Source organism: Wyeomyia smithii, chromosome 3 (assembly GCF_029784165.1).
Source record: "Wyeomyia smithii strain HCP4-BCI-WySm-NY-G18 chromosome 3, ASM2978416v1, whole genome shotgun sequence".
In the NCBI taxonomy this organism is placed as follows: domain Eukaryota; kingdom Metazoa; phylum Arthropoda; class Insecta; order Diptera; family Culicidae; genus Wyeomyia; species Wyeomyia smithii.
Window position 1 is genome coordinate 174,743,657 of NC_073696.1, and position 238,828 is coordinate 174,982,484.

Consider the following 238,828-nt stretch of genomic DNA (forward strand, 5'->3'; position numbering starts at 1 on the left):
GCACTGGGTACTAGAGGGTTGAATCTTCAATTGATTTAAAGATATATGTTAAATTTATTTGAATTAGTCATAATTTTAACTCATTTCGGATTCCTCTTGCTTTTCATGAAATAAATCTGCTATTATTCATTACTAGCTGACCCGGCAAACTTCGTCCCGCCTTTTTGAGTGTTTAATTTAATAATTTTAAACATTTCCAATTCATTGATTTCTTGCGATTTGTTTATATCGTTTGAAATGATTGGTTTTATCGGAATAACAACATCCTCGACTTTTGGCTTCTGTACATCGGAATAGAGTTCCGGAAATATATTGGGAGTACTTCAGTTATTTCCGTTGTTTTCCAGAAACTGAAAGTGGCCATCTTCGAATTCAAAATGGTGTCCAGGGTCAATGCTTGGCTTCTTTACATCATTTTGATTACGGACATATCCATATGTAGTAGTATTCGGTTATTTTCGGCTGTTTCCCAGAAGTTGCCATTTTACAATTCAAACTGGTGTCTAAGGTCAATTTTCAGCTCCTTGCATCATTCTGGACCCGGTGATACTCATATTGGGTGGTATTTGGTCACTTCAGGCTATTTTTAAGAAATCGTAATTCGCCATCTTGGATTTTAAAATGGCATTTGGAGACAATTTCTGGCCCCTGAGCGTCATTCTGGTTTGAGAAACACCCATATTGGATGTTATTTGGTCATTTTCGACTGTTTTTCAGAAACCGGATGTCACCATCTTCGAATTCAAAATGGTGTCTGTGGTCGATTCTAGCTCTTGTGTATCATTCTGGTTCCGAAGATACTCGAAGATATTGTATGGAATCGGCCATTTTTGGCCGTTTTTTAGAAACCGGAAGTTGCCATCTTACAATTCATAATGGTGTCTGAGGTCAATTTTTAGCTCCTTGCATCATTCTGGTTCCTGAGATACTCATATTGGGTGGTATTTGGTCACTTTTAGCTGTTTTCCGGACACCGGAGGTCGCCATCTTACAATTCAAAATGTTGTCTGAGATCGATTTGTGGCTATGTGCATCATAACAATTCCGGAAATACTTATATTGGGTGGTATTTGGCTGGGAGGGAGAAACAGATACGAAGCTGTGTGAGTGTCAAAATGAACGAGAATGAAATGTCATTGACTGTCAATTTGAACCAAGGAAAAAAAGCATTTTTTTGCGAAGAGTATTGTTATAACTGAGAGGTATCGCGTTGCTCGAAAAAATATTAATCGCAAACAGTTTTTGTATTCATTGTCGTTTTACAAAATATTTTGGTTTGTTTTTACGTAAAATAATAAATTTCATAAGCTTTGAGTAATAATCATGCTAGCGTACTTTGATTAATAAACTTACGCTTCTCATGATTTAAGGTTTTGGTTACAATTTCGAACACACTTCATCAAGGTCGAACTCAAAACTCTGAAAAAACTTTTTTGCAACGGCAAATTAAAAAAAACACAGACTCGGAAAATTAGTCTGTAATATTTGCACATTCAGTATTCCTCGTTTGAGTCATGCATGCGTTACAGCAAGAAGATAGTTACACGCTATCAGAAAACGACGCATGTGCGTGTTCTCTGTATTGAGTGTAGTATTCGTTAGCAATACTCAGAGGGAGAGATATGCGAAGAGAGTGTTGTGAGTCAAACGAACATGTCAAAATTCGAGCCAAACGAACAAAAAAGGTAACACATTGAGCCAAACGAACATGTCAAAATTCGAGCCAACGAACAAAAAAGGTAACACATTGAAAGGTATTGCAATAAGGTTCAATAAAGAACATATTTATTTTTACACGTTTTTCATGTTCTATTGCTAAAACATGAATTGAGAATGCTCCAAAGTTGCTTCATCACAATGATTTTTAACTGGTGGTTCACAAAACCTTTGTACGGTCTACAGAATAATGATGAAAGTATATAAAATTAAACATAAACATAAAGTTTACTTAACTTAAACCATCATAGGAACCTTTCTCGGCCCCTAATACCCCTACGTACAAATTTTCACGTCGATCGGTTCAGTAGTTTCCGAGCCTATATGGATCAGACAGACAGACCGGACTGCATTTTTATAGGTATGGATACGTAGTTTCAAAAACATGAATAACATTTCGAATGTTGATTTTTATAGAAATAACACAGTCTAGTGTAGGGATGTAACGGATATCCGCATCCGCATCCGCATGAAAATTGACATCCGCATCAACATCTGCATCCGTAATCACGCTACCATAAACATAAAATTTAACACCTCCACGGTTTTTGTGATACACTTTATTATTCCCCAGGACTTCCACCGTCACCATCAGCTATACGAGACGAAATAAAAAGTTAGTCAACATTGCGCTTTGAGAAGAGATCTGGCACCTCTGATATGTGAAACCTAGTTGCCAAGTCAGCGGTTTTTTCATCGCTTATCTCTCCCTCTGAGGATCTCTAGTATTCGTTTCTCCCTCCCAGGTATTTGGTAATTTGCCTCTATTATTCAGAAACCGTAAGTCGCCATCTTGGATTTCAAAATGGCATTTAGAAATGATTTTTGGACTCTGAGCGTCGATCTGGTTAAAGAAACACTCATATTGGGAGGTATTTTGTCATTTTTGGCTGTTTTCCAGACACCGGAAGTCGCCACCTTACAATTCAAAATGTCTGAGGTCGATTTGTTGCTTCAGTGCATCATAACAATCCCGGAAATACAGATATTGGGTGGTATTTGGTAATTTGCAGCTGTTTTTCAAAAACTGGAAGTTTCCATCTTGGATTTCAAAATGGCATTTGGAAACAATTTCTGGCCTTTGAGCGTCGATCTGGTTAAAGAAACGCTCATATTGGGTGGTATTTGGTCATTCTCGGCTGTTTTCCAAACACCGGAAGACGCCATCTTACAATTCAAAATGTTGTCTGAGGTCGATTTGTGGCTTCAGTGCGTCATAACAATTCCGGAAATACCAATATTGGGTGGTATTTGGTCATTTGCCGCTGTTTTTCAGAAACCGGGAATCGCCATCTTGAATTTCAAAACGGCATTTGGAGACAATTTCTGGCCCCTGAGCGTCATTCTGGTTTAAGAAACACCCATATTGAGTGTTATTTAGTCATTTTCGGCTGTTTTACAGATACCGGAGTTCGCCATCTTACAATTCAAAATGTTGAGGTCGATTTGTGGCTTCAGTGCATCAGAACAATCCCGGAAATTCGCATGTTGGGTGGTATTTGGTCATTTGCCGCTGTTTTTCTGAAACCGGAAGTTGCCATCTTGTATTTCGAAATGGTATTTGGAGACATGCCAGTAGAAGGAAGGATGTTGAAACATTATGGACATGTTTGTTACACCTAAAAACATCCACCTGCCAAATTTGGTTCTATTTACTTGGTTAGTTCTCGAGATGTGCAGAATTTTGTGTTTCATTTGTATGGAACCCCTCCCTTCCAGAAGGGGATGTTCTAATGTTGATTTTTATAGAAATTACACAGTCTAGTGTAGGGATGTAACGGATATCCGCATCCGCATCCGCATGAAAATTGACATCCGCATCAACATCTGCATCCGTAATCACATATCCGCATCCGCATCATACCATGCGGATGTTGAAAAAAAAATCGCGCTTCATAAAATATTGCAGAAAAACTTTCCTTGGTGTATTTACTGCTCGCCCAAATAACTTTTGCACTGGGGAGGGGCATGGTTATGTGAAAAAAGCAAAATACAACACAAGGGATGCTACGGATATCCGCATCCGCGAATGCGGAACATCCGCATGAAAATTGACATTCGCATCAACATCTGCATCCGTAATCACATATCCGCATCCGCATCTGCAGATGTCTGAAAAATCACATCCGTAACATCCCTGGTCTAGTGTATGAAAAAGTTTCGAAAAGTTGTTGAACGAAACACAGTTCATCCACTTGGTATGCAGAAACAGTGTCAACCAAAAATATCGAAAGTTTTTGCAGCACGGCCAACCATACCGACCAATAGTAAAACGAGTAAAACTTAACAGTGCGCTAAATAAAATCGACCAATCAGAGAGAGTTTTCACTTTGACAGAACTTTGGGTGATTTTTGGTTTCTCTTGCCACATTCTGTCCATAGGTTCTAGTCATCTTTGCTCGCAGACTAAAGGCCCAAACACAATGGATACGTTTGCGTTGCGTTGACGTTAATTTGACAGAAAATGTATGGGCTAACTGTCAAATTGCCGCAAAAGCAGCCGCAACGTATCCATTGTGTTTAGGCCTTAACGCCTGTATTGCACTCTTAGTCTTAAGCCTATATTACACTCTTTGACCAAGCGTCAAATATTTGGTTTTTTTTTGACAGATAGTCACTCTCCAATTTTAACATGGGGCAAACAACAACCATGATGCCAAATGAATTTGACCATTAAGTCAGAAGGTCAAATATTTGACCATTAGACAAAGAGTGTACTACAGGCTTTAGACCAATGGTCAAATATTTGACCTTCTGACATAATGGTCAAATTTATTTGACATCATGATTTTTGTTCGCCCGTGTTTGCCTTATGTAAAAATTGGAGAGTGACAAACAATTATCTTTGACCAAATTTTTATCTTTTTATTTGACGCTTGGTCATAGAGTGTATTAAGCCTGTAGTACACTCTTTGTCTAATGGTCAAATTTTTGACCTTCTGACATAATGGTTAAATTTATTTGACATCATGGTTGTTGTTTGCCCCATGTTAAAATCGGACAGTGACAAATAATTATCTTTGACCAAATTTTTATCTGTCAAAAAGAGACAAATATTTGACGCTCGGTCAAAGAGTGTACTACAGGCTTTAGAGCCTACAGATATAACACATTGACAACATTTTTTATAAAATTTCCGTTCGGATGAAAACATTAGGTTACGCAAGTAACAATAAACATCATTTCCACGCCACTTCTTTTATTTCGACAGCAGTACTAGTGTACCTGCATATTACAAATTTGGTACCACAAAAATTCATGAGACTACGGAGTTGGAAATTTGAAATGATTGTTTTTTAGGTGAGTTTCAGTATTGCATCTGTTAGTATTTGCCCGCCCCATCGATTCGACCAAAATCTAACACAACCATTTCAATTGCGTGGGTTTACAAAAATAACATTGAAAATCTAACTACAATTAAATGTATGTATCACTATATAGATAGATATCATCACTAAAAACTTAAACGAGAGAAGTGGATTCATCTGAGGTTGTTCAAGTCTTACTGTAAGTTCAAACAGGCTGTATTAAAAACCTTAACCTTAAATAACGTAGAAATATTTAAAAATTCAATTGAACAAAAAAATTGTCTACAAAAATTTTGATGCTCCGCTTGAAAAACGTGTTTCAAGCAACTTTGCTTTTTTGAAAATGGCTTTCTTTTGTGCTTCATCGAAACGATTAGCATGCAAATCGATGTTACGGTCAAAAGGCCTTCGTACTGCCTCCGAATTGTTTTGCTTTTTCTAGAACGATAAAAATTATTTGAGAAGAACTATAAAGTTTTTTATGGAGCTAACCTTTGTTTTCTCTAGTTTCTGCTGATGAGTATCCAACAGTGATTTATCACGTTTATGTTTTTTATGCTTTTTGATCATTTCTTCTTGCTGTTTATCACGCTCAGCAGTTTTCCGGCGTGTTTGGTCTTCGTGCATGCAAACAGCATTTTTTGATGAGCCATGACTTAGTTTTTTACGTTCTTTATCATTGGGGGTGTCTGTCCAAACTGACCGGTCACCAATTTCTAGCTTTTCACGGGTTCTAAATTGTCTTGCTCCCAGACCCATATCACTAACCTTTCGAATATCTGGCAACTGTAGCATCCAGTCTTCACGTGTTGTGATAGGTTGATCTGTTGGTTCATCAAGGCGTTTAAGTTTTAACTCCAGCGCACGTTGCTCCAATTCCACGTTAGATTTAGAGTTAGATGTTCCTGGCATAGGACCTATAATATCATCCTCGTCATGTGTTTCTTCCTCTGAGAAAGGTGATAGATCCGATTCAGAATTTTCAGAAGCTGTATTTATCTTCAAATGAGCTGGTAATACCGGACCAATAATATTAAATTTATCCGATTGTGAGTTTTCTCTGACTTCAGCTGAATAAAGTTGCGAATGCGCTGGTCTGTCGTCATCTGTATTCTTATCTCTTGTGATACATTCTTTATTGAGCAACGCAGGTGGAAGAGCAGGCCCAAAACAAATGTCAGATAGATCATTTTTTTCTAAGTGATGCTCCTGCGACAACAGTGATAAAATGGACACGCCGGAATCCGTTTGTTTTACGGTATCGGATTGTTTCATTGATGATCTGAGTTCTTGATTTTTATGTATCATATTTGGTACTGTTTTGAGGCTTGATTTCTCCTCTCGTCTGCTACGGTTTTGTTTTGTTTTGGACCTTGACCTAGATCTATTCCGTGGTATATCTGCTTTAGTTTGTTGACGATTTTCTCTACTTCGACTTCTATGTCTACTTTTCCGTTTCTTTTGTCGATCATCTCTGTCACGTTCTCGATCACCAAGTGAACGGCTACGGTGACCGTGAGGACTTCTTGAATGTTTTGACAACGTAGATACTGAACATTTGCTGGTGTTTTTAGGTTTGTATCGTGTACTAGTAGTTTTGAAACGTATCCCTGAGTCAGAATCGGATGTGTCAGTATCTGACATATTTCACTGCAAAATAGTTTATTAACATTTAATTTATTGCGAAAAAATGCGATATTCATATTTCTTATAGAGATGTTTAAAAGAATAGACAATAGACTAATGTGTACCACGATGAAAGATGTATCGCACAATTGCCACTAGTTTGTTTCATGCATTGTTCTGAGCGGCTATACATTGAAAAATAAACACTAAGAACACGTTCTTAGTGTTAATTTTTCATGCAAAACTGCGGAAATCTTTTTAAATGGCAAACCACAAGACAATTCTGACAAGTGATCGAAGGAACTACGAATCGAACTTTGCATAAGGATAGAAGGATTCATGTTGTCGAACTTATTTGTCAAGCTGCATATTGATTGAGAGGATGAGTGATTCTTATCTTTAAATTGGACCATCGTCGCGACCATAGCAGTTTTTAAAGGCATAACTCTAGTCAACTTTTCATATAAAATTCTTATAGTTGCGCTTCACAATGTAACAAAGTATATGATAAAACATTTTAACGAAAACAAATATCATAATGTACCTCTTGGTGGTTTAAGATCAAACATCTATTCACGGTTATGCAAAATAATAGATTTGCAAATAAGCCGTACTCTCACATTATAACTCTTGCCTTCGCAACGCAGATAGCATTGATGCGATGACTTTCTCATAAACCATTGCGGCTATGCTCACTGCAAAAAGTTTCGCAGCCTTGCGAAGGGTATCATGGCTATAAGAAAAGGACACAGACCTTATTTTATGCATCGATTTATTATTTGGAAACAGTTGGCTAGCCATAATATTAAATAAATGCCATATTCACTACTGTTACACATTGAACGTTTTTAAGGCTTTTGACCAGCTATACTTAATCGATTTGCTAACACCGGCAGACGGTATATTCTTTATAGACTGTTTTACGCTGCTTTGCCATACGATTGATCGGAAGCATTTGGAAACAACATCTTGGTAGTTGGACGATTTCGAAACGGCTGCAAGGATATCTTCGGTGTCTTGCCGATATCGTCCTTTTGTTAGGTTTTGCACCAGACATCGAACTGGCCACCTCGGCAAATTATTAAGATGATAAAGAATTGTCTTTTCTGAGTGGTCCTGAGTGCATATTGAGTTGTCACTACCCGGCAGAGGAAGATTGAAAACATGTTTAAGGTGTATAAAAACAGGTGAATACAGATTACGAAAATTATCTATCTGTGGACGAACGATGTTGTCAACTTTTTCTTTATTCTCGCCAAAAATCATTCGGAAATCTCCGGCATAGCTGAGGTTGGATATCGAGCGGTATAATTCAAACTCTGTGAACTTTTCAGGTAACAGAAGTAAGGCGGCATGAACAGCTGCTTTAAGATTATTTTCAATTGCATTTTGTATCTTTGAGCCTGAAGCCGTTTTTATAATCTCAACTGGCTTATGCAGTCTTCCTGCCAAATATAAACTTGTCCAGTCATTTAAATCTTCTAAAAGGTCCTTTGTTGTAACAACACCATACTTGATTATGACATCTTCTTCCGGAATGGGAATCAAAGTATTAAAAAACACTTTTGCACCAACTGTCTCCTGATACTTGGCAATGAAATTGCTACCCAAATACTGCAGAGCTGAATAATGCTCCGGATTCCGTTCCATGTTACTAGAGTGCCATCGGTGTGCATTATCGACAGTATAAATGAGATCAATCATATTTTTCTTTTTATCAATCACATTATATCCAAGTTGCTGTTTGACACCAGAGCCGTAAGCAAAACAAAATGTAAAATTGGGTGGAAACCGAGATAATATACGATAGAACATTGGTGCAGTATTTCCTTTCGTCAACATCGTAGTTTATTGCAAATGTTGGCACATTATAACATTTTGGCTGTATAAATTTTATTACAAGAGCTATTCGTCAGAGATTAAGGGTGCTGCTCTACGCGTGAAACGAGAAGTGTCAAACATAACGAATGTTATTTGTAGACACGAAGGATATAATCGATAATCTCATGAAAAGTAAGAACAACAAAAAACTTACCACCAAAACAATCTTTTTATGTTATCAAAATTCCAAATACGATACTAATGAAGTGCTAAATGTAGAAATAAACGTTTCTATTACAGGTAAACGTCAAACAATGTTTTGTTGAGAATTTTTCGATTTTAAGGTTATACTCTTGTAACGTTCGTTACTTTCGTTACATTTTTATTATGCTTAATATAGTTCATGAGCAGAGCTACCAGATATTTTTGAAAAATGCCTGGAACTGCTCGAAAAACCTGCTTGAAATTTGAAAAAAAAAAATTGACCGTGATTCGTAAAAATTTCGCCCTCGCAGGTATGAGTCTGCGAAAATCACACATTTTGAGAAAGTCAAATTTGTGCAAATTTCTGCGAATCAAGAAAAATCTGTTCACGGACACTAAAAAATAGTGTTTGCAGAGAAATTTGCACATCTGGTATCCCTGTCTAAAGGTTGTATCATAGACCTTCCTACACTGTAAATAAATGCCACGATTACTTCGAGTGCTTTTGCACTTGACTCGATTTGTCACGTCACACTGCAAATTAAAGTTTATTGTTGATTTCACAATGATTAAAACTCTCCAATGAAATGATCTTACGTTGAAAACTGTTCAATGAAAATCACCATCATATTATAATGAATATCTCTTGTATTTGCACCACTGTTTAAATCAATTGAATTACAGCTGCAATTCTAATTGACGAACGTCAAAAACATGAAATGAAACAAAACTAGTGACGGTGGCGAAAGACGCATGCAGCACATTTTTCCTAGAGATTAAAAATTAGTTTGAAAGTAAGTTTTATTGAATCTTTGATAATTAAACAATAATAAAACAACTCTTTTACAGATCCTTAAATCCATTGCACCGACACATTGACAAAGGTCGTTTTGTAATCAAATTGAAAACCTAGAATAAAATAAAATTGAAAATTCTAAAATAAACAGAAACCTTTTGAATTTACTGCGAGTAGCTGATAATATCCAGATGACCAACATTCCGTATCTCAAACATAAGCATATCAGAAAAGATGAACATAACAACAGAAAATCAAGCGATTTGCTGTTGATTTCATCGTTTTTTGCATTAACATGTTTCGAAGGATTTTTTTTTACTTTGAAATGTTAGGCAAGTAGTGCGAATTCAATAGCAAATCACTTCACTTAGACAAGAAATTTTTTTACAGTGTAGAAACGTGTGTAATACCCCGTTCACACTACACCGCATATCACCTGATTTCAGGCGATTCGTGCTATCGAGGCCATATCACCATCCATATTACCTGATATCCCATACAATCGAGCTGTCAACGGATATCACCTCGGCTACAAGCTATCGCGGATATCATGTTCGAAGACCAATAATAACCACATTTCAAGCAGTTGGCAACACGGCCAACAGACATTTGACGCAACCCTACAAACTTCGAACTTCGCGTTGCATGCGAGCGAAAAGGAAGGAAATATTTTTGCTATTTTCATCCCGCACATGTTGACAATTGCATATGAGAGTTCGCGTTGGTGCGAGCCAACTCGCTGACATTTCTATCCTAATCCCATTGCTCTTGTTGTCTTGTTTTAGCTTTGACCTGTTTTTGTTTTCTTCTCTTTTCAATTTCCAAAGCAAATGTCAAATCATATCAGCTCACTCTTATGCGAACGCTCGAGTTGATATCCGATATCATCTGGCGATATCAGGTGATATCCGGCGTAGTCTGAACAAGGCATAACGGTTTGACCAAAAACTTGGCGCGGGGTGAGGAAGCGTTTTTTCACTATGGAGGGTTGGAAGCATCACTATGCAACAGCGAATAACTTTTTCGTGCTTGTTGATATTGTGATTTCAGAGATAAATTAGAATTTTGCGCTCTAACTGACAACCGAAAATGACAATCTCAGACAGCACCGATAAAAATACGACTCAAGAACTTGTTTGTCAAAGCGTATGCGTTCTTAACTTACTTCAATTGAAATTAAATAGCATTGACTTAAAGCCGCCTTGATTCCTTGCACTCGACTATGCAGCAGAGCCGCATTGGTATGGTTTGCAATCAGAATGTTCTACGAATAAACTAGTTATAACCCATTATTTCAGCGGTTCTCAACCTGGGGTACGTGAAAGCTTTCAGGGGGTACGCGAAAGAAAAATCAGTAATGGCGGATAAAGCAATTTTTCTTATAATACTTCATTTGTTGTTCAAACTTGCTTTTGAAATATGAGCATAGTAATCGAACAAACCATAATTCAATTTGAAACCTGAATTAGACTACCACAACATGATCTACCACTACTCTCTCCCACTCTGCCAGAATATTCCAAGTCAGGGGGTACAATTGATTTGAAAAATATCGCCAAGAGGTACTCGAATAAAAAAAGGTTGAAAACCGCTGCATTATTCGATGTTGCTTAGGCAGTATGCAATATAACATAGTTTTCGTTGACTGGTGAATGACCGCCGTTTAAAACCTCAACAAAAAAATGTGCCAATGAGATATATGGGAAGAAAACCTCTGAATTTCGTTCAGAGATTTAGAGGTACGGCTTAAAAGTTTCGTCTTCTCGAAAGAAGTCACTATTCTAAATTTCAGCACAATCGGACTTCGGGAAGTCGTGCGGGTAAAATTATACTTTTTTACCAATGAAAAAATGTTCGATAGCAAAAAAATTTGTGATGCCAAATTTCTTAGAGATGCAATAAACGTTTAAATCAAGCGTTTTTTTGTAAGATTTGGACCACTAATGGTCGCAGTGGTGATCTTTTGTGGTAAAATAAAATATTTATATATTTTTCAGCTGGGAAAATCTCTCAGCTTTAATATATTTTTACCCTTGAGGACATTTTTAGAAAAACCGAAGCTTCTGAGCCCTACCGCTAAACGAAATTCGAAGGCCTAGTTTCCCCATAACTTCTGTTGGTTCCAGTTCGAGAATTCCTATGCTTCAGAAAGTCTTATTTTTTTGAAAATTTGTTTCCTGAGATAACATAAATGTTTTCCAGAACCGCGAAAGTGTACAGTAGAGATGGTCGGGTATGGGAAATTTGTTACCCGTACCCGACCCGTACACGGCTCATCGAGAATTTTTAAACCCGTACCCGACCCGAACCCGAAGTCAGGTTTGTTTAAAATACCCGTACCCGACCCGAACCCGAAAAAATTTTTTTTCAGCTACCCGTACCCGATCCGTACCCGAAAGGAAAATGCCCTGAAATTGCCGGTACTGACCCGTACCCGACCCGTTTAGGATAGATTTTTTTTTTATTTTTTATTTTTTTAAATACCTGGTTACCTCGCACATTTCATGCACTAATTGTCATATGTGGTTTCTCGAGATGATGGCCGGAGTAAGGCTAGAACTGAGTGTTCATGTGAACGAATGTTAATGAACCCAGAGTTCCAGGCGATGTATTGGTTCACCTAGAATCCAGCGTAGCATCTATCACTGAGTACGTCCGCTCGTCTGTTGTAGAAAAATTTGACCATTTTATAACGCAGCGAAATATCTATTCATAACTGTGTACGGAGAATTCGGGCTCCATTTTTCCTGTTAGTTACCTCATAATAAAATTGATCAGGGGTTTCAATTATTCATTTTGTATGCATACGTATGATTCATATGAACTGTTGAAATTTTTATTTTGTTTTCGAGAGATTAATAAAAATTCAATAGAATTTTTTTGAAAGATTCATTCAACATTCAAACGTGATGAAGTGTATAGTTCGAAATTGTTACCAAACGATTTTTTTGATTTTTTTTTGATACCCGAGTAATAATTACAAAAGCGTCGCTTCATAAAACAAAAGTTGGTTAAGCAATTTCTCAAATTTCAAAAGAAAGCCGGCTTCAACCGTAAATCCAGAAAGCTCAAGTTCAATAACCGAAATGCGCTGGCAGGATTATTACTGAAAGTTTATGAAATTTATTATTTCACGTAAAAATAAACCAAAATATTTTGTATAATCACACTAAATACAAAAAGTGCTTGCGTTGAATATTTTTTCAAGTAAGACAATACTTTCAAGTTATTACAATACCTGCTACTAAAAGATGCTTTTTTTCTACTGGTTCAAATTGACAGCTCATTCTGGTTCATTTGACACTCCCACAGCTCGTATCCGTTTCTCCCTCCGAGACCAAAACTATGCTAAAATACCGAGGCTTGGCAAGTTAATAATTAAATTCTCATAATGCACGGAAATCGAGTTACCCGTACCCGACGAGTTGAGAATTTTTCAAACCCGTACCCGACCCGAGCCCGAAGCCTTGGTTTTTAAATTACCCGTACCCGACCCGAACCCGAAAAATATTTTTTGGCGTTACCCGAAACCCGACCCGAACCCGTCGGATACGGGTCGAGTACGGGTATCGGGTAAAAATACCCGTACCCGACCATCTCTAGTGTACAGCGCATTGTTTCTATGTCTGTTTCATGTATCTTCAAAATTGAGCTTTATAGACATAGTTGTCCCACGACTTTTATTTTATATATCATGGCATTGTTGTGATAAATACATCAAATCGCCAAAAGCATGCGAACTTTAACAAACCCGCACTATGTTGTCGTATCATGTTCACTAACCGATCTAAAAATAGGCGAAATGGTGCCCATCGCTGATGGCAATAAATCGTACATGCCTTTGATGATGAATATGATATTCTTTGCTAGATCAAGACAAACGAAAACTTAAGTACAAATAAGAAGACCATAATTAACTAATGAGGTGTAGAGAATAAACCTTCTTTTTATATTTTCGTATTTCAATTACGAACATTTCACTATACCCAGTTGAACGTGTATCGAGTGCTATTCCTTTCAGCACTTTTTTACCAGTGTTTGAGATGTCTGTCAGTTGCGGGTGTTGCTTCTTCTTTTTCTTGAAAATACCCTGCATTTTAATTTTTTTGTGAAAGGACAATACGAAAAAGATCGGACAACTCTCCGCCTATGCGAATTCGTGACTACCAAGCAGTAAAGCAATTTTAAACAACACACTTCCGCATTTTCACTCGTGCCGAACTGTTAAATCTCTTTCTTTTTTTTTGAGACGTCACCGTGCAATGATCTATAGATCATAGAGCTTTTTACGCCAGATCTCACCAATACAGGCTTAGTCTGTATCGGATAACGGCAATGCAAAATTATACAGATCGCCCGTTTTGATGTTGACAGTTGCCTTAACGGTGAGTGTCTCAGCGTCTCTCTGGTGTATAGGCTAACTAATCCTAATAAAATCGATTTGTTTTCAACCAAAAAATCAGCTGATATTAAATTTCGAAAAATATTGCACTTATGAATCCTAGTTCATTAGTGTTACCTGTTTTAACAAACTTTGTTTAAGTGGAGAACCAGATGAAATAAAACTAAAAATCGGCTTACAACTTGAATAAAAGCTCGGGGCAGGAGGAAATTTTTTGTTACTACCAGCGTGTTGATGATTTGCAACCAAAATTAAACTTGTATTAGTGAAATCGACCACTAATACTAGCGCAAATAGTAAGGTCTATTGCGCACACAAAATAACCTCACTTTTTTGACACTTCCCACGGGTTTGTTTATAAGGTGTTAGATTTCTTTTCCATTTATTGTTTAGTGAGAGGAGTGAAAATGAATGAAACGAGTACGAAAAAGACCGGACATCTTCGTTACTACCAGGCAGTAAAAAGCGCTACGCTGAAAAAATCCGGTCTGGTACGTAAACTCGTATGAAGCACACCACAATATCGGTAACCACAGCTCATATTGTCGACTATTTGGTCAATCAGATCTCCCTGGAAACTGGAGAAGCATTCAACGAATTCAAAATGTAGAGAACAACCGATAACGAACCTACAAGCCGCGAAATGTTACCCGTGGATTGCCTTATTATTAGAGTTGTCATCCAAGGTAATGCTGGTAACCAAGGGGCTCTTGTAGCTGTCAAACTCCATACATTTTTTATCTATCACTCAATGATTCGAGTACCAGCGATTCTGGTACCCACTTTTTGGTTGGTTTGCCCTAAAACAACTAAAATAGAGTAAATGTCCCATAATTGTCAGTAGACTTATTCTCGAATATATATCCTTATAAATGAAAAAAAAAAAAAAAACAAAAACTCAACGTTTGTTTTCGGTACAATGTGCGCTTTCAATGGATAAGATGGTTTTCGTAAGCATTTGAAATGGAATATTGACGCCGTTATGAATTAATGATTGGTACACACTTAGATTTTACCACCGAGTGCGGTAAAATAAATTACCGAGATTTCAACAGCTGAGATCTCGGTAAAAATTTCGATAATACATTAAAACACCGAGATTCTGTAAAAGCAAAAAACAAAAACCTGTCAACTTTAACGAGATTCTCGGTAATGTTCAATTGTCAAAGTATTACGAGAGCTTCGGTAAAATTTATTTTGTATTTTGCGATTTTTGTTCGTCAGATAGCCCAGAATATGATTAAAACGAATAAATATACGAATTAATTTATTAATTACTAATTCAACTGATTCAATTAAACACAGCTTTGGTAAAAACTGGAGAGTTGTATTGCTTCCAGGAAATCAATTAACATCTATCACTCTGTAACTTACATCCTGCGAAGCAACTTGGTAAACTACAAAATTGATTGAAGAAAGAATTAATTGTTTCCTTCAAATATTCTTTGCAGCGAAAAAACAAGATCTGAGAAAAAATGAGATCTGAGAAAAAATAGTCTATACTCACTCAATATTCTAGTTAATTTGAACATTGCAGAATTCTCCATAATAATAATCAGCCGCGAAACTTGCTCCTTTTCTTTTTACACCGAAACACGAAAGAAAAAACTGTTAGTGAAGCACTCGTTATTTTGAAAGTTCAGTTTTTCGGAATCTCGGTAAGAGTTTTTTTTTGTTCGACGAAATCTCGGTTAAATGATGTTAGGGTTCCGAGATTCGGTATTTTAGTTTTAGTTAACTTCAGACTTGTGGTAGCCAACTTATAGCACGCTTAACCTCTCTAAATAGAACCGGCGTTCGACTCGATAGACGTGAGAAGACTGTTCTTAAACCGACACCAACCGATGGCAGACTATAGGCCGAGATCATGCGTAGGTGGGAGTATTAGTGAGAGCACTGCGTTAGGGGAAACAGAATAGGGTTTTCTGACTCAGTATATAAATAGACACGTCTACCACATCCCCTCTTTTAACCAAATTTTGAAACAATTTATTTGTAAACTTAAATATCTTCGATAGAGATTAATATCATCAAAATAATTGAATACTTATCTTGAAGGGCTATAACGAACTGTAGGTCTGCTGGTTCGCAAATTTTGAAACAATTTATTTGTAAACTTAAATATCTTCGATAGAGATTAATATCATCAAAATAATTGAATACTTATCTTGAAGGGCTATAACGAACTGTAGGTCTGCTGGTTCGCAGCGATCGCCGCGGAGGTTCTTGACCAGGGATGATGTCTGCCACGACGTCCGGGTACGATGAGGTTCCTGAAGGATTCGTTTCAGACGACTCTTGTCCTTCTGAGACAGCGTCGTCTATTTCACGCGTCGATTGCTCCGTTTCAGTGTCAGATGACATGTTCAATTTTTTCAGATGTGAGACATTTCGACCATACTGCTTTCCTGATTCATTCGATTGAATCGTAACGTTGGACCCATTTTTATCCACTACGGTAAACTTCTCGTTCGAGAAATTAGTGGATAACTTGTTCGAAGGAAGGAGGTTCTTCATAAGTACGATATCACCGGTGGAGATATTACTTAGTTTCGAGCGCCGTCTAGCGTCCTCTCTCTCCTTCTGCATCAACTTTTTGGTAGTATCTTGGTCCCTGAAATCAGTGCTTGGCGGAACGGTCTCAAGGTCTTCAATTTGTGGTATTTTCGATCGCAGTTTCCTCCCTTGGAGCAGTTCGCTTGGTGCCTTTCCCGTTATTGTGTGTGGGGTGTTATTGTACAAATCCAGGAAATTATCAAGTTCAGCCTTCCAATCGTCATGAATAGCGTGAGCGATTTTCATCCTTTTAAGGAGGGATCGATTTTGTCTCTCTACTTCGCCGTTTGCTTGCGGCCAATATGGCGAAGTGTGGTTGAGGTGAATACGATAAGTCGAACAATACTCTTTGAATTTCAATGTATCTACTGTAGTAATCGATAACTACTAAAAGATACTCCCCCGATGGCATGGGACCCAGGAAATCCATAGCTATGTCAACCCAGGGCTTTTCAGGAAGTGCACGGCGAGTCATAGGCTCTGGAGGATTTGAAGATTGCACCAACTGACATCCTTCACACCTTTCACAGATTTTCACAGCTGTTTGATCGATTCCTGGCCACCAGCATCGCTCACGAAGCCTCCTTTTCATCATTGATTGGCCAGGATGCCCCTCGTGGGCCAGCTCACACATCCTGGAACGCAAAGAGATCGGAATAACCAGTTTCGTGCCACGCATAACCAAGTTGTTGATGTTAGAGAACTCCAGCCGGAACGGTTTGTATTGCTTCAGATCTTCTTGGTCCCATTTGTCAGTCTCGATAGCCTTGATCACTTTCTGTAGCTCCTGATCTGACACGGTAGCCGTTGCTACTTCTTCAATATCAATAGCAACCGCTTGTTGAAGGGCCCTTATGATTTCTTCTGTTTCCGAATCAAAACTCAGCTCATTAACCACGCCCGAAAGAAACGACAGAGATTGTACCATTACTCGCCTAATGAATACATCTGTTTCTTCCGTCCAGTGTGGATCTTCTACATGTGCTGCTAGTCTGGATAAACAATCTGCTAGATTAGCCGAACCTTTTCGATAAACCACTTTGAATCGAAAGGCCTGGATACGCAGTAACCAACGCTCAATTCGCGCAGTTGGTCTAGATGTTGTTGTAAACAGTGTTTCTAGCGGACGATGATCTGTCTCAAGTTCGAATGTGATGCCCAGTAAATAGTTTTTGAATCTTTCGACCGCCCAAACAACACCAAGCGCTTCCTTTTCAATTGGCGGATAAGTCTTTTCAACCTCAGACAAACTTTTCGAGGCGAAGCTTATAATCCGTGGAAGGGAATTCTTGAACTGGATCAATACCGCACCCAATCCTACTCCAGAAGCATCTGTAACCACCAGCGTTCGATCATTTCGATCGTAAAAACCCAGACTACCTGCTGATCCTATGAGCGTTTTGATTTTCTCGAAAGATATTTTATGTTGGGCCATCCATTCGAAATGAGATTCTTGTCTCAAAAGTTGACGCAGAGGATAATTAATTGTCGCCAAGTTTGGAATAAACCTTGAAACGTATGTTACAAGACCTAGAAAGCTTCTAAGTTCTTCTTTAGTACGTGGAGCTCTGCAGGACAAAATTGCCTTGACTTTTTCTTCGCACGGAGATACTCCATTAGCTGATAATTTGTGCCCCAGAAACACGATTTCTTGTTGTTTGAATTTGCATTTATGATCGTTTAACAATATTCCGTATTGACTCAAAACTTGTAATGTAAGTTTCACTGCCGAGTCGTGTTCCTGTTCAGTCTCTCCAAATATCATAATATCGTCGATAAACACAACCGTATTTTTGCAGCCAACTAGTATGCTTTCCATAAGATTCTGGAACAACTCTGGCGCACAATTTATCCCAAACAGTAGGCGTTTGTATCGGTACAGCCCCCAGTTAGTGATAAAGGTAGTAACGTCGCGAGAATCCTCTGAAAGTTCAACTTGGTGGAATGCCTGTTTTATGTCGAGTGATGTGAAGAACTTGGCATTTCGAAATCGTGATATCAGATCTTCAAAAACAGGTAGAGGGTGGTTTAGCCTTTGTATGGCTTGATTCGCTCTTCTCATGTCCACACACAATCGCAAATCGCCATTTTCTTTTATTATAGGAACCAGGGGTGATACCCATGAAGTTGGTGTCTTTACTTTTTCGATGACGTCCATTTCTAGGAGTTCGTTTAGCTTCTGCTCAACTTTCTCGAGCAATGGTATAGGGCAGCGCCGCAATGGTTGAATGACAGCCGGCACAGTTCTATCGATAGGGATGTTCAACTTTATTCCCTTTATCTTCGGGAATGCTTTGGAGCTCTCAATCTTTCTGACTGACAAAGAATGTGTACTAGGTAATCCTATTTTCAGAAGCCCCAATTTTTGCGCTGTCAACTTTCCTAGAAGAGGCTGTTGTCCCTTTTCGATGACATAAAATGATGTTTTAGTTTTTAATAAATTTCCACTATCGTCAACTTCGAGTTCAGCATCGAAAGTTGTGATCAGTTTTAAGGGTATCCGTCCGTATGCCAAAAAACGCTTATCCGTATCAACTCTTTGGTTCGTCATTTTGACATCCCGCAACTTCATCAGTTCCCATGTTGTATCGTCAATAAGATTGTGTTTGGACCCCGAATCGATTAACATACCAATCTGCACACCACCAACACGGCAATGAATAATTTCATCATCACTACAACCCACATTGTAAACCGGTAAATCTTCGGGAATCTCTTCACCTTCATGTTCCCTGACATTGAAAACATTCCGAGTACGTTTTTCTGAACGATGATGTTCATTTGAAGTGACCAAATTCAGCTTCCGTTTTCGATTATTCCGCCGATTGTCCCAATCGTGCTTCGATTTAGACCGACACATTGTGCGGAAATGACCCACTATGCCACAACCATGACAGGTTTCGGTAGCTGCTGGACATCGAGCTCCTGGTCGATGAGGCAGATATCCGCATCTCGAACATTTCGTTCTCTCATCGATAGATCCATTCATCTTGGCAATGCGGTTAACACTGAATGTTGGCAAGTTTTCTGATTCTTTGTAAGGTATATTTGGTCTGGTGATACGATTTACAGCGGTTGGCGTACGGTTTCCTGGTCCTTTATCATTCATTTTGGCAGACTGATAACGTACTGCTTGAAAAGCGTTAATGATTTTCGTCGTATCATCCAACGTCAGAATTTCTTTTTCCAGTAATTTCTGTCGAAGATCATTTGATGTATACTGTATTATCTTATCGATAACAGCAATGTGTCGGCTCTCAAGGGCAGTTTTCCCAAAACATATTTTCTCCGCTTTCTGTTGGACACGAAGAGCGAACTTCTCAATCGGTTCTTCGTCCTCGGAAACTATCGACCAAAAAAGAAAACGCTCAAAGCTGTCATGTTGCTTTGGAGAAAAGTGATGCATTAACTTGTCTTTTGTGGTCAGGTAGGGGTCGGGATCATTAGCTTCGGTCGTTTCATCATCAACACCTGGCAAGCTATAGTACGCACACTGTAGCTCCATTCCACCCATGGCCAATAACTGTGTTTTCTTGTGAGCCCCATCAGTTACATTGGCAGCAGCCATCACGTTCTCGAACCATCTAATCCACATTTTCCAAGCATTCCTGACTTCGGATGCCGGGAGGTGTCTGTATTTAAAATGGGGAAGATTATACGACGCGGGGCTGAAGAAGTTTACATTTTGGTGCACAACTTGCTGCTCATTATTGATTTCCGCATCCATTTCGCTCATCTAATATTCCCATCGCACATAGAAATTAAAAAAAATAAAGAGAGAAAAAAACTTACCATTAGTGCCGTAAATTTATACTTATTAGCCATTATGATTCTAATTCTGAAGACGGTTCTCTGATCTTGTTTCACTATTTTGCATCATTGTCACCTTTTTTCTAGTAATTCATTTGTATAATCGCTTCTCATAACGACAACCATAACTTCTTTTTTTTTTTCCCAAACCGGAATTCAATCGGTTTCAATCAAACCGGAATTTAATCGGTTTCGTGTAAAAAAAAAAACACTACACTCTCGAAATGGCACACTCATACGATGCGATAATCAGGGGAGCTCAGCAGCAGGCAAACACTACTACAAATAAAGCAGGAAGATTTTTTCTGCTAACCAAAATGGCGGTCTTTTAACTTCCCATGGAACCACATGTCGATCACACCCTTTTTCATATATTATAATATCAGCCAATACCAGAAACACTAAAAAAAACACACAATTGGCCGTGATATTTCATATTAGCTTGAACTAAACTACGCTTCTTCACAATCCTACGCCATCGTTAAGCGGAGATCGTTAATGGGTGCTTTTTTTTCACTTTTTCACAGATGCATTACTTTTCATTTGCCTTTTATTTATTATTCCTTTAATGAAAATGACCGAGAAAAACTATTCGACCGCACAGTTTCGTTTTTATCCTCGTCGTCACGGTTTGTGGTAGCCAACTTATAGCACGCTTAACCTCTCTAAATAGAACCGGCGTTCGACTCGATAGACGTGAGAAGACTGTTCTTAAACCGACACCAACCGATGGCAGACTATAGGCCGAGATCATGCGTAGGTGGGAGTATTAGTGAGAGCACTGCGTTAGGGGAAACAGAATAGGGTTTTCTGACTCAGTATATAAATAGACACGTCTACCACAAGACTGAACTGAAACTTTCGGTTTTACGGATTCTTTCGGTAAAAAAGTTACGGTATTCCGGTAAACACGTTCGATTTTCGATTTCTGAGTAGTTTACTTACCGAACAACGGTAAACTAAAATGTTTTCAAGTAGTTCGGTATTTTATTTTACCGAGAAAACATTACGTAATCAAGTATGTAGGCGAAATTTTGACGTTTATAGTCCTTTGCCTGTAACTCTTACCTAGTCTAGCCATCCCCGTGATTGGAATGACACTGACAGTTAATTTTTGTTCCAACTTTAACAGTGTCACCACTCTGCATTAAAGTATTATGAACTTAGAAGGTATGATTCATCGGACAGTGAAACTAACACCAATGAAATAGTTTCGCCAAGCTATTCAATTTTCTATGGAAACTATTTTTTGCTCCCATTACAATACATACATCATGGCTTTATAATCTTACCTTCTAACTTCATAATACTTTGACCACATACATGAGACATATACGTAACATTGGCGTTTTTTCTGGTACACGTTGCCCCCTATAGGACATGACGTGACAAGTGGCTTTTAGTAATTCTTCTTTTTGTTCAAAATTGCCCTCATGAAACATTTTCATTTTTCGGCACGACGCATGCCAATGTTTAAAACGTTTAATAAAGAAAATATCAATATCATGGATTTTCCAAGTTTAGGATTTCAATTGTAATCAATTCATTTGATAATGCTAGCTCATTAAATCTTCAATTGATTTAAACATATATGTTAAAATTATTTGAACTAGTCATAATTTCAATTCATTTTGAATTCCTCTTGCTTTTCGAGGAATGAAACTACTATTGTTCATCATATATAGTTTCAAAAACATGAATCATATTTCGAATGTTGATTTTTATAGACATTACACCGTCTAGTGTATGAAAAAGTTACGAAAAATTGTTGAACCAAACGCTGTTCATTCACTTGGTAAGCAAAAACAGTGTAAACAAAAAATATAGATAGTTTTTGCAGCACGGCCGACTAATAATAAAATTTAACAGTGCGCTAAATAAAATCGACCAATCAATCAGTTTGACAGAATTTTGGGTAATTTTTGATTTCTCTTGTCACGTTCTGTCCTAGTTGCCCCCTAAGGGAAGACAACTCGGTATAGATTTGCATCCACTTTGGGAACCACTCGCTGATTGGTTGAAATTGAAAACCCCGAGTGCGTTAAAATTTATTCGCGTAGACGGTGTTGCTGATATTTGTTTGGTTTTTGCATGCGAAAAAGAAGGAAGGAAATATTTTTGCTTTTGTCATCACGCACATTTTGACAATTACATATGAGTGTTCACGTAGGTGCGAACAGCCTTCAAAATCTCTTTCAACGCAAATAACCCGAATTATCAGGCTTGCTGGCAGTGTTGCTGAACAACATAGTTCGTTGTTTTGATTTATGTTTTTTTAATGATGTCACCTGTTATAATCTAAAATAATTTCACGTGAACATTAAAAAAAAGTACAAATATGGGCGTAGTAAGAGATCTAACTTGGATCATCACTAATATCAATTACTAAAAGATCCAAATTCAGATGAGTCAATGGATGAATCATAATCATTGATGGATGACACGTTCGATTTTAAGTATATTAAAGATGCAGATTCTCCGGTAACCCTCAGACGGTAAAACCATCGCCTGCAGGAGGAATTGTGCATAATGGTGATAATAAGCATTAAAACATTCAAGTATTTTCCGAGTGAATGGCAACGAAAACGAAAACGAAAAATACAACAGGGATCATCGAGGTGGATGAGGAAGAAGAGTAAGAAGCCAGATGTCGCCCCTTAGGTTGCCCCATAGTATTTCGTACCCCGTCCTGTTCAACTGCTCGACAAATATAGAACAAAATGTATTTTTATTTTCTCGGCTTTATCTAGCCCCAAAGAAAATCCCATAACGAACTATCAAAAAGTTCTTTACAAAATATATTTATGCAACATTTTTCAAGTGGGAACGAGACAAATGCAGGGCTGCGCAAGTACACCGCCTTCATAAACTACTCAAACAGTGAATTTATCCAGAGTATGGTACCATTCGAGTAGTTCCTTTTGTAAACATTTTTGGAAGATTTCTTCCTGAATGTTACGTTTGCGTATGTTTTTTTGTATGTGCTTTGACTCTGTAAAGACCATTTTACGAACTGACAGGTGTCATGGATCCCGCTGATATTGATGCTGCCTTTGTGCGTCATGTCAGCGGTTCCGAGCTTTCTGTCAAAATTTCATTCATGAATTGAGTTCAGAAACATCTCGTAAAATGGTCTATGCAGGCACTCTAGGTTGTGAGTAAATTTTATTACAATCCGAGAAAAACCGCTTCGAAAATTGGGTTGTTTATCATTCAAAATAAATTTTAAAGTCAATAGTTTAGAGCGAGCATCCACGATCCCAGCTGCCAAACAGCGTAATACTTATTATATTTGCATTCACAACATGCAGAATGAATCTTCAAATATACCTTAATCAATAACCAAAATGCCCGAACTCTACACTTTACTCTAAACATCTGGAAAAAGTCACGAAAATTCATTATTTTTCGACCTTCCAGAGTAGGGTCCCCCCCTTAATTTGAAATGGTTGCAGGAATAACTTTACTTTCACATTAGAAAGCAATAGCATGATTGCATCCCAGAGAAAACTGTATATTAGAGAAATGACAAGGCACTCACCGTTGAGGCAACTGTTAACATCACAGCGGGTGAGCTGTATGATTTTGCATTGCCGTTATTCGTTTTGATGTGACAGTTGCCTTAGGGAGCATGCATGAATGACGTAGCTTTTTTCAAGATATTACAAAGATATACAAACGTTAAGTCTTGGGTTTTTCCATTTATAAACTTAATTATTCGAAAATAAGTCAATGGCACTTGGGTCCTAAAGCTATACCAGTTATATGCCATTTGAGAAAGGCGCGTTTTCTATGAAAACGTGATTTTCAAAATATGTTAATCGTTTTCCTTCGATTTTTAAATAAAGAATAATAAACTGTTCGAAATGCCTCAAATGACATTTCGCCCTTGGGTCTTAAAATAAGATTATTTAGTCCCTAGATAAGTAATGTCGCTGGCGTCGCTGGATTTTTACAGGTTATGTATAGAATTGATCTGCTTGGAAACTTATAACGTAAAACGTCTTTAACTGAACGGAATCATCAAGCCTTTATATTTTTTATTTCCTCATCTATAATTTATTTGACACGGCACAAATACAATTTAATGTTTAACGGCGCCAATTATATCTGGTAGCTTACTTTCTAAAGTATCTTAATAACTAAAAGCAAATTTTTTATCCTCGCTGCCGACAACGAGCTGAAACTAAATCTAACTTAGAATGTTTTGCATTAAAGCACTGGTTTGTTGTTTGATGGTTTTCCATTGCCATGGGTAAGCAGCATATTAAATTTGTTCCGCTGCTGGGCTAAGGGGTCGGTTCAAGACCTCACATTTGATAAGAATACGAGAAGACAGGCTCCGGAAGCGGTTTTTCAATGGTAGTACTCCAGCTAAGACCTCCAAACTCATCGTATGGGTCGATTGCATGCAACCCAAGGCGATACGCAAACAACGATATTGTATTCGCTCCAGTTTGATCAAATGTGTGTTTGCTGCGGTGCGGAAGCAGAAACACCCGTACTTAATAACAGACAATATCGTTGTTTGGTAAAGCCTTATAAGGTCTCCTGGATGGGCTCCCCACCATTGTCCGGTTATTGTACGAAGAAAATTCACTCTTTGTTGACATTTTTTCATCAGATACCTCACGTGACAACCCAAGGTGCCTTTATAGTCGAACCAGACACCAAGATATTTGTGTACCAAAACCTGAGAAATCGTTTTACCCATTAATTGTGTTTGAAGCTGAGCAGGCTCATGCTTCCTAGAAAAAACTACAATCTCAGTCTTCTCCGGAGAGAATTCGATACCTAGCTGTGAAGCCCAAGCAGACAAATTGTCCAAGGTATCTTGCAATGGTCCTTGCAAATCGGCAGCTTTGGCTCCTGTAACATAGATTACACTGTCGTCTGCAAGTTGTCTTATCGTGCATGAATTTGCCAGACATTCGTCGATGTCATTTACATAAAAGTTGTAAAGAAGGGGGCTTAAACATGAGCCCTGGGGAAGACCCATGTAGCTAATGCGAAAAGTTGCCAAATCGCCATGCGTAAAATGCATGTGCTTTTCGGACAACAAATTGTGCAAAAAATTGTTCAAAATTGGAGAAAATCCTCGTCGGTGAAGTTTACCCGAAAGAATGTCAATAGAAACGGAATCAAAAGCCCCTTAATATCCAAGAACGCAGACGCCATTTGTTCTTTGCGAGCATACGCCAGATGAATATCCGTTGAAAGTAACGCAAGACAATCATTCGTCCCTTTGGCACGGCGGAAGCCAAACTGAGTATCTGATAGTAGACCATTTGATTCGACCCAATGGTCTAAACGACGGAGTATCATTTTCTCCATAAATTTCCGGATACAGGATAGCATTGCAATCGGCCTATAGGAGTTGTGATCAGAGGCTGGTTTTCCCGGTTTTTGGATGGCGATCACCTTCACTTGCCTCCAATCCTGCGGTACAATGTTTTGCTCCAGGAACTTATTGAACAAGTTCAACAAGCGCCTCTTGGCATTGCCGGGTAGATTCTTCAACAAGTTGAATTTGATTCTATCTAACCCAGGCGCGTTATTGTTACAGGACAGGAGGGCAACTGAAAATTCTGCCATCGTAAAAGGTGATTCTATCGCGTCGTGGCCCGGAGACGCATCGCGAACAATGTTTTGCTCAGGAACAGAGTCCGGACATACTTTCCTGGCAAAATCAAATATCCACCGACTTGAAGACTCCTCGCTTTCGTTGACCGTTACGCGATTCCGCATTCTTCGGGCTGTGTTCCAAAGAGTGCTCATCGATGTCTCCCTCGACGTCTCGTTCACGAACCGACGCCAATATCCGCGTTTCTTTGCTTTAGCCAAGCTTTTAAGCTTGGTATCAAGCTCCGAATAGCGTAAATAGTCGCCAGGTATACCTCCCTTCTGGAAGGCCAAAAACGCGTCGGATCTTTGCGTGTAGACATCGGAGCACTCTTGGTCCCACCACGGAGTGGGAGGCCGTTCTTTGATCGTTACGCCGGGATGGTTCTTCGTTTGGGCTTGCAACGCGGCGTCGAGAATCAAGCCCGCGAGGAGGTTGTATTCTTCAAGTGGTGGATGATGTTGAATCGACTCGACCGCTTTTGAAATCATTTCCTCGTATAACTTCCAATCGACATTCCGTGTGAGGTCATACAGAATGTCAATTGGTCGCATGCTAGTTGACCCGTTAGTAATTGAAATAAGAATAGGCAAATGGTCGCTACCGTGAGGATCGAGGATTACCTTCCATGTGCAATTCAACCGTAGCGACGTCGAACATAAGGATAGATCCAAAGCGCTTGGGCGCGCTGGAGGTTTCGGGATACGTGTCATTTCACCGTTGTTTAAAATAGTCATGTCGAAGTCATCGCAAAGGTTATAGATTAAAGAGGAGCGGTTATCATTGTAAGGGTAACCCCAAGCCACACCATGAGAGTTGAAGTCTCCCAAAATCAAACGTGGCGAGGGAAGAAGTTCTATCCAGCTTTCCACGAGCGGTAATGGCGGATGGATTCGACATTTCATGTAGGTTGTCAAACTGCTAGTTCATTGGATATTTTTATTGAACTGAAATTAGTTAGATGGATTTGACACATAATGGAGGTTGTCATACTACTAGTTCAATGGATTATATGTCAAATCCATCCAAAAAGTACTAGTTCAATGGAAATATCCAATGAACCATATTTTAACAACCTACATTAAATGTCAAATCCATCCGCCATTACCGCTTGTGGAAAGCTGGATTAAATCAAAGAGCAGCCGTTGCCCAACCTGTGCTCTGGGAGGAATATATATTGAGGCAATACAAAGCTCTTTACTTGTATTGTCATTTGACATGCGACAACTTCGATGCCTGAAATCGAGGGGAGGTTAATACGATAGAAAGAATAGCACTTTTTAATCCCTAAAAGTACTCCTCAATATGGGGTGTCTCGATCAAGGCGAATAATATTAAAATCATGGAAGTTGAGATCAATATTTGAAGTAAGCCAAGTTTCACAAAGGGAAAATGCATCGCATTTGTTTTTATTTATCAAAACTTTAAACGAATCAATTTTTGTTAAAATACTTCTACAATTCCACTGTAAGACAGAGATAGAATCCTTCATATACGCAGATGAATTAGGCATCGAAGGATACAATCGCTGCAAGCAGGGGCCATTGGGCAGTCAACTGCTTCAAAAATGATCTAACTGTTGGGAATGCTGTAAGAAAAATTTTAATTGGATCGGGTACATTGAAAGTTTCAAAAATCCAGTCCACAATGTCAGAAAATTTCACTAATCCAGAGTTTGTTTCATCAACTGGGAGTGTAAAAGGAGCAACTGGGGTTTTAGATGTTCCTGGCAGTGCTGGGAACTCCTTCTGGGACTTTAAATTTGCAAGCCCAGGAGGAGTTTGCTTCGGTTTTTCCGCAGCACTGTTTGGTTTGTTTGTAACTTTCATTTCACTTTGAGAAATCTTAGGACCTTTTCTGGGAAGTTTAGGAGAGGAAATATTTTTCCTCTTTCTAGACTCCCCAGGATTAGCTTATGATGTTCCCGCTGGTGAATCGTCAGAATCGGTTTCATCAGAGGACAACAGATCGAAAGGGTTTGATGTAATGGGAGAAGTGGTAACGGTCTTCTTCAGCATCTCAGCGTAAGAACGCTTCGAACGCTCTTTGAGAGACCTCTTTATTTTATCCCTGCGCTGCATGTACACCGCACATGTCGAGAGCTCATGCTGACTCTCCCCACAGTGAATGCATTTTTCAGCATTTTTACTGCAGGAATCATCCGCATGGTTCTCCCCACACTTGCCACATCGTGCCTTATTGCAGCAGTAGGCGGCGGTGTGGCCTAACTGCTTACAATTCAAGCAGTTCATGACGCGAGGCACACATAATCGCACAGGGAGACGAACCCGGTGGATCGAGACGTGGCTTGGTAGTGCTGACCCGGCGAACGTAACTCGAAACGAGTCTGACGGAGTGTACACTGTTTTTCCACCGATGATCGATGCTGACCGCAGTTGCTTGCAGTCGATCACCTTTACATCGGGACATGTGTTGTTCTTAAAGCACCCTTGGCACTTTCCAATATACATTCGACGGACAGACTCGAATCGGTTACGACACCATCGATTTCCACGTCTCGTGCGGGTATGTAAACGCGATACTCGCGTGTGAAGAGCTCAGAGCAAGCTATATCGTTGGCCTCTTTCAGATTACTGACCACGACACGGAGCTTGTTAGGTCGGATCTTGGAAATTTCGGTCGCGCCCTTGTACTCCTTCGTCAGGTCTTTCGAAATCTGCAAAATGTTCAACTGTTTCGATTTCGGTCCCGCCTTTGGCCGAAAATAGACAGTATAGCTGCCCTGGGCTCCGTCTGGGTAAAGCCTGGGGCGAGGGGGGACTGAAGAATGAACAGAGGAGGGGGTAACAGAAGGGTCAGGGTCAGAGGGGTTCGGGGATGGTGGCGCGGGAGGCGAGGGATCTACATCCATCGCGCTAAGTCTAGCGCACTAGCGCCGACAAGAACACGTACCTTTTTGCTTCTCCTTTCCAGCAAGGTTGGTTGTGCGATCGTTCGAAGCTGCAGCCGTTACAGTCAGCAGCACCAACACAGCAGCACCAAACAGCCACCAGCAGCGAGCCGGGTGTGAGATCACTCTTCACAGCGACACAGCTGCACTGTCAACTGAACTTCTCTTTTGTGTTGAAACTCTCGTCCACTGCTGTAGCACAAGTCAGTCAGCAGCCAAATCGGCCTACGCACCAGCTGGCAGTCACGATGCGAAACAGTTGCACAAAGGCGCGACCTTGAACTCGGAATACTTTCACTCGACCAGGCAAACAATGCCAACACTTGCTCACACGGCTTTTGTTTTATATTTTATCGGAGCGATCACCAAACACGTCCGATACTGATGCGTGTTCGGCACAGAATGAGCCTTTATATATTTTTATTTATTATTCAGAAGAATCAATCGGCTGAAATTCAGAAAATCATTTGAGATGCTCGTTGCATAATTGACGTCAAATCATATGATTCGCTATGCACATTGGTAAAAATGATTATTACCAATGAAGGATTTCGCATTTATATTTTGAGTGATGGTTGTCGATGATTTACAGCATAAATTCAAGTATATGTGAAAGAAAATCATCCACGTCAGCCCCATTAAGGCAATCATATACAAACATGACCAGTTTTACATTTAAGTTTCACACCGTTTTACTTTCGATGTGCTCATTCCTAATCTTTCCCATAGTTATTAACAATCATGCTATTTTTAACTGTTAAGTGTATATTTTTTGCTTCCGAAAAAAAACTTATCCTTATTTGTTTGAACTACACAAGCAAAGGATGATAATCAGTTTTAAAACAATGATAATACATTTATGCGGGAGTAATTTGGTTCAGTGTAAAAAGCTTTTTCCTTTGGCAGTTTTGGCCTTGAATACGGTTTTTGTTGGCGAACCACGGACAAATTAGAAAAAACTTGTATTTTCCTAAATTTTAAAATGTTTTCGAGCTCAAATTTAAAATAACTCGAGAACCAATGCATTTAGAATGTTAACTACCACCAGCTTTCTGATTTTAAGTGACTGTCTGAATCTTTGAAAATCACTAGAATACTAAAATTTTGAAAAATGTTGGAATAGAAATTTTTTTAAAATGTTTAATATTGCATGAAAAAATTGATTTTCATTTCTCCATCATGGACTTTTTTTTAAAAAGATGCGTAATTACATCAAGTTTTATTAAATAAAAATAAAAATATTCATTTTTAAATTAAAGTTTAGTGTTTAATTTAATTTTTTTCATTATTCATTCATTCATTTATTTGTTATCTGATAGTGTAAGGTGAAACCTTTTAAATTACTACCTCCGTATTGTCAAAGTTTTATACATGTCAATGACTTAACTAATCTACTATTTTTACTTTACTTTAACATCAATTTACAATTATGTTTGTCCAGAGTTCCAAAATTCGAGGTAGCCCCTCTTGAAACTTGCTTCCGAAGTCGAGCGTTTAATTGTAGAAGGCATCATATTCCAATTTATCACACCTCTGACGAACATTGTGTTTGCGTAGCTTGTCGTACTGTTTCGTGAAATTATGTAGTTTTGCAAACGACGGCTTTGAATTGGGATTAATTTTTGAAAAAGCGCTGACGGGGATTGCGTTTTGGGAAGTTTCCATAAAAACACACAGGATCGGTATGCGTATAAGTTTTGTAGCGAACATCCGATTAAATTGTGCTGGAGATGACTAACTCTCGCGTAGCCGTTTAGACCATACACGAAACGGACACAGCAATTGAGTGCAACTCGTAACCTGTTTATAGAGCTTGCGTTAGGGCTTATATGCAGAAGATCTCCGAACAAGACGTGGGGTAGTACTAAAGCTTTGAACAATTTCAGACGAACGTTCGTAGGTGCCGAGGACGCTGTACTGTTGAGCGATCGCAGACAACTGTAGATTTTACCGCATTGTCGGTTGATTAATCCGTCCCACTCCAAATCAGATTGAAACACGTAGCCAAGGTTTACAGCTTTTTCAACCCATTCAATGGTTTGTCCTTTCATGACGATAACAGGCAGCAAATTGGTAGAAACCGTGTTGCGCCGACAGCCTTTGACGAATATTGCCTTGCTTTTTGTTTGGTTTACGTGAAGCTCGTTACGGTCAGACCAATCAGCAACCCTCATCAGATCTTCGTTCACCATTCGTACGAGTTCGCGAGCAGAGGGTCCAAAACGCTTGATGTATAGTTGCACATCATCGGCGCACATTTGAATCGAGCACCATCGTAGCACTGTTGGGAGATCGTTGATGTAGCAGCAAAACAACAAAGAACCAATCACTGAACCCTGTGGTACGCCAGAAGTTACATCTCCAATTTCAGAACAATGTTCACCACAAAAAACTGCTTGCGTCCTTCCATGAAGATACGATTCTACAAGATTCACTGCGTTAGACGAAAAATTAAACTTAGTTTCGAGTTTTGAACATAGCTTGCGGTGCGATACCGTATCGAAAACCTTGGAAAAATCAAGAAGGAGTAGTATGGCGGTACCTTTTTTGTCAATTGCTACTGCTAAGTCGTCATAAACACGCAAGGTCGCTGTCTTGATGCTGTGGCCTTTACGAAAACCAGCTTGACAATCCGAGAGTAAACGATTCGCAGAAATGAAGGCTGTCATTTGCTTCTTCATTAGCTTTTCAAAAACTTTCGACATTGCGCACAAAATGCTAATCGGTCTCAAATTCGTTAGCGCGTGAACATGAGGTTTTTTACGGAGTGGAAGAATCTTCGCTTGCTTCCAAGCTACAGGAAAACTTGCAGATTCAATGATGGTATTGAAAATGTAGGTAAATTGTTGCAAGAGTAGAGGGAGAACTATTTTGATGAAGCTTATAGGCAATCCATCGAGACCTGTTGCATTTGACTTGATGTCCCATACTGCGTTTACTATTTCCCAGTCTTCTACTGGTCGAAACGAAAAACTGTGAGGCGAAGCGTTATACATACGTCGTGGTCTGATTTGAGGTGAACTGTTCGTGCAGCTTGCAAGAAACATCCGGTTGATTTCATTTGGGTATAAATCACAGTCGACTGGCATCTGCTCCTTCCCTGCACCAAGTTGCTTAATCCGCTTCCAGAGAACTTTGGTTGGTATTCTATTGTCCAAATGGTCGCGTAAGTAGCGTGCTTTGGAATTCTTGATCAAAGCGTTTGTACGGTTCCTTACAGTCTTGTATCGCTGTTTGGCTTGTATCTTCAACTCCGCCGGAGCATTCAACCAATCGTTGTAAGCCAGGTCACGCTCCAGTATTGCCTTCCTAATGTCATAATTAAACCACGCATTGGTTTGCTGACGTTCTTTTCTAGTTCGGAGTGGGATACACTGGTCATGGATTCGTTTGAGATGACTGTTAAAACAGGAAAGTAACTCGTTTGGGTCGTTGATGGAGTACATATCATCCCAGTCAACCGAAAAAACGGAATTTTGCAGCGTCAATGCATCAAAATGAACATAGTCACGATATGTTTGGGTCGTCAGTTCAGGTGAAGCGTCAAAATCCAGAGGACTAAAAATCAGATCATGCTGGGACAACGCAGGAAAGCTAACCTGGTTAAAACGTAGAACCTTCTCTTTGCAACTTGTAATAAATAAATCCAGCTGTGAGCATCCAGAATTGTGAAAAAAGGTAGGTTCCTCTCCAATCGACGTCAAAGCAAAGCTCTAAAGTACAGTTTCAAACGTGAATCTTCTATTGTTACGAGTACTCAAGTCCGTATTAAAATCACCAATAAGTAAAATGGTCTCGAATTGCATGGCAAATTCCGCTAATTTATCAGCAAGAAACCTCGAGCAATCGTTTTCTGGGGGATTGTAAACACCCATAATCAATAGTTTCTCTGAACCGAACCGAATTTCCAATGCAAGGCATTCCGTTTTATCATCTGAATCAATGTCTAACACCGTACTGTAAACTTTGTTACAACGCAAATGTTCCTTGCAATAAAACACAATTCCACCCCCGCGCATGTACAGTCGGTCATTACGAATGTTTTTATACCCAGGAATAGCTACAGCTCGATTATTAACTTTGGGTGACAACCACGATTCTGTGAAACAAGCAAGAGTGACCTTAGAATCTTGTAGCAGATTTTTCACTTCGTCGAGTTTAGCTGATCTTCTTGCACAGATACTTTGGGCGTTTCCATGACATATATTTAGTTTTCCAGGAAGAAGCACTGCGTTCATCACTGCGCCAGGAATGCTCGTCAGGGTGTGACTGTTCAACGAGGGCATTTAGTGTGCAAAAGGAAGCAATTTTCAGGGGGCTGCAATAAAACATATTTACTGTTTTTGTAATTCAACATAGTACAATCTTCATAACATAAAATGTAAACAAACACTGATAGTGGACTACAAGATGCATATTTACGCGAATTGATTGAGTTGTTCCTCGGACTGAATGGCGATAGGTTTAGCAGTAGTGGTAGACTTCACAAAAACGATTCCCAGTTTAGTGAAAACAGATGCAAGCTTGCCCGCTTTTTTGAGACGTACAGATGCTGCCTTCAATTTACGTGCGGCTGCCGTCAGATTCTCATTCACGTAAACACGCCGCGTCGACTCAAACCCAAGATGAATCAATTGAAGATCGTGTTTGCGAAGATAAGCACTGTAGAAGTCATCACGTTGATTCCTAAGTGCAAACTGCACCAAAACCAAACTGTTATCACCATCGTTCATTAGCCCAGATTTGAGCCGCCTGATGTCAACCGAAGGCTTCGTTCGTTCATCCATTCCAAGCCGTTTGCATATTGCCAAGAAATGAGCCTGCAGATCTTCGCCTTTGAGAAATGGAATGCCGCTGATGGTTAGTTCGTTTCTATTTACCAGGTTGTCCATTGTCGCCGATATTTCATCAACCCTCCCGTGCAGTCCATCCAATGCAACGTCATAGTTCTGATATTTACTAGCACACTTAGCTCTGAGCGTGTGGATGTCGTTCGAGACAACGTTCAATTTTTGTTCCAAATCCGTTTTTACAGCGTCGATCTTGCTGTTTATTTCGCAGCGCATTTCGTCAATCAACGTTTTCGTCTCGATGAACTGATTCATCAGCATTTGCCCTGCAGCATCCAGTGTGACAGAGTCTTTATCGACAGCGACATCACCATCATTCCTCGGTCGCTTCTTAACGCTGTTTGTTGTGTTGTTCGAACTCGAAGGCGGTGTGCGGTGCAGGGGGAATCTATTTGTCAAATATCGTGTAACCGTGACCAGCATATTTGGCAACAAGGCGTCCGGTTGTTTTGATTTGTGTCGTTTTGATTGAAGTAAAATTTAGTAGAATTGTAACGTTCTTTTTTAAACAAAACTCTAGAAATCGCGGAAAACTTTTATTAATACTGCGTTACGTAGTGAAATTTGGTGGTAGCAGCCTGCAATTAGCTGTAAACCATGAAGTTTCCGGGCCACACAGGAAATCTTTTAAACGTCATGGACCAACAAACTTCATGGACCAGAGTTGATCTGCGATAACGCACACATATATGAATTTTGACAGCAATAAATCCCCCCTGGTGCGGTGCATTGACATAACTAATTCGTGCGTGTGCGTGGCAACTAGTATAATTGAGTGGTCAGCAATATCGTAACGTTGCTTTACAATGGCGAATGATAAACCACTACGAGGCTGGCCGAAAAATTTCGACAACGGAAATCCGAACCAGCAAAGCACACACGGACTAGATATCACGAGTGATCAAACAGCGGACACTTCGGAGGACGTTGAAACTGACTTCGATAAAATTGCGAACGGAATGCAACCCACTTCACCGGTTTGTTTACGAGCGTTCAGTTAGCAACACATTCTAGTTGACAGTATTGCCAGATTATTTTATTTTTATTATTTTTTTCAGTCAAAATTTTTTTTTTCACAGTGTATATTTTTTGCGAGGTATTATTAATTCTCTACAACTCATTCTCAGACAGTTTTTCTATACAACCAAAGGTTTCTGAGCTACCATGCTATGAATAAAACCTATGTCAAAATGAGGGCATTTAGAAAATAACTCATGGGTCTAAAAAATCTCTCCATCTGTGAAGAATGCTCAATTTCCTAAGCCGATGGTTGATTAAATACTTGCGTATTTCCAGGTCATTTGAAAAAATCAAAAATCTGATTACTTTTATAAAAACTGCAAAAGATTGTTTTGAAAACAAAAAAAAAATCTTTTATTAATTATTCTTTATTTTATAGTAGTGTATTTGTGATTAATCTACCTATAAGTGGAAAATGAATGTTTATTTTTCTCATCTTTGCATATAAAAATCCACTTTGCTGAGTATAGTTGTAGCATATTTCATAAGAATGAACTATATGCCAATTTAAATGAACTATTGTAGAGTTTTCGTTGTTCGTGGTTGAAGGATAGAGCATTCTGTAATTCAGCCGCCCGCTCGGGGCAGATGCTGTTGTACGCCGCCTTTAATATGGGGACACAGCCGCGTACGACCTCCTTGCCAGCCAGCATACGACCGAAGTTTCCACCAGGGGTTGGCTACCCGATCTCCGCTAAGGTTACTCGTACCCTGGTCGAAACCTCGAGAAAGTTAGGATAGGAGCTACTGGACAGAGGTGAATACCCACATTGGGGTCTCAAGTTACACGTATCCAACCATTTGCCAACCATGGCTGATAAACTTTGCAGCGGCCAGAGTAATGTCCATATGTAGCTCCTATTTTCCACGTTTGAATATTCGGATGTTACTGATGTTAGGTTTTTTTGGGGACCAAACATTGACTCTGACCATTAACTCGTCGTTTGTCAGATTCGCGCATGGTTGTCGAACGTGCTGAAATCTCGCATAGAGAGGGCGACGCGTTTCAACATTCAGCGGTTGAAAGCAAATCGCATGGCAGCAGAATACGCCAGAGAGCTGGATCAATGGATTGTAGCAGGAGGAAGTAGTGGAAGACATAAATGGGCTATGGAGAGCGACAGATGAGAAGAACCGTGCCAGGAGCCGCATGTTCACTGCGGCTACGCGTCAGGACAGAGAGAGGTGCAGAAGGGCAAGAGCTGCCGAAAACAGCACCCACCGTCGGAAGAAGCGCGAGTACGAGGAGCTGGTGCTTGTCAGCGCAGAGGACAGCTATACTCAAACCGACGTGCGGAGCTTCTCTAGAACAGTCAACAGAGTCAGAAGCAGGAATTCCCCTGTGCCGGTCATGTGTAATGACAAGGACGGCAACCTGCTTGCTGATAAACCGACGGTTGCAGCCATGTGGCAGGAGCATTTTCAAGCGCTATTGAACGGTGAGGAGCCGGATGAGCAGAGCAGGAACAGGATGACGATTATGAGTGACAGACGAGCTGGGGAGCCACCAACACAGGAGAAGGTGAAAAAGGCGGTTAGTGAGCTGAAAAACGGCAAGGCCGCTGGGAAGGATGGTATCTCGGCCGAACTTCTAAAAGCGGGAAGCGAGCGGCTGTACTATGCGATCCACAAGATAATACTAAGGATCTGGGCGGATGAATAAATGCTGAAAGACTGGTTAGAAGGCCTCATATGCTCCATCTATAAGAAGGGTCATCGACTGGATTGTTGCTAACTATATAAAGTGCTCTCCAGTATCCTGTTCTTTAGATTGAGATCGTCAACAGAATCCTTTGTTGGCGAATACCAGGCTGGTTTTCGAGAGGGGCGTTCCACAACGGATCAAATCTTCACCCTGCGACAGATCCTCGATAAGTTGCTCATAAGCAGATCATGCTGGACCACGGTTTCCCGACGACACTGATTAAGCTGAGTCGTATGACGCTGGAGGAATCGAAATCATGCTTGCGAATAACTGGCAAGACATCAGCCGCCTTCGTAACGTTGGATGGACTGGAGCAGGGGGATGCGCCCGTTAACTTACTATTCAACATCGCCCTTGAAGGTGCAGTACGAAGAGCAAACGTGTAAAGAAACGGTACGATCATCACGAAATCTCACATGCTTCTTGGTTTTGCGGACGACATCGATATCATCGGTATCGACCGTAAGGCCGTGGAGGAGGCCTTCGTACCTTTTAAGAGGGAAGCAGCAAGATTGGGACTTGTCATAAACTCTGCCAAAACGAGGTACATGGTAGCTAGGGTGCCAATCATCGTATGGAAAAAAAGTGACCAGAAAATTTAAAAAAAAAACCTATACAAAGTGTTCACCTGCTCGAAAAAACACCCTGTGCAAAACTTCAGCTCAATCGGACTTAAAATGGGGTGGCGCAAAGCGATTGAAGTTTGGCTTTTTTGAAAACCGAAAAATCACCCAAGGGGGGGCGGGAGACGTGAAATTTCGGTTTTGGAAATTTTTTTGACGTGGTACTACGTCTTTGTCTACTATACTGGGATGCATTCTGAAAAATTGGAAATGAAACTGGCAAATGTTGCGTAAGATTTCAAACGTTAATAACAGCATAACCACATGATGGATAACAATAACCAATATGTTGTTGGATAGATAAAATGTATAACAATTTTGTAATATGCTAGTTATCACTCTAATTTCATTGCTAAGCGGTAAAATTGATAAAAAGTTTCAAAAAAAATTTACGCGAAAATGAAACAATTACATGCGAGCATTCCTAGCACAGACGACGTGGATGGACACCATCCGTTCCCTGTGATATTCTCTGTTTCGATATCAAAATAAAAATTGACAGAGTTTCCCTGTCCCAATCGGTCAATTTGTTTTTGCTTCCATGACCTTAGACTAATATGATGTCTCGAAGGTAAAAGTTTTCCAAAAAGTTTGAAACAATCCCCATTCTTGAACAATTTCTAAACCTGCTTTCAAAACCGAATAATAACTGATGTCTCGAGAGAAAACATGCCGGTAAAAGCAACAGTACCAGTGGAGTAAAGAACCGCAGGTCTAGTGTCGTCTATGATTAGAGCGGTAATCTTCTGTTCGTACATTTCAGCGGAACACTTCTCTTCGTACTGCAGTGGTACTATTCGTATTGCCGTCGTACACTTTTGTTCGTACATTTCTATACGTGTGCAATCGAGGAAAAACTGCAATGATGCTGTTGATGGTGATTGAAAGATTATCTCATAAATATGATTACCATAAATTACCCAGCAAGAATTGTAAAATTTTTGCAACGGATATTTATTAATAATAATTTTATCTTCGATATTCATTAAATGATCGTGACCGGATAGTAACGAAAGAGTAAATTCTTAAATATATACATTTATAGAAGAGTAAGAGCCGGCAAATGCTTATGAATTTTTTGTTTATTTACTGAGATTCATTCAGAATTTTTTTTACATTTCAAAATTGTTAGTTGATATATTATTATTCTAAGCTTTACCATAATAAACGTATATTAGCTGTCTTCGTAATACAGCGAATGCAGTTGTAGGCAAATGAAAAAAAATGTCAAGCAATAAACAAAAATGTAATTGTGGATTGCTACGATTTTTTGTTGGAACTTGTTGATAATTTTGTTTAAATTATCTTCTTATGTTCGCCATTTAATGAACCTTTGTAAGGGCTTCCATATCATTTTGAAAGTAAGATCCATATTATAGATTTGATTTTATCAGAGTTAAATGAGACAAAACCATTCATTATGATAACGTGAGTATTATTGGATTTGGCTTAGATATAGAGTTAATTCTGACTTTGACGTATTACGAGAAATTCTTGGTGATTCTTCAACAAGCACGATATGCTTGTGCCTTGTCTAATACATGTTGTTTGCACAGAAAAATACTACAGGCATAATATCGTCAGATATAAACGATATTCTTTCGAGTGTTATTGAATATATTTTAGAAATTGATTTCCAGGGAAGGCTGAAAATAAAAATACGTACAGTCGCTGAGTAAACACATTGATTCTGTTTGCAGACTCTGTATATTTTGTAACAAAAAATCCCCTAATTATAGTGTTTAGTCCCACGTCACCATTTCATACAACCCTAGGGCTGTATACCTTGTAGTATTTTTGATGCCAAATGACTTAAAAACGCATGAATCGTCGAGAATTGGTATCATCTGATTTTTCTTTTTTGCAAAAATCTACTCTCTGGGAGTTAGTGTTTTTTTAATTGTGGAAGGTGGAGTTCAAAATGTTTAGAATTTATCTTTTGAAATTGATCACTAGTCTCTCGAAATAGCTTGTATAATGATATACACTATAACTAGCATCGAATACATTATGTTTCATTAGAGTGGTTCATTTATTCGACATAGGGTGGTTCATAATATTGTGTAAAAATGAGTATAAAATGAAAAAAATTACTTTACACTAAATACCAATAGAAAAATTCCTGAAAATATAATATTTGTTATATCATTATCGTTAGGGTAGCAATGTTGAATTGGAAAAATTATAGCTAAAGTGGCAAGATATTACAAAACAAATTTACAAAATGTATCAAAAAACTACTCTGTGCAAAAAAATTATCTCAACCAAAATTAAGATTGTGTCTCGCGGTAAATAGTGAATGCTTTCATGTCATTTGCAAAATCACACACGGGAAAAGTACATGGATTTTGAATATTTGAAAAATGTTTTCGATTCCAAGTGTCTTAAAAGTACATGAAACGGTGGAAACTGATGGAATATGTTTTATTTTATTTGTTTGAAAATCTACTCTCTAAGACACTTGTACTTGTTCTTTCGAATGTTGTACCAGACAATTTATTCGTTTTATTTACCACAATAATGTCCTTTGCCAACACTTGATTGGACACACAGTGCTCTGGCCTATATAATCGGACAAAAGACTGTATCGATGTTATTCAGTGATAATGAGAGTATAGGGATCTCAATCAGATACGCAACACATTTGACTCGTTTTTTCTGGGTTTGCGTCGTTTTGACAGTTCGATCATACATTTTCTGTTAAGTTTACATCATCAGAACGTGAACGTGCCCATTGGGTGAAACTTTGCATAGACGTTTTTATAGGCCAAAAATGTCATTTTGTGGTCATTTATTGGTTAAATTTTTTGAAACACAACTCATTATTGAAAAGTTATTGACAAATCTAGAGAAGAATTTCAAAAGGTCCTATCTGCTTTGATCGATTTTTTGATCGATCACTTTCATTCAATCACCACAACTCATTAAACACCTTTTATGACGCGATATTTATACAAGTTGATAGCGGAGGGATCACTCTTGCCTTCTGAACGAAAAGCACGCTTGGGAGAGTCACTAGAACTGAGCCATTACCAAAATGAAAAGAACCTCCGGAAAAAAAACGATGAAAGCAGATAGGACCTTTTGAAATGTTTATCTAGAAATGCTATTTTGCATAGGTATTGATGATTACAAAAAAATTTTAGAGCCAACACGGTTCGTTTGAGCGGTGTGACATCTTCGGCAAAGTTGTAGATAATAGTTTTGTTTTTCAAAAATAAATACACTCTCAGAATAAATTATTGAATAAAAAAAAATAAAAGAATGTTCTAAATTATTTACCCAAAACAGCCCAATTAAAAAACTGTTTTTTTTTTCATAAAAACAACGAAATTAACCTGAAAAACAAAACCGGCCATGGAGAGATCAGAAAAAACAAAGTTATTATTATCAACTTTGCCAGAAACACTATGCCAATCAAATAAACCGTTAAACCGTTTTGACTGTAGAAATATTTTTAATTCCTCATAGAGTGCTCTATTGAGAATTAAAAATATGTCTAAAGTCGAAACGGCATAATGTCTTCGGCAAAGTTGTAGATAATATTTTGTCCTTCAAAAAAAAAAAAAAAAAATATGCCTTTTAATTAAAATAATTGAAAATATATTTTTTTTAAATATTTCTTTTTTCAAAAAATGATAACTTATTTTTCTTGATTTCTAAATGATCGGACTGGTTTCATTGTTTTGGTGTTTTGGTTTTATTAAAAAAAATGAAGTTTTTAAAAAATGAGCCCTTTTGAATAATTTATTTTTAATCTTTCATCTACCTCATTTTTTGAATAAATATTTTTTTATGTGTAATTTTTTTGAAAAGACAGAATTATTATCTACAACTTTGTCGAAGACGTCACACCAATCAAACGAACCAAAGTGCTTTTTTTAATTTTATACTCATTTTTCACAATATTATGAACCACCCTATGCCGAAAAAATTACCACCCTAATGAAACATAATGTATTCGATGCTAGTTATAGTGTATATCATTATACAAGCTATTTCGAGAGACTAGTGATCAATTTCAAAAGATAAATTCTAAACATTTTCAACTCCGTCTTCCACAATTGAAAAAAAACGACCAAGTCCCAGAGAGTAGATTTTTGCAAAAAAAATTTTCAGATGACACCAATTCTCGACGTTTCATGCGTTTTTAAGTCATTTGGCATCAAAAAAAAAAAATTCGAAAACCGAAATTTCACTTATAAGTACAAAGTGTTGTACCGATTGGTGGACCCCTCGGCCAATGGGACTGCCTCCACTTTTTGCGAATTTAGCTAAACACCTTTATTATGTTGTGAATATCTCGGGACCCTGAAGAGCTACAGGTGATATTGACATATCATTTTGAAGGGTTTTAGATGTAGAATCGAATTACGTGATCAATTTTTTTCTGCAGTGTTGCCAATATTGCATTAATTCCGATTCAAAACTGAATTTGCAATTTCCTCAAAATATCCCCCCTTAGATTTTGATTTTGACCACGCCAATGTGTTTAGCAGACTATTTTAGATAGGAATCACTTATCAGCAAAAAAACAAAATGTAGCGTTCCAGAGATACAGCATTTTCAAAATTGCAAGATTTTGGATTTTGTCTACGCACGAAAGCGCTTCTACATAAATTGCTGCAATCTTAATGGTATCCTAGCAGGCGTTTGTGTAATCGAAGAGATGTACCTTAGAGGAGCATCCGTTAATGATGTAACGCAAAAAATCCCGCTCTAGAATTATTTTCACGAAAGGTTACAGGAGAATTTTGGCTACACTTTTCGTATTTAAATTCAAACTGTTTTTTGTTAAATGTAGACTTTAGTCCATGATTCGAATTTTGAAACCAACTTGTGACATTGTTAATAACGTAAAAGAAATGCTGATTTCAGATTCCATTTCATAATTTTGCATATTTACATTCAAGACCACATGTTCAAACAAATCTGCGAACGCATCCAAAATATTTTATCATAACCGAATATCTTAATTTGCTCATATCATAGCACGTCATAGAGCAAGTAAGCCTATCATAACATTCATCCGCCTATGTTCTTCTTCTCATTCTTCTTCTTACCCAGGATAAGAGCAGAGGTGGATTTTTCTGTTCTGTTTATTTGACACAGGCTTCGCAGCCACTGATTCCTACTGATAATAACAGTCTTCTCCCAAGCCGGGACTCGAACATGCAACGACTAGCAGTTTTGTGACGAAATTTGACGAGGGGGAGGCTACGGGGTCAAGCCAAGCTACGTAGCAAATATGAAATTAAAAAATTTGGATTTATTCTAATTGTTTTTCTTTTCACGGCTTCGTTTGTTTATGGTCATTTTTATTTCTTTGTCTTGTCTTATTTACTTACTAGCTGAATGTACCCGGCCTTGCTCGTGTAAAAATTTCTGCTCTTTATATAATTTTCTATATTTTCATATATTTCCATATATTTTTTCCAACCCATCATTTCAAATGATATTACTATTTTAGTTATAAACTTGCTTATATACCACCTTTTTCGTTGATTAACAATCGATGCGGAGGCATTCCTGCTGGGTCGCGTGAGTTCAAAAACTCCGTTGGAAAATGCATTGCCTCATCAGCATTTTCGATGGTATCGATTAACTTACAATAAACTCAAATTACACTGAATTTACATTATCAATAGTCCAAGCTCATCTTTCCCTTACTAACACGCAGAGAATCCATCCCCAGGATACCTATAACTCGGTGACGGAATCGTGAAAGGAATCGCAAACACGATCCGGAGGATTCCCACTCACGATTCTTATTTCAAGAATCCTAGAGCCATATACCGGGCATTCCTGAGGATTCTTTTTCAGGAATCCTTTTCAAGGACGCTCAGGAATCAAATGTGAGGAATCCTAAAGAATCTATGCGAATCGTATGTGTTCGTCCGGGTTGATAGTTAAAATTATTGCTTTAAAATTATTGCGAGAAGACATATCGTTCTACTTTTTTGTGCGAACAATACCAATATCTTCCTTATAGTTGAACATCAGTCTTCATGACTCAATTAACAATTTGAAGATAAGGGTCTCCACATTTTCCTCAAGTTTTGAATCACTTCCAATGCAGAAAAACAACCCTCACTATACCAAACGTTAGGACACCAATTTTCGGTTTTGGGGAGTCAGCTCTGACCTATAATCCTAACATCAGGGAGTATTTGAATATTTTTTTTCTTGAATTTGAAAATGGCGTTGGACGCCCGTTGTCATTTTCTGAACATAGTTCTCTTTCTAGAAATATTGACATTATTTAACCATTTTACTCAGTTTTACACAGCTTGACAGAAAGCAGAAATCGCGGAACTGATTTCAAAAAAGCGTTTCAATAGTACACCCAAGCCTTCTCCTGTATTCTGTATTCATTTTCTTTCAAGAAAATGTAATCCGCCATGTACGATTTAAAAATTTGCGTCGGACATAAATATTTGGATTCTGGACGTCATCTTGATATAAAAAAATACGAAATTCTGAAACCGGAAGTCGCCATATTGAATTTAAAAAATATCGTTGGACTTTTATTTCTGGTTTCTAAAGGTCATCCTGGTTCCGGAAATTCCGATGTTTGGAGGTTTGTGAACGTTTTCTTCAGTTGTATACAGCTTCCCAGAAACCAAAAGTCGCCATCTTTGTTTTAGAAAAACATCGGACATCATATTCCGGTCCCTAGACATCAATTTCTAGGCATGACCGACCCTGAAAGTTATCGTACCTTTTCAAAAAGTTCCCATAGAGCACTAAAAGACCTGACTTTCTTTTAAATCAAGACCCCCTCCCTCTTTGATGGCTGCCCCTTTCTCTTTTTGACATCATGTTTCGGTCTCTGGAAATCAATTTCCGGTCTCCAGACATGACCAAAGGCCTAAAAACTATCGTATTCATTCAGAAAGTTCCCATAATGCATGAAAACGCTTGATTTTCTGACGAATTGAGACCACCTCCTCCTTTGGGGGTTGCTCCTTCATCTTTCCAATATTTCTAAGATCACTTCTTCTGTACAAAGAACACGTATGCCAAGTTTGGTTAAAATCGGTACAGTCATTCGAGAGTTATGCTGGAATATACATACATACATACAAAACTTTTTTTAAATAAATAACTGGATTTTAGGAGCTCTTATATTATTTGATTGATGCTCTCAACTTTTCCAAACATAATTTTTATCCAAAACGCTAGATTGGACTCTTCGTTTTCAAATTAAGTAAAAAAACGGATCAAAGCAGGTTGGATGTTTTGAAACACTTCTCTAAAAACATTTGCATGAAAGCCGATTTTCGGCTGCAAACAGACGTCACTACGTTTCAAAAAAGGCCAATATTTGGAAATATATGATCGATTTTCATATGACGACGACATTCCGATTCCGAAAATACCCATATTGCCAAGTATATAATTCAATTAACAATTTTCGCAGATTTCCAGAAACCGGAAGTCGGCAACCCGAGTTTCAAAGTATCGTCAGACACCGATAACCGGTTCTTAAGAGTCATTTTTGCTCCGAAAATACCAGAATTGGGGGGTTTGTGAGCGTTTTCCACAGTTTTAAATTGCTTCTCAGAAACCGGAAGTCGCCATTTTGGAACAAAAATGGCATCGAACATCATGTTTCGGTCTCTGTATATCAACTTCCGGCCTCCAAATATGACCAAGAACCCGAAAATCATCAAATTTCAATGGAAGGTTTCCATTATGTATGAAAATTTATTACTTTTGACCCCCTCCTTCTTTAAGGGTGACCCCTCCCCCTATTCAATATTTCTATGACCACTTCCTTTGTACAAAGAACACGTATGCCAAGTTTGGTTGAAATCGGTTCAGGCCTTCGAGAGTTATGCTGGAACATACATACATACATACATACAAAACTTCTCTTTTATATAAATAGATGATACAATGTATGTTTTTAATAATAAAATTTACAAAAAAAGACATTGGGGTAAGGTGAGGGTGGGGGGGTGCGGGGAGAGGAGTTTGTTATAATTATACGAAATTATCTATAGAGGTCTGACTTTGTGACGGAATGCTACGGTGGAAGAGGGGGAAAGGGGTTAAAAAAAAATTCAGAAAAAACTACGTCATTTATGCATGCTCCCTTAGTAGCTAGTAAACCTCATCACGTAAGCTGCTGTGATAACCAATACCATTTTCCAGCGACACAAATTTGTTTTAAATACAATCCAATTAAACACGCCATCTTCAAGAATGAAATGACTGCACCCGTGATGAGACACATTGTTTACAATTTTGAAATCATAGCAAACCTTAAATCAGGAAAAAAACATGACCATTCGCCTGTTAGGAAACGGTTTTAAATTTAGAGAGGATAATTTCTACAATGTGATAAACAAATAAAATGGAGATTCATGTGGAAGTACTCTCCTGTAACTTTTCGTGAAAATGATTCTAGAACGGGATTTTTTGCGTTACATCATTAAAGGATGCTCCTCTAAGGAACAACTATTCGATTTCACAAACACCTGCTAGGATACCATTAAGATTGCAGCAGTTTATGTAGAAGCGCTTTCGTGCGTAGACAAAATCCAAAATCTTGCAATTTTGAAAATGCTGTATCTCTGGAACGCTACAATTTGTTTTTTGCTGATAAGTGATTCCTATGTCAAATCGTCTGCGAAACATATTGGCGTGGTCAAAATCAAAATCGAAGGGGGGGTATTTTGAGGAAATTGTAAACTAAGTTTTGAATCAGAAAAAATGCACTGTTGGCAACACTGCAGAAAAAAATCGATCATGTAGTTCGATTCTACATCTAAAACCCTTCAAAATGATATGTCAATATCACATGTAGCTCTTCAGGGTCCCGAGATATTCACAACATAATAAAGGTGTTTAGCTAAATTCGCAAAAAGTGGAGGCAGTCCCATTGGCCGAGGGGTCCACCAATCGGTACAACACTTTGTACTTATAAGTTCCGGCTCGAAATACATCAACTCACAAATTTTGGTCGAAATCGGAGATGGTCGATGCATTTCCTCGGACACTTGACATGGAATGACCCAGCTGCGAGCATGATCTTCTACGGACTACTTAACCAGCTAAGGTCCCGTACTTTGCAAACTCGCACAAAACTAGCGCTGATACTCCCGGTGGCCTTTTACGGACATTAAGCATGGACGCTGAAGGAAACTGATCGACGAGTGCTTAGAGTTTTTGAGCGTAAAGTTCTGCGATCGATACTTGGCGGTAAACTAGAAGATGTAATGTGGCGCAGACGCATGAATCACGAGTTGTACCAGGTTTACAATCATGCTGATATAGTGAAGGTAATACAGCGGGGCAGGCTTCAGTGGGCTGGACATGTAGCCAGAATGCCTGACGAGAGAGCCGCCAAAACTATTTTCAGTAGAGAACCAGAAGAGGCCGTCGATTCCGTGGTAGGCCTCGCACGCGGTGGAAGAAGATGCACGATCTGCTGGTGTACGAGGAGAATGGAGAACGGCTGCCCAAGACAGAAGAAGCTGGACATCTCTAATTCGTTTCTTCCAACTTTTTTTTAAGAACAAATTTTTTTTCTTAGGGTGTATATTTTTTCTGGAACGACTATCTACAATTTTGCTGAAGATACAATATAAATCAAAAAAACCATTTTGGCTCAAATAAAGAATATATATTTTTTTAAATTTAATGTATTTATTTCCTATTTTATCATTACAAAATTTTGACAGATCAAGTCCACTCTTCTTGCGTAGTATATTCGATTATATTTACTTCAAACCTAGAAAGTACGAGTTATGGAATTTCAAAGCAATTGATGGTTTAGCAAATCGTGCAAATTTATGTAGGCTTTTCCGACATATTGCATAAATCAATAAAGATTAGACATCGACATCGGAGTGAGGGGTTCCTACGTGGCGCAATTTCCATAGGTTATTGAATAAAATGTGAATACTTAAATTCTTTTGCATACATAATTATCATTACTTCTTTCATTGTGTTTATACGTACATGTGAGTGAACTCGATCATATTTGTCGCTTATTTCAACAGTTTTAGAATGATTTTTCACTCGTGTGGGCAAGCAACTACCTATTTGTGGATATGGTACTTTTTCACACAACGCAATGCATTTCCGAGCGACGATATTCGGTGGAAACACGTTTTTCCTTTTGTACGGTATCTCATCCGTTTCACGGTTCCTTCTTGTTTTGTTCTTTCGGGGCTACTAAGACTGATCGAGGGCAGAATATCCACGGATGAGAGTGTGTGTCGCTACTGCTGGTATTTTTCTTCGAGGATTAGTTTTTACTTTCGTTTCGTAGACGCAACATCTCGGTCTCCGACATTCCGAACGTTTCGATTCTATTTTAAATAGAATGAAATGTAGTGAACTCGCGAAACGGTTAAAAGTTTTCCTTTGGCAGACATACTCTGCTTGCTAGGTGTTAGCATTTAAGTGTTTGTAATATTTAAATATTTATACATTATTATAGCTATTTATTATTCATGGAAAAAAAGTTTACATTATTGTGATTAAAAATGAAAACCCAGTTTGCAGATATGGTGTCACAAAACAAACAAATGGATTATAATTGAATATTTTGAGGATTTATTTGAACCAAAGAGTTAACCTTAATATATCAAAGGTTAGTATTAAATAAACACTATAAGTTTCTTTTTACTATAATTTAACTATGAGTTATATTGCCAAGTATTATAATCACAGCAAAAAATTATAGCTTTGTTGACATTGATAGTTCATGGCTACTAGTGCCTAGATAACATGTAACATGTTGTACTAGAAATCACTCGTAGCAGAAAATATAAGTTTTTGAACTGTATAATTATAGTGAATTACGACATCATTTCTATCTTGAAAGTCATTAGACATTTGATAAAACGACAAAAAGACCAGAAATATCCTTAAAATATTCACAACTGCTTAGAGCGATATCAAATCATCCCAAAGGTCAACCAATAATCATTGCATATTGTGGATTCCAGCATTTGCGATTACGAGGAAAAATAAAGTTTGTGATCTCGCTAGGATTCTCAGCCAGCTTTATCTTTTTAGTCACAGAAAGCAACGTGTGTCGTAATATTGCGCAATAGTTGTTCACTAAAATTTCCAATATCATAGTTGTCAAAATCAAAGTTATCATTTCATTAGTATTATTTTACTTCCAAAAAACTCATTAATACTTATATAAATTAAATGTTGTAATAGAAAGGTGCTTTCTAATTAGTAAATTGAGATTTCATATTTGTTATAACTGGGGGGTCTCAGAGTTGGAAAAGTATCCATTGGGCATATTCTTATTCTGTTCTACATATAAATAGCATATTTTATTCTGTTCCAAAATGTACTGAAATATTTCAAAGTGTAAGCCATCTTCAAAATTTTTCAGCTGAGCTTTGGTATAAAATAAAATTTACAACACCGCTGCAGTAATGAATTTGTGTATATTTAATTAATAACCAAAAACAAACTTTTTTTTAGTTATAAAAAAAATTTAAACACTAAATCGACTTACAACTTGAATAAAAGTTCGTAGCAATTTTTGCAATAAAAAAACACGTGGTGAACTTATTGATAACCTCGCACGGCACCTCGTACTGGATTATTGTACATGATTATAAAAAACTACTTAACCCATTTTAAACCAGTTGTTCGTTTCATCGAACAGTACTTTAGATTTTTTTACGAACAACTGAGATTAGATAAAACTATTTCGTTTTCTGCACATGATAACTGGGAATATAAAGTACAAAAAATAATACTGTGCATCCCTCCCCTACCATCCAGTAGGGAGGAAAGCGTTTTACGCAAATATGTTCATCAATGTTTATCAATATTTTACATGCATTATAACTTGCGCGCCTCTCGATTGAAAGTCACTGTTCGGTTTACCGAACTGTGGTCCAATACGTGTCCACTAGAGTACCATGTAAATCGGCTTTAACTGCATTGAGGCACGACTTTTCAGAGTCCATTTGAGCTGAAATCATACAAAAATTTTGTTTTGAGAAAAAGTTAAAATTTTTTTTTAATTTTTATTCCATAGGGTATATTTTCATAGGGTATATTTTTTATTAGAAGAACAAAACAACTTTGATAAAGACACTGTGCCAATCAAACAAAACGTTTTGGCTGCAAAAATAATTTTAAACACCAATAGAACACTACTGGTGATTAAAAATATGTTTACAGCCAAAACGGGTTGTTTGATACGCATAGTGTCCTTGGAAAAGTTGTAGATAGTAATTTTGTCCTTTCAAAAAATATACTTTGAGGAAAAAAATGTTCTAAATATTATCATTTTTTTCCTGATTTCTCCATGACCGGACAGTTTTCAAAGCTTTTTAGATAATTAATTTTTGAATTTTCTTTGAACTTTTCTTCAAAAAAAAATTTTTTTGCAGAGTGTAAGTTTTTTTTTTGAAGAAATAAAATTGTTATCTACAACTTTACCGAAAACGTCACACCGATCAAACAAACCGTTTTGGCTATTAAAATATTTATAATCACAACATGACATTTTTGAATAGCTTGTTAAAAATAAGTCATGTTTCAAAAAATTAAACCAATAGCACAGAATGGTATCTTTTGCCCATAGAATCGTCTCTTCGTAAGGCCTGAAACTTTGAAGCAATTCCGTAATTAAATTAAACTTTATTACAGCAGAAAATTAGGTTGAGAAATCATAAGTTGTTACTATTTATCAATAAATGTGTGCTCAATTTCGATAAATTTAATTTAATTTCGAGAAACATGAGATTACGTTGTAGAAAAATCAGGATGTAGGTCCATTCCGTAATGAGCTAAGCTGTTTATAAACATTTCATTCATTTTATTCTGGCAAAGAAGCGAGAAAATGCACTTTTGCACTTTTTTGAAGTATTTTTTTTATATTTATTTTTTTTTTTGAGGAAAGTGCATGATATTTGATGTACTGTGTAAGTTGATAGTCTAAGTTAAAGCAGACGCCGATATATTTTTTTGGGCAAAAAAACGCTAAGATCATCTCAGTTTTCTTCGCACGAATAAATTGAGACGTTAGCACCAAGTCAGTAAGTCGTCAGTTAGGGCTCTGAATGGAGTCACCATCATTTAAGAGCATTTTAAGGAACTTTTCCGAAGGCACATACAGTCATGGAGAAAATATTAAATACACGTGCAGTTTTGGTTAATTTTTCATATTTTGGGCACTGGTTTTAGTTGTTATATGATGTCATGTTACGTCATAACGATCTGCAGACACTCTCTTTCAAAGAGGAACGGAGAAATAACTGAACTTTTTCTGTGTCGGTGTTTCCGAAGTTTTTTGCGTGAGTTATTGTTTTTAAGGTGGTGAAAAATATAAATACACTATTGAAATATATTTACAAAACATTGCAAATAAGCTTTAATTCTGTACATATCGTTAGCAAAGTGACCTTTCACGTTACAAAACTCACTTTTAATATTTTGTGGCTTGTTCTTTGTTTTGTGAAACCATTTTCGTGGTATGTTTACAACCAGGTTTTCACGAGTAGAAGGGAAACTAACATTTCACGCTACCTATGCGACGTTTCATAAGTCTGTTTTATGCTTAGGATGATGCTCTGCAGCTAGACTGTCACAATCTTCCATAGAATTTCTAAAGGATTAAAATTAGAAGACTGCGCCAATTTAGCCAAACTAATAATTATATATTTTCGTTTGAAAATCATCTTCGTGTTTTCAATACTGTATGTTTAGGATGGTTATACTGCTTAAAGATCCAGCAAAGTGACATGTTTTCTTCGGCATATGAAAGCAAAATCGACCACCTAGGTACACAGGAAACTTTACTCTACTTCAAAAGCGACACATTTTGGCAAGAACTGAATTTTCTAAAAAGTTCTTAGACTAGGGTGAAACTAAATGGCACATCGTGTTTTGGTCGGATGAGTCGAAATTTAACCTTTTTGATCCAAACGGTCAGCAGCTGGTGAGAAGACCGGTAAATACTGCCTTCAACGCACAATTAACCAAGAAAGTATAGTGTGGTGCTGTTTTCTGATGCTGGTGTGGAACCCATTCATTTTATAACATAGACTATGAATACTAACAACTATGTAGATATTTTACGTAGCGTGATGCTTCCGTATGCCAAAAAAAAAACAGCCCTCTTCGTTGGAGGGCAACGATCTTTACCATACAGCATTGAAAACTTGAAAATGGTTTTCAGAGTAAAATATATAAAATTGCAGGATTGGCCGGCATAGTGTCCAAACTTGAACCGTATCAAAAATCTATAGAAGATTGTTAAGTCCTACGTTGCAAAGCATCATCTAAAGAATGCAACAGATTTATGGAACGTCGTACAGGCAGCGTGAAATGCTAGTCCAGCTTCTACTCGTAAACACTGTTTGTAAACATACCACGAAAATTGAATATGGTTTTACAAAACAAAGGGCAAGCCACATAATTTTAAAAGGGAGTTTTGTAACGTGAAAGGTCACGTTGCTAGCGATATGTAGAGAATATATATATATATATATATATATATATATATATATATATATATATATATATATATATATATATATATATATATATATATATATATATATATATATATATATATATATATATATATATATATATATATATATATATATATATATATATATATATATATATATATATATTTATATATATATTAGGGTGTCCCAAAAAACATCGATGTTGAAATAGTCAAGGTGCTCAGCCCTAAAATGAAAGATAATGTTATTTATAGCATTTTTGTAGAACATTGCGACTTTCTAAAAAATTGCTAACAGGTTGCCCAAACGTGATTTTTGAAAAAATGAGTTTTTTAGGCTAAAAAAACAATTTTCTGCACTTTTTACAATTCTTTTCGATTCCTATATTTTTTCGCATATTTTTTTATTTTTGTAGAGTCATTTTTCAATATATTGCATGGTTTGGTTCAGCATTGCATTCAGTTATTAAACTCACAGAGCCCATAAAGATCGCAAAAAAATGATTTTTTCCCAAAATTTTTATATAAAACCCTTAAAACACATATGAAAAAGTTTTTTATACAAGAACGGAAATTTTCACTGCAAAGCGGGATTTACCACGAAAATTTACATGAAAAAAGATACTTGATATCTTATCGGGGAGCAGAGATATTGGCATTTTTCTATGTGATGGAAAACTATGCATTTTAACAAATATGTTAAATAACTGTTTCATTTTGGGAGATAAAAAATAACAATGTTCAGAAAACAAATGCAGTTTTGGATGGCTGATAACTTAGTAGAAGGTTTCAAAATTCGGAAAAATCTTCGAAAAAAGTTAGAACGAAAATTATGATTTTTCGTGCCTTCTAATAGAAAACTCAATGTTGCTCGTAATATGTAAGAGATAGAAACATGATGTCTTCGATAAAGTTTCTTGTTTTAAGATAACCTAAAACTTTGTCGAAGACACCTTGCGTCTATCTTATTCTGATTAAAAAGTAAATTTTTTATCTCACTTATTGGTGGATTGATCACCCTTCTTTCTACATTAAAAGAGGCATTTTTTAATATCCTGAACCTGAAAACGACCTTTTAGAAAGTCAAAATATTCTACAAAAATGCTATAAATAACATTATCTTTCAATTCAGGGCTGAGCACCTTGACTTTTTCAACATCGATTTTTTTGGGACAGCCTAATATATATATATATATATATATATATATATATATATATATATATATATATATATATATATATATATATATATATATATATATATATATATATATATATATATATATATATATACTTATGTGAAGAAAAAAAAAAAAATATATATATATATATATATATATATATATATATATATATATATATATATATATATATATATATATATATATATATATATATAAATAAATAAATAAATAAATAAATATATATATATATATATATATATATATATATATATATATATATATATATATATATATATATATATATATATATATATATATATATATATATATATATATATATATATATATATATATATATATATATATATATATATATATATATATATATATATATATATATATATATTTCAATAGTGTATTTATTTTTTTCGCCACCTTAAAAACAATAACTCACGCAAAAAAAAATTCGGAATAACCGACACAGAAAAAGTTTAGTTTAGTGATGATTGGAATAGGTACACCGCGGCGCGTAACATGTATTCACGGTCCTTGAAAAAGGCACGGGTGAATATATGCAGCGGAAGATTGATCAACATCAAAATAACAGCAAACAGTTATGGAAAATTTAAAAAAAACTAATGAAAAGTAAAGATTGTTGCCCGCAATCCATAACTTTTAATGGCTTAGAAGAACAATCGGCGCGAGTAATAGCAAGTAAATTTAACAGCTATTTTGTTAACAGTGTTCAATCGATCAATCAAAGTATTGATTTGGTCAATGAGCCTGAAGAAATAATACTGCCCATAATAACCCATAATAATCCATAATAACTGTAGCTTTGATGGTTTTCATCCTATTACTTTTGCAGAGTTGAAAGATATTTGTTTTTCTTTGGAGAGATCGGCTGGTATCGACAATGTCAACGCAAAAGTAATACAAGATTGCTTTCATGTCATTGGACACGATCTGCTGGACCTTATTAATGAATCGTTGCGAACGGGGCACGTGCCTGAAGTTTGGAAGGAATCGCTTGTGGTTCCTATCCCCAAGATTAATGGGACGGATAAAGCCGCAGAGTTCCGACCCAATAATATGTTGCACACATTAGAGAAAATTTTAGAACTAGTTGTAAAAGGCCAGCTGATGGATTATTTAAATAGTAATGATTTGCTAATCCCAGAGCAATCAGGTTATCGAGAGGGGCACTCTTGTGAGTCTGCATTAAATCTGGTGTTAGCAAAATGGAAAGAAAAAATCGAAGCTAAAGAAACTATTCTTGCTGTATTTTTGGATCTAAAACGCGCTTTTGAAACAATTTCTAGTTACAAACATTGGAGCGCTTTGGTATCGTAGAGACAGCATACAAATGGTTTGAAAGCTATTTGTGTGCTAGAACTCAGAAGACTCGTTTTAATGATTTTGAATCGGATTCCATGGCTAATACACTAGGTGTACCGCAAGGATGTGTTTTAGGGCCCATTTTGTTCATAATTTATATTAATGACATGAAGCGAGTTTTACGGTTTTGCGATATAAATTTATTTGCCGATGACACTGTTCTGTTCATTGCAGCAAAAAACCCAAACGATATTGTAGCACTTTTGACACATTATCTGGCGAATTGGTTAAAATTTAAACAGCTTAAGTTAAATATTAGTAAAACACAGTACTTGGTTATTTCTTCTGCCAACTCCAGACCAGACGTAAACATTGTAATTGATGGTGAGACGATTGATCGCGTGAATGAAATAAAGTATTTTGGAGTTATTATTGATGACAAGTTAACTTTTAAGTCTCACATAGATATCAAGAAAATTCGTCATCAAGAAAATGGCGAAAAAATACGGTATCTTGTGCCGTTTGAAAAATGAATTGACTGTTAGTAGTAAAATTAGTCTTTATAAGTCAATCATTTCACCACATATAGATTTTTGCCCATCCATATTATTTCTTGCAAACAATACACAAATATTGAGACTGCAGCGCTTACAAAATAAAGTAATGCGATTAATATTAAGATGTAATAGATACACTTCCTCGAGTTTTATGCTGGACGCATTGCAATGGCTTTCTGTGAAGCAAAGAGTATATTTTCTGACAATGGTGTTTCTATATAAAATTTTTAATAATATGCTGCCTCGATATTTGTGTAATCGAATTGATAGGGGAAGTTCATAGGTACAACACAAGAAACGCGGATGATGCTAGAACACCAAATTTTCTTTATGGAAGATCACAGAACTCTCTGTTGTACAAAGGAATAAATTTGTTCAATTCCATGCCAAGACAGGTAAAACGTGCAGCAACAATGGCGGAGTTTAAAAGGCTTTGTATTTCACACATAAAGTCTGTTTTGTAGACAGATTATATAGAATTTTTTGTAAATTAATGACGAAGATTGTAAAATTTATGTACTATTTTTTTTTTATTTATTGGGTAAACTAAGCTATTATGTTCACTGATGATGATGGATTTTTGTTTGAATTAGTTGTATAATATTTAATAGTAGAGTTTAAAAAAGAGGCGGCTACACATGTTTGAGCCACGCGCGCGTAGACTGACATAGACAATCTGGATATTGAGTACATCAGGATTAAACCCCTGAAATTGAAACAAAAAGCAAATCGGGTTGGAAAGTTGCTTTTTGGTATGAAATAGCATATATGCTGTTATTCTGATTTTTGATATTTATCTGTTTTTACGATTTTGAACTAGTTGGGAGAAAAAACTGAAAAGGCTTGGGTTCGCCTGTGGACTGTAAAGCTCGTTATCGAGAACTATAGTATCACAGGATCTCTCTCGTAGTTTTGGATCGTTATCCAGAATCAATTCTGATTAGTTAACACTCCTAAATGTTAGGTTTAATTCCTAACCAAGTCCAGATAATTTTCGGGTTGGAAACGTTCTGGACGAGCCTTGGATCCATGATGGTATTGGAAAATCGATGGTATATTTAGTCTGTTTCAAAATTTCATCAATAAAAGACTAAAATATATATGAATTAGAAAAAAACATAAAACTTTTCATCATGCCAACAACAGCGTTTTCAACTTTTTTTTGTAATTTTTCTCTAATGCGAACATATTTGTAAAAAAGTTTTTACAGAATATAAAATTTACGAATGACTCATAAAACTTCGCAGCTCATGTGGTCACTTTGATTCTATGAGATATGATTTCTGTCGAGTACAACTATAATTCTATAATTCTGAAAGAAGAGTGCCCGGTGAGTTCATTACCCCTGGAACATTTACAAAATGTTGTTTTAAAACATGTATACTTACCTGTGAAACAAACCACGCCGATGCTCAGATTGAGGGAGATCAACATTTTAAAGCTGCACCTACCAATACAAACAGGCATCTTAACGGCCAACCCTCGGCAAAGAATTTTATCAATCATTAGTACCGTTTACTGCATCAACAAGGAAGCGCATCAACTATCTTGAGACGGTTGTTGACCTTCTCCATACTAACCCAATAGGAGAAGTCAGTGACTTCTAAGCAAAAATACACCTACACAGCCATAACCACACAATTCCAACTGTCTATCATTGAAAACATGTAAGTAAACTCCTACACCGTCATTCAGAACGAAGCATTCTGATCCTGCAACGAGGGTTCAAAGATCTTAGGGTTTATTCTGTCTTCCCTTACATTTAAAGGGAAATGCGCGCAAAGTTTTCCCTTCAAAGACACGTGTTGTCTTTAACCATCATCTGCCTCATTCTTACGTTTTCGTGATTTTGTTATTGTTGATATTTGACTGCTAGACAGATCGGATAAACTATCGTTTGGGATGCAGGCGTAGAGGTGCCATATAGTGATTTTCAACATGTGTGAACTGTCGAGAAAGTCATCACGGACTAAATTCGATGAAATCAATCAATTAAACTAACAGCGTTCATCAAGAGTACAATTCAAGTGTGTTGGTGCATTCAAAGTGTCCTGTATTCTAATTCACATGTACATATTTCAGAATTTCAACGCAGGTGCTCATATAATACAACTTTGTAATAAGATGCATTATTGTTGAAGTTAAATAATTTAGCATAAAAAGTTACTAAAGTTTTTGGAGCACATACTTTGTATCACGTGTGATATCGCATAAAAAAGACTAAACTTCCATTAAGTCGATGAGTAGATAAAATTTGGTTGTGTAAGCGTATTTACGAGATTGTGCATGCCAAACCAGCATTAATTAAAAAAATTATACCATACACAACCGCGTTGATTAGAAAGTAGTGCAAAAGCCTCGTCGCCTTGTATATTTTTATTCCTTCATTAAATTTTCACTTTTTCAGCATTGTCATAGTTCATTGACGTGAGTATGGATGCAAAAAAAACTAATTATATTGTTAAAAAAACGCTAACATTTTGCGCAATATCGCGTGTTCATATTACTGCATGAACCTACTGCGTCAAATTAGAATGTGTTTGATCACATGATCGACTTAAGTAATTGGTTCCAGCCTGCTGTGGGCGACTACTGTCTACGCTGGCTATCTTTGGTGCACAGTGAGATTCAGTAGCGTAGCTACGGGGTGCGGTTGGTGCGGTCCGCACCAGGCCTACCACTCAAGGGGGCCCCAAAGTCTTGCCAACATCGAACCGGTCAACATGCTCATCTGAACTCAACCTCATGTATTTGTGCTCGCCTCTCTGCTCTCGTGATCCACACGGATGGGGCTTATTTTCAAAAATGTTTCCGGGACCTGCTTTCCCAGGCAAAAAAAACTCCTTGGGGTTTAGTAAGCAACATGTAGAAAAATTGGTTGAATTTTATTAAGGTCTAGAGGTGGCGCAGAGGGTCTAAAGGTCATATTTGAAACGAAAACAATTTTTCAACAAAACATATACCTATATAGGTAAACATTGTAAATGCAGAAGGTGCCTGTATAAGTGAACACGCCCGGTCCTCGAATTTATTCTCACAACAAACATCATTGTTCCTCCGTTTGTTGAAAAAAAAAAATGCTTTCGTTTCAGGCCCTCTGCACCACCCCTAGACCTTAATGAAATTTAAACATGTTGAATTTTTTACATGTTGCTCATTGAACCCCAAGGAGGTCTTTTTGCCTGGGAAAACAGGTCCCGCAAACATTTTTCAAAATAAGCTCCACTCTTATATATTGGAGTGTGTTGAGAAGTTAATGGCAACACATAATTTTTTGACCGATAAGCGAAAAGAAATTGAGGAATGTGATCTAAAGTATGCAGAAGAAAAGTGTTCTGAACTTCTAGCCCAGAACCATAAAAACGTGTTCGTCGAAAAAAGAGAATACCAGGTGAAGAGGAAAGGAAATTGCCACAAGATCTCAATAGATTAATGAACTCGCAGAGGAATACGGCTTTTTAACACCCGACATTCTTTTGGATTCATTTAGGTGAAGCAATAGAGCTACAAAATTTCATTCATAGGTATAAATTGTTCGATTCGGTACCAAACGTAAAATTCGCTCCAGAATTTTTTTTAACGATGGCAATTATTATTGCAGCTTGCGAGAAAAGTTTCTCTAAGTTAAAGTTGATCAAGAACTATTTGAGGTCAACGATGAGTAACTTGCGATTAACAAACCCTGCCATTTTATCAATCGAACGTGAAATCACTGATTCCATTGATTTTAAATCTGAAATTTTTGATTTTACCGATCAAAAAGCACGGAAAGTGAGTATCTAAATCAGCCTAATTTTTGATTTTTCGGAAAACGGAATAAACAAGTAGAAAAATCTATTTTTTTTTGTTTGTCCTTTTCTGAAAAAAAAAACTGCGCAGTCATTTTCATGGGGGCCCCCATTTTTGTTACCGCACCAGGCCCACCAAACCGTAGCTACGCCACTGGTGGGATTAAATTGTCTACCTTTTATTTGTGTAAATATACTTGACTGGGTATTTTTAGACTCCCTCAATAAAAAATTTCAGTATAAATACAAATGCAAAAAATACTTTTTATTCATGACTAAAATACTCTGTTGAAAAGTTGGTACCTTCAAGAGTATACCTACACACATAATAGCGCTCTTCTTTCTAGTTTGCATCGGGCACACTCGTTCGTCGATATAAAGTCAATGTCGAGCTACATGGTGCGTTTGCATCTGTTTGGTCTGTTAGCTGGTGATCCAATCCAATGAAGTTAAAATACGTTGACTTCGCACGATGCATCCCAGAGATGTTTGTAAAGAATGTGCAATGATTCTCACAATGCTTACGAAGCTGGCAGCATATTGCAGACAGTGATGACCGCTCTACCTATATACCCGTACATTCAGCACAGAAATATTTTTAAATATCCTGCTTCTCTGATCTGGTATTCTACGGAATGAGTTCACCATCAGGTTGACGAAAATATGTCTGCAAATCTAACTTCATACATTGTCTCATTGTAGATATATTGAGCAAACGTAAGCAAAACATGCAGTAACTTCCTGTTGCTCTGGGTGATCCAACGGAAATTGTTGAGGCCAACTCTTGAAATTAATCACATGGGTCAATGAACAAATTTGCGTCTACCTTAATTCTTTTCATGTAGACATTTTTAGTTAAACAATTAAAGGGTTTAATATTTGATTGCTTTTGAGTGAAAAACGAACAATTGATTCGTTAACTCGGAATCAATGACTTGGATGTTGGAATGTCAATGTAATGAACGAATGCTTTATATTTGCGAAAGAAATATGGCAGGTTTCAGATGACAGAAACATTCTGAAAATTAATAATTTGCTTCACTAAAGCGACGACTCAGAGTATCGGGCAATATCATCTTTAACTACTGTGGTGGCCACGGTACGTTTCCGAATATCTTTGAATTGATATCCTATCTAAGTGTTTATCAATACACTAAAGTCGCCTTTTAAGTGGCTTTACGTGATATTATTTTTATGCTCTTTTTCGCGGATTCTGGAATTAACACCGTTTCTCCACGCGGATTTTTGAATTTACACCGCATTTTTACGCGGAACTGCCAGAAAGCCGTTTTAAAGAGGTATGTTTTTCAATTGTTTTTCATTTTTAAATCGTTTATTTAGAGTGTCTGATGAGTAACGCATAACAAGACACAACCTTACTTACTTCTCAGCATAACTAGCTCTTACGGACACCTAACGATTTTCCAATTTCAATATTATTCTCACTACGTGATTGTTATATCGTTACTGCCATATAAGATAGTCATATTATTTATTGAACATATAATTTCGTTTGTTTTTCTAAATATGAACGAACTTCCCTTTTTTTATTTGCTACGGGCTTGGTAATAAAATAATAATCACACTCCGAGTTTCTATCATTTAGCGATACTTACTTTTAAGTACTCTGTGGAATAAAAAAATAACAAAACTGGTATTTTGTCCAACGTTGAGAAAAAGCTGTTTGAGCTAATCTACTAATAATATTGACCAGCACATACCGTTCTTTTTGACTAACCTACGGGCGGCAAAAAATCTGTAATTATACTAGTCCCATATAAAGGTAGAAAAAAGAATATACAAAATGCGATATGCGTGTACTTGTAAGTTAGATCACACCACCTCAGAGGGGTGTTATTTTTAGAATCAGTACCGTGCTATTGATGTTATGTGGAGACAAACAGGGTTGCTGTCGATTTTTTAAAATTTTTAGTAAGATTTAGTAAATATCAAATGCTCATAACAAAATATTAATTTTTTTTAATGCTTATATATAGTAATAGAAAATAAATTCTACTATTTTGAAAATTTCTTAAAAATGCGCTTACGATCAGTGAGCGACGTTTTTTTCACACATGCTTATCCTGAATTGTGTTTTTAGTAGCTTATCGAATAGATGAAATCGGAAGCATAACTAATACAACCTTACCAGTTTCAACCGTTTGTAATGTAGATTTGTTAATTGTTTCAACCATTATTTTTTCACTTAAATTGAAGAATAACTGATTTGAGAAAATTTTCTTGCGAGTTTCGTTTGTTTTCAATCAATAAAATCTCAGTTGTTAGTAGATCTGACCACTAATACTAGCAGCAGAAGCAGAAGAAAGTTCAATGACGTCTCGCCAGAGTGAATAGCGAAAAGCGATACTGACAGGCAGAGCGAAAAAGACTTTTGACAAAGAAGCTCGAGTTCAATGATGAAGCTCATGTAGTTTTGTTACTTGTTGCTTGCTGTGACAACCCTGTAGGAAATAGTTGGGAAAACTCTTGACATACGTAAGAAGCGCAAAAGAAAACGTATTTCCACAAAAGAATAAAACCAAAAGAAAATTGAAATCTGCTAGGTAGGAACAAACCCCCAGCGAAGATTTGACTCAACGTGTGTACGTCTGTCAGCTTACGGGAAGCTGGAAATCTAGAAGTAATTTGAACGTATAGTACGAAAGAAACGACACTGAACAAGGGTTGACTGCTATGTCTACGAGGTGCTAGATGATACGCACGTGGAATCTGTTTGCGTTGATGCGATGTGTTACAGCGTCGTGCCGTTTCACACTACTTTAATATATGTTATGAAGGTTTCAATTTCGGCTTTTGATACTTATGGAGTAATGAAAACAGCTAGCAACAAATAATCGAAAAAAAAATATTGATACGAACGTATTTGTATAAATAAATTAAAAAATGGTAGCAACATATCTCTGCAATTTTAATGCTTAGCCGAAAAGCATGTAAACGTTCATTATATTATTTTTTTGTTCGTATCCAAAAGTATGTGTACTAACATTTAATAGCTAGTTGAAATATATTTTCAACCGAAACGGACGATTTTCTGTGGTGCTTCCTCATTCCAAAAAATATATTTTATATGAGCGCATATTTTTTGCAGCCTTATTTGTATTAAAATATTGGTTGGTGGTGGGAAACCGTTTACACGACGAATAATGTTCTTCATTTAGGTCTTTAAAAATATATTCATTAGGAGTACAAAATTCAGCGGTGATCGGTTAAGAAGGTGAAAGCTATTAAACTTGGAAATTTTACTTACCTTTTTATTAGACATTCGTCAAGGTGTTCATAATAGTAAATCTGTTGTGGTAACGTTACTAAACCTGCAGAATTTTATTTTTTTAACACTCAATAACGTTGTAGTATTTCAAATAAAATCGTTAGAGCTAACCTTATAAGATCTAGTTTTGTCACAAAGTCTAACCAAGCCGATGATACGAAGTGCATCAATTTCTAAATTAGAATATCTGTTTATTCATTTCTCATCAATAGAACACACTAGATCCCAGTTGAAAATGGATGATTCAATGGAAAAGTTACTTAACGATTCAATCGTTTCCACCATGTCCACTAACACAGACGATTTGGATTTATCATTTGGACTGGACAATATGAACTATGTCGCAAGCAACACAGATGCTCAAGAGTATGAAATTATAGGTAAAGACCGAACAGTACCAGAGTTTTGTGTTGGAGCATGCAGTCGTTCTATGGTATCTAAGTCAACCAGACCGATGTCAATGTACGAACCCTGGATCGAACCGAATGACTTCACATCATTACCTCTTGATTTAATGCAAAAGCCGACGAAAGTAATAGATATGAAGTATGAAAAGGATTCATTCTTACAAAAAGTTCACTGGGAAGCTGAAGATGCTGAAGATTTTATCACCACTTTAGACGAATCTGCTATACTGGATATTGAATCATTCGACGATATGAATAACATTTACGATCAACCGAATCCGAAACTAGTGGTGTCAGCGGATATCCATCACGGTGAAGTAGAATTATATAATAGAAAATATGAGGAAATAGAAATTTATGCCACCGTCAAGAAAAAACCTCGTGAAAAATTAAAGATGCCAGAGGTAAACTGTCAAGTAATGATAACTTCCGGGGGTCCGATTGAAAAATTTCCGAAGATTATGACTGCTTCTTGCTACGGTGAACTGAACACGGGAAATTTAACAGGTGTATGGAACGACCCAAGTTTGATAGTGAAGAGTCATGAAAATTTGTTAGACACTCGCGCATATACAATAGGAAACAATATTTCCATGAATAACTCAATTGTGGATGGGTGTTCTTCAATCACTAGTTCAACCTGTGAACCGTACTCTATGAACTCGTCGATTGAAGTAGTGAAGTTGACAACCAGTGAAAAAACCCGTGTTAAATGGTGGGATGAATTCACAGAAGAAACGGAAGCTGAATTAAAGGACATTGCCGATAAAGGTAGGTAGCATTATCAGATGTTTCTTAAACAAATTTGAACAATACAGAAAATATACTGTTACATTTTTAATATTATGCCTTTTTCCTAGTGTGGTATAGTAAACCCCAAGTTCCAAATGAGGTCGAACTGGCTAATTATCATATACCACTGAACTGATAATTTTTCGTATGTTTTTTATATAGGATAGGTTAACCAGTCATGGCAAATGTTAACTGTCCGTCCCGTTTGCATTTTCACCAAAATTTGGTGTATAAGTGCTATAAATAGTACAGTTTTCTTTTTTTTTTCTGCATTTTGAGAATCTGTGATCACAGATTTTCACAGACCGACTGGCAAACCTACCCTCTATATGTAACTTAGTGTGTGAAATGATGTTCCATGTCGCAATTGAATTTAATTGTAAAAGAACTTTTAGTTGGTTTATTTTTTTTTTATTCTCGCTTATTTTCCGTCGGTCTATTTCCGCCACTGTTGTGGCCAATTACCGACGCCCAGGGAGGCGGACTCCACACCCAGGTCCCTAACTCACGACACGTTTATTAACGGACCGGCGCCAACGGCTTCACTTCCTCATGCGATGGAAGGCGTGATCCCAGAGATTTTTCGCCTCAGAAAATCTCCCGGTGTCGGCTAGGATTGAATCTAGACCTGTTGGGTTGGTTGTGAGTGGATCACGCCACCTCACAACCATCGACACCTATGTCGGCGGTGGGATTCGAACCCAGGCGTCGAGCGTGGTTGGCGGAGACGTTACCAACCACTCTAGGCCCCCGCTCTGATCATTGGTACTTGCATAGATTGTACAAAATCTAAATGATAAGAAATCTAAACACAACTCAAAGTCGTTATCGTTGCATTACAAGATAATGTGTCATTGCTCTTTTTACAATCACTTCGGATCCAGGAAGGGCTAGGGTATCATCCATTAATTAAGTCACGCAAAAATTCCAATTTTTCATCGAAATCACCTCCCTTACTGTCTATGTTACAAAACCTAACGCCACCTATCCCCAAATGTTACTTATTTTCGTTCGTTTCGTATCATTGTAAAAGACTTTCCACCAAATTGATAACATTAGGATTGCAATATAACTTATACTATCGCATTCATTTTTTCATTCCAAAAGTTGTTCATCTCGTCATACGACATATTGAAACTATCAGATTTTTGCTTAAATTTTACGAATCTACGAATCCTGGATTACTGGCTCCATATTTTCGTCAATTGTGATTACCGTAAACAAGTTGACAAAGAGAATCTCTCAATGTTACTTGAGTCCTTTAAAAAAGTTCCGCGAGAATAGCTCTTCTGATAGTGTTGTTTTTACATTTTTGGTTGCAAATTTTAAAAAACTCAGCGAATTGTAATTTAATTCAATAGTGATCTAGAACACAATAATACTTTTTATATCAGACATTGTTTGTTGAATTGATGGGTCACAACAAACACACACACAGACATTTGCTCAATTTTCAAAAGTGAGTCGATGCTTAACTAAAAAACTCGTTTTTGGAGTGAAATTATGGCATTCCCGGAGAGGAGTGTTAGATATACGTTTTTCGTTACGTCATGCTGATCTTACCTCCTTCCTTCTTTTTTGTAACTATTTGAAACGATAGAAGTTACCCCCTTCTCCCTCTAGAAGCGTTACGCAATTTATGGATGCCGTCTAGAGTGACCGTGTCCCTTCCCCCTAGCAATAGATCTTTGTGGCTTTTGCTACACATACATGCATATTGCATAGTATCTGTTTGGCACACATTGCAGATTTACCATTTGTTTCCGTTGTGGCGATTTATGATTTAATCATCAACTACTTGACGGATTTTTAGCTTTTTCAAAGAAAATGAATTAAATGTGTGTGTATTTGTAAAAGTAGAAGTGAAAGTGTGTGGGAGTGTGTGTGTTTTTGTCAAATTTTTGAAACTTTTGAAATGCATTCGATTGAAAGTTAAAGCTATTTTATCAACAGTCGACAACAAACAACATTTTATCAACAGTCGTTTTTATTACTATTCGCCGAATTCACGTTCGATTTTCTCACGCTTTAAAAAAAAGTCTAAATCAACTATAATGTACTTCCAGTTGTAGAAAGTGTATTTGAAACATCATTTGAAACATCAACATTTGAAACATCATTTTTACTTGTGCCTTGTGTCCTTGCATGTGTATAGTTTTATGAACTTAATTTATTTGATCAATTCTCTGGGGCAACCAAGTGTCACATCTGTTATAATTTATTTGTCTCATAATTTAAGTAAAATGAACCGTGAAATACGTATTTCATTGACTCTGGGGCAAAATTTACGTATTATTCAAGCAGTTGAGAAAGAAGACCTGTTAACAGCTTAAATAGCCCTACAGTTTGAAGTTCATAGAACGTTCAATTAACGTTTTAAAAAATTATAAAATCTATCGGTTCCACAATTTCACATAAACTAGCATTAGACTATCCTAACATTGTTAAAGAATGGGCTGTACAAATCATATAGATATTGCATGTATGATCCTGTGAGAAAGTTTGCAAAAATGCTATGGGAAAAATATTATTGACTAACTTTTTTTTGTTTTTTTTTTTATTTGTATCTTGAACTTATATTCCATTGAACTATGAAAGTGCATCATTTTACTCAAAATATTATAAATTTCAATTGAATACAACACAAAAAATCCATTTTTTTCATATCGCCAAATTCACGGTTTCGACAAATTTACGGTGATTTTTTTTACCGTGATAAAATTGAAAAAGCAGTGTATTAGCAGTATTCGGTCTGATAATGCGTGTATTTCAAATTATATCACTAAGCTGAACATTTTGCGGTTACAAGTAACGGTTTGAATACTAATCACTCTTCATTCCTACGGTAACGAGTGTGTAATCAGTCAACATTGATTTTATTGACACGATGTTGATTGATAAGAAATCATGTCATAGGTTTTGTGGCGGCACGATGGTATTCTATCGATCGTTTTTAGAAGGGCTGTCAATATTTACGATAGTATACTCGGTGGAATTTCTTGCATTTTTAATCTGAATTTTTTTATGTGATTTATTCAGCTTTTTTTAGCACTATAATAGCGGTCGCTAAAATGAGCGTTCGTAATATGTAAACCTCTTCAATTACGTCAGTTTTGGGATTTCTTAAGAACTGGTAACACAAAGGTTGCTAGATATGTATATTTTTATTTTGATAAAATACATGAAGAGTTCAAACTGACGTGAACAGAGTTGTCTTTCATTTGCAATTAATTTCATTGAAATCGGTCCAGCTATCTCTGAGAAAAACGAGTGAGAGCGTTACACACACACATACACACACATACACACACATACAAAAAATGCTCTGCTCGTCGAACTGAGTCGAGTGATATACGACATTCGGCCGTTTGGAGCACTTCTATACCTTTAGTTTATTAAGTGGTTGCTATACCTTTCTAGGAGAAAGGCAAAAATCATGAATGATTTGTTTTTTTTTTGCGAAAAAATGGTGATTTGAAAAATGTTTAATGGCTGCACGCCATATTTTAGCCCTTCAAATTTTGCATTATAGCGCCCGCCATTATGGCGCGTGAAAAGCAGGATAGAGCAAAATCATTTCAAATCGCCTGGAAATACGCGAAAATTTAATCGACCATTTTTGATTTGAATGAAACTTTGCACACGTATTTGGCTTAGCAAACTGAGCATTTTTCACAGGTGGAGAGATTTTTTACACCCATGAGTTACATTCTAAAAGGGCGTATGCCTTTTGGCACAGGTTTTATTCGAAGCATTGTAGCCCAGAAACCGTTGGTTGTATAGAAAAACTGTCTGAGAATGAGTTGTAGGGAATTAAAAAATCACCATAAAAAATATACACTGTACAAAAAAAAAATTATTTTTGACCAAAAAAAAATTAAAAATAAACATTAAACTTTAATTTAAAAAAAAAGAGTTGAATTTTTGTTTTATTTTTTTTAAAGAAACTTGACGTTAATACGCAACTTTTAAAAAAAGGTCCAGGATGGAGAAATGAAAAATAATTTTTTATGGTAGATTAATTTTTTTATGAAAATTCTAATTCAAACATTTTTCAAAATATTTGTATTCTGATGATTTTAAAAGATGCAGAAAGTCATTTTGAATCAAAAAGCTCTTGGTAGTAAACATTCTAAAGGCATTGGTTTTCGAGTTATTTCTAATTAAAGCTCGAAAAATTATAATTATTTAAGAAAATACAGGTTTTTCTTAATTTGTCCATGGTTCTCCAGCAAAAACCATACGTTCATTGGAATGCTTGATCAAAAATATACAATTCATTCTTTGACAACAAAACGATTGGATAAATAACTCAAGCGCTAAACCTAGTTGAAAAAATGACGTGCAGCCATCAAACATTACAAAACCTAACGCCACCTATCCCCAAATGTTACTTATTTTCGTTCGTTTCGTATCATTGTAAAAGACTTTCCACCAAATTGATAACATTAGGATTGCAATATAACTTATACTAGCGCATTCATTTTTTCATTCCAAAAGTTGTTCATCTCGTCATACGACATATTGAAACTATCAGATTTTTGCTTAAATTTTACGAATTTACGAATCCTGGATTACTGGCTCCATATTTTCGTCAATTGTGATTACCGTAAACAAGTTGACAAAGAGAATCTCTCAATGTTACTTGAGTCCTTTAAAAAAGTTCCGCGAGAATAGCTCTTCTGATAGTGTTGTTTTTACATTTTTGGTTGCAAATTTTAAAAAACTCAGCGAATTGTAATTTAATTCAATAGTGATCTAGAACACAATAATACTTTTTATATCAGACATTGTTTGTTGAATTGATGGGTCACAACAAACACACACACAGACATTTGCTCAATTTTCAAAAGTGAGTCGATGCTTAACTAAAAAACTCGTTTTTGGAGTGAAATTATGGCATTCCCGGAGAGGAGTGTTAGATATACGTTTTTCGTTACGTCATGCTGATCTTACCTCCTTCCTTCTTTTTTGTAACTATTTGAAACGATAGAAGTTACCCCCTTCTCCCTCTAGAAGCGTTACGCAATTTATGGATGCCGTCTAGAGTGACCGTGTCCCTTCCCCCTAGCAATAGATCTTTGTGGCTTTTGCTACACATACATGCATATTGCATAGTATCTGTTTGGCACACATTGCAGATTTACCATTTGTTTCCGTTGTGGCGATTTATGATTTAATCATCAACTACTTGACGGATTTTTAGCTTTTTCAAAGAAAATGAATTAAATGTGTGTGTATTTGTAAAAGTAGAAGTGAAAGTGTGTGGGAGTGTGTGTGTTTTTGTCAAATTTTTGAAACTTTTGAAATGCATTCGATTGAAAGTTAAAGCTATTTTATCAACAGTCGACAACAAACAACATTTTATCAACAGTCGTTTTTATTACTATTCGCCGAATTCACGTTCGATTTTCTCACGCTTTAAAAAAAAGTCTAAATCAACTATAATGTACTTCCAGTTGTAGAAAGTGTATTTGAAACATCATTTGAAACATCAACATTTGAAACATCATTTTTACTTGTGCCTTGTGTCCTTGCATGTGTATAGTTTTATGAACTTAATTTATTTGATCAATTCTCTGGGGCAACCAAGTGTCACATCTGTTATAATTTATTTGTCTCATAATTTAAGTAAAATGAACCGTGAAATACGTATTTCATTGACTCTGGGGCAAAATTTACGTATTATTCAAGCAGTTGAGAAAGAAGACCTGTTAACAGCTTAAATAGCCCTACAGTTTGAAGTTCATAGAACGTTCAATTAACGTTTTAAAAAATTATAAAATCTATCGGTTCCACAATTTCACATAAACTAGCATTAGACTATCCTAACATTGTTAAAGAATGGGCTGTACAAATCATATAGATATTGCATGTATGATCCTGTGAGAAAGTTTGCAAAAATGCTATGGGAAAAATATTATTGACTAACTTTTTTTTGTTTTTTTTTTATTTGTATCTTGAACTTATATTCCATTGAACTATGAAAGTGCATCATTTTACTCAAAATATTATAAATTTCAATTGAATACAACACAAAAAATCCATTTTTTTCATATCGCCAAATTCACGGTTTCGACAAATTTACGGTGATTTTTTTTACCGTGATAAAATTGAAAAAGCAGTGTATTAGCAGTATTCGGTCTGATAATGCGTGTATTTCAAATTATATCACTAAGCTGAACATTTTGCGGTTACAAGTAACGGTTTGAATACTAATCACTCTTCATTCCTACGGTAACGAGTGTGTAATCAGTCAACATTGATTTTATTGACACGATGTTGATTGATAAGAAATCATGTCATAGGTTTTGTGGCGGCACGATGGTATTCTATCGATCGTTTTTAGAAGGGCTGTCAATATTTACGATAGTATACTCGGTGGAATTTCTTGCATTTTTAATCTGAATTTTTTTATGTGATTTATTCAGCTTTTTTTTAGCACTATAATAGCGGTCGCTAAAATGAGCGTTCGTAATATGTAAACCTCTTCAATTACGTCAGTTTTGGGATTTCTTAAGAACTGGTAACACAAAGGTTGCTAGATATGTATATTTTTATTTTGATAAAATACATGAAGAGTTCAAACTGACGTGAACAGAGTTGTCTTTCATTTGCAATTAATTTCATTGAAATCGGTCCAGCTATCTCTGAGAAAAACGAGTGAGAGCGTTACACACACACATACACACACATACACACACATACAAAAAATGCTCTGCTCGTCGAACTGAGTCGAGTGATATACGACATTCGGCCGTTTGGAGCACTTCTATACCTTTAGTTTATTAAGTGGTTGCTATACCTTTCTAGGAGAAAGGCAAAAATCATGAATGATTTGTTTTTTTTTTTGCGAAAAAATGGTGATTTGAAAAATGTTTAATGGCTGCACGCCATATTTTAGCCCTTCAAATTTTGCATTATAGCGCCCGCCATTATGGCGCGTGAAAAGCAGGATAGAGCAAAATCATTTCAAATCGCCTGGAAATACGCGAAAATTTAATCGACCATTTTTGATTTGAATGAAACTTTGCACACGTATTTGGCTTAGCAAACTGAGCATTTTTCACAGGTGGAGAGATTTTTTACACCCATGAGTTACATTCTAAAAGGGCGTATGCCTTTTGGCACAGGTTTTATTCGAAGCATTGTAGCCCAGAAACCGTTGGTTGTATAGAAAAACTGTCTGAGAATGAGTTGTAGGGAATTAAAAAATCACCATAAAAAATATACACTGTACAAAAAAAAAATTATTTTTGACCAAAAAAAAATTAAAAATAAACATTAAACTTTAATTTAAAAAAAAAGAGTTGAATTTTTGTTTTATTTTTTTTAAAGAAACTTGACGTTAATACGCAACTTTTAAAAAAAGGTCCAGGATGGAGAAATGAAAAATAATTTTTTATGGTAGATTAATTTTTTTATGAAAATTCTAATTCAAACATTTTTCAAAATATTTGTATTCTGATGATTTTAAAAGATGCAGAAAGTCATTTTGAATCAAAAAGCTCTTGGTAGTAAACATTCTAAAGGCATTGGTTTTCGAGTTATTTCTAATTAAAGCTCGAAAAATTATAATTATTTAAGAAAATACAGGTTTTTCTTAATTTGTCCATGGTTCTCCAGCAAAAACCATACGTTCATTGGAATGCTTGATCAAAAATATACAATTCATTCTTTGACAACAAAACGATTGGATAAATAACTCAAGCGCTAAACCTAGTTGAAAAAATGACGTGCAGCCATCAAACATTTTTCAAATCAAATTTTCTATGACACCAATTTTTCGCAAAAAAAAAAAACAAATCATTTATGGTTTTTGCCTTTCTCCTAGAAAGGTATAGCAACCACTGAAAAAACTAAAGGTATAAAAGTGCTCCAAACGGTCGAATGTCGTATATCACTCGACTCAGTTCGACGAGCTGAGCATTTTCTGTATGTGTGTGTACGCTCTCCCAAGCTCACTCGATTTTCTCAGAGATAGCTGGATCGATTTCAATGAAATTAATTGCAAATGAAAAATCTAGACCCTATTGAATTTTATTGTAATCGGATTTCTAGTTTAGAGGTTATGGTTAAAAATGTAAAAATCACGAAACATCAATATCTCAGAAACTACGCAACCGACTACCTAAAAAACCCGTAACTTTTGAATTTCATGAAGATTTGACATGTGGTTCAAAAGTTATGGAAGAAACGTGTTATCGAGACTATTTAATATCACTCATGTTTCTCAGAGATGGCTGGCCCGATTTTCATAAAATCAGTGTCAAATGGAAAGTCTAGTTTTCAATAAGACCCTATTGATTTTTTTTTTGCAAACGGATTATTACTTTGCCTGTTATGTTTGAAAATGTGAAATCCAGCTATGAAAAGAAACACATTTCGAAAAGTGCCTTAACTCACTCACTTTTCTCAGAGATGACTGAACCGATTTTCACAAAATAAGTGTCAAATGAAAGGTCCAGCTGCCTCATAACACCTTATTGAATCTCATTGTGATCGGACAGTAACTTTGTCTGTAATCAGGGGCGGACGAAGACTGATTTGAGCTGCAGGCGAAAACTTATTTTGGCGCCCCCCTTCATTTTTTCGTTTACAGTCAGGTTCTTTTTACGCAGTGCATACGTACCTCTTAAAAAATCGTGTAAAAAAACGGGTTGATTTGAAAATCTGCGTGAAAAAACGCGCAAAAAAACGCGTTAATTTAAAAATCCGCGTAAAAAACCTCGTTAATTCAGAAATCCGCGTAAAGTAAATCATCAAGAAAGGTTTTAGAAAAAACCCGAGAAGCTCTACAACCAGTATTTAATATTGTCCTCTTTGACAGTTATTTTAGATCTTTCGGAGGCGGAGGGGTTTTTTTTGACTAAGTTTTTTACTCAATAAATTCTCGGAAGTTTTTGGTTCTCAACCCGCGTAAACTCGAAAACCCGTGAAAATTTTTTGAATTAGCGCAATATCGCGTGAAAAAATCTGCGTTAATTTGAAATCCGCGTAAAAACGCGTTGATTCAAAAACCCGTGGAGCAAAAAAAATTGTTACAAATTTGCGTAATTCAAAGATCCGCGTGAAAAAATAAACTCCTTTGAAAATCCGCGTTGAAAAAAAACGAGTAAAAAAACCTAACTGTAAATCAATACTTATGTTTGACATCGGACCTGGATTCCAGAGAGTCCGGTCCGAAGTTTTTCCAGTTTCACTGTTCGATTTAGTTCCGGGCCAGACCAGAAAGGATCTGGACCGGGTAAAGTTTCCGGAAACCGGAAACGTCTGGTTGAAATCAAACTCAACGTTATTTGAATCACAAACAGCAGACTTACAGGTTTCTTCAATTGCAATTCTATGAATGTGCGTAATTTGAATATAAGTAACATATTTTAAAGCAAATAGGTATATGTTAGGGCGGCAATGACTGAATGTTAAAAATTTCATCATCGAATTTCAAAAACTGTATGCATATTTTGTTTATTGGCTCAAAATTCATCTATGCAAAGTTTCTGCTCAATCGGACATGGAGTGCCTCGAAGCGCTCAAAGTTGTGATTTTTCGACCCTCGAAAATCTATCAAGGGAGGAGCAGCACATGAAATTGGGAAAGTCGAAACTTTTTTTGATACCAAATGTCTTAGAAATACTTAAAACGTCGAGATCTAGTATTATCTCGAAAAAAAATATTTTTGGTCAAAAATCGACCTTCTGGGACTCAGCCGTTTTTTGGGCAACCAAGGGCCAGTTGACAATTGGCGTTTTCCCCAAGCGCTATTGTGTAGAACTTATATTAAACATTTTCAAACACTCGCCACTCGCTAAATCAGTTCAGCAGTTGAAAAATAATGAAAAAATATGAAATAGTTGAATTAAGAACAAATTCAGTTGACACAAAGAAACATGACGAAAGAGATTCCAGTTCAGTCGTTCAAGGCTAAGTTTCGTGAAGCTCTAATGATCAGGAGATCACCCATTTTAAAAATCATGACTCCTCGTCAACTACGTGAGAGTAAAAAATAGCAGATTCAATTGATTATTGACATGGTGTTTATTCTAAAAAAGAACATGTTTGGTAAATTTACAACGATTTTTCATTTCTACAAAGTGCACTGATTTTAGTTAAAACACTCTAGAAAATTTTCAATGAGTAAATATATTTATTTTTTACAACTAAGTACAGGTCGGATCCTTTATTATCCCTTCTGGAATATTTGTATCTCTTCTGGCATGTTAGAAACTAGTTCGCTATGTGAATGTAATCAATGTCCAATTTATTTATTTTTTGCTTCTCAAGATTTTATCCCTTTTCGTCTCAGAAATAATTTCTGGTTACGCCACTGCATCATATGAGCGAAATAAAAGAAGAAAATATTTATTTTATGTTCATTAATCGCAAATTCGAATATTTTTTTCTGTGATTCGATTATCCGGAATGAAACTTTTTTCTGACATTCCGGATTATCGCGTGTATTATACAAAAAAAAAATTAAAATAAAAACAATTTTCATTTGATTTATAATCAATGTTTCAGAAAAAATCAAAAGTACATATTCAGTGGTTGAGAAACAACGTGTCACTCTAAATTTAACTAACACAACACTTTAGGAAGTCAAGTAAAATTTCACAACAAAACTCGTTTTGGATTGTTTTAATTCAATCAAACTGTTTCTAACATGCATAATAGACTTTATGATTTATTTTCATTAAATGAACGTATGCTCGAAAAATTTGACAATTTTCGTTCCCAGACTTTGGACGGACCGGAGCGGAGCCAATCGCACCGGACTTAAAACAGACCGAAACGAACTTGTATCGATTCTCGACCGAACTGGACCGCAATCCGGACGCAACTTTCCGTTCCAATTTCGCACTAATTGAACAATTGAGAGCATTTTTTATTGACTCGATACGCAAGCCTGAAAATTTCATTATTTTTTTTTTAATTTTTTCCCTGTCTATAATGTATCAAAATGTGAAAATCAATAAACTTCATTATCTCAGAAACTGCAAAACCGATTTGAACAATATTGATATCAAATGAACGAGCTAGTTGAGGGTTAACTGATGAATTTTATAATGATTGAACACGTGGTTCAAAAGTTGTGAAAAGAAACGAGTTACGATGACTTTTCAAATTCACTTGTTTTATCAAAGATGGCTGAACCAATTTTAACAATCATATTGTCAAATAAAAGGTTTGGCTGCCCATTCGTTCCCATTTCGTTTGATTGTAACCAGACTTTCATTTCAACCGTTATGTATTGAATTTTAAAAACAACATGTATCTATTATCTCAAAGATTACACGACTTATTTGAACATAACTACGGGCTGTCTCTCAAACTTACAAGTAACAAATTTCATTACAATTTGATATGTGATTCAAAAGCTAAACAAAGAAACAAAATCGATTGATAAAAAAATGTGGCATCAACATAATTCAAATTGGGTATTGTACTAATACAGTATGGAGTTGACTCCCTCTCAACATTCTCCCAGTTCTTGAAAAACTCACAACAATTTTACCCAATTGGGCAATATTTGTCCCTGTTATGCTGTTCCCAGAAACCGGAGCTACTATCTAAAAATTTTAATCGGCCTCTGAAGTTGATTTCTGGCCTTTGGGTATCACATGGTTCCACAAATACTGATATTGGATGATATTTGGTCACTTTAGACTGTTGTTCAGAACCAGAATGCGCCATATTTTCTTCCAAAAAAAATAAAAAATAAAAATGTCGTGTAGTTATTTTTTATGTAAATGCAGTCAAACGCAATAAAAAACAGTGTATATTTATGTTTATTTTTAACCTTAGACGTACATTATTTCTTTATTTCAATTGTTCAATTTTTTTCATATACTTTTATTCATTTATTTTTTGATTTTTATCTATTATATATATATATATATATATATATATATATATATATATATATATATATATATATATATATATATATATATATATATATATATATATATATATATATATATATATAAATATATATATATATATATATATATATATATATATATATATATATATATATATATATATATATATATATATATATATATATATATATATATATATATATATATATATATATATATATATATAAATATATATATATATATATATATATATATATATATATATATATATATATATATATATATATATATATATATATATATGTTATTTTCATGTGTATGTGTTAAGGTATTATTCAATTGCGCGTGAATGTTCGGAGTAGTTGTGATGTTGGCTACCAAATGTTTGTTATTAAGAGTGAAAAATAAATCCAGCAGAAATTATCAAGGTGTATTTTTTCTAAAAATTAGGGTGTTCGTGTGAATCTATTTTAACAAATATTAAGTTCGAATGAGAAAGGCTGGGTCTCACCGCTAGGTGGATTAATTCGGGTTTTTAATCAACATTTGAGTATTGTTAACAAATATAATAGTTTCCAGTTTTACATTTGCAATGAATGAAAGGGATTAAAACCATGATAAAGTTTTTTCTATGCAATTTTTTGAGAATAATGCGTAAAAGTACGTATGTTTGGTATTTTTTTTGGGTTTAATATTTTGTTAGATATAAAGATAAGAAATAGTTAACTTTTTTATTTTGAAGTTTTACGTTTTTTTTTCTCATATCATTTATTTGACACGGCATTAAATACAATTTAATGTTTAACGGCGCCAACTATATCTGATGACTTAAAATCTTAAAGCAAATTTTTTATCCTCGCTGCCGACTACGAGCTGAAATTAAGTCTATCTTAAAACTAGGATGTATTTTTCAATCAGTGTTTTGTAGTTTGATGGTCGTCTGATGCTCTTCGAATGGCCATGAATATGCAGCATGTATGGATTTGTTCTGCTGAGCCACGATGTCATGAGCTGGAAGAGGGGCTTGTAATTCTCGGGTCCTGAAGGTATTGTGCGGGGTCTAGTTGCTGGTTATGGTTCGTTGTTGTTGTTCGCTGGTGTTCAAGTGGCCTATGGTATGTGCCGCTGAGCCAAGATATCATTGAAGGCCTCGGGTTCTCAGGTCCTGGTGAATTCGTGTGGGGTGCAGTTGTTGATTCCAAAATCTCTGCTTAAGGTTCAAACGTGTTCTTGTCGTTTTGTTGGGTGTAGACTGAGGGGAACGGGACTAGACTGGAGCATGGATGGATTTTAGGAAAATGTATATGAGGGTCATGTAGGGTATGTCACGGCTCGCCAAGACATCACGAACAGGAACAGCTGGCCGTCTACCTCCGGCCCGAAGGGAAGCTACTAATTTAGACCTGGCGTCACGGTGGACAGGGCATGACCAAAAAACGTGCTCTATGTCGTGATAACCTTCGCCACAGGCACAGATACCACTTTCCCCGAGCCCAATACGACGGAGATGCGCATCAAATCTATAGTGATTGGACATAAGCCGAGACATCACGCAAATGAAATCTCGACCTACATCCAATCCCTTGAACCACGGATTCGTCGATACTTTGGGGATTATGGAATGTAACCATCTTCCCAGTTCCCCTCTGGTCCAAGAACTTTGCCAACTGATGATCGTGTTCTGACGTACAAATGCGAAAAATTCATTAAAAGCAATTGGTCTTTCATAAATTTTACCGTTTGATGCGCCCACCTTAGCCAAAGAGTCCGCTTTCTCACTACCCGGTATCGAGCAGTGAGAAGAGACCCACACTAAGGTAATCTGAAACGATTTTTCGGATAAAGCACTCAAATGTTCCCGTATTTTCCCCAGGAAGTACGGAGAGTGCTTAACATCTTTCATCGATCGGAGAGCCTCAATGGAACTGAGACTGTCCGTAAAGATGAAATAATGGTCCGTGGGAATTTTTCGATGATCCCTAGGGTGTACTGAATTGCAGCTAATTCTGCGACGTAAACAGAAGCAGGATTATCGAGCTTATGGGAGACGGTTAAATTGTTATTGAAGATACCGAAGCCAGTGGACCCATCGATAAGTGATCCGTCAGTGTAGAACATATTGTCGCAGTTGATGTTTCGATATTTATTGGAAAAAAATTTGGGGATCTGCTGCACGCGTAAATGATCCGGGATTCCACGAGTTTCTTCTATCATGGATGTATCGAAAAACACAGTAGAATCAGAAGTATTTAATAAGTTGACACGATTTGGAATATTCGAAGAAGGGTTAATATTTTGTGACATGTGATTGAAATACAATGTCATAAAACGGGTTTGAGAATTAAGTTCGATTAACCTTTCAAAATTTTCAATCACAGGACGGTTCAAGACCTCACATTTGATAAGAATACGAGAAGACAGGCTCCAGAAGCGGTTTTTCAATGGTAGAACTCCAGCTAAGACCTCCAAACTCATCGTATGGGTCGATTGCATGCAACCTAAGGCGATACGCAAACAACGATATTGTATTCGCTCCAGTTTGATCAAATGTGTGTTTGCTGCGGAGCGGAAGCAGAAACACCCGTACTCAATTACCGACAATATCGTTGTTTGGTAAAGCCTTATAAGGTCTCCCGGGTGTGCTCCCCACCATGATCCGGTTAATGTACGAAGAAAATTAACTCTTTGTTGGCATTTTTTCATCAGATACCTAATGTGACAACCCTATGTGCCTTTAGAGTCGAACCAGACACCAAGATACTTGTGTACCAAAACCTGAGAAATCGTTTTACCCATTAATTGTGGCTGGAGCTGAGCAGGTTCATGCTTCCTAGAAAAAACTACTATCTCAGTCTTCTCCGGAGAGAATTCGATACCTAGCTGTAAAGCCCAAGCAGACAAATTGTTCAAGGTATCTTGCAATGGTCCTTGCAAATCGGCAACTTTGGCTCCTGTAACAGAAACCACGCTGTCGTCTGCAAGTTGTCTTATCGTGCATGAATCTGCCAGACAGTCGTCGATGTCATTTACATAAAAATTGTAAATAAGGGGGCTTAAACATGAGCCCTGGGGAAGACCCATGTAGCTAATTCGAAAAGTTGCCAAATCGCCATGCGTAAAATGCATGTGCTTTTCGGACAACAAATTGTGCAAAAAATTGTTCAAAATTGGAGAAAATCCTTGTCGGCGAAGTTTGCCCGAAAGAATGTCAATAGAAACGGAATCAGAAGCCCCCTTAATGTCCAAGAACGCAGACGCCATTTGTTCTTTGCGAGCATACGCCAGCTGAATATCTGTTTAAAGCAACGCAAGACAATCATTCGTCCCTTTGGCACGGCGGAAGCCAAACTGAGTATCTGATAGTAGACCATTTGATTCGACCCAATGGTCTAAACGACGGAGTATCATTTTCTCCATAAATTTCCGGATACAGGATAGCATTGCAATCGGCCTATAGGAGTTGTGATCAGAGGCTGGTTTTCCCGGTTTTTGGATGGCGATCACCTTCACTTGCCTCCAATCCTGCGGTACAATGTTTTGCTCCAGGAACTTATTGAACAAGTTCAACAAGCACCTCTTGGCATTGCCGGGTAGATTCTTCAACAAGTTGAATTTGATTAGAATAACTAACCCAGGCGCGTTATTGTTACAGGACAGGAGGGCAATTGAAAATTCTGCCATCGTAAAAGGTGATTCTATCGCGTCGTGGCCCGGAGACGCATCGCGAACAAAGTTTTGCGCAGGAACAGAGTCCGGACATACTTTCCTGGCAAAATCAAATATCCACCTACTTGTAGACTCTTCGCTTTCGTTGACCGTTACGCGATTCCGCATTCTTCTGGCTGTGTTCCAAAGAGTGCTCATCGATGTCTCCCTCGACGTCTCGTTCACGAACCGACGCCAATATCCGCGTTTCTTTGCTTTAGCCAAGATTTTAAGCTTAGTATCAAGCTCCGAATACCGTATATAGTCGCCAGGTATACCTTTCTTCTGATAGGCCAAAAACGCGTCGGATCTTTGCGTGTAGACATCGGAGCACTCTTGGTCCCACCACGGAGTGGGAGGCCGTTCTTTGATCGTTACGCCGGGATATTTCTTCGTTTGGGCTTGCAACGCGGCGTCGAGAATCAAGCCCGCGAGGAGGTTGTATTCTTTAAGTGGTGGATGATGTTGAATCGACTCGACAGCTTCTGAAACCATTTCCTCGTATAACTTCCAATCAACATTCCGTGTGAGGTCATACGGAATGTCAATTGGCCGCATGCGAGTTGACCCGTTGGTAATTGAAATAAGAATAGGCAAATGGTCGCTACCGTGAGGATCGAGGATTACCTTCCATGTGCAATCCAACCGTAGCGACGTCGAACATAAAGAGAGATCCAAAGCGCTTGGGCGCGCTGGAGGTTTCGGGACACGTGTGATTTCACCGTTGTTTAGAATAGTCATGTCGAAGTTATCGCAAAGGTTATAAATTAAAGAAGAGCGGTTATCATTAGAAGGGGAACCCCAAGCCACGCCATGAGAGTTAAAGTCTCCCAAAATCAAACGTGGCGAGGGAAGAAGTTCTATTAAATCAAAGAGCAGCCGTTGCCCAACCTGTGCTCTGGGAGGAGTATATATTGAGGCAATACAAAGCTCTTTACCTTGTATTGTCATTTGACATACGACAGCTCCGATGCCTGGAATCGAGGGGAGGTTAATACGATAGAAAGAATAGCACTTCCTAATCCCTAGAAGTATTCCTCCATATGGGGTGTCTCGATCAAGGCGAATAATATTAAAATCATGGAAGTTTAGATCAGTATTCGAAGTAAGCCAAGTTTCACAAAGGGAAAATGCATCGCATTTGTTTTTATTTATCAAAATTTTAAACGAATCAATTTTTGGTAAAATACTTCTACAATTCCACTGTAAGACAGAGATAGAATCCTTCACATAAGCAGATGAATTAGGCATCGAAGCATACGATCGCTGCAAGGAGGGGCCATTGAGCAGTTAACTGCTTCAAAAATGTTCTAACTGTTGGGAGGAATGCTGTAAGAAAATCTTTTATTGGATCGGGTACATTGAAAGTTTCAAAAATCCAGTCCACAATGTCAGAAAATTTCACCAGTCCAGCATTTGATTTTTCAACTGGATGAGCAAAAGGAACAACTGGGGTTTTAGATGTTCCAGGAAGTGCTGGGAACTCCTTCTGGGACTTTAAATTTGCAAGCCCAGGAGGGGTTTGCTTCGGTTTTTCCGCTGCACTTTTAGGTTTGTTTGTACCATTCATTTCACTTTGGGAAATCTTAGGACCTTTTCTGGGAAGTTTAGGAGAGGAAATATTTTTCCTCTTTCTAGACTCCCCAGGATTGGCATAAGATGTTCCCGCTGGTGAATCGTCAGAATCGGTTTCATCAGATCAAAAAGGTTTGATGTTATGGGACACGTGGTAGCGGTCTTCTTCAACATGTCAGCGCCACAACGTGCCTTATTGCAGCAGTAGTTGGCTGTATGGCCTAACTGCTTGCAATGAGTGCAGTTCATGACGCGGGGCACGTATAGCCTCACAGGGAGACGAACCCGGTGGATCGAGATGTGGCTTGGTAGTGCAGACCCGGCGAACGTAACTGACGGAGTGTAAACTTTTTTGTCACCGACGATCGATACCGACCGCAGTTGCTTGCAGTCGAGCACCTTCACATCGGGACATGTGTTGTTCTTAAAGCACCCTTTAGCACTTTTCAATATACACTCGACGGACAGACTCGAATCGGTCACGACACCGTCGATCTCCACATCTCTAGCGGGTACATAGACACGGTATTCCCGTGTAAAAAGCTCGGAGCAAGCTAAATCGTTGGCCTCTTTAAGGTCATTGAACACGACACGGAGCTTGTTCCGCCTGATTTTTTAAATTTCAGTAACAGCTTTAAAGTGTGACGTCAGGTCTTTCGAAATCTGTAGAATGTTTAAAGATTTCGATTTCGGCCCCGCTTTAGGCCTGAGGTAAACTGCCACCGGAAGAGTCGATCCATCTGGATACAATCTGACACGTGGGGGAGCTGAGGAATTAATATTAGGAGGGGGGGCAGGAGGGACAGGGTCGAGGGGATTCGAGGATGGAGGTGCGGGAGGTGGGGGGTCTACATCCATCGCGCTAAACCTAGCGCGCCGATGGGACAGGCAAGAAGCACGTACCTTCCTTTCTTTTTCTACTTCGTGTTGTGCACTGCACTCACCACCAAATCGTTCGACAGCAGGCAGCTACAAAGCGACACAGTAACACAAAGGCGCTTGACCTTGCGACACAGCAATCTAGACAAAAGACACCGGGAACGGTCAAAAAATGCCACCACTTGCACACACGTATTGAAATTTATCGGAGCGATCTCGAAGCACAACCGATGCTGATGCGTGTTCGGCACAGAATGAAGTTTTACGTTGAAAATTGCCAATTTATTTCTTTGAGTGATTTTTTCCTATAAGTACATTTAGGTATCTATAGTGTATTTAAGGGGTATGTATATTATTATTTTGTCAAAAATGCCGTTGCCCACAAAATTTTTCGTTGAGCAGACGTAATTTAAAAATAAAAATGCGTAAAAAATTGAAACGAATAGAAATAATAATACGTAATAAAATATATGCCTGAAAAAATATATGAAACCAGGAACAAAACACACAAAATGCGTGTAGTATAGTGCTTCCAAAATAAAAGTTCCTCGAAAATCAGAGTAATAACTCATAACAATTTTGCTATATTTTTGGGCTTTACAATTCGTTCCTCAATCGAAAATTATTCGCAACGCCCTTGACTCGTATTCGTATACAATTATGAATGTGTTTTTATTGTTCCTTTTTCGCGAATCAACATACTGCCGCTCATAGCAAGTCCGTCCCATTTGCGTTTTGGTGCTGACGAGAAAACAGCAATTGAAAATCGTAACGCTTTGGGTGAAATTTGGCACTGAAATGCTTTTTCAATCAAGACCATCAACAGAATTTAGTACTGCGATGACAATCTAACACTTTTACATCATAAAACTTGTATAAAAACCCAAATTTGACTAAAATTTGTTGAAAATCATAAGCTGGGACTCATATGCGATTACTTTTACGGTACGTAGCCAGAATGATAGCAAGTCAGTCCCATAGCCGACTAGGACCGGTGATGAAAAACAAACTACTGTAAATCAATGGCGGTGCTATAGCTTGCGTTTGGAATGAATCCATCGCTGGTCAATTCATAAATGACCTTCTCTCGTGCCTTATTAAACAAGTTTTTTTGTGAGAAGCATAACATAATGTACCAACTGCGCCGCTCAGAATAAAATTAGATTTTGTTTTTACATTTGATACTACTGATTAATTTGAAATCAGTGTAGGTAACTTATTCTAAATTTTTCTGAGAGCGGTCACACGATCGGGACGGCGGACAGCTTCGACGTAGCAGTGGAAGCAAATATGAAAGAACAAATATAGCTTAGGAAAATGTTTGCTCCGTTAAAAAACAGTTAAGTAGCGTACCGAAGTATTTGATATGACTGACAAATTCTTCACATCAAATACAGATAAAATACGAAAAGATAAAATACTCAAGAATGCTTTAACTAACAATACAGTGACACACCTGAAGCGTTCATTGTCAACAACCAACAGCTGAAAGAAGCTACTGGTGGAAACTTTGTCTTGAAGGAAACATTGTACTATCAGCTAGAGCCACACGATGTAGAACGTGTAAAATTCAATCAAACCTCCTATCGAATATCACTTGGTACATCCAATTCTAAACCTGAAGACCATAAGTTGTGGTAAATATCACATTGTTCATAATCATTATTGGCTGTGGGGTTAAATTGCGAAGATTTTTGCAATGAGACCGACTTGCGATCACTTTTGCTATGGGACAAACCGACTTGCTATTTTTTTCATAGTTCCTCAGAACGAAGTATTCAAAAATATTTGTTCTATCGAAAGTAGACATGAAAAGGAATTGATTCCATAAATAAACTCAAAATTGACAAAAATGCAATTGGGACGGACTTGCCATGAGCGGCAGCATAAATTTCCTATTATTTGATAATTACATAAATTTTTAAACAAATACATTGATTGAATTAAAAAAAACAGAAAATCTTATTTCATGAACCATTACAATTAATTATTACTTCATTTACTTTTTATTAGATTTGCTTTTACTAAACTTAATGGTACCGCGTTAAAATAATTTTTCGAACCACGTTAAAATAACCCGCATTATTCTAAAAAATACGTAAAAACTCGGCGTATAAAAAACTCACAGAAATAACCCGCGTTGAAAAGACCCTCTTGAATACATGTTGTGTTATCGAAACTGTGTTGATTGGTCCTTGTTGTATAATTTGAACTAAAACAAATGTAACCTCAACAAGACAAATCCAAGCTACTGTAAGGACATAACCTGATTGTATTTTTTTACAAACGAAATCGGATCACATGTATTTCGTATTTCATATCAGTTGCAATGTTATTGACATCGAAACATCCATTTCACGCTAATATCACACGAAAAACAGTGTTCTATCAGCCTTATCCACAAATTGAATCTATCATAAATTTCCCAGTTCCAAAGTTTAAATACAGGAGTCGCACAGTCATTGTTAGTTTTGCGTTAAATCACTAAAGCATTGGTGGAAGCAGCGAGGTTTCCGAATTTGGCGTTTACGTCACCGACATACGAGGATACATCACATTCTTTGTACGTTTGGTTTGGTTTCCTTACTGTGTATAGTTGTCAATATAGGCAACGTAGTGCTATGAACATTTTTTGCACCTCTAGGCGCTGATCTTTACACTGCATTATTAATTCTTTTTACCTCAAACCCTGATTAATACAAGTTAAGGCCACGAACGAACCTTGGTTGCTATTGAAATTGTTTCATATAAAACCATGCAAGCTCGAGCTTGCCTATACATAAGCCAATCAGCAACGATCCTGCGAGACGGTGATTTCAACTGATATAGTTATGGTACATTCTTCGGGGTATTTCTTCATCATTCATACTCTATACATTAATGAGATGCTGATTACGCAAGCAAATTTCATTACAATAATTGAGTTAATTAGACGATCGAGATGTAAAAGAATGTTTCTGAATCGTCACAGAATATCGATGGCTGGAATATAACATAGAACTTACAATATACCTGAACTTACATGATTATTCCATTGGTTCAAATTTTAACAATTCCGAATAACAACATTATTACTGACCTTACAATAACAGTAACCAAAACAGTGTTTATAGTTTCTGGGGGAGAATAAGAGTTAACAGGTATGGTATTGTAGCATATTTATTCAATATCTTGATCGTTCGAGGTAGTGTGTTGGGTTGTGGAACGTGAAAGGAAGCATAACCCACGCCAATCCACGTAATGGTACAAAAGTTTTGTCACATACTACCAAAACCAGATATTTTTTAATATTACATATCGGGGATGCCGACATACATTGCTCTTGCCACCCTAAAAGCTTTCCAAGCATAGTAGGTTTAAGTCAAAAAGTTTTTTTCCTTGAATTTCTACAGTTTTCTTAGTGAGGAAAGCAAAATAATTGACTGTTGCAGGTGAAGATTTTTCGCGTAGAGTGACCGTGAAATTGTAAACTGCTTGATTGTGGCTCAATATGACCGTCACAATTTATGCATGGTCCCGCCATGCTGGTAACGTCAAGAAACTATTTTTTTGTGGTTTGTTTTGAACTGACGGCTTTTCGAGTTCGTTTCTCTTTTTACTCATGGAGCGGGAAACATTGACTGTGGTAGCGACGGGAAAGATAACGAGATTTTAATTGAAGAACGCGAACTAAGATAAAAATAATCATTATCGTTGTCTGATCGAAAATCGGAACCTCGGTTTTAATTGATGCAGCGGATTGTAAGTCTCCTTATGTTTTGCCATTGAAAAGGTACGCCTCGAGCAAAATGTATGTGATGTTTATGAAAAAAACATCGAATTTAAATAAACGTAGCTGTTAAATCTACTGACAAAATACCAAATGGAACAGCAGTTTGCGATGAAGGACTTTCTTAAATTATTTCACTTTTATTCAAATAAATTGTATTTTTACCATAAGGGTTACTAAGTCAAAAAATAGAGAAAATCAACAGCACAAAATATTTATCTGTTATTCGATTCACTAAAAAGGTCAAGCTTAAAAATTTTAGTATATATAATTTTCTATTATTCTCCTTACTGGTTATATTTTTACATGTCCTCTATGAAAAAATGAATTGATATTGGCATATATAATAGAATTCATAACATTTTAGGTTGAAAAAAACAAAAACAAAAATTGAACTAATCTTTTTAAAAATGCTGCAATGTGGATTAATGTCGTTCATCAGACTTTGAAAACAGCGATGCCTGATTGTAAGACAAGTCTTCATTTCGAAGATATTTGAGTTTATGTTAACGTATTTGATTTTGTGAAGACTTTCTTAACATAGACGGAAATTACACTCTGAAAAAACACGAAAATTCATTATTTTTCGACCTCCCGGAGTAGGGTCCCCCCTCAAGCGTTTTAATATCGCTACAATAAAGTCGGCATGATTTTCAAAGGGGATGACGCTTGACGTTTTATTTTTGTATCCCAATTAAAAATTCAACCTTAGGGCGATTGACCGAGTATTCTTTTTTTTTATTTTACACCGTCTTTGAACAAATCATGCAGACTGAATTACTTAAGCCTAAACTTAACTAATTCTAATTCTATTTAAAAATACGTTCCTTGACAACATAAAATGGAACATATCATAAAGTTTAGCTATTATTTCGTACCTTTCGTCAAAAAATATGTATTTTAGAACAGATTTCTTGAAATATTCATATACATCTTATTTATTACATTGTTATTTAAAATTGTAGGTGTGACTTAGGTTTAGAAAATTTTTGCTAATCCTGACGGGAAACTTAAAATGTATAAGACAAAAAATAAACTAGGTTGTGAAATAATCCTAAAATTTTTGATTTTAAAAATCATTAGTAGCACAAAATGAGATTTTCAGCCTAGAGGCACATCTGTGATTTCCAGCCAAATGAAAAATGGTTGATTAAAATCGTTGCTTGGAATTGCTAAGTGACTGATCAGTGTTCTTCATAGTTCATAAACTTTCGGGCAATAATAAAATTTATGTTTCACACTTGTAGTATAAATTAACGACAGTTTGCAAAAGCTATCAAACCCAAATTCCCAATACAATTCTAAGATGTTATCATTTGTGAAAGGTTCGAAAAAAATGTATGTATAATCAAAATACTAGTACTTCTCCCTACCACCAAGGAGTGTTAGACTGATCAGAAAAAAAAATATTCAGCAGCCAGCTTGAATGAGTTTTGCAATAACTCCCGTCCCGTTGCGGGTCACGATTAGCATCTACATCGGCAATCTGGTTTTTGCTAATATGTTCCTTAGAACTCGAGAGTAACACTCTGCTTAGGCTCTAGTAAGCGAAAAGGTGTCCAATTCCGCCCCATTGCGTTATAAATTAATAGTCCGTCGTCAGCAAGTCTAAAGTGGTATTTACACTCTACCCCTCTTATTGCCGGTGCGAAATCTGCTCATGTTTTTCATCGCAATCCAAAGGCAAGAACTACAAGTTTCCTGCCCTTACATAACGCAGTCAGCTAAGTTCTGCTATACAACTTCTCTCACTCATAGTTTATGTACCATTGACTCAAGAACACTCGGAGACTGAATAATCAATCGGTTTGCTTGAACCATGTAAAGGTTTACATTCACCTTTATATACAACTAAAAACTCTTATTCCGTAGCTTTCTTACAGGTAAGGCGGAATTATTCAATGAGTTCTTGGTCAACAAATGTATCGGGTGGTACCTGTAACGAGATAGAACTGTATGCAGATAGATCTGGTTAGTAAAATATCAAAGTGACGGGGTTGAATCAAGTTTACCTACACGTCTTGCTGATGACTGATGAGCTTCAAATTGTTACTCGAAATGCTTTACGGACATCTATAAACAGTTAAGTGTAATTCGAATTTCAAATTATTCGTTACAATCAAAAGAAGAATTAAGTTCAATGATGTTTATGGCAATGGAAAATGAGTGCGGTAGAGATTTGAATTAAAACAAAGGGATATTCGAAAAAACTGCTGTCAAAAAAGGTAAACGTTTTTAAGGAAAAACTGATTTATTTTTCATGAAAATAAATTCACCAATAACGCAAAATTGAACATCTCTTGATTCTATCAATAAACTACACCAAGTTTTAAGCGTAATGTGATAATGCTACATATATCTGGCCAAAACACATACTTTCTATTGATATGGTGTTTTTGAAGAAATGGAATTATTTTTTTTCCAAACATTCGTTTTGCTTCACATTTTTATTCATAGCCGAAACACATGTTTCGACCATGATTTTGACAGAAAGAGCAAAGTCTTTTGTTGTCCATTACGTTGGCCGGCCTTTCACTACCTTCCTTGTGAAGTATTGTTGACGTTTATAGAATATAGGGTAAGAAACGGCTTAAGCAGTAGCGCCTATTATATTCAGTCGAAGAAAACAGGCCTCAAACTCCTGCATTTTGATCAATATCGACAATTTCGGTGATGGAAACGAAACCTTTGATTGTCTAGCTGTCTTACGAATATATGAAATACCGTTAATCACAAAGGAGCCTTTTAAGGTCTGGTCTGCGAATCCTAATGAGGTAATACATTTCATACGAAATACAGTGCCTAATTGGGAGAAAGGGTGCGATAGGACAACGACGATCACTTCCATCAATAGTGATATGTCTGCCACGAGTACCTAGACTAAAGAAGAGGTATACCACAAAAGATCAAAATAATGGTCGCAGTGGTCCAAATCTTACAAAAAAAAAATCATAAAGGAGTTTGTGAACAAACATCGTTTGAAACAAATCGACCTATATTGCAGCCATTCAGGAGCCACTTCGGGTGCTGAAAAAACGCCTGCAAAACAGATGGAAACTGCTTAAAATAGGTTCGGGGTGATTGGAATAGTATCCCTCGATTGGTAACTTTAATCGATGATTGTTAAAGTTTGCTAACTTAGTTTTACAATCTGAAAACAAGTTCTGACAGAGAAACGATAGAGAACAGATTGGTATACTACTGTTTGAATTTCACCCAACTCGTTTCGAGTATTTCGTCTGAATACACAGGCGGTTCCTAAAGCTGCTTAGAATATATTCCCTACCCTAGCTGAAACCAAGCCCGCGTCGCACATAGGAGTATTCGACCCAAAAAGTTGGCCAAAAGTCCGACATACAAAATATACGATTTCCATTATTTTTAATTAATTTCAGTTAAAACATACCCTCATGCTATCTCAGAACCCATTGGTGTCTTATCACATAAACCAAACTTTTATATTTCAAGATTAAAGCAAAGCAAAGCCTTGGTGCTACATTCCGTATCGGAATTCGACCTTCTGTTTTACTATACACAGACTTCGCAGCCGACTGTTAAGTGTACAGTACAATTGCGGGGCTAGCGCTACGATCCACTGTGGTCCAGAAATGAAAAAAGGTGGTCAAAAGTCATTTTCTCATAAACGTTACATTTTAGAGCAATACTGTCTTCGGGAAAGTTTTAGAGTAAAAAAAGATCCTTCTTTGGACATTAACAGATCCGTGATTAATCCCTCTGCTATTGATCAACATGACTTAAATGAACTGACGTTAAAGTTGTTTTGTTTTCATGATTTTATAAGTTTCTGCAAATTTCTGCAAGAAATTTTAACTGCCGTGTGTGCAGAGCACATGGACAATTCAATTGGAGGTAATCTTGCCGTGGGATGTGTTGGGAAACGGCAGAAAATCGAAAACTACTTGTCAAAAGTAAATTTTTTGGCAGGAAAAATTGAAAGAAACCTAATTATCATCAAATAAAATCTGCTGTAACATATAAAAAATAAAGGTCTGATGTTGTTTCAAAAGTTCAGTAAGAATATCAGAGGTATAGTGGTATAAAATACGAATTTTAACGGCAAAAACCTTTTTTTTAAACATCATTGCACATAATCAGATAGCTCAGTAAGATTGAGAAATAGCTACCTAGTGTCTTCAGCAAAGTTTTTTGTTATGTTATTTTGGAAAACTATTTTCTCTAAAAATCAATATTTTTTATCGCCGTCTTTGGCAACGGCGATAAAAAATATTGATTTTTAGAGAAAATATTTTTTTTATCCCACTTGTGGGGGGATTAATCACGGATCTGTTGATGTCCAAAGAAGGATCTTTTTTTACTCTAAAACTTTCCCGAAGACAGTATTGCTCTAAAATGTAACGTTTATGAGAAAATGACTTTTGACCACCTTTTTGCCTTTCTCCTAGAAAGGTATAGCAATCACTGAAAAAACCAAAGGTATAAAAGTGCTCCAAAGTGTCGAATCTCGTATATCAATCGACTTAGTTTGACGAGCTGAGCATTTTCTGTATGTGTGTGTGTGTGTGCGTATGTGTGTGTATGTGTGTGTGTGTAACGCTCTCCCAATCTCACTCGATTTTTTCAGAGATGGCTGGACCGATTTTCATGAAATTAATTGCAAATGAGAGGTCTAGTTGCCCCATAAGAGCCTATTGAATTTCATTGCAATCGGATTTTTAGTTTAGAGGTTATGTTCAAAAATGTGAAAATCAAGAAACATCATTATCTCAAAAAATACTCAACCGATTTTAACAAAATTGGTTTTATAAGAACGAGCTACTTAAAAAACCCTTAACTTTTAAGTTTCATGAAGATTCAATGTGCGGTTCAGAAGTTATTTAAAGAAACGTGTTCTGGAGAGTGTTCAATCTCACTCATGTTTCTCAGAGATGGCTGGACCGATTTTCATAAAATCAGTGTCAAATGGAAGGTCTAGTTGCCCCATGAGACCCTATTGATTTGTTTTGCAATCGGACTATTACTTTGCCTGTTATGTTTAAAAATGTGAAATCCAGCTATGAAAAGGAACATATTCCGAAGACTACTCAAACTCACTCACTTTTCTCAGAGATGGCTAAACCGATTTCCACGAAATTAGTTTTAAAATGAATGGTCTAGCTGCCTCATAACACCCTATTGAATTTCAATGTAATCGGACTGTAGCTTCGTCTGTATAGTACCAGAATGTGAAAATCACGAAACTTCATTATCTCAGAAAGTACACAACCGATTTGAACAATATTGGTATCGAATGAACGAGCTAGTTAAAGGTTAATTGATGAATTTTATAGTGATTAAACACGTGGTTCAAAAATTGTGAAAAGAAACATGTTCCGGTGACTTTTCAAATTCACTCGTTTTCCCGAAAATGGCTGGACTAAATTCAACAATCTGAGTGTCAAATGAAAAGTTTGGCTTTCCTATAGGTTCCCATTTTATTTGACTATAATCGTATTTTTATTCCAACCGTTATGTATTAAATTATAAAAACAACGGAAGTCTATTATCTCAAAGATCACACGACTTATTTGAACATATCTAGTGTCATTTGGACAGGTTGTCTCTCAAACTCACAAGTAAGAAATTTCATAGCAACTTGATATGTGGTTCAAAAGTTATGAAAAGAAACGAAATTCAAAGACTATTTAAAACTGTAACTGCTTTGATCAAAACATATGGCCTCAACAAAATTTAAATTTGGTATTGTGCTATTCGTACGCTCCCGGTACTGCTCGTGATTGAAGTGTACGAAATTCAAAGTCATTTCTTTTATTTCGCTATTTCTTCAGCACGAATATTTTACTCCTAATTAAATTTTTTTTTTAACTTTTTGCCTTTCTCCTAGAAAGGTATAGAAATCACTTGCAAAACCGAAAATATGAAAGTACACCAAAGGGCCGAATGGCATATATCACTCGACTCAGTTGGTCGAGCTGAGCATTTTCTGTATGTGTGTGTGTATGTGTGTGTGTGTGTGTGTGTGTGTGTGTGTGTGTGTATGTGCAGATTTTTATTTTCACTCACTTTTCTCAGAGATGGCTGGACCGATTTTAATGAAATTATATGCAAATGAAAGTTATAGTTGCCCCATAAGACCCTGTTAAATTTCATTGTAATTGGATTTATATTTTAGAGGTTTTGTTTAAAAATGTAAAAATCACGAAACATCAATATCTCAGAAACCACACAACCGATTTCAATAAAATTGGTATCAAATGAACGGGCTATTTTAAAAACCCTTAGCTTTTGAATTTTATATAGATTGAACTTGTGGTTCAAAAGTTATGAAAAGAAACGTCTTCTGAAGACTGTTTAATTTCATTAACGTTTCTCAGAGATGGCTGGACCGATTTTCATAAAATCAGTGTCATATGAAAGGTCTAGTTACCCTATAAGACCCTATTGATTTGTTTTGCAATCGGACTATTACTTCGCCTGTTATGTTTAAAAATGTGAAATCCAGCTATGAAAAGTAACATATTCCGAAGAATACTTAAACTCACTCACTTTTCTCAGAGATGGCTGAACCGATTTTCACGAAATAAGTGTCAAATGAAAGGTCTAGCTGACTCATAAAACCCTATTGAATTTTACTGTAATCGAACTGTAACTTCGTCTGTAATGTACCGACTTGTGAAAATCACGGAGCTTCATTATCTCAGAAGGTACACAACCGATTTGATCAATTGTATTATCAGATGAACAGGCTAGTTAAGGGTTAACTGATGAATTATGATTTAACACGTGGTTTCAAAGTTTGGCTGCCCTATACGTTCCCATTTCATTTGATTATTATCGAACTAAGCAACCGTTATGTATTAAATTGTTAGTAAAAAACCTAAATTAATCCACCTAGCGGTCAGACCCAGCCTTTCTCATTTAATTTTTTATTTGTAAAAATAGATTTACATGAACGCTTCAATCCAATAAATGTATATTCACTCTTTAGGTTCTAAAATATTGATGTTGTAATCTTTACATATAAAAATGCAGTCAAGTCTGTCTGTCTGATCCATATAGGCCTGAAAACTACCAAATCGATCGACGTGAAAATTTGTATGTAGGTGTTTTTGGTGCCGATGAAGGTTCCTATGATAGTTTGAGACCCCTCACTCTTCTGGAAGGGAGGGGTCTCATACAAATGAAACATAAATTTCTGCACAACTCAAAAGCAAACCAAACAAATGAAACCGAATTTGGCATGTGGATGTTTTAAGGGGTAACTATTATGTCCATAATAGTTGGATGAAACACAAATTTGTGCACATCTCGAGAACTAATCAACCAAATTCAGGTTTCTGAATACTCCTCTTCGTTGGAATGTGTACATGTAAAATATTGCTCTTGATACCAGTAGGCAGTAAACATGTGTTGCATATGCATGCAACTCATAGTTTTGCTTGATTTGACACAGCTCTCAAGAAAAAACTAATCAAAGGTAGCCATTTTCACAACCACAAACTTTTATAAACGCAATGCAAAAAAGAGCACTGTGATTTATGATGCACAGAAAAAACGATAACTTACACATCTCCGATTGAGTGAGCACAGATTTTAGCTGCTCAGTTCTCGACGGAGTAAAAATTTAAAATCTAATTGTGATCACGAACGAATCCTTTACAGAATGAAATTGCTCTCGGGTGTTGTAGGATCTCGTTTGCTTTGCCTAAATAATGCAGCTGGCATAGCTTGGCTACTAGTGAAGATTGATATTATAGCGTTTCGCGTTGACGGTGTTGAACGAGATTTTAAAGGCTGTTCGCATCTACGCGAACTTACTACTACATAACTACATAACAAAATGTGCGTGATGAGCAAAAATATTTCCTTCTTTCTTGTTCGCTTGGCAAAACTAAACAAATATGTATCAGAAACGCCGTCAACGCGAAATTACAAAACCAGAATACATTGCATCATGGTTAGCACAGTAGCTGGCAGAGCAAAAATGACACTACACACTTGTGAGCAGAGCCTATCCAGCCGATCGGCACGAATTGTTATCAGATGTTACTCTGATCGATTCTTCCTACCTACGTTTGAAAAGAGCATATATATATAATAGCGAACCTAGTATTAATAGGGGTACTGGGGGTAAGCCCGGCTCCCTAAGGAAAATGATTCTTTAGTAGCACTTGATGGCGAATATTGTTATATTCCTTTCATACAATCATTGCCCAGATTGTTTTCTACAAGATATGAAGGTTTTCAGTACTTTGAAACTGTTATTTTACAAGGAACAGTGATGTTTTGAAACTAAGATAAAAACGACGTTTAGCAATCAGTGCGGGTGAAACCGGCACCCCTTGGGGGTAACACCGGCACCTAAGTTTGTTCATGAATTAACTCGAATTAACTGAACCAATTTGAATTCGGAAACCGCCGAATGAGAGATCTTACATTTCTGTATGTTACTGTTGAATTTGGTTGTTGTCGGTTAGCTGGTTCTGGGCAGATTGCCGGAACAAGTTCCGGTGAACATTATGTATAAACAATGAAAGAATTTGATACTCGGCAAGCCTTTCATGTGGCACTTAAAATCATATTATTAACTAGTTCCATTGAAGCCAGAATCACATTGACCACACCGGAGCATATTTCAAATACCACCGGGAAAGCCGTCAGTTTTGTGACTTGCTTCAGTACATTTGGCACCTCTAATAACCCTTGGAATCATTCCTAAATCACAGAAGAGCTTGAGTGCATGGTTCTAAGTCGATTAATCAATTTATTTATCAGCGAGACATCGGTAATAGATGAGAAATATGTGTCAGTAACATTCAACTAGCCTCAGACCATGTCGGGCTTACTCCACTCACTGGGTGACGGTGTTACCCCGACAGCACACATTTTTTAGAAAGAGTATTTCTACAAATTTTTTGCTTCAATTTACCTCAGATCGAATTCCTGTGATTGCTAACTAAACAGGCAATAAATTGTAGAGCAACGAAAAATTACATCCACTTACGAAAAATTACATCCGTTTACGCATCAGCTGCAGTAGCGTATGTTTTGTCTATTATTTTGACGTTTGACGTTTCACGGTGGCTTCGATGTGTCTTGAAATGTCTAAAATATTAAATACCAACACTTCACATATTCCAAAACACAGTTAATTAGCGTTTTCTAATAAAATCCTAGGGGTGACGGTGTTACCCTCAGTGCCGGGCTTACCCCCAGTACCCCTACTGCGAAACAGCACAGTAGGACATTGAGCACCAAACAGTTTTCCCCAACGAACGATTGCGATATTTTCATCAGCTAACTTGATCGCTCTGGCATATTATTTCATCAGGCGAAAATGATAAAAGAGTTGGTGTATTCGAAAGCCTGACCAAATGGAACAAAATTTGGCAGGTAAATGTTTTTAGTGGTAACAAATATGTACATAATGGTTTGAAACCCGACTCCCTCTTCTATAAGGGAGGGATCCCATGAAAATGAAACACAAATTTCGCACAGCTCAAGAACCAATCAAGAAAATACAACCAAATTTGGTATGTGAATGTTTTTAGAGGTAACAAATTTGTCCATAATGGTTCGACGCCTCTCCCTCTTCTGGAAGTACATGTTTCTTCACAAATTTCTGCACATCTCGCGAACTAATCAACTAAATGGAACCATATTGGCAGGTGAATGTTTTTAGTAGTAACAAATATGTTCCATAATCGACCTCAGACAACATTTTGGATTGTAAGATGGCAACTTCCGGTTTCTGGAACACAGCCAAAAATGGCCGATTTCCACCCAATATAATGTTATCCGGATCTAGAATAATACACAGGAGCTAAAATCGACCACAGATAGCATTTCCAATTCTAAGATGGCGACTTCCGGTTTCTAAAAACAGCTGAAAATGACCAAATACCACCCAATGTGAGTTTTTTTTAACCAGTATGCCGTTCGAAATCCAGGAATTGTCTCCAAATGCCATTATGAAATCCAAAATGGCGACTTCCGGTGTCGGAAAAACAGCGGCGAATGACCAAATACCACCCAATATGGGTATTTCCGGAACCGTAATTATGCACTGGAGCCACAAATCGACTTCAGACAACATTTTGAATTGTAAGATGGCAACTTCCGGTTTCTGGAAAACAGCCTGAAATGGACGATTCCCATTGAATATTAGTATTTCTGGAACCAGAAAGATGCACAGAAGCTAAAAATTGATCACAGACACAATCTTGAATTTTATGATGGTGACTTCCGGTGTCTGGCAAACAGCCGGAAATGACCAAATACAGGCGATGTACAGAAGCCAAAAGACGAGGATGTTGTCATTTCGATAAAACCAATCATTTCAAACGATTTGTTATTTGACTTTGATCATATCCTATAGCCAATTCGTCGTGCATTTGCAGACTTCAAACAAACCGCAAGGAATCAATGAACTTGGAACGTTTAAATAGTGCGACACCACATTTAAATTATGTTGAGGCCACATATATCAATCAAAGCAGGTATAGTTTTAAATAGCCTTTGAATTTCTTTTCTTTCCTTAACTTTTAAGCCACATTCCAAATTGTTATGAAGTTTGTTATTTGTAAGTTTGAGAGATGACTCGTTCGTATGACACTAGTTATGTTCAAATAAGTCAGGTAATCTTTGAGATACTAGACTTTCGTTGTTTTATTAACAATTTAAAACATAACGGTTGCTTAAGTTCGATTATAATCAAATGAAATGGGAACGTGTAGGGCAGCCAAACCCTTAACTAGCCCACTCATCTGATAATAATAATCAAATCGGTTGTGTAGTTTCTGAGATAATGAAGTTTCGTGATTTTCACAAGTCGGCACATTACAAATGAAGTTACAGTTCGATTACAGTCAAATTCAATAGGGTCTTCTGAGGCAGCTAGACCATTCATTTGACACCAATTTTGTGGAAATCGGGTCAGCCATCTCTGAGAAAAGTGAGTGAGTCCAAGTAATCTTCGGAATATGTTCCTTTGCATAGCTGGATTTCACATTTTTAAACAAAACAGGCAAAATAATAGTCCGATTGCAAAACAAATCAATAGGGTCTTATGGGGCAATTAGACCTTCCATTTGACACTGATTTTATGAAAATCGGTACAGCCATCTCTGAGAAACATGAGTGAGATTAAACAGTCTTCAGAACACGTTTCTTTTCATAACTTTTGAACCACAAGTTCAATCTTTATGAAATTCAAAACTTAAGGGTTTTCTAGGTAGCCCGTTCTTTTGAGACCAATTTTGTTCAAATCGGTTGTGTAGTTTCTGAGATATTGATGTTTCATGATTTTCACATTTTTAAACATAACCTCTAAACTAAAAATCTGATTACAATAAAATTCAATAGGGTCTTATGGGACAACAAAACCTTTCATTTGCAATTAATTTCATGAAAATCGGTCCAGCCATCTCTGAGAAAAGTGAGTGAAAATAAAAATCTGCACATACACACACACATACAGAAAATGCTCAGCTCGTCGAGATGAGTCGAGTGATATATGCCATTCGGCCCTTTGGAGCACTTTTATACTTTCGGTTTTGCAAGTGATTGCTATACCTTTCTAGGAGAAAGGCAATAAAAAAAAAACATGCGGAAAAAGGAAAATGAGAACCAAGGTGTTATAGGTAAAGATGCGGAACTTTGAAGGTCCTCTTACAAAAAGGTAAATTGATAAATGAAAACTTGTTTTTGATTTACATTCATATTAATATATACAAGGGAGGGAAAGCACCAGGTTATCATATAAGTGAAGACTGGATGATGGAGTGGATGCCAACCGGATTCCTTAAGGTCTACCCAAATATGACGCGCCCTTCTGATTAACAAACCATCAGGTGGGTTAAAGCTGGTGCAGCGAAATTGATTATTGCATGATGGGATCCTAATGCTGGAAGGAGATTCTCAAGTCCCTGGAATGCGTGCAAGTGTTTCTGCTTGCAGGTCCACCTAACCCTTTTTGGCCCTTCAAAACAGCTTTAGTGTGAAATTCATTCAATAATCAAATTTGGATCTACTGTAAGTCTACTCACATACATTGGTAGTGCCTTGAACTGATGGTGGCTTCAATATACATACATATACATACTTATAACAACCAAAATAACTAAATACCTCCCAACATGGGTATTTCTGGCGTCTGATTGATGCCAGAAAATCTGCTGAAAATTATCAAATACCACCTATCATTTCAAACAATTTGTTATTTGACTTTGATCATATTTTATGGCCGATTCGTCGTGCGTTTGTAGATTTTAAACACATCACAAGGAATCAATGTATTTGGAACGTTCAAATAGTACGACACCACATTTAAATTATGTTTAGGCCACATATCGATCAAAGCAGGTATAGTTTCAAATAGTCTTTGAATTTCTTTTCTTTCTGTAACATTTGAGCCACATATCATATTGTTATGAAGTTTGTTATTTGTAAGTTTGAGAGATGATTCGTTCGTATGACACTCGTTACGTTCAAATAAGTCATGTAATCTTTGAGATAATAGATTTTCGTTGTTTTATTAACAATGTAATACATAACGGTTGCTTAGGTTCGATTATAATCAAACGAAATGAGAACGTATAGGGTAGTCAAACTTTGAAACCACGTGTTCAATCATAATTCATCAGTTAACCCTTGACTAGCCCGCTCATCTGATAATAATATTGATCTATTCGGTTGTGTAGTTTCTGAGATCATGAAGTTTCGTGATTTTCACATTTCGGTACATTACAGACGAAGTTCCTGTTCGATTACAGTAAAATTCAATAGGGTGTTATAAGGCAGCTAGACTTTTCATTTGACACTAAGTTTGTGGAAATCGGGTCAGCCATCTTTGAGAAAAGTGAGTGGGTTCAAGTAGTTTTCGGAATATGTTCCTTTTCATAGCTGGATTTCACATTTTTTAAAATAACAGGCAAAGTAATAGTCCGATTGCAAAACAAATCAATAGGGTCTCATGGGGCAACTAGACCTTCCATTTGACACTGATTTTATGAAAATCGGTCCAGCCATCTCTGAGAAACATGAGTGAGATTAAACACTCTTCATAGCACGTTTCATTTCATAACTTTTGAACCACAAGTTCAATCTTCATAAAATTCAAAATTTAAGGGTTTTTGAGGTAGCCCATTCATTTAAAACCAATTTTGTTCAAATCAGTTGTGTGGTTTTAGAGATATTGATGTTTCATAATTTTTACATTTTGATACATAACCTCTAAACTAAAAATCCGATTACAATACAATTCAATAGGGTCTTATGGGACAACAAGACCTTTCATTTGCAATTAATTTCATTGAAATCGGTCCAGCCATCTCTGAGAAAAGTGAGTGAGAATAAAAATCTGTATATACACACACACACATACAGAAAATGCTCAGCTCGTCGAGCTGAGTCGAGTGATATATGCCATTCGGCCCTTTGGAGCACTTTCATATCTTCGGTTTTGCAAGTGATTGCTATACCTTTCTAGGAGAAAGGCAAAACGAAATTCTATTATCTAAAAGATTACACGACTTATTTGAACATTACTAGTGTCATACGAACGAGTCATCCCTCAAACTTACAAATAAAAAAACTTCACAACAATTTGATATGTGGTTCAAAAGTTATGGAAAGAGAAGAAATTCAAAGGCTATTTAATACTATACCTGCTTTGATCAATATATGTGGCCACAATATAATTTAAATGTGCTATCGTACCATTTGAATGTTCCCGGTATCGCACGTGATTGAATTGTTCGAAATTAAGAATCATTACTTTTATTTCGCTATTTATTGAGCATTTACATTACGTCAAATTTCATATTTTATACTAATATTACAACATCATTATTTTAGAACCCAAAAAGTGAATACACATTTATTGGATTGAAGCGTTCTTGTAAATCTATTTTTACAAATAATAAGTTTGAATGAGAAAGGCTGGGTCTGACCGATAGGTGGATTAATTTAGGTTTTTCATTTCTGGACCACAGTGCGATCCTACTGACACTAACAGTCTCTCCCGAGCCGGGACTCGAACATACGACGACCGGCTTGTTAAGCCAGCATCGTACCTCGGAACCAGCTGGGAGAGAGGTTATTCAAGGTTATTCCACAGTAAATTGGTCAGTTTGAAAAATACGTGCTATTGCTCGGGTGGCGTATAAAATTCAAAAATTATGTCAAATTGTTTTTCTCTCTCACAGGACATAATCTACAAGATAAGTAAAATGTTTTGCAATATTTAAAACGTTGAATGCATAAAATAATCATGGATTATTTACGAAATAAGTGATTAAGACAACCGCGAAAAATCCATAATATTATGAAATTAATTTTATGATTTAGTAACCTTCCGGGCAAGTCCCGTCGAAGCTTTATTCATTGACAGAAAGGTCAAAGTCTTCTGAAAATATACGAAAAGAAAAATCTTCCTCCTGGTTCCTGTTTTTTATTTTATTGACATTTTATTAAATGAAGATTTATATGGAAATTTCTAAATTTTTGTTTTATACCATGTGTAAAAAGACACTAGAAAAATGGAGCAAGCGAATTTAAAGTAATATTTCATATATTGGGTGACGTTTTAAATAGATGTCACCTTTTTGCCTTTCTCCTAGAAAGGTATAGCAATCACTGGAAAAACCAAAGGTATAAAAGTGGTCCCAATGGCCGAATGTCATATACCACTCGACCCCTTTCGACGAACTGAGCATTTTCTGTATGTATGTGTGTATGTGTGTGTGTGTGTGTGTGTGTGTGTGTGTGTGTATGTATGTGCAACTTTTTTTTCTCACTCACTTTTCTCAGAGATGGCTGGACCGATTTTCATAAAATTAATTGCAAATGAAAGGTCTAGCTGCGCCATAGGTTGCTATTGAATTTCATTGTAATCGGGTTTTTAGTTTAGAGGTTATGTATCAAAATGTAAAAATCACGAAACATCAGTATCTCAGAAACCACACAACCGATTTCAATAAAATTGGTTTCAAATGATCGGGCTGTCTCCAGAACCCTTAACTTTTGAATTTCGTAATGATTGAACATATGGTTCAAAAGTTATGTAAAGAAAAGTTATCCTGAGGTTGTTTAATCTCACTCATTTTTCTCAGAGATGGCTGAACCGATTTTCACAAAATTAGTGTCAAATGGAAGGTCTAGTTGCCCCATAGGTTGCTATTGAATTCCATTGCAATCGGATTGTAACTTTGTCCGTTGTTCATGAAAATGTGAAATCACATAATGAAAGTAAACATATTGACTTCCTCCTAACGATCACTGGCTAATTAAAAGGTAGAAAAGTGATCCAAATAGCCGAATGTCATATACTACTCGACTCAGTTAGACGAATCGAGCATTTTCTGCATATAAGCATGTATAGGTGTATATGTTTGTGTGTGGGTGTGTACGTGTGTATGTGCACCTTTTTTCGCACACACTATTCTCAGAGATGGTCTTGACCGAACAGATTTCAATGAAATTAATTGCAAATGAAAGGTCTAGTTGCCCTATAAGACCCTATTGAATTTTATTGTAATCTGATTTCTAGTTTAGAGGTTATGTATCAAAGTGTAAAAATCACGAAACATCAATATCTCAGAAACCACACATCTGATTTGATTAAAATTAGTTTCAAATGAACGGGCTACCTCAAAAACCCTCAACTTTTGAATTTTATGAAGATTGAACATGTGGTTCAGAAGTTATGGAAAGAAACGTGTTCTGGAGACTATTTAATCTCACTCATGTTTCTCAGAGATGGCTGGCCCGATTTTTATAAAATTAGTGTCATATGAAAGGCCTTGTTGCCCCATAAGACCCTAATGATTTTTTTACAAACGGATTATTACTTTGCCTGTTATGTTTAAAAATGTGAAATCCAGCTATGAAAAGAAACATATTCCAAGACAACTTACTTGGACTCACTCATATTTCTCAGAGATGGTTGATCCGATTTCCACAGGATTAGTATCAAATAAAAGGTTTACCTACCTCATAACACCCTATTGAATTTTGCAGTAATCGGACTGTAACTTCGTCTGTAATGTATCGAAAAGTGAAAATCACGAAACTTCATTATCTTAGAAACTACACAACCGATTTAAACAATATTGATATCAGATGAACGGGCTAGTTAAGGGTTAACTGATGAATTATGATTGAACAAGTGGTTTCAAAGTTTGGCTGCCCCATACGTTACCTTTTCATTTGATTGTAATCAAACTTAAGCAAGCGTTATGTTTTAATTTGTAAAACAACGAAAGTCTATTATCTCAAGTATTACACGACTTATTTGAACATAACTAGTGTCATACAAATGAGTCATCTCTCAAACTTACAACAATTTGATATGCTGTTTAAAAGTTTTAGAAAGAAAAGAAATTCAAAGACTATTCAACACTTTACCTGCTTCGATCAATATATATGGCCTCAACATGATTTAAATGTGGTATCGTACTATCTGAACGTTCCCGGCATCGCTCGTGATTAAATTGTTCGAAATTAAAAGTCATTGCTTTTGTTTCGCCATTTCTTAAGTACTAACATTACGTCAAATAGCGGGGGCCTAGTGTGGTTGGTAACGTCTCCGCCAACCACGCTTGACGCCTGGGTTCGAATCCCACCGCCGACATAGGTGTCGATGGTTGTGAGGTGGCGTGATCCACTCACAACCAACCCAACTGGTCTAGATTCAATCCTAGCCGACACCGGGAGATTTTCTGAGGCGAAAAATCTCTGGGATCACGCCTTCCATCGCATGAGGAAGTAAAGCCGTTGGCGCCGGTCCGTTAATAAACGGGTCGTGAGTTAGGGACCTGGGTGTGGAGTACGCCTCCCTGGGCGTCGGTAATTGGCCACAACAGTGGCGGAAATAGACCGACGGAAAATAAGCGAGAATAAAAAAAAAAAAAAATTACGTCAAATTTCATATTTTATACTTTAATTACAACATCAATATTTTAGAACCCAAAGAGTGGATAAACATTTATTGGATTTAAGCATTCATGTGAATCTATTTTTACAAATGATAAGTTTGAATGAGAAAGGCTGAGTCTGACCGCTAGGTGGATTAATTTAGGTTTTAAATAGATGTCACCTTTTTTGTGTTGATTATACGAATGTTTTCACGGCCATGAGCCACTAATCTACCCCCCCTCCCCTTGCCTACGCTAATGCGATAGAGCAAAACTAATATTTTAGTGTTACTCTCTATACTCGAAAACCCCTATGTACAAATTTTCACGGTAATCGGTCCAGTACTTTTTGAGTCTCTAGGGAACAGACAGACAGATATTCGCATTTATAGATATAGATTATACACAGTAGGCTGTCCCAAAAAAATCGATGCTGAGAAAGTCAAGGTGCTCAGCCTTAAATTGAAAGATAATGTTATTTATAGCATTTTTGTAGAACATTTCGACTTCTTAAACATTGTTTTCAGATTGCCCAAACGTGATTTGATTTATGAAAAAATGACTTTTTCAAGTTACAAACCCACTCTTTTGCACTTTTTTTTTAAATTTTGTTCGATTTCAAAATTTTTCACATTCATTTCTTATTTTCTTGGAGTTGTTTTTAAATATTTTGCATGGTTCAGTTCAGCATTGCATTTAGTTATTTAACTCCCAGTGCCCATTATTCATCACAGAAAAATTTATTTTATAATAATTTTTAGACTCTTTTCTAGATTTTTTCTAAAAGACTCCTATTAAAACCTAAATACGGGTTTTTGATATTTCTCAATGTGACCAAAAAAAATAAAAAATAAACATAAAATTTCAATTTAAAAAAAAAGAGTTGAATTTTTTTTTCATTTTTTTTTTTGAAGAAACTTGACGTTAATACGCAACTTTTAAAAAAAAGTCCAGGATGGAGAAATGAAAAATAATTTTTTTATGATAGATTAATTTTTTTATGAAAATTCTAATTCAAACATTTTTCAAAATATATGTATTCTGATGATTTTAAAAGATTCAGAGAGTCATTTTGAATCAAAAAGCTCTAGGTAGTAAACATTCTCAAGGCATTGGTTTTCGATTTTTCTAATTTAAGCTCGACAAATTATAATTATTTAGGAAAATACACGTTTTTCTTAATTTGTCCATGGTTCTCCAGCAAAAACCATACGTTCATTGGAATGCTTAATCAAAAATATACAATTCATTCTTTGACAACAAAACGATTGGGCGAACGAACCTCAAGAAAAGAGTTAAATGTTCCAAGTGATATAAATATATGTAAGAATCAAATATTTATTATCGAGTTTTATTATCTTAGGAACATATTTTTTTATGACATAGATACTTTACAGAACTAGTTTCACCTTATATTTTATATACATCATAAGTAAATGATTCGTCATCTTTTGAAAACAGCTTCGTTTGTATCTTATTTTCTGAAATAGGAACAAAAGAGTAATACTTTTGTGTGGCAGCTATTATTATAGATTTTTTGAAAATATTGCTCCATTCTGTTACTCCTTGTTCATATTCTTCATATGATACCCAACTAAATGACATTTTTGATGAATTTTTATCACTTTTCTGATTAGACCAATCATACAATTCTTTTGCGCTTGTAATGGGGTGTTCATGTTCTTTAGCTAAACTTGCATTTCCTGCCATTCGTTTTAATATGCCACCAATTGCATCGCATGGGCCTTTACCATGAGAAGTCGCAAAAAAATGCTACTCTGCATCGACGTTATATTTTGTTTTGCAAGACTTGCAAAGTTTTTTCTATTTTTATATTGTGAGGCAGCTCCATCAGACATTAATATCGCTTTTTTCAACTCTATTGTTGTTTTCAAAAAACCCATTAATTTGGCAATGAACACCTGAACACCGCAACAGTATCAAGATGAAGTACTTCCGATATTATGATGAAGCTGATATTCTTAAGTGTTCCAGATTCTGAATAGTAAACAACGAAGGGATGAATGGTGGCTTGACTATCATTCCAATAACTAGACGAATCACAAATTGAAAAAGACGTATTTAAATGAGCTTGACTGTTCAATATTTTTAATTTTGCAATAACGTTTTCGTTTAATTTGCGTAAGCTTGATGAGCACCGATGAGCAGGAAAGGGTTTACAGCATTCGGGCTTGGTGTATTCCATTTTCACTTTATTCATCTTCACAAAATGCAAACTGTTACTAACACATCTGGAGTAGTGCAATCGTATTTATATACGAAAACAGATATTATAGGTAACCCAGTAGTTATTGGTTGCGTACTTTACAAACAGTTATTATTAGTAAACAAGTAGGTAGTGTTGCACGACAAACATATTTTTTTATAAAACATTCGGCAAGGGGGAACGTGTAGGTAGGCTAAAGTTTAGCGCTTGAGTTATTTATCCAATCGTTTTGTTGTCAAAGAATGAATTATATATTTTTGATCAAGCATTCCAATAAACGTATGGTTTTTGCTGGAGAACCATGGACAAATTGAGAAAAAAGTGTATTTTCCGAAATATTAATAATTTTTCGAGCTTAAATTAAAAATAACTCGAAAACCAATGCCTTTAGAATGTTTACCACCAAGAGCTTCCTGATTCAAAATGACTTTCTGCATCTTTTAAAATCATCAGAACACAAATATTTTGAAAAATGTTTGAATTAGAATTTTTATAAAAAAATTAATCTATCATAAAAAAATTATTTTTCATTTCTCCATTATGGACTTTTTTTTTAAAGTTGTGTATTAACGTCAAGTTTAAAAAAAAAATAGAAGAAAAATTCAACCTTTTTTTTTTAATTGAAATTTAATGTTTATTTTTTATTATTTTTGGTCAAAAAAAATTTTTTTTATACAGTGTATATTTTTTATGGTGCATTTTTAATTCCCTACAACTCGTTCTCAGACAGTTTTTCTATACAACCAACGGTTTCTGGGCTACAATGCTTCGAATAAAACCTATGCCAAAAGGCATACGCCCTTCTAGAATGTAACTCATGGGTGTGAAAAATCTCTCCATCTGTGAAAAATGCTCAGTTTGCTAAGCCAAATACGTGTGCAAAGTTTCATTCAAGTCAAAAATGGTCGATATTCGACCATAGGTCATTTGGCGCGATCTTGCTCATTAGAACGATTTTGCTGAAAGAAAAACTGAAACTAAGAGGAAAAAAAGATTATAAAATATAATTAGAAAAGGCGTTCCTTAGTGCAAGGATTCTGTTGATGGAGTCGCATATCGACGACATAGAAAACCGAGGCAGTAACTGCAGCAACCTTGCTGATTTATGAAGGACCATACATATTCAGTTCCTCTTCTTCAATCAATTCGCAATCCAAATCTTTTCCACATGTTAGAAGGATTAAAAGAGACTAAAAAATGAATGAAATTGCGCTGTCATTCATAAACAAACATGCACGGTGAAACAGAACTAACGAACAATATGCTTTTGAAATGAAAAAAAATTTTTATTTGTATAAAATAAAGCAAATCCTAAACAAAAAAAGGGATCGTAGAACCACAGACTAAGTACAACTATGAATGAATGATGCAAGTATCATAAATAATTCTGAGTTGAACTCTATGATATTGGTATCCCCCTTAAATGCATGACATCATAAATGGATAGTCCCTTACCCGTTTACAAATGCAGTTCGTCTAGTTATTCAATCCATAATATCCAGGGGGGATTTACTGCTGTCAAAATTCATATATGTGTGCGTTATCGCAGATCAACTCTGGTCCATGAAGTTTGTTGGTCCATGACGTTTAAAAGATTTCCTGTGTGACGAGGAAAGTTCATGATTTTCAGCTAATTGCAGGCTGCTGCCACCAAATTTCACTACGCAACGCAGTATGAATAAAAGTTTTCCGCGATTTCTAGAGTTTTGTTAAAAAAGAACGTTACAATTCTACTGAATTTTACTCCAATCAAAACGACAAAAACCAAAACAACCGGACGCCTTGTTGCCAAATATGCTGGTCACGGTTACACGATATTTGACAGATAGATTCCCGCTGATAATATCCAAAAGAAGCGACAATAGTTAAAGTATTCACTTAATTTACCCCCTCGCACTTTCCTGAGCGCTCTACGTGATATACGAGTGTTCCCTAAGCAAATAAGAGGTTACCGATATAGTACGGAACAAAAAGTTCGTGGAATACAGTTACTCACGGTGACAAACTTTTAGCTTACTGCATATAGCGCAAACGAGAAGGAATAGTTTACGATTTGAAATTTATTGCGTTTACCTTTGTGAAAAATGATGAAGATTAGTATTGATCCGCCATGAGGTAAAACAATTAGATGATTCGAAAACAAAGGCCAAAATTACATATTATTTGAACCAGTTTTACGGGATAAAGTTTATAAAGAAAAGTTTTGTATGTGTAGAATAGGTAAGAATATCAATGAAATATTTTAAAATGTTCTCTCGTGCATATTCTAAATCGGAGTCATAAATATTTGAGTTACTTTCAAAAAAGTTTCTTAATACGGCCCATATTCACCATATGAATAAATATTTTTTGAATAGTGCTATGCAAAAATTGTTTTAAAGCCACTCGTTAATTTTTTGAAGTTTAAACGAATTTTTGTGTGGGCTTTATCTACCGTATACAAATAGATTTACCGGAACTTTATATACATAGTTATCAATACGCCGTGCTTTGGACTATGATAAGTAACGCGCCTATGTACACCGAATTTATTTTTATTTCAAAAGGCTTGGTTCATTTTTATTAATAAAACCAACGTTCAAAACTGTCGTTGGTCAGAATAGAAAGATATCAAATAATTTTAGCATATACAACAAATAAATAAATAGAGTTGTACATAAATAAATAAAATATTAATAAGTGTATCCAGTAAAGTTCTTTTTTACACGATTCTACGTACCGTGCAAAAAAAAACGTGTAAAAAAAACCGCGTTATTTGGAAAAACGTTGTAAAAAAAAGGTGTAAAATGAAACCGTGTAAAAATGAAACTGTGTAAAAAACAGCCTACTATATCCTGTTACCGTTACTGTTACTTACTGTGACAATTTTACGCGAAGTCGAAAAATCGTGCAAAAAAACCGTGTAAAAAAACCGCGTTATTTGAGAAAACGACGTAAAAAAACCCGCGTTATTTGGAAAACCGTCGTAAAAAAAAACCGTTTGAAATAAAACCGTGTAAAAAAAGACTTTACTGTATAATATAAAATAACTGGACATATTAACGAACAAATGAACAAATAAAATCATAAATGAGTTAATAAGTAAATAAACAAGCAAATTAGATAGTGATTCATTCAGTTAATATTTAAAACAAATTGATACAAAAATATGGACTTGAGTAAATAAAAATTACGAAAAAAAAGTGCCAAATTGTTACTGAAATAACAAGTATGAATTGTGCTCACATAGCAATATAATTCTACCTTTACTGAACGTGGCATGTGCATGTGACGCGATGTTCAATTATAGCAACCTGTTGGTCCGAATGAGGTTCATTCTATTCGCACTCTTGCTTCCACCGATTTTTTCTCTCAGCTGTATTATGTGAACCGCTCATTCATTCCGGAACGGCAGTTTTGGTAGATTGGTTTATGTGAAAAGCTCGTGGCAAATTGTGTAGTAGTATGTTTGCTCATTCATCCGATGTATGATCGCAGTGAAATCTGTGAACACCATAGTTGCTTGCTACGGCGGCACAGTAGGTTGGTTTGGATCTGTTTGGATGAACTGTCGATCGGGGGAGCTGCCGGTCTGTCGGTATCACCTTGTCGCGTTCATTGCAGTGGGCTCAGTCTCAGTTCAGTTGCAGCCACCGTTCCAGTCGGATGTGTGCTTTTCTATTTTGTTTGATTAGTACATTAACCGGTCCTCGTGTAGTGGTGTTTTTGCTCTCTTGGTTTAATGTTATAGCTTGTTCAGTATACCGGTTTTAGGTGCTGCTCTGTGGATGTCTATTGCGTTCCGATTATGGTTTATGAGAGATTCATTAGTCTTCGTCAACGTTCACATCATTCTGAATGGTGTAAAAAAAGCCTGTGAATTGAATTCAAATATTGATAGCCATGAGAACTAAAATCGTCGCTAGTGCCTGTGGATTGCAATCGTCGACTGCAAAAATGTGACTGCAAATGTGAGTCACATTTGGGTGATCTCACGAATTATGGCATTCTGTGAACTGGTGTACAAAATATCTGCACAGTTAGTTATTGACTTGTGTGAATCGGATGTAAGCGTCTAACCTGTTTGATGATAACAGTTCATGTTGGGTGTGTATGTGTATGTGCTGATAGTAACGTAAGTGATACGATTTCGAAACACACATTCACACGCATTCCGGGCTGAAATGACGCCGTTGATACAAGTAGTATGTCTCGGTTCAAAACAAAAATAGTGCCGTTCATGCTGGAGATAATGAAAATTTTATCTACCTACAAAGTTGAAATTGTGATAACAATTGTTCTGGGTTTCAGTGCGAGCTAAATAAATATGTGTGTTGAGAGTAAACTGTGAATAATCTCTTTCGAGAAAATTGTAGAGTGAAGAATAAAAGAATGGTATGTTCGTTCTTGAAGAAACATCATGAAGAAGCCAATGCAATTGAAAGTGAAATGTTCAACGAAACGATGGTCTCCTTGTTATGACCGTTATCATCATTCCCATCGCTGTTCATATGTAATAGTCACAGAGAAACAACCGTGAATACGTGTAGTAACATGGTCCATTCCGCTGACTGTAATTATAAAACATAGTGTATGTACCTGAGCCGGCATATATTAAAGAATTATATCGCATTTTCTGATATACGAGAAGTGGTATGAAAGCACCAGACTGAAACTCAAGGCAAATTTGTTTTGCAACCACTTACGTTTTACATATTCTTCATTGCTGTTATAAACTGCATAGGCTGAACTATTGTAAGTTCAATGAGAGAGTCAAGTAAAAATTACTAAATTTATTGGAAAACTGCTAAAAGCAAAAAAATAGCAAAATAAAAACACTTGAGTTATAAATGGAGATGAAATCTTACTGATTACTGACAGAATGTGTCATCTATCAACAACTTCCAAAAGTTGTCATGTGATAGTCTTTTGATGCAAGAAAATCAAGAGACAGACCATTTAAATGTTATCGACGAGTTATTCTTGTAGACCATGATAAATTAACTACTGTGATTATATTATCACCGTGAAGTTACAGTTTAATAGAGATAGTGTGGTGGGTTGATAACCTATAACTATAGGTCTATTTAATCTATGGTGTTTTGGTGTGTTCTATGTGAGCAAAAGTAAGATTACTGGAAATGCCTATCACCAAGGTGAAAGCAGCGAATGCAACTGGATGCAATGGGAAGAAATTATCCGCGACTACTGCTGATCCTAGAATTAACATCACACACCAACTCAACCTAGTTAACGAGACAAATATTGCATCCTCAGGTGTGTCTTCATCTAGTTTGAATGCTCGTAATGGAAGACCAGGGAGTGGACTTAGTCTCAGTGTATTAGGTAATTAAAACGAAAATTTTATAAATATTTAAATTGTATTCATATTGCAAGTGAGCGTTCGTTATTTCCCGTTGAACCAAATGATTCGAAGGGCTTTAAAGACTATAACAAGTAAGCAAAGCCTTGGTGCTACATTCCGATACGAAACTCGACCTTCTGTTTATTTATACACAGACTTCGCAGCAGGGATACCAAATGTGCAGATTTGTCTGCAAAACGAAGATTTTTGGAGTCCGTGTGCAGATTTTTAGTTATTTGCAGATATTTGCAGTTTTTCCACGGTTTCTGCAGATTTTTGTCAGAGTCTCCTTATATTTGCGCAGATGTTCTTAAAATGTGTGCAGATTTTTACAGATTTTTGCCTGCGCGAGCGAATTTTTTTCGGGGGTAGAATTTTTTCAGATTTCGAGCACATTTTTCAGGTTTTTCGAGCAGTTGCAGACATTTTTCAAAAACATCTGGCATCTCTGCTTCGCAGCCGACCATTCAGTGTACAGGAAAATTACGGGGCTAGCGCTACTACGATCCTACTGACACTGACAGTCTCTCTCGAGCCGAGACTCGAACCTACGACGACTGGTTTGTTAGGCCAGCATCCTACCTTGAGACCATCTGGGAGATAACTATAACTATAACAAGTACATAATTAAAAAAAAGTTTTCAACGATCGTGCATGTTTATGTATATTTTAAAGCTCAATTCAATTGCTTAAAATGTGTACTATAGTCTGAACAATTGGGCGACAGTGGATACCGTATAAGCATGTCAAGAGAGTATTTCATACGAGCCCTGCGTAATATCCTGTTAGGTATGATCAATGTTATAAAAAAAATTACTCAAAGGTTCGTCATGCCGTCCAATTTGTTATATATACAGGCCATGTTCATGGCCGTCTACCAAGACACATACATACAAATATTGAAGACGATCGTTTCAATAACGGGACCTATCACTTCACAAAGCCAAACTACATTGTCTATAGCAAGATGTAAATTGCGAAGACTTATTACTTTGCTATGAATTGACGGTGAAAAGTTACACCATATACATCAATGAGATTTCGTATCATTGTAATTGTTAGACGCCCGATCGATCATTTAATCACCTCACAGACAGTTCACCTGCATTGTACTTTAGAACTTTTTATACCATATTGGTTGATCGATACCTAGTAATAGAGGGTGAAATTACTTCCCTAGTTACTTTTTGGTAGTGTGCAAATGTTTAGCAATAAATGTACGCGCGAGTTTATTTTTTTTAAGGTAGGTAACAGCAACTTGTTAACAGATGCTTCTGATACAGAAAGATGTTGCTTGCTGGTATCGTACCTGCCTAGTAAGCATTGAATTTCTCGTAAAACAGATTATTATTATTATTATCATTTGAATAGAGAATAGAATATGGCAAATTAGCAAATATAGGATATTTTGATGCATATATTTTTGACCCTAACCGGAAATCAATATAATGTTGTGGTGTAAGTTAAAACAAGAAACGAATTTAGTTCGAAACTTCTTTTGTCTTCGAGATATATATACCACAATTGGACCCCCGGGCCTTGGTTGGTCTCCGTTGGTAAAAGAAAGCAAGGTATAAATTTACGAACTCGTTTTATGCGAGTGATACGTGCGAGGTCAACAAACAAATGCATCGCCTTAGGTTAAAGCAGTGGAAGGCACTGGCTGTGTACAAGTAATGCGCCTTGCTGCATTTACAAGCAAGACGAAACCAACTGAACTAAAATTGTCTGACCTGTTGGTCCAGGTGAAACTCCCTTTCGCTCTGGTTGATGAGAGTTGACAAGGCTGTAGAATGGCTTTTGGAGAGCTGTACTTTACTCGGCCAAGTCACATTCATGACGTTCGCTGCTTCAAAGATGCTGACGTAGCTTTGTATTCGAAAACTTTTTAAGGCTCGACAAATATTTGCACTAAAAGCTGCTTTAATTTTTATAAGTGATTGTTAGAACAAACATCTTCAATTTTTAATGCAAACTATTCATTCAAAATAAAAAAAAATCATATTCAAGTCTAAAATTTGTTTTTTTGAATAATGTTGTTTCTATTTAGATCAGTTAGATAATGAATTAAATTTCGAAAGTCAAAAATTTCTTGATTGTGTAAAATATAGTAATTTTGCACTATCCTTTCGCGAGTAGCTTTCAAAGTTCAGCAATAAACATACAAGAAAACAAAATTCGGAACAAAGAGAGAATATGAATGGTTCTATAAAAGGCTAATCTAAACATTGACTGAGTCATAAAACGATAGGGAAGCGAGTTTTTAGGAAGCATTATATAGAATGAAATATATAAGAAAAAGGAAAAAGCTTCTTCGCATTCTCAGACAGCATTAACTTGAAAAATCACAGACGTGTTAATTTGGAACATGTGTGCCCCTGACTGGAATCCATCGCATGAAACATAGCGCAGGCCCAACAGGGGATATTTCTTCACTAAATAATAATTGTAATGATAAAGTTTTTCAACAATTGAGAGTACTATATTTTAAGTAGTGTGTCTTCCTTTGTCGCTTAAACTAATTTCATTTACCCAATTTAGGGCAATGTCCAGAGTTTAATCACGATTAAAAAATCAAACTCAACCGACAGATATGATTTTTGTTCAATATTACATGAAATGGGTAGGTCCTAACAGAGGTCATCATCATTGGTGCGTGCGAATTACAAATCAAAGCTGGTCGCAAGGCGACCGAACCGTGATTGCATCAAATCGAAATAGCTAATCAAGCGTGATTGATTGCAAACAACCATTTGGTTCGTATTTTCGACATTCTCAGGAACTTCGACTGGCCATTCTTACCACGTCATCAAACACATGCTCGCCTTGAATTGACCCTCAAGCTGACCCGATTTGGTTTCAAACAAGTCGAAAACACATTCAAGTTGATCGGTTGCGCTCAAAGCTTGGCAAAATACGTAAGGTGCACCAAAAGCTGAGAAGCAATGAGATAATGATGATGAGGTTAGTTTATAATCGATTTCGGCCACTATAGTATCTGTGACTCATTCATTTTGTGTTATGTATTCGGGTCTTGAGCGACGGCAAATAATATACAAAGAAATATGACATTCAGGCAGTAGAGTATATCAAATCTTTGTCATTTTTTTGTGAAAAACGATTTACTCAAATTACACACTAGTCCACCATCTATATCTACTGCTGGCTATTTGGTTTCGAAAAAAATAAATACGGCTTTTTTTTCAAATAACTGTAATTTTATCGTAAATAGTTCATATCAATCAAATACATATATCAAATTCAAACTTCCTACAAAATGGAAGATGATGGAAAATGATTCCTATCCTATGAAATATTATCTTCTAGTGACTCTCATCACAGATTCCTGACAAACACTAGCATTTTAAAACATTATAATATCGTCCCAGTTGGTCTCGAAGTACGAGTCTCGGCTCGGGAGGGACTGCTAGTGTCAGTAGGATCGTAGCACTGGCCCCGTAACTGTCCTGTGCACCAAACAGTCGAGTTCCGAATCAGAATGTAGCACCAAGGCTTTGCTTTGCACTTTACTTTTTAATTTTTATATTTAAGGTGTAAAATTTAGATAAGTGCACAAAATGATTGACGATCAGTGAATTTGTACTAGAAATTTATTCAAACTTTAATAGTTAAAAATATAGCCTATAAACCAAGCGATTAATATGAAAAACTCGATTGCGTCGAGAAGCCGATGAAAACAGGCTTTGTTTACAGCTCCAGCTGCCGGTGGCAATTTCACCATACCAGTTGAAGTACCATCATTGAAGTCATTAATTTTTCTTTTTGATGCACGACGCAACGACCAGAGGCACCAAGTCCGGCTCAATGAAACAACAAGGGAATACTGGTGCAAGTCCGGCTATTTCACCATGTACGGAAAACGAGACACCGACGGCTTACAGTCGCTGGACACAATAAACGATGACGATGGCCCCACTTCTAAAGCGCCATTCAGACTTTGCACCCTGCCGTTCACAATATCTATGATAACTTCGAAAAGAGTAAGCGCAAAAGAAAGAGAGATAGATAGACAGAGAGAGAGATAGAAAAAGAAGGTGTGCAAAATCGAGTTCTACGTGGTATTGAACGGTTCGAACGGTTTAGTTGCACAGTAGAGTGTAAGTACGACGGACGATTCGCTGGAGAAATGTACAAATGAGGCCGAGGGACAGGAAACATCCATTTGTCTAAATACTGTAGTTGAAATGTGTACATGGAATTTAACTTGCAGTTAAGACCTGCTAGAAGGTGCGCAAAAATTCATTCCAACCATGGGTTGAGCGTGAAATCGCTATGAAATTAAAACTAAAATAATTACCTTTTGCAATTTTTTTGCAAAAAAATGCAAATCATTCCAATTTCGAACAATGCTTTGTGGCTGCGTATATCCTATATATATCCTGCATCGTATATCCTGCATTAGCCATGTTATTGAAGTAATCAAAAATAATCTAAGATAGTCTAGACACCTTTTTGTTATTGTATGGTTTCGTTCAACAAGGGCATAATTATTATTATTTTTCGTAGAAACCAATATATCTCAATAATAAGAAAGATAGAAAAAGTGTTCAAGGGACGACTTTTTTTTCCTGTATGGACTTCCTCACTACGACCAGAATCGTAGATCTATTGTGAGATATGCCCGGGTGTCTGCTGTATCCCGCACTTCTGTTAATAGCAATACCGCTATTGAGAAGTGGCATGCTTATTATTATTGTTCATCAGTGCTTGTGTGTAATGTGATACTCTTCCTTACATGCTTACTGTTCTACTATACCGATACTCGTTCCTCTTGCCAAATATCACCAATTATAATTCCCTGGAGAAGTTTCGTCGTGCGTCCTTCTGGCCAGTTTTATTGATAAGAGGGACTTATTTTTTGTTAAGAGGAAGTCACGCAAAGGTATTGTAGATTTCAGCGCAAAGGAAGGGTAACTGGTGGGGAGCCTGAGAATAAACCCATGCTTAAGTCCTTTTTGACATCGGATGGCCTGGTTCTACTAAGATCCGAACCCACGACCATCCGCTTGACAAAGCGGACTCTGTAACCTTGCGGTTACGCAGCTCCTCGTAAGGGAGGGATGACTTTTAGAAAAGTGTCTAAACTTTTATAAAAATCGTATACTGAAAAAAAATCATTTTCAAGACAATAAGTGGTAATCAGATATTTTTAAAAATAAGTATTTAGATAGACAATTTAGTTGTCTTAAATTCATCTAAGCAAATTCAAATGAGCACTTTGAAGGAAAAAAGCTTTTCTAACAAACACTTTTTTATGTCCTTCTGTAAATACGGTAACGACACTAGTTACAAAAAAGTTGTCCAGGGATTGACCGATCTTTGATGAAAAAATTGAATTTATAAAAATCGGTCATCTCGAATAATTTTTAAAATATGGTCGAAAGAGATCGGTCATCTCAAATTTCTTTCGAAATAAGGTTTTTAGATACATAATTTTGTTGCCTAAAACTGTTCTGAGCAAACTAAAAAGGGCATTCTTGAAGAAGAAAAATTTTTCTAACAAAACTTTGTCAAGCCGCTTCATGCTTGATCGTTCAGGAGTCTTTAGAAAAAGTTAGATTCATAAAAAAAACATCGGCTCTATTCAAAGGTTAGTACCCACAGATGCATTTTCAAAAAACAAAATATACAAAGTTGCTAAAGGTAGTAAGGCCTGTGGGCTACAAAGTTTCATAGAATTCTAAGAGGGTGCTGCCAACATCTGGTCGAGTTGGCACGAATTTTTTCTATAGTCAGATCATCTCTTTCCGGTGTTGTCAATATTATTTGACACAAAAAAGTTTAACGAGATAATACAATTTGTTGCCAGCGGTTAGTTCGAATGACTATAAGTTCGAGCAATGTGGTACCTTCTTTCTCATTTTCACAGAATGTAGCTCAGTACAAAAAACAAAGACGTACTCTTGCGTCAAAATTAAATATATGTGGAACTTAAAATCCGTTTGGTTTTCATAAAGCGACGACTCTATGTTTTCAACATGACTTGCATCCGCTTGCGAGAAAGCAAATGTTTTTGTTCCCCTCCAACGAATATGCTTATCTAGTCAGGTAACATTTGATTTATTTGAGAATTTTACATAGATTAAACAAATCTTCTAAACAATAAAAATATTGCAAATGAGGATTCAGGTTTAGCGCATTTCGCAAGCTGTCGAGAATTCCTGTTAATCCAAGTATTAAAAAAAAAACAAACAAATTGCACTAAGACTGTTTATGATTCTAATTAGCATTCAATGAGTCCAGTTCAATATTTCCCAGCAATATGCTCAAATGTCTACTCAAAAAGTTTCACCTGATGAGGTTTTTGGAAGACAGTTGAGAAGTAGGACATTCATCTCATATGTAATCTCGTATATGTCATTTAAGCCAACCTGATCAACTAAACAATGTTATATTAGGTAGAGACTTGAGTACTTTTTCGGCACGCAAAGCCATAATACCAAAAATTTTGAACAGTTATCGAGTGTCCTCTTTTCATTATGCATCATTGTCTACAATCCCAATTATATTTTGTACATACTGGAGAATCTGCTATGTATTAAATACACTGGGGCCTTTTTTTTAATGCGGGTAATTTTTATGTTTTTTTAATTGCGATTTTTTTACAATAACTAAATAAATTATTTACATTTCCGCGTCGAACACTCGACAGAAACGGACGTGCAAAGTGGTCGTTCTATTACAATCCGGTCCGTGTGTACGAATAGCCAAACAAAAGAGTGTATTATTCGCGCTAAAGGCCAACTAGATTGTGAGTTGTGTCGCTACGTTCTGTACCCGGCTCGCAACTTTGGCTGTATTGGTGCAAAATACCAGCTGCAGTTTTGATCTGTGCACAGTGAATAGATCTTTCTAATTCAAGGCCATCATTTGACAGTCGAGTCGTGTCGCTGTGCTGAGTGATCTCACACCCGGCTCACTGCTGGTGGCTGTATTGGTGCTGCTGTACTGGTGCTGCTGGCTGCTTTGGGTGCAGCTTCGAACGATCGGACAACCACTGCTGGAAGGAAGAAGTAAATAGGTACGTGTTCTTGTCGGCGCTAGTGCGCTACATTTAGCGCGATGGATATAGATCCCTCGCCACCCGTGCCACCATCCCCGAACCCCCCTGACCCTGACCCTTCTGTTACCCCCTCCCCTGTTCATTCTCCAGTCCCCCCTCGCCCCAGGCTTTACCCGGACGGATCTCAACAGGGCAGCTATACTGTTTATTTTCGTCCAAAGGCAGGAGTGAATTCAAAGCGATTAAACATACTGCAAATTTTTAAAGACCTGACGAAGGCCGTGACCGAAATTTCCAAGGTCCGACCTAACAAGCTCCGTGTCGTGGTCAGTGATCTGGCACAGGCCAATGCTATCGCTTGCTCTGAGCTCTTCACACGCGAGTATCGCGTTTACATACCCGCACGAGACGTGGAGATCGACGGTGTCATAACCGATTCGAGTCTGTCTGTCGAGTGTATCCTTAAAAGCGCAACCGGTTGCTTCAAAAATACCGAAACACAGGCGAAGATTTTGGATTGTAAGCAATTGCGGTCCATGTCTCTCGTCGGCGGTAAAAAAGTTTACACTCCGTCAGACTCGTTTCGCGTTACGTTTGCGGATCTGCACTCCCTAGCCACGTCTCGATCGACCGGGCTCGTCTGCCTGTGCGATTGTATGTACCCCGTGTTATGAATTGCACCAATTGCAAGCAGTTAGGCCACACAGCCGCCTACTGCTGCAATAAGGCACGATGTAGCAAGTGTGGGGAGACTCATGCGGAAGATTCTTGCAGTGTTAATGCTGAAAAATGTATTCATTGTGGGGAAAACCAGCATGAGCTCTCCACATGCCCGGTGTACATGCAGCGCAGAGATAAAATCAAGCGGTCACTTAAGGAGCGTTCAAAGCGTTCTTATGCTGAGATGCTGAAGAAGACCGTGACCACTTCTATCATAACATCGAACCCCTTTGATCTGTTGTCCTCTGATGAAACCGATTCTGACGATTCATCAGCGGGAACATCTTATGCCAATCCTGGGGAGTCTAGGAAGAGGAAAAATGTTTCTTCTCCTAAACTTCCCCGTAAAGGTCCTATAATTTCCCAAAGTGTAATGAAAAGTACGAACAAACCAAACAGTGCTGCGGAAAAACCGAAGCAAACTCCTCCTGGGCTTGCAAATTTAAAGTCCCAGAAGGAGTTCCCAGCACTGCCAGGAACATCTAAAACCCCAGTTGTTCCTTTTGCACAATCAGTTGATGAAACAAACTCTGGATTAGTGAAATTTTCTGACATTGCGGACTGGATTTTTGAAAATTTCAATGTACCCGACCCAATTAAAATTTTTCTTACAGCATTCCTCCCAACAGTTAGATCATTATTGAAGCAGTTGACTGCCCAATGGCCCCTCCTTGCAGCGATTGTATCCTTCGATGCCTAATTCAACTGCGTATATGAAAGATTCTATCTCTGTCTTACAGTGGAATTGTAGAAGTATTTTACCAAAAATTGATTCGTTTGAAGTTTTGATAAATAAAAACAAATGCGATGCATTTTCCCTTTGTGAAACTTGGCTTACTTCAAATATTGATCTCAACTTCCATGATTTTAATATTATTCGCCTTGATCGAGACACCCCATATGGAGGAGTACTTTTAGGGATTAAAAAGTGCTATTCTTTCTATCGTATTAACCTCCCCTCGATTCCAGGCATCGAAGTTGTCGCATGTCAAATGACAATACAAGGTAAAGAGCTTTGTATTGCCTCAATATATATTCCTCCCAGAGCACAGGTTGGGCAACGGCTGCTCTTTGATTTAATAGAACTTCTTCCCTCGCCACGTTTGATTTTGGGAGACTTCAACTCTCATGGTGTGGCTTGGGGTTCCCCTTACAATGATAACCGCTCCTCTCTAATCTATAACCTTTGCGATGACTTCGACATGACTATTTTAAACAACGGTGAAATGACACGTATCCCGAAACCTCCAGCGCGCCCAAGCGCTTTGGATCTATCCTTATGTTCGACGTCGCTACGGTTGGATTGCACATGGAAGGTAATCCTCGATCCTCACGGTAGCGACCATCTGCCTATTCTTATTTCAATTACAAACGGGTCAACTCGCATGCGACCAATTGACATTCCGTATGACCTCACACGGAATGTCGATTGGAAGTTATACGAGGAAATGATTTCAAAGGCGGTCGAGTCGATTCAACATCAACCACCACTTGAAGAATACAATTTCCTCGCGGGCTTGATTCTCGACGCCGCGTTGCAAGCCCAAACGAAGAAATATCCCGGCGTAACGATCAAAGAACGGCCTCCCACTCCGTGGTGGGACCAAGAGTGCTCCGATGTCTACACGCAAAGATCCGACGCGTTTTTGGCCTTCCAGAAGGGAGGTATACCCGACGACTATATACGGTATTCGGAGCTTAATACCAAGCTTAAAAGCCTGGCTAAAGCAAAGAAACGCGGATATTGGCGTCGGTTCGTGAACGAGACGTCGAGGGAGACATCGATGAGTACTCTTTGGAACACAGCCCGAAGAATGCGGAATCGCGTAACGGTCAACGAAAGCGAGGAGTTTCAAGTCGGTGGATATTTGATTTTGCCAGGAAAGTATGTCCGGACTCTGTTCCTGCGCAAAACTTTGTTCGCGATACGTCTCCGGGTCACGACGCGATAGAATCACCTTTTACGATGGCAGAATGTTCAGTTGCCCTCCTGTCCTGTAACAATAACGCGCCTGGGTTAGATAGAATCAAATTCAACTTGTTGAAGAATCTACCCGGCAATGCCAAGAGGCGCTTGTTGAACTTGTTCAATAAGTTCCTGGAGCAAAACATTGTACCGCAGGATTGGAGGCAAGTGAAGGTGATCGCCATCCAAAAACCAGGGAAACCAGCTTCTGATCATAACTCTTATAGGCCGATTGCAATGCTATCCTGTATCCGGAAATTGATGGAAAAAATGATACTCCGTCGTTTAGACCATTGGGTCGAATCAAATGGTCTACTATCAGATACTCAATTTGGCTTCCGCCGCGCCAAAGGGACGAATGATTGTCTTGCGTTGCTTTCAACAGATATTCAGCTGGCGTTTGCTCGCAAAGAACAAATGGCGTCTGCGTTCTTGGACATTAAGGGGGCTTTTGATTCCGTTTCTATTGACATTCTTTCGGGTGAACTTCACCGACAAGGATTTTCTCCAATTTTGAACAATTTTTTGCACAATTTGTTGTCCGAAAAGCACATGCATTTTACGCACGGCGATTTGGCAACTTTTCGAATTAGCTACATGGGTTTTCCCCAGGGCTCATGTTTAAGCCTCCAATATGTAAATGACATCGACGAATGTCTGGCAAATTCATGCACGATAAGACAACTTGCAGACGACAGTGTAATCTCTGTTACAGGAGCCAAAGCTGCCGATTTGCAAGGACCATTGCAAGATACCTTGGACAATTTGTCTGCTTGGGCTTTACAGCTAGGTATCGAATTCTCTCCGGAGAAGACTGAGATAGTAGTTTTTTCTAGGAAGCATGAACCTGCTCAGCTTCAAACACAATTAATGGGTAAAACGATTTCTCAGGTTTTGGTACACAAATATCTTGGTGTCTGGTTCGACTCTAAAGGCACCTGGGGTTGTAACGTGAGGTATCTGATGAAAAAATGTCAACAAAGAGTGAATTTTCTTCGTACAATAACCGGACAATGGTGGGGAGCCCACCCAGGAGACCTTATAAGGCTTTACCAAACAACGACACTGTCTGTTATTGAGTACGGGTGTTTCTGCTTCCGCTCCGCAGCAAACACACATTTGATCAAACTGGAGCGAATACAATATCGTTGTTTGCGTATCGCCTTGGGTTGCATGCAATCGACCCATACGATGAGTTTGGAGATCTTAGCTGGAGTACTACCATTGAAGAACCGCTTCTGGAGCCTGTCTTCTCGTATTCTAATCAAATGTGAGGTCTTGAACCGTCCCGTGATTGAAAATTTTGAAAGGTTAATCGAACTTAATTCTCAAACCCGTTTTATGACATTGTATTTCAATCACATGTCCCAAAATATTAACCCTTCTTCGAATATTCCAAATCGTGTCGACTTATCAAATACTTCTGATTCTACTGTGTTTTTCGATACATCCATGATAGAAAAAACTCGTGGAATCCCGGATCATTTACGCGTGCAGCAGATCCCTAAATTTTTTTCCAATAAATATCGAAACATCAACTGCGACAATATGTACTACACTGACGGATCACTTCTTGATGGGTCCACTGGCTTCGGTATCTTCAATAACAATTTAACCGTCTCCCATAAGCTCGATAATCCTGCTTCTGTTTACGTCGCAGAATTAGCTGCAATTCAGTACACCCTAGGGATTATCGAAAAAATGCCCACGGACCATTATTTCATCTTTACGGACAGTCTCAGTTCCATTGAGGCTCTCCGATCGATGAAAGATGTTAAGCACTCTCCGTATTTCCTGGGGAAAATACGGGAACATCTGAGTGCTTTATCCGAAAAATCTACTCAGATTACCTTAGCGTGGGTCCCTTCTCACTGCTCGATACCGGGTAATGAGAAAGCGGACTCTTTGGCTAAGGTGGGCGCAACAAACGGTGATATTTATGAAAGACCAATTGCCTTTAATGAATTTTTCGCATTTGTACGTCAGAATACGATCATCAGTTGGCAAAATTCTTGACCAAGGGGGAACTGGGAAGGTGGTTACATTCCATAATCCCCAAGGTGTCGACGAACCCGTGGTTCAAGGGGTTGGATGTAGGTTGGGATTTCATTTGCGTGATGTCCCGGCTTATGTCCAATCACCATAGATTTGACGCGCATCTTCGTCGTGTTGGGCTCGGGGAAAGTGGTATCTGTGCCTGTGGTGAAGGTTATCACGACATAGAGCACGTTGTTTGGTCATGCCCTGTACACCGTGACGCCAGGTCTAGATTAATATCTTCCCTGCAGGCCGAAGGTAGGCAGCCGGCTGTTCCTGTTCGTGATGTCTTGGCGAGCCGTGACCTATCCTACATGTCCCTTATATACGTTTTCCTGAAATCCATCCACGCCCCAGTTTAGTCCTTTCCCCTTCCGCCTACATCCAACCAAACGACAAGAACACGTTAAGACCCCGGATCCGGAAACAGCATTCAGACCCGCACGATACTCTCAAGGCCCGATGGAAACAACCCAATATGCCAGTCCGTAATATCTTGGCCCAGCAGCGGAACAAATTTAATATGCTGCTTACCTATGGCAATGAAAATCATCAAACAGCAAACCTGTGCTTTTAATGCAAAATATTCTAGCTTTAAGTTAGATTTAGTTTCAGCTCGTAGTCGGCAGCGAGGATAAAAAATTTGCTTTTAGTTATTAAGATACTTTAGAAAGTAAGCTACCAGATATAATTGGCGCCGTTAAACATTGAATTGTATTTGTGCCGTGTCAAATAAACTATAGATGAAGAAAAAAATAAATAAATTATTTTTACGCGATGTGGAAGATAATTCGTACGAGGTATCAAATAGGTTTAGTCTACTTCTGATTGACGAAATGAATAAATACATTCAGTAAAAGTAAATCTAATGTAATCTTTAAAACGCGATACAATCAATCTCGTCAAAAAGACCCCAGTCTATTTGTATTTAAGTATAATACTTGTATTGAATTGGTTTACTTTATTTCAAATTAAATTATATTACAGTGTACAATTCACTGTCTGCTTCGAGAATAATTACGAAAGTTAAAATACAGTAACCATTAATCGGAAAAAAAATTCTAGCATCTTTCGAATGATTCGAACGTCAACCCACTTATTTCCGTTTAATCTGCAACTAGATCATTGGCGACAACTTGTGGCTAGTTTGCAGAATCCAAAATAAATAAGCTATATCCGCCCACTTTTCGGAACTGTGGTCGTGCTGATGGCGAAGAACTAAGATAGGCTGGAAGGTTTTGCATTTCTGCTCACTTTACTTCAGTGTCATACCTATGCAGCCATAATGTCTCCTACTCAATATCTCAGTATCGTGGGCCCGCAAAGATATAGGTAAAACAACAGCGTACGCTGTACACGTAAAGGCGGTTGGGTGAGTCAAGTTGAAATGATGTCTACATTCATTCATTCCTACGTTCATTGAGATCGAGCAAATCTTTGGCCGATTCGAAAACCCCGGTCTATATGGTTTGTACAGGCGCCTCCGCAAATCTCCGTTTGCGACGTTTATATGAGGAAATCGTTATTTATCTTTACGAACGACACTCAAACCAAAGTCCAGCGACAAGACGATATTCGGTTTTACAAGAGTGAACATGTTAAAACTTAGACAAAAACGACAAAACGTTGCAGGTTCCGATTAGGATAACATTTTTTAGAGAGGTTAGCTTGATGATTAAATACAGTTACTCTAATAATATAAAGTTTAGAAAAATCAGTGAGCCTGAGTATAATTTTAAAAGTTCATTTCAAATAATATATTCGCATCAATATGAAAAGTTAAGAGTTAAAACTAAAAAATGCATGTAAAAAGAGTGCAGAATAATATAATAATTGTGCAACAAACTACTTTAACGATGAATAACAACAGAACTGCTGAAAATTTTCTGATACTTTTGATTGATTTGATTAGATAAAATAGTCCTTATTTGCAAACGCAATTGCCGATTTTGGTCAATTATGTTCAGAAAAAATTTTCGTCACAGTTGTTCAACAAAACAGGTTAGTAAAAAATAATTGGATCAAAAAAACAAGTGAGACATACTAACTCACAACTGCTTTACAAATGTTTCACGAAAGAAAACAACTAGTAACATTACAAGCGTCGTTGATATTCCATGCAGAAGACGAAACTAACACTGAATTGATGAAGATGCCATGCTTTATGGACCGATAGGTCTTAGCTATAAATGAGGAGAAAAAAAAGATGCCGTCATTCATCAATATTTTCTAATGAAGTGAGTGTTTTCAGTAACAACCAAATCTACATCGCTTTTAAAATGCACAGTTTGCATTGCAGTCCTCATTCACGGTTGAGAATTTTAAACAACACTTCACGTGTGTCTACCTATACCTCAATGACGTTCATGATTCATATCATCGTGTAACAAAAGTATGTGTTGTACAAATGTCTTTAATCAACTATGGTACCTCAGAGGAGCTCAAACGTGAGAATCGGCAGTCCTTGAGACAGAAGAATCTATCTTTGGGTTGACAGCAATTGAAGCTTCAATGATCCTATTCATGATTTATTTATTCAATACCCGCTAAATCAATCAGTTATAAAACAGTCGCTTGACAAATTTGTGTTCGCGTTATTTTTTAAGACAACTAAAGCATCGAATGAATAAACTAGAACGAAAACTTATGCGCATCAACTGGTGCGAACACTTTTCAGTTGGTAAAACTCCTCACTAAAGTTAATACTCTCCTGGTTTTATATATTATCCGCTCTAACACACCAACATAATACACTCGTAACTAAACCGACTAAGCGTGGTATCCAGAGTTCAGATGATGAAGTTGGATGAAAAAGTAAGAAAAAATGCCATGCCAGCGATGTTGTTTTCTTTTTTATTGTTTTGCTTAATTTTTGTGGTTTCAAGTGCTTTTTGTATGGCTTCTCAGTAGAGGTTGTGCATTTATAAAGAGGAAGAGAGTAAAAAGAAAATTAAAACTCGAATATTTTCCCACGTTTTGTTTCCTCGATGTTTTACTTTGTTTACGGAATGCTGCAATTCCGGGATATTTTGATTGTAGCGCAATAACGATTGATATACCCAAAATAATCGTCACGTATCGTATTGAAGCAACTTGATTAACCTTAACTGGACAATTTGACTTTGACAGTTTGTTGTGTACTATTTCTACAGGCAAAACATTCCCATGTTCTATGGAGCTCCATATATACAAATAACGCTAATACTTAAAAACAATGCGTTTATGAGTTTATGTTTTTTTTGGCTCTAACTTGTAGCATTTCTACGGATTTTCAATTTGTTTTAGAATAATTATTGAGTGCTTCTCCAAGTAGTTAATCTCAATAGATCCTTTGGATTCTTTTAACCAAAAAAGTTATCTTACTTGACCTCGCATACTTAACAAGTCATTTGCCTAGCTCATCAATCTGCAACTTGACCCAATCAATTGAAAACACTTGAAATGACACATCAAATAGTTTGGACTGTTTTTTTTGTGCCACAACTTATGTGTCCTTGACTAGCTCACGAACCGGAATGACACACACGTAAACTTCACTCGAATCAGTGAATGATGCATTTCTACGTTTACCAACCCGTTTGTATTGAAATAAATTTTTGTTTACCGATGTTGCTGCAGCTTGTTTGTCTAATAATAGCCATCAGTTTTGCAAAAAAAAAGGACTTATCTTCTTTTTTGATAGCGTTTGCTATAGTACTTATTAGAGAACTTAGTTTTGTGGAAAGAATATTAAGTAATTTCTGACAAACGACTCCATTTATTCAACTTGAAGGTCATTAGCATGTTTTTGAATGATGTCAAAGCTAGCCGAAAATGGAATTTTTTTTATATGATTTATTTAGAAATGATCATTAGAGTGTGACTATTCAAAAAGCTTGACAGTGATATCATTCAGTTTTTTTGTGTGATGCAAACGACTAAAATGTATTATATAAGCAAAAAAGTTGAAAATCGTCAGCTACTGGAGTTTACTATTCTGAAATAAACATCGGTGTATTGTATGCTCTATCTATCCAAATGATTGTTCGATTGGTAATATTGTGACTGCTATACAAAACTTCATTCAAAGCAAAGACGATCTCTTTTCAATTATGCTCAAACTATTGGCGCAGTTTTTTACTGTCACCTTTTAACGATCTTCATTCACTCATGATCGTTTGTGTTCATAGCTCCAGTATATATTATCAGTAGAGACAGTGGTAATTCGCGGCAAAAAAGTTGAAAATTCGCGGGTGGCAAAATAGAAAATATTCGAATTTCGCGGTAGTTTCGCGGCACCCTTTTTCAGAAAATACTGAATAAAGTGATTTTTTTCTCTAGTAAAAAAAAAGAAACAACTGTTTTAATTAATTTAATGTACGGTAATTTAACCGCACAATCCATAATTTCTTTGCATTACTAACTAAAAGCACGTGCTGTGTCAAATTAGTTTCAGTTATATTGTGGTGTCGTTAGGCACGTATTATTCATGTTATACTGGTCCACGCTGCGTTCCGTATCTACCGAGTTTCTGGAAATCGATAAATATTCAATTGCCAACCGGGAAAATTCAGGAAAACGTCCGCGATTCGAATACCTGCCAAAATTTTAATACCAATTTCACTGTCGACTATTTTAAAAAAGATGCTGGCTTGTATATATATATATATATATATATATATATATATATATATATATATATATATATATATATATATATATATATATATATATATATATATATATATATATATATATATATATATATATATATATATATATATATATATAAACATTCCAAAAACCAGCAGCACTGTGGTCACTTCCAAATTATACTACTTTCTTGGTTAATTGTGCGTTGGAGGCAGTATTTACCGGTCTTCTCACCAGCTGCTGACCGTTTGGACCAAAAAGGTTAAATGAAATTAAAAGGTTAGGTGAAGAAAACATGCCACTTTGCTGGATCTTTAAGCAGTATAACGATCCTGTATGTATTGAAAACACGAAGATGATTTTCAAACGGAAATATATAATTATTAGTTTGGCCAGCGCAGTCTCCTAATTTAAATCCTGTAGAAATTCTATGGAAGATTGTGAAAGTCTAGGTTGCAAAGCATCATTCAAAGAATAAAACAGGCTTACGGTACGTCGTACAGGTAGCGTGAAATGCTAGTCCAGCTTCTACTCGTGTAAACCTGGTAGTAAACTTACCAGATTGAATATGGTATTACAATCAGGGTTGATATTTGTTGTCACTCTTGAGTGAAAGTGAAAAAAAGCATCCATAAACGTTATTTTTTACAATCCTTTCAGAGTTCTCCCTTCCCGCTTTTTGCATGGGAGTGAACTGTCAAAATACCTCATTATATTTCATGCGATGGAAGCAAGACAACAAAATCAGTTTATCAGTTAACGAAGATTGTCAAGGCATCGGTTAGTGTCAGTGAAAAAGTGTTTCGGTGAGGTTCATTTTGGTTGAGTGGACTGTTTGTTTTTCTTTTTCGCTTTGAAGTGAAGATCATTTGGTTAGATTTGTCGTCAAATCCGTAACCGTGAACGATGCGCACGATCTATTTCATCTGAGTATAATAGTACTTTACTAGGACGAAAATCTAGTGTATCTGAAAGAGTGCTGCGATCATTGGAAGTGAAAATTGAAAATGATTGGCTGTAATTTTCGAAGAATTTTGCTGGGGAAAATGACTTTTGTCAGCACTGATTACAATACAAAGGACAAGCCACGAAATATTGAAAGTGAGTTTTGTAACGTATAAGATAACATTGCGATATGTAGAGAAATAGAGCTTATTTGGAATGTTTTGTATTTATATTTCAATAGTGTATTTATTTTTTTCTTTTTGAAAGAGAGTGTCTACAGATCGTAAAGATGTAACATAACATCATATAACAACTTAAATCAGTGCGCAAACATGGAAAATTAACCAAAACTGCATGTGTATTTATTATTTTCTCCATGACTGTATGTATATGTACATATTAAAGTGCCAATGGGATGTGCGGTAAAAAATTGAATTTCCTTTAGTGATAGCGCTCAAAAGTTCCGTCTCCTCGAAAAACGTTCTCATACAAAATTTCAGCTCAATCGGATTTCGTGAAGTGCTGCCACATAGCGGTCAAAATTTCACCATTTCAACAAATGATGAGAAACACAGGTAATAGTAGTTCATGAATCAGTCTATAACAATTTTTTTAATGCCAAATGTCTTGGAAATGCAAAAAACGTTGAGATCTGGCGTTATTTAATATAAAAATCGGAATAATTCGACTCCTTAGGACATACACGTTTTGAGATTAGGAAATTTTTCACGAAACGATATTCGAAAACTCGATTTCCATTGGCACTCTGGTTTACATGCAATATACTGTCGCATTTGAGCCTATCTCTATCCGCATCCGCATCTGCATCATACCATGCGGATATTGAAAAAAATATCGCTTCATTAAATTTTGTAGAAAAATTTTCGTTGATGTAGCAAGCAGTAACGCGTAAAAGACTTTTGCACTGGGGAGGGACATGGTCAAGTGAAATAAGCATACGCGAATGCGGAACATCTGCATTAAAAATTGACATCCGCATCCGTAATCACCAATCCGCATCCGCATTCGCATCTCCAGATGTCTGAAAAATCACATTCCTAACATCCCGGATTGATATGGATAGGTGTTGTTTCGGATTGTAGAGTAAGAGCCCTCACTGATGTTTGTAGCAGTTTAATTATAGAAAAAGCTTCAAAGCTATAAATATAAATTTATAAATGTTGTGTGCTGTGTCGAGTGGAAGTGAGTACTTACAAATCAGTGAGCCCTACACACGTGTATCCGAGAAACTGTATTGATTTTATATGACTTATCTGCGCTATCTTTAAGGAAATATACGTTATTCATTAATAAGGATGGTAAATTAATCATTCATTTACCTGCAGAATAAATTCTAAGTTATTCAAATATATTTCACTACACGAAATCTCGAATAATTTCTCTAAGCTAACCTACTCTACTTTCACATCTGACGTTGTCTTCTCAAAGGCCAAAGAGATAAGCTGATCCTCGATCAGCGATCACGGCATTAGCCGTTTATTAACGGCGAGCAAAGTTGCCAGTTCCTTTGCTTCCTTGGTAACATTCTCCCCCCGATGGAACTGGCGAGCATTCCCGGTTTCATCAGACACATCCAAAATAGCCAACTTTGCCACAGGCCGACGCAAAATGCCTTTGGTAGTCATAATCTCCGCTTGCCTTGCTCTTCCATCTGCAGCGGTGATCACTTTCAGAATGCGTCCTCGCGTCCATTTATTACGTGTCGTATCGTCGATGATAAGAACTAGTTCGCCCGGTTGTATGGCTCTACTTTCCTCGAACCACTTCGTCCGTTTAGTTAGAGTTGGTAAGTATTCTAGGACCCACCGTTTCCAAAATCGGTCCAAAAGCTTTTGGATTCGACCCCACGATCGTTTCAATAGAGAACATTCATTCGCTGCAGCTGCTATCGGCTGGCGTATTCCTGATGAGCTACCGAGCAGAAAGTGATTTGGCGTAAGGGATTCTTGTTCTGCCGAATCTATGGGTAAATACGTCAGCGGACGGCTGTTTACTATGGATTCTGCCTCGATGACTATGGTTGAAAGGTCTTCATCAGAAATATTGTCATTATCACACGTAGCGCCAAGTGCTGTTTTGACGGAACGAACCAATCGTTCCCAGGATCCCCCCATATGGGGGGCTGAGGGAGGATTGAATTTCCAATTTGTTGTCGTACTGGTGAACGTTGCTTCCAGGCCCTGTTCAATTTGTTCTCGCAGTAATCTTTCTGCGCCTTGAAAATTAGTTCCGTTGTCGCTGTAAATTACGACCGGGAACCCTCTGCGACAAACGAATCTGCGAACAGCCAAAATACACGATTCCGTGCTTAAGTTGCTTGCTACTTCGACGTGTACCGCACGAATAGTTAAGCACGTAAATAACGCAATCCAGCGTTTTACATGGCTGCGTCCAAGCTTGACAGTGATGGGGCCGAAATAATCAAGCCCAACGTAGCTAAAGGGTCGGGCGAATGCAGACAATCTAGCTTCTGGCAGGGGCGACATCAGCGGAACTTTTGGTTTCGCTTTGCGTATTCGACAAAGTTGACAACTCGTACTTCTCTTCTTAACTAAGGTCCGAAGCTTCGGAATGTAGTAACGTTGACGTAGTTCGTTCACTACCGTCTCGTTGTTACCGTGGTGTAATTTTTTGTGTTGTTCATCTACGATCAGAGCTGTTAACCGGTTGTGGTAGGAAAGAATGATAGGATACTTAACGGTAGATGGTGCTCGTCGAGCCGCTCCAGTTCGACCATCAACTCTCAGGACACCATTCTTATCCATCATTGGAGTCAGCGTATATATGCTGCTGGACTTTTCGATCGGCTTCCGTTGAGTTGCTGGAAGAGTCATGTTGTGTTTCAACGTTGCAACTTCGTCTGGGTATGATTGCCACTGGGACATTGCAAATAAAGATTGCTCGGCTTGGCGTAATTCTGCTGAGGACAGGTGTATCGATCGTTGGCTCTCTGATGGCTTCTGTCTTCGAGTATAATTTATGAACCGGTGCACATATGCCATTGCCCTGAGCAAACGATTGTATTTAGAAAAACGTTGAAAGTCTATTACTGACACCCGTCCGATCAATCCTCTATGAGCGTAGCACGCTCTAAGCTCCTCCTCAATTAGAACGGGTTGCCTTTGTTGTGGCCATTCTGCTTCATGTTTGTACAGGAATTCTGGGCCAGAGTACCAAATGCTGTTAGCCTTGAAGTAAGGACCAGATCCCCACTTTGTCGCTTCATCGGCGGGATTTTGTTTAGAAGGGACCCAGCGCCATTCATTTCTATCAGTCAACTCCAAAATTTCTGCAACTCGGAAAGACACATACGGTCGGAATCGTCGAGGGTCTGAATTTATCCAACTCAGTGCGGTGCTCGAGTCAGTCCAAAGGAAATGTTTGGATATCTTTAGGGAATGCCCATCCTTCACAAACTGATTTAGACGTGCTCCTTGTGTGCACGCCTGAAGTTCTAATCTCGGTATCGTGACTGGTTTTAAAGGCGCAACCCTGGATTTGGCCATGACCAACGCCACTTCGACATTTCCTTCTAAATTCACGACTCGCAAATACGATACGCTGCAGTACGCTAATTGGCTAGCATCTGTGAATGTATGAAGTTGAACTTTTTCGAAATAGTTAGTGTTTCTAAAATAGCACCTGGGAATTCGAACCGTGTCGATATGCTTTAACGTTGCAACCCATGTTTTCCAATGTTCGAAAATATCATCGGTCACGCATTCGTCCCAGCCGATCCGCGCGCACCAGGTTTCTTGAACTAACATTTTTCCTAACACAATGTATGGTGCTAATAAGCCTAGTGGATCAAATAGAGTCATCACGCAGCGTAAAATTTGTCGTTTGGTGGGCTTCGTGTTGTTTTCGATCATCATCATAATGTCGCTCCTCATTGTAGTTGGGAACTTGAACTCGTCAGTGTCGGTTGCCCACAATATTCCTAATACTCGTTCCGACTGGCTATTCTTTTCCGGATGCAAGTGCTTGATTGCATTGTCTCTCTTTTCTCCAAGCTGTTCCAAAACCGACGGCTCGTTCGAACACCAATTGCGTATGTTGAAGCCACCGTGTTGATGGATCGCCTTGATTTCCAAAGCCGTTTGATATGCCTCCTCAGCAGTTTGAAAACTATCAAGGTAATCATCCACGTAGTGTCGGTGGACGATTCCTTCAACCGCTCTCGGAAACTTTTCAATGAATCGTTTAGCGTTAACATTTTTAACGTAGAGCGCTGTTGCCGGTGAACAGGCCGAGCCGAACGTTGCCACGTCCATAGTGTAAATTTCTGGCTGCTTAGTGGGATCGTCCCGCCACAAGAATCGCTGCGCACTACGATCCTGCTCTCGTATACCAATTTGATGGTACATCTCCTTTATATCACTACTCACCGCCACTGGATACTGTCGAAAGAGGAACAGCACAGCCGGAAGCAATGTATTCTCGTCGGGACCTTTGAGTAGCCACGAATTTAGTGATACACCGTCTACTTTCGCGGACGCATCCCAAATCAGTCTCACTTTACCTGGCTTCTTTGCATTAATTACCACTCCTAATGGCAGAAACCAGGTTCGACGAGGATCAGCATTTTTTAACTCTTCTGGTGTCGTACGATGTGCATAACCTTTGTCTTCATATTCTTTGATCTGATTACGGACATTCACGCTCAATGGAGGATTACGCGCCATTCGTCTCTCTAAGCACTTTAGCCTCTGTAAGGCCATTGGAAAGCTGTCTGGAAACTCAACAACATCGCATTTCCAAAGTAATCCCGACTCATATCGATCCTTGGTAAGAACCGTTGTGCTCTCAAGAATGTGGTATGCTCGCCTATCTTCTGCCGATGCCATACTCGCCGATGGCCTTCCGCCAGCATCTTCTAACTTGAAATAAATCTTCATAGCTTCATCTAGTGAACGATCGTTGCCGCATTCACAAACATGATAATTGTATGACGATGTATTCTCTTTGCTGGTGCTTCCATAAATGCACCAACCCAATCTTGTTTTCACCGCCACCGGTTCGCCTTCAACTCCTTCACGCATTTTCAAGGGAAGTGCCACGTTAAGGTTATCTAGTCCGATTAACAACTGTGGAATCGCGTTGCGATAGCTTCGGATTGGAAGCCCCTTCAAGTAAGCATATTTATCAACCATACTATCAAAGGGCAGGCTTTGCATAGGCAAATCTAAAGATTTAACTGTACAGACTTCCGTCATCAAATATTTTTTGTAGTTTCCCCTACCAGAGATTTGCAACCTCACTCGGCGAGAGTCCTTTTCATTTCTTTGCATGTTACCAGTCCACTTTAAACATAAGGGATGGTCATATCCCTCAACTCCCAACTTATCCGCTAAACTTTCTTCTATCATGGTCAACGACGAACCTTCGTCTACAAACGCGTAGGTGTCTATCGAATGCTCTCCGTTGTAAACAGTTACTGGAACTATACGAAAAAATAATGACGGAATTTCAGACCGGTGAGTATAATGCTCAGCCTGCGGTTGTGCCTTGAATGCGGCTCCAGATTTGTATGTAGAGTGAAGCAGAGGATGATGGCGTGATTTACACCCATCAATTTCGCACCGTTTGGTGCTACGGCATGATCTTCGTCCATGTCCGTACAAGCATGTCCTACACAGTCCACTACTTTGGACTTTTCTCCAGCGTTCATCAATGGACAGGGACTGAAAGAACCGGCAATCTCGAGCGCGGTGGCCTTCCTTTTTACAAACAGCACACTCGATGCTTCTCGCTGTTGATTGAATTACCGGTTGAACTTTCCAATTGATCGCGCTCCCCCCGGTTTCTGCATGTGTCAAATTCCGCTTCTCAGATTTATCAAAACTCGTCGGACAGGATACACTATAAGCATCGTTAACGATCTCATCCATAAATTGGCTAAACGTTTCTATGTTAGCCGTAACAAAGTTTCTTCGGTACGCGGCCCACCGCATTTTGTATTCGGCAGGTAATTTTATTACTAAATCTTTCAGCAAAGTCGGATTGGAAATGTGGTCCAATAAGTTGGAAGCAACGATATGGTCATGCAACGTCTGAACGAGCATACCAAATTCTATGATAGTTTCTAACTTATCAGACCTAGGAGAAGGAGCATTTTTTACTTTTATTATTAATGATTCAATTAACATCTCCGATCTCCCGTATCGCATTCGAAGTGCCTCGACGACATGTGGCACGGACGCTGGCAGTATTAGTCTGCTTCGTACTGATTCCCATGCAGGTCCTTTGAGACACTGTTGCAAACGAATCATGTTTTCAACTTCGCTATAGCCACAAGCCTCGGTGGTGTAATTGTAGTTGCTAATGAAAACCGGCCAATCCGCCGGATTGCCGGAAAACACCGGTAAGCTGCGTGGTAGAACCTGCCTGGCTGCCAATTGCTGATGTGTCAGTCGCTGTTCAGCTTCAGGAGAGTACAACTGCGGGGGAACCAGTGCTTGACCGGAGGCCTTACTCCGTCGCATTTTATCCAACGGAAACCTTTGCTTCGATAGCGTACTCATCATGCCAGTTTCACTGGCATCTGACCTTTCCTCATCTACTTCTGTCCCGTCAGTTTCGTTTGAATCAGAAAATATATCGCCTCCTATCCTGTTATTAGGAGTGGCGGGGTGAGATGCACGAGCAAGCGGTTGTCTGTTTGTCCTACCGGGGCGATCGTCGACTGTGTATTTAGTGGGCGCATTTTTAGGAACAGCGCCAGTCGAAACTCTAGCAGTTGACTGCTCGTGTGGCTGTCCTTTAGAATTTGCTTGTAGCTGACAGTTTCTATTCCGTTCTATCAACCTTCTCATCTTCTCTTCATCATCACCTGACGGTTCCGTCTGAAACTCGTGCAGCTGCTGTGAGAGTGCCTTGATCAGCTGAAATTCGTTTATGACATTACTCGTACTGGGATTTTTTTTACCTCCGGGATGTGGTAAGTTTATCAACGAATGATTTTCGTTTCGCACTTTTTTATTATCAGGATACGGCTGTTTCGATGGAGCGTCTTGCTGGGACTGTCGCTCATGTATATCAACACGTCCCACTGCGCCTTCCTCTTCGATAACCGTTTTATTTTTTGCTGCGTTTGATTCATTCGTCGAAATCGGCAAATTTGCCATCCACTCTGCAACCTTTGAATGGCCAATACTTTTTTGACTGTGAACACTACGATTTTCTTCCTGTAATGTGTACTCTAGAAGACGATACTTTTCATTCAGATGTTTTTCTTCGATGTCCAGACGCTTCATCTCCAGTCGTTTTTGTTCCTCGATACGCTTTAGATTTAGTTCGTATAAAGCCGCACGAGATGATGTAGCTGAAAGCCCAGACAGGGAACTGGCACGAGGGCGAGTGCACAATGAACACAACCATTCCTTTGTCTGAACAGACGGGGTAACTCCAGCACACGAATAGTGCCACCAAAAGTCGCATCGATCACATGCCACCATCGTTTCTGCAGAATCGGTTCTCTTACATGCCCTGCAACTCGAATTACCTCCCTGATCCGGAGCCGTCTTGAGGTTAGGTTCACTGGCCATAGTGATTTCTTTGAAGAGTGTTGTTTCGGATTGTAGAGTAAGAGCCCTCACTGATGTTTGTAGCAGTTTAATTATAGAAAAAGCTTCAAAGCTATAAATATAAATTTATAAATGTTGTGTGCTGTGTCGAGTGGAAGTGAGTACTTACAAATCAGTGAGCCCTACACACGTGTATCCGAGAAACTGTATTGATTTTATATGACTTATCTGCGCTATCTTTAAGGAAATATACGTTATTCATTAATAAGGATGGTAAATTAATCATTCATTTACCTGCAGAATAAATTCTAAGTTATTCAAGTATATTTCACTACACGAAATCTCGAATAATTTCTCTAAGCTAACCTACTCTACTTTCACATCTGACGTTGTCTTCTCAAAGGCCAAAGAGATAAGCTGATCCTCGATCAGCGATCACGGCATTAGCCGTTTATTAACGGCGAGCAAAGTTGCCAGTTCCTTTGCTTCCTTGGTAACAATAGGTTTGAAATGGTTGACAAACCTGTTGTTGCCCTTCGAGCTGCATTACGGAAAACCTCGATTGGTTTTAAACCAACTTTGCAATTGGAATTACCGGAGGGAACCTGGAAAGTTGAGGCGAATAAATGGTAAATAATTTATAATTCGTAAAATATCATTTATGAAAAGTTTTAGCTTACCAGTTTTATGTAAAAGCAAAGCAGTGAAACTAATTTAAACCAAAATATCATAAATTAATAAACAAAAACTCTGAATGATAATTTAAAATGTGTAGCAACAACTTTTATTTACGAACAAAGTTGTTTGAAAATTTGAAAGCCAAAACATAAAATCAACAATTGGCGTCGGTCTAGCGTAGTTGGTAACGTCTTCGCCAACCACGTTGGTAGCCTGGGTTCGTACCTCAACGCCGATATGGAAAAATGCTTCGCTTTTCTTATGTTTTTGAAATATCCGTATTTATCCAGCTCCCAAAAAGTCGTTGTCGTATAATAAATACTCCGGGAGCTTCGTAGACGCAAGGTTACAGAGTCCGCTTTGGTAAGCGGGTGGTCGTGGTTTCGAATCTTAGTAGAATCAGGCCATTTGGTTGCCAAAGGCCTTCAGCCTTTCCTTCAATCTGAATTCTACTACATTCTCTGTTGACTCTCCTTCTAACAAAAATAAGTCCCTGTTATAAAAAAACTGGTGTGGGTAACGTATGAAAGTTCTCTCCAGGGAATTGTAATTAGGCGATATTGTTAGGGAACAGAGGCTCGATGTAGTAGAACTTGAAACGGAAAGGTAAAACTTACACACAAGCACAGATATGAATGATAAACGTATCACTTACTTCAACAGTGATACTGCCAATAATATGAAGTGCGAAGTACAGAAAATACCTGGGCAATATCACAATAGATCTAATCTCTGGTCGCAGTGATGAGTCCACACAGGAAAAAAAAATAAATACAACCCAACTAGGAAAATTAAGGTCATTAAAATAGCATACAAATCTAGCTCTGAACTTGTAGTCATCGATATCCGTAATGATTCAATAAACATCATGTCACGGATTGGCTCCTTTTTCACTGCATATTTCACATAGCTTGATTATTGGTTCTTAGTTAACGATTTCAGCAGATTATATTCAATGTCCCGATGATAACCATACCATTAGTAAATGCTTGTTTATTACTTGCATATAAGCACTCGTAGATGTATGAACGGCCCTCAAATGCAGCACAATAAAAAACGACGGCCGACTATATTCATAAGAGTCGGGGCCAAGTATTATGCGATAAGAGCTAGTAAATATATAAACCAAACAGACCGTGGCAAGTAAGCTTCCTGTCTACAATCGGCCACAAGTTTATTATTGTACCCATGCGTCGTACAGTGGATCTCTCAATGAAATATTTTTATACGTTTTTATTCACGCAAGGTATTCAGTAACCATAGGTAGCAAACTTGCCATAGTTTTAATGTAACATTATTCATGGTATATCACTATACTGCTTAACAGCTTCAGGGCATATGTTATATTGCTTGGGGGCCATCCACATACCACGTGGACAGATTTTAACGATTTTGACCCCCACCCCCTCCCCCTCCGTGGACAACTGATCATATAAATTCTAAAAAAATTGTATGGACCGTGGACATTACCCAAATCCCCCCCCCCCCCCCCAAAGCTGTCCACGTGGTATGTGGATGGCCCCTTAGCTCTATGAAGTATATCCCAGGTTCTGTGCGTTCAGTGAGTTTTTAGGGTGCCATTAAGATGTATAGAAAACATTGGACCTTTGAATTTCGTTTAGTAGCAGGGCTCAAAAGTTTCGTCTTCTCGAACGAAGTGCCCAAGCGAAACTTCAACTCAATCGGGCTTCGGGTATTCGTGCCTCAAAGCGGTTAAAGTTTTACTTTTTTAATCGATGAAAAAAACACTTACTACGTTCACGGAATGTTCGACATCGGAAACTTTGTTTTAACGCCAAATGTTTTAGAAATACATAAAACATCGAGATCGTGTGTCATGTAAAAAAAAGTTTCTTAAAAGATTGATTTTCTGGGACACATTTTTCCCAAGCTTGGGAACAGTTCGGATTTTTTTCCGGGAAAACACTAGATCTGAACGACATATGCATTTATGAAGATGTTTTATGCAATTGTCAGATTGGAAATTTTATTTTTTTGTGTCTTATGACATTTTTTCATCATTTTTTTTCTTTTCGTTACAGGTAAGAATGCAATATAAAAACATGTTGGTATGTATGTTTTTTTTTCATTTGGTTATTAATTCAACCTTGCTTGCTCCTTGGGCAGGTGCTTGGAGCTGTTGTTACTACCGGCATCGTTAAATTAATTTAATTCAATTGAATACATAACCAGAACAATCTTAAAATATTAGTATTATATAGTTCTATAACAAATATTTTGAATAAGGAAAAAATGAAACAGATTACTAACATTGTTTTTTATGTTAGAAAAGAAGAATGAGAGCATAGTAATGTAGAGAATAAGATTTATTTCATTTATCGCCTGAAATATATATAGATAACCCAGAGTGAGCGATCTTTCCCTCCACGCTGGGCCTGGTATATCTCGATGTTCAGCATGATGGTTACTTAATGTTTCTGCTTCAGTGTTCTGTTTAGATACTAATTGACCCGAAAATATCTGAATTCCTCTCGAAGTTGAATCCATCTGAGGGTTGCCTTGGCTGGGATTGAATTTCTTGGCGATATCACAATCTGGCAGCCCTACGTTTGCTCTATCATATTTTTTCAGAATTCCTATCATTTGGCCGCTTTTTAATATTCGAACTTGACATTTCAAAGTTGAAGTTTTACAACTGTTTCTTACAAAATAGCACGCCATCATGGTATACACAGTTCTTGTGTTATGTAATAGCCAATCATATAACTCCCCAAAGCGCCATCGATGACTATCTTGATATACCCTTCTCTCAAGGCTTTTCGAACCGACTACGTGCACATGTACACTTTGCTCGAGTCGTGACCAACCAGTAATTTTTATATTTGCAATTGAATTACTAAGCTGTTATAATTTTAGGTTGTTAACTGACATCAACAACAATTCTTCAACATCCTAATTTTCTAAAACATAGCAAATTATAGATGTCATTCTAAATCACTTGCTTTGGCTCTCTGAATTGATGTCTGCTAGAGAATCCTCTATTTTTGTATGCATAGTCCAACTATTAATTTTCTCGTAACGATTTTTTGTTTGTTTGAAGTATTTGACATAGTACAAAATCCTTTCCAATCAAGACTTAACCGTCCACACTAGCATATAAATTGTACTATATGTTGGAATCTCTTTTCCGTAATAAGCCTGATACAAATTTCGAACACTTTTCATGCCCAAGGTTATCAAAACTAAATCAACTGCACACTACGAATTGAAAAAAAAAAAAACAAACGCTAAAATCATATTTGGCTTGACCGACTTCAAAATAAACAAACGAAAATAAAATGTTACCTACCCATCCGACTCAAAATGATTCACTAACATCTCACTGATTTTGACAAATTTCCTGGAACAAATTCAGCATTTTCAGCAGAGCACGCAGATTTTGTTTTTTGGAAGTCTGTTTAGTTTTGTACACAGTTTATCTAATTGTAGTCAAGTAATTAAATTACTGCCTATCTGTAGTGGATTATGACCACAGTTGCGATTTGATAAAAATCATTCACTAACGTCTTTCAAATATGTGTAATAACCTCTAAAAAGGCCGATCAATGCAAATGCAAATTTCATTCAGGAATCGCATAAATGCGTCATCACACCGCGTACGATATCCGCACTGACATGATATCCTGCTCTGTATTGGCTGGCTTTTGTTTCAGAGGGATTTTAACCAAAATATTATTTCGGTTCGCGTTTTTTTTTATTCCGTATGAAATACGAATATACTAAACATGAGTCTCATTTTGTGTTGGCAAACAGTGGAACTGAACTGACGGAGCTCTCAGCCACACAACAAACTATCGTGTTGCAGCTCAGAAGGAAAATTCTTCGGAAGGAAAGTAGATAGCAGGAGGGGCCGCACTATCAGCCACACCACGCTGTGCGTGTTGCCTATTGATATTTGCTATAATATTTATTTAAACCGACAGTGCATTCTTTTATCTCCAAAGAATGCATTCCCGGGGGATCTTCTCTGGAAGGTCGAAAAATAATGAATTTTCGTGATTTTTTTTCGAATGTTTGTAGTAAAGTTAAGAGCTAGTTCGCGAGTGGCGCAGCCACCTTTCTGAGGGACGTTGTTTTGATGTTCTCCGATTAGGCTGAAAGTTTCAGCATTTGTTTGTCTATTCAAGGTAGGCAGTTTTGTAAAATGTCAATTTTTTTCATTGAGCTTAAGTGGGGTAAAACGGCCCTTAAAATGATATGTCCAAAAACATCCAAATACTAAAAAGTGCAATAACTCCTGCTAGATTTGATGGATTTTTCTAAAAATTTGTGTTGTTATTTTACACTGAGAGTACTTCAAAACGCATGGTAGCAATATATGGAAAAGAGGTAACATTACGAAAAAAATGCATTTTTCTTTTAAAAATTGTCAATTTTCAGGGTCACCCTACTCTTCTCAACATCGCTAGAGAAAAATATCTGAATATATAGTTTTGTAGAGCAACTCAAGAGCTTAAATTTCATGTACAAGCCAAGTGCGCTATATGAGCATGAGCATTGACGACCGTACATATCGTAGTTGCACCTCCGTGATTGACCTGAGCTAGTGAAGTTGCACAGAGAACCACATAGATAGTTTTTGGGATGTTATACCATCTTCAATGTATAACAATTCAGTAACTCTCACTTTGAAAAGATCAATAAGCGGCGCCGGCCACGTCCTTACAGTCGTTGGGGGAAAATAGGAAGAGAAATGTTAGTTCGACAAACGTTGTTATGAGACCGAGTTCACCTCTGCATCTCTACGCTTGTCACAGGAAGGGTATTTGTGTTAGTATGATGGGATAGAAAGATGAGAATTCGCCGTGGTAGGCAATACGATCAGATATTTTGAAATACCGGGCGCGAAGAATATTTTTTTAAACCAAATAATGAATCGTCAGATACAAAAGCTAAGCGCGAATCAACGAGCTGATTCGCAGACACCGATTTTATGTCCTGTGAGAGTAAGCTACGCGATTCGAATCTCCAGATCACCAGTCACAGCAAACCGAACTTAAACGATTAATCACTATACTAAAAACAAAACCTATCATTCTTTTTTTGTTTTGCTATTTTAGAATCAATAAAGTTGATATTTTTAATAATAAAAAACAATACTGTTAACATTCAATATATATCGCGATAACGTTGTTTGAAGCGGCCACTATACGGTTGCTATCTTCATCACATTTGACATGTGACTTATATTCGAATGCGAGTTGTGAAAAGTAAATTATTTTCAAACGCGGGTATTGTCACATGCAACCTGCTCATGTGTAAGTAAAACTATATGAATATTCGCCGTTAATATCAATCGTTAACGTAAAAAATACCTAATAAAAGATAAAAAGATAAATTTAGAAAAAAGGAGACACACACGAACGAAACGTTCAAACGTTCAAAATTAATTGTGTTGCGTCTATGAATATATAACAAAAACTTAGCTTGGAGCTAAAAATAACTATTCAAAAGCCAGAGAAGTCATTAACAGCAAAGAAAATACAATGAATATCAAAACAAAGTAATTGGACAAATTTAAAGTTCAAAATTTCAAAACATTTTAACAATTCAAAAATATCGCGAAACAGACAAACAAGTTTTGCCTGTATAAGCCAAGTGCGCTAAATGGGGCAAAACGACCCAAGAAGGTTTTATTCCAAATACCGTCAAAATCACTGAAATCACAATATTTTCTGCTAAACTCAATTAATTTAGCTGAAAATTTGGAGAATCACTGTACCTTACCAGAACTACCTACTTTACCAGAAGATAAGATACTATGTTCGATGGTGCACTAGTTTGCATGATCAAAATACAATTTTCTGCATTTGGGCGGGTTCGCAGCTAATTTTATAAACGATTGCTGCAAGAAAGGAAATGCGCGAAAAACTAACTAAGGGATAAACTCTGGAAATTGGACATAATTTTGTCATTTGTCCCGAATTTAGATTTTTATCTTACACCTCTATAGACCTTTCGTGCTCACCGAAAAAAAGGTGCCTTTGTATTCCAAGTTTTTATGAAGAGAAAAAGTTTAAGAGAGCGTGTTAAAAATGAAAACATACATTTATCATGCAGATAAAACAGAAAAAACAGAAATTCTTTGGCAATATGTTGATACAAATAATGTAAATTATTTTGAAGACATAGCTTGCGGTCAATAGTGTATCATGTTCCGGAAGAAACAACGAAAATGTTGATCAATGAATTGTTCCCGTAGATTAATTACCCAACCATTACAATTTTGTTTGCGGTTCGGACAGTGATGAAACAGGCCTATACTCAACATTGTGATGCAGACGAAACATAAATAACGATTAGATTATGACTATTATGATAATCGTTTTTATTTACCCTTGTCCTCAAGGAGGTGTTGCACTTTCACTTTCTATAGTTGACTGACTGTGAAGTGAAATGATATCGACTTTTACTCTTTCTGCAGGCTCCCGGGCTCGATGTGAAAAATGTTGTTTTATGATTTCACCTGGAGTTTTCGTTCGGAGACGAGTGTCGGACGTACCTAGTCTTGTTTGCCTGCTATTCAAGTGTGGAGATGCTTTCTTCAGGTGCCACCTATACCCGGGGGTAACTGCATAACGTTAACGAGACAAGTGATCGTTATCGATGCTCATTGCGAAAACTTATTAAAAGCAGAATAATATTACACCATTGATTTTCTGTTAAAGGAAATATTATATATATATATATATATATATATATATATATATATATATATATATATATATATATATATATATATATATATATATATATATATATATATATATATATATATATATATATATATATATATATATATATATATATATATATATATATATATATATATATATATGGATAGCGACTATATATATATATATATATATATATATATATATATATATATATATATATATATATATATATATATATATATATATATATATATATAGACCGGATGAAATCGATGGCGGTTTGTATAAGCATGTATAGATTTTATATTCGCCGTCCTCGAGATTCTCAACCAGTGGTGTGTGTTAGTGAATTTTCAAGTTTAGTATTGTTTTTCTGAGACCAAATTTTTTGCAATACTAGAGTAGGTAGTAGGTTTTAATCACCAACGACGAAACGCAGCGCCTAAAAAAACATGTCATTCCGAAATCCTCGTTAAAACCGCGAAAATTTTGAAATCTGTATAGAGAACACGTAAGTTCTGAAAACTTACTTGTAAATTTTTTTAAGTGAATCGAACAGAATAAACGATCTAAAAATGAGAAACTCTAAAAATATACGGCGTAGAACCCAACTTTCTGGATAGCGACTTGAAATTGTTTCGTAACAATACAGCTCAAAATATCAAACGTGCCTCTTTAAGATTCTCTTGGCAATTTGGGTCTTATTTATGGAATGTCAAGTTTTTCAATATTTAGTTATGGTTACTTTTACGGCACCGAGTATATTTTTTCCAAATGCAAATGCAAATATATATTACCATTGAGCGGTTTTTCAGACGATAAATTAGGGATTAGCGGTGCTTAGCTTAGGTTCCTTTCTGCCAAAGGTTTCGTTTTCCTCATCGTTTACAAATTACTGGAATGGTTTTTACAGCATCTGATCAATGTAGAGCAACAAAAGTCCATCTTTCCCAGAAATTTTATGCGCAACAAAACCTTCGAATCTGAACAATTCGGTTGTTACGATTCTGTGCAAATAATATAAGTAATATTCGTTTTCAATTTGTTTATTTTTTATCACATTCACCTCATTGTTGCCGATCCACTCATAACCTGTTTTGCAAGCTATCACTTCAATCAAGTTGTACCCTTTATATATTCCAGTGATATTACGGGGTTAACCTTATGACACACATTTTATTTTGTTCTCTCCATTGCACCGGTTCAGCAACATCGAATCACAATACCAGTACAGGTCGAAGTCGACTATCTGGAGACTCGATTATCCGGAGATTCGATTATCCGGAATTTTGGACTCGATTACTCAGAATATTTTTGATGTTGCTACATAAATCAATTTATGATGATGAAACGGGATTGTGGCCTTTTCCTTTACAATTTTGAGGTTAGAGTTCTTTTTACTTCTGTATTTTGATCGTAAAAAATTCGGCTTTCACTAAATAAACAGCACTCAAATTGCTACTTCAGACATGCAACAGTTGTGAAAACAATTGATCAAAGTTTCATGTACGTAGTCTTCATAAATCAAGAAAAAATTAGATTGCAAAATTCGAGTTGATCGCGACCACGTCCCGTTTCACCTTAAGGAGTGCGATTATGCCATTTGGAGCAAACCCGAAAGTTTAATTTTAAAAGTAAAATTAGCCGTTCGCGAATAGAATTATTATAACAGTACATAAAATATGACATTCTCTTAAATGTTGATACATATACGTAAACTTGGTTGGCTGGTATTGAATAATGCAATTGTTTCTAATCTGCCTGGTATTTACTTTGTACTTTGACCCTCAATCTAACAAATAGTTTTATTTTGATACCAATTAATTTGTTTGATTTCGAATCAAGTTTCAAGAACTTGTAGTACACATTATAAAGGCAATAAATATAGAACAAGTTAATTTTAATGCATCTCCAATGAACGGGTTTCCTTCCACAAGCAGGGTCCTGCACTTTTTTTCATTATTTCAGCAAATCTGCTATGAGAATGATAAAGGTCACAAGTCGTGATATTCATGTCTTTTATATTTTATTGTATGCACCATGTCGGAAAGGCAATTGAAGCAGACGAATAAGAGCGAACAAAGTGTATCTTGAGATAGGCAGAGTAATTGTGGTTTGCTTTTTCCTTTCCTCTAAAAAATAAAGATTGAAGTAAAACTTGGCTTGACGATAAGCTATAAAATCTAAATGTTACTGGAAAAACCAGAAAGAAGCTTGCATATATTTTTAGTTCAGTGCCATACCTGGTTGGTGAAGGGTATGCGCTTGCAAGTGCATCCATCACTATACGTTTCTTAGCCAGAGCTTCACCGTTATTAAGCATTGGTGCCATGAAGCATAACTGGTGCATGGCGTCGGTTGTCTCTTGGATTATTTATTACCTTACCATGGTTTGTCATCTGCTCCCGCGCACACAAAAGCTTAATCAAAAGAATGTAGGGGTGTCGTGTTCAGAATATTTATCAAATAAATAAACTAAATAAATTTTTCATCGAATAAATGATCGAATTAAATGAAATTTAAGTAGGGTAGATGAGCCAGTTATGGCAAGTGCACCAGTTATGGTTATATCGCATAAGCGCAATGGTACCAGTTATGGCAATACACCATTTAAACTCCATAGGCCATAACTGGTTCATGGCGTAACTGGTACATTTTTTAGGTATTGCCATAACTGGTACTCCTCCCCTAGTAAGTTATTTTGATTGCTCTATGAGCCGTTGTGGAATAGATCGGTCTATGTGCGATCAAGCAAAATTTTCAGGGAAGACAATTTTTGAAAATTCTTCAAATGATATTCTGTTCAATGATTTTTTTTCTAACGAAATGTTCTAATATAAAGGGTATGAAGTGGTTTAACATGGGAATACAAAAATTACCTTTTTTACGAAATAAAAGATTTTATCATATAAATATACATATACTACTCAGACTTTATATATATTTCACTGGAATCCTGAAATCATTTCGAAACACATGCAGGAATAAGCGGGGTAAGACCGCCACCTTAAGCAATTCCGTTTATAGAAAAAAAAGTTACGGCTGTAATTTCATTTTTTCTCTTCTCTTCCCGCATATCCTCACCTAAAAAGTAAGAACTGAAGTATTTTTATTTAGTTTTCAGCTTCTCTAAATTTTCAAAAATGCATTGAAAATTTGCACGAGCCGGGTAAGATGGCCCACCATCTGTTGAGGATGACAAATGTTTTTAAGGCAAAAACGGTTAATTTTATCGGTATAGTGTCTTTATCAAAGTTTTTTCTTTATGAAAAAATATACACTGTAAAAAATATGAAAAAAAACCTAAATTAATCCACCTAGCGGTCAGACCCAGCCTTTCTCATTCACTCTTTTATTTGTAAAAATAGATTTACATGAATGCTTCAAACCAATAAATGTATTTTCACTCTTTAGGTTCTAAAACATTGATGTTGTAATCTATACATATAAAAATGCAGTCCGGTCTGTCTGTCTGATCCATATAGGCTCGAAAACTACCGAACCGATCGACGTGAAAATTTGTATGTAGGGGTTTTTGGTGTCGATAAAGGTTCGTATGATAGTTTGAGACCCCTCCCTCTTCTGGAAGGGAGGGGTCCCATACAAATGAAACATAAATTTTTGCACAACTCAAGAACAAGCCAAGCAAATGAAACCGAATTTGGCATGTGGATGTTTTAAGGGGTAACTAATATGTCCCTAATAGTTGGACGCCCCTCCCTTTTCTGAAAGGGAGGGGTTCCATACAAATGGAACCGAATTTGGCAGAAGAATGTTTTTAGTGGTAAAAAATATGTCCATAATGTTTTAACACCCCTCTCTCTTTTGATAGGGAGGGGTCCCATACAAATGAAACACAAATTTTGCACAGCTCATGAACCAATCACGAAAATACAACCAAATTTGGTATGTGAATGTTTTTAGAGGTAACAAATATGTCCATAATGGTTCGACGCCCCTCCCTCTTCTGGAAGCACATGTTTCTGCACAAATTTCTGCACATCTTGCGAACTAATCAACTAAATGGAATCATATTTGGCAGGTGATTGTTTTTAGTGGTAACAAATATGTTCCATAATCGACCTCAGGCAACATTTTGGATTGTAAGATGGCAACTTCCGGTTTCTGGAAAACAGCCAAAATTGGCCGATTTCCACCCAATATAATAATATCCGGATCTAGAATGATACACAGGAGCTAAGCTCGACCACAGATAGCATTTTGAATTCTAAGATGGCGACTTCCGGTTTCTGAAAACAGCAGAAAATGACCAAATACCAGCCAATATGAGTTTTTCTTTAACCAGTATGACGTTCCAAATCCAGAAATTGTCTCCAAATGCCATTATGAAATCCAAAATGGCGACTTCCGGTTTCTAAAAAACAGCCAAAAATTGCCGATTTCCGTCTAACATGAGTATCTCCGGATCTAGAATAATACACAGCAGCTGTAATCGACCACAGATCCAATTTTGGAATTCGATTTGGCGACTTCCGGTTTCTGGGAAACAGCCGAAATTGATCGAATAACATCCAATATGGGTGTTTCTTCAACCAGAATGACGCTCAGAGGCTAGAAATCATCTTACATACCATTTTGAAATCCAAGATGGCGACTTCCGGTTTGTGAAAAACAGCCAAAAATAGCCAAATACCATTCAATCTGTGTATCGCTGGAACCAGAATGATGCAATGAGCTAACAATTTACCTCAGGCACCATTTTGAATTGCTAAATGGCAACTTCTAGGAAACAGTCGAAAATGACCGAATAATACTCAATATGGATATCTCCGTAATCGAGATGATGCATAGAAACCAAACATTGACCCTGGACACCATTTTGAATTTAAAGACGACCACTTTTAGTTTCTGGAAAACAACCAAAATAACTAAATAACTCCCAATATGGGTATTTCCGAGATTGATGCCAGAAAATCTGCTGAAAATGGCCGAATACCACCCAATATAAATATATTCAGAATTAAGACGATGTACAGAAGCCAAAAGTCGAGGATGTTGTCATTTCGATAAAACCAATCATTTTAAACGATTTGTTATTTGACTTTGATCATATCCTATGGCCGATTCGTCGTGCATTTGCAGACTTTAAACACATCGCAAGGGATCAATGAATTTGGAACGTTCAAATAGTACGATACCACATTTAAATTATGTTGAGGCCACATATATCGATCAAAGCAAGTATAGTTTTAAATAGTCTTTGAATTTCTTTTTTTTCCATAACTTTTGAGCCACATTCCAAATTGTTATGAAGTTTGTTATTTGTAAGTTTGAGAGATGACTCGTTCGTATGACACTAGTTATGTTCAAATAAGTCATGTAATCTTTGAGCTAATAGACTTTCGTTGTTTTATCAACAATTTAATACATAACGGTTGCTTAAGTTCGATTATAATCAAATGAAATGGGGACGTATTGGGCAGGCAAACTTTGAAACCACGTGTTTAATCATAATTCATCAGATAACCCTTAACTAGCCCACTCATCTGATAATAATATTGATCAAATTGGTTGTGTAGTTTCTGAGATAATGAAGTTTCATGATTTTCACATTTCGGTACATTACAGACGAAGTTACAGTTCGATTACAGTAAAATTCAATAAGGTGTTATGAGGTGGCTAGACTTATTAATTGACACTAATTTTGTGGAAATCGGGTCAGCCATCTCTGAGAAAAGTGAGTGAGTCCAAGTAGTCTTCGGAATATGTTACTTTTCATAGCTGGATTTTACATTTTTAGACATAACAGGCAAAGTAATAGTCCGATTGCAAAACAAATCAATAGGGACTTATGGGGCAACTAGACCTTCCATTTGACACTGATTTTATGAAAATCGGTCCAGCCATCTCTGAGAAACATGAGTGAGATTAAACAGTCTTCAGAACATGTTTCTTTTCATAACTTCTGAACCCGAAGTTCAATCTTTATAAAATTCAAAAGGTAGCTAGTTCATTTGAAATCCATTTTGTTCAAATCGGTTGTGTAGTTTTTGAGATAATGATGTTTCATGATTTTTACATTTTGATACATAACCTCTAAACTAAAAATCCGATTACAATAAAATTTAATTGAGTCTTATGGGACAACAAGACCTTTCATTTGCAATTAATTTCATGAAAATCGGTCCAGCCATCTCTGAGCAAAGTGAGTGAGAATAAAAATCTGCACATACACACACATACATACACACACATACACACACACACACATACATACAGAAAATGCTCAGCTCGTCGAGCTGAGTCGAGTGATATATGCCATTCGGGCCTTTGGAGCACTTTTATACTTTCGGTTTTGCATGTGGCAAAAATGTTGCCTTTCTCCTAGAAAGGTATAGCAATCACTGAAAAAACCAAAGGTATAAAAGTGCTCCAAAGGGTCGAATCTCGTATATCAATCGACTTAGTTCGACGAGCTGAGCATGTTCTGTATGTGTATGTGTATGTGTGTGTGTGTGTGTGTGTGAGTGTGTGTGTGTGTGTGTGAGTGTGTGTGTATGTATGTATGTAACGGTCTCCCAATCTCACTCGATTTTCTCAGAGATGGCTGGACCGATTTTCATGAAACTAATTGCAAATGAAAGGTCTAGTTGCCCCATAAGACCCTATTGAATTTTATTGTAATCGGATTTTTAGTTTCGAGGTTATGTATCAAAATGTGAAAATCACAAAACTTTATTATCTCAGAAACTACAATACCGATTTGAACAAAATTGGTATCAAAAGAACGGGCTTGTTTTAATAATTGGACATGTAGTTCAAAAGTTATGCAAAGAAACGTGTTTCAAACACTGTTTAAACTCACTCACTTTTCTCAGAGATGGCTGGACCGATTTTCACAAAATTAGTGTCATATGGAAGGTCTTGTTGGCCCATAAGACCCTATTGAATTTTATTGTTATTGGACTTTAACTTTGTCCGTTATGTATAACAATGTGAAATCAGGCTATGACAAGAAACATGTTTTTAAGACTGTTTGAACTCACCCACTTTTCTCAGAGATGGATAAACCGATTTTCACAAAATAAGTTGCAATAGAAAGGTCTAGTTGCCTGACTCTATTGAATTTTATTATAATCGGACTGTAACTTTGTCTGTTATGTATCAAAAGGTAAAAGTTATAAAACTCCATTATCTCAGAAACTACACAACCAATTTGAACAAAATAGGTACCAAATGAACGGGCTGTCTTTAAAACCCCTCAATAACGAATTTTATGATGATTGAACATGTAGTTCGAAGGTTATGAGAAGAAACGTGTTCAGAAAACTTTATCAAATTCACTCGTTTTGCCAAAGATGGCATCACTGATTTCAACAATCTCAGTTTTAAATTGGAGGTTTAGTTGCTTTTTTGGTACCCATTTAATTTGATTATAACACTGGTTGACAAAATCGAAAAAAATGCTGCTCTAAAGCTCATAATAATTGCCCTAGAAAGAAAAAAATTCACAGGAAAAGCTATAATTTTTCATTTTTTCTTAGTTTGACCTTCGGGGCAACACTTGTGTTGACCAGTGTAATCGGACTTTTATTTTATCCATAATGTGTTAAGTTGTAAAAATATTGAAAATCTCTTCTTTCAAAGATTACACGACTTATTTAAAGAAAACAGGTGTCACAAAATCGGATTTCAAAATAAAGTATGAGGTTGTTTCCTGGTCTCTGAGCATCATCCCGGGTACTGAAAAACTCACATTGGGTAATGTTTGTCCCTTTGAGACTGGTAGAAACCGGAAGCTACTGTCTAGAAATTTAAAATGACGTCTGAAGATGATTTCTGGCCTCAGGGTATCATACCGCTTCCCCAAATCGTATTGGATAATATTTGTCACTTTAGGCTGTTAATCGAAAACTGTCGCCATCTTCGCCATAGAAATACCCAGATTAGGCAGTTCGGCAATATTATGTTGGATTTTATGATTTTATGATTATCAGGCAACCAGAAGTGGTCATCTGGATTGAAAATTGGGTTTTAGGTCGGATTCTGGGCACTGGGTATAATCCAGGTTTTAAGAACCCATATTGATTGGTATCCCGATCAGAAGAGCATAACTAAAAAATTACAAAATTCTATCAACGGGAAATACAAATAACATATTTTGATACGATTTTGTATTTTCATATTTGCTTTTAATAACAAAACTTAATCTGAATTAGTTATAATAACAAATCCTGAAATGAAGTTGTACTGAAACAAATCTAACAATTTTTTCGTCTCTATCAAAACCTGTTGTTTATAACAATGGTTGTTATTATACAGTTCTATGTGCCATCTAGTTTTGTTAGAAAGCTGATACGCTAGTAACAAAGTTTGATATGGGTTTGACATTAGGAGAATATTTTTTGTTATGATTTCTGTAATTTTAACACCTAACGGGATCAAAATTAAAACACAACCTGAAAGGTTTTTCACATAACAAACTAACAGCCTCTGTTATATTTTTTTGTTTTGTCTTTCTGATCGGGATTTGGCCATTCATTGGATGCCTCTCAGAAAAGATCAGTAATATCAACTGCGTTAAAGAATTTTAATTTCACTGATAAGATCATTCAAATTAATATATAAGGAACAACATTTAATTATACATTATTTGAAATCTACTGACTAACGTTGACTTAAAGAATCTGAATATTTATAGGCAGTATATTGGTACAAATCGATTATACCACAATCAAAAACAAAATCGCATCATATAGTTGGAAGAATTTAATGTTATTTGCATGTATATGTGTTAATTTATATTCATATCGTCGGTTTCCTGCAACACTGGCACAACTCAAAAAACATAGTTTCGAGAAAAATGCGTTTAAAAATTTGCGTCAAAAATTTATTTTTCGTTTTTCAAGAAAACTTTAAAGTTTAAGATTAGCAATCCTTATTTAACACCTTTGGGTCTATTATGCACATATTACGTGCTCACGTTGTCCAAGTTAAAACCTTATTTTTACTAACTTTATGGAGAAATTTCGATTTGTGCAGCAAAGGCACTTTTACTCATAACTCTGGATTTTTTGTGATTTTCGGAATGTGATTTCGTGTGATGAAACTTAACAGTATTTGGCATCGTTTGCCATCAAAAACTCAAGAATGCAAAATTTTGAGTTGTGCCAGTGTTGCACGAAGCCGATGATATGTTAAATTTTGAATGTTCGGTATAGTTGTGCTGTTGGCTACCAAAAATTTTTTGTATATAATGAATGTCAAATCCAGCAGAAATAATCAAGGTGTGTTTTTTAAGTGTTGGAGTAAATCTATTTTAACAAATTATAAGTTCGAAGGAGAAAGGCTGGGTCTCACCGCTAGGTGGATTAATTTAGTTTTTTTCTAAGTTTTAACTTTTTCCAGTTTTTGAATACCAAAGTTCAAATCAATGTTTTGGTAACTTTTTGTGGTTTTTATAATAAATAGATTTCAGGGTTTTTTAAGATATTAAATTTAGAATACAAGTCGGACTCGGTTACCCGGGATTCGATTATCTGGAATTTCTGACTCGATTATCCGGACTATTATATTTTTGGTGTTCGTTTTTAATTTTTATACCCAAATTTTAACTATACCATCCCTGGAGGCTGGCATCACGGCTAACTAATAATACGTGCCCCGAAAGCTATCCGTTTAATTTATTAATTTATAAGTGAATTAAGTGGCCAAACTTGTTAAAAAGTGTCAAGTTGTGATCTGTGATGCTTTGTCTAAATGAGAAAAGTGAAGGTTTTGTGAAAAACACAGTGTTCCTTGCGTGAAAGTGATAATTTTTCCTCGAATTGCAATTGAAAATTGTAAGGCCAGCTAAGTTGCGTCAGTGTGAGTGCCTACTTTGTGCGTCGCGCTAACTAGCGGTTCGTTATTAACATGCGAAAATGGAATGCATGGCGGTGTGAGCGAAGAGAACGATAATATCTGGAGAGAGAGCGAAGAGAGAAGTATTGCGCTGTGCTTGTCGGTGTTTGTTTCGCTGGCATAGGCATAACCAAAATAAAACAGATGAGTATAATTTTTTGTATCAAATATTTTAAGAATGCATAGGCTCTGTGTGTAGTGGTTTTTAGCGGGTTTTGGACTTTTTCAGAAGTGTAAATGTGTCATCTGTTGGGTGCACAAAGTATGGTAGCTTTTCGGTTGCGGGTAGAGTTTTTTTTTATATTTACAAACCAGATTGTGCGATGCACTCTCACAGGTCAAAATTGACAGTTTTACAATATAGTTTCAAAATTTATCATTCGAGCATGACAATGCGGCATGCGATTGATGCATCGTCTACAATTGTGAGTCCTGGCAGGGCGGTGACATTTTATTCAGTTCTATGTTCTTGTTTTATGATTTTCCTAGCTTTTGGACATATGTTGATATACATAAGTAACTTTTATTTAATTATGTTGAAATCGTTTTGGGCGTGAAAATAATTCACGACAACTGAACTTTGATTGCAATTATTTTGGCATTTTAATAATAAACTTGGAACTCTGTTTTGTTTAATATGCTTATTTGCATTTTTTTGAGTTTTTGGGCTATGAATGCATGGAACTTTGAGAAAATGGAGCGGTCGTGCATTATGCCCCGGTGAAACGCATCATCGGCCCGGGTTAGTTTTGTTTATCTAAGGGTTTCCGGAGTGTAGTGGGCACGCTATTGTTTGCTTCGGGGAGGTCAGCTCAGTTTCGCGCAGGTTTTTTGGACAGCGCTCAGTGTAACTATCTTAATACAGCGGTTTCGGAGTTCAATGACCATTACATCGTATAATGCTCGGGTGTGCCTTGTGGGTTTTTTTTTACTCGCTCTAACGGTTCTTTGAGCTGGTACCAGTAGTTTGCGTTCGGCGTGCGGTGCGTTTTACGAAATTCATTCGTTTCGAGGTAAATTTTAATAGTTCACGGGATGAAACGCGAAGTTTGGTGTGATACAGACTGTTAACGATTGGTTGCCGGTGATACCTAGAAACTTCGATTCTCCTGTATGCCGATACAGCGATCGTGATGCGGTTCTATTTATATCGTCTTCTGATGGCCGGTTGCGCAGAGACCGAGAAATATCCATATCGGGCGCGAATTTGTGTAGAAAAGATCGCACCATCAACCTCGATGGATCCAGATCAATTCCTTTCCACTAACACTAATACCTTCCTTTGATACTTGTGGATGATGCAGAGGATTCCTCGGTCTCTAGTAGCAACAAGTATTAAACTAACACTCCCGATATCCCTTCCTCTATTGATCTGCATTGGGCGTGGCCAGCTACGTTATTGACCAGTGAAAAGAAAAATCACCAGGAATTGTACACTGAAAATGGCTTGCTACTCCTAGGCACCATTTTGACGGTTCTTTGTGCAATTTCAGCTGATTCTGGTCAATCGCGGGCAACACACGGGCGATCAAATATGCTATGCTATGCTATGCTAATTTTAACTATACCATCCCTTTTGTCCACGCTCCATACAATTTTTCTTAGAATTTATATGGGCGATTGTCCACGGTGGGGAAGGGGGAGGGGGTCAAAATCGTTAAAAACCTGTCCACGTGGTATGTGGATGGCCCCTTAGGCTTTCACCATTTTGGCCACACTCAAAAGACAGTTCTTATAACTTTCAATTAGTATATTTCTCATCCGTTTATCTTCTTATGCTCGAAAAGGAAAGGCATTCAGATTACAAACCAGCACACAAGGTTTAGGTATTCCGAATAAAAATATGAACGTACCGCATTTTAATAATCAAGCACCCTGACACCCGTAATGTAGCCAAACGTTGTAAGGAAAAATTTTCTATTGCTCTGTAGCACTTCTCAATTGCTAAATATGGGAATTAGTTATTAGTGGGATCGATTAAAATAGAAAAAATCTAGTGGGACAAATATGTGTAGAAAATCATCGATGGGATGAACAGATTTGGTAAGGTTTTACAAGACTTCCGGAACAAACAATGTTATTTTTGAGAGTTTGAAAAACTGTACATGAAAATAGACTCATTGGTGATAAAAAACGAAAATCGACCAAAAGTAACATGGGACAACTTTGCGTATAACGGCAGTTTAGGTCTTGAAGTAAAACAACAAACAGATGTATACGAGGCGGTTTAATCCCATGTGCAGTGCTGATAAAAGTCATTTTCCCCAGCAAAATTCTTCGAAAATTACAGCCAATCATTTTCAATTTTCACTTCCAATGATCGCAGCACTCTTTCAGATACACTAGATTTTCGTCCTAGTAACGTGCTGTTATACTCAGATGAAATAGATCGCGCGCATCGTTCACAGGTACGGAATAAAATTTGACGACAAATCCAACCAAATGATCTTCACTTCAAAGCGAAAAAGAAAAACAAACAGTCAACTCAACCAAATTGATCCTCACCGAAACACTTTTTCACTGACACTGACCGATGCCTTGACAATCTTCGTTAACTAATAAACTGATTTTGTTGTCTTGCTTCCATCGCATGAAATATAATGAGGTGTTTTGACAGTTCACTTCCATGCAAAAAGCGGGAAGGGAGAACTATGAAAGGATTGTAAAAAATAACGTTTATGGATGCTTTTTTTCACTTTCACTCAAGAGTGTCAACAAATATCAACCCTGCCCAGGTGTAAAGGTCGGCTTTATCCCCAGTGGAAAATTTTCATATTCCACCGAAAATAGTGAACCTATATATTAGAGAAATGACAAGACACTCACCGTTAAGGCAACTGTCAACATCAAAACGGATAACGGCAATGTTAAATTATACCGCTCGCCCGTTTTGATGTTGACAGTTGCCTTAACGGGGAGTGTTTCGGCGTCTCTCTGGTGTATAGGCTGACTAACCGAAAAGGAGTCAAAATTACAAGATACTCACGGCTTTCGATATTTCCGAATGAAGACAGATTTGATCAGTTGCCAGCTGAAAGGTTGTTTTTGTTTATTTCTATGACCGTTCGCGCACTATCAAAGCAGAAAAGGGGGCAAAATGTTATGTAATTATACTGTAATGTGACTATTGAGAAAAATTTTCAATTATTTTATAACTTGGTAGTAAAACTACGGTGAGCGGTCTTACCCCGTTGGGCGGTCTTACCCTGTTTATCACTATGTACACAAGACTAGTTAATGACAATAAAATGGTGTAAAATGGCAAGTGTCATATGTTGCATGATACACATAGCTTGTCACATGTAACATTACATGTAACACAACATATTACAATTACATGTTATTTCACATGTTACATTTTTTGACGTTGGACTAACGTCTATATCGAAGTTAGGCACCTGAATTTGAAAATCTAGTAATTCAACCAGGGAAAACCAGGAAAAAGTGGTCAGGTTTTGAGAGCTTATATATCAGTCATTTCTTTTCAGAATTTCGAGGTTTTGGCTTCAACCGATCAGAAATTCTTTTACGGTTGAATTTATGTAACAAAAATAACCTATTGTTCGAGATACACTATTGAAAAATTGATAAATCACATCGATTGTCTAAATCATACCGTGCAACCAATCACCACCTCTCTTCAGAAGCACAGTCGACACTAACGGATACAACCGATCTGACTTTGTAAACAGTCTCGAGCAGCTTTCAACCAATAACGAGCTCGCTTCCGGTAGCTGCAACAGGTGTTTCAACACCGTTTTAAAATGCTTCTTTTATCATTACCACTAAACAGATTCTAAACACCAATGGCTTGATTGATAGGGGAAATATTGCGCAAGATTGTCATATAATAATTCAAATATGTTTTCGATACTAAACTAGTTAAAAGTTGTGTTAAAAGTCGTGCACATTCAACCAATCACAAGCTCGCTTCTACTTCGCTCGCGGATGGATTTTTGCTTTGGGCTATATAATAGCATGCGTCGTCTCATAGCAGTCATCAGTTAACAAGTGGAAGGCCACTAGAACGGTCCTGAATAACCAGCAGCGGTGGCTGATTCCAGTGGCGAAACTGAGCTGCAGCAGAATCTGGGTGGTGGTATCAGGCAGCAGCGGCGGAGGTAGTGGGCAGCTGCATTTCTTCATTCAGTTCGGTTCCCCTTCGATCTGAGTTGGACCCCACCAGCGGAAATCCAATTCAGATATCGTTGGGTGAAAACGGCCAGAAACTGCACGAGCCAGCACCGCCACTAGGAAAGCTACTGCCATTTAGTGTGTGTGCAGTGTGCACATATAGCGTATGTGCATCTGCATTGCTATGACATTTGCGTTGATAGGGATGGCGCTGTTTCGTGTGTATGGCTAGCTATAGCGTGTGTACTAATGTCTAGCATGTGTAGCATATTATGGCCTAAGAGAAGAGTGGCCAAGATGATACCTCGGTTTGCTCCAGGTTTTTTGCTCCAAACGTGATTGGTTGATTTTGACAGCACGCGTGTGTGACAATATTCAAAAGGGGTTCAGCTTGCCGTGTTGCTAAACAGCTGGTGTTCGACCCATTCATTGAGTAAGTAAAAGTGAAATATTGTGGACACAATTTTGTTTTCGTTGCGACAAAAAAGCAAAAATGAATTTGAATGAAGTGCCAAGAGTTTGGTCGTAAAATTTTATCGATTTCCCAAGAATGCAGAACCTTATCGACAGTGGCTAAAAATATGCGAAAAATCTGAAAAAGATATTCCAAATTTTAAAATCTCACGCAATAGTCGAAAATGCAGTGAAGGTATTTCTTTTTATTATTATGTTGTTTATTTAGTTGTTCGTGGTAACGTGAAATCAAGCTTTTCTTGAAAACAAGCAATTTTCCCCTTGATTTTGCAACAGGAATTAAGTGTTTCGACAAATATTTTTCATTCTGCTCTCTATAAAAAGTCCGGAGAAGTCAGAAAAACCAAAAAAAAAAGTTTGGCAGTGGTAGTATGATGATATAAATATGGACGAAGTTTTGTTTTTTTGTTTTATATGTTGTTTGTAATCCAATTTTCATTGTTGTGTTTTTTGTTAAATAAAAATATCAAATAAATGAATTTTTCTGGTTGCACTGGATTTTGCGTAAGGCAGACGAAAATAATGTTCAACCGGGGATATGTTTCATAGCAAAGAAGAAGAGAAAGAAGCCACTTGGCCACTCTTCTCTTAGATTATGGCTATTGCGTGTATATCTTCAGCGTGTGTACGGATAGTTATAGCGTGTGTGTGGATAGCTGCTGCCTGTGTAATGATTATTTATAGCGTATGTATCGATAGTAATAGCACATGGTAACCATGTCATGGTTGGATAGCCTATGCGTGTGTATAGATAGTTGTATCGGATGTATGGATAGGAATAGCGTGTTATGGATAGCTTTAGCATGTGTGTATAAAAAAACTATAGCTACAGCGTGTGTATGAATAGTTTTAATGTGTGTATAGATAGTAATAGCATGTGTGTGGATAACTATAGCGGGTGTTTTTTGAAGATTATTATTGTCATTAAAAATATTAAAACGTCTTAACGAACACAGTTGTGAATTTGAATTTACAGCTACCACTACAACTACCGAAAAACGTGTAATTGAATTCTTGCTATCGTCGTTTTCGTTTTTGCGGTGTAGCTACCCCGCGGACTACACTTTGTCCTATCACTGTTTTTTTTACATTTTCCGGACTATCCCGGACTACCCTTTTTCTGTCCCGGACAGTCCGCGCAAGAAACAGAGTGCAGTTTTGAAGACACCAACACATTCACACGTATGTGTCAAAATCAAAAAAAAATGTGTCAAAATCGGTTTGCTTTGATTATTGTTCTTCGCGTGTCAAACATCAGGTTGAATTTTATTTTTTTATTTTGTTATTTTGTAATTTTTCAGTAAATTGGCAAATTTTTCGTACAGTAGCACAAACGCGATAAAAGACAATGGCGATAATGACCAAAACGAAAGTGACAGCTACCTCTGGTATTACGCACACCATTGCAACTGCTGGGGAAGTGTTTCTTTTTTAGCTGCAAAGCGTAGTCCGGGACGGGATAGTCCTGCCGTAAAAACGAATTCGACATATAATAAGTTATTGAAATAAACGTTTTTTTTTTTTAATACATGAAGTTATATGCTGGCCTGGAGCTAACCTAGCATGAGTTTTACCGATTTAATGTCAAACAATTTTTAAATTTAAAATTTTCGTTTGAATCGTTCTGGGCTCCAATTTCAGATAGTTTCGTTAAGTTTGCTTTTTGCTTAGATAGGAAAATTTTACCAATTCGCTCAATTAAATGATTGTCTTGATAGTGCAGCTACGAACAAAGGTTTGATTCGAATGTGTATGAAATGACAGCGATTAAATAAAAGATATCCATTCTTTTAGTATAAATTATTATTTATAACGTTTTAACGTCTCAGCATTCAGAAATGCACTGTTAGATAAAATTGCAAAAAATACTAGAGTTGCAATTCTCTCTATTAGTTGTTTTAATGTAATAATTTGAGAAATACATATTGAATGTGGACTGTCCACATAAGAACTGATGATGACTGTATGTCACAGTCGAAAAACGTATTTGTACAGACTAAATTCAATATTCATTTCTCAAATTTCTAGTAGAGTCTAACGGAAACTTATAATTGTTTCTTCTGATTTCTTTCGATTTAAGTCAAATATGCGCCATATTGTTTGCAAACTTGTTGCCATTTAGAAGGCAACTTCATTGTTCCCCCTTTATAAAACCCCCTCTCCTTATTTGCAAAAAAAAAACTCAGACAGCCAGTTTTCGCAAGCCTCTTTCAGGGACAAAGGGCGTTTTGCATAGACCGGAAGAGATGGTACTCACAAGGTGCCAGGTCCGGACTACACGGTGGGTGCAATAGGGCACCCCATCCGAGCTCCCGTAGCTTCTGACGGGTCATCAAAGATGTGTGAGACCGAGCGTTGTCCTGGTGGAAAACAACACCATTCCTATTGACCAATTCTGGCCGCTTATGGTCAAACGCCTGCTTCAAACGGTGGTCAAGCTGCTCACAACAGAGAACCGAATAGAGGGTCTGGCCATAGTTGAGCAGCTCATAATGGATGATTCCCTGCCTATCCTACCAAACACACAGCAAAACCTTCCTGGCCGTCAATCCGGGCTTGGCGATGGTTTGGGCCCACTTCGACCACGATTTTTTTCTCTTGAGGTTGTCGTACGTGATCCACTTTTCATCACCAGTCACCATCCGCTTCAAAAATGGGTCGAGTTCGTTCCGTTTCAGCAGTGCATCGCAGGTGTTGATTCGGTCCAAGAGGTTTTTTTGCGCCAATTCGTGTGGCACCCAAACATCCAGCTTTTTTTGGAATCCAATCTTCTGCAAATGGTTCCAAACAGTTTTATGGTCAGTACCCAGTTCCTGGCCAATAGAGCGAATGCTCACATGCCGGTCTACTTGGATAATTTCCATGATTTTATAGGTTTCTATGACGATTAGCCTACCAGTACGGGGTGTATCTTCGAAAGCCACTACACCAGAACGAAATCGATTAAACCAACGCTGTGCTGTGCTAATCGTTACAGTTTTTGGTCCATAAACTGCCAATTTTTTTTGGCCGCCTTCGTTGCATTTTTACCTCTGAGGTAGTAAAAACGTAAAACATGACGAATTTCTTGCTTGGTGGACTCCATTTTTGGCGCGCTATAACTTGAGACTGAAACGTACGATCACAACATTGTCAAAACGTCACTTGTAGCACAGATTGTTGTCTTTAAATAGCCGTATAGTATGACCCGACGCGATAAGTATAACACAAGATATGTTTAAGTGTTGCCATCTATTGAGAAAAATACGACATTTCTTTTTCCCCATTTCTTTTTTTCCCTGAAAACATACGGATTAAACTTTGAACGCCGATTACTCAAAATATTATTCCATGCGAATGTTCATCATTTAAAAAAAAAAGGTATTTCCGAGATGATGGACTATTCAAAATACCAAACACCGTTTTCAAAGAACAGGATTCTGAATGTTTCAGTTTATATTGTAAATATTTGGAATCTTTTTAAAAGTATATATTTTTAGAAAGTTAATCTTGTGTTGAATAATTGCTTTGTATATATTGTTGTCACATCAAAAACACTTCCTGTGTGATGTAAACGAGTTCCTAAAGTTGTTCTTTCAACACTGTGATGAACGAAACCACAACTTCAATCGTTAACTTAAAACGATAAACACAAAAACAATACCAATAAATATATACGTAACAATAATATTTTATGGCTATATGGTTGATATGGTTGAAGGTGAACCAGATCTGTGGATAGCTCCATCAATCGACGCGATTATTGAATCCTAGATAGATTCAATCACATATCTGACAATCTCGCAGACCCCCCGAGCTTTCAGCAGTCCTTCCAGCTTTATGATTGGCCTTTCACGTAATCATTTACGAGTGGCGTTATGGTTTACGTTATGTAGCAGTAGGAAAACGATTAAAGCTGTGTTTCAATGTTACACTGAAATATTTTTTTACATGTTATTACCGTTTTTTTAACTGCGTCATTTTATGCGGGTTTTGAAATGCCATACAATTTGTTCAATCATGCAATTCATAGCAACTGAATGAAATTCTTAGTATTCACCTATATATCAGTAGGTTATTAGTGTACTACTACCTGTTTACTAGGTGTGGGTAAGCGCGACCGACATAAAAAGCGGCTCGGTTTGCGCATGTCATCGGTGAATGGAATGTTTATTTTTCTTCCGATTAAATCAAATAATTGTCGAAAATAAAATCTAGAGGACAGGTCGCTCCCATGAAATTCTCAAGTATGAGACCATTGAGACCTTGGTCAAATCAAGTCTCCTATCAGCTTTCGGATCGTGAATGGTTGCTCAGTTTTGGTAAGGCATTTATCAAATACAGTGAAAGCAAACTAAGTTGTGATGTGTTTGAGCAGCGATGGTTTAATCATTATTGTTTGTTTGTTTGCCTTCTTGAAGAGGCACATTGGAAGTTATTGACCGCATATGAGGATAAACTTAAACAAATTTTAGTCAGTGTAAAGTAACATGCAACCGATATATGACTGCATTGCCTAAATATTTGCCAACAGTATGTTATTTTTATTATGTTTGATATTACCCGGAAACCGTGTTTTGAACGAATGAAAAAAACATAAGATTGAGAAAATTCTGTGCTATAGCTGGAGATAGTGAGTAAGTTAATGTGCTACAGTATTTAAAGGAATAAGTCATGCTTCTTAGCTTGTATTTAGGCATCTGATTTAAAAAATGTATATATTGCAAACATTACGTTGCCTCAAAATGGCTTCTCTGCAATTATGGTTTGATTAAATTTTGTTGATATGTAACATAAAGAGAAGTTCCAATTGGACAACGCGGATGTACTTATGGCTGTCTGTTAGGATTAGAAGCGATCGTCTTAGTGCCTGTGCTGCACTCAATGACACTTGTGGTGTGTTCGGCGCATTGCGATGCCGGTATGGAAAGGTTGCCAAGTGCGCTGTTCATAATGAGTGAACTTTCCATTTAGCGCTTTCCATCAGACGATGTGTGTCGGTACCAGACTGCCGACCAGTAATACTACCATGCAAATGTAAGCGACTACACAGAAACTACCTACGCCGATGCAAATTTCTATCTCCTTCTCAAGTAAGCTTATGATTGAAGCACTCCGCGGTACCGATAAAGTTGTTCCGAGAGAGCATGTGGTGAGCATCTTTTCGCAACCCACGCGAAGCTGCTCACACTGCCTATTTCGGTACTTAAATGCATTTTAAAATACTCACTACAAGTTGTCTGGACACAGTATTAGATTGTGGCGATAATACCAATGATGATAGCGACCTGTAAAACCCAGCAAAATGCAGACCAGTTGATGTCCACTATTAACTAGTGCTACTCGTAAGAGTGCTTCTAATAAATCTCTGCGATCACCATCCGACGACACGTTATGCAGCAGGCTAGCAACGATACCTATAGTGAAATAGGATTTGCGTCGAATGATAATCGTGTGGGGTTTCATACAAGCGCCGGTAGGCTACACCAAGTAATTTTCTTCGTGATGCTAAATAACGAAGATATGAATAGAGATAACGTTCACTGAATTGAAAATTTGCATATAAATTTTTCTTCAATTAACTAGTTGACACCCTTCAATGTTACACGCTCCATTCCAAACGCAGAGGATTTTACTAGCATAGCATAGATCGGTTTTACCGATTGACGTTAACGCCTACGTTTTCCTGAAAGAAGGGGTCACTGTACCAGCTGTTGATAGCAATTTCATTTTTCATCCTTATAACGATTGATGATGATATGCTATTAAAAGGTGCGTCTAGAGCAAGATCGCGCGAAATGACCTATGGTCGAATATCGACCATTTTTGATTTGAATGAAACTTTGCACACGTATTTGATTAGCAAACTGAGCATTTTTCACAGATGGAGAGATTTTTTACATGCATGAGTTACATTCTAAAAGGGCGTATGCCTTTTGGCATAGGTTTTATTCGAAGCATTGTAGCCCAGAAACCCTTGGTTGTATAGAAAAACTGTCTGAGAATGAGTTGTAGGGAATTAAAAATGCACCATAAAAAAATATACACTGTACAAAAAAAATGTTTTTGAACAAAAAAAAATTAAAAATAAACATTAAATTTCAATTAAAATAAAAGACTTGAATTTTTTTTTTATTTTTTTTTTAAGAAACTTGACGTGATTACGCAACTTTTAAAAAAAAGTCCAGGATAGAGAAATGAAAAATATTTTTTTTATGGTAGATTAATTTCTTTATGAAAATTCTAATTTAAACATTTTTCAAAATATTTGTGTTCTAATGATTTTAGAAGATGCAGAGAGTCACTTTGAATCAAAAAGCTTTTGGTAGTAAACATTCTAAAGGCATCGGTTTTCGAGTTATTTTAAATTTAAGCTCAATAAATTATTAATACTTCGGAAAATACACGTTTTTCTTAATTTGTCCATGGTTCTCCAGCAAAAACCATACGTTCATTGGAATGCTTTATCAAAAATATACAATTCATTCTTTGACAACAAAACGATTGGATAAATAACTCAAGCGCTAAACCTTAGCCTACCTACACGTTCCCCCTTGCCGAATGTTTTATAAAAAATATGTTTGTCGTGCAACACTATCTACTTGTTTACTAATAATAACTGTTTGTAAAGTACGCAACCAATAACTACTGGGTTACCTATAATATCTGTTTTCGTATATAAATACGATTGCACTACTCCAGATGTGTTAGTAACAGTTTGCATTTTGTGAAGATGAATAAAGTGAAAATGGAATACACCAAGCCCAAATGCTGTAAGCCCTTTCCTGATCATCGGTGCTCATCAAGCTTACGCAAATTAAACGAAAACGTTATTGCAAAATTAAAAATAATGAACAGTCAAGCTCATTTTAATACGTCTTTATCAATTTGTGATTCGTGTAGTTATTGGAATGATAGTCAAGCCACCATTCATCCCTTCGTTGTTTACTATTCAGAATCTGGAACACTTAAGAATATCAGCTTCATCATAATATCGGAAGTACTCCATCATGATACTGTTGCGGTTCAGGTGTTCATTGCCAAATTAATGAGTTTTTTGAAAACAACGATAGAGTTGAAGAAAGCGATCAATATGTCTGATGGAGCTGCCTCACAATATAAAAATAGAAAAAACTTTGCAAGTCTTTGCAAGTTCAAAACAAATTATAACGTCGATGCAGAGTGGCATTTTTTTGCGACTTCTCATGGTAAAGGCCCATGCAATGCAATTAGTGGCATATTAAAACGAATGGCAGGAAATGCAAGTTTAGCTAAAGAACATAAACATCCCATTACAAGCGCAAAAGAATTGTTTGATTGTAATAAAAATTCATCAAAAATGTCATTTAGTTGGGTATCATATGAAGAATATGAACAAGGAGTAACAGAATGGAGCAATATTTTCAAAAAATCTATAATAATAGCTGCCACACAAAAGTATTACTCTTTTGTTCCGATTCCGAAATAAGATACAAACGAAGCTGTTTTCAAAATATGACGAATCATTTACTTATGATGTATATAAAATATAAGGTGAAACTAGTTCTGTAAAGTATCTATGTCATAAAAAAATATGTTCCTAAGATAATAAAACTCGAAAATAAATATTTGATTCTTATATATATTTATATCACTTAGAACATTTAACTCTTTTCTTGAGAACCGTTCGCCCAATCGTTTTGTTGGCAAAGAATGAATTGTATATTTTTAATAAAGCATTCCAATGAACGTATGGTTTTTGCTGGAAAACCATGGATAAATTAAGAAAAACGTGTGTTTTCCTAAATAATTATAATTTGTCGAGCTTAAATAAGAAATAACTCGAAAACCAATGCCTTCAGAATGTTTACTACCAAGAGCTTTTTGATTCAAAATGACTCTCTGCATCTTTTAAAATCATCAGAATACAAATATTTTGAAAAATGTTTGAATTAGAATTTTCATAAAAAAATTAATCTACCATAAAAAAATATTTTTCGTTTCTCCATCTTCCACTTAACATATTAATTACAACGTTAATCCACACGAAAGTTGTTCAAATTCTCTACGGTGAGTTAAACTCGTCATCTTTTTACACTTTTACGTTTAACTATCAAGCTCAACATTTGATGGAATAATATGCGTAATAAGGATTAACCTCACTTAATAGAACCTTTTATATATCCTATGTAAGTTAAACACATTCTCGAACCTATGTAAAATGTTAGAAGCGAACAATGTTACGGATGATCAGTAAATGTTATTGCTCATTTGCATATTTGCATTTGCATCAGAAGAGAAAGGGACTACTGTTAAATCGTAACTTTAATAGTTATCAGATATCAATAAATCAGGTATTGCCTACGTAGGATATCAAGCACTAATATTCCAAGTTTTATTGAAAATTTGTCTATATCAAACTCAGGTCGATAAAGCTAGAATAATCCTCCAATTATCGTCATTAAAGAATTCTGTCAACAACTTAGCAAGAATTACACTGCATGAATTTGGATGCTCGACTCTTTTGACTCTTTTTTTTTTTCACCGATTGCGGGTTTCTTATCCTTGTTGATCAATCTCAAAATAGTCATCCAAATCCTATATGCTATTGGTGTTTTGCACTTAGTTTCTCTTTCAGTTAATCTAATGCTGCGTTTTTCTCAGAGGCGGGTTTGGATATTGTGACCAAATGCTGCGGGGAGAAGGGGTGTGTGAAAATCATGAAAAAATGCTACGTCGTTAAAACATGCCCCTTAGTTGGACAGAGGACCCTTTTGTGAGCAATGACAGTATCTCATAAAACCTGATGCTGATTATATACAGATTTCAGATACTAAGTGAAGATAACAATTAATAAGTTTTTTTTCTGAGAAATGATACGCTCATAAACGTGAACTACTTTTATGAATGAAGTTTCCTACATGCATGTGAGTGCTGCAAAAAGAAATGAGCAAATGGAGCTTGCAGTGACTGTCGGAGTGGGTATACTCATATGTCCGTAGGCACGACATGAAGGTAAATTTGCGTAGGTTGAAATTTTACGATGCAATGCGCCAAGTACGTTGGCCTAAATAGGGTATTTTGTTTGGGCCGGGTTTGTAATCTCTAGTGTCGGTTTGCAATACTTTCCGGTCCGACAGGCGATCACTGACGGCACTTGGTGAGGTAAGAATGGTTGAATGAAACTAGTCAATGAGTTAACGGTCGTGCCGGATTTTACGCTTATGAATGAACGCCTCGTTGATATTTAAATTAGTCACATCCCCGTACTAGAAGCTCTTTCAGTGCATATGCAACCTGTACAACATGAGACCAATGCTTGAAAACATCGTTATTGAAATATTAACGAATGAAATAATTAACGTGTGAAAGGGACACGAGTAATAGCATTTTGTGAATATTTATGTATATATGTTTAGGAATTAAAATTCTGGCTCTTGTTAGTCGGAAGAATGGGAAAAAAGCATGACATGTCACTTTGAAAACATTAAAAAAGTAGCGTACTTTCCCGTCACTAAGGATTAGGGAAAAACGGTTTACTTATGATATTTCCGTTCTCGTTTATTTTTACGAAAATGCGCCACGTTTAATTATTATTAATAATTTCTACATTTTTTTATTTACAAAAAGTGAAATGACAGTTCATAATTTAAATAACTTACATTTTAGGAAAACATGGGATTTGGTTTAATTGTGAATGATCTTATAATTTCGCAACATTTTTCGTAACTGTTGGAATTTCATTGAATTTGCAGTAAGTAGGATTTAAGTTTGCACTCAGAAAATTTAAATCTAAACAATACATAAACAATTGTTAAAATGATGAGTGTAATTACTTTAACGCCGACACATGCACCTACGGCGCCATTATCGACTTCAACAGTATATGAAAACAAGCAGTAAATCGTTTTCGTTTTCAGTAATTGGTCAAATTCTGCTCCGTTTACTTTGTTTTCTACGTCTCCAGTGCACTGAATCGTTATACGTTACATACCTACCATGGCATAACCGCAAAAAGGCTAAGCGCAAATGCATTCATCTGCACACTTTATGTAGGAACGCGAATGGTGGATACTTTATAACTACTGCTCAGCATGAGTTCGATTCTATTGACCTTAATGTAAATGCAGCTATAAACTATGACTAGTACGTGAGTTGCTGTCATGAGAAATCCGCTATTCGGAAGCCCCATTTTTCTTAGGAGCGTCAAGGCAATAAGTATTAACTGCTTAGAGGCTCTGTGCAATTATTTGTAGTTGTATATTCACTAAAATCACTATAAGGGAACCCAGCAAGGGTTCCTATGCGAATTGGGTTCAAATCACACCGGGAAACATCGTGGGTACGTAATAAGAATTAGATTCCAATTAGCAGCATATTAACTTTGATCACGTTTCATATGATTTTACTGATCGCAAAGACGTCTATACCTGCATCCAAGACTTCTTGTCTCTTTCATATATGTGATTGAAAATTATTTTGCTAGCATAATTATCGTACAACAGATTTCAAAAACCAATCTATCAACGAGTTGATAAGTGGTGGTTATTTAATCCTTTATGTAAAATATGTTATGGACGTTATGAACGTGAAACGGATTATTCATTATTTAGTTTAACACTAGCTGACTCGGCAAACTTCGTCCCGCCTATTTTTGTGTTTAATGTATCAATTTTAAACATTCCAAATTCATTGATTCCTTGCGATTTGTTTATATCGTTTGAAATGATTGGTTCTATCGGAATGATAACATCCTCGACTTTTGGCTTTTGTACATCACTTCTATTCCGGAAATACTCATATTGAGTGGTATTCAATTATTTTCGTTGTTTTCCAGCAACTGAAAGTGGTCATTTTTGAATTCAAAATGGTGTCCAGGGTCAATGCTTGCCTTCTATACATTATTTCGATGACGGAAATATCCATATGTAGTAGTATTCGGTTATTTTCGGCTGTTTCCCAGAAGTTGCCAACTTACAATTCAAAGTGGTGTCTGAGGTCAATTTTTAGCTCCTTGTATCATTCTAGTTAAATAAACTTTCATATTGGGTGGTCTTTGATCACTCTAGGCTATTTTTCAGAAACCGGCAGTCGCCATCTTGGATTTTGAAATGGCATTTTGAGACAATTTCTGGCCCCTGAGCGTCATTCTGGTTTAAGAAACACCTATATTGGGTGTTATTTGATCATTTTCGGCTGTTTTCCAGAAACCGGAAGTCACCATCTTAAAATTCAAAATGTGGTCTGTGGTCGATTCTAGCTCCTGTGTATCATTTTGGTTCCGAAGAATCTCATATTGGATGGAAATCGGCCATTTTTGCGGGTTTTCAGAAACCGGAAGTTGCCATCTTACAATTCATAATGGCGTCTGAGATTAATTTTCAGCTCCTAGCATCATTATGGTTCCGGAGATACTCATATTGGGTGGTATTCGGTCACTTTAGGCTGTTTTTCAGACACCGGAAGTTGCCATCTTTTAATTCAATCGATTGAATCTGTGATCGATTTTTAGCTTCTGTGCATCATTATGGTTGCTGAAAAACTCATATTTGATAGAAATCGGTCATTTTCGGCTTTTTCCAGAAACCAGAATTCGCCATCTTACCATTCAAAATGTTGTCTGAGGTCGATTTGTGGCTTCAGTGCATCATAACAATTTCGGAAATACCCATATACGGTGGTATTTGGTCATATCCCGCTGTTTTTCAGAAACCTGAAGTCGCCATCTTGGATTCCAAAATGGTATTTGGAAACGTTTACCGGATAGAAACCGGAAGTTTTCATCTTAAATTTAACAATGGTGTCTGGAGTCGAAAATTTTTCTTGCTCTCAAAAACCTCAACATATCAAATTTGGTTCCATTTAATTGATCATTTCTCGAGATGTGCATAAATTTGTGTGAAACCCCTCTCTTTCAGAAGAAGGAGGGGTGTCGAAACATTATGGACATGTTTGTTACCCCTAAAAATATTTACCTGCCGATTTTGGTTCCATTCATTTGGTTAGTTCTCGAGATATGCAGAAATTTGTGCTTCATTTGTTTGGAACTCCTCCCTCACATAAGAGGGAGGGGTGTCGAACCAATATGGACATATTTGTCACTCCCAAAAACATCCACATGCCGAATTTGCTTCCATTTGCTTGATTTGTTTTCGAGATGTGCATGAATTTGTGTTTAATTTGTATGGGACCCCTCTCTTCCAGAAGAGGGAGGGGTCTCGAACTATCTTAGTCACCTTTCTCGGCCTCTAAAACCTTTATATACAAAATTTCACGCCGATCGGTTCAGTAGTTTCCAAGCCTATATGAATCAGACAGTAGGAAGGGGCTTATTTTCAAAAATATTCGCGGGACCTGTTTTTCCAGGCAAAAAGACCTCCTTGGGGTTCAATAAGCAACATATAAAAAATTGGTTGAATTTCATTAGGGTCTAGAGGTAGCGCAGAGGGCCTAAAGGTCAAATTTTAAACGAAAGCAATTTTAAAACAGAACATATGCCTATATAGGTAAACAGGTGATTTTGTGACCCTTCATCATTGTTTCTCCGAAAAGAGTGCAAAAGAGAAAGAAAAAGAATAGGAAGAGCGAAAATATGGAGCATAACAAACTTGAAATTTACTAGTTTCTTAAGATGAAATACAAGCAATACACGCATTTGACTTTTCTTAGTTTCCCTTCTCTTTCTTTCTCTTTTGCACTCTTTTCGGAGGAACAATGATGTCTATTGCGAGAATATATTCGAGAACATGACGTGTTAACTTATACAGGCACCTTGTGCATTTCCTTATAATCACATACCCCGAGATTGCAAGAGTGTACACTGAAATTGCGAATATCTCAAAAACGGTTGAATTAAACACAAAACGAACGAAATATAAACTTAGCATCTTTTGAAAATTTTTGATGCCTCTTTTGCGGTTTAACTTTTATTTACGAATACAGGAGAATTTTATCTGCTATCATCAATTGTCAGAATCGCAATTCTCTGCAACAAAGGTATTGCAGCCAGATAGTGGGTTTTCTAGACCTAATATAAGAAACGCTCATATTGTAAAATTCAATACTTGATATTACATACTGTTTACCTTGCAACTTCTCAGACGACGCAGCATCGAGTCTCTTTTTAGGTTCTTCCATGGCAATTATTAACAAATAGTGAACAAAACAGGTCGTAGAAGTAACGCGTGTGAAACTAAGAAAAAATAAGAAAAGACACTTGAAGTATTTTTTCACCCATTTATGGGTGAAACAATGCTCTTTTTTTTTCATAGAATATGTCTTCCTAATGCGCACAATTTTACCCATTTCACATTTTTGAATTCACCCATATTTTTGGACAGCCGCATATGACAGTAAGAAATGGCAACAAAATTATCCATTAATGGATTATCGACTCTTACCGTGTACAGCCACTTACATCGATAGAAACCTGTATTTTTATGTTGGTCATATTTGTCTAGAACGTTATGTTTATAAAAAAAAGTATTTAAAAAGTTATGCTAGAAAAACTAATTTTGACAGAGAAAATGCTTCGTAGCTCAATAAATAGACGTCATAAAAATTTAATATCTTCTGCGAACTTTCCTATTTTGAAAAGTTCTACAACTATGCTGAAGAAACTATTCATGTATCTTCGCTGTATCAAAGTTAGATTTTTTATTTTTATGATACAGGTCGGACTCGATTATCCGGAACATCAAAAGTTTTTTCATTCCGGATAATCGAGTTTTCCGGATAATCAACTCACACAAAAACTACTGAAATTTTGCACTTGACGAACATAAAATAAATATTTCTTTTCTTTATTTTACTTATATGATGCAGTGGCGTAACCAGAAGTTATTTCTGAGGCGAAAAGGGGTAAAATCTTGAGAAGCAAAAAAATAAATTAGCCATTGATTTTTTTTTTTGTCCAATCACAAATGGTGACTTCTCAACACTGTTTATGACACGTTATTTGCAAAAATGAAAAGACGCTCCGGAAAAACGATGAAAGCAGATAGGACCTTTTGAAATGTTTATCTAGATTTGAAACAAGGCAGGCATATGTAAAATGGCTCGAAATATCCATTGGAAGGAATTAGAAACGCACCAATGTTCTCGTGAATAATTGATAAGTTTTTGAATAATTTTCGACCGTTTAGTATGTCTAACCGAGTTCTACTATTAATTCCCAGGTATTTCGAGGAAATATAACCAAGATGCTTGTTGAAGGATGACAATTTTCTTTATTTATTATTAGGTCTACGAATTAAAAAATAGCTGTTCTGAACGATGTTTATGCAATGATTGTTTGGCACCATATTTTCATCAACACGTAGTACATAACATCATATATCGTTTCTATATTTTGGATGAAAGAATCTTAATGCAATTACCGCTGCTTGGGTTTATTATTTATGGGTGCATTGAAAAGTATAAATTCTTTGGAAGAATGTTCGTATCAACTTTTCTTTGGAGTTTTCTTCATGGTTAAGTAGAGGCATTTTAACCCGAATACGCCATCGATTTAAAAGTTCACGCTTCAGAAAGCAATGAGAGTTCATTTTATTATGACTTAAACCGTTCCGCTTCCAAGCTTTAACAGTCAAACTAACGAAGGAAGACGAGTCTCTAGTACAATACAAAAACGGGGGGATTGGTCATGTTATAACGATGAATGAAATTGGAAAGCCGAGTGCGATCTGGTTTATGTGCAGAATGTCGCAGAACAATCGATTGAAATTTAATTTGTTGACTCATACACGCTTTTAACTACTCATACACGCTTTTAGCTACTCGACTAGAGAGATCGAATAAACGATTTAGATAAGCAAACTAAACTGAGAGTAGGTGAAGAGAAACTGTTATTTTAATATGCAAAGAGCGAGTTTCATCATCATGCGTCAATTTTACATCAAAATAAAAAAAAATCATGAGTCAGTTTCACATCAAAATATGATCATTTTTCTTTGGATGCTAACCACATTTCAGGAATGTCAGATTGACCGTATACAAGTATCACAGCAAGAACTTAGCGTTGGTGGGTTCCGCAGTGACATCGAGTGGAACTTTTGTACTCGTCACGGAAGAAAGCCCAACTTTTTTTTTGAAAACGTTCTTGAAATGTACTGGTATACTTTACGCAGGGTGGCAAAACTCTGGAAAATAAGGAAATGTTTGGAAATTCATTTATCAATCAGGGAAATTAGGAAATATCATGGAACACCGTAAAACAGTCAGGGAAAAAAACATTAACCGAGACGCGATTCTTTTTACACTGCTTTTTAGCGCCAAACCGGTTTACTGGGCGTGTCCCCAACATGTGTTGTTACGGTTTAAATCGGTGTTGAATCAGACAATCGCTGAAACTTTTCACAGTTGTTTCTTTTTCGCTGAAACTTTTCACAGTTGTTCCTTTTTGATAAAGAGGTCATTTAATATTATCAGCTCTTTATGTAGAATCGCGACTGCTGCTTCTAAAGGGCCTATTTAAAATGGTGACTGATAGATAAAAATTTCTATATCAGAAAAACGGTTTGTTTGATTAAAATGGTGTCTCCAACAAAGTTGCGGTTCTACAAAACATATATAAACTGTAATTTTTTTTTTTTGTATCATAATCGAACATTTTTATACTGACCCTGTTGAAATTGAATATGCGTAACTCACCGGCGAACCCTGTTATCAGAAGGTTGTAAGAATAAGACGAACACACAAGGTAACCAATTTATACAGTGCGTGTTTATATCAAGTAAATACAGATTTAGAGAACGGGTAACTTTGATATTGAGACAGGTTTCGCTATAAAAGTTGCGCCTGATGCAGTCCACGCTACTTCTGAAATAAAAATTTTTTAACAGTGTATATATTTTTCTAGAACCGCAATTCTATTACCTACAATTTTGCTGGAGACACCATTTCAATCGAACAAGTCGTTTTTTTATATAGATTTTTTATCTATCAGTCACCATCTTAGATAGGCCCTTTCGAAGCAGCAGTCACGAGTCCACATTCAGAACTGATATCATAAAATGACTTGTTTATCAAAAAAGAACAACTGTGAAAAGTTTCAGTGAATCGGAAATGGTCGATCAGGATCGATGTTCGATGTAGCATGGAATGACTCAGTACCAACCATAAATCAGCTAATTGTACATCTCTAATCAGCCGACTTAACGGTGAATGAACCGATAATAGCTCAATGTAATCGGGTATAAATTATATATATGATCGCATCACTTATCAAAGTGAATCCTGATCCAACTCACCCTTCACTACTAACAAATACCCTCTTATTGTGGCTTTTGTGGAGATGCAGAGGTCTCCAAAAAGCAAGGGTCATCCTAATATCCCTCCCCTTTTTTCACCTGATTGCAGAGTTTTATTTTGACTACTTTTTCGGCACCCTGTGTACGTCCAAAAAACTAAACTTTATTTTAACCAATTGCCGAGAACTCAACAGCTGATTAATTCAGCAAAAAGCTCTGCAATTTTCGAGAACTTCGGCGAATAGAATGTTAATGCCTGCTGGTTTATGGTAAATCAATAAATTTGCACATTCACGTCGAAATAAATTGCTGACATTTGTTAAAAACTTCGCCGAGGTCGATATGCTGTTGGGAAGTTTGCCGAGATAAATTGAATGTGCAGATATCATTTTATGCCGAGAATCGCGGTTTGCATTTGACTGCGCTCTCGAAAAACTAGTATAACGACCTTTTAGTTGTATAAGCTGAAAAATCGGCACTACATTTTTTTCCGGCTTGTAAACTCTTGTAGTTTGCACAAATTTTAGCAAAACTTTTATCACCCTTCATCATCATCATCATCATCATCATCATCATCATCATACATTTGAACAAAGAAAAATGGCAGCCAACTCGTTCATGAGAATAACAACTGTAACTCGAGCAAAACTTGTGCCGAGATAGCTACCAGTATTTTTTTTCTAATCTCGCAATCAACAGTGTTTAACGAGAAATTCGGCTAAAAATACAGACGATATTCGTCAAGCTTAGTTGTTTTGCGAAGTCTCGGCAAAATGACCTGATTTTCGGCAACCGCCTTTTTTTGATGAAATATCGGTTGAACCGCAAGTTGCCGAGTGAATTCGGAGTTTTCTAGCCGAGCTCGAGATTCAGTTTTAGTGTGTACAAAATAAATTTTAAACAAGCCGGTTAACACTTTCTCTTTTCACTACATATGAACCATTTTCCATCCGAGTAAGTTTTTGTTGCGAAAAATACTATTTGATTTCATTCAATGTTTAACTTAATGTTAAATATCAAAGCTAGCGACCCTTGAGCTACTAATTCTGTTTGCTATAGCTAATGTATTCTTATTGAAGGTACTAAGGTAAAACTAAACCGATCAATAATTATTGATCACAAAATTGTGCATTTAGTAGTCTAGAAAGTTGCCCTTCACCGTTCCCATCTATGGTTTCCATCAGAAAACATTAGAGACATAACGCTTAGAGCCGTTCCACCATGTGAACCAGTATGTTTTATTAAAAACGAAAGAGTTTGCGATTCATCAGATGGAGAAAGGTAGTAATTACACCCGATGAAACACTCATTTCCAATTGCAAATTGGTTGCACAAACTTAAAGAGGACCGCAATCCTGAAAGTGAATGGCAACGAACCTGAACGACATGTCATTCATTTTTCATTCCACTGTATCTATGCGGTTATAGTTGAAGCAAGTCGCTCAACAGGAAGTCTTTTAGGATTTGTTAAATTTTCCTACATCGATTTCCAAGTGAAACTGGTCATTGACGTGTTGGTGATTATTTTACCAATAGGCTATAATATATTCTCAAGTAAAAGAAAATGTTGTTATAACAATTCACAGCAACAGCACATCTCATCAGTCAGCATTTTCATACACAAAACAACTTCCATCTTATTAACTTATTTTGTTTTTTTTGTGATGTCTTGTCACCATGCAATAGGTTCTAAGTTTTTCTGGACGCAACAAAATCCCAAATTCTGAATATATCCTCTGTTTTATCCTCTGTTTCACTGATAGTAACATGTAGATGTTATCAACTGCGTCCATACATAAAACATTATGAACCGCTTTTATAGTTACAAGTCGAATTATTGCAAATTCCGAGCTCTGTAAACTTTATTTTGCTGGAAAGATTATGCTTTCACTCTAACAGTGAACGGTTTGAAAAGAAAAATACACAATGGTATTTTGCTGTATACAATAAATTTGGTAATCACATTTTACTACTTTTTTGAACGTGACCAACTTTCTCAGTGATAATTCTAAAAAGGAAGACACTCAAAACATTTTTTGAACAAATTGTATTAAACTTATTAGGTGAACTAAGAATGATTTTGCTGTTCTCGTCGATCGATGTGAGCCTACAACCACATATTATTATTGAAAGTGCGTGCATTGCATTGAGTTCCGTTATCACTTAGTCGCACCTAATTGAATCTGTAAATATTCGGACGTATTTGGAAACAAGAATCACAATCCAAGGCTTAAAATCCGCTTTGCCTCTGCTAGACCAAACTGAACGACTTGTCATTCAGTTTGGTCTAGCTTCGATTTTGTCTCACACCGAGCTGATCTGCATTTAATAGACAAATTTTGAATTTAGCCAGTTTTAACTATTAACCAGGAAGATGTAACCGCTAAGTAATTAGTTTATTTACATGAATGATAATTTTAATATGCTCTATTACGTTACATTTTGGCATCATTTTCATGTTTTTCAATTTTGCTGCCCGAATAATATAAAATTTAACAATTATGACGGTTCAAAAGAACGCAACAATTATTTTTAACACCAAGACGATGATTTTTTTAACTAATAACCAATTATTGAGTAGAGACGCTAAGATATATGTCACGAATTTTGATGCGCTGCCTGATTCAATTATTGTCCTTTTCAACATCGTCGTTCTGATTAACTTTATCGATTTTAACCACTCAGCATCACCTCAGAGATTCTCGTACACTTCTCAACTTTCGGTATTATACTTTTCTAACAATAGAATAAATATGGAAGCATTGTTTTTTAGTTATAACATAAATAATTTTAGATTTGACGGAATGTTGTTTGATGGCAATGGTGGTAATATAAAGTTTTAAAATAGTGTAGATCACGTGGTCGCTCTTTGACCCTCCTACAGGCCCCGTTTATGGTCTTTCGTGGTCTTCTGACAAACACTCTTGCCGCCTACCTTCTTAGGATTAAGTTATTTTTGCAAAATATTAATGTGGTATTGCGTTAATACGATAAATTTGATCGAAACTATATGATATGATATCGAAAATACCAATCTATACTGTTTTTTTTTTATTTTACAGACCTCGCAGCAATCCGTAAAATACTTGAAAATGAAACCGGCGGGGCACTCTGTCCCAGTTGTCAAATGCCCTTCGATAAGGGCAAGAAAAGGAAGCTGATAGATACTTGCGGACATGAACGCTGTTACTCATGCATGTTTCGTAACGAAATCTGCTCGATCTGCCATCCGGCTACACAGGATATCGATCAAGGTAGGCTGGAATTATAGCACATTTCATATAGCTGATTTTAGTAGTTTTTTTTTTTTCAAATTTAGGTAGTTAAAATTCTTGTTAATTTGATATAAATTTGTTTAGTGTTTCAAAACCAGTTTATAATATCAATCCATAAAATGCTATTAAAAATTGGTTTTAATCATGAAAACATCTTCGCTAACAAAAAAAAAAAAAAACAAAATAACAATAAAAAAGTATACCAATCAATGTTGAAAACAAAATAATGATTTTATTGGTGTTGGTTAAATCTGAAGAACAACTATTCTATTCGAGTAGGTACGTAATGTAACGTTTTATATTTCCACTTCAATGCATGCGATCGACAGAAATGGTCAGATATCATGTAAAGCGACATAAACACTGCCGTAGTATTTTCCTTGTCTACCGTGGTACGCTTGACCTGAATAATGTTGAATCGCCTGTCCATGTATGGGGGTTCTATTTTTTTACTATTCAATGATATTTTTATCAAGATATCAATCAAGTTTGTACCGCATGCAAACCCTGTGCTCGAATGGAGCGAATGCAACCAGTCGTGTTTACAGCCACAGGGCGGCATTTGGAGAACTACCTTCGTATACAACTATAAAATTTTGCGCACTGGTTAGCCCTTACTTGATTGACTTGCCAGACGGATTGGCTCGCCCGTGTTGGCATACTTTAGAAAGAGATCGCTTGTTATTGCAACGCGTTCATAACATAAAAACGTGTTTTCTGCTAGTTTTCGCACGCATAAGTTGTCAACAGTTCTTAATCATTTCAGGAGTGCTAATTTTGATAATTTATATGCCAATTTATGCTGATTACGTATCCAGTTTATGTATTTTCTTAGATGAAAAACAGCTCCGTAGCCGCAAGGTTACACAGTCCGCTTTGGTAAGCGGGTGGTCTTGGGTTCGAATCTTAGTAGAATCAGGCCATTAGGTTGTCAAAGGACTTTAGGCATGGGTTTATTCTCAGGCTCCCCACCACGTACCCTTCCTTCAATTCAATCTGGATTCTACAGTACCCCTGTTGACTCTACTTCTAACAAAAATAAGTCCCTATTATAAAAAAAACTAGTGTGAGTAACATAAGAAAGTTCTCTCCAGGGAATTTTAACTAAGCGATATTGTTAGGATGGACAGAGGCTCGGTATAGTAGAGCAGTAAGCTTGAAACGGAAAGGTAATCACACACAAGCACTGATATGAATGATAAGCGTATCATTACTTCAATAGTGTTACTGCTAATAATATGAAGTGCGGAGTACAGAAAACACCTGGGCAATATCACAATAGATCTAAGCTCTGGTCGCAGTGATGAGTCCACACAGAAAAAAAAAGATGAAAAACAGACACGAGAAGATTTTTGATAAAATTTAGTTCTTTTTGATACCTACAAAATTCAACGAAACAAGAGAAATACTTAAGAAGTAGAAGTTCCGTTATTTTTCTGTTTGGTAGAAAAGTGAGAAAAGCACATTTCCCTAAAATGTTATTACAAAGTTTATCTGCGAATAAACTTTGTGTTCACGACAGTACCTTCGCATCGGCATATTTTTAAAACGATTTGCGGTGGTTTTACATAGATGCTGTCATCTAACATTTCGTTCTAAGGTACCAAAATAAAATTGATTTGCAAATTTAATAAAACTTTGTTAGTTAGTGGTATTTTCAGGAACAAACTATCGAAACCATAGTCACCAGTAACAGGATTATATGGTTGTATACAGTGAGCTTATTTTTTCGACATCAATTGACAAACATTATGAAGGTGTTGATTTCTCTTACATTGACAAAAATAAAACAATGAGTAATCGAGAGAAATGTTTTTCGCAAACGTAACTCTTGCCTGAAACGCAGCAGTTCTTCTTAATTTGCCTATAGCCTAGCCCATAAAAATAATTAAAATAGACAGTAAATTTAAAAAAAAGATACTAGTACCTAAAAAGGTATAATTACAACTTCCTTTGAACGACTTTCTCTCCCGATTTGAGAACAACATAAATATTACAACTGTGCAAAACATTGCATTGGTTGCTATTACTAGGGCCAAATATAATAGCTTTTTTACGTGCATGTGACCGTTCGGACTTGTCCTTGTCAGTCGCACGAAGCAGGCAATATTTTCATCAAGGTTACACAATGTGCGAATCGAATCACCATGAAGTATTATTTTTGCGTGCTCTGCAGGACTGATCTACGCTTGGTCATACGCTGTCCATTAACTTAATCCTTCACATTAATTTAATAACGTACCACACGTTTCCATGTGCTCAATTGCCATTTTAGGCGACAAGAATTGGCTCTTATACGTCGCTGAAAGATAAAAAGGGTGAATGTTGTTGAAATCATTGCTTCGCACCTGCTGGATGATAGAGGAAGTTAAGGGATTGGAAAACAAATCAACAAGTAAAAAGACTAGCGGTGTTAACAGCACGTCTCATATGTCAAATTATGAGGAAGTAATTTAAAATAAATCTTATAATTGTAAAGTTTGATGAATATCTTCCATGGTATTTTCACTTACAATTAGGTCTTTTCTTATCTCATCGTTTATTGTTTATTATGTGTTATATAAACATGACAAAATAAACTATTTACTCTGTATACTGTCCAGGATTGATGATACCCCAAGTTTTTCATATCGGAAGATCAATATAAAATCTGATTTAAGAGACTATGAACAATGTATCTAGTTTCATCTGTTCAGCCGAATCTGTGCCTATATGTTCACTATATGTTGTATCTAGAATTATTTGACTTATGTTATTGGAAATTAAATGTAATTGTTCGAATGTCTGTTTAAAAATGCAGTAAATGAATATTGATTGTTTTCAATAAGGGGCCATTTACATTCCACGTGGATAGTTTTAGGAGCGAAAGGGGGTTTTAGAATGTCCACGCCCCAAAATCGTAAAAAAATCTGTCCGCGTAAAATGTGAATGGCTCTCAAGAAAAGATAATTTATCAAATATAATAATTAACATTGCGTGTTTTGCTTTTGATTTACAGAAATATTATCCGGGAACAGTGGCTATTTGAGCAGAAAGATGCATGATTACGATACCGGAATCGGCAGTACTACAACACTGCTGAGTCCATTCGGTTCACCTCGACCTGTTTGCAAATCGCAAAATAAACTAGGAGGGAATTCCTCGCAAATCTACAAGGTAACTGCAAATTCGCCCCTCAATGCTAGAACTAGATAACTCGAAGATTGACGCTTTGAGATGATGATTCAACTACTAAAATTCCGTAGAAGTGATGTTTTGAAATTTTATCAATGTCTTGAATCATTTTCATATCTGACCAGATATACTCAATATCAGTTGGTGGTTAACGGGGGAAAAAAAATGAAGAAAATCCCGAGTTATCTAGTTATTGCATGCAACACCATATGTTTAGCATTAGCAGGAAAACAGTTTAGTGACTCACAATTAAAGCATTTCTATTCGTTTTATTTATCTATTGCTCTTGTTAACGTGTTAACAATATAAACTATACTGTATATTCAGTTTTTGTTATAAAAATCTGTATCCTCTGCACAGTGGATTTCTTTGTCATTGACTTTATCATTATGTGGTAAATTCAAATAGAAAGATTTAGAGCAATCGTTGAGAGCCGAAGGTTTTAAATCAAAGAGAGACTTGAGGTCGTTATATTTTCCTGTTGACATCGATCTTGGCGAACATTAGAGCTGCTGTACTGTAATACTCTTCTGCTCCGCTTGTTGCAATAAGCGTAACAAATTTCTTCCTCGTACGATGTTTTATACGCCATTTTGAATGGCTCAGATTTTATAAAACACAAATTCACAAAAAATCAGAGTTTTTAGTAGAAGTCCCTTTGTAGCTCGAATTGAAATATCGCTATAAAAGTACTAACAATAAGATTTTAATTATACAACGTGCTTGTAATATGTGCATGATAAACCTAAACATGTTCAATGAGATTGGTTTAAATCAAAATTTAAAGTTTACTTGGAAATTAAAAAAAAATGGAAATTTAAAAAAACTACACAAAATGTTCACCTGCCCGTAAAACACTCTGTGCGAAATTTCAGCCCAATCGCACCTAATGACACCTAATGGCACCACCATTGCTTAAAAATGCATGAAATGTCGAGATCTGGTAGGAAAAATTCATGATTTTTGTGATTTTTCGAATTTCTCAAAGTCAAACTTCAATCGTTTTGCACCATTCCGTTTTAAGTCCGATCGAGCTAAAACTTTCACAGGGTGTTTTTTCGAGAAGGTGAACATTTTGTGTAGTTTTTTTTTAAATTTTCTGGTTACTTTTTTCCTCATATAAGTGTTTGCACCCTGCCCTGAAAACATGGGCGTAGCCAGAATTTCAAATAGGGGGGGGGGGGTGGGCAAGCTTTTCAAAATTTTAGAGGTAAAAAAATTGTACACTAAGGTCGCTTTTTACGCCGTTGTTTTTACGCGGGTTTTTTACGTGGATTCCGGAATTTACGCGGTTTTTTTACGCGGATTTCGAAATTTACGCGTTGTTTTACGTATCCCCCGCGTAAAAAGCGACTTTAGTGTGTTTTTCAAAAAATAGAAATTTTAGTGATTGTTACATCAAGGCGACCAGTGAAAAGTTGTCCTTGACATCAAAGTGGAAAATTTGATTATTCTTTGTCCAAGCCGCAGCCCAAATTTTACAGCGGATAGCGGTCCAGCAGTAGCAGCGTCAGTATCAAACCCCGGAGCAGATTTTGGAGTCCCTCTCTTCGAAAATCATCGAGTTTGTCTTCGACGAAGAAAACGGAGTTACGTTCGGACGTTGTTGTTTAACCGCTACCAGGACCATTTCGAGAACGATGCAGGCCAGCTGAATGATGCGGCGAAGGTACGTTTACTTCTCCGGAAGCTGGACACCCATTCGCACAGCCGCTATCTCAACTACATCCTGTCAAAGCTTCCCAAGGACGTGAAGATTGAAGACACAGTCAAGATTCTCAATAAAATCTTCGGGCATCAAACGTCAAACGTTCCGGAAGCGGCTCATGTGTCTTTTCACGATTTTTGTTGACCATCTGCCGATGAACACTCAGCAAGCAGAGAGCACTCAACCGCTGTTTAAATATTGTTGACCTCAGCCAGGTTTTCACCCAACGTAATGTGCTGAACAAGCGTTCGTGCATGTTTCCATGGTAGAGCAAGTGCAATTTAACTGCTTTCTCAGTCGCAGGGAAGAAAGAACGGGCTTTAGCTAGCAGGTCTATAAGCTCCAACTCTTCCAATTTCTTACGATCTGCTCTCATTCTGCTGCAATGTTAATACAAAACTTCCACCTCTCCAACAAAATTGTCAACTTCATAAAAAATTACGAAAATTTTGGTTTTGTGCTTGAACTCTTCCAACGCCATGCGTATTACTAAAGCGGGATGCAGCAAGGACAACGCGTAGGCAGGTGCACTATCTTCATCTAACCGTGTTTCCAGTGAGGTTACAAGAGAATCAAGGTAAGGGATTGTCACAGCTCGGTTCCAATACTCCAAGCTCGTTGATGCAGGCGGATTTGCCCGGTACTTTTGCCGCTGAAATATCCTTGGTGGATCAACTGAAAAACCTGTGCAATTCCACGCAACATAGCGCAAGCATTTCAATCAATTATTTTTGATCTGGCTGTTACTTTACACAGATGTTTCTATGGGCTAAAGATGTCGTTTTGTGCTATTAGAATTATTGAAAACAAAATTCTGCACCAATGTCAACATGCCCCCCTCTGGCTACGCCTATGCCTGAAAATCACTATTTTAGAGAAGCCAAACTAATTTAGCATGACAAACGCCTATTTCAACGATAGCTAACATTTTACAAGGCCTTTGTAAAGGATGATTTTTTTAAGAATTTGGTTTTTCTTTTAAAAACAAAACGCATAAAAATTACAAAACTGTGTGAAATCTTTATTTGAGCCGATAAATTGGTTTATGCCATTTACTTTTTGAAGAAAATTTCATTCAAATGTTGGCCACGGCTACGTTTTAAATGGTTCATACGAAAAGTCCAATTTTGGGTCACTTTTTTGAGCATTTCGGCTGGTATCTCGCCAATAACGCGTGGAATGTTGTCTTCCAAGGCTGGAATTGTTGTTGGCTCATCCGCATAGACGAGAGACTTAACTTAGCCCCACAAAAATAATCTAGCGGTGTTAAATCGCATGATCTAGGCGGCCATTTCACCGGTCCATTTCGTGAGATGAACTGCTCACCGAACTCATTCCGCAATATGTCCATTGATTCGCGCGATGTGTGGCACGTTGCTCCGTCTTGCTGAAACCACATGTCAACAAGACCCAGCTATTCAATTTCCGGCAAAAAAAAATCAGAAATCATTGACCGTAATGTTGCGATTTTGCTCATCTTTGAAGAAGTACGGACCAATGATGCCTCCAGCGTGTAAACCGCACCAAACCGTGCATTTTTCTGAGTGCATTGGCGATTCTTGTATTGCCTCTGGTTGCTCTTCGATCCAAATGCGGCAATTTTGCTTATTAACATACCCATTTAACCAGAAATGAGCTTCGTCACTGAAAAAAATTCGATTATTTGTGAGCGTTGTTCAGGCGTAAGTCTGTACATAGTGAAATGGCAAACCAAACTGAGTACACTAAATTCTGTTTTTACGCGACTTTTTCTTACGTGATTTTATTTTACACGATTTTTTTACACGATTTTCTCGAAATTACACGATTTTCTCGAAATTACACGATTTTCTCGAAATTACGCGATATGTGACATGGGAAATTTTTATTATGAGCCAAGATGTAACACACATACAAACATACACACACATACACATACATACACACACACTTACTACATAGTGAAAGATTTTGTAACGACGCGATCTTTTTTTACGCGATTTGCTCCAAATTACACGATTTGTTCAAAATTACGCGATTTATTTTTACGCGATTCTTTTTTCGCGCACACGCATCAATCGCGTAAAAAGAGAATCCAGTGTACATTAGACTTTGACAGCTGTCAGAATTCCCGCGTGCACTGTCAAATCTGAATACACGAAAAAACAAATAGCAAAAAAAATCACCCTTTATTACTATTTTCGAATTGATAGGCTTGAAATACATTTTATACGGTTTCATTTGCAAAATTATCTATGGTGCAAGAAAATTGCGACTAGCTATTTTCGTCCTTGCGTTTGCTTCTTGATGAATATAGTTTGTTAAAACAATGGTGCACACAATTATGCTATAATACCTATTTACATGTTGAAGTACTAATAATGTAGTATTGATTGTCTGTAGCTTTAGACTTGAAAATCATGAACTATTGCAACCAAAAATCGATAATAGAATATTTCATCTAGAATCGGAGCTCGTGCACTTCAAGAAACTCTAGTTGAAAAGTTGGAATGAAGGCAACTAGCAATCGCCTTCGGGCAGATTTAGCTCTCTGTTGAGTAACACGAACGATAATACTAACTAGATCACTAATAGGAATCTGATACGCTCTGTGTAGATTACATTCGACAGGCAGCATTGCTTTAGCTTGCCCCAAAAATGATTAATGACCGTTACAAATTCGTAAATAAATTTTGACCATGAAATCCAAAGGCCCAGTTTAGTGTTTTGGTTGCCGTTTGCCTTTAGTATAATCATTCCGTTTGAACCGCTTCAATGCGTTACATAAGCCATTATTTGCTGGAGAACTAATTGAATCGTGTTTTTGCGGGAAAAACAGACATAGACGCAATTATTGCTATGTTTGAACATGAAATATTGACGCGTTTAACCATTAATTGACACTTTTCGTCACGCTTTCTTAGAGAGAGAATGAGAAAAACTGTGTGCCAGCGCTGCGGTCCTTTTTGCTCCAAGGTGTACCCCAGTAATGTCCATAGAGCATGATTGCAATGCAAATTACATGGCTCGTTGCCTACAACTAGACAGCTTGATGCTCTGAAGTAGGCTTCGTTGCACAATGACGGCTGACTATTCTACGATTACATAAACCTACTTCAGCAGCGATACTTTATGTCTTAATTTGAAATAATGACATTTGCCACACTATGTTCAATACATTGCAAAAATATTTCACAGTTGATGTAATGTAAATGTCAATTCGCCTTATTTTTAAAGCGTGTTTTAGCTACCGCCATTTAACCTGAATGAAAATAAAAAAAGGAACAAATTGCAAAAGATATCTAACTCAAACTAACTAAACACAAACATTCGTTAATCGCTTATGTTACTAGCTGCTTGGTAACTATAACTACTGGATTTAAATACATGTCATTTTCGTAGGTGTCAACATTCTGCTAGCAATGTACAAAATCGAGCAGATAATATGCAGTGATATTTAATTTGATTGCGATTTCAATGTCATCTCTTAGGTACATAATTCGCTCGCTCTGATTCGCGCATATATGCACATAAATGGACATTTCATGTTAAATCAGGTGTGTGATTATTTGATCTACTGGCGGCATCAATCAAGTAGTCCCATTACTGCGAAGCAAGGTTTGATGATTTTGCCCACACCGCATGGCGATGGTTAATGCAAGCAGTCGAAGTGTCACATCAATCAAACCAAATGCAGTCATCATTTAAGCGAACGTTTGGTACACTACCATGTTGATCTCGGTAGGGCAAATTTGCCTGGCCATTAGCAGACATGCGGCAAATGAGTAGATTGTTCGTGCCTTAAACGTGCCTCAATAACAGTGGCTGCTGGCTGGTTATACATATTCGGTTTGCAGTGAAAGGTGGCGTGTGAGCCGTGAATAAGAAGCAAAGCAAATGCCTACTTTTCTTATCATTTTTTTAACAGAACGCTTAAGAAGTATAGCATATGGGCAGGCTAGACATCTTTTAATTAAAAATATGTGCGATACAATTTGAAAATAATCATCAGCTCCATCAGGTCTCAATATGTGAAATGTGTTTTTCTCCGGCATGAGCGCTACATATAGCATTTTTTGCGCCACCTTTCTTCGACTTTGTGCTGTTCTTCTGCCGCCCACAGAAAAAATTAACTCACTTGCTGATTACACTACACCCGAGCAAAACAAGAGTGGTGAATCATTCTGGTGAGAGTACGCGAAAGTACACCGCAGCGCTCACAACAAAAACAACTTGAGTTTGCTCGTAGAAGAATATGGAGTAGCGCCTGGATTTTTTTTTCTCCAGTTTCGAGATGCAAATTAAACGCATCTATTTTCCCACCAAATGCTCCCCTGAGAAAGCACATATGTGAAAGCACTGCCGTGAGCTCTGTTGTGTAGTTATTTTACGTAATGTTCCTATGTGTGAGAAAACTCACCTCGATTTATTATCTCTCAGGAGAGATTTTTCAGATTCCACCTCAGTGTTTTTTGCAAGCTCCTCAAATACATACACGCTCATTCTTTGTTACTCTAAAGTGAGTATGACCCATTTTTGAAAAAAGTGGAGGTACCCTAATTTGAGTACTTTTACGGTTACTCACTTCTGAGTAAGGGCGTTATACGTCAAAAACTGATTAGAATCTACTCTGTTTATGCAAACCAGGAATTAACGAAAATGAGTACAAGTTACCCAGTTTGCCTAAATTTGGAAATTTGATGATTTCTGATTTTTGTAAATCTGTCTCAATAAATAAAATAAATTCAGAACAATCAAAATCATAGATTTATTTTTCATCGAAACATTATAAAAGTTTTAAATCATTCACGTGTCTTTATATAATGCAGCAACCAACCGGTTCACAGTTGCCCGTGAACTGTGGCTCATGTTTTTGTACAGTACGCACACCAGAAAATCCGTCATCATCCGTCACCAAACACTGCGAAGGATTTAAATTGTATCGATTGCATGTATTGGGCACTGTACATCGATACAAATGTTTCCGTTCATTATCACGAATAAAAGCCCGACTTGAAATGGCATCGCAGGACACACAACATGCGGTTGTTCATTTTGAAGAGATGTTTTTTATGTTTTCAAATCCTCTGCAATAATGATGTTGGGCTGAAATTGTTATGGAATATTGTAACATGTTGTTTGTAATGTAATTGATTAGGAAATTATTGATTTGATGAAAGATCAAATACTTACTGCTAGCAAACGAATAAAAAGCGACACCAATTGTTCTTCGGAAACAGATAATATCGCTGCTGAAAACTATTGACATATACATATACTCAGGGGTGAGTAAACATCATGGATAATAACTCAAAACTGAGTAAACATGGTAATTATGAAAATTTGAGTAAATGTTACTCAATTATCCAGTACCCGATAACTCACTTTTTGACATTTTGCATAAGAATACCAAACTGAGTAGATCCTAATCAAATTAGAGTTACAATAAAGCAGCGTGTACGATTCGCTGCTCTCGTCAAGCGCGTGCTCGCCAGTGCGAGAGCAGTTGTTTTCGCTGTAAAAGATATTCTCCTACACGCTAGTAATTCTCTGAGGGGAAACAGTAACACTGTGATTACATTATTCTTACAATGACAAGAAAACTGCACATTAGATCTCTCACCAAATATCGTCCCCTTAATGCTAGAACTAGATAACTCGAAATTTGTCGATTTTGAGTTAAGTATGCCATCATATTTATCGCGTCGAGCTCTATAACATATCCAAAACTCGTTGAAAAACGATTACAAGAAAAAAAGTTATTCATCAATTAAAAAACTAGATATCTCAACGAAAAACAAGCGTATTTTGTAATAAAACAAAATAACTCGGTTTTTTGTTGATTTTTTAGTTGCTATAACGGGCCTGAAACGATATGGATGCGTTTCATGAAATCTGAACCTTCAAGAATTGCATTTGAATCGTCATCACCAGAATAGGTAAAATTTTCAAACTCGTTTTTCTTGAAACGTCAATTTTCGAGTTATCTAGTTCTAGCATTAAGGGGACGATATTTGGTGAGAGATCTAATGTGCAGTTTTCTTGTCATCGTAAGAATAATGTAATCACACACTGAAACGAAGGATATGGTATTTTTTACTATATCAGAGGGTAAAATTAAAAAGCAGGCACCACTTAATTTTAGCTGACCAGTAACTACATTCGGGCTGAATACAATGAACAGTTATTTTTACCATGCATCAGTAACTGTAGTAAGTGTAGTTAAATTTATATAATTTATTGTGTTTTTTACCATTTGGGTAAACATTCTGTGTAGTATTTTCGACAATCTGCAGACATTTCCGAAATTCAATTTCATTGTACGAGTTTATCTGCTGTGGTAAATTTCACAATGAAAATAATTAAAATCAGTATTAAGCATTGTCACCATAAAAACTTTATTTTAGTTTGGTTTACCATTATTATGGTTAATTATGGTATTATACATGAATCAATGTCGGTATATTTCACTATGAAAATATTTAAAATCAGTGTTTCGTATTGTCAGCATAAAAACTTTATTTTATTTCTGTTTGCATTAATAGTTATGTATGGTATTATATATAAATTAATGTGTACATACCACGTGGAAAGTTTTTTTAACGATTTTAACCAACATCCCCCCTCCTCCGTGGACAACTGCCCATATAAATTCTAAAAATTTTGAACCGTTTTTTGACCGTGGACATCACACAGACCCCTCCCCCCAAAGCGGTCCACGTGGTATGTGGATGGCCCCAATGCAGCAAACTTGTCTATTCGGGTTTCGATTTCTGAATCTTTTCCTTTTTCCTGTTATGGAAACGATCATATAACAGTCCTGATGGATGGTTTTTGTTTGCTTTGGAATTGCGCGGATTATAATACGTTTCCTGAAAATTATTAGAAACTAAAAGATTAGCAATTTTAAAAATACGGCTTAAAAATTATAATTACGGCAATCTCTGTGGGGAATCTTTGTGCGATCAGTTCTGCAAATTTAGCCATGTCCGGTAGAGTAAAATGCTTCTGATTGGCTATGTAACAATCGACCACTGTATGAGACAAAGCCTTCCGGTGTGAAATATCTAACGCATTGTGCCATTCGTAATATTTAACGATTTTTACTTTTTCATTGCGGCTTAGAACATCATCTAACAAACGGGTGGTAACGATTGTCGGAAGTAACCATCGCTCGGAAGTATAGCTCGCACTTTGCATATCGTCATTATGCTGCGATGATTGATGTTCGTAAAGAATACTCTGATTCCATTGCATCAATTTTCTGCGCAGTGCATGCTTGTGTCCAGTCCTTTTTGCTACTGAAAACACGTCATTTAGCGCTTTTTCGTCAAGCATTTTTAGGTACTGAAACGTTATTCCATGACCTATAATGCGAGGCACGGCGAACTCTATACCTAAATGATTATGTAGTTATGATAAATTTAGGACTTACTAATCAGAATAGCGTAAATAGTCGGATCAAGTTGCCAATCATCAAGCATCAGTTGCCGCAGTTCCGGTATTTGTTCAGCATCTGAGATATTTTTACCGTCATGACTTATACTTCTTATAATGTTACGCTCATACAAACCTGCAATCAACTCCGGGTTGTAAAACAGATCATCTACTATTAATTCCACTTTTTCGGTGGCCATGTGTTGTGTTTTACAGTAAATATTTAAATTAAAATTGTTAACACTCACTTAGACAGCGTGCTGAAAAAACTGCGCATGAGAAAAATGGTTGCTCTTGAAGGGCTTTCAACATATAACGAAAACCAACACGTTCATGGTAAATTTCGGGAAAAAAACGACGTAACGATCGCAGTAGTTCAATTGACAATATTTAAAGTTAATTTCAAAGTACTGTAGTAAGTTCTATGAACTATGGGTTTATCTTTAGACTTACCATTTTTTTTTCTGTATGGGCTTCCCCACTGCGACCAGAATCGTAGATCTATTGTGAGATATGCCCGGGTGTCTGCTGTATCCCACACTTCTGTTAATAGCAATACCTCTATTGAGAAGTGGCATGCTTATTATTATTGTTCATCAGTGCTTGTGTGTAATGTGCTACTCTTCCTTACACGCTTACTCAGGGTGGCCACTCATTTTACATTTTCGAGTTCCCGCATTTTTCCCGACTTTTTCCCGCATGAGTGCAAGAAATTCCCGATTGTCATAAACGGTAACTAGGTTATGTTCTATCGACGGCTGAACGTCAATTTTTGGACCATAAATTAGAAGTAATCTACTATATAAAAATGGAATTCCGTAACGCTTGATCTTATTGCCTCCGCCTCAGTTGTGTACAGTCACCACCATCATTTTAAATCGTTCTAGATCAAAAAAATAAGCGGTGACATGTGGGATTTGAAGTAGAATACTTCTCTCAGGAAGTTCGGCTACATAGGGATGTGAAATGAAAATCTAAAAACGAAAAAAGTGAAAAATATATCCAATTTCAAATGCTAATAAATCGGTTAGTATTCGATGGATTTCCTTCGTTCTTGCAGCAATAGATTGGAAAATCTTCTAAGATTCTTCCCAAATGCAGATAATTGTAATTTTATTATTCAAACTATTGTACTATTGAAAATAGTCAAGCCTTGTCAAAACCAAAAATTCGGCCTCTGATTGGTCGTTATATGATTGCTCCCCAAACACAGTCGACAGAATCATAGACATTGCCATTTGAAATGTGCAATTTGGCCTATATCAAAAATAGTCATTATTTCATTCGCTTACAAGCGCTCGACACGAACGGATCTTTTTTCTAGAGTGTCTTATCGGAGTATTTTTCACAAGCGTTGTAGAACTGAACAACTTTCCGTCGGAAAAAGTTGTGTTTGAGTGCCGTTCTTATTTTTGCTTTTCTGGAGCGAAGCTAGCTCAATTGCCGCGATGGCGGATAGGGCCGGCGGTACAGTACCGCCCGACCTGAACATGCAGTGGACAACAAACAACGGACAAACAGTGCCATCGTGGATGGATAGAAATGGAGATTTTGGACAAGCACAATTCCTTGTGCTTCAAGCAGCAGAGGGACACGATCTTCCGAAAAACCCGTTCATCGTAGGAAAAACAATCCAGCAGGCAGCAGGCGAGATCGAACATGCTCACACCGAAGCTAATCGCACACGGTACGTGCTGAAGGTGCGAAAAGAGGAACAAGTCAGGAAGCTTCTTGCCATCACGAAGCTGTTGGACCAAACTCCAATTAAAATTGATTATCATCAGACTCTAAACTTTTCCAAGTGTGTCGTCTCATGTTGGGAGGCGATTGAAATGAAGGAAGCCGAACTAATGGAATATCTTGGACCGCAAGGAGTAACTCATGTTTATCGCATGACGAAGAAAATTGAAGAAAAAGTTACCCCACTTCCTACACTGATCATCACGGTACGTGGCACGGTAGCTCCCGAACAACTGAAATTCGGCCCTCTAGTAGTTAAAACTAGAAAGTATATTCCGGAACCAATGATGTGTTATAATTGCTGGCAAATTGGCCACACCAAGCGACGTTGCACAAACAAGCCTGTTTGTGGCAGATGTGGAGGAGTGCACCAACTTGATACAAATGCTCAATGTCAACAACCGGAGATCTGTGTAAGATGTCGAAAACCCGATCACGCATTTTTCAGACGAATCTGTCTTGTTTACCAAATGGAAAAAGAGGTTCAACGACTTCACGTTATGAAGGGACTCTCTTTGGAGGAGGCACGGAAAATGGTAGAAAATGGAAATACCACATATGCGGGCGCGGCACAGCAACGAATTGCGCGAAGTGAATCTGATATCGAACTGGCCAAAATGATGCAGCAGAAGCATCGTGAAATCGAATATCTCAAACAACAACTAGAAACGCTCACGAAGAAACTTAACTCACTGATGTATCACGAATCGGTTAGCGAAACAGAAAATGAAAATGATTTTGAGAATCAGTGCAAAATTAAAGTGAAATCACAGGGACGAGGAAAAGTTAACAAGAAAAGTGACGAAGAAGAGGACCATGTAGTTATCAACCGTCGGCGTAATCAGAAAAAACACAAACGGCAGCTTACCATCGACAACGGACAACAACCCTCGAAAAAAGGACCATCAACAGCACAGCTACTACCTTCAACTGGATCCATCTACAAACAACACACCAACAATTCAGCAGCAACAATCGGCAGTACGCAACAGGCAACAGCAATCAACGAACCTTCTAGTTTCATGTCATAAGATAGCTACAACCCTAACGAAATCTTTGAGGGTGCAATTGGAGGATCTTGGCATGACAACTTCCGTCACCTTTAGTAATGGACCAACAAAAGGTAAATACCAACGGCTCTGAACTTCACTCTACTGTTTCACAAGTTTCCAATAACCCCAACAAAAACGAGAACTTATTTGCTTTACAATGGAATATCAATGGCCTTCGGAGTCACCAGGATGAACTACTTTTACTGATATATGAGAACCCACCCATTGCACTTGCTTTTTAAGGGAAAAATATTCGTGGTTCAATCGAATTTACCCTGAAAATAATTCTGGGCAAGGAGTCTCTTGAGCTATTCGAAAAGACCTGTTGCCAGAGCCAGTTGTATTAGACCCTTTCATTCCAGCAGTAGCAGCAACAATACGATTCCCTTTCAAGTGCATCATAGTCTCGGTATATTTTCGACCGCAATGTACCAATCTGGAAATTGAGGAAGCACTCACGTCATTAATACAGGTAAACAAAGGTCCAATGATTTTAATGGGAGACTTCAATGCCCACCACGAAGCGTGGGGTTCTTCTGAAACTAATAACAAAGGAAAGTCTATCGTGGCATTCGCGGTTGAAAATAATTTAGTGGTACTTAACTCTGGTGAAGAAACCCGACTGAATCCAATTAACGGGAGTCTTTCTGCAATCGATTTGACTATCGTCTCAATGGAGCTTGCATACAAATTGTCCTGGAAAATCAAAGACGACTGTAGTTGTAGTGACCACTTTCTAATATTTTTATCATTCCACGGCTCAGAAACGACTAATAAAACGAAAAGGAGACAATGGATTTTTGAACAAGCTAATTGGGAAAATTTTGAACCAGCATACAACTACAAAATGATCAAATCACCTCAATTACTGAATTCACCCAAGTTGTTAAAACCGGAGCAATAGCAACTATTCCACGTACAAGTTCCAATGTTGGGGAAAAATCAAAAAACTTCCAGACAACCATCCAAATAAAATCGACGCTTTAAAATTGTTCCAACTGGCTCGGAACAATTCCAGGAGAGTTATTAAAAAATGCAAACAAGAATCGTGGGAAAAATTCGTTCGCTCTTTCAACCCCGAAACACCAATGAACATCATCTGGCGAAATGTGAACCGCCTATCAGGAGACCGAGATCATTCAACTCCAACGCTTCATATTAACAATGAAATAATTGAAAACCCACAAGTTATTGCCGACACGATTGCCGATTATCTTGAACAAATTTACGTACCAGCAGATCTTGGAGAAACAAATTCCATTTAAGCAATATCAAATATCGATGGACAATATAACCAGGAAATCACCATTAACGAATTACTTTGGGCCATCGACCATGGAAAAGGTACATCTATAGGACCAGATCTTTTTGGTTATCCGATGCTGAGACATCTCCCCTTTAGCACAAAAGTCATTTTTCTGAAACTTCTCAACCAAATCTGGGAATCGGGAATCATCCCCGAGGAATGGAAAGAGGGTATAGTTGTCCCTTTACCCAAACCAGGAAAGGATCCCAAGGTGTTAGGAAACCAACGTCCAATAACACTAATCAGCTGTGCGGGGAAAACCATGGAGAGGATTATAAATCGACGATTGATCGAAGCCATCGAATTAAACCATTTGCTAGACTCACGGCAGTACGCTTTCAGACAGGGCAGAGGATTGGATCTATACCTGGCTGACATTGAAGCATACATTGACAGAGCTTTCTCCAGGAAACAACACAGTGATTTAGTGATTTTAGACATAAACAAAGCATACGATAAAATATCGAACAAGGCAATCCACAAGCAACTGGAACAGTGGGGATTTACAGGACGTCTACTGAATTACGTACGCGACTTTCTTAAGGGTAGATCTTTTCGGGTGGCTGTTGGAGGAATACTCTCAGAGAAAAAACAACAATCAAATGGGGTACCGCAAGGCTCTATATTAGCGGTCACTCTTTTCTTAATTGGAATGAATGGAATTTTTAACAAACTACCAAAAGCGACCAAAATTTTTGTTTACGCGGATGACATCGTTCTACTAATATCCGGAAAAAATATTAAAGCCGTTAGAAAAGTGCTACGGAAAACACTAAAACAAATATCGCGATGGGCAACTGGAACGGGTCTTTCGATTGCAGCAGATAAATCGAAACATATCCATCTATGTAGGAAAAGAAAACATCCAGCTCTTCGTGAAATCTGTCTTGATGGAAAAATTATACCAACCGTGAGTAGTGCTTGTATCCTAGGCATAACAATCAACAATCGCTTCAATTTCGTTCAACATGCTAAAGAAATCAAAAATAAATGTATGAACCGTGTTAACTTGCTTCGAATTATAGGACATCGGATTCCCGGTGGTACAAGAAAAATCCTTCTGCACATCGCCAAAGCGAAGATTCTCCCAAATATATTTCACGGTTGGGGACTGGTCAGCAGAGGCGGGAATCCTGTTAGAAAGCAGATGGAGCCGATTTACAACAATATTTTGCGCATTACCTCGGGAGCGTTTCGAACCAGCCCAATACGGGCTCTTTGTGCTGAGTCAGGGATGCTACCTTTTGAACTATTAGCATGCGAAAACTGGTTGCCAAGTCCTCGGAAGTAGAAGAAAAGAAAGATCTTGCGAATTTTCAAGACATTTGGCCCATCTCCCTAAGAGCACAAGAGACGTTTGAAGGTTTGGTTCAAGAAAGAACTTTTCCGTTGCCCTTGAGGAAAAGCTGGAACTCACCAAGTGCATCCATAGATTTAACCGTTAAATCTCAGTTTAAAGTAGGAGAACCAACTAGCAAGGCAAAAGCATTTTTCAACCATCTCGTACACCAGAAATACAAAATTACAAGAAGATGTTCACCGATGGCTCTGTAGACGAAAATGGCAATGTGGGCATTGGATTATTTACCGAAAGCATCAATAAATGCGCCCGATTACCTACAGGTTGATCTATATTTTCTGCAGAAGCAAAGGCAATATGCACAGCGCTGGAGATGTTCGATACCGAAGACAACGCCATAATCTTCACTGATTCTGCAAGTTGCATCTCGGCAATATCATCAAACGTAACGAAACATCCCTGGATCAGGAGAGCTCAGATTGAGATGGAGAAAAAGAAAGTGGTTCTTTGTTGGATCCCCGGACACACAGGAATTACCGGTAACGAGGAAGCAGAAATTGAAACAGAGGAAGAATGGCGTGGCGACAGACTCACTAAATTAAAAAAAAAATAAAACCATCTACAGCAGCCTGGGAGGACCAAAAAGAACGCAAAGGACGAGTGATCCTGACCCGTCTTCGTATCGGCCACACCAAACTCACACACGAATGGCTTCTTAAACGGGAGGAGCAGGCATTATGTCAACACTGTGGAACTGCTTTATCCGTTCAACACATTCTAGTAGAATGTCAAGAATATGAATCTGTAAGAAAGAAGATAGGGTTAGAACAAAACTTATGTGAAATGTTAAGCTACGAAAAGGAAAGAGAAGAAAAAATCTTTGAATTTATAAAACAAGTAGGGTTTGAGGGAAAGATATAACACTGTAACTAAATCGAGGCGAATGACCAACACATGGTTAAAACCTCGTTAATTTAATAAATAAATAAATATATTTGGCCTATATAAGAGCCTCTTTCACTCGAAGCCACTCATTATAATTCTAGACTGCAACAGGAGCAGTCCTTCCTTAGCAGAAGCAGTGGATACAGCAGCAGTAGCAGTGCACCGGATAACGGCCACAGCTGTGGTATGGCAACGGATAGCGGAGCGCGTCTCAGCATCGATAGCAGGACCAGGTGATGCAGGGCAGCGGATACCAATGGCAACGGAAGCGTCCACAACTGTGGCAACGAGGATAGCGCAGCGGTTGACGTTGGTTTCAGTATCAATATAAGTAGGGCCAGCTGATGCAGTGTGGCATTTTAGTGAAATGCTGCCTCTGAGCGATAGCAGGCACACTAGCAAATGCATCCAATGAAAAGGACGTTCTGGAAAGCTTTTCAGTGTTTATTTTCCCCCAAAGAATACTTTATTTGCACTGCCAGTGATAACGCAAAGATGTGATCGGCATCTTATCAGACATTGAATTAACCCTCTCACGCTCACAAGGTTTATCATTAAAATTTATAGCTTCACGAGAAAATTCAAACTGAACACTATGTAGACTAACTAAAATTACTGTCAACTGTAGTATATTGAAGAAAATGCCCTGTGATGCTCTGAGGCAGCATATAAAAGTTTATGGAACAATTGTAAGCACAATAAACTATTTTATTTCAAGATATGATGATTATAATTCTTCCTTTTCAGGATGAAATACAAACCTAATTGAAGAGTTAATATTTTCTCTTAAATCAATTTAAACTTTCAAGAACATTGGAACATATATATTTGGCTTCATCTCCGTGTCTCAGAACGTACTGAATTATCTTTTCCTTCAGTCATGACTCATGAGCACAACATCCAAAAAGCATTCATTATCAGCATAAAAATTAATTTTTCGCATAATCAAAATTTAAAAATTAAATTCCAAATCATGACAAGCAACCATCTTATTGAGAATGGTCAATCCTTGTTGAAGCGCGAAATTTGACTGATCTGATTAGTCGTTAATATGATTGCTTCCCAAGCACGGTCGACAGAATCATAGACCTTGCCATTTTAAATTTGCTATTTGTCTGTATAAGAGTAGGGATGGGAATTATCGACTGAAATGGCTATCGATAGTTATCGATGATTTCCTACTACTATTGATAGGATTTTCATTCCTATATAAGAGCCTGTTTCAATCGAAGCCGCTCATAATAGTTATAGACAGCGACAACAGCAGTCTTCCCTTAGTAGCAGCAGTAGCAGTGCAGTGGATACCATGCGGAGAGCGGCCACAGCTGTGGCATGGCAATGGATAGTGCACTAGTTGCAGCGGATCTCAGCATCGATAGCAGCTGGACCAGCTGATGCATGGACAGCGAATACCAATAGCAGCGTATAGCGGCCAAAACATTAGCATTTCTTGTAAAAGTATTCTCCTTCATCCCTGCGGTCGTGGCTTTGCACATAACCCTCCTGTGATTTTTTTTACATGAAAATGTTTGTTAACGTTCAGGACAGACATTTGGGGTAAAATCAAAAATATCTGATTACTAAAACTTGAAATTTTATTCACAAAACTACGTAAAACAAGCAAAAATATGACTTTTTATACTGAATTTGCCTCTAAATCAAAATTTAAAGCGATGACATGTGATTCTTTATTCATTAAAATGTTTGTTAACGTTCAGGAAAGACATGTGAGGAAAAATAAAAAGTATATGATTACTAAAACTTGAGATATTATTCACAAAACTACGTGAAACATGCAAATTTATGACTTTTTATGCTGAATTTGCCTCTAAATCAAAATTTAAAGCGATGACATGTAATTTTTTTTTACATAAAAATGTTTGTCAACGTTCAGGAAAGACATTTGAAGAAAAGCAACAAGTATCTGTTTACTAAAACTTGATATTTTATTCACAAAACTACGTAAAACTTGCAAAATTATGACTTTTTATGCTGAATTCGCCTCTAAATCTAATTTCAAAGCGATGACATGTGATTCTTTTTTCATTAAAATGTTTGTTTATGTTAAAATATAAAATGTATGTTTGAAGATGATTTTCTGTATACAGCACAACAAGCCTTCTAATGGCGTTCTCGATCAACCAGATTAGTTGAGAAAATTCATTACCGATATTGTTTTTTGCACATTTTGCATGTTGTAGGATAAGTACAACGATACACCGTGCCCTAGAGCTGAGTCGAAAAAAAATTGCAGTTCGAAAAGATTCTCGACATGATCGGGGATCGAACCTGATATCACAACCGTGTGTTGGCTCCCAATCGATATCGCTAACCACAGAGCCACGAGGACCACAGACAGCATACAGAATACAGAAAATCACCTTAAAATACTTTTTTTAAATTTATAGGTATTATACGTATACATGCGAAATTTTGACTTTTTATGCGCAATTCGCCTCTGAATCAAAATTCAATGATTTGTTTTTTTTTTTTTCAATTAAATGTTCGTTGCTCTTTCAACATCTACAATTTTTTTGCAGGAGATTCCATGTCTCGAGCATAAACATTTTACATTTCTGATATTTTCGTAGTTTTGTGAATAGTTACATATTACGGCATTCGATTTACTTTTGTACTTTTGAATTTGAATTTGATTTTTATTGGAGAGCCTTTAACCAGAAGGTCATTCAGCTTTTAACCTTACTGTTTTACTTTTTTTACGTTAATCCAAACTAGAACTCATGGGACATTTAGCTGGAGGACAGGTTACGATTCATTGGTTTGAATATCGATTAAGAGGCAGCTTAGGCATAAAAAATCTTTTATTTTCTTATTTTCTACGAAGTTTTATGGATTAAAAAATGGCGACCTCGGTTTCAGGAAAATAACCTAAAGTGATATTTGGCCAACAATTTCAATACTTCCGAAAGTGGAACTCCATACGTCATTTTATAGCGATGACACGTGTTTTTTTTTATTACAATGTTTGTTAACGTTCAGAAAAGACATTTGAAGAAAAATAACAAGTTTCTGATTACTAAATTTGAGATATTATTCACAAAACAACGTGAAACATGCAAATTTATGACTTCTAAAGTGATATTCGGCCAACAATTTCAATACTTTCGAAAGTGGAACTCCATACGTCATTTTGAAATCCAAAATGGTGACTTTCAGTTTCTGTAAAGCAGCCCAAAATCACAAAAAAACAATCTAATCTGGGTATTTCCGTTCTGTGCGTTCTCAGAATATTGAAGTAGGGTATCGAACGTCTTCGTCAATGGTTTTCTTCGGCAGTTTTTTCGCAGCAATCTTATGCAAAAAGGGGCCGAAGAAAACCATTGACGAAGACGTTCGATATCCTACTTAAAGTGATGATGGAAGTATAAGATGTGAATTATATTTTTGAAGTGAGTTGAGCTAATGCAGCAATGAAATATAAAAAAAAAAATTATCCTTGAAACCTTTGAGCCCGAGCATCGCCGGGAACGTTCAACTAGTAGCTCATATAGCCATATCATTTCTACCGAATTCGCTCGGGACATTCTACACAAACAGTTGATTAGTTACATAAAATGCAACCTTTGCCTTCCCATGGTAGACAATTTATATACAATTTTTGCGGTTTTCTCAAATTTGCAAATCTTCCATTAAGCAGTCAATAATCGTGTTAGCTATTTCGCTTATTATACTCATTATGTTTGTCTATCTGTCTCCTGAAAATATAATATAAGCACCCTTTTTTCAACGCATAACAACCTATGAGGGGAACAACAACAAACCAAACAGCACTTTTCGTTAAAATTTTTTTTTTCGTTGTTCAGATCATCGGGAAAAGTCGTGGGAAGTTATGGGTGAACATGAAACTACTTACCCTAAGAGTAATGAATATTTTGATTGAATTGATTATTTAGGGAACAAAACTTGTGACATGGATTTGCGTTTTTTTTTTCTCAAATTAAAGATGTTATTTTACATTTAGGAAAAATACTGCGATTTAACTGTATTTCGTTTATCACGCATTACATAGATTCTGAAAATTTCAGAAGTGCATTCACAACTTTTTCAGTATTTTGATTTGCTAGTTCATTAAAGTGGCATCTCTCTGGTTATCTGCCAATATCTTCAACTTGTTTGCATCCAGCGCTCAAAATGGCCAAGCTGATAAAAAAAGTAGGAGGTTGTATCCAAGACACGACCGCATAACTGACGTAGAACTACGCACACTATTAACAAATGCATTGTTGTAGGTGTTTCATTAATGAATCATAAAGTCTACTAATGCTTGCTTTGTGCTGCCTCAACAGTGGGGTAATAAAGACACTGAAAACATGAGCTGTAAAAGCTGTTTTACTTTTTTTACGTTAATCCAAACTAGAACTCATGGGACATTTAGCTGGAGGACAGGTTACGATTCATTGGTTTGAATATCGATTAAGAGGCAGCTTAAGCATAAAAAATCTTTTATTTTCTTATTTTCTACGAAGTTTTGTGGATTAAAAAATGGCGACCTCGGTTTCAGGAAAATAACCTAAAGTGATATTTGGCCAACAATTTCAATACTTCCGAAAGTGGAACTCCATACGTCATTTTATAGCGATGACACGTGTTTTTTTTTTTATTACAATGTTTGTTAACGTTCAGAAAAGACATTTGAAGAAAAATAACAAGTTTCTGATTACTAAATTTGAGATATTATTCACAAAACAACGTGAAACATGCAAATTTATGACTTCTAAAGTGATATTCGGCCAACAATTTCAATACTTTCGAAAGTGGAACTCCATACGTCATTTTGAAATCCAAAATGGTGACTTTCAGTTTCTGTAAAGCAGCCCAAAATCACAAAAAACAATCTAATCTGGGTATTTCCGTTCTGTGCGTTCTCAGAATATTGAAGTAGGGTATCGAACGTCTTCGTCAATGGTTTTCTTCGGCAGTTTTTTCGCAGCAATCTTATGCAAAAAGGGGCCGAAGAAAACCATTGACGAAGACGTTCGATATCCTACTTAAAGTGATGATGGAAGTATAAGATGTGAATTATATTTTTGAAGTGAGTTGAGCTAATGCAGCAATGAAATATAAAAAAAAAAATTTATCCTTGAAACCTTTGAGCCCGAGCATCGCCGGGAACGTTCAACTAGTAGCTCATATAGTCATATCATTTCTACCGAATTCGCTCGGGACATTCTACACAAACAGTTGATTAGTTACATAAAATGCAACCTTTGCCTTCCCATGGTAGACAATTTAAATACAATTTTTGCGGTTTTCTCAAATTTGCAAATCTTCCATTAAGCAGTCAATAATCGTGTTAGCTATTTCGCTTATTATACTCATTATGTTTGTCTATCTGTCTCCTGAAAATATAATATAAGCACCCTTTTTTCAACGCATAACAACCTATGAGGGGAACAACAACAAACCAAACAGCACTTTTCGTAAAAACTTTTTTTTTTTCGTTGTTCAGATCATCGGGAAAAGTCGTGGGAAGTTATGGGTGAACATGAAACTACTTACCCTAAGAGTAATGAATATTTTGATTGAATTGATTATTTAGGGAACAAAACTTGTGACATGGATTTGCGTTTTTTTTTCTCAAATTAAAGATGTTATTTTACATTTAGGAAAAATACTGCGATTTAACTGTATTTCGTTTATCACGCATTACATAGATTCTGAAAATTTCAGAAGTGCATTCACAACTTTTTCAGTATTTTGATTTGCTAGTTCATTAAAGTGGCATCTCTCTGGTTATCTGCCAATATCTTCAACTTGTTTGCATCCAGCGCTCAAAATGGCCAAGCTGATAAAAAAAGTAGGAGGTTGTATCCAAGACACGACCGCATAACTGACGTAGAACTACGCACACTATTAACAAATGCATTGTTGTAGGTGTTTCATTAATGAATCATAAAGTCTACTAATGCTTGCTTTGTGCTGCCTCAACAGTGGGGTAATAAAGACACTGAAAACATGAGCTGTAAAAGCTGTTTCACATTCTGTAAATTAGACGGCTGCTACAGATTTAAATTGCTACTATCCAGCACAGATTGCTCGCTTGAGTTGTCAAAAAATTATTAACCTTCAAATATTTGTTTATTTGCCTTGAGAAAAGCATTTTGCTGCTCAAAGTTGGATTTGCTGATGGCAACCTTTATGCTGCCTCAGTAGTGGGACAATAACGGCAGTCTGACGACACACGCTGAGAAGCGAGAAAAACCGCGCTGCTCCTGACATATGGTGACCAACCACTGGGCAAGTTATTTATTCAGTTTTATTGATTTTTGTACACAGCGAATAAACACCGATGGTGCTCTCACACACGCAACGGTTTTAACCCGTATTTCATCGCTTGTTGAACTTGTTCAATAAGTTCCTGGAGCAAAACATTGTACCGCAGGATTGGAGGCAAGTGAAGGTGATCGCCATCCAAAAACCAGGGAAGCCAGCTTCTGATCACAACTCTTATAGGCCGATTGCAATGCTATCCTGTATCCGGAAATTGATGGAAAAAATGATACTCCGTCGTTTAGACCATTGGGTCGAATCAAATGGTCTACTATCAGATACTCAATTTGGCTTCCGCCGTGCCAAAGGGACGAATGATTGTCTTGCGTTGCTTTCAACAGATATTCAGCTGGCGTATGCTCGCAAAGAACAAATGGCGTCTGCGTTCTTGGACATTAAGGGGGCTTTTGATTCCGTTTCTATTGACATTCTTTCGGGTAAACTTCACCGACAAGGATTTTCGCCAATTTTGAACAATTTTTTGCACAATTAGTTGTCCGAAAAGCATATGCATTTTACGCATGGCGATTTGGCAACTTTTCGAATTAGCTACATGGGTCTTCCCCAGGGCTCATGTTTAAGCCCCCTTCTTTACAATTTTTATGTAAATGACATCGACGAATGTCTGGCAAATTCATGCACGATAAGACAACTTGCAGACGACAGCGTGGTTTCTGTTACAGGAGCCAAAGCTGCCGATTTGCAAGGACCATTGCAAGATACCTTGGACAATTTGTCTGCTTGGGCTTTACAGCTAGGTATCGAATTCTCTCCGGAGAAGACTGAGATAGTAGTTTTTTCTAGGAAGCATGAACCTGCTCAGCTTCAAACACAATTAATGGGTAAAACGATTTCTCAGGTTTTGGTACACAAATATCTTGGTGTCTGGTTCGACTCTAAAGGCACCTGGGGTTGTCACGTGAGGTATCTGATGAAAAAATGTCAACAAAGAGTGAATTTTCTTCGTACAATAACCGGACAATGGTGGGGAGCCCATCCAGGAGACCTTATAAGGCTTTACCAAACAACGATATTGTCTGTTATTGAGTACGGGATCACATTTGATCAAACTGGAGCGAATACAATATCGTTGTTTGCGTATCGCCTTGGGTTGCATGCAATCGACCCATACGATGAGTTTGGAGGTCTTAGCTGGAGTTCTACCATTGAAAAACCGCTTCTGGAGCCTGTCTTCTCGTATTCTTATCAAATGTGAGGTCTTGAACCGTCCTGTGATTGAAAATTTTGAGAGGTTAATCGAACTTAATTCTCAAACCCGTTTTATGACATTGTATTTCAATCACATGTCCCAAAATATTAACCCTTCTTCGAATATTCCAATTCGTGTCAACTTATCAAATACTTCTGATTCTACTGTGTTTTTCGATACATCCATGATAGAAGAAACTCGTGGAATCCCGGATCATTTACGCGTGCAGCAGATCCCCAAAATATTTTCCAATTAATATCGAAACATCAACTGCGACAATATGTTCTACACTGACGGATCACTTCTCGATGGGTCCACTGGCTTCGGTATCTTCAATAACAATTTAACCGTCTCCCATAAACTCGATAATCCTGCTTCTGTTTACGTCGCAGAATTAGCTGCAATTCAGTACACCCTAGGGATTATCGAAAAAATGCCCACGGACCATTATTTCATCTTTACGGACAGTCTCAGCTCCATTGAGGCTCTCCGATCGATGAAAGATGTTAAGCACTCTCCGTATTTCCTGGGGAAAATACGGGAACATCTGAGTGCGTTATCCGAAAAATCGTATCAGATTACATTAGCGTGGGTCCCTTCTCACTGCTCGATACCGGGTAATGAGAAAGCGGACTCTTTGGCTAAGGTGGGCGCAACAAACGGTGAAATTTATGAAAGACCAATTGCTTTTAATGAGTTTTTCGCACTTGTACGTCAGAATACGATCATCAGTTGGCAAAATTCTTGGACTAGAGGGGAACTGGGAAGGTGGTTACATTCCATTATCCCCAAGGTATCGACGAGCCCGTGGTTTAAGGGGTTGGATGTAGGTCGAGATTTCATTTGCGTGATGTCGCGGCTTATGTCCAATCACTATAGATTTGATACGCATCTCCGTCGTATTGGGCTCGGGGAAAGTGGTATCTGTGCCTGTGGTGAAGGTTATCACGACATAGAGCACGTTGTTTGGTCATGCCCTGTACACCGTGACGCCAGGTCTAAATTAATAACTTCCCTCCGGGCCGAGGGTAGAGGACCAGCTGTTCCTGTTCGTGATGTCTTGGCGAGTCGTGACCTGCCCTACATGTCCCTTATATACATTTTCCTGAAATCCATCCACGCCCCAGTCTAGTCCCATTTCTTTCCATCCACATTCAACAAAACGGCAAGAGCACGTCATAGACCTCGATTCAGTTGCTGATTCAGCAACTGAACCCCACACGAATCCGCTAGGACCTGAGAACCCGAGGCCTTTCGCGATATCTTGGCTTGAACAACAGCGAACAACAACAACGAACCATAACCAGCAACTGAACCCCGCACAATACTTCCAGGCCCCGAGGATTACATGCCCCTGTCCCAGCTCATGACATCGTGGCTTAGCAGAACAAATCCATACATGCTGCATATCCATGGCCATTCGACGATCATCAGACGACCATTCAACTACAAAACATTGATTGAAAAATATATGCTAGTTTTAAGATAGACTTAATTTCAGCTCGTAGTCGGCAGCGAGGATAAAAAATTTGCTTAAAGAATTTAAGTCATCAGATATAATTGGCGCCGTTAAACATTAAATTGTATTTGTGCCGTGTCAAATAAACGATAGGTGAAGAAAAAAAAACCCGTATTTCATTGCAGTTTGTAACATCAAGCGATTTCGTTTGCTCGTTGTTGCGTGTCGCATCATGTTGCAACTTGGCAGCTGGGAGACGACGAAATTTTGTTGGCATTTTGTTGTTCAAAATCGGTTGCTGATCGCAACCTTTGTGCTGCCCCAACAGTGGGGGAGGTAAGATACACGGACAACATGCACTGTGGAAGCTATTTCACCTTCTGTAAATTAGACGGCCGCGACAGATGTAACTGCTAGAATCCGCTCAGAATGCTTGCTTACGTTGTCAAAAATTATTAACTTTCAATGACTTGTTTATTTGCCTTGAAAAAAGGCATTTTGCTGTTCAACATTGGATTTGGTGATGACGATCTTTATGCTGCCCCAACAGTGGGGGAATAATGGCAGTCTGGCGAGGCACGCTGAGAAGAACCGCGCTGCTACTGAGACATGGTGACTAACCAGAGGGCTAGTGCTGCTGCTGCGGGAGGACGACTGCTGTTGTCGCTGTCTAGAACTATTATGAGCGGCTTCGGTTGAAACAGGCTCTTATATAGGCCAAATAGCATGTTTTCAATTGCAAGGTATATGATTCTGTCGACCGTGCTTGGGAAGCAATCTTATAACGACCAATCAGAGTACGTAATTTTCGTTTAAACAAGGCTTGACAATTATCAATAGTACAATAGTTTGCATAATCAATCAAAAATTTTCTACATTTGGGTGGATGCGTGTATAATTTTCCAAAAAATTGCTGTAAAAATGAAGGAAAACGGTTGAAAACAAACCGATTTATAAGCATTTAAAAGGGACATATTTCGTCCCCTTTTCGGTAATAGTTTTCCTATTTACATCCCTATGTAGTAGGCTAAAGAAAAACGTAGTTCTACGTCAAAATGATATTAGGGGCCAACATTTCAAAAAATGTTTAATTTCAAATATTTTTAATACTCAACTACTGCCAACAACTTTGCCGAAAACATTGCACCAATCAAACAAATCGTTCTGGTTTCGAAAAATTAACTTTCAGAAATTTTAACTTCTTCCGTGTTCAAATAATCAACGTTGTAACATTTGGTAACTTAGAATTCAAAGCTTTTTGAGATATTCAATATTTTTTTTCAATAGAGCTACTTTCTAAAGCTTTGCCGGAAACATCACACCAACCAAGTTAATTATTTTGGCTTTTAAAACATTTAAAGTATTTTTGTTTATTGGCCACAGATTTGGCAGCGGTGCACAGGGCGATTGCAGCGCTAGCGCTACGATCCTGCAGACACTAACAGTCTCTCTCGAGCCGAGACACAAACCTACGACGACTGACTAGTTAGGCCAACATCGTACTCTAAGGCCAGTTACAAAACGAAAAGCATGTAAAAAGTCGTAGGAAGAAACAAATAAAATAAATAAAATGTTTTCTTGAAAAATCTCGAAAACGATAATATTATTTTCTAAGAGTATTTAAATCAAAAATAGTTTTTTACAATCAAATTGTATAATTTACAGAAAAAATACGAGTTTGAAATATGTACAAAAATTAGTTTTTCAAAAAATTTCAAAATATTTTTTGCTTTATTTTGTGGTAAGTTTTAATTGTTTTTTTTTTTTCAATTAACTGCTCCGCATAGCAAGTTCGTCCCAAACCCAAATTTTCACCAGCATTGAGTTGCTAAGCGGAAATGGTAGCTAGTTTCGCTGAAGTTCGCCAAATATTTCTTCTAAAAGACTAGCTGAAATAAAAATCTATTTGAAAAACTGGAGAACCAGAACTGTGTGCCGCTAATTTTATCCTCAATTCGTTCATTCAAACAATAACTAATAACTGGTAATGTTAGTAAGACTGTACACTGAAACTTATTTTGCATTGCTCTTAGAAATTGAAACAGTTTCTATTGTACATATGAGAATTTATTATTAATTCTCTCACTAAAACCGTTTTCTCGACAAACTGGCAACTTTCATTCCCAGATTCCGGGCCGATTTTCGACTCCGGTTTCAATTCGCTTTACCATCTTGAGAAGTCCCACAGAGTCCATTCAATTTTTTTGGATAACACTAGGGTTTGCAATATTCCCGAGAATAGATTTCCCGGGAAACGGGGATGAAAAATCTCATTTCCCGGGAATTCCCGGAAACCGGGAAAGTAAAAAATCCTAAGCAAAAATGAGATTTCGAATAAAGTTTATTAATAAAAAGTTTCAAACTATCGTTTACAATTTAATTATCAATTGAAGAACAAAATTTATTCTAGTTCACTGCAGAAATTCATGAACAATCGTCTATCAATCGCCTCAGATCCGCTGACAATTTTTCGTTAGGCCCAAATAATGTAGTTCCCTTCTGTAAAACTTTGCTTAAGATCGCTGAATCACCGCTGGTGTCTGATTTCTAAAATACTTCTAAATCACCGATTCCAGCTCTTGCTACATTTAATTAGAAACTGAAGAGTCCAATACTTTTAGTTCGTTGAAGATAAAACTGAGTGTTTGGCAGCCAGAGTTTAAAGCATTTGAATGCCTTCGTAATTAATGTGAAATCGCAGCCACGACCCAAGTCAGTGTAAACTGACTGAGTTTTATTAATTTTTTATTTCTGGTCGCATTGATTTACGTGTTTTAACTTTTTTTTTATCAATTTATAGGTTTCAAAATTTTTTGTCAATAAACAAAGAAAAAACCAAGCAACTATCCGCTTAGTAGTAAACTCACTACCAAAAAAAGACATGAGACGAAGAAAATATTTCTTAATTTATCGTTTACTGAATAAGACAGCATATATTTTTGACAAATAAATTAAGCAAATAATTTGATATTACACGGCAGGCAAATATTGATCGTCGTTTCAAGCAAATATTTGCTTCGTATAATGCACACTATGAAGCTGCACTTCTAAACGTAAGTTTCGTGTTTTGATACGATATTTAGTTTTATTGCAATATTGTATTGAAAATTTTCCGAGGAGCTCAGGAATCCCGGGAATCAATATTCCTATTCCCGGGATCCGGGAATCCCGGGAAAAGGCAATTCCCGGGAAATCGTTCCCGGGATTGCAAACCCTAGATAACACCAGATTTCGACATTTAATGCTACTCTAAGACATTTGGTGTCAACATTTATTTCATTTGAAAAGCAGAACTGCTAAAAGTAGTCAGCTGGTCAGCGGGTCAAACTAAGTAAATTTAGTGACTTTTTGGTCAAAAAATTGACTGCTAAAGAAAAATGTGACTTTAAAGGGACCAACTTGCATTCCTGCACTTCCAACTTCTCCATCATTTGTAATTGCATCATACACAATACTTTGAAAAAATCTTGGTAACAAAATCCCGATCAAATAAAAAAATTCCCGACTTTTTCCCGCATTTTTCCCGATGTAATTTAATCCCCGACTTTTTCCCGCATTTCCCGATTGAGTGGCCACCCTGCTTACTGTTCTACTATACCGATACTCGTTCTTCTTGCCAAACATCACCAATTATAATTCCCTGGAGAAGTTTCGTCGTGCGTCCTCTGGCCAGTTTTTGTTAAGAGGAAGTCACGCAAAGGTATTTGTAGATCTCAGCGTAAAGGAAGGGTAACTGGTGGGGAGCCTGAGAATGAACCCATGCTCAAGTCCTTATTGACATCGGATGGCCTGGTTCTATTAAGATTCGAACCCACGACCATCCGCTTGACAAAGCGGACTCTGTAACCTTGCGGCTACGCAGCTCCCTTAGACTTACCATAATAACCACTATTCTAAAGCTTCGATAATATCATGGACTATAGCACGTTATACGCTGTTAGAGTGATAGTTTGCAGGCGGATATGATAGGGTCGATAAGGAAGGAAGTAGGTTACAAAGTCTGAAGGAGAAAATAAAAAGCACTATAACACGAAGCAGGTTACTTCTCAATAAGTAGCACTGCACAAACGTCCGGACAATGCCACAAAAGATCAAAAACTACAGTCGCAGTGAGATCCATACAAAAAAAAAAAAATACAAAAATTTTGTTCAAAAAACGCAGTAGTGTGATTCTCTTGCTAGGCACAACCAACAGAAATATTAATGAATACATTATAAAAATATTGTATCCGCAAGGTAACTTGCTAAAGCGAAGAAATACCAATGTTTGCACTACTGATGTGCGCATTTTCTCCATTTGTCGTACACAACAGAACAAGCCGGCGAGAAAATGCCAACTTCCAACACTGCGTTTGCACTGTAAGGTGGCCGCAACTAAAATCGCAGCTGCCTCGTTATAGGCATGTCCAGGGTTGCTGTTAAATTTGTTGGATAATCTGGAAGAATACTGCAAATAAAACTGAGAAAAACTGTATCTCAAATATAAGAGAAACATAGCTTTTCCCGGCCACGTTGCTAAAAAAGTGCATCACTGATTTTCTTATACCGTTGAATTTCTTGTTTCGTTTGTCGCTTTCCTCAGGAAGATTTCCTACAACTTGGAAACACGCATTTTTGTTCCCGGTGTACAAAAAGGGCGACCGTACAAAATTCGACAACTATCGTGGCATATCTGCTTTGTGTGCTATATCGAAACTGTTCGAGCTAATCGTACTGCAACCAATTTTTGCGCACTGCCAAAATAACATTGCTGACGAACAACATGGGTTTCTTCCGAAACGCTCGTGTACGACGAATTTACTCTGCCTCACAAGTTTCGTAATCGACAGCTTCATTGACCGATCTCAAACGGACACGATCTATACGGACCTCTCAGCCGCTTTCGACAAAATAAACCATCGCATTGCCGTCGCCAACCTTGCCGTTATGGCTTTAGCGGCAGCTTGCTGTGCTGGTTAGAGTCATATTTAGTGGGACGGACTCTGAGTGTGAAAATTAACGACATAATCTCGAAATCGTTCTCGGCTTTCTCTGGGATTGCGCAAGGCAGTCATCTTGGCCCACTAGTGTTCCTGCTTTACTTCAACGACGTACACTATTCTTTAAAATGCCCCCGTCTTGCATTTGCCGACGATTTGAAGCTATTCAACAAAATTAAACAGGCTGCCGACGCCGCTTTTCTTCAGGAACAACTCAACATATTCGCTTCCTGGTGCGAGATCAATCGTATGGTACTGAACCCGTCCAAATGCTCCGTTATAACATTTACGAGGAAGCACAGGCCATTACAAGTTGACTACATCCTCAACGGCTCTCCAGTACAGCGCGTCGATTTCATAAAGGATCTTGGAGTACTCCTGGACGAAAAACTCACCTTAAAACAACATATATCCTTCATCGTAGCGAAGGCCTCTAGACAACTAGGACTTATTTTCCGAATGACACGTGATTTCAAAAACATCCACTGCTTAGTCACGCTCTACTGTTCGCTTGTTCGGTCTTCATTGGAGTACTGTTCTACAGTCTGGGTACCTCAATATAACAATGCTATCTACCGAATCGAAAACATCCAGCGCCGGTTTGTACGTTATACCCTTCGAATGCTTCCCTGGCAACAGCCCATGCGTAATACCAGGTATGAGGACCGATGTCAGCTGCTTCAAATCGATACTCTCCAACTACGTCGGGAAACAGCACGCGCTATGCTCGTCTCCGATATCCTGCGTCACGGGTCGACTGCACTGCCATTTTGCGTCAAATCAACCTACATGCTCCAACTAGAACCCTGCGAAGGATGCCAGCTCTGCACTTGCCCTTTCGCCGAGCCAACTATAGCTCAAACAGTGCCATCACAGGTATCCAACGTGCTTTCAACAGAGTGTCGCTTGTCTTCCATTTATCATATAGAGTTATACGTTCTAAATTTTTGTCACTGTTCCGGAGATATTTGTATTAGTAGCCATTAGGACAATCTATTTTATGTCTGTTGGTAATAGTAAATAAATAAATAAAATAAATAAATAGCTAACTTATAAGATTTTGATGAGATAATGACTAATTGAGTGCTTGAAATTTTGCTTAAAATGGGGTTCCTGTAAATGTCATCGAATTATTTGAATTGAGTGTCAGTTACACAAAGAAATTATAGAAAAATTGTATTATAGGAAAAAAAATATTAAAAAATATTCATTCATCTTGCCCCTGCGTTAGCTTTGTATTTGACTGGATCAGAATTCAGTTGAAACTGGAACATTGGCATTTCTAGGCATATTTTTGCAAGCGCTTGGCCTCCTGCAAGACAAAATAATGAGCGCTAGAGTTTTCGCACGGAAACGGAGGCTTACTATTTGGTTGGATGATATTGATTAAAAAACTGAAATAGGTACCTAAATAGATCCGCAAATACAACAAAGTTACGGACGGACTGGTAAAAGGATTTATTCTCACCCACACGAGTAAAAAAAATCAGTTATCGCGTTGTGCATATCGCAAACAGTGGCATCACCGACATTGCGGTACATTTTTCGCTTTTGTTCTGAACGGGTATTTGATAAGCCGAAAATAAACGTGACTGGAAAGCAAAAAATGTGACTTTTGTTCGATATGAGTTTCTTTTGGACACTGGGTGTGTACTTTGACAACAGATACTAAGCTCACTTGCAACTCACAAACTTACACATGTACATATCATAGCGTGATAGGAAAAGCATCTCCCACGAATCAGACGATTTTATACAAATGGATGGTTATTTTGATTACTCGGTTTGGAACTGTTTGCTTACCAAATATAGATAAGCTACATGCCAGAATAAATTCTCCACGAATTTGATAATTTATTGATAGATATTTTTTTGTCTTTTTGTCAAGACCTTTTTGGTTAACTATAAGATACGAGTTCGAAACTGCGAAGCATAGGGAATTGGCTCTCGGTAATGCAAAGTCGCAATTATCATAATTGTATTTTTGCGACCCAGCACAATTACAAATTTACAATTGTACCTGCTTGTGAATTCTGAACATCTTTCATTAGATTTCAAAACTATCAATATGTTTATAAATAGGGTAGGGAACATATTCTAAGCAGTTTTAGGAACCGCCTGTGTATTGAGACGAAATACTCGAAATGTATTGGGTGAAATTCAAACAGAACAGATACCACCGGTATCGATACTAGGGGTCGCGGCATCGAGTATTTTGGCATCGATACTCGCCGAGCAAAATGAGCACCGGTATCGATACTTTCTAAACGACGCTTTTCAAAAAAAATGTAGGTCTGATACCGATACTATCGAAGCATCGATAATCGATACTCCTTCGACCGATACTCCGATACCTGGTATCGAAGTTCATTGAAGTATCGCGATACCAAAGTATCGATACTTTTGTCAGTATCGCCCATCCCTACTATACAAGGTGTCCTGATTTTTGTATATCAGCTAAAGGAGTGTAATTTTCTGACTAAAACGTGTTTTAAAAAATATCGTTGTCCTTCTATTTCAAATGAAGAATAAAAATTGTTCGAAATCTGATGCTACTTTAGAATCGACAAATGAACCATATTTCTCCAGACGATTGAACTTGATATGAACTTCTATAATTGTTCATGCAAATAAACAGCACTCAACTAATTTCTACCAAAAGTACTCAATCAAGATCTGTTCTTAAGTATAAAACAATTGGGAGTTTGGAATTGTGACAATATTCGTCAATGTAAAGTGAATGATTTTACTGATAAATACTGATAATAACCATAAATGACGGAAATGTACTGAACTCAGGTCTCCAAACCAAATTTCAAACTATCGTAGTTCTACGTCAATCATGCAGTGATCTAATCGTTGTAATTGAGGATTGCAACGATTTAGTGATTAGTGAACCTATGTAGTTCGTTCGTGCAAAACCAGCGAGGACGCTTCAATATCATTTTCAAAAGTTCATTCTGAATCCTTTGAAGCATCTTTTCCTGGTTGTACAACAACTTGTCCAGATGGGGACTGCATACAACATTGCTGGTCTGAATATTTATTTGTAAATTAACCGTTTATTCTCATAACAAAGTTCAGAATTTTTGTTGATAAGAGGATATAAACATTTTATATATGTATTGCATTTTGTTTGGATGTTTACACATTGCTCATATTTAAAGTATTTTTGTTTGCAGACTCCAAGTGATCTCATGTCATCGGATGTGTACAAACTGAAGGATCGACCCCCACGATGTCCAACTGGCACCGGAAAGCCAGAACCACACTACGCTAGCATTTCAAATACTGCCTTTGGATTCGGCATGAAGATGTCACAACGAAATGCCCTTAATAGCAGCAGTGAGATTTCATCCAGCGCGTGCGCTACTCCACCGCAAAATAGAAGACGCCTCTTTAGTCCTAAGAATCTACGAAGTCCGTTTGGTTACCGCCGAAGTAATGCAACAACAGATAACTCAACAATGTCCGGTAAGTTCGAACTTTCGAAATCTAGTCTCAATTCACGACTCAATCAACTAACCAAAACCAGCTGGGTTTTTTCCAACATTTTACATTCATTTATACCGTGGAAGGTGATATAAATAGTCCGATATGCAGATTTACACTAGCAAACCTTCTTTCGCATGTTATCTTCCCGATCTCTTATTTGCCGTTTTCTCTATCACGAAATCAAAAACATTGCCGCTCCGGAAACAGGCTTGGCGTCTCTTCTGAATCCGGCATTTTATCATCGGGCAGCAACCGCAGGAACCAGCAATTTACGTTCATCGACTGGCTCACCCACCGTTGAAATCACTCCGGCAACAACTGCAACCGTCAACAAAAGGCAACGAAACGCTAATGATAGCCATAAATTTCATCGACTCAGCTTAGGCACTGCGTCGATGGTTTTTGGCAAAATTAAATCCCTCTGGTCAGCGCAAACGTCAACGGCCAACGCCGGACTGAATCAATTAGCAGGCACGAACTGTTCCGAGTTCTTCCGATAGCTTGTGTTGCGTGGATTATTCGATTTCTATTTACTTTTTTATCCGGTTTCGCTTTCGGTTATTTTTCGTTTGTTTGGATTGATTGTTTTATAAACCTTTTGCGTGTTCATTCGCCCTTGTTGGAATATGTTTATTTCCATTTTATTGTTTATCCTTCCGATGCGGACTAATTGAATGCCTATGGTCAAGTGTGTTTTCGCAGTATTTAATGTTGCAGATGAATTTTCGAGTGTTATAAACGTTGCATGACATTAGTTTGATTACTAATATTTTATAATCATTGTCAAACGTAATGAATCTAAAGTGTTGTACGTCTTTCGGTGTCCTAAAACTTTTTTTATTTCAGCTATGCGTAAAATACTACGAACATTCTAGAGCTTGTTAGGATTTTGCATTGAACCGATTATTATCCGTTTAATGCAAAATGTTTATTGTCCACGAATCAATTTTTTACGGATCTTTTCTTATCAAATTTCAATTTTAACAGTAATGCAGTGTTGAGTTCCATTTTAAGTTCCATTTCATTTTCCTGCGATAAAAGTAAAACGTTATTTCTTTTGAAAGTGCGCAAGACCTAATTTTGTTTTTTTAATTTCGCTTGGTGGTAAATGTTTTGTTCCTCTAACGTGAGCGCACATTGTTGTGTATTCAATTTTTCTTGCTCTTATGCTTCGCACTTAAGCGTTGATCGGGCTGCCACACTGTCAAGCAGTGTGTGTTTGTTATCAATTGTTTAACATTCGAACGGCATCTGCAAAATCATGTTGAGTACATTTTTGGACCGTTAGACGGTACTATATAAGTTATTACACTCCATTTCATGATTATTTTCGTTCTCACGTGCTTGAAACATTGAAAATCAACCAGTCAGTATTATATTGAGAAAAGTAAATTATTACCAATTTGCTGCCTCCGAAGACCTAGAATCAGTTTGATTGCCTTCGTGTTGTCAGTCCTTTAGTTTTATAGAACGTTGAAGATTTCAGCAAAGTCAGCAGCACTCGTTTTCACAACATTGCCGATTGCCATACCCTTTAAACGCACGAATCTTGGTTGAGCAAAATGGTTTGGTGAGCAATTTTCGTTCGTGGTGCACCGATCAATGCGCTTTGTCTTCGATCTTCAGATCGTCTCGTTCACTAATTTATCGTCTGTTGTTGCGATGCTGACTCATTGTAAAATGCAGACTTTTTTAATTGAACCGTCTGCGGCGCGTCTCGATAGTGATAATCAGCGTTGCCAACCTCCAGTTTTTCTTGGATACCTCCAGTTTTTTCTGGGCACGCCAGCGAAACAGCTAAAGGTCGAGTATCTCCAGTTTTTCGAAATTTGTTCCAGTTTTATCCAGCTTTCTATTCGTAACCTTATTTATTGAATTCATTCCCTTTAAATGTTTGGTCTTTTCAACATTTAGTGCATTCATGTCCTTTAGTTTTCTCGTTTAAATCGATTTCCGTTTGAATCTTCGAAATTTCGAGTACGCCAGATGTTATACCTAGTGACCATAATCTCCATCAGTAAAAAATAAAAATAGCAATGAATTGTCTCTTCTACCTTTTTATTTACATTTTTGAATCGAAAATTAAACAAATTCCTGCAGAAGCTTCAAATTTTTGTATCCAGTGTTCTCCAGTTTTTTATTTTGAATTCTTCCAGTTTTTCTTGAAAAAAGGTTGGCATCGCTGGTGATAATGCAAGGAAGACGTTTACTAGAGTCTTTTTTATGTTTGAAAATTTCAAGTATACTTTGAAGAAATTTACAAAGAACATAGTATTTAGAATCAGTTAGTTTGTGCATTTTCACCTTGAAAGGTATAGCAATCACAATCACTATAAAGGCCGAAGTTCTAACTGAAGCCCAACGGGTTTACTGTTATACAGGTCGGACTCGATTATCCGGAACATCAAAAAAAAATTTCATTCCGGATAATCAAGTTTTCCGGATTATCGAATCACTCAAAAAATACTGAAATTTTGCGATTAACGAACATAAAATAAAAATTTCTTTTTTTTTATTTTACTTGTGTGATGCGGTGGGGTAATCAGAAAATATTTCTGAGGCGAAAAGGGGTGATTTCTTGAGAAGCTTAAAAAAATAAATTGGACATATGATTATTTCGAACATGTCCCAAACATGCCGAAAATGACTTAAATGGTAACAAATATGCCAGAAAGGATGCCGAAGGCAAAATTTCGGAATAAAATTAAAAATGGACACCAAAAAAATAGAATTCCGGATAATCGAGACTAAAATTCCGGATAATCGAATTCCGGATAATCGAGTTTCCGGATAATCGAGTCCGACCTGTATACCACTCGACTCTGTTTATTAAACTGAATGACGTCTTCGCCAATGCTGCTGAGCCATGGCCTTTATCATATAGAAAGGATTTGAATTTTTTTTTTTTCAATAATAATATAGAACATCTTTTTCTGTGTTTTAAACTTACAATGTTCCTAATACAGTTCTGACAGCAATGCTTCTAGAAATTTAGATTCAAATATAAATAATACTGCTGTTGAAAAATGAATTTATGAACTCAACATCGTCTTGAAAACAATAAATTATACATTCAAAAACTTTCGGGTATTTTTATAAAAATAATAAATCAACGGGGGACCCTACTGTGGAAAGTTGAAAAATAATGAATTGTTGTGATATTTTTTTTCGGATGTTTGGAGGATAGTGAAATGTTTGGGTATTTTGGATATTGATTAAGGTATATTTTAAGATGTATTTTGCATGTCGTGAACTATATTTAAGCGGATATTGCGCTACTGACAGAGTTTTTCACGAAACCATGCTTTTTCAACTGGTGGTACGTTTTTCTCAGCACTGAACCGATTAGGCTGAAATTTCGTTACAGCTCGTAAAAATGAATTATCTAACTTGTTACATAGCCGTTTATCGATATCTGAATTTTTCAATGTTTTATAAATTTTTAAATAGTGAGTTTTCCGCCATTTTGGTAAACGGCTATGTAACAAATTTGATAATCCATTTTTACAAGCTGTAAAAAAATCGTTTCCTTACTGTTGTTTTTTTTTTGTTGACTGGCGGTGAATGTTGTTACCTTCTAAATAATAAAAAAAAGAAAGAGGAACATTTTTCGTTATTGCTTACGAAAAAACAAGTAACAATTTTACATGTGGTTGTAACGTACATAGTTATGAGCTCGTACCATGTGCAAAACACATGACAATGTGTGTTGTTACTTGACGGGAGAAGTATTTTATCACTTTTTAAGAAACACATCTATTCCAAAACGGAGAATTTTTGGTTATTGCTTTTGAAATAACAAGGAAAAAATCGGGGTGTACTAATTATGAATGTACATTCCTATCATCATGTGTTCCAATTCCTGTTTTTTCTGAAAAAGTGCGCTAACCAGCAGTGCTGCAAACTTTCACTGTCATGAAAGGATTTCCAGTTGAAATTGAAATCTTTGAATTTCAACCTTCAACGAACAAGCTGAGAATGAATGCGACTTTAAGCTCCAATCAGTTGACAGTGATAGCAGCATTTCTGTGATTTCGTACACGCTGTGTTGCTTTAGCGATGTTCATGCGGTTGAAAATGTAGATGCTTATATCACAGACAAACAGACGTGCCACTCGATGACGATTTCATCAACCAGAAAAATAACGATAATTTTGAAATTTTGCTTAGTGGGCAATAATGCCGCCAGTGTCGCTATAAGCAAGTGTGCACATTTGTCATCTAAGACAAAAACCATTAGTAAAACCACTTGTATTGATTTAAGCAAGCGTGCTCACCCATTAGCAAAGACAAAAACCGGTTTACGAAAATAAGTTAGTAGGCAATAAACTCTCATGGTGGCACATGAGTGTAACGTTGTGAACAAGGATGAAGATTTTTCAGGATTTTTATTCGTATTTTTTGTTTGTGCTTATATAGTTCATCGACTTCATGCAATGAATTGGGTCCTAAATCTATACCAGTTTTTATATATCATTTGAAAAAGCCGCGTTTTCTGAGCAATACGTGATTTTAAAAAAATGTTTATCGTTTTCCTTCGATTTTTAAATGTAGAATAAAAAAATTGCTCGAAAGGTCTTAGATGACGTTTCGCCCATGTACGGTATATAAGAGAACTGTCATTTAAGGCATTTCGAGCAGTTTTTTAATCTTCATTTAAAAATCGAAGGAAAACGATAAACATTTTTTTTTCAAATCACGTTTTGCTCAGAAAATTGCACTCTTCCAGCTGATATAAAAAATCAGAAAACCGTTTAAAACTTTAGGACCCCATTGGCTCAAATCAAATAATTTCGATATTAAATCAGACATCCCATTTTTTTTCAATGACCGGACTTTCATTGAAAATTGACGCCGCTGACGCTGAAGGTCCTTTCACCAGTGCTCGGACCAAGGTTGCCAGTGGAGTGGCCTTCCGATAAATTTTTGAATAAGTGCGTTTTATATTTTTAAATTACGCTTTTTTTACGCGGATTTGTAGAGTAACACTGTTTTTCGGTGTTTGACACCGATTTGTGAATGGACGCGGTTTTTTACGAGGTATGCATCCTTTGTGTGAAAAACTGGGTGTATACTAGGGTGGTTTACCGGTAAAACAAAAACCGGTAAAACCGATATTTTTTTCAGTACCGAAATACCGGTATTGGAGAGGCGAAAAAACCGGTATTTTCGGTATTGTTCTTTATATTGAAAAAAAAAAACTTCACAATTTTCATAAACCATTGTTAGGCTAATAAATGCTACTCACTTAGGTAGGCGTTACAAATCACATGATGATGTATACAGGGTGTTAGCTCACTTTTAATCAAATCCTTTAAGGGGTGATTGAGGACCCTATTTGATGAAAAAATCTTTCTGCGCATATGGTCAAAATTTAACTACTGAAGAGTTATTCTCTTCTTCCAGTTTTCGGTTATGTTCTCCTTAAACGAGGTCTATCACAAGAAGTATGATAGCTAGCTCAGTTCTGTTGGTTCTCTAGGAGAGCTGAGAAAATTTCGTAATCAATAGTGTCTCAAAAATTCACAATTTTCGGCTCGTTAAAGGCGAACATAACCGAAAACTGAAAATAGTGAATAACTCTGCAGTAGTTGACTTTTGGTCATATGCGTAAAAGGATTTTTTTCATCAAATATGATCCTTTATCGCCCCTCGAAGGATTTTATGTGAGCTCCCTAACACCCTGTATAAAAAATACATTTAGACAGAAGCAACATTAAATATTTATTATTAAATATTCATTCGGATTCGTTAAAAGTAAATTCTGGTCTGATCGTGATTTCTTTTTTTTTACTCCATTCATATACTCTTCTCAATAGTTTAAAATATTGTTTTTCTACGAATTTTGAAGTTATTCACTAATTTGAAACTAAGCTTTGCGATGTGAAAGAAAATATAATAAATAAAAATCTGCATGTTTTTTTTGTTATTACATCAGTTTTGGAATTATGTTCTACGTAATCATATCACTAGATTCATTCATTGGAGTTCTTCAAACACTGTTATCCAGTGTTGTATCTGGATCGTATACCACAAGAGATCAAAACAATAGTCTCAGAGGTCCTAATCTTAAAAAATCTGGATCGTAATGAAGCATAGATACACATAAATGCAAAAACATAATCATTCAGCGACACGTCCATGCATAGATGCAACCTGAAACGCTGAACCTGAAAGCAAAAAATAAATTTCAAATCCAAATTTATGTAGGCAACGTTTTCGGCAGTGGCTTACTTCGGCAGATTTTTGCATGAGACTGCGGCAGGAAACCGTCCAAAGAAAACCACTACCGGAGACGTTCACCTTTATTTATTTTTCAGTTTTATTTTTAAATAGTACAGAGAGAGTGACTTGCGTTTTTTTTTCGCGGACAATCATCATTACTTCCCTAAACTATGATATTAAGAATTTGGTAGCTGAAAAAGTAGGTTTAAAGACCACGAGTCACCCCTGGTTTGTATTAATCCGAAAAATATAAAAATACCGGTTTTTTACCGGTTTTACCGGTTTTTATTTTCATGAATACCGAAATACCGGTTTTTCGAAAAGTCGGTTATACCGACCACCCTAGTGTATACCAATAGCTGGTTGTAAAATCTGTGTTCAATAAACAAAATATTTCTTAACCCTTTGCTATAAATCCATACACATTTTAAATTGCGCCTATTTTTGGAACTAAACATTTGAAATAGATTTAATGATCACGAACGTAAATTGGAACTGTACTAAGAATAATACGTGCAAGCGTTGAATCGTTTAAGCATATCACTCAGTTATTTGATACTTTCCAGTCAAAAGATAGGTAATTCTTTGAAATTCAGTGTCTAAAGCAATGTGTAACGTAATCAAATGTAATTGTTATTCAAAACTAATCACGACTTCTACGTTTTACTGAGTAATAATCGTAAAATGTTCGGGTGATTACTTCAGTCCGACAGTAGCCTTCATCGATAGGTAATTTCAATCAAGGGTGATTTATTCTGAATATCAAACGGAATCTGGGTAGAGTCACCTCTCCTATTAAACAAAAGTACTTATTTCAAATTAGCTCTCTAGTTTTTCTCCTGTATTTTTTTTAAGCGGACGATGAATCACTATCGCTATAAAATACTAAATGTTACAATTATCGCTTAACGCATTTTTATTAGGAAAAAACTGTTTCCAGGGCTTTATTGACTTTAGTCAATGTATTGAACCCTCAGACAGTAACTTGTATCGCCTGTGTGTTATTCGAACGATATTTCATGCTTTCACTTTTGTGTTCAAAATGAAATTTATCTGTAAAAAATCGCACAGTTTGACTGTATATTACTGAGACTTTCGAACTTCTACTTTCTCTTCTATTTTCATTTCTCTTTTCAGTTGACTTTCAGGTACATATCTATGTTTAGATCTCAACTGAGACAAAATTTTGAAACTACTAAAGTCTTAACCAAATAATATAAAATAAGATTATATCTTACCTTTGTATCACAGCGAAGACGTAGACGTAGATGCTAGTAGTAGCACGAACATTACAAACATTAGTACGCTGTAAAATTTATATAAGAAACTTAACACAAATATGTTTTCAGTATAATGTTGCTCAAATAACTGCAATGATGTAATGATGTTGAAATATAAATTAATGTTCAAATCTTAGTTTGCACCTTTACCTTTATATTTTGAATTTTTAAGAAAAGTTAATGAAGAGTAAATGTAATTTTGCTAACATGAAAACTAGCAAACCACTAGTAGTATGGTTAGTAAACAGTGAACATCTTAAACACGCGATTGCTGTTTTGTTTCACATTGGCGTACTGGATTACCAAAAATACACAAAATTGCATTTGTTTAAAAATTTATAAAGATGTAGTATAAGATATAGTATAAGATATGCTAAAATATGAATATGAAATTTTTGAAGAAAACTGCATGATTTTACCAGCCTTGGTGCTACATTCCGCTATCAGAACTTGAACTACTGTTTATTATGCACAGACTTTTCGGTTTACTGTTAGTGTAGAGTAGTGAGGGGCAAAAGTACGCACTTAATTGTTTTTGCAACAGAACTATTGCAAACAAAATGCGAAGCAAAATGACGCAGTAGAGTTAATTGTTTTTGTTAGTTTTGCACTGATTCTTTTTAGCTGCATTAGAGCGGTGCCCCGAAACGAATTTATTATTTCCGGAAAATACCCATATTACCTGGTATTTGGCCACATTTTGTTGATTTCCAGAAACCGGAAGTCGCCTCTTGGAATCCAAAATGGTGTCTGGGGTCGTTATCCAGTCTCTGGACATCATCTCGATTACATATTGGGGTGTTTTTTATCATCTTAGATTGTTTTCAAGAAATCGGAAGTCGCAATCTTCAATTTCAAAATGGCATCTGGGTCATTTTCCGAGCTGTTGGCATCATCCTGGTTGCGAAAATAAATATTGGATTGTATTTGACCTTCTTTTTTTTCATTATTTCTATGGCTTCTAGAAGGCTCAATCTATTCCGGAAGAACCATTTTTAAAGCATATCAATAAAACCATTAAATGGATGTAAGATTCTATTGAAAAAAAATATCTTAAAACCCTCCTCGGAGTTTCGGAGCATATCCACATATCAATTTATTCTTGAGTAATTTCTGTACAAAAACATCCTTTTTAAACACATTTTTTCATTACGGTTCATTACGGTTACTTCATTACTTAGTTCGTACTTTTGCTCCGCGGTTTATGCCTACTTTTGCCCCAAAATGGGTTTTCCAACTGATTTGAGTTTTATGACAAACATCGAAATATTTCGGGCAAAACATATTCACCCTACAAACCACAATTACACAAGAGTTTTTGGTCTCTGTTGTTTTCGAGTTTCTGTAAAATCAAAAGAAATATTTCTTTTGATTTTATAAATCACTCTGCTAAGACGCTCGGTATAGATTTTCCGAGTTTCTGTAGTTTTCGAATAGGTCAATCATAGTTCCCAAAGCTAAGAAAATTAGATCAAAACAGCTTAAAACACAACTTTCCTAATAGCTTCGCACCCTTTAAGGGGTATTATCCACCAAATGCTAAAAACAACAAGGCGTTTTTCATGATTTTTTTAAAGGACATTTGAGATGTAAAGTATACAAATGATATATCGTTGGATTAAGCAACTCTTGGAGAATAGAAAAAAATGTATTGCTACGCGGCTGTACAGCGATTGCCGTAAACTGCTTTTTTCAAAACTTTTTCCGCGCGAGCAGTAGAAGTCGTGCCCAACTCCACCTATAGTCAAAACAATTTTTATTCATTATCTACATAAGTATCGCTAGTGAAGTACACATGATTATATTTTTAGAATTTTTCTTCGCAAAATGGCAACGGTTTGGAAAAAAAAATCATTTTTGACAAAAAAGGCGACTTTAATTGTTCATAACTTTTGTCACTACTCTACAGGACAATAGGAGGAGAAGTTTTATTTTTCATGTGTATTATAGGTAAGAACAACACTCCGTTTAAGTTGTTAGCTACATGATGTTGTATGGGATTGTTTAAAAGTCCACCAATTTGTTTTTTTCTCGAATTTTTTAAAATAAATGCACAAGGTTATTTCTCTGTGTGTTTTCCATTTCGAAAAATAAGTGTCAAGACCCTTGTTTTTTTGAAGCTCTACTTGTTCCCTTGGGCTGAATTGTTTAATTGACTTTCAGAAGTACCTTGTTGTAGCCATAGAGAATGGCACATTTTTTATTTTACCTGAAAACACATTACAAATTGCATTTAAATTGTACAATAATATCATTAACCTCCGAACAAAACTCAAACTTTACATTCGCAACACTATGTTTCTTTGGCATGCTACTTAGCTCAGTGTCAGATCTTTGCACTTGACTCATGTGCAAATTTGCATGTTTCTGTATCTTGAGTATGCATTTTTTTCAGTAAATACCAAAAATTACAAAATCTGCTTGTATTTTTGCAGATGACGAAGGAGGCAACGTAAAACCTATGTTGCTCAATACCAAGTCCAAGTCGTCGCAGGACGAGCTACAGGTTCGGCTCGGACTTTTTCTTGAGAATAACCCCCGTCACAATATACGTGCCCCGATTCAGTCATGTAGCTCACTCACCTCTACAAACACCAGTCCTGTGTCAACCCTGACGGGATCATCGGAGGCTGATGTTTCGCGCAATTTGCAGCTACAAGAATCAAACCACTACGCTGCTGGTTGTGAATCCATTGGTTCTATGATGTCGGTGTCGATTTCAGAACAAAGCAACGCATCATCGAGTCCATTGAGCAGGAGACATTCAGTAACCAGTAAGTATCCATCAACTTTGCGATAGAATCAAGGACAAACAAAAATTTTCTTGCAGCGTCTCAAAGCGGTGGCCACATTGATGATCTTACACTTTTTAAGACCCGAAAAACTACGGCCCGACGTTCAGCTCGATCTGGTCAAATCAAAGGACCTATTGATCCTAAAATCCGCTTTGCTCAATACCGCCAACAGCAGCAATTAACACTCAAACCACTGTTCTTTGAAGTACCCACACAAGAGCCTGATCCTCTATTTGTCGGTCGACACTGGTTGGTGCGAGAATTGGCCAATGCTGTTCAGTCAACTGATTCGCCGGGAATTTTACTCAGTGGTAATTTGGGAACAGGCAAAACAGCTCTTCTGCTGCAGTTGGTTGAGTATTCCTGCTTTGGAAGAAGGAAAGAAATACCTATTCAGGAAAATGATGGTATATACTGCCAAATCAATGTAGCACATGATCGATTACGTAGTCTTGCTTCCCATGTGGTTGCTTATCATTTCTGCCAAGCTGACAATAATTCTACTTGCCTTATACCGGATTTTATCCACTCGTTAGCAGCCCAGTTGTGCCAAGCACCTCAATTGACCGCCTATCATGAGTTCTTGCTTGGGGAGCAGGCTCTCCAGAATGTTCTTAGCGTCAAGGAATGTATAGCAGATCCAGAGCGGGCAATGGTAATGGGTATTTTAGAACCTCTTTCTGCTCTTAGAAGAGTAGGGAAACTACCCCCGAAAAATTGTGTCATCTTAATTGACGCTTTATGTGAAGCTGAATATCATCGGCCAGACCACGGCGACACAATTGCATCTTTTCTACAGAAAATGACCGAACATTTTCCTTCGTGGCTCAAGGTGATCGCTACCATACGAACGCAAATGTTAGAGTTCACGCGGGGACTGGCGTACACGAAAATGACACTCGATAACTGGAACAGTAACGAAGGCCTGCAGAAAGACATTCTCGAGTACATCACATTCCGTATCAATCAAAGTTCCAGTATTCAGCATAATATTGCCGGAGGAAAGGAGATTATCAATACCAGCTTGCATTTTAAGTTCGCTCATCATTTGCTCACGTTAACAAAAGGTTCCTTCCTGTACGCTAAGCTCACGTTAGATCTGATCGAGCGTGGTAACTTGGTTATTAAGTCGAGCAGTTTTAAGGTGTTGCCAGTTTCCTTGGCGCAAATATTTCTACTTAATTTTAACCTCCGGTTTCCAACATCAACCGCATACGACAGGATCTCCAGCATACTGAGTGTGTGCCTAGCGGCTCTGTATCCTCTAACGCTGACAGAAATTTTCTATTCAGTCAACGCATTGACCGTTGAAGGCGAAGGCGGTGAGCTCATTGATTGGGGCGAGTTTCTATGTCGATTTAAAACCCTTACCGGGTTTCTAATAAAAAGAATAGACAATACGTATATGTTCTTTCATCCATCATTCAGGGAATGGTTGATTAGACGTGATGATGGAGAAAGCATAAAATTCCTCTGCGATCTTAGGAACGGCCACGCTGGTATAGCACTACGCCTCTCACGTTTACAAGTTCCTCTTGACGCAGAACAAACCTTGGAGCTCGGTCATCACGTTTTAAAAGCCCACCTTTACCGTGCTGCTCCACAGCATCAATCGCCAAGAGATCTACAATCTTACTGGGTTGCCTCGGTATCATCCTGTGTTTCATCTGCGCTATGCACATTGAGAAATGTCTATAATCCTAACATTAAGGTATCGCGGCTACTTCTGCTAGCTGGAGCATCACCAGATCATGTCACCGGTTTTCTTGGAAATGCTACCGCCCTATGTATAGCCTCTCACGAGGGAATAGTGCCAATGGTAAACCTCTTGTTGGAGTTTGGAGCTAACGTTGAAAAAACGAACAGTCAAGGATGTACTCCATTAATTTTGGCATCTGCGAAAGGTCATTGCGATGTTGTACGACAATTAGTGGCTGCCGGTAGTGCTCTGGGCCAAACCGATACCTCTCAACGGTGTGCGTTGGTGCACGCAGCTATAACAGGAAAACTAAAAGTGGTCAAATATTTAGTTGCATGTGACTGGAACGTAAGGGCTGATAGTAACGACGTAACGCTGGAACAAGCAGCACAGCAAGCGCTGATTGCTGCGTCCGGTCAGGGCAACACGGAAATAGTAGAAGATTTTCTAGATATGGGCGAGGTACAAGTGAATCGATTGGATGTTATAACGGGAGAAACAGCGCTAACGACCGCTTGCTTGAATGGGCATACTGAAACGGCAACTATTTTGCTAAGTCGAGGTGCTACAACAGATATCAGAAACAGAAAAGATCTATCTCCATTACTAATAGCAGTCAAGGAGGGGCATTGGGCAATAGTGGAGCGGTTACTGCAGAATCAAACAGATGTTGAACAGACGGATTCCAATGGCAAGACAGCATTGATGGTAGCAGCAGAAGAAGGTCATGTTGGGATCATAGAACTACTACTCAATAGAGGTAAATTGGGACTAGTGTGAAAAAGATGGATAATTATAACATGTTTTTTTTTTTTTCAGGAGCATCACTAACCACTTTAGATAAGGATGGTTTAACAGCCCTCAGTTGGGCATGTCTCCGCGGGAAACAGCAAGCTGCCAAATGCCTGTTAGAAAGGAACGCCGATAAACAACATGTCGATAGCACGGGCAGAACACCACTCGATCTAGCTGCCTATCAGGGATCTGCCGCGTTGGTTCAAATGTTACTGGATCATGGAGCACAAATAGAGCACGTGGATGTAAATGGGATGCGCCCTTTGGACCGCGCAATAGCTTGTCGAAATGTTCAAGTAGTACAAGTCTTTCTGAAACGTGGTGCCAAGTTGGGACCCGCAACATGGGCCATGGCTAATGGTAAATCGGAAATAATGTAAGTATAAGTATGCCGATAAAATAATTGTATATTTTGATTTGCTAGAATATAAACAAAATTATACTAATCGAAAATTATCTTTTCAGGCTGATATTACTGAATAAACTCCTTGAAGATGGTAACACGTTGTATCGTAAAAATCGTTTGCAAGAGGCTTCTCATCGCTATCAGTATGCTCTGAAGAAAATTCCCGCATCGCATACTCTCCATATAAGCAGTAATAATGTAAATAAAGTGGAACCTGATACGAACAACAATGCATCCAATAGTGCAACATTCAAACAACTTAAATTCAATTTCTTACTCAACCTCTCACGTTGTAAGAGAAAAATGAATGTAAGCTTACACATTTTTTATCGTTATATAACAATGTTTAAGTGTGCATATTGTTTTTAAATTGTAGGATGCAATGGAAGCTATCGAACTCGCAACACAAGCTGTTGAAATCAAACCTAATGCTTACGATGGTTACTATGCTAGGTCGAAGGCTTCAATGGAATACGGAAATTTCAGTGAAGCACTGAAAGATGCTGGAACTGCATTGACCAAATGCCACTCCGCCTCATTAGAAATTCGAGAAACACTAACACGCCTGCATAGTGATCTGCAAAAGCGTCACATGAATGCAATATCGCGAACAAGCAACGCAGAACCATTGGCCATGGGCGGCACCGAAATTAGGTCTGGTTCAACTCACAGCAGTCGCTCAATTGGCGAACCGGTGGATGAAATCACGGATTTATAAATAATGCTGGCCGCTCTTTAAATAACAGGTTTCAGTTAGAAATAATAAAAATGTGAAAAAACGTAAAACCGAAAAAGACTAAAGAAAATTATCATTCGCAATGCAATAAACGCCTTAATCAGCTTCCTTCATAGTTTTACAATAATAATCAAATTAATTAGAAACTTTTACATATACTTGATTGCACTGAAAGTGCACAACATACTACTGTAACGAACAATTCCTTAGGATGCAACAAAGTGTGGAACATATTAAGAATAGCAATAAATATTTAAAGCAGCAGATCCTTAATTAAATTATAACATAAATTATTCCAATATAGGTTGATGCATTTTTGGAATGTAACAAGGTTTGGAAAAAGACCATTTTTGTAAATACGAATCATTTTATTTTCTTCTAAGGTACTATTTATCAGGTAGGATAACGATATACTTTTTTGGTTTTAATCATACTTAGCGATGAGGTAAATTATTTTATGAATACTTGTAACTGACGTTTCTTTAACTTTGTACAACTTGAAAAAACTAGAATAAAAAGAATATAAAATTATATTTCTAATTATTCGTGGTTTGTTCCGAAATCCTAATATTTGGGAAACAATACACTAAGGTCGCTTTTTACGCGGTTTTTTACGCGGATTCCGGAATGTACGCGGTTTTTTTTACGCGGATTCCGGAATTTACGCGGTATTTTGTTGCCAGATTTCGGTTTCCCTTCACTCGGAATGCAAAATTAACGATGGTTTTTTTACGCGGATTCCGGAATTAACGCGGTTTTTTACGCGGATTCGGGAATTTACGCGGTTTGTATTTAAATTCTATGGAAGAAAGCATGTCATGAAAAGCCACGTGATCACCCCGCAATTTCAATTAAGACGCATGAAATTACCTCACATAAAAAAATTATAAGAAATTACCTACAACTAAGGGGAATGTAAATGGAGAAGTAATAAATACAGGAGTATTCTGTAGTTCTGCTCGCATACTTGTTTACCAGGTCTTTAGCATGTAAGCGTTTTTAGCCAGAATGATCCCAAACATTTCCAAAGTTAATTTGAAGTAGGTACCATGAAAACGAATGCCATTAGAGAGTTAGACGCCAATAGCTTTATAATTTAAAATTACTTTTAAAATCATACTGTATCATTGGAATGATTATTCTTAAAAATGCTTATATTAAAAAACTTTAGCACTTACTGTACGAAAACATCACTTCCAAGAAAAAAATTGTCTTTCATTTCTGCATCCTAGACCTTTTCATCGAAAAAATAGACAAAATTCAACTCATTTTTCATTTAATATTAAGTGATTATTTAGATTACCCTCCCAGCTGGCCTCGAGGTACGATACTGTCCTAACAAGCCAGTCATCGTAGGTTCGAATCTCGGCTCGGGAGAGACTTTTTGTGTCAGTAGGATCGTAGCGCTAGCCCCGCAATTGCTTTGTACATTTAAAAAATGGCTGCGAAGTCTGTGTATAATAAACAGAAGGTCGAGTTCCGAATCGGAATGTAGCACCCAAGGCTTTGCTTTTTGATTATTTAGATTTAGTTGTGAAAATATTTTTATGAATATTCTTTTCGGGGTATGTTGAATTGGGATAGCTCCAAACGGCCGAAACACAAATGGCCGAATCTCAAACGGCCGAATTTTATCAATACTAACGAAAGGCCGAAATTTCGATCGGCCGAATCACGAAAGGCCGAATTTTATTTTGATTTGTCATTTTTCATATTACAGCTATTTCATACTGCATACTTTTAAAGCAACATCAAAAAATGAATAAAACATTAAACGTCGGAAGCGGCGGCCTCTCGCATGCAAACAACTGATCTACTGGATTGCCCGGATTACTGAAGCATAGGGGCAATCCCCTAGTTTACGTCTGAACGAGCGGTAGCGAGTAAGGACAGCGTGCGCCCCGGACAATCGAGTTGGCCGAAGGCCACGAGTGTGTTGCATTAAATTTTTAACAAAATCAATTTTCAATTTTTTTCATTCTATGAAACAATTAGAGAACGGAAACAATGAACAAGGGAACAAAATAAATATTTTCGAAACCATCTTTTTTGTATAAATTCTCAGAATTTTTCGCATGGGTGGTAATACTTTATCGAATCAAATAGCCAAAATTGTCCTCAAGGATTACGTATTTTATGAACGTTTTCTTACAACATTTCAGCTCTAGATAAGTCATATTTAAAATAAATAAAAAAATTCCTACTATAAGTAATCGAACCTTAAATGGTACATAATCGAGTCCATATATAATCGAGTCTATATATAATCGATTCTGACCTATAAATAAGTACAGTGACGTTTCGAATATACCAAGATCAATTTCTTATTTATTACATGTTATTTTTGTGTGTATGTGTTAATATAAGTTCATATGTGTGTGAATGTAAAGTTTTGAATGTTCGGTATATTTGTGCTGTTGGCTACCAAAAATTTGTTACTTAGAGTGAAAAAGAATTTCACCCGAAATTATAGAAATCGTGTAAATCTATTAACAAATAATAAATTCGAATGAAAGAGGCTGGGTTTCACCGCTAGGTGGATAATTTCGGGTTTCATTTGAATCAACATTAATTATCAATGATTTTTCGGCCTTTCGAATGATTCGGCCTTTTGTGGTTCGGCCGTTTGATAGATTCGGCCGTTTGATATTCGGCCGTTCGTGTTTCGGCCGTTTGTAGGTAAACCGTTGAATTTACTAGGCATCAGTTTCCTACAAATCATTTTCAGACTGTTTTCCTATGTAACCAAGGTTTCCAATTTACAATGCTTTCAATAAAGCCTTTTTCAAACAGCATGCGCGCTTTTGGAAACCCTTAATTCTGGAAAATTTTGCTGCTGTGTAATATTCAAGGGTCCTACTATAGAAAAGGGGGGGAGGCTATTCTTCACTTTTCATTGGTAAAATAATTGAGAAAAAAACGGGGCACACGAATGAAAATCTTAACCACAGCATCAACGCCAACATCTTTTAGCACAGTGAAGATAATCGAACCTACGAGCTGAGCCTTACAAAGCCACGTTTTTAATTGCTGCATTGACAAACAAAACTTTTCACAACAGTCGTCGAACTCACAGGAATGTCAACGAAATCTGCACCATATACAGTCATACCTTGATATAAGGCAATCTCGATATAACCAACCCAGTGGCATCGGCCTTGTTTCCTCAAGCTGCCGTGAAAGACAGTGGCGCTAGTCTCATCTATGTTTTTGAAGGTTTGTTCAAACAGAAGTGTAAGCATGACGAACGAAGCATAATATATGTTGTACAGAGTTATGCGCTAGAATCAATTCAATCATTTTAAAAAAAAGGTCAGCTTAGCTTTGTAAATGTTCAAAAGTAGCGTTGATATTTTATCTCATTTACACATACGTTGAGATGTTAATCATTAAATCATCGCGCGATGTCAGACGCCTGCAAGAAACACCGCCGTTCGAAATCGGCAATAATAAATGTTGTGTACATTCTATAATAATGCAACGCGTTCATTTTTTGTTTCATCAAGCAAAGGACTCGACGTTATGTGCAATAAATACATCACCCGAGAACAACACATAAACACACTGCCGCTGAACACCGATACTGTATGCACGTGTGAACACTGCTTTTTTCGTGTTTGGATGAATCAGCTGTCAAATTGCATGTAAAATTGATCCAGTGATCCAGCTAATGCTGGCTTCACTTATGTTGTACATAAACGTCAGTGATGCCAACGGATTGGATATAACATACCTTTACCTCGATATAATGTAACTTTTTTGAATATCCTAAAATTAAAGTACAACAATTATTTTTGAGGCGTATAATGTTCCGAATAAATGTTTTTAGTCAGTTTGGAAACCAATAAGTACCGTAAAATTGATTTTTTTTCAATGTTTTGTGACTGGTTATGTTGTCTACAAAAATTGTCCTAAAGGGACAAGATAGCTTTATATCAATGAGCATAAAAGAGAGGTGAGGAGGAGAGTGAATTTTTCTAGTATTAGTAAATGCTTCAAATGTAAACAACAAGACGAACTCAATGGGAAACCCAAATAGCTACGCCACTATTTGGTATCAACTATGGACAGAGGGGGGCGAGTAGAGGGGCGCGTGCAAGTGTTAGTACAGTGGTTCCCAACCTTTTTGGCTCCGCGGCACCTTTTGCTAAAGACAAGAGCTCCGCGGCCCCCTATGCGAAGCTAAAAGAGCTTCGCGGCCCCTCAGAAAAATTTCAGATACAAGTTCTGCAAGTCTAATTTGTTTCATGTTTTAGTCCTGATACGCAAAACAATTGAAAATCCGCCTTCACAGAGGTATCTAGAAAAAAAAATTTAGTTATCTGTCAAATTTGCCAAGAGCTTCGCGGCCCCCCTAGATAAGTCTCGCGGACCCCTTGCCGGCCGCGGACCCCCGGTTGGGAACCACTGTGTTAGTAAGTTTCCTCCTCACCTCTCTTTTATACTCATTGGCTTTATATATACTGCTAGAAGGGAAATGAGTTTTTGCGCACTTTTGAGCAACCATCAAGAATTTTGCATTTTACGTGCTCCGATATAACGTAACGAAAAAATAAAGTTGCCTTAGATCGAGCTAAGACAAGACGCGACAGCTGGCTTCTTATTTTTCATTTCGTAACGGCCGTCATCCCTGTTGAATTTTTTTGAACGTTCCATACCGCTGAGGCCAGAATGATTATTTTTAACAACTTTTGCAGGTCAATGAAAATAAAACAAATTCAAAATGTAATATATGAGCCGTTGGGGAACAGAGTGGTCTAAAGACCATTTTTTCGAAAATGAGTTTTTTGCATAAACCGCATCTACTTAAGCAACTGAAGTTGGGAGATTAAGAAAATTTTGAAAAATCAAACCTTAAAGCTAATTTATACCGTGTTGAAATTTCGTCCGAAACAGAATGGCCATTCTGTTTCGGAACAGAGTGGTCTATGTACATAAATCGGTGTAATACTATCATGTAACACGTAACATGTAGCAAATTACATGTGATAAGTAACATGTCACTTGTTCTGTACATGTCACACGTAATATGTAACATGTTACACGTAATTTAACACGAAAAATGTAACATGTAATATATTATGTAATATGTAACATCTTGTGTTACATGTAATGTTAAACGTTACACCTTACATGTGACATGCTATATGTACCATATAACATGTGACACTAGCCATTTTATACGAGTTACCGTCATTTTCTTTGTCATTTACCAGGTTTGTGTACATAGACCACTCTGTTTCGAAACGATTCGAGGATTCCAGTGAATATATATATGTAGTCAGAGTGGTCTATGTACATTGGTGAGCTAAAATCACCGATTTCGCAGAGAAACTGTTAATTTTATGTATCCCCATGTTAAAACATTTCATAACCTATATATAAAAACATTTTGTTTGAAAGAATCCGTTGAACAGAATTTTATTCAGAGATTTTTCGAAAATTGCTTCTCCTGAACAATTTGCTCGATGGCACATAGACCACTCTGTTCCGCAACGGCTCATAATAGGCGAATAATACTCAATTTTTATTTATTACTAGTTGAACATTCCCGGCGATGCTCGGGATCAAAGGCTTCAAAGACAGATTTTTTTTATATTTCATTGCTGCATTAGCTCAACTCACTTCAAAAATATAATTTACATCTTATACTTCCATCATCACTTTAAGTAGGGTGTCGAACGTCTTCGTCAGTGGTTTTCTTCGGACCATTTTTGCATAAGATTGCGCCAGTAAAACTACCGAAGAAAACCACTGACTAAGACGTTCGATACCCTACTTCAATATTCTCAGAACGCGCAGAACGGAAATACCCTTTTGAATTGTTTTTTGTGATTTTGGGCTGATTTACAGAAACTGGAAGTCACCATTTTGGATTTCAAAATGACGTATGGAGTTCCACTTTCGAAAGTATTGAAATTGTTGGCCAAATATCACTTTAGAAGTCATAAATTTGCATGTTTCATGTAGTTTTGTGAATAATATATCAAATTTAGTAATCAGATACTTGTTATTTTTCTTCAAATGGTCTTCTCAACGTTAACAAACATTTTAATGAAAAAAAATTGTGTCATCGCTATAAAATGACGTATGGAGGTCCACTTTCGGAAGTATTGAAATTGTTGGCCATATATAACTTTAGGTTATTTTCCTGGAACCGGAAGTTGCCATTTTTAATCCACAAAACTTTGTAGTAAATAAGAAAATAAAAGATTTTTAATGCTTAAGCTGCCTCTTAGTCGATATTCAAACAAATGGATCGTAACCATTCCTGCAGCTAAATGTGAGTTTTAGTTTGGATTAACGCAAAAAAAGTAAAACAGTAAGATTAAGAGCTGAATGACCTTCTGGTTAAAAGCTCTCTGATAAAAATCAAATTCAAATTCAAAAGTACAAAAGTAAATCGAATGCCGTAAAATGTAACTATTCACAAAACTACGAAAACATCAGAAATGTAAAATGTTCATGCTCGAGACATGGGTTATTCTGCAAAAAAATTGTAGATGAAAGAACAACGAACATTTTATTGCAAAAAAAAAACAAATCATTGAATTTTGATTCAGAGGCGAATTGCGCATAAAAAGTCAAAGTTTCGCATGTAATCGTATAAAAACGTATAAATTAAAATAAAATATTTTTCGGTGATTTTCTGTATTCTGTATGCTGTATGTGGTCCTCGTGGCTCTGTGGTTAGCGATGTCGATTGGCTCCCACACGGTTGTGATATCGGGTTCGATCCCCGATCAGGTCGAGAATTTTTTCGAACTGCAATTTTTCTCGACTCAGCTCTGGGGCACGGTATATCGTTGTTCTTATCCTACAACATGCAAAATGTGCTAAAACAATATCGATAACGAATTTTCTCATCTAATCTGGTTGATCGAGAGCGCTATTAGAAGGCTGCAATATTGTTGTGCTGTATACAGAAAATCATCTTCAAACATACATTTTATATTTTAACATAAACAAACATTTTAATGAAAAAATAATCACATGTCATCGCTTTGAATTTTGATTTAGAGGCAAATCCAGCATAAAAAGTCATAATTTTGCATGTTTCACGCCGTTTTGTGAATAATATCTCAAGTTTTAGTAATCATATACACTTTATTTTTCCTCAAATGTCTTTCCTGAACGTTAACAAACATTTTAGTGAAAAAAATCATATGTCAACGCTTTGAATTTTGATTTAGAGGCAAATTTAGCACAGAAAGCCATAATTTTGCGTGTTTTCGGTAGTTTCGTGAATAATATCTCAAGTTTTAGTAATCAGATACTAATTATTTTTCCTTACATATCTTTCCTGAACGTTGACAAACATTTTAATGAAAAAAGAATCACATGTCATCGCTTTGAAATTAGATTTAGAGGCTAATTCAGCACAAAAAGTCATAATTTTGCTTGTTTTACGTAGTTTTGTGAATAAAATCTCAAGTTTAGTTTTAGTAAACAGATACTTGTTACCTTTCTCCAAATGTCTTTCCTAAACGTTAACAAACATTTTAATGTAAAAAAATCACATGTCATCGCTTTAAATTTTGACTTAGAGGCAAATTCAGCATAAAAAGTCATAAAGTTGCATGTTTCACGTAGTTTTGTGAATAATATCTCAAGTTTTAGTAATCATATACTATTTATTTTTCCTCAAATGTCTTTCCTGAACATTAACAAACGTTTTAATGAAAAAAGAATCACATGTCATGGCTTCAAATTTTGTTTTAGAGGCAAATTCAGCATAAAAAGTCATATTTTTGCAAGTTTTACGTAGTTTTGTGAATAAAATCTCAAGTTTTAGTAAACAGATACTCGGTACTTTCCTTCAAATGTCTTTCCTAAACGTTTACAAACATTTTAATGTAGAAAAAAACACATGTCATCGCTTCAAATTTTGATTTAGAGGCAAATTCAGCATATTTTTGCTTGTTTTATGTAGTTTTGTGAATGATATCTCAAGTTTTAGTAATCAGATACTAATTATTTTTCCTCAAATGTCTTTCCTGAACATAAACAAACATTTTAGTGTAAAAAATCATATGTGAACGCTTTGAATTTTGATTTAGAGGCAAATTTAGCACAGAAAGTCATAATTTTGCTTGTTTTACGTAGTTTCGTGAATAATATCTCAAGTTTTAGTAATTAGATACCTATTATTTTTTCTCAAATATCTTTCTTAAACATCAACGAACATTTTAATGAAAAAAGAATCACATGTCATCGCTTTGAATTTTGATTTGGAGACGAATTAAGTATAAAAAGTCATAATTTTACATGTTTTACGTAGTTTTGTGAATAAAATCTCAAGTTTTAGTAATCAGATACTAATTATTTTTCCTCGAATGTCTTTCCTGAACATCAACAAACATTTTAGTGAAAAAAGAATCATATGTCATCGCTTTGAATTTTGATTTAGAGGCAAATTTAGCACAGAAAGTCATAATTTTGCATGTTTTACGTAGTTTTGTGAATAATATCTCAAGTTTTAGTAATTAGATAACTATTTTTTTATAACTAATGTCTTTTCTGAACATCAGCGAACATTTTCATGTTAAAAAACCTACATGTCACCGCTTATTATTTTTGATTTAGAACGATTCAAAATGATGATGAATACTGTACACCACAGAGACTGAGGGAATAATATCAATAAGATCAAGCGTTACGGAATTCCATTTTTATATAGTAGATTTTATGTTCAATAGGGATCTCCCAGATGGTCTCGAGGTACGATGCTGGCCTAACCAACCAGTCGTCGTAGGTTCGAGTCTCGTCTCGGGAGAGACTGTTAGTATCAAAAGGATCGTAGCGCCTAGCCTCGCAATTGTCCTGTACATTAAACAGTCGGCTGCGAAGTCTGTGTATGAATAAACAGAAGGTCAAGTTCCGAATCGGAATGTAGCACCAAGGCTTTGCTTTTTTTATGTTCAATAAAGCATACTATCAGTTTTGTTCTTCCTAAGTTTCTTGGTACCCCTGACTCCAACCGAAATAGTAAAAAACGATTAATTTTTAAAGTGCATTTTTAAAGTTAGAACAGTGAAATACATTACTCGTAATATTCTGTACCTACCTTGCATACTTTCGCATCATCATTTATGAACAATTATAATACCTAGATTATGACTCTCCAGCAACACTGCGTTACAGTGAAAAGTAATCTCGTTGTATTTTCTACGTGACGATTGCGTTATCGGATTCAGCCAATCAACTGCCTGGTTGGTTGGTTGCATGTAACGGTGACCAGCTGTCGCGTCTTGTCTTAGATATCGAGACAAGACTGTATAAAGATTTGGCAAATATTATTGTATATTTTAGAAAAAAAAATTTGGAGAATGTTGTAGAAAAAATTAGCGGGTTGAAAGAGAAAGAAAGAGAGAGAGAGAGAGAGAGATAGAGGGAGAGAGAGAGAGACATAAGGAAAGTAAATTAAAAAATCAATGACTAAAAAGCAAAGCCTTGGTGCTACATTCCGATTCGGAACTCGACCTTCTGTTTGTTATACACAGACTTCACAGCCATTGCGGAGCTAGGCGCTACGATCCTACTGACACTAACAGTCTCTCCCGAGCCGAGACTCGAACCTACGACGACTGGCTTGTTAGGCCAGCATCGTACCTCGAGACCATCTGGGAGATGGACATTGATAAATCAATGACTGTCATGTTGTAAAACGGGATTAAAAAACAGTTATTTGGCGTGCTTTTGTCACTCACTCTCAATACATGCATTGTAGTAGTGACATGAGTAATAGGAGAGGACAATGTAAAATATGAATTTTTTTCCTGCTATCATTAGCAATGCCGCTTACCGCGCAACGCACATGCTATTTAAACAAACCAACATTTGACTTGTTGTGCATCGCATAGCATAAACACTAGGATGCCAATGGAAATCGACTTTTCGAATTTCGTTTAACAGTAGGTCTCCTCGAAAAAAGTCCCGATGTAAAATTCCAGCTCATTTCTGCAGCAATTTTTTTCATAACCTGATAGGCACAAAATTCCATTCTCACAAACCGACAAACATTCTATGCAACGTTATATAGTTTGAAATATTGCGCATTTTACCTCTCAATACATACAATACAATACATTTTACCACATAGTAAAATAATTTTATCACACCAAAATATGATCACTCTGCTTCCTCACTGGTATTGCAAGTGCAGCAGGAGGACTCCCAGACGATCGTTATTTTCTCTGCATGAATAGAGACTTATGTATAACAGGTCCCTGGCAAAGGCCTGAAAGATTAACTTAGCTTTTGCTTTTTTCAAATCGACTTTCTGGAAACCAGAAAGTTATCGAACTAAAAAACTCTCCGAAAGTTGATTTCTTACAATTTTGTGACGACTTTTTTAGTCTGCTACATAGGGGTTTAAAATGAAAATCTATGACGGAAAGGAGACGAAATTTGTCCCATTTTAATGCTTGTAAGTCGGTTTGTTTTCAACCGGTTTCCTTCACTCTTGCAGCAATCGATTAGAAAATCATACGCACATCCGCTCAAATGCAGAAAATTGTCGCTTTACTATGCGAACTATTGTACTATTTAAAATTGTCAAGCCTTGTTGGAACGTAAATTTCGTCCTCTGATTGGTCGCTTGCCGGCTTTTCCGAAAACGGTCGACAGAATATCTCAGGTCACATATCGAGGCCGAGGACTTTGCTCAGCAATGAAGCTTTGCTTTATTTTGGAAACAACACAAGCAAGCATTCTGTGCTGGATCCTGATATTCGAAATCTGCTGCGGCCGTCTAAATTTTCAAAAGGAAAAACAGCTTTTTCAGTGTGTCGTCAGAGTGTCTTGTTCCCCTACTGTCAGGGTAGCACAGAGGTTGCGGTCAGCATCATATCCGATTTTTAACAGTAAACTGCTTTTCCTATGGCAACTAAACAAGCAATAGAAAATCATCCATTTTTTAACGTAGAACCACAGACTAACAGACATAACACGACGAACAAATTTTCAATAAAATCATCGTTTGGATGGTTCCAGTACTTTACGTTAGTAACACTAGCACCATCTGCTGTCGTGTTCGCGCTGCGTCATGTATTTCGACATCAGCGCCAGCGTTACTGCATGACGACGTTTTCGCGATGACTGTTATTCGATTGAAAATTTGTAATGACCGTTTTTTGTGGCGATGGAGCTAGGTTCCAGTGTTACGTCTGTTAGTCTGTGGAAGAACTACGTCTCTCATAAAATTCGGCTACATAGGGATGTAAAATAAAAATCTAAAACCGGAAAAAGTGAAAAATATGTCCAATTTCAAATGCTGATAAATCGGTTAGTTTTCGATGGATTTCCTTCGTTCTTGCAGCAATAGATTGGAAAATCTCCTAAGAATCTTCCTAAATGCGGAAAATTGTAATTTTATTATTCTTACTGTTGTACTATTGAAAATTGTCAAGCCTTGTCAAAACGAAAAATTCGACCTCTGATTGGTCGTTATATGATTGCTTTTCAAGCACGGTTGACATAATTATAGACCTAGTAATTCGGAATGTACAATTTGGCCTATATAAGAGCCTGTTTCAGCCGAAACTGCTCATATTAATTCTAGACAGCGACCAAAACAATCCTTACTTAACAGCAGCAGCTGTGGCAGCGGATAGCATCAGCAGCGATATTTGGTCCAGCTGGTGCAGCGGTCTAGTAAAAGCTGCCTTTGTGCAGTAGCGAGCAGCATCAGTAGTACATTACCCGGCACTTCCGCTAAAGAAAAGTTGCCGTTTTTTGACAACACACAAACGTTTTGGAATGCTGTCTTTCAAAGTAAATGGGGTGTCGAATTTTCAGAGTCAGAAGAGCTATCAACTGTGTTATCAGAAAAATGCCATAATCTCCTCTGTTGGGGTAACACACAGATGCGATCAACATTAAATCCGATATAGATTGAACAACACTCCTTATAAGGACAACAAACAAATTATTGAAGATTTATTATTTTCTCGTTTTGCGTTGGAATTAAAAGCAAAATGTTATTTTAATCTGCATGCACTTTGACTGTTGAAAGTTGTTTGCGTTGTATAGTGTTTTTTTCATTCCTGTTTAGTGTTGTATGTGCAAACTAAAATTCGGTAGCATTTCAACTTCTCTTTTGCACAAAATTTTAAACATATTTAATGAAAGTAATGCAACAAACAACCTTATGTAGTTCTGCGTCAACCTTGCGATCGTGGCTTTGCATACAACCCTTGTGATTTTTTAAAGGCCTCAATCGCTAGACTTTGGAAAAGCTTTCTCATTCTGTTCAGAGAGTGATATCGTTTTTTGGTGTGCGAAAAAAAAACCGATAGCACCTCAACAGCTCGTTTGCACAAAAATCCGAATATGTAGCATCGCTGCATGTTTATTCTTTGAATGTTCATTATTGTTATTCTCATTCATGTTTAGCAATATTTGCTACGCCAATAACAAAAACCTTTTCTAACGTCGTGTATGTAGCTCAGATGGTAGGACGCTAGCTTATCATGTGAGTATAGGGATTGATGTCATCGTGACGATTCGGGATGTTGCTTAGTTAAAATAGGTTGAGAGGTTCCCGATCACAGACATATATTTGATACTCCAGCATAGCACAAAACGTGCCAATGTTCTCTTACTCCAAGTAGGACCATATTACATTGAAGTGGTGTGTTATTCTCAGTCAATCGACCTACTTCCCAAAATTTCTTCACTGAAACAGAATGCGAATGAAATTTTGATTTATTGTCAAAATTTCAATCGCATGAGAAGCCCTGCAAAAATGAAGGAAATTTATAAAAATTTACTTAGCGCATCCTTTTCTATTATTCTGGCTACTGAAACCAGCTGGGATGAAAGTATAAAAAGTGAAGAAATTTGTGGTAGCGCCTATAATGTATTCAGAGATGATAGGAATTTTGTTGAGTCCCAAAAGAAGTCAGGCGGCGGAGTATTGATAGCTGTTTCGTCTAACTATCGTTCCGAAACTATCAAAACAACAAAAGTTAAGGAATTTGAGCATGTGTGGGTTAAATCCCACATAGCAGGTGAAATACACGTGTTTGCCTCAGTGTATTTTCCTCCTGACCAGGCTCACAAAACCACTTATGAAACCTTCTTCCAAATTACTGAACAAATTTTGTCACAACTTCCTCCTGAAGCTAAAATCCATATTTATGGAGACTTTAATCAACGCCATGCAGATTTCATGAAGGACTCAGAAAATGAATGTATTCTTCTTCCAGTCGTTGGGACAATGAAACACTGCAACTTATTGTTGTACAGTAGATTTCCAGCGTTCATTTAGTTAAGGGTTTCTTGATTTGAGCAAGTAATAGTAGACTTTGTTTGGGAACAACTCCAAAGATTCCCGGGGTTGGTTCTGTTTCCTTAAGGTGGACTGTATCCGAAAACCGTAAACGTGAACAATTTCTCCTGGCGGCAATTTTCCGTTGCTTCTCTTGGGGTTTTTCGCTACCAAAATGCCACTTCACTATCCGAAAACCACAATTTTATTTAAGCACAGTCTTTACATGAGCAAACAACTGTTATTCAACTAACTAAATAATAT

General features: G+C 37.0%; 3 protein-coding genes across 6 annotated transcripts; 1 reads left to right on the forward strand and 2 right to left on the reverse strand.

Moving 5' to 3' along the window:
- Positions 1-4,898: 4,898 nt before the first annotated feature.
- LOC129727343 (GPALPP motifs-containing protein 1) lies at positions 4,899-8,856 on the reverse strand. 2 transcript variants are annotated; one of them, XM_055685087.1, is made up of 3 exons: positions 8,686-8,856; positions 5,517-6,674; positions 4,899-5,462 (listed from the first exon to the last, which is right to left on the reverse strand). In XM_055685087.1, exons 2-3 carry the CDS (start codon positions 6,666-6,668, stop codon positions 5,307-5,309), a joined length of 1,308 nt encoding a protein of 435 aa, XP_055541062.1. In that variant the 5' UTR covers positions 6,669-6,674; positions 8,686-8,856; the 3' UTR covers positions 4,899-5,306. The 2 variants fall into 2 exon arrangements, with proteins under 2 accessions (XP_055541062.1, XP_055541063.1); XM_055685088.1 differs by lacking the exon at positions 8,686-8,856 and adding an exon at positions 7,195-7,417.
- Positions 8,857-16,679: 7,823 nt separating this feature from the next.
- Positions 16,680-20,024, reverse strand: LOC129728862 (uncharacterized protein K02A2.6-like). Its single transcript, XM_055687328.1, has one exon. The coding sequence runs from the start codon at positions 20,022-20,024 to the stop codon at positions 16,680-16,682; it is 3,345 nt and encodes a 1,114-aa protein (XP_055543303.1).
- A 27,087-nt stretch (positions 20,025-47,111) lies between these two features.
- LOC129727219 (protein TANC2) lies at positions 47,112-225,824 on the forward strand. 3 transcript variants are annotated; one of them, XM_055684804.1, is made up of 11 exons: positions 47,112-47,580; positions 61,813-62,778; positions 175,068-175,259; positions 178,279-178,436; positions 211,043-211,334; positions 211,563-211,826; positions 221,296-221,634; positions 221,691-224,114; positions 224,174-224,525; positions 224,615-224,864; positions 224,932-225,824. In XM_055684804.1, the coding sequence occupies exons 2-11, from the start codon at positions 61,836-61,838 to the stop codon at positions 225,271-225,273; spliced, it is 5,556 nt and encodes a 1,851-aa protein (XP_055540779.1). In that variant the 5' UTR covers positions 47,112-47,580; positions 61,813-61,835; the 3' UTR covers positions 225,274-225,824. The 3 variants fall into 3 exon arrangements, with proteins under 3 accessions (XP_055540779.1, XP_055540780.1, XP_055540781.1); XM_055684805.1 differs by lacking the exon at positions 211,563-211,826; XM_055684806.1 differs by lacking the exons at positions 47,112-47,580; positions 61,813-62,778 and adding an exon at positions 107,363-109,059.
- The last annotated feature ends 13,004 nt before the right edge of the window (positions 225,825-238,828 follow it).

Excerpts from the sequence above, each read along its gene's own strand:
- LOC129727343 (XM_055685087.1), bottom strand. The coding sequence starts at position 6,668 with ATGTCAGATACTGACACATCCGATTCTGACTCAGGGATACGTTTCAAA. Across the intron at positions 5,463-5,516 it reads AGAAACTAGAGAAAACAAAG|AAAAAGCAAAACAATTCGGA; the intron begins GTTAGCTCCATA and ends TTATCGTTCTAG.
- LOC129727219 (XM_055684804.1), top strand. The coding sequence starts at position 61,836 with ATGGATGATTCAATGGAAAAGTTACTTAACGATTCAATCGTTTCCACC. Across the intron at positions 62,779-175,067 it reads AAAGGACATTGCCGATAAAG|ACCTCGCAGCAATCCGTAAA; the intron begins GTAGGTAGCATT and ends TTTATTTTACAG. Across the intron at positions 224,115-224,173 it reads AGAACTACTACTCAATAGAG|GAGCATCACTAACCACTTTA; the intron begins GTAAATTGGGAC and ends TTTTTTTTTCAG.
- LOC129728862 (XM_055687328.1), bottom strand. The coding sequence starts at position 20,024 with ATGTGGATTAGATGGTTCGAGAACGTGATGGCTGCTGCCAATGTAACT.